This window comes from Dendrobates tinctorius, unplaced genomic scaffold (genome assembly GCF_039654945.1).
Source record: "Dendrobates tinctorius isolate UK_male_01 unplaced genomic scaffold, ASM3965494v1 ptg000120l, whole genome shotgun sequence".
Taxonomy (NCBI): Eukaryota; Metazoa; Chordata; class Amphibia; order Anura; family Dendrobatidae; genus Dendrobates; species Dendrobates tinctorius.
Window position 1 is genome coordinate 41,881,986 of NW_027361788.1, and position 245,637 is coordinate 42,127,622.

The following is a 245,637-nucleotide window of genomic DNA, read 5'->3' on the forward strand; positions in this document are numbered from 1 at the left end:
GGGCCTCACACAATCCAAAAGTGTCCAGTGTCCACTAGTGTGAGAAGAAATTCAAAATCTCACTTATCCTCTAGTCACTTTGCTCACAGCAGTGCCATCGAGCCTGTCACATAGCGCTCAGATATTCATTGGGCCTCACACAATCCAAAAGTGTCCAGTGTCCACTAGTGTGAGAAGAAATTCAAAATCTCACTTATCCTCTAGTCACTTTGGTCACAGCAGTGCCATCGAGCCTGTCGCATAGCGCTCAGATATTCATTGGGCCTCACTCAATCCAAAAGTGTCCAGTGTCCACTAGTGTTAGGAGAAATTCATAATCTCACTTATCCTCTAGTCACTTTGGTCACAGCAGTGCCATCGAGCCTGTCACATAGCGCTCAGATATTCATTGGGCCTCACACAATCCAAAAGTGTCCAGTGTCCACTAGTGTGAGAAGAAATTCAAAATCTCACTTATCCTCTAGTCACTTTGGTCACAGCAGTGCCATCGAGCCTGTCACATAGCGCTCAGATATTCATTGGGCCTCACACAATCCAAAAGTGTCCAGTGTCCACTAGTGTGAGAAGAAATTCAAAATCTCACTTATCCTCTAGTCACTTTGCTTACAGCAGTGCCATCGAGCCTGTCACATAGCGCTCAGATATTCCTTGGGCCTCACACAATCCAAAAGTGTCCAGTGTCCACAAGTGTGAGAAGAAATTCAAAATCTCACTTATCCTCTAGTCACTTTGGTCACAGCAGTGCCATCGAGCCTGTCACATAGCACTCAGATATTCATTGGGCCTCACACAATCCAAAAGTGTCCAGTGTCCACTAGTGTGAGAAGAAATTCAAAATCTCACTTATCCTCTAGTCACTTTGGTCACAGCAGTGCCATCGAGCCTGTCACATAGCGCTCAGATATTCATTGGGCCTCACACAATCCAAAAGTGTCCAGTGTCCACAAGTGTCTGCTGAAATTCAAAATCTCACTTATCCTCTAGTCACTTTGGTCACAGCTGTGCCATCAAGCCTGTCACATAGCGCTCAGATATTCATTGGGCCTCACACAATCCAAAAGTGTCCAGTGTCCACTAGTGTGAGAAGAAATTCAAAATCTCACTTATCCTCTAGTCACTTTGCTCACAGAAGTGCCATCGAGCCTGTCACATAGCGCTCAGATATTCATTGGGCTCACACAATCCAAAAGTGTCCAGTGTCCACTAGTGTGAGAAGAAATTCAAAATCTCACTTATCCTCCAGTCACTTTGGTCACAGCAGTGCCATCGAGCCTGTCACATAGCGCTCAGATATTCATTGGGCCTCACACAATCCAAAAGTGTCCAGTGTCCACAAGTGTGAGAAGAAATTCAAAATCTCACTTATCCTCTAGTCACTTTGGTCACAGCAGTGCCATCGAGCCTGTCACATAGCGCTCAGATATTCATTGGGCCTCACACAATCCAAAAGTGTCCAGTGTCCACTAGTGTGAGAAGAAATTCAAAATCTCACTTATCCTCTAGTCACTTTGGTCACAGCAGTGTCATCGAGCCTGTCACATAGCGCTCAGATATTCATTGGGCCTCACACAATCCAAAAGTGTCCAGTGTCCACTAGTGTGAGAAGAAATTCAAAATCTCACTTATCCTCTAGTCACTTTGGTCACAGCAGTGCCATCGAGCCTGTCACATAGCGCTCAGATATTCATTGGGCCTCACACAATCCAAAAGTGTCCAGTGTCCACTAGTGTGAGAAGAAATTCAAAATCTCACTTATCCTCTAGTCACTTTGCTCACAGCAGTGCCATCGAGCCTGTCACATAGCGCTCAGATATTCCTTGGGCCTCACACAATCCAAAAGTGTCCAGTGTCCACAAGTGTGAGACGAAATTCAAAATCTCACTTATCCTCTAGTCACTTTGGTCACAGCAGTGCCATCGAGCCTGTCACATAGCACTCAGATATTCATTGGGCCTCACACAATCCAAAAGTGTCCAGTGTCCACTAGTGTGAGAAGAAATTCAAAATCTCACTTATCCTCTAGTCACTTTGGTCACAGCAGTGCCATCGAGCCTGTCACATAGCGCTCAGATATTCATTGGGCCTCACACAATCCAAAAGTGTCCAGTGTCCACAAGTGTCTGCTGAAATTCAAAATCTCACTTATCCTCTAGTCACTTTGTTCACAGCTGTGCCATCAAGCCTGTCACATAGCGCTCAGATATTCATTGGGACTCACACAATCCAAAAGTGTCCAGTGTCCACTAGTGTGAGAAGAAATTCAAAATCTCACTTATCCTCTAGTCACTTTGGTCACAGCAGTGCCATCGAGCCTGTCACATAGCGCTCAGATATTCATTGGGCCTCACACAATCCAAAAGTGTCCAGTGTCCACTAGTGTGAGAAGAAATTCAAAATCTCACTTATCCTCTAGTCACTTTGCTCACAGCAGTGCCATCGAGCCTGTCACATAGCGCTCAGATATTCATTGGGCCTCACACAATCCAAAAGTGTTCAGTGTCCACTAGTGTGAGAAGAAATTCAAAATCTCACTTATCCTCTAGTTACTTTGCTCACAGCAGTGCCATCGAGCCTGTCACATAGCGCTCAGATATTCATTGGGACTCACACAATCCAAAAGTGTCCAGTGTCCACTAGTGTGAGAAGAAATTCAAAATCTCACTTATCCTCTAGTCACTTTGGTCACAGCAGTGCCATCGAGCCTGTCACATAGCGCTCAGATATTCATTGGGCCTCACACAATCCAAAAGTGTCCAGTGTCCACTAGTGTGAGAAGAAATTCAAAATCTCACTTATCCTCTAGTCACTTTGCTCACAGCAGTGCCATCGAGCCTGTCACATAGCGCTCAGATATTCATTGGGCCTCACACAATCCAAAAGTGTCCAGTGTCCACTAGTGTGAGAAGAAATTCAAAATCTCACTTATCCTCTAGTCACTTTGCTCACAGCAGTGCCATCGAGCCTGTCACATAGCGCTCAGATATTCATTGGGCCTCACACAATCCAAAAGTGTCCAGTGTCCACTAGTGTGAGAAGAAATTCAAAATCTCACTTATCCTCTAGTCACTTTGGTCACAGCAGTGCCATCGAGCCTGTCACATAGCGCTCAGATATTCATTGGGCCTCACTCAATCCAAAAGTGTCCAGTGTCCACTAGTGTTAGAAGAAATTCATAATCTCACTTATCCTCTAGTCACTTTGGTCACAGCAGTGCCATCGAGCCTGTCACATAGCGCTCAGATATTCATTGGGCCTCACACAATCCAAAAGTGTTCAGTGTCCACTAGTGTGAGAAGAAATTCAAAATCTCACTTATCCTCTAGTCACTTTGCTCACAGCAGTGCCATCGAGCCTGTCACATAGCGCTCAGATATTCATTGGGCCTCACACAATCCAAAAGTGTCCAGTGTCCACGAGTGTGAGAAGAAATTCAAAATCTCACTTATTCTCTAGTCACTTTGGTCACAGCAGTGCCATCGAGCCTGTCACATAGCGCTGAGATATTCATTGGGCCTCACACAATCCAAAAGTGTCCAGTGTCCACTAGTGAGAGAAGAAATTCAAAATCTCACTTATCCTCTAGTCACTTTGGTCACAGCAGTGCCATCGAGCCTGTCACATAGCGCTCAGATATTCATTGGGCCTCACACAATCCAAAAGTGTCCAGTGTCCACAAGTGTCTGCTGAAATTCAAAATCTCACTAATCCTCTAGTCACTTTGGTCACAGCTGTGCCATCGAGCCTGTCACATAGCGCTCAGATATTCATTGGGCCTCACACAATCCAAAAGTGTCCAGTGTCCACTAGTGTGAGAAGAAATTCAAAATCTCACTTATCCTCTAGTCACTTTGCTCACAGCAGTGCCATCGAGCCTGTCACATAGCGCTCAGATATTCATTGGGCCTCACACAATCCAAAAGTGTCCAGTGTCCACTAGTGTGAGAAGAAATTCAAAATCTCACTTATCCTCTAGTCACTTTGGTCACAGCAGTGCCATCGAGCCTGTCACATAGCGCTCAGATATTCATTGGGCCTCACACAATCCAAAAGTGTCCAGTGTCCACAAGTGTGAGAAGAAATTCAAAATCTCACTTATCCTCTAGTCACTTTGGTCACAGCAGTGCCATCGAGCCTGTCACATAGCGCTCAGATATTCATTGGGCCTCACACAATCCAAAAGTGTCCAGTGTCCACTAGTGTGAGAAGAAATTCAAAATCTCACTTATCATCTAGTCACTTTGCAGTGTGCATCGAGCCTGTCACATAGCGCTCAGATATTCATTGGGCCTCACACAATCCAAAAGTGTCCAGTGTCCACTAGTGTGAGAAGAAATTCAAAATCTCACTTATCCTCTAGTCACTTTGCTCACAGCAGTGCCATCGAGCCTGTCACATAGCGCTCAGATATTCATTGGGCCTCACACAATCCAAAAGTGTCCAGTGTCCACAAGTGTGAGAAGAAATTTAAAATCTCACTTATCCTCTAGTCACTTTGGTCACAGCAGTGCCATCGAGCCTGTCACATAGCGCTCAGATATTCATTGGGCCTCACACAATCCAAAAGTGTCCAGTGTCCACTAGTGTGAGAAGAAATTCAAAATCTCACTTATCCTCTAGTCACTTTGGTCACAGCAGTGCCATCGAGCCTGTCACATAGCGCTCAGATATTCATTGGGCCTCACACAATCCAAAAGTGTCCAGTGTCCACAAGTGTCTGCTGAAATTCAAAATCACACTTATCCTCTAGTCACTTTGATCACAGCTGTGCCATCGAGCCTGTCACATAGCGCTCAGATATTCATTGGGCCTCACACAATCCAAAAGTGTCCAGTGTCCACTAGTGTGAGAAGAAATTCAAAATCTCACTTATCCTCTAGTCACTTTGCTCATAGCAGTGCCATCGAGCCTGTCACATAGCGCTCAGATATTCATTGGGCCTCACACAATCCAAAAGTGTCCAGTGTCCACTAGTGTGAGAAGAAATTCAAAATCTCACTTATCCTCTAGTCACTTTGGTCACAGCAGTGCCATCGAGCCTGTCACATAGCGCTCAGATATTCATTGGGCCTCACACAATCCAAAAGTGTCCAGTGTCCACTAGTGTGAGAAGAAATTCAAAATCTCACTTATCCTCTAGTCACTTTGGTCACAGCAGTGCCATCGAGCCTGTCACATAGCGCTCAGATATTCATTGGGCCTCACACAATCCAAAAGTGTCCAGTGTCCACTAGTGTGAGAAGAAATTCAAAATCTCACTTTTCCTCTAGTCACTTTGCTCACAGCAGTGCCATCGAGCCTGTCACATAGCGCTCAGATATTCCTTGGGCCTCACACAATCCAAAAGTGTCCAGTGTCCACAAGTGTGAGAAGAAATTCAAAATCTCACTTATCCTCTAGTCACTTTGGTCACAGCAGTGCCATCGAGCCTGTCACATAGCGCTCAGATATTCATTGGGCCTCACACAATCCAAAAGTGTCCAGTGTCCACAAGTGTCTGCTGAAATTCAAAATCTCACTTATCCTCTAGTCACTTTGGTCACAGCTGTGCCATCAAGCCTGTCACATAGCGCTCAGATATTCATTGGGCCTCACACAATCCAAAAGTGTCCAGTGTCCACTAGTGTGAGAAGAAATTCAAAATCTCACTTATCCTCTAGTCACTTTGCTCACAGAAGTGCCATTGAGCCTGTCACATAGCGCTCAGATATTCATTGGGCTCACACAATCCAAAAGTGTCCAGTGTCCACTAGTGTGAGAAGAAATTCAAAATCTCACTTATCCTCTAGTCACTTTGCTCACAGCAGTGCCATCGAGCCTGTCACATAGCGCTCAGATATTCATTGGGCCTCACACAATCCAAAAGTGTCCAGTGTCCACTAGTGTGAGAAGAAATTCAAAATCTCACTTATCCTCTAGTCACTTTGGTCACAGCAGTGCCATCGAGCCTGTCACATAGCGCTCAGATATTCATTGGGCTTCACACAATCCAAAAGTGTCCAGTGTCCACTAGTGTGAGAAGAAATTCAAAATCTCACTTATCCTCTAGTCTCTTTGGTCACAGCAGTGTCATCGAGCCTGTCACATAGCGCTCAGATATTCATTGGGCCTCACACAATCCAAAAGTGTCCAGTGTCCACTAGTGTGAGAAGAAATTCAAAATCTCACTTATCCTCTAGTCACTTTGGTCACAGCAGTGCCATCGAGCCTGTCACATAGCGCTCAGATATTCATTGGGCCTCACACAATCCAAAAGTGTCCAGTGTCCACAAGTGTCTGCTGAAATTCAAAATCTCACTTATCCTCTAGTCACTTTGTTCACAGCTGTGCCATCAAGCCTGTCACATAGCGCTCAGATATTCATTGGGCCTCACACAATCCAAAAGTGTCCAGTGTCCACTAGTGTGAGAAGAAATTCAAAATCTCACTTATCCTCTAGTCACTTTGGTCACAGCAGTGCCATCGAGCCTGTCACATAGCGCTCAGATATTCATTGGGCCTCACACAATCCAAAAGTGTCCAGTGTCCACTAGTGTGAGAAGAAATTCAAAATCTCACTTATCCTCTAGTCACTTTGCTCACAGCAGTGCCATCGAGCCTGTCACATAGCGCTCAGATATTCATTGGGCCTCACACAATCCAAAAGTGTTCAGTGTCCACTAGTGTGAGAAGAAATTCAATATCTCACTTATCCTCTAGTTACTTTGCTCACAGCAGTGCCATCGAGCCTGTCACATAGCGCTCAGATATTCATTGGGCCTCACACAATCAAAAAGTGTCCAGTGTCCACTAGTGTGAGAAGAAATTCAAAATCTCACTTATCCTCTAGTCACTTTGGTCACAGCAGTGCCATCGAGCCTGTCACATAGCGCTCAGATATTCATTGGGCCTCACACAATCCAAAAGTGTCCAGTGTCCACTAGTGTGAGAAGAAATTCAAAATCTCACTTATCCTCTAGTCACTTTGCTCACAGCAGTGCCATCGAGCCTGTCACATAGCGCTCAGATATTCATTGGGCCTCACACAATCCAAAAGTGTCCAGTGTCCACTAGTGTGAGAAGAAATTCAAAATCTCACTTATCCTCTAGTCACTTTGCTCACAGCAGTGCCATCGAGCCTGTCACATAGCGCTCAGATATTCATTGGGCCTCACACAATCCAAAAGTGTCCAGTGTCCACTAGTGTGAGAAGAAATTCAAAATCTCACTTATCCTCTAGTCACTTTGGTCACAGCAGTGCCATCGAGCCTGTCGCATAGCGCTCAGATATTCATTGGGCCTCACTCAATCCAAAAGTGTCCAGTGTCCACTAGTGTTAGAAGAAATTCATAATCTCACTTATCCTCTAGTCACTTTGGTCACAGCAGTGCCATCGAGCCTGTCACATAGCGCTCAGATATTCATTGGGCCTCACACAATCCAAAAGTGTCCAGTGTCCACTAGTGTGAGAAGAAATTCAAAATCTCACTTATCCTCTAGTCACTTTGGTCACAGCAGTGCCATCGAGCCTGTCACATAGCGCTCAGATATTCATTGGGCCTCACACAATCCAAAAGTGTCCAGTGTCCACTAGTGTGAGAAGAAATTCAAAATCTCACTTATCCTCTAGTCACTTTGCTCACAGCAGTGCCATCGAGCCTGTCACATAGCGCTCAGATATTCCTTGGGCCTCACACAATCCAAAAGTGTCCAGTGTCCACAAGTGTGAGAAGAAATTCAAAATCTCACTTATCCTCTAGTCACTTTGGTCACAGCAGTGCCATCGAGCCTGTCACATAGCACTCAGATATTCATTGGGCCTCACACAATCCAAAAGTGTCCAGTGTCCACTAGTGTGAGAAGAAATTCAAAATCTCATTTATCCTCTAGTCACTTTGGTCACAGCAGTGCCATCGAGCCTGTCACATAGCGCTCAGATATTCATTGGGCCTCACACAATCCAAAAGTGTCCAGTGTCCACAAGTGTCTGCTGAAATTCAAAATCTCACTTATCCTCTAGTCACTTTGGTCACAGCTGTGCCATCAAGCCTGTCACATAGCGCTCAGATAATCATTGGGCCTCACACAATCCAAAAGTGTCCAGTGTCCACTAGTGTGAGAAGAAATTCAAAATCTCACTTATCCTCTAGTCACTTTGCTCACAGAAGTGCCATCGAGCCTGTCACATAGCGCTCAGATATTCATTGGGCTCACACAATCCAAAAGTGTCCAGTGTCCACTAGTGTGAGAAGAAATTCAAAATCTCACTTATCCTCTAGTCACTTTGGTCACAGCAGTGCCATCGAGCCTGTCACATAGCGCTCAGATATTCATTGGGCCTCACACAATCCAAAAGTGTCCAGTGTCCACAAGTGTGAGAAGAAATTCAAAATCTCACTTATCCTCTAGTCACTTTGGTCACAGCAGTGCCATCGAGCCTGTCACATAGCGCTCAGATATTCATTGGGCCTCACACAATCCAAAAGTGTCCAGTGTCCACTAGTGTGAGAAGAAATTCAAAATCTCACTTATCCTCTAGTCACTTTGGTCACAGCAGTGTCATCGAGCCTGTCACATAGCACTCAGATATTCATTGGGCCTCACACAATCCAAAAGTGTCCAGTGTCCACTAGTGTGAGAAGAAATTCAAAATCTCACTTATCCTCTAGTCACTTTGGTCACAGCAGTGCCATCGAGCCTGTCACATAGCGCTCAGATATTCATTGGGCCTCACACAATCCAAAAGTGTCCAGTGTCCACAAGTGTGAGAAGAAATTCAAAATCTCACTTATCCTCTAGTCACTTTGCTCACAGCAGTGCCATCGAGCCTGTCACATAGCGCTCAGATATTCCTTGGGCCTCACACAATCCAAAAGTGTCCAGTGTCCACAAGTGTGAGACGAAATTCAAAATCTCACTTATCCTCTAGTCACTTTGGTCACAGCAGTGCCATCGAGCCTGTCACATAGCACTCAGATATTCATTGGGCCTCACACAATCCAAAAGTGTCCAGTGTCCACTAGTGTGAGAAGAAATTCAAAATCTCACTTATCCTCTAGTCACTTTGGTCACAGCAGTGCCATCGAGCCTGTCACATAGCGCTCAGATATTCATTGGGCCTCACACAATCCAAAAGTGTCCAGTGTCCACAAGTGTCTGCTGAAATTCAAAATCTCACTTATCCTCTAGTCACTTTGTTCACAGCTGTGCCATCAAGCCTGTCACATAGCGCTCAGATATTCATTGGGCCTCACACAATCCAAAAGTGTCCAGTGTCCACTAGTGTGAGAAGAAATTCAAAATCTCACTTATCCTCTAGTCACTTTGGTCACAGCAGTGCCATCGAGCCTGTCACATAGCGCTCAGATATTCATTGGGCCTCACACAATCCAAAAGTGTCCAGTGTCCACTAGTGTGAGAAGAAATTCAAAATCTCACTTATCCTCTAGTCACTTTGCTCACAGCAGTGCCATCGAGCCTGTCACATAGCGCTCAGATATTCATTGGGCCTCACACAATCCAAAAGTGTTCAGTGTCCACTAGTGTGAGAAGAAATTCAAAATCTCACTTATCCTCTAGTTACTTTGCTCACAGCAGTGCCATCGAGCCTGTCACATAGCGCTCAGATATTCATTGGGCCTCACACAATCCAAAAGTGTCCAGTGTCCACTAGTGTGAGAAGAAATTCAAAATCTCACTTATCCTCTAGTCACTTTGGTCACAGCAGTGCCATCGAGCCTGTCACATAGCGCTCAGATATTCATTGGGCCTCACACAATCCAAAAGTGTCCAGTGTCCACTAGTGTGAGAAGAAATTCAAAATCTCACTTATCCTCTAGTCACTTTGCTCACAGCAGTGCCATCGAGCCTGTCACATAGCGCTCAGATATTCATTGGGCCTCACACAATCCAAAAGTGTCCAGTGTCCACTAGTGTGAGAAGAAATTCAAAATCTCACTTATCCTCTAGTCACTTTGCTCACAGCAGTGCCATCGAGCCTGTCACATAGCGCTCAGATATTCATTGGGCCTCACACAATCCAAAAGTGTCCAGTGTCCACTAGTGTGAGAAGAAATTCAAAATCTCACTTATCCTCTAGTCACTTTGGTCACAGCAGTGCCATCGAGCCTGTCACATAGCGCTCAGATATTCATTGGGCCTCACTCAATCCAAAAGTGTCCAGTGTCCACTAGTGTTAGAAGAAATTCATAATCTCACTTATCCTCTAGTCACTTTGGTCACAGCAGTGCCATCGAGCCTGTCACATAGCGCTCAGATATTCATTGGGCCTCACACAATCCAAAAGTGTTCAGTGTCCACTAGTGTAGGAAGAAATTCAAAATCTCACTTATCCTCTAGTCACTTTGCTCACAGCAGTGCCATCGAGCCTGTCACATAGCGCTCAGATATTCATTGGGCCTCACACAATCCAAAAGTGTCCAGTGTCCACGAGTGTGAGAAGAAATTCAAAATCTCACTTATCCTCTAGTCACTTTGGTCACAGCAGTGCCATCGAGCCTGTCACATAGCGCTGAGATATTCATTGGGCCTCACACAATCCAAAAGTGTCCAGTGTCCACTAGTGAGAGAAGAAATTCAAAATCTCACTTATCCTCTAGTCACTTTGGTCACAGCAGTGCCATCGAGCCTGTCACATAGCGCTCAGATATTCATTGGGCCTCACACAATCCAAAAGTGTCCAGTGTCCACAAGTGTCTGCTGAAATTCAAAATCTCACTTATCCTCTAGTCACTTTGGTCACAGCTGTGCCATCGAGCCTGTCACATAGCGCTCAGATATTCATTGGGCCTCACACAATCCAAAAGTGTCCAGTGTCCACTAGTGTGAGAAGAAATTCAAAATCTCACTTATCCTCTAGTCACTTTGCTCACAGCAGTGCCATCGAGCCTGTCACATAGCGCTCAGATATTCATTGGGCCTCACACAATCCAAAAGTGTCCAGTGTCCACTAGTGTGAGAAGAAATTCAAAATCTCACTTATCCTCTAGTCACTTTGGTCACAGCAGTGCCATCGAGCCTGTCACATAGCGCTCAGATATTCATTGGGCCTCACACAATCCAAAAGTGTCCAGTGTCCACAAGTGTGAGAAGAAATTCAAAATCTCACTTATCCTCTAGTCACTTTGGTCACAGCAGTGCCATCGAGCCTGTCACATAGCGCTCAGATATTCATTGGGCCTCACACAATACAAAAGTGTCCAGTGTCCACTAGTGTGAGAAGAAATTCAAAATCTCACTTATCATCTAGTCACTTTGCAGTGTGCATCGAGCCTGTCACATAGCGCTCAGATATTCATTGGGCCTCACACAATCCAAAAGTGTCCAGTGTCCACTAGTGTGAGAAGAAATTCAAAATCTCACTTATCCTCTAGTCACTTTGCTCACAGCAGTGCCATCGAGCCTGTCACATGGCGCTCAGATATTCATTGGGCCTCACACAATCCAAAAGTGTCCAGTGTCCACAAGTGTGAGAAGAAATTTAAAATCTCACTTATCCTCTAGTCACTTTGGTCACAGCAGTGCCATCGAGCCTGTCACATAGCGCTCAGATATTCATTGGGCCTCACACAATCAAAAAGTGTCCAGTGTCCACTAGTGTGAGAAGAAATTCAAAATCTCACTTATCCTCTAGTCACTTTGGTCACAGCAGTGCCATCGAGCCTGTCACATAGCGCTCAGATATTCATTGGGCCTCACACAATCCAAAAGTGTCCAGTGTCCACAAGTGTCTGCTGAAATTCAAAATCTCACTTATCCTCTAGTCACTTTGATCACAGCTGTGCCATCGAGCCTGTCACATAGCGCTCAGATATTCATTGGGCCTCACACAATCCAAAAGTGTCCAGTGTCCACTAGTGTGAGAAGAAATTCAAAATCTCACTTATCCTCTAGTCACTTTGCTCATAGCAGTGCCATCGAGCCTGTCACATAGCGCTCAGATATTCATTGGGCCTCACACAATCCAAAAGTGTCCAGTGTCCACTAGTGTGAGAAGAAATTCAAAATCTCACTTATCCTCTAGTCACTTTGGTCACAGCAGTGCCATCGAGCCTGTCACATAGCGCTCAGATATTCATTGGGCCTCACACAATCCAAAAGTTTCCAGTGTCCACTAGTGTGAGAAGAAATTCAAAATCTCACTTATCCTCTAGTCACTTTGGTCACAGCAGTGCCATCGAGCCTGTCACATAGCGCTCAGATATTCATTGGGCCTCACACAATCCAAAAGTGTCCAGTGTCCACTAGTGTGAGAAGAAATTCAAAATCTCACTTTTCCTCTAGTCACTTTGCTCACAGCAGTGCCATCGAGCCTGTCACATAGCGCTCAGATATTCATTGGGCCTCACACAATCCAAAAGTGTCCAGTGTCCACAAGTGTGAGAAGAAATTCAAAATCTCACTTATCCTCTAGTCACTTTGGTCACAGCAGTGCCATCGAGCCTGTCACATAGCGCTCAGATATTCATTGGGCCTCACACAATCCAAAAGTGTCCAGTGTCCACTAGTGTATAAAAAAAAATTCAAAATCTCACTTATCCTCTAGTCACTTTGGTCACAGCAGTGCCATCGAGCCTGTCACATACCGCTCAGATATTCATTGGGCCTCACACAATCCAAAAGTGTCCAGTGTCCACAAGTGTCTGCTGAAATTCAAAATCTCACTTATCCTCTAGTCACTTTGGTCACAGCTGTGCCATCAAGCCTGTCACATAGCGCTCAGATATTCATTGGGCCTCACACAATCCAAAAGTGTCCAGTGTCCACTAGTGTGAGAAGAAATTCAAAATCTCACTTATCCTCTAGTCACTTTGCTCACAGAAGTGCCATCGAGCCTGTCACATAGCGCTCAGATATTCATTGGGCTCACACAATCCAAAAGTGTCCAGTGTCCACTAGTGTGAGAAGAAATTCAAAATCTCACTTATCCTCTAGTCACTTTGGTCACAGCAGTGCCATCGAGCCTGTCACATAGCGCTCAGATATTCATTGGGCCTCACACAATCCAAAAGTGTCCAGTGTCCACAAGTGTGAGAAGAAATTCAAAATCTCACTTATCCTCTAGTCACTTTGGTCACAGCAGTGCCATCAAGCCTGTCACATAGCGCTCAGATATTCATTGGGCCTCACAAAATCCAAAAGTGTCCAGTGTCCACTAGTGTGAGAAGAAATTCAAAATCTCACTTATCCTCTAGTCACTTTGGTCACAGCAGTGCCATCGAGCCTGTCACATAGCGCTCAGATATTCATTGGGCCTCACACAATCCAAAAGTGTCCAGTGTCCACTAGTGTGAGAAGAAATTCAAAATCTCACTTATCCTCTAGTCACTTTGGTCACAGCAGTGCCATCGAGCCTGTCACATAGCGCTCAGATATTCATTGGGCCTCACACAATCCAAAAGTGTCCAGTGTCCACTAGTGTGAGAAGAAATTCAAAATCTCACTTATCCTCTAGTCACTTTGCTCACAGCAGTGCCATCGAGCCTGTCACATAGCGCTCAGATATTCCTTGGGCCTCACACAATCCAAAAGTGTCCAGTGTCCACAAGTGTGAGAAGAAATTCAAAATCTCACTTATCCTCTAGTCACTTTGGTCACAGCAGTGCCATCGAGCCTGTCACATAGCGCTCAGATATTCATTGGGCCTCACACAATCCAAAAGTGTCCAGTGTCCACTAGTGTGAGAAGAAATTCAAAATCTCACTTATCCTCTAGTCACTTTGCTCATAGCAGTGCCATCGAGCCTGTCACATAGCGCTCAGATATTCATTGGGCTCACACAATCCAAAAGTGTCCAGTGTCCACTAGTGTGAGAAGAAATTCAAAATCTCACTTATCCTCTAGTCACTTTGGTCACAGCAGTGCCATCGAGCCTGTCACATAGCGCTCAGATATTCATTGGGCCTCACACAATCCAAAAGTGTCCAGTGTCCACTAGTGTGAGAAGAAATTCAAAATCTCACTTATCCTCTAGTCACTTTGGTCACAGCAGTGCCATCGAGCCTGTCACATAGAGCTCAGATATTCATTGGGCCTCACACAATCCAAAAGTGTCCAGTGTCCACTAGTGTGAGAAGAAATTCAAAATCTCACTTTTCCTCTAGTCACTTTGCTCACAGCAGTGCCATCGAGCCTGTCACATAGCGCTCAGATATTCATTGGGCCTCACACAATCCAAAAGTGTCCAGTGTCCACAAGTGTGAGAAGAAATTCAAAATCTCACTTATCCTCTAGTCACTTTGGTCACAGCAGTGCCATCGAGCCTGTCACATAGCACTCAGATATTCATTGGGCCTCACACAATCCAAAAGTGTCCAGTGTCCACTAGTGTATAAAAAAAAATTCAAAATCTCACTTATCCTCTAGTCACTTTGGTCACAGCAGTGCCATCGAGCCTGTCACATACCGCTCAGATATTCATTGGGCCTCACACAATCCAAAAGTGTCCAGTGTCCACAAGTGTCTGCTGAAATTCAAAATCTCACTTATCCTCTAGTCACTTTGGTCACAGCTGTGCCATCAAGCCTGTCACATAGCGCTCAGATATTCATTGGGCCTCACACAATCCAAAAGTGTCCAGTGTCCACTAGTGTGAGAAGAAATTCAAAATCTCACTTATCCTCTAGTCACTTTGCTCACAGAAGTGCCATCGAGCCTGTCACATAGCGCTCAGATATTCATTGGGCTCACACAATCCAAAAGTGTCCAGTGTCCACTAGTGTGAGAAGAAATTCAAAATCTCACTTATCCTCTAGTCACTTTGGTCACAGCAGTGCCATCGAGCCTGTCACATAGCGCTCAGATATTCATTGGGCCTCACACAATCCAAAAGTGTCCAGTGTCCACAAGTGTGAGAAGAAATTCAAAATCTCACTTATCCTCTAGTCACTTTGGTCACAGCAGTGCCATCAAGCCTGTCACATAGCGCTCAGATATTCATTGGGCCTCACACAATCCAAAAGTGTCCAGTGTCCACTAGTGTGAGAAGAAATTCAAAATCTCACTTATCCTCTAGTCACTTTGGTCACAGCAGTGCCATCGAGCCTGTCACATAGCGCTCAGATATTCATTGGGCCTCACACAATCCAAAAGTGTCCAGTGTCCACTAGTGTGAGAAGAAATTCAAAATCTCACTTATCCTCTAGTCACTTTGGTCACAGCAGTGCCATCGAGCCTGTCACATAGCGCTCAGATATTCATTGGGCCTCACACAATCCAAAAGTGTCCAGTGTCCACTAGTGTGAGAAGAAATTCAAAATCTCACTTATCCTCTAGTCACTTTGCTCACAGCAGTGCCATCGAGCCTGTCACATAGCGCTCAGATATTCCTTGGGCCTCACACAATCCAAAAGTGTCCAGTGTCCACAAGTGTGAGAAGAAATTCAAAATCTCACTTATCCCCTAGTCACTTTGGTCACAGCAGTGCCATCGAGCCTGTCACATAGCACTCAGATATTCATTGGGCCTCACACAATCCAAAAGTGTCCAGTGTCCACTAGTGTGAGAAGAAATTCAAAATCTCACTTATCCTCTAGTCACTTTGGTCACAGCAGTGCCATCGAGCCTGTCACATAGCGCTCAGATATTCATTGGGCCTCACACAATCCAAAAGTGTCCAGTGTCCACAAGTGTCTGCTGAAATTCAAAATCTCACTTATCCTCTAGTCACTTTGGTCACAGCTGTGCCATCAAGCCTGTCACATAGCGCTCAGATATTCATTGGGCCTCACACAATCCAAAAGTGTCCAGTGTCCACTAGTGTGAGAAGAAATTCAAAATCTCACTTATCCTCTAGTCACTTTGCTCACAGAAGTGCCATCGAGCCTGTCACATAGCGCTCAGATATTCATTGGGCTCACACAATCCAAAAGTGTCCAGTGTCCACTAGTGTGAGAAGAAATTCAAAATCTCACTTATCCTCTAGTCACTTTGGTCACAGCAGTGCCATCGAGCCTGTCACATAGCGCTCAGATATTCATTGGGCCTCACACAATCCAAAAGTGTCCAGTGTCCACAAGTGTGAGAAGAAATTCAAAATCTCACTTATCCTCTAGTCACTTTGGTCACAGCAGTGCCATCGAGCCTGTCACATAGCGCTCAGATATTCATTGGGCCTCACACAATCCAAAAGTGTCCAGTGTCCACTAGTGTGAGAAGAAATTCAAAATCTCACTTATCCTCTAGTCACTTTGGTCACAGCAGTGTCATCGAGCCTGTCACATAGCGCTCAGATATTCATTGGGCCTCACACAATCCAAAAGTGTCCAGTGTCCACTAGTGTGAGAAGAAATTCAAAATCTCACTTATTCTCTAGTCACTTTGGTCACAGCAGTGCCATCGAGCCTGTCACATAGCGCTCAGATATTCATTGGGCCTCACACAATCCAAAAGTGTCCAGTGTCCACTAGTGTGAGAAGAAATTCAAAATCTCACTTATCCTCTAGTCACTTTGCTCACAGCAGTGCCATCGAGCCTGTCACATAGCGCTCAGATATTCCTTGGGCCTCACACAATCCAAAAGTGTCCAGTGTCCACAAGTGTGAGACGAAATTCAAAATCTCACTTATCCTCTAGTCACTTTGGTCACAGCAGTGCCATCGAGCCTATCACATAGCACTCACATATTCATTGGGCCTCACACAATCCAAAAGTGTCCAGTGTCCACTAGTGTGAGAAGAAATTCAAAATCTCACTTATCCTCTAGTCACTTTGGTCACAGCAGTGCCATCGAGCCTGTCACATAGCGCTCAGATATTCATTGGGCCTCACACAATCCAAAAGTGTCCAGTGTCCACAAGTGTCTGCTGAAATTCAAAATCTCACTTATCCTCTAGTCACTTTGTTCACAGCTGTGCCATCAAGCCTGTCACATAGCGCTCAGATATTCATTGGGCCTCACACAATCCAAAAGTGTCCAGTGTCCACTAGTGTGAGAAGAAATTCAAAATCTCACTTATCCTCTAGTCACTTTGCTCACAGAAGTGCCATCGAGCCTGTCACATAGCGCTCAGATATTCATTGGGCTCACACAATCCAAAAGTGTCCAGTGTCCACTAGTGTGAGAAGAAATTCAAAATCTCACTTATCCTCTAGTCACTTTGGTCACAGCAGTGCCATCGAGCCTGTCACATAGCGCTCAGATATTCATTGGGCCTCACACAATCCAAAAGTGTCCAGTGTCCACAAGTGTGAGAAGAAATTCAAAATCTCACTTATCCTCTAGTCACTTTGGTCACAGCAGTGCCATCGAGCCTGTCACATAGCGCTCAGATATTCATTGGGCCTCACACAATCCAAAAGTGTCCAGTGTCCACTAGTGTGAGAAGAAATTCAAAATCTCACTTATCCTCTAGTCACTTTGGTCACAGCAGTGCCATCGAGCCTGTCACATAGCGCTCAGATATTCATTGGGCCTCACACAATCCAAAAGTGTCCAGTGTCCACTAGTGTGAGAAGAAATTCAAAATCTCACTTATCCTCTAGTCACTTTGGTCACAGCAGTGCCATCGAGCCTGTCACATAGCGCTCAGATATTCATTGGGCCTCACACAATCCAAAAGTGTCCAGTGTCCACTAGTGTGAGAAGAAATTCAAAATCTCACTTATCCTCTAGTCACTTTGGTCACAGCAGTGCCATCGAGCCTGTCACATAGCGCTCAGATATTCATTGGGCCTCACACAATCCAAAAGTGTCCAGTGTCCACTAGTGTGAGAAGAAATTCAAAATCTCCCCTGTCCTATAGACAACTTGTACCTTGTTTTACATTACTATATAGTTTGTTGGATTTTGTCTACATTTTTACCAAAAATGAGGAAGGCTGGTGGAAGAGGCCGTGGAATTGGGCGGGGGTTGCCAGCTGGTAATGATGGTGTTGGTGGTGGATCTGATGGTAGTGGCAAGAGCAAAATAGGACCGAATGCAGGAGGTGTTGAGCCTGCGTCATCGTCTGGCTCCATAAGGCTTCGAAGGCTTAGTTTTCTAGGAGTTGGCAAACTGCTTTTAAAGCCAGAGCATCAGGAAAAAGTTTTGTCTTACATTGCTGACTCAGCCTCCAGCTCTATCGCCTCCTCTTCTGAAGTTGTAAAAAGTAAAAGCACTGAGTCGTCATTGGAGGCTCATGTTCATGAACCACACCTTTCCTTGTGTCCTTCACCCCAACCAAGATTGAAGGATGACGCAGGCCATACTACTGATTACTCCATGGAGCTGTTTTCACATACCATGCCTGGATTATCAAGTGAAATCTTGAATTACCCAGGCCAAGATGAATCTGACATGGAGTGCACTGATGCACAGCCGCTGATGGATGATTCTGCTGGTACATTCACTCAGAGCACTACATTGTCCTCGCAGTGTACAGAGCCAGATTCTGACCCTGATGAGACACAGGTGCCCCTTCCCGCACACTATACCACCATACACGTTTACACAGAGGAAGGTGCACATGACATTGAAGAGGAGGTGATGGATGACCCAGTTGTTGACCCAGATTGGCATCCATTGGGGGAAGAGGGTGCTGCTTCCAATAGCTCAGATGAGGAGCATCCACAGCAGACATCGACATCGCAACAGCTGTTATCCGGCAGGCCCGGAGCACTCCAAAGACAGGTTCCAAAAATCAAAAGAGTTGCTGGACAGCTTGTCCAGAGGGTCAAAACATCACAGCGTGCTAGGCCGCAAAATGTCTGCCAAAGTAGGAAGAGTGCAGTGTGGCACTTTTTTGAACAAAATCCTCATGATCAGGCCAAGGTTATCTGTAAGAAGTGCGCAAAGACCTTTAGCCGAGGGAAAAATCTGAAAAATTTGAATACCAGTTGCATGCTTAGACATTTAAACACCATGCACTTGCAAGCGTGGACACAACACCAAACCTCAAGTGCCACATGTGCAACTGATCACAATGAAGGTAGTCAGCAACGCTACATTGTTTCCCCCACTGTAAGCCCACTGGTTAGCACAGCAGCAAATGTTGAGGTGTCGTTGCAAGGCCACAGCAGTCAGGGAATCCCACTGTTATATCAACGAAATACTGAATCTAGGCCATCAGAAAGAACACCAACTCCATCACCATCATCAACCCTCTCTCAGTCCGCCCTGTCCACCGCTACTTCCACCATATGCAGCTCTCAAGTCCAGCTCACCCTCCCAGACACTATGAGTAGGTCAAGAAAGTACTCAGTCTCTCATCCGCGTACACTGGGTTTGAACGCCCACATTGCCAAACTAATCTCGTTTGAGATGATGCCCTTTCGGTTGGTGGAAAGCGCAGCTTTCCGCGAACTCATGGCCTATGCAGTACCACGCTATGACCTACCTAGTCGCCACTTCTTCTCTCGCAAAGCCATCCCAGCCCTCCACCATCATGTGAAAGACCGCATTGTCCATGCACTCAAGCAGTCAGTGAGCGGAAAGGTGCACCTCACAACTGATGCATGGTCCAGTCGCCATGGCCAGGGCCGTTACGTGTCCATCACTGCGCACTGGGTTAATGTGGTGGATGCAGGGTCCACAGGGGACAGCGGTGGTGGGACAGTGCTGCCTAGCCCACGGTATAGTAAACAGTTGGCTGTAGGCGTTCGACCCTCCTCCTCCTCCTCCTCCTCCAGAAGCGAAAGCTCGTCCACAGAGCGCAGTCGTACGAGCACTCCATCTGCAGCTGCCACTGTTGCACACGAGGTGTCCCCCTATCGAGCAGCTAGTGGAAAGCGTCAGCAGGCTGTGTTGCAGATGATGTGTTTGGGCGACAGACACACCGCCGAGGTGCTGGCCGAGTACTTTCAGCGACAAACTGAGTCATGGCTGTGCAGTGTACATCTTGAGGCAGGCAAGGTAGTTAGTGATAACGGCCGTAATTTTGTGGCAGCCATAGCCCTTTCAAAACTCAGACACATACCTTGCTTGGCTCACACCTTGAACCTGGTGGTGCAGTGCTTCCTCAAAAATTATCCGGAGTTAACAGCCCTGCTCCAGAAGGTGCGAAGACTGTGCGCGCACATCCGCCGGTTGCCTGTACACTCCGTTCGTATGCAGAAGCTGCAGCGATTGCTCCACCTTCCCAACCACCGCCTCATTATCGACATTGCAACAAGGTGGAACTCCACCCTGCACATGGTGGAGCGGCTGTGCGAGCAGAGGCAGGCCATAATGCATTTGTGGGAGGATACACGGCCAGGCACTTTGAGAGCAGATATGGAGTTGACCGGTGTGCAGTGGTCGAAGCTGAAAGACCTCTGTAAAGTCCTTCAGTGTTTTGAGGAATGCACACGGCTGGTAAGTGCAGACGACGCCATCCTAAGCATGAGCATCCCACTTATGCGTCTGCTCATGCAAACTTTGACGCACCTTAAGAGCAGGCTTCTGCAGTCAATGTTGATGAGGAGGAAGAGGAGGAGGGAATCCTTGATGACATTCAGCCATTGTCTGCTCAGGGACCTCTCCTGGACGAGGTGGAGGAAGAAGAGGAGGAGGAGGAGGATGATGGGGATGATTACTTAGGGGAGGAGGATGCATCTCGTGGGGCAAGTGAAAATGTTGGCGTGGCAAGGTCTGGTACAGGGTTTGTGCGTGACTGGAGGGATGTGGATTTGCCAGAAAGTGCTCCTCCAACCAGCACTCGCAGTGCATCATTGACACCGGGAACATTGGCCCACATGTCAGATTATGCCTTACAGATCCTAAAAAGGGACCCCCGCATTGCCAAAATGATGAACGATGACGACTACTGGTTGGCCAGCATCCTGGATCCACGCTATAAAGGCAAATTACAAAACATCATGCCACAGGAGAACCTTGACCTAATATTGGCTAATAAACAAGCAACTCTGGTAAATCGGTTGCTTGAGGCATTCCCAGCACACAGCAGCGGTGATGGTTCTCACACGAGCCGTATGGGCCGGGGGCAGCTTGGCAGAGGTGTTCGTTGTGCACACAGCAGAATTGGCGTTGGAGACAGGGGTTTCATGACAATGATGTGGACTGATTTTTCAAGTACCGCTCACACAACTGGTAATACTGCATCGATGGAAAGTGACAGGAGACAGCAGTTGTCAACTATGGTTACAAACTACTTTTCCTCCCATATCGATGTTCTCCCACACAAGTCATTCCCCTTTGACTATTGGGCCGCTAAACTGGACACCTGGCCTGAATTGGCACAATATGCCTTACAGGAGCTCGCTTGCCCAGCTGTAAGTGTGCTATCGGAAAGAGTCTTCAGTGCAGCTGGATCAATCATGACAGAAAAAAGGACCCGTCTGTCAACCCAAAATGTGGATGATCTAACCTTCATTAAAATGAACCACGCATGGGTTTCCAAGGATTTTGTCCCACCTTCCCCTGATGACACATAGGGTGACAGAAAAATGGCTTGCTTTGGTCCACCTCTTCCTGGGACTTGACCTATTTCACCTTTTGCATCAGCTGAATGTCCAACATCAACATATGCCACTTTCTAAAACTCCCTAACTGTGCTGCCTCCCCCCCCCATGGCCGGGGTCACCACCTAGCGCACGACACCGTGCGAGTGCCGTTGCCCTGGACAGGTGGGTAGGTCGACTCTTGGGCGCGGGCACTGGCACAGGGTCCCTCATAGTGCAATCAAGTGTCTCTGACGGTGGTGGTGCACACCCGCCGTCAGACACACCGCCGTACTATGAGGGGCCCAGTGCCAGTACCGACGCCCACGAGTGGGCCCCCCTTGCTTGGGCAGGGCCCCAGCATTTGCAATCTTTACCTCTCCCTGCTCCTCCGCTGTGTAGTCTGGGCCGTCAAATCCATACTGGGCCTGACACCGTTTGAACCTGCCTCCTGATGTATAGACATATATTTTGAATGTGTACGCTATCCATACTTGTTATCTGGGGATACGGAACCCTTTCTCACCTTTGTGCAATCACGTGCAATCCATACTGGGCCTGACACCGTCTGAGCCTGCCTCCTGATGTATAGACATATATTTTGAATGTGTACGCTATCCATACATGTTATCTGGGGATACGGAACCCTTTCTCACCTTTGTGCAATCACGTGCAATCCATACTGGGCCTGACACCGTCTGAGCCTGCCTCCTGATGTATAGACATATATTTTGAATGTGTACGCTATCCATACATGTTATCTGGGGATACGGAACCCTTTCTCACCTTTGTGCAATCACGTGCAATCCATACTGGGCCTGACACCGTCTGAGCCTGCCTCCTGATGTATAGACATATATTTTGAATGTGTACGCTATCCATACATGTTATCTGGGGATACGGAACCCTTTCTCACCTTTGTGCAATCACGTGCAATCCATACTGGGCCTGACACCGTCTGAGCCTGCCTCCTGATGTATAGACATATATTTTGAATGTGTACGCTATCCATACATGTTATCTGGGGATACGGAACCCTTTCTCACCTTTGAGCAATCACGTGCAATCCATACTGGGCCTGACACCGTCTGAGCCTGCCTCCTGATGTATAGACATATATTTTGAATGTGTACGCTATCCATACATGTTATCTGGGGATACGGAACCCTTTCTCACCTTTGTGCAATCACGTGCAATCCATACTGGGCCTGACACCGTCTGAGCCTGCCTCCTGATGTATAGACATATATTTTGAATGTGTACGCTATCCATACATGTTATCTGGGGATACGGAACCCTTTCTCACCTTTGTGCAATCACGTGCAATCCATACTGGGCCTAACACCGTCTGAGCCTGCCTCCTGATGTATAGACATATATTTTGAATGTGTACGCTATCCATACATGTTATCTGGGGATACGGAACCCTTTCTCACCTTTGAGCAATCACGTGCAATCCATACTGGGCCTGACACCGTCTGAGCCTGCCTCCTGATGTATAGACATATATTTTGAATGTGTACGCTATCCATACATGTTATCTGGGGATACGGAACCCTTTCTCACCTTTGTGCAATCACGTGCAATCCATACTGGGCCTGACACCGTCTGAGCCTGCCTCCTGATGTATAGACATATATTTTGAATGTGTACGCTATCCATACATGTTATCTGGGGATACAGAACCCTTTCTCACCTTTGTGCAATCACGTGCAATCCATACTAGGCCTGACACCGTCTGAGCCTGCCTCCTTATGTATAGACATATATTTTGAATGTGTACGCTATCCATACATGTTATCTGGGGATACGGAACCCTTTCTCACCTTTGTGCAATCACGTGCAATCCATACTGGGCCTGACACCGTCTGAGCCTGCCTCCTGATGTATAGACATATATTTTGAATGTGTACGCTATCCATACATGTTGTCTGGGGATACGGAACCCTTTCTCACCTTTGTGCAATCACGTGCAATCCATACTGGGCCTGACACCATCTGAGCCTGCCTCCTGTTGTATAGACATATATTTTGAATGTGTACGCTATCCATACATGTTATCTGGGGATACGGAACCCTTTCTCACCTTTGTGCAATCACGTGCAATCCATACTGGGCCTGACACCATCTGAGCCTGCCTCCTGATGTAAAGACATATATTTTGAATGTGTACGCTATCCATACATGTTATCTGGGGATACGGAACCCTTTCTCACCTTTGTCCAATCACGTGCAATCCATACTGGGCCTGACACCGTCTGAGCCTGCCTCCTGATGTATAGACATATATTTTGAATGTGTACACTTTGCTATCCATACATGTTATCTGGGGATACGGTACCCTTTCTCACCTTTGTGCAATCACGTGTAATCCATACTGGGCCTGAGAACAGATGGCGAGCTGTTAAGCAAGCTACAGCACCTGTGGTTTGCACACGTAAGTTTTTCATTTTTTCAGGAATGACGGTTAGGCCTAATTCCGGAACTGCGGTTGACCTGCACTTACTGGGAAATCATCGTTCGCGGGTAATAATTGTAATCACAGATCCCCATCACTAACGTTGTTCAGCGGGTTATCTGCACCTGTAAGCGACAAACGCTGGCCTTTTCAGTGTAGCGCACATGCAGCCACGGATATGTAAGGGCATGACACACCAGTTATTGGCCAATCTCATGTGCCAGAGCCTCACGTGTCCCTCTAGTAAGCCAGACTCGGACCGCGGGGCATGACGGAGTCTCGTTCGTTAACGGAATTAAGCTTGCAATGTGTGCATCTGTTCTGTAGCAAGCATGGTTGAGGTTTCCCAGGTGGAGTCGAATTAAACCGTAGGCTCCACTCCTGGTGGTGCCCTTCTGGACATTCCTTTAAGGTTCAGCTTTGCAACCATACTGCCCACGTAAAACAAACACTTTGCCTTCATGAACGCTGTTTGGAGGGTCATGACTCATGGGAATAACGCCGCCCAATCAGTTAACCTGCTAGAGAGATCCTTCGTTGCTCCCAAGCATGACATCACACTCCCTAGGAGGAAGGTAATGCCACTGTGGCGACCGTACTCCTGGGGGCGACACAAGTGCACTGATGCCCAGCCACTGCTCGATGAATCTGCTGGTACATTGACCCAGACCACTACATTCCCCTTGCACGCTACACGGCCTGAATCTGACCCTGATGAAACTCAGGTTACCCTTCCCATATACAGTTCCATCTTACACGGTGACAAAGAGGAAGCTGCAGATGAAAGTGCAGGTTCGGCCCACCCGCCATCAGACACACCACCGTACTATCAGGGGCCCTGTGCCAGTGCCGTCGCCAACGAGTGGGCCCCCCCCTGCTTGCTCAGGATCACAGCACTTGCAAAGTTGAAATACTTGTGCAGTGAGATGGAAGATGGGGACGACGAGGAGTCCAGACAAGTACAGTGATTCCCTAGCGAGGAGACTTATTTGATTGTTTTCAATGTTGGGACAGCAATTTTTGGGGAGCACTATACTCTGGAGAATGATAGATGGGGCCCACCATACACTGGAACATTCCAAAGGTGGACATCAGACACTGGAGCAGCATTTACAGGGCCCATTATACACTAGAGCATTAGAAATGGGGCCCATTATGTTTGGAGCATTATTTGGGCGCATAAGACAGTGGAGCTTCATCCATGGGGACCAACATATACTGTAGCATTATGTGGAGCTCATCATATACTGTTTCAAACATTATATGGGACCAATGATTCTGTATGGAGAAATAGATGGGCCTTGTCATGAGATGTAAAAAGTGAAGTATTTTTCATTGTACTATACCGCTATTTCTCTGCCGTATCGGAGCATGATGAGTTGTGGAATGTGTTAAAGGGGCGCTCTTTCGCCCAGGGCACATGAAAACCTGGAGCCAGCCCTCCCCCCCCACAACTTTAGCCAAATAACCCCCATTTTTCAGTGCGTAACTTGTATTATGAAGTTAATTAAGGTTGACAAGCTTAAGTAAGAAGAATTGATGCTTTTGGCATTCAAATGGGCACTGTTGGTGTGTTTCCTGTCCTCCTCTCACTGCCAACTTTTATTCCCCATTGACTTACATTGGGTTTCGTGTTTCGGGACGACTCCGACTTTTCCCTATAATCGGACGATCTTGCTCGACCCGACTTTTGGAAAAGTCGGGTTTCACGAAACGAAACGCGACCCTAAAAAACCAAAAGTCGCTCAACTCTAGTGACAATATCTTCATTCGTGTCATTCATCAGTAAGGGCTCATTCAGATGTCAGTGATTTTTCATCGAAGTTTGTATGCGAAAACCAGGAAAGGAACACAAAGAGGAAGACTATAATTGAAAGATTCACACCTGTTCTGTGTTTTGGAGACACATGTGGTTTTGGTATACAAACACTGATGAAAAATCTCTGACGTCTGAATGAGCCCTAATAGCCACAGTGCCCCCATATGTGCCAGTCATCAGTAATAGCCACAATTTGCCGGTTACACTGCCCTCATTAGTGAAAGAACTTATCCCAATTTTTCTGAACTTTACTAGATGTATATTTGCCCTCACTTCTGGCTTCCTTCCCTTCACTTTGTCCGGGGTTAGTCTCATGATTCCTGTAGACTACATGATTCCTCTCATACAAGTTATACCCGTGTGAGCAAAATTCTCTCTCTTCTTTGCCTTTTGAAGTCCAAATAATAAAGTATGTTTTGAGATCTTAGGAAATCAATACCTCCTTGTATGGTGTACTAAATAGAATTTAGGCTTTATTAGTGTATATGCAAGCAATTAAGTAGAGTCACATATAAGGGAAAGTTCCCTCTGAAATATGTAGCCAATAGTAACTTTGCTAGCGAGAATAGAAATGTGAAACTTCTCCTCCCAGCAGTGTTTTTTGATTACCATAATAAAGGACTTATAAGTCAACATGGATACCACAGACACAAAATGGAATATGTTCTCTCACAGATACAGGCAAACTGGTTATAGTTGGGATTAGACATTTTTGTAGACATTTCTCATATTAGGAGTTAATAGTCACGGACACACAAGAGCAGGGATATAGTTATAGGGTGGGCACAGGTAGTGGCCTCATCCAGGCCTTGTGACTAAGGAAGACCCTGAGGCTTCACTGCCTTATAGGAAGAAAGAGAGAGTAATAAATAAGAGAATGGCACTTCCGCCACAATGGAATGAATAAAATTATTAATCTACAACATGCAGAGCTGACTGTTCAAGCAACAAAATTGTTTTATTAAAACTGACAGATAAAAACACAACGCGTTTCGACTACAGATAACCTTCCTCAGGTGTCATACACAGCCCTCTTATACTTGTTCAAGTACAAAAGTATGTGGAGTTTATAAATTAATAAATTTGTACATTCATTTTCCATTTCGTATGATGGTAATCAACAAATAAATGACCAGGTAGTTACTTATTTTAATGATGTGATGTATTCTCCAACCCTGGAATATACTTGCAGGTCGCTCCTTTGTGCAGGAACGTGAACAACGCTTTCCATACCTTTTTTAATCCCATGGGCTTCCATAGCCCATTCTGTAACATGGCTATACTGGCATACACTTGAGAGTTGCTCGTTGCACAAGAACAGTTAATTAAATAACGCTCATTACCTGGAGTCGTTCAGACCTCCATTGTTCATCCATTGATAGGAATCCTTCAGCGTGCCTATGCATTTACATATATTTATTGACCAAAGATACATTGTTTATCATATAAAGGAAATGTTACTGAGAATACACGTATAGAAGAAATAGAGAACCATTCTCGTCTGACCATTTGATCATTTATAAACTCCACGGACTTTTGTACCTGAACAAGTATGAGAAGGCTGTATATGGCCCCTGAGGAAGGCTATCTGTAGGCGAAACACGATGTGTTTTTATCTGTCAGTTTTAATAAAAACTGTATATTTTAGATGATCAATTTTATTAATTTCATCGTGGTGGAAGCGCCATTCTGTTTTTTATTTTCATTTCCTTGACCCTGGAATCCCCCCGGAGGAAATGTCCACTCTTACTCGGTTGGCTGCAATCCACAACGATGAGCACATACCCTATTCCTCACCCAATTCATTTACAGATCACTCTGACTGCTTCGCTTAGATAGCGCTTTGACTTTCCCCTGTTTTTTGCAAAATCCTCCATTTACATAAGGAGACAGCAGTATTATAAACAACACATGGTAGGTGGGGCACCATTCCAGGTTGTGCATGGGGGATAAAAGTGCTTCAGGTTACACCTCTGCCCAAAAACTCCATGGAGAACTTTCTACTTGGATTGGCTGTGCCCTTCCTATAGGTCCTTGTTACCCATACAATGGTGCTCATCTTATTCCATATCAGACTTCTTTAGTAAATTGAACCTCTCGCCTGTACTTTAAAAATTTGAGCAAAATAAAGAGCAAAATCCTGAATAACAGCAAAATCCTAAACTATTGCTTTGTTTGCAGACATAATTATGCTTTTTATGGCCAATGTCATAAAACATCTTAATGCAATGTAGATGATATGAGTCCAGTACTGGGGTGAGATAAACACTTACCGGAAATCTGAGCACAGTGCTATGTGTCTGCACTTTTCTCTGCTCCTCCCTCTCCCTCCTCCATAGACGTGAATACACTGCTGTTATCCCTTAATTAAATGGTGGTTCATCTTGCATTTACCAAAATTAATTTCAGCAATCTTTCAGACTGAAGGATGTGTTCAGGAGGCAGAGCAGAAGGAAAAGAAGAAATAGCTCATAAGTAAAGAATTTAGACAAGCCATCTATGGCTTTTAAACTGTAGTCTATTATATACAGTGGGGAAAATAAGTGTTTGACACACTGTTGATTTTTCACACTCCAACCTCTCCACCATGGCCAAGACCAAAGAGCTGTGTAAGGACACCAGGGACAAAATTGTAGATCTGCACAAGGCTGGGAGGGACTGCAGGACAATAGGCAAGCCGCTTTGTGAGAAGGCAACAACTGTTGGCATAATTATTAGAAAATGTGAGAAACACGAGATGACTGTCAATCTTCCTCAGTCTGGGGCTCCATGCAAGATCTCACCTTGTGGGGTTAGGATGATTCTGAGAAAGGTCAAGAATCAGCCCAGAACAACATGGGATGACCTGGTCAATGACCTGAAGAGAGCAGGGACCACAGAGTTTTGGAACCTTGAGATAATAAAGCCCCTACCCCGATCTCTGAAGCATCCCCCTCCACAATGAAGTGATTCTGGAGGTCCGGTTGGATTAACACTGGAGCAGACATGAAACACTCTTTCAATTTATTAAAGGCCCCAATAGCATCTGGTGACTAAACCTTAAGATCTACCCCCTTACGTGAGAGTGTTTTACTTCAGTCGATATAATTGATGTTCGAGAGAGCTAACGAAAGCTCAGTCCTGATTTTTGGTTTGTCTACATGAGCCTTTACTTACTTCCATTCCCCTCCATATTGCAGAAGAGAATTACCAGACGTTGCTCCTAGTGTTATTTAGGAATTTTTAATACTACAAAAGTACATTAAAAGCTTATATATACAGCAGCAGTTTATTACCCAAAGTGTAAAAACCCTAATACAGATCTTCTCATTGTGTTCAGATCTGCTGCAAAGAAATTCTTTGCTGCGTAGACCAAATGCAGAAGAAGCCACTTCATATAGCTCCATTACCTCTTACCTTTCCCTCTATTGCTCCTTGAGGCCATACAGAGGAGACTGGGGCAAGGTTTCCTTCATTAAAAGGTCTGTGCCAAGTTTTAAGGTTCCTAATCTCTGGATAGCGGATAACTTATTAATCACTGGTAGTCCAACTACTGAGACCCCCGGTGATTCCAAGAACAGACTCTGCAAAGCCCTTCGAAAAGGAAGCAGCGGTTGAGCATGTGCAGCTTCTTTTCATTTATTGTCTATGGTACTGCCAGATAATGCCCAATACAGTTATTAGCTTTCCTGGCAGAGCCATAGACAATTGATGGCATGAAGCTGAATAGCCTTGTTTCCCGAATCGCAGGGATCTCAACAGTTGGACACCAAATGATCAAGACAATAACTTGTCTCCTATGATATAGAAAAAGGATCATTTTTAAATTTCCCACAACGCCATTAAAGCAGATCTGTCACTAGATTTCACAATATAACTGTATACATTATTTATAATATCTCTTTGTCCTTATGAAGCTGGTGGACTTACATTACAATCAATTACAGAATGGCTGGATTATCCTCATTGAATGTTTTCTTATCATATAATAAAATTTTTGGCTATTTTACTGATGTCTCTAGACAGAACAGAAATAAAAAGACACAAGGAAACTAAAAGGCTGCATTTCTTCAAAAGAATCAAAGAAATTTACTATGACATTATATGAAAACATGACAGAAGTCATGTTACGACTACATCACAATGCCTGATACCATACAGGAATACTGAGACAAAGAACATTATTAGTTGCTAGTGAGCATGGTGTACTCACATATCTATCAGTCTGGATAATTGTGTCCACAGATCGTTGTTCTTTCAAGATCTTCATTTATTCTGTTGCGCTTGTATAATACGAGAGTGCTAACTCACAGAGTATAGGTAAGGATCGGTATATCAAATAAAGAAACATTCACAGAAAAACTAGACCATTAAAAAATAATTCCTTATTAGATATGCATGAAAAGGATTAATGTTATAACTGTAATCAAACAACAAGTAAAAACACTGGAGGCTGGACAGCCAGCCCCAAATGGCACTACTTAACACCCCAAAGACATCAAAAAATCTAGGGCACATAAGTATGTCCCTTTTACACACCCCGATCTGTGAAAATTGGCATCCTAGAATACGCAATGTTGTCCCCGATCACTGTGGACTGTCCCTGACAGTCCTTAATAGGTCAATTCTATAATCAAAAGAGCAGGTGACCAAGATTGATATAACAACCATTTAGGAACAATAACTATATGTAGGACAACAACCATATGCAGCCTTGTAAAGTCTTACCTTCTTAAGTACTAGGATTTGCATCCAATACTCTACCTCTGTATGACTGCATCACAACTTTACGAGGCTGCATATGGTTGTCGTCCTAATACAGCTACATGTAGTTATTATCTGAACAATCTTGGTCACCTGCTCCTTTCATTACACCAGTATACAGTAATTTTTGTGCCAACGATGTTTGAACGGTTTTATATTAAAGGGATTGTCCACTACTAGGACAACCCTTTCTTGACCTAAATGCTTGGTCCTGATAAAATAATAAAGCCTATACTCACCTCCTGTGCAAGTGCCGTTTCAGATGGGTCGGCGGTCATGTTCCTGCGGCTCTCGTGTGGTTATGACACATGAGCCTGGCGACCAATCAGCGCTGGCGTTACTGTCCCCGACTTTAGACGGTTAAGTAGTTACCAGGAAGTTACCCGTAGCTGCAGACCTCACTTCTTCTTAACTACTTAACCTTATGAAGGTGGAGAGTGACGCTAGCGCTGATTGGCTGCCAGGCTCATGTGTCACAACAACCACAGGACCATGAGTGCCGACACCGCTGAAACGGCACTAGCACAGGAGGTGAGTATAGGCTTTATTATTTTATCAGGGCCAAGCATTTTGGTCAAGAAAGGGTTGTCCTAGTAGTGGACAACCCATTTAAGTTTATGGTGCTGATGTAATATATAAAGCTGAGTGTATATGTAACGCCGCTATGTTTGTACTATGTTTCCCCGGCATTACTCTGCATATCTCTCCTTTAACCCTTCGCTCCTTTCCCTCTAATGAGCCAGAATGCTGTTGTCAGTTACCTGTATGGATGCTGCTTAGTTCCCGGCTCCGCTGCGTAGCCGTACATGCGTGAGAGTGTGTCCGCTGCACTGCATGACCATCCGCATGTGCGGTCCCTGGCTGCCGCTGTGGATGCTACCCGCGGGTTGCATGGTCCTCTGCAGTTGTGCGTGACTTACCATGTGTGTTCAGGCTTGTAGCCGCTGCCAGGTGTCCTTTGCTATGCTGATTTGTTTCTGGATGTGCTTAGGGTGCGCGTGGCCACATCTCCCCTGCTTTTATGAGGAATGGATGTGTGCTTGAATTGCTGCTCCAAGCCTATCGCTGTAAGGCTGCTCCTCTATAAAGTTCTCTGCCCTGTGGGGCGTTGCCAGAGCTTCGCATCAAGTTTCTGAGTCTTGCTATGTCTGTTTGGTGTTCAGCACCTGTTCTAGGTGAGCTGATGCCTGTCTTCCGCCTGCTCTGGGGGCAGAGTACCCAAATCCGTTTCTGTTCAGTTTGTTATCAGCTTTGGGATAGCTGATGTCTGAGTTCCTGGACTTATCCTGTTTATGTGTTGGCACCAAAGTCCTTGTCCTGACTCCTGCTGTGTTATGAAGTCCTAGTCCTGATTCCTGCTGTGTTATGTTCCTGAAGTCCTTCTGTGTCTTGAACCTGTGCCCAGTGTCTGTGACTCTTTGCTAACTGACTTTCTGTGATCTAACCTGGGTTCATCTTGGAAGTAGGAGTCCAGTGTGTCTGCTGAGTTTCTGCTACTCTGTGCTCAGCTTGTTATTCAGTGCAATCCCCAGCCGGTTCCAGTCCAATCCAGCGGGGAGACCGCTTGAGTTCCTTTTTAGGTCGCTGCCAGATGTCAGGAGTCCGATGACCATGGCCTCTTGTCCGGAGCCTGAAGACCGCGGCCTGATGTCCGATGTCTGATGATCGCTTCCAGATGTCTGGATCCTATCCTTCCCTGCCCGATGCCCGGATTCTGCAGATCACTGCCAGATGTCCGGAGCCTGATGACTGCGGCCTCATGTCCGCAGCCTGAGGTCTGAAGCTTGTTGATTGCTGCCAGATGTCTGGAGTCCGATGCCAGTGTTCTGATGTTCTATCTGAGATCCGAGTCCTGATGTCCTGCCTGAGACCTGATGTCCGCTTGGTGTCCTGATGTCCTGTCTGAGACCTGATGTCCGCCTGTTGCCTTGATGGCCTGATGTCTAGATGACCTTCCTGATGACCTGATGTCCGGCTTGTGCCCTGATGTCCAGTCCGTGTTCCAATGTCCAGTTCATGTTCCAATGTCCAGTCTGTGTTCCGATGTCCCGCCTGTGTCCAGATGTCCTGCCTGAGTCCAGATGTCCTGCCTGAGTCCAGATGTCTGTCTGTGTTCCGATGTCCAGTCCGTGGTTCTGGTGGTCCAAGTTTTGCTCTTGAGCCGGTCCCGCTTCTGTTCCTGGATGGATTCCTCCTCCGTGGTTTCCGGGAGTCTCCAGCTCTGTTTCCCAGGTGACGGTCCCGCCAGCGAGTCCTGGACCTAATCAGCCAATGCCCGTTGCTGTAGTGCCAACGTTCCTGGACCTCTGCTATCAGTGTCTTGCTTATCTTCTGGTGTCCTGCTGGTTCCCTGGGGTCTTACCCGTGATGGCTCCTGTCGTCGTCTGAAGGCTGCCTGATTCTCTCCTGCTGTGCCTGTGCTACGCCTGAGGCCTGAGAGGCCATCCTAGTATGCCCGAGCCAGATAACTCTGGACTGCATCAACATGTGAAGACCCTAGCCATCATTTGAAGTCTGCCTGAGGTCCGTGTCTGATGTTCTTCTGCTGAGCCTGTGCTATGCCCGAGGCCTGAGAGAGAGGCCATCCTAGTATGCCCGTGCCAGACAACCCTGGACTGCGTCAACCCATGATGACCTCCTGCCATCATCAGAAGCTAGTCCGAGGTCGGTGTCTGATGTTCTCCTGCTGTGCCTGTGCTACGCCTGAGGCCTGAGAGAGAGGCCATCCTAGTATGCCCGTGCCAGATGACCCTGGACTGCGTCAACCCGTGAAGACCTCTTGCTTTGCCTGTCAACCAGAGATGTGTTTCCTTCATGACGTGTATATTCCAGAACCTGGTGTTTACATGTCTTTTGCTTTATTTCAGTAAACTTTATATTTTTTCATACCTGAAGTTGTGTGGTGTCTTTTAGTCCTGCATATGGCCATCTTGTACACAAGCTCAGCTGCCACTGACCCCGGTCGCTACCCTTACCTCGTCAGGGTAGCCCCTGGTCCCCCCGTGGTCCAGTGGATCCACATTCCACGATCACCTGGAACGCATACTCCGTCGTCGTTCTAGTTCGATGACATGGGAGCGTTGGCTGGGTAAGCCACACTGCGTCTGCGATCGTAACAGTATGTATGTATGTGTGTGTGTGTATCAGCTACGCCCACTCCACATAGCCCCGCCCACTCCACAACCAATCACTGAGCATCTTTCATTTCACTAGAGCTTTTTAAAAGATGAAAGCTGAGCTGTGATTGGTTGCTATGAGCAATAGTTTTCCTTGTAGACAGTTGTGGTTACTGAGGCCTATTATTCTTATCATTTCTATGGTGTTATTGTCCTTCTGTAAAGCTGGAAATAACACAATTTATTATCGTGCCGACACAGACCACCCTCTGACACAGACTGCAGTGGGAGCCCAGAATCAGGAACTTCTCTTTGTCTGGCATGAAGCATCTCATTAACTTAAAACTTCAAACACATTAAAAAAGGAAACGCAACCAAGGTATCATTTTAATCGGTGTAACAGCGCAAACCTGACAACGTTTGCTCTCACGGAATGATGTGGGATATTAGGGGTAGTAATCCAGTGGCTCTGGCTGAAGGGATGATGGGGGATATTAGGGGTAGTAGTCCGGTGGCTCTGGCTGATGGGATGATGTGGGATATTAGGGGTAATAGTCTGGTGGCTCTGGCTGACGGGATGATGTGGGATTTTAGAGGTAGTAGTCCGGTGGCTCTGGCTGATGGGATGATGTGGGATATTAGAGGTAGTAGTCAGGAGGCTCTGGCTGACGGAATGATGTGGGATATTAGGGGTAATAGTCCGGTGGATCTGAATGACGGGATGATATGGGATATTAGGGGTAGTAGTCCAGTGGCTCTGGCTGACGGGATGATGTGGGATATTAGGGGGTAGTAGTCTGGTGGCTCTGGCTGACAGGATGATGTGGGATATTAGAGGTAGTAGTCCGGAGGCTCTGGCTGACGGGATGATATGGAATATTAGGGGTAATAGTCCGGTGGATCTGAATAACGGGATGATGTGGGATATTAGGGGTAGTACTCCCGTGGCTCTGGCTGACGGAATGATGTGGGATATTAGGGGTAATAGTCCGGTGGCTCTGAATGACGGGATGATGTGGGATATTAGGGGTAGTAGTCCAGTGGCTCTGGCTGACGGGATGATGTGGGATATTAGGGGTAGTAGTCTGGCGGCTCTGACTGACGGGATGATGTGGGATATTAGGGGTAGTAGTCCGGTGGCTCTGGCTGACGGGATGATGTGGGATATTAACGTGAGTGTGGCTACTCAGCTTTATATATATATATATAATCATTATAATTTGTTATAACTAACCACAGTTAGTTGCTATGCCCGGGCAACGCCGGGCTCTTCAGCTAGTTAAGCATATTACTTTGATTTTGCCAGATTGGCTCTAGTTTCTGAGATATTTAATAGTTAATTACTAGTGTTGAGCATTCCGATACTGCAAATATCGGGTATCGGCCGATATTCGTTGCATCAGAGTTCAGATACCGAGTTCCGATATTTTTACAATATCGAATACCGGAATCGGAAGTTCCCATAATGCAATGAGCCAGTTGTGTTAGCCATGTTAACTAATGGCATGACTGTGATTGGCTGCTGAAATGATGTCATCATGATGCGCGGTCTGTGCGGGCCTGCCGGGGGTCTGTGCGGGCCTGCCGGGGGTCTGTACGTGTGTGCAGGCATCGTCCGATGGGACTACAAGTCCCATCGGGCTATGCCTGCTTCAATGACAGTGATTGACACATTAGCCAATGATGGGACAGTAGTAGTCCCATCATCCGGCTAATGTGTTGAATGTAAAAAAACAAACAAAAAAAACAAACAAACATACTACATACTTACTACATACATACAATACATTCATACAATACATACATATAGACATACAGTACATATAACAGAGTACATATTCACCATCACTTGTCACTTTGATCCCCAAAGCCAGTGTCATCTCACTGTAAAAAAATATTAAAATAACAAACAAACAATACACTCCCTGATCCGCAGAAATCCATGAGTGACCCACGACGATCTCCTGCAGTGCATCACTGAGAGGTTACTATAGTTCACTGATCTCACTTTATGGCAAAAGCTGTGTGGGAATTTTCTCACACAGCAATGCCAAAAGTGAGACTAGGGACTATTTTTTTTTACAGTGGCGGAGGAATACAGTGCTGAAGGATACCTACCTCCCGTCATTGTATTCCTGGTGCCCCTAGAGAGCGGTCGCATCAGCTGATGCTGCTGTTCTCCACGGGAGATCGTCGTGGGACACTCGTGGATTTTTGCGGATCAGGGAGTATATTGGTTGTTTGTTATTTTAATACTTTTTACAGATGACACTGGCTTCGGGGATCAAAGTGACAAGTGATGATGAGTATGTACTCTATGTTATATGTACTGTATGTCTATATGTATGTATTGTAGTATGTATGCTGTATGTCTGTAGCATGTTTTATGTATGTTGTATGTACTATGTATGTACTATGTATGTTGTATGAATGTAGTATATATGTAGTATGTATTTATGTTGTATGAATGTAGTATATGTATTATGTATGTATGTTGTATGAATGTAGTATATATGTATGTATGTATGTTGTATGAATGTAGTATATATGAAGTATGTATGTAGTATAACACAAAATACCCCACAATTCAATTAAGAAGAGGAGATCAGAGAGTTTTTAAAGCTAAAATCACATATTTTATTTATTCAAGAATAAAATGCAAAGTATATACACCTAAACGGCCAGGGGTATGCAAAGACAACATAGTCAGACTATCTATGTAAATTAATCCTCATTGGTCAGCAGTCTTATTAAGAAGCTGACATAAAGAGCCAATGCTTCCTGCTGCCATAGACTTGTTAAAACATGCATATAGATAGGAGCTCTAATTGAAAACGCCCTTCTGACTGAACAAAGTGCTTCACACTAATGCTCTAGTAAAGGAGGCATAAATGAGTATGACATCGTAATTAAATTGCCTCCTGAGGAAGCCACGGCGTAACGCGCGTAGGGGCGGCAGACCTGGGCAGCGGTCTTATTTTCAACATGTAAGTGCAATTTAATTACGATTTGGAGCAGTGATTATGTGGATGTTTGGTCGCTGATTGCGGTGGATCAACACACCGTGGACAGGGAAAGGAAACCGGTGAGAGGTTTTCGGAGAGAGTGCGCCAGAAGGTCTCAGAGTGTTCATCTATCAGGTTATGATTTACAACTCATATAAGGCTCACGGTGGTTCGGCATGGTGGCGGTATGATGAGGAATTTAGGAGGTTCCCACCCGGCGTCTAGGTGTTCCCGCCCCGCGGGAAGCTGCCAGCCAAGCCGCCGCAAAATGAGAGGAAGGACACCGGTGAACGTAGTCGTGATGGAGCCGTGGTTAGACCAGGATACAAGGAGGCGGAAGGTCAGCTGCGCTTTGGTTTCTCGGAAGGTTTTTCATTCCGTTTCAATTGCACAGGTCCCCCGGTTTTTCGTCAAATTTGAAGTTTGCTCGCGAACATCCGGATGTTGTGTTGGCAAAAGTGCAGAAGGCGGGAGCACTGGGTAGGATGGCTGATCCGTTTTTGTCTCCGCCTTTTCAGGATTTTTAGAGTATCACCTTTGGGAGTGGTTCCAAAGAAAGATCCGGGTTCTTTTCCTTTAATCCACCATCTCTCGCACCCAAAGGGTGTTTCGGTGAATGATGGGATTTCTCCAGATGATGTGTCAGTATCATACGTGTCTTTTGACAGGGCTGTGCCTTTGATTAGGCGCGCGGGCGAAGGAGTGTGGTTAGCAAAGTCGGATATCGATTCTGCTTTTCGTCTGTTGCCTGTGCATCTGGATTGTTTTCATTTGTTGTGCTGTCAAGTCGAAGGAGCGTTTTATTTTGACATGTGTCTTCCATTTCGTGCTATTATTTTGAACTTTTTAGTTCCTTTTTGGAGTGGCTGGTGAGATGGGAATCAGGAGATAGGTCAGTTACTCACTACCTGGATGACTTCCTTTTTGTAGGCCCAAACGATTCGGATGTGTGTAACAGGTTGCTTTCCACGTTTACGTCAATCATGCAGAAATTTGGTGTTCCTTTGTCCCCGGAGAAGACTATTGGTTCGGTAAAAATTTTGTCCTTTCTTGGCATCGAAATTGACACGGTAGCTATGGTTTTTCGGTTACCCATCGAAAAGATTCAAAAACTGGTTGATTTGATCGAAGGTTTCAAGGCAGTTAGGACGGTTTCCCTGTTGCAAATACAAGCATTGCTTGGTTTGTTGGTTTTCGCGAGCAGAGTCATGCCGGTAGGCAGGGTGTTCTCGCGACGGCTGCCGCTGGCTATGAAAGGAGCCCTCAGCCCCCACCACAGGGTGCGGGTTACACGGGCTATGAAGGCGGATTTGGAGGTGTGGCTTTCCTTTTTGCATACATTTAACGGTCACACTTGTTTCATTCTACCATGCCGGACGGCGTGGGATTAGAATTTGTTTGCAGCAGGGGATGGAGTTGGGGGTTTCGTGGCAGGTTTTGGGAATCGGCGGTGCAGGGGGGAATGGCCGGAGTTTTGGTTTCGGTTGGGTTTTTGCCATGACAGGACCCTATGCGAGATTTTTCCAATCGTGGTCTTGATTGAGTTGTAGGGTGAGTTGCTGTGCAATCAGGAAATTCAGTTGGGGACTGTTAATCCAGGGGTGTCACGCTGTAGCAATCACATGTCGTCCTGGTCCTTGCCGGCTTTGGGCCTTCTGCGTAGGTAGGCTCTGCTATGTTTGAGGTTCAACATTTGACTTCGGGTTCATCTTGTCCAGGACCATGATGTTTTTTTCTTTTAACTTCTCTGATTTTTCTGCCTTTCAGGTTTCCACGGCTCATGGTCACAATCCATTTCCGGTGATTTCAGTTGCCCGTCGGTCCTATGGGATGTGGCTGGGAGCAGTTTATGTCCCTTGTTCGCTCCTCTGTGTCCCAATCGACATGGCGAGTGTCTGGTAAGGCATGGAGGGAATGGTGTCAGTTGGTGGGCAGGAGGCCGGTTCAGGCGTGCGAGAATTCCAGATTGCAGGTTACGATTGAATACTTGTGTCAGCTAACTAAGATGGATCTATCGGGCACGGCAGCGCAGCAGCGTTTGTCGGGGGTTGCTTTTCATCTTCAGCTATTAGGATGGTCTGACGTTACGAAATGTTTCATTGTTAGGCAGGCTATGAAGGGTTGGAGGAGGGTTCAACCTAGTGGTGAGTGTCGGCGCCCTGTGTCGTTAGCCCTTCTTAGTCAACTCATAGCTATGACGGATGAGGTGTGCAGTTCTTTTTTGAAGCAGCTCTTTTGGCAGCTGCTTTTGGTTTAGCATTTTTGGGGCCCTAAGGGTTGGGGAATTGGTTCCTTGTTCGAAGCTCGATTTGGGGTGCGGTTTGCGGTTCGAGGACGTGGTTTTACCGGAAGGGTCGGTTCGCGTGAGAATTCGTAAGTCAAAGTCTGATCCATTGGGTTGGGGTTCTTGGGTTTTTGCTACATGCTGCCACATCCGCGAGGTGTTCGGTCGCTTTACTTAAGGCATATGTGGCTATGAGAAAAGGGGGTAGTTTCTTCTTTACGCATTTGGATTTGTCACCTTTAACCAGGTATCAATTTCAGTTTGTGTTTAATAAATGTTTGAAGGGGTTAGGGGTTCCAGCTGGTGAGTATAGGACTCATTTTTTCAGGGTTGGAGCTGCTACGGAAGCGGCCAGGGAAGGTCTTCCTGATATGGAAGTCCAAAGGATTGGGAGGTGGTGTTCAGCATGCTTTGCCCATTATATTTGTACGGATTTGTTATACTAACGTTTTTTCTTTTCTGCAGGTTCCGTCAGACCGACTGTCTGCTTATTGGGACATTCTTATATTTTCTGGGCTGCGCAACGGGCCGAGTGTCGCCCAGGTGGACATCACCTTGGATTTCGCGACGTGGAATTCATGTGGAGAGGCATCAGGGGCTTGCAATGGCCGCAAGTTCTGCCAGAGGTTGTTTCGGTTGCAAGGGGAGCGCGTGGGCTGGTCAATTTGGTCCTGCACGCAGGGGGAACGATTTGTGCTCGTACAAGGTGGCTGAGCTGTTAACCATGATGCGGGCTGATATGGAACGCTTCCATGGGTTTTTCCAGGAACTCGTTTTGGTGTGGTCTGAGATTGCCCCGAGGGCGGTGTGGCAAGAGGTGCGAGATGGTATGGCAGTTGAACGCACAAGGAGGTCAATTAATGCCCGCATCTTTAAGTTTGTGCGCGACAGGTTCGGCGTGGTCGTTCGGCACAGGCCACTAGAAGGGGATAATAGTGCCCTGTTAAGGCCTGATGTGGTGCATTTGAACGATATCGGGCTTGATATCTTCCTATCCGGTTTGCAAGATGGTATAGAGCAAGATCTGTTATTGATGGGTGGGGGTCAGAGTCCTGTTTAAAAACAGGATCCTCCGTGGCGGTGAAAGAAGGAATGGCACGAAGTTACGGCTTGCCGGCTGACTTGCCTGCGAATACAGAGCGGGGCATTTGGCGGCGAGCGCGTTTTAAGAATAGTTATGTGCCTTCAAAATGGTTGTGTTACAAAACGTTCAATAAAGCTGTGACCGACCTTCACCCATCATTTGGTTTGCCGATTTTGATTTATTATGGTTACGGGGGGGGGGGCAGTGGAAACGGTGTGTGGGGTTAACCCTGGGTCACAACAGTCTGGCAGGCACTGTACTGTCTAAGGAAAGGTGCCACTGACTGTTGAGCCTCTCTCCCCCTCCCCTTCCCTCATAAAGGATGGTTTTGCCCACCCTGTGCCTTGGTGGAGCGGGGGTTAATTCTAGGGGTCCAATGGGATCAGGAAGGGGTTAGCACAGCCCCTTCCTGTGGGTATATATCAGTGGGGTCCGAGGCTGCCCTCCCTCTTTCCTCCTGGGTTCACATCCTGGAAGTGCTTGTCCCACCTTCCCTCCCTTTTGTTATGTGTGTTACTAATGTTCATTTTGTTCTGTTTATTGTAGTTTGCAAGTCACAGCGGTGAAAGAAGGAATGGCACGAAGTTACGGCTTGCCGGCTGACTTGCCTGCGAATACAGAGCGGAGCATTTGGCGGCGAGCACGTTTTAAGAGAAGTTCTGTGCCTTCAAAATGGTTGTGTTACAAAACGTTCAAAAAAGCTGTGACCGACCTTCACCCATCATTTGGTTTGCCGAGTTTGATTTATCATGGTTACGGGGGGGGGGGCAGTGGAAACGGTGTGTGGGGTTAACCCTGGGTTACAACAGTCTTAAGAAGTTTACAAATGTTGTTCCCATTTTTTCATCATTTGCTGTTACAATTTCATTGTTGAGGAGTATATATATAAATGTAATCTCAATATTTTTTTTCCAATTAAAATAATTGCAAAAGAATTGTAGCATGTACTGTAAGATGTAAAGTGATATTATTATAGTTGAACGGAAAGGTGTGTGACATAATATGTGACAATGCACCACAAAATTTTGGCTCACATTGGAAGTGCAAAAAACAAATGGTGGTATAAAGTTAGACAAAAATATGCAGAAATGCTTCATCTTCCAGCATTAACCTCACTGAGTAAACCATAGAGAAGGACACATAGCACCCTCCAAGCTGGGGGTTTAGGACTATGTTCACACGACGTACAAGCAGTGGACTTTCCAGACAAAGCTTATTTTCGCCTATTTTTGAACATAAGACCAATATGAGAAGTTCACACTGACTATGATGGATGGGAATGAGGACAACTCAAGCAGCCCCCAAACATTAAGCCTATGGGAATTTCAGGGGCCCTGATACTGGTATGTCTTTGCATAGATTAACATCATCTATAATACATACACATTCACTGCTTTGTCTCTAGGCATTTGTTAGTACTTTTGTTGTTGCACTACAATCCCACACATGATATTTAGTGTATTATATGGAAGGACAGCTTTGTTGATTTACAAGCAAGAATAAGGTCAAACTTCACATACTATGGACCATCTACTTTTGAACAGAGCGAAACTTCATTTCCGTAAACTTTAGGGAGTATGTGATGCCTCGGAAAGCAACCCATTCGACTCCTCCTTTTTTTGTGTGTTCACCCCTCAAATATTGCCCATTCAGGTGGCTGTCATAGCAGGCTTTAAACCACCAGGCTCCACTGTAGTATTCAGCACAGGGTGTAAATCCTTCCTTAGACTTGTCATTGTTCTTGTCTTTGGTGGAGAAGGCGGAATCCTTGTGGATTCCTAGTGAATCACCTAGAAGAAAATCAAGGAAGACAACGACACAAATAAATGACTACTCAACAATATCAAATGGTCCTACTTCCATTAAATATATATGTGTTATTTGCGCCAGGGCCAGGTTGGATATCACTATAAGTGACAGTCATGTTTCTCCAGTGTTGGGTGCAGTTCCCCTATAAGTGACAGTCACGTATCTCCAGTGTGGGGTTCAGTGTCCCTATGAGTGACAGTCACATATCTCCAGTGTGGAGTTCAGTGTCCCTATGAGTGACAGTCACGTATCTCCAGTGTTGGGTGTAGTGTCCCTATAAGTCACAGTCACGTTTCTCCTGTGTTGAGTGCAGTGTCCCTATAAGTGACAGTCACGTATCTCCAGTGTGGGGTTCAGTGTCCCTATAAGTGACAGTCGTATCTCCAGTTTGGGGTTCAGTGTCCCTATAAGTGACAGTCACGTTTTTCCAGTATGGGGTTCATTGTCGCTATAAGTGACAGTCACTTATCTCCAGTGATGGGCTCTGTGTCCCTGTAAGTGGTAGTCTGGTAGTCACATATCTCCAGTGTGGGTTTCAGTGTCCCTATAAGTGACAGTCACGTTTCTCCAGTATGGGGTTCAGTGTCACTACAAGTGAGAGTCACGTATCTCCAGTGATGGGTTCAGTGTCCCTATAAGTGACAGTCACATATCTCCAGTGATGGGTTCAGTGTCCCTATAAGTGACAGTCACATATCTCCAGTGATAGCCTCTGTGTCTCTATAAGTGACAGTCACGTATCTCCAGTGTTGGGTTCAGTGTCCCTATAAGTGACAGTCACGTATCTCCAGTGTGGGGTTCAGTGTCCCTATAAGTGACAGTCGTATCTCCAGTGTGGGGTTCAGTGTCCCTATAAGTGACAGTCACTTATCTCCAGTTATGGGGCTCTGTGTCCCTGTAAGTGGTAGTCTGGTAGTCACATATCTCCAGTGATGGGCACTGTGTCCCTATAAATGACAGTCATGTATCTCCAGTGATGACCTCTGTGTCTCTATAAGTGGCAGTCATGTATATCCAGTGTTGGGTCCAGTGTCCCTATATGTGACAGTCACTTATCTCCAGTGATGGGTTCAGTTTCCCTATAAGTGAGAGTCATGTATCTCCAGTGATGGGTTCGGTGTTCCTATAAGTGAGAGTCACGTATATCCAGTGATGGGTTCAGTGTCCCTATAAGTGACAGTCTCATATCTCCAGTGATGGGTTCAGTGTCCCTATAAGTGACAGTCACTTATCTCCAGTGTGGGGTTCAGTGTCCCTATAAGTGACAGTCACTTATCTCCAGTATGGGGTTCAGTGTCACTACAAGTGAGAGTCATGTATCTCCAGTGATGAGCTCTGTGTCTCTATAAGTGACAGTCACATATCTCCAGTGATGGGTTCAGTGTCCCTATAAGTGACAGTCACGTATCTCCAGTGTTGGGCTCAGTGTCCCTTTAAGTGACAGTCACGTATCTCCAGTGATGAGCTCTGTGTCTCTATAAGTGACAGTCAAGTATCTCCAGCGATGAGTTCTGTGTCTCTATAAGTGACAGTCACGTATCTCCAGTGATAGCCTTTGTGTCCCTATAAGTGACAGTCACGTATCTCCAGTGATGAGCTCTGTGTCTCTATAAGTGACAGTCACGTATCTCCAGTGATGAGTTCTGTGTCTCTATAAGTGACAGTCACATATCTCCAGTGATAGCCTCTGTGTCTCTATAAGTGACAGTCGCGTATCTCCAGTGTTGGGCTCAGTGTCCCTATACGTGATAGTCACGTATCTCCAGTGTTGGGCTCAGTGTCCCTATAAGTGAGAAGTCACGTATCTCCAGTGATGAGCTATGTGTCGGCACCGCTATTGGAAGTAAAATGGCACCCCAGTACGCTAACCTCTTCATGGCTAATCTGGAAAATTACTTTTTAACATCCTGCTCCATTAAACCCTTTGCCTATTTCCGTTACATCGATGACATCTTAATAATCTGGACTGAGTCTGAACAAGAGCTTCTAAATTTCCATGACAAATTCAACATATTTCATCCAACCATAAACTTGACATTGGACCAATCAAAAACAAAAATCAACTTCCTAGACACCACCATAAAAATCCAAAATGGATCATTCCAAACATCAGTGTATCGGAAACCAATTGACCGTCCCACATACCTCAAAAGGGACAGCTTCCATCCTAAACACATTAAAAAGTCCATTGTCTACAGTCAGGCCCTCAGATATAACTGTATCTGTTCAAGTCCTAAGGACAAGGATGAACACCTAACCCAGCTTAAAATGTCATTTTTAAATCAAGGTTACCATCCCACCTTCATTGATGATCACAAATCGTTAGGGCCACAAGGATCCCTAGAAGTAAAGTACTTCATTACAGAAAAAAAGAGGAAAATCATCGTGTACCTCTGGTAGTGACCTACAACCCACAGCTTGAAATACTGAGAAAAATGGCTAAGAAAGACACTTCATCATATCCTACACAAGGATGACTGGTTAAAAATACTATTTAAAGACCCCCCTTGCCATGTTACAGGCAACCTCCCAATCTAAGAAACATCATTACCCGAAGCTCAATGCCCTCAGATTCACCAAGAGGAACATATCCTTTCAATAGAAGAAGATGCAAAACCTGCATTCATATAGAGACCAAAGACAAAATCCAAATCCCCAACACACAGCAGGACTATAAGATCACATGTTCCTCTTCCAATGTTGTGTATTTAATTCTATGCAATATATGCCCTGTGGGTGGCCTCTATGTTGGAGAAACAGGACGGAGACTGAGAGCAAGGATGAGGTCTCATCGTCATACAATTACAGACAAAAAAAAACATTTACCTGTGGCCAAACATTTCTGTGGTCCAGGACACAACATAGACAATATGTTGTCAAGTTGTCATTTTAAAAGGCAATTTTAAATCACAGAAACATCGCAGGGTGTGGGAACACAAATTCATTACAATCTTTGATTCTATTCACACAGGACTCAAATTGTCAGGAGGATTTATGGTCCATTACCATATGTGAGCTATTTCCTCCAAATGGCCCTTTGATCTCACAGAACTTTCACACCACTTATCTAATCTAACATAATTAAGGATTCTCTCTTCAAGCTCAGTGTTTGTTTATTGAAATGTCCATGTATCACACCAAAACTGTGCTCTCCACTGTATATAAATAAGGTTTCTTCAAATATTTTGTTATATCAGCCAGATGAAGAGACGTAAGTTGTCTCGAAAGCTTGCTATGTAACATCATTCACTATAATTTGTTAGCCATTAAAAGGTATCACACCCACAAGATTCCTATTTTGTTTCTCTCACTGAGAGCACTTTATATAAATGGCAGTCACGTATCTCCAGTGATGGGCTCTGTGTCCCTATAAGTGGTAGTTACATATCTCCAGTAATGGCCTCTTTGTCTCTATAAGTGGCAGTCATGTATATCCAGTGTTGTGTCCAGTGTCCGTACATGTGACAGTCACGTATCTCCAGTGATGGGTTCAGTGTCCCTATAAGTGACTGTCACGTATCTCCCTGATGGGTTCAGTGTCACTATAAGTGACAGTCACGTATCTGCAGTGATGAGTTCAGTGTCTCTATAAGTGGCAGTCATGTATCTCCAGTGATGGCCTCTTTGTCTCTATAAGTGGCAGTCATGTATATCCAGTGTTGGGTCCAGTGTCCCTGTATGTGACAGTCACGTATCTCCAGTGATGGGCTCTGTGTCTCTATAAGTGACAGTCACATATCTCCAGTGATGGGTTCAGTGTTCCTTTAAGTGACTGTCACGTATCTCCAGTGATGGGCTCAGTGTCCCTATAAGTGACAGTCACATATCTCCAGTGATGGGCTCTGTTTCCCTATAAATGACAGTTACGCATCTCCAGTGATGGCCTCTGTGTCTCTAAGTGGCAGTCACATTATATCCAGTGTTGGGTCCAGTGTCCCTATAAGTGACAGTCACGTATCTCCAATGATGGGTTCAGTGTCCCTATAAGTGACAGTTACGTATCTCCAGTGATGGGCTCTGTGTCCCTATAGGTGAGAGTCACGTATATCCAGTGTTGGGTCCAGTGTCCCTATAAGTGACAGTCACGCATCTCGAGTGTTGGGCTCAGTGTCTCTATAAGTGACAGTCACATATCTCAAGTGTTTGGTTCAGTGTCCCTATAAGTGACAGTCACGTATCTCCAGTGTTGGGCTCTCTGTCCCTATAAGTGACAGTCACGCATCTCCAGTGTTGGGTTCAGTGTACTGATGAACCTTCCTGAAATGTTGGGGAATTGATACCATGTAAAATCATGTTACGGCTTACCATCCTTAACATCTAGCTCTATTTTGCACACAACAGACACACAAGGAGTCATTTTTCATAATTTTCCAGAACTTTTTTGCATTGTGGCCTACAGTAGAGGACACAAAATATGCAAAATTCCAGAGCATCTGCTTCTCTTACCTGCGGTACCTTCAATGAGTTTACCAAGTTTCAACCTGTAGTTATCTCCTTCTCCATTAATACTGAAATCTGAGTATGTGGCGTAGGTTCGATTATTGTCAAAATCCTCTAAATCCACCCGGAGCTGAAAGCTACCTATAGGAGGAAATATCAGACAGTGATGTGGGTACTCCATGGACAACATTTCCAGAGATTTCAAAAATGTAATTATTATGGCCAGAACCGCTCAGCTCTGTGCCCACACTTTCGCCGGTCAGTAGGGTTGTGCTGACGGACAATTTCTCTGAAATGCCGCAGTCATCAGCCATTGTTTCTGCAGTATTCAGATGGTCAGACACCTCTGGTGCTCGAATTCAATCTGGACTGGCCTCAGAGAATGGGAAATCCGGAATTACAGCAATATACCCTTACTATTCCCTATGTCAGGGGGAATTAGAGACCACTATGGTCACCACTGGCGACATTCACTAACACTACGACTGCTGTAATCCCTTAACTCTACAATGATGGCAGCATTGATACCATCACCAAGACTTGATCTATTCTTTACCTGTGGATGTAAGACGGTGAATATTTTCATTGCCCAACCAGAACTCAGTGAGTTGACTACCAAATCCTTTTTTGTAGGTTTCCCAATCCTGGTAGAAATCTATCGAACCGTCAACTCGTCTCTGAAACACCTGGAAGGAAACAAGGACTTACTCATCTACTCATCATTAAAATGTGATTTCCTCATATTCTCTCACTTCTCAAAGTAGAACTGAAAGAGCAGAACAGTCACAGGAAAACCAAACCGTAGAGCGTCATTTATGACTGTCATTAGTATATGTACGAATTGAAAATGTCTATGGGGCATCACTAAAGAAATTACATAAAATGGCAAAAGGAAAAGATTCAAGATGGTAAACTTGGAATATCCCATTTTACCATGTTTGTCTACTGAATAAAAGCCTTTTGTGGGATTTAAAGGGAATCTGTTTTATGCGATTTTATCCGAGAGCAGCATGACGTAAGGGCAGAGACCCCGATTCCAGCGATGTGTTACTTACTGGGCTGCTTGCTGATGTTGGAATAAAAATCAATGTTTTATCAGCAGGATATTATTACAAGAGGGCTAATTGTCTTGTGCCATGTAGTCCTCCTTCTCTGTGTATCTCCCCCTTCACCAATGATTATTATGTTTCAGTCAATGTACAGTGTACACAAAAGATGCGGGGTTATACAGGGCTGAGCATTCAGAGCACTGTTAGATCTGCTGCAGAGAAAACAGTAATTTTATCAAAACTACCCCAAGCAGCCCAGTAAGTGGCACATCACTGGAATCAGGGTCTTTTCCCCTTCATCATACTGCTCTCAGATAACATAGCAAGAACCTAGTGATAGATTCCCTTTAATCTAGCAAGATAAAACATTGGGACTTCCATGGCCCATTTACCTCCTCACGTGCCCATGTTATAAAAGAAAACAGAAAAGGATTTGTACTCAAAAAGTATGACCACAAAACAGATTTTATGTAGCTAACATGACAGAATTAAACATATCTCATACCAGACTCCTAAATCAAGTCAGTTCGGACCCCGAACCAAACTTTAGAACCCTAAATCAAACAATTGATACCCCAGACCCATCTACTAACCACTCTTACAGTGACACTACATAAACTACACACAAATACTACACAACACACACACACTACATACATAGTACACACACACTACCTCCAACACACCCCTACCAGACATCCTACAATTCCCTCGTGCTCTTCTTCCTACATCTGCACAGATGCTCCCAGGGCTGGACTGGGACAAAAAAACAGCCCTGCTACATCGACCCGAACAGCTCATATACAATATAGCCTTTCCCTGGTCCCCAAATTAAAGTACATTTCCATGGCACCATTTTCTTTATCACACTGCCCACCGCTCTGCTAAAGGGGTTGTCTGGCAATTAGGAATTGGGAAGTAAGCGGCACTAATGACATCATATCTACATATATCTACACATTTGGCAGGTATAGTTTACCTGTCCTTTTCCTCAGAATAGGACATACCTATTGTTCACGTGTCCTTGTAGATATGTGCAAATATGATATTACCTGCATTACTCACCACTCAATGCAGAAGTGAGCAACCTTCAAAGGCTGTGTTCACACATTCCAGTGTTCTTTTGTTGCAATTTTTTAAAACAACTGGAGCAAAAAACAGATGTCATAATGTCAAGATTCTAAGTTTTTGTAGATTTTTAAGTTTTAATATACTGTAGACATGAAGCACAATTTCGATTGCTGTATGTGTACAATATCAGTACCACTGTCAGCACATGAATTCAGCGCCAGAACCACCTTCAGTACATGAATGCAGTGACAGACCCACCGACAGCACATGAAAGAAGCACCAGAACCACTTTCAATACATGAATGCAGCGCCAGCACCAACGTCAATACATGCCTACAGTGCCAGAACTACCATCAGTACAGGAAGGCAGCGCCAGACCTACTGTCAGTACAGTCAGTATATGAATAAATCAGCAAGCTTAGTGAAGCTATCAATTGCAAAATCAGGTCAGCTCCATATACAATTATATGACCTACAACTCCAGGTATAACTTTCATAATGATGGGTGCAAATTGCCTCTTCAGAGAAAAAGAGGACATGAACTCTATAACGCCACCTGTTGGTAGTAGCGATCCTACAAGTCACAATCAACGATTTAATGAGTCTTGTAATATGACAGGATAAAAGCCAAATCAGAATCTCAATTTGCAGACACGGTGTTTCGAGTTATTGACTCTCGTCAGTGCAAAGTATGAGAACTGATTTGGCTAGGTGAGAGGCTCTGGACTGAGGTCTAAGGGGTAAGGTTTCTCCTTGTGGAGAGTGACATACCAGCTCTGGCTTGTCAAGGTAAGGAGGATTATTCGCCGTGCAATGCTCCTCTGGGAAAATAATATGCAAACTGCCTCTTCAGAGAAAAAGAGGACTTGAACTCTATAGCGACACCTGTTGGTAGTAGCGATCCTACAAGTCACAGTCAACCCTTTAACGAGTCTTGTAATATGACTTAGGATAAAAGCCAAATCAGAATCTCAATTTGCAGACACGGTGTTTCGAGCTATTGGCTCTCGTCAGTGCAAAATATGTGAACTGAAGGCCGGGGGACCACCACAAGGCAGGGAGACTACGGTACACAAGATGAGGTGCAAACAACAAAGGGTTAATGGGTGACACCTAAAATGCTCGGGTACTCGTTGCTCAGGTCAAGTAAATTGCAATGCTCGGGTGCTCGACCCAAGCAACGAGCCCAGAGTAAGTCTATGGGAAACCCGAGCATTTTTGCCGCGACCCCCCAGGAGGTCCTTTTAGGGTCTAAAAACGTCTGAAATTGATGGAAACAGTGCTCAAATGATATGGAAACATCATGGGGAAGACCCCTGGAAGCATTTCAGACTCCCAGGTCACAGCTGTGAACAATGTTGTCAGAGTCTTATGTGATACCCCAGAGTCCGGTTGTCACAGTGACATTGCCTCCCTCTAAGGCTAAGTGCACACGTACCGGAACTCTCGCGGAAATTACCGCGAGAGTTCCGGAATTCCAGTCCGCGGGAAAATCGCATTTTAAATTCCCGCGATTTTCCCGCGGAAAAACTAGCATTTTGCAAGCGTATTTAGCTTGCAGAATGTTAGCGTTTTCCAAGCGATCTGTAGCATCGCTTGGAGAACTGATTGACAGGTTGGTCACACTCGTCAAACACAGTGTTTGACGAGTGTGACCAAATTTTTACTACTGAGGCCGCCTATGCAGCATCAGTAGTAAAAGATAGAATGTAAAAAAAAATAAAAAACGGTGTTATTCTTACCTTCCGACGTCCCGCGCATCCGTTCCCAGTAATCCTTTGCGAAAATGCCCGTGATGATGTCAGTTCTCACGGGATCGCGACGTCTCGCGGTAATTCGCGATGACGTCGCGCGAATGACCGCGAGACTTCGCGATCCCGCGAGAAGGGACGTCATCGCGAGCATTTTCGCAAAGGACTACTGGGAATGGGAGCGTGAAGAGAAGCGGAAAGACTGCGCGGGACGTCGGAGGGTAAGAATAACAATATTTTTTATTTTAAATTCTATTTTTTACAGGGATATGGTACCCAAAGCCTGGAGGAGTCTCCTCTCCTCCGGACCGTGGGTACCATCCGCAATTGTTCTGCTTACTTTCCGCATGGTGTGCACAGCCACATGCGGGAAGTAAGCGGAACAATGCATTCCTATGGGTGCGGGATCGCCGCGATTCTGCAAATTAATGAGCATGCTGCGGTTTTTACCGCGAAGCGATTCCGCCGCGGTAAAAACTGCAGCATTAGCACAGCATTGCGGAATCCCATAGGAATGCATGGGATGCTTATTTTTCGCGTTTTCGCGGCAAAATCGCGCGGTTAAAACCGCCGCGGAAACGCGAAAAAAACGCCACGTGTGAACTCAGCCTAAGAGGTGAAGTCATGCTTGGAGGCAGAAGGGGGGCCCCATGCCAGGTAACATAGATTAAATCACAATTCATGCTGCAGGTCAGAAAAGGGAGTTGCCTTATAAATTCTGGCCAGCAGATGGGGTTGGTAAGTCAGCTGAGGGAGTTTTCATGGAAACGAGAGCAGCTGTGAGCTGAGAGGAAATGACAAGACAGTTAAACGAGGTAAAAAGATCTTTCTGGAAGATCCTGTCAGTTGAAGACGGGGAAGCTGATCTGGGAGGAGGGAAAGGACACGAGCTGAGAGACAAGGGGCTCTGGGGGTACTAAAATGGCATATAGCTGACCCCAGAGCGAAGTGCTAATATAGAAAGGGACGCCAGAGTCCGTGGCTGGGCAGGAGCTGTATGTCCTGACCGCCAAATCTGGAAGTACAGGGGACTGTAAGTTCCTGTGCGACATTGAACACCTGAGGGCACGGCAGCAAAAAAAGGAGCCCGGGGCTGACGGTGAAAAGGACGGTACCCGTGGAAAAGACTCATGCTGACAGCCGTACAGGTTAGTGAAATCATCACGCAATTGAGGGTCTCAGCTTAGTTACATATAGCAGAGACCCACACTCAAAGCGCAGAAGGAAGGTCGTAAAACCCACCTGGCAGGGTAGATCCCCTGAATGCCTCCAGGCGAGCCGGACTCATCCCATCACCTGTATGTCGTACTCCGGATTGCAAGCAATTGCCAGTAAAAGGTAAAGAAACTGCACCTCTCTGTGTCCTTCTCTCATTTCTCTGCACCCCAATGTTTACAGCCATCTTTACTAGAGTTGAGCAAAACGGGTCGAAAAATTTCAAAAGTCGCCAACTTTTGGCAAAGTCGAGTTTCATGAAACGAAACCCGACCCTAGGATGAGGTCGGCCACGAGGTCGGCGACTTACGCGCCAAAGTCGCGTTTCAAAAGTTTGTTTTGCGCTCTTTTTCAGCCAATCAGGATCCACGGACACTGTGGGCAACGTGATGACATAGGCACAGGTCACCACCATCTTTCAGAAGGGCATGCAAGTGATTGGCTTGCTTTGGTGGGCGTCACAGGGGGTATAAAAGGGCGTGCACGCCGACCGCCATCTTACTTCTGCCGATCTTAGCATAGGGAGAGGTTGCTGCTGATTCTGTAGGGAGAGCGTTAGGCAGGGAAGAAGAAAAAAAAACTGCTTCTGCTGCTAGCGATTGTGCCTGTACAACACACCAGTCACTGTGTTTGCAGTGCAAGGGGAGGCTATATTGTGGTGTATCAGTGGTGTTGGTTGTTGGGCTGCCTTCTAAGGCTTCCTGACAGCTGCATTGCTGTTTACCCACTGCTCTGCAAACTGCTTTTTTAAAAGCAATCCCAATTTTTTTTTTTTGTCCTGCTGAGGTACTGAGCGTGCATTTTTTCACACCATACAGCGGTGTACGCTCCTCACACAGTACCGTGTAATGGCTGTTATCACAGCCACAGTGAAGCTATCTGTGTCACTCTGTGAGAATAAGTCGAGGACATGTTCCGTTCTTACAGACCTGCACTCTAGGGAGATTCCTACTCTGCCCAATTCTACATACACCTTGTAATTTGTGATACACTAGCCAATTTCTGCCTGTGACATAGCGCTGTGATATTCAGTGGGCCTCACACAATCCAAAAGTGTCCAGTGTCCACAAGTGTCTGCAGAAATTCAAAATGTCACTTATCCTCTAGTCACTTTGGTCACAGCTGTGCCATCGAGCCTGTGACATAGCGCTCAGATATTCAGTGGGCCTCACACAATCCAAAGTGTCCAGTGTCTGCAGAAATTCAAAATCTCACTTATCCTCTAGTCACTTTGGTCACAGCTGTGCCATCGAGCCTGTGACATAGCGCTTAGATATTCAGTGGGCCTCACACAATCCAAAAGTGTCCAGTGTCTGCAGAAATTCAAAATCTCACTTATCCTCTAGTCACTTTGGTCACAGCTGTGCCATCGAGCCTGTGACATAGCGCTCAGATATTCAGTGGACCTCACACAATCCAAAAGTATCCAGTGTCCACAAGTGTCTGCAGAAATTCAAAATCTCCCTTATCCTCTAGTCACTTTGGTCACAGCTGTGCCATCGAGCCTGTGACATAGCGCTCAGATATTCAGTGGGCCTCACACAATCCAAACGTGTCCAGTGTCTGCAGAAATTCAAAATCTCACTTATCCTCTAGTCATTTTGGTCACAGCTGTGCCATCGAGCCTGTGACATAGCGCTCAGATATTCATTGGGCCTCACACAATCCAAAAGTGTCCAGTGTCTGCAGAAATTCAAAATCTCACTTATCCACTAGTCACTTTGGTCACAGCTGTGCCATCGATCCTGTGACATAGCGCTCAGATATTCAGTGGGCCTCACACAATCCAAAAGTGTCCAGTGTCCACAAGTGTCTGCAGAAATTCAAAATCTCCCTTATCCTCTAGTCACTTTGGTCACAGCTGTGCCATCGAGCCTGTGACATAGCGCTCAGATATTCAGTGGGCCTCACACAATCCAAAAGGGTCCAGTGTCTGCAGAAATTCAAAATCTCATTTATCCTCTAGTCACTTTGGTCACAGCTGTGCCATCGAGCCTGTGACATAGCGCTCAGATATTCAGTGGGCCTCACAAAATCCAAAAGTGTCCAGTGTCTGCAGAAATTCAAAATCTCACTTATCCTCTAGTCACTTTGGTCACAGCTGTGCCATCGAGCCTGTGACATAGCGCTCAGATATTCAGTGGGCCTCACACAATCCAAAAGTGTCCAGTGTCCACAAGTCTCTGCAGAAATTCAAAATCTCCCTTATCCTCTAGACACTTTGGTCACAGCTGTGCCATCGAGCCTGTGACATAGCGCTCAGATATTCAGTGGGCCTCACACAATCCAAAAGTGTTCAGTGTCTGCAGAAATTCAAAATCTCACTTATCCTCTAGTCACTTTGGTCACAGCTGTGCCATCGAGCCTGTGACATAGCGCTCAGATATTCAGTGGGCCTCACACAATCCAAAAGTGTCCAGTGTCTGCAGAAATTCAAAATCTCACTTATCCTCTAGTCACTTTGGTCACAGCTGTGCCATCGAGCCTGTGACATAGCGCTCAGATAGTCAGTGGGCCTCACACAATCCAAAAGTGTCCAGTGTCCACAAGTCTCTGCAGAAATTCAAAATCTCCCTTATCCTCTAGTCACTTTGGTCACAGCTGTGCCATAAAGCCTGTGACATAGCGCTCAGATATTCAGTGGGCCTCACACAATCCAAAAGTGTCCAGTGTCTGCAGAAATTCAAAATCTCACTTATCCTCTAGTCACTTTGGTCACAGCTGTGCCATCGAGCCTGTGACATAGCGCTCAGATATTCAGTGGGCCTCACACAATCCAAAAGTGTCCAGTGTCTGCAGAAATTCAAAATCTCACTTATCCTCTAGTCACTTTGGTCACAGCTGTGCCATCGAGCCTGTGACATAGCGCTCAGATATTCAGTGGGCCTCACACAATCCAAAAGTGTCCAGTGTCCACAAGTCTCTGCAGAAATTCAAAATCTCCCTTATCCTCTAGTCACTTTGGTCACAGCTGTGCCATCGAGCCTGTGACATAGCGCTCAGATATTCAGTGGGCCTCACACAATCCAAAAGTGTCCAGTGTCTGCAGAAATTCAAAATCTCCCTTATCCTCTAGTCACTTTGGTCACAGCTGTGCCATCGAGCCTGTGACATAGCGCTCAGATATTCAGTGGGCCTCACACAATCCAAAAGTGTCCAGTGTCTGCAGAAATTCAAAATCTCCCTTATCCTCTAGTCACTTTGGTCACAGCTGTGCCATCGAGCCTGTGACATAGCGCTCAGATATTCAGTGGGCCTCACACAATCCAAAAGTGTCCAGTGTCCACAAGTGTCTGCAGAAATTCAAAATCTCCCTTATCCTCTAGTCACTTTGGTCACAGCTGTGCCATCGAGCCTGTGACATAGCGCTCAGATATTCAGTGGGCCTCACACAATCCAAAAGTGTCCAGTGTCTGCAGAAATTCAAAATCTCCCTTATCCTCTAGTCACTTTGGTCACAGCTGTGCCATCGAGCCTGTGACATAGCGCTCAGATATTCAGTGGGCCTCACACAATCCATAAGTGTCCAGTGTCTGCAGAAATTCAAAATCTCACTTATCCTCTAGTCACTTTGGTCACAGCTGTGCCATCGAGCTTGTGACATAGCGCTCAGATATTCAGTGGGCCTCACACAATCCAAAAATGTCCAGTGTCCACAAGTGTCTGCAGAAATTCAAAATCTCCCTTATCCTCTAGTCACTTTGGTCACAGCTGTGCCATCGAGCCTGTGACATAGCGCTCAGATATTCAGTGGGCCTCACACAATCCAAAAGTGTCCAGTGTCTGCAGAAATTCAAAATCTCACTTATCCTCTAGTCACTTTGGTCACAGCTGTGCCATCGAGCCTGTGACATAGCGCTCAGATATTCAGTGGGCCTCAAACAATCCAAAAGTGTCCAGTGTCCACAAGTGTCTGCAGAAATTCAAAATCTGCCTTATCCTCTAGTCACTTTGTTCACAGCTGTGCCATCGAACCTGTGACATAGCGCTCAGATATTCAGTGGGCCTCACACAATCCAAAAGTGTCCAGTGTCTGCAGAAATTCAAAATCTCACTTATCCTCTAGTCACTTTGGTCACAGCTGTGCCATCGAGCCTGTGACATAGCGCTCAGATATTCAGTGGGCCTCACACAATCCAAAAGTGTCCAGTGTCCACTAGTGTGAGCAGAAATTCAAAATCTCCCCTGTCCTATAGACACCTTGTACCTTGTTTTACATTACTATATAGTTTGTTGGATTTTGTCTACATTTCTACCAAAAATGAGGAAGGCTGGTGGAAGAGGCCGTGGAATTGGGCGGGGGTTGGCAGCTGGTAATGATGGTGTTGGTGGTGGATCTGATGGTAGTGGCAAGAGCAAAATAGGACCGAATGCAGGAGGTGTTGAGCCTGCGTCATCGTCTGGCTCCATAAGGCTTCGAAGGCTTAGTTTTCTAGGAGTTGGCAAACCGCTTTTAAAGGCAGAGCATCAGGAAAAAGTTTTGTCTTACATTGCTGACTCAGCCTCCAGCTCTATCGCCTCCTCTTCTTCAGTTGTAAAAAGTAAAAGCACTGAGTCGTCATTGGAGGCTCATGTTCATGAACCACACCTTTCCTTGTGTCCTTCACCCCAACCAAGATTGAAGGATGACGCAGGCCATACTACTGATTACTCCATGGAGCTGTTTTCACATACCATGCCTGGATTATCAAGTCAAATGGTGAATTACCCAGGACAAGATGAATCTGACATGGAGTGCACTGATGCACAGCCGCTGATGGATGATTCTGCTGGTACATTCACTCAGAGCACTACATTGTCCTCTCAGTGTACAGAGCCAGATTCTGACCCTGATGAGACTCAGGTGCCCCTTCCCGCACACTATACCACCATACACGGTTACACAGAGGAAGGTGCACATGACATTGAAGAGGAGGTGATGGATGACCCAGTTGTTGACCCAGATTGGCATCCATTGGGGGAAGAGGGTGCTGCTTACAATAACTCAGATGAGGAGCATCCACAGCAGACATCGACATCGCAACAGCTGTTATCTGGCAGGCCCGGAGCACTCCAAAGACAGGTTCCAAAAATCAAAAGAGTTGCTGGACAGCTTGTCCAGAGGGTCAAAAGATCACAGCGTGCTAGGCCGCAAAATGTCTGCCAAAGTAGGAAGAGTGCAGTGTGGCACTTTTTTGAACAAAATCCTCATGATCAGGCCAAGGTTATCTGTAAGAAGTGCGCAAAGGCCTTTAGCCGAGGGAAAAATCTGAAAAATTTGAATACCAGTTGCATGCTTAGACATTTAAACACCATGCACTTGCAAGCGTGGACACAACACCAAACCTCAAGTGCCACATGTGCAACTGATCACAACGAAGGTAGTCAGCAACGCTACATTGTTTCCCCCACTGTAAGCCCATCGGTTAGCACAGCAGCAAATGTTGAGGTGTCGTTGCAAGGCCACAGCAGTCAGGGAATCCCACTGTTATATCAACGAAAGACTGATTCTAGGCCATCAGAAAGAACACCAACTCCATCACCATCATCAACCCTCTCTCAGTCCGCCCTGTCCACCGCTACTTCCACCATATGCAGCTCTCAAGTCCAGCTCACCCTCCCAGACACTATGAGTAGGTCAATAAAGTACTCAGTCTCTCATCCGCGTACACTGGGTTTGAACGCCCACATTGCCAAACTAATCTCGTTTGAGATGATGCCCTTTCGGTTGGTGGAAAGCGCAGCTTTCCGCGAACTCATGGCCTATGCAGTACCACGCTATGACCTACCCAGTCGCCACTTCTTCTCTCGCAAAGCCATCCCAGCCCTCCACCATCATGTGAAAGACCGCATTGTCCATGCACTCAAGCAGTCAGTGAGCGGAAAGGTGCACCTCACAACTGATGCATGGTCCAGTCGGCATGGCCAGGGCCGTTACATGTCCATCACTGCGCACTGGGTTAATGTGGTGGATGCAGGGTCCTCAGGGGACAGCGGTGGTGGGACAGTGCTGCCTAGCCCACGGTATAGGAAGCAGTTGGCTGTACGCGTTCCACCCTCCTCCTCCTCCTCCTCCTCCTCCTCCAGAAGCGAAAGCTCATCCACAGAGGGCAGTCGTACGAGCACTCCATCTGCAGCTGCCACTGTTGCACACGAGGTGTCCCCCTATCGAGCAGCTAGTGGAAAGCGTCAGCAGGCTGTGTTGCAGATGATGTGTTTGGGCGACAGACACACCGCCGAGGTTCTGGCCGAGTACTTGAAGCGACAAACTGAGTCATGGCTGGGCAGTGTACATCTTGAGGCAGGCAAGGTAGTTAGTGATAATGGCCGTAATTTTGTGGCAGCCATAGCCCTTTCAAAACTCAGCCACATATCTTGCTTGGCTCACACCTTGAACCTGGTGGTGCAGTGCTTCCTCAAAAATTATCCGGAGTTAACAGCCCTGCTCCAGAAGGTGCGAAGACTGTGCGCGCACATCCACCGGTCGCCTGTACACTCCGTTCGTATGCAGAAGCTGCAGCGATTGCTCCACCTTCCCAACCACCGCCTCATTATCGACATTGCAACAAGGTGGAACTCCACCCTGCACATGGTGGAGCGGCTGTGCGAGCAGAGGCAGGCCATAATGCATTTGTGGGAGGATACACGGCCAGGCACTTTGAGAGCAGACATGGAGTTGACAGGCGTGCAGTGGTCGAAGCTGAAAGACCTCTGTAAAGTCCTTCAGTGTTTTGAGGAATGCACACGGCTGGTAAGCGCAGACGACGCCATTCTAAGCATGAGCATCCCACTTATGCGTCTGCTCATGCAAACTTTGACGCACCTTAAGGAGCAGGCGTCTGCAGCCAATGTTGATGAGGAGGAAGAGGAGGAGGGTATCCTTGATGACATTCAGCCATTGTCTGCTCAGGGACCTCTCCTGGACGAAGTGGAGGAAGAAGAGGAGGAGGAGGAGGAGGATGATGGGGATGATTACTTAGGGGAGGAGGATGCATCTCGTGGGGCAAGTGAAAATGTTGGCGTGGCAAGGTCTGGTACAGGGTTTGTGCGTGACTGGAGGGATGTGGATTTGCCAGAAAGTGCTCCTCCACCCAGCACTCGCAGTGCATCATTGACACCGGGAACATTGGCCCACATGTCAGATTATGCCTTGCGGATCCTAAAAAGGGACCCCCGCATTGCCAAAATGATGAACGATGACGACTACTGGTTGGCCAGCATCCTGGATCCACGCTATAAAGGCAAATTACAAAACATCATGCCACAGGAGAACCTTGACCTAATATTGGCTAATAAACAAGCAACTCTGGTAAATCGGTTGCTTGAGGCATTCCCAGCACACAGCAGCGGTGATGGTTCTCACACGAGCCGTACGGGCCGGGGGCAGCTTGGCAGAGGTGTTCGTGGTGCACACAGCAGAAGTGGCGTTGGAGACAGGGGTTTCATGACAATGTTGTGGACTGATTTTTCAAATACCGCTCACACAACTGGTAATACTGCATCAATGGAAAGTGACAGGAGACAGCAGTTGTCAACTATGGTTACAAACTACTTTTCCTCCCATATCGATGTTCTCCCACACAGGTCATTCCCCTTTGACTATTGGGCCGCTAAACTGGACACCTGGCCTGAATTGGCCCAATATGCCTTACAGGAGCTCGCTTGCCCAGCTGCAAGTGTGCAATCGGAAAGAGTCTTCAGTGCAGCTGGATCAATCCTTACAGAAAAAAGGACCCGTCTGTCAACCCAAAATGTGGATGATCTAACCTTCATTAAAATGAACCACGCATGGGTTTCCAAGGATTTTGTCCCACCTTCCCCTGATGACACATAGGGTGACAGAAAAATGGCTTGCTTTGGTCCACCTCTTCCTGGTACTTCACCTATTTCGCCTTTTGCATCAGCTGAATGTCCAACATCAACATATGCCACTTTCTAAAACTCCCTAACTGTGCTGCCTCCCCCCCATGGCCGGGGTCACCACCTACCGCACGACACCGTGCGAGTGCCGTTGCCCTGGACAGGTGGGTAGGCCGACTCTTGGGCGCGGGCACTGGCACAGGGTCCCTCATAGTGCAATCAAGTGTCTCTGATGGCGGTGGTGCACACCCGCCGTCAGACACACCGCTGTACTATGAGGGGCCCAGTGCCAGTACCGACGCCCACGAGTGGGCCCCCCTTGCTTGGGCAGGGCCCCAGCATTTGCAATCTTTACCTCTCCCTGCTCCTCCGCTGTGTAATCTGGGCCGTCAAATCCATACTGTGCCTGACACCGTCTGAGCCTGCCTCCTGAGACATATATTTTGAATGTGTACGCTATCCATACATGTTATCCGGGGATACGGTACCCTTTCTAACCTTTGTGCAATCACGTGCAATCCATACTGGGCCTAACACCGTCTGAGCCTGCCTCCTGAGACATATATTTTGAATGTGTACGCTATCCATACATGTTATCCAGGGATACGGTACCCTTTCTAACCTTTGTGCAATCACGTGCAATCCATACTGGGCCTAACACCATCTGAGCCTGCCTCATGCTGTATAGACATATATTTTGAATGTGTACGCTATCCATACATGTTATCCGGGGATACGGTACCCTTTCTAACCTTTGTGCAATGACATGCAATCCATACTGGGCCTAACACCGTCTGAGCCTGCCTCATGCTGTATAGACATATATTTTGAATGTGTACGCTATCCATACATGTTATCCGGGGATACGGTACCCTTTCTAACCTTTGTGCAATGACGTGCAATCCATACTGGGCCTAACACCGTCTGAGCCTGCCTCATGCTGTATAGACATATATTTTGAATGTGTACGCTATCCATACATGTTATCCGGGGATACGGTACCCTTTCTCACCTTTGTGCAATGACGTGCAATCCATACTGGGCCTAACACCGTCTGAGCCTGCCTCATGCTGTATAGACATATATTTTGAATGTGTACGCTATCCATACATGTTATCCGGGGATACGGTACCCTTTCTAACCTTTGTGCAATGACGTGCAATCCATACTGGGCCTAACACCGTCTGAGCCTGCCTCATGCTGTATAGACATATATTTTGAATGTGTACGCTATCCATACATGTTATCCGGGGATACGGTACCCTTTCTAACCTTTGTGCAATGACGTGCAATCCATACTGGGCCTAACACCGTCTGAGCCTGCCTCATGCTGTATAGACATATATTTTGAATGTGTACGCTATCCATACATGTTATCCAGGGATACGGTACCCTTTCTAACCTTTGTGCAATCACGTGCAATCCATACTGGGCCTAACACCGTCTGAGCCTGCCTCATGCTGTATAGACATATATTTTGAATGTGTACGCTATCCATACATGTTATCCAGGGATACGGTACCCTTTCTAACCTTTGTGCAATCACATGAAATCCATACTGGGCCTAACACTGTCTGAGCCTGCCTCATGCTGTATAGACATATATTTTGAATGTGTACGCTATCCATACATGTTATCCAGGGATACGGTACCCTTTCTAACCTTTGTGCAATGACGTGCAATCCATACTGGGCCTAACACCGTCTGAGCCTGCCTCATGCTGTATAGACATATATTTTGAATGTGTACGCTATCCATACATGTTATCCGGGGATACGGTACCCTTTCTAACCTTTGTGCAATGACGTGCAACCCATACTGGGCCTAACACCGTCTGAGCCTGCCTCATGCTGTATAGACATATATTTTGAATGTGTACGCTATCCATACATGTTATCCGGGGATACGGTACCCTTTCTAACCTTTGTGCAATGACGTGCAATCCATACTGGGCCTAACACCGTCTGAGCCTGCCTCATGCTGTATAGACATATATTTTGAATGTGTACGCTATCCATACATGTTATCCAGGGATACGGTACCCTTTCTAACCTTTGTGCAATGACGTGCAATCCATACTGGGCCTAACACCGTCTGAGCCTGCCTCATGCTGTATAGACATATATTTTGAATGTGTACGCTATCCATACATGTTATCCAGGGATACGGTACCCTTTCTAACCTTTGTGCAATCACGTGCAATCCATACTGGGTCTAACACCGTCTGAGCCTGCCTCATGCTGTATAGACATATATTTTGAATGTGTACGCTATCCATACATGTTATCCAGGGATACGGTACCCTTTCTAACCTTTGTGCAATCACGTGCAATCCATACTGGGCGTGAGAACGGCTGGCGAGCTGTTAAGCAAGCTACAGCACCTGTCCAGACAAGTACAGGGATTCCCTAGCGAGGAGACTTATTTGATTGTTTTCAATGTTGGGACAGCAATTTTTGGGGAGCACTATACTCTGGAGAATGATAGATGGGGCCCACCATACACTGGAACATTCCAAAGGTGGACATCAGACACTGGAGCAGCATTTACAGGGCCCATTATACACTAGAGCATTAGAAATGGGGCCCATTATGTTTGGAGCATTATTTGGGCCCATAAGACAGTGGAGCTTCATCCATGGGGACCAACATATACTGTAGCATTATGTGGAGCTCATCATATACTGTTTCAAACATTATATGGGACCAATGATTCTGTATGGAGAAATAGATGGGCCTCGTCATGAGATGTAAAAAGTGAGGTATTTTTCATTGTACTATACCGCTATTTATCTGCCGTATCGGAGCATGATGAGTTGTGGTATGTGTTAAAGGGGCGCTCTTTCGCCCAGGGCACATGAAAACCTGCAGCCAGCCCTCCCCCCCACAACTTTAGCCAAATAACACCCATTTTTCAGTGCGTAACTTATATTATGAAGTTAATTAAGGTTGACAAGCTTAAGTAAGAAGAATTGATGCTTTTGGCATTCAAATGGGCACTGTTGGTGTGTTTCCTGTCCTCCTCTCACTGCCGACTTTTATTCCCCATTGACTTACATTGGGTTTCGTGTTTCGGGACGACCCCGACTTTTCCCTATAATCGGACGATCTTGCTCGACCCGACTTTTGGAAAAGTCGGGTTTCACGAAACGAAACGCGACCCTAAAAAACCAAAAGTCGCTCAACTCTACCAGGTATATAACTGTGGGTAAATTTTAGCTTTTTGCCACAGTTGTGTTCCTGGTTGTGTTTGAAGCAAAGTATTTCACCTAAAAAGTTGTGTTTATTGTTGGTGATTTCCTAACAATGTACACAACTTTTGTTAAAAGGTGAAATACTTTGCATAAAACACAACCAGGTACACACCTGTGGCCTAAAGGTAAAATTATTAAGACCATGACAAGATAGCCAACTTTGGTTGGCAAAGGTATATACTGTTGGTACAGAAAGTACACAAGTTTGGTTAAGGGCACAAATCTTTCACACTCTGTCATCCTGCCAGTGTACTCTGCCTTGAGGTGACATAAAGTATAGTGCAAAATTGTCCCTCATTACTGAAACCATCACAGAACTTCTAGTGGTAATGTCATGGTAATCTTGCAAGGTGGTTTCTTCAGAGGTGTCCTCAATGGAAATGGGTTCCTTGCAGATAACAAAATTGTGGAGTACCACGCAAGCTTTGATCACCTCGTCCACAGTTTCTGTCTTGAGGTTGATCGCAGTCAATAGGACCCGCCATTTGGCTGTCAGAATACCAAAGGTACATTCAACCATTCTTCTTGCTCTTGTGAGGCGGTAATTAAAAATGCGTTTTGTTCTTGACAATCCTCTGCTACCGTACGGTTTCAAAAGGTGTTCTGACAGCTGGAAGGCTTCATCCCCTACACAGACAAATGGCCTAGGTGGGCCAGATGTTTTCTTTTATGTGTGATGTTCTCTGCATATATGGGGTATCAGCGTATTCAGGACAAATTGTACAACAACTTTTGGGTTCAAATTTCTCCTGTTACCCTTGGTAAAATAAAACAAATTGGATCTGAAGTACATTTTTTGGGAAAAAAAAGTTAAATGTTCATTTTTTTTAAACATTCCAAAAATTTCTGTGAAGCACCTGAAGAGTTAATAAACTTCTTGAATGTGGTTTTGAGCACCTTGAGGGGTGCTCTTTTTAGAATGGTGTCACTTTTGGGTATTTTCTATCATATAGACCTCTCAAAGTGACTTCAAATGTGATGTGGTCACTAAAAATAAATGGTGTTGTAAAAATGAGAAGTCGCTGGTCAACTTTTAACCCTTATAACTAGAGTTGAGCGACTTTTGGTTTTTTAGGGTCGAGTTTCGTTTCGTGAAACCCGACTTTTCCAAAAGTTGGGTCGAGCAAGATCGGCCGATTATAGGGAAAAGTCGGGGTCGTCACGAAACACGAAACCCAATGTAAGTCAATGGGGAATAAAAGTCGGCAGTGAGAGGAGGACAGGAAACACACCTACAGTGCCCATTTGAATGCCAAAAGCATCAATTCTTCTTACTTAAGCTTGTCAACCTTAATTAACTTCATAATACAAGTTACGCACTGAAAAATGGGGGTTATTTGGCTAAAGTTGTGGGGGGGTAGGGCTGGCTCCAGGTTTTCATGTGCCCTGGGCGAAAGAGCGACCCTTTAACACATACCACAACTCATCATGCTCCGATACGGCAGAGAAATAGCGGTATAGTACAATGAAAAATACTTCACTTTTTACATCTCATGACGAGGCCCATCTATTTCTCCATACAGAATCATTGGTCCCATATAATGTTTTAAACAGTATATGATGAGCTCCACATAATGCTACAGTATATGTTGGTCCCCATGGATGAAGCTCCACTGTCTTATGGGCCCAAATAATGCTCCAAACATAATAGGCCCCATTTCTAATGCTCTAGTGTATAATGGGCCCTGTAAATGCTGCTCCAGTGTCTGATGTCCACCTTTGGAATGTTCCAGTGTATGGTGGGCCCCATCTATCATTCTCCAGAGTATAGTGCTCCCCAAAAATTGCTGTCCCAACATTGAAAACAATCAAATAAGTCTCCTCGCTAGGGAATCCCTGTACTAGTCTGGACTCCTCGTCGTCCACATCTTCCATCTCACTGCACAGTATTTCAACCTTGCAAGTGCTGTGATCCTGAGCAAGCAGGGGGGGCCCACTTGTTGGCGACGGCACTGGCACAGGGCCCCTGATAGTACGGTGGTGTGTCTGATGGCGGGTGGGCCGAACCTGCACTTTCATCTGCAGCTTCCTCTTTGTCACCGTGTAAGATGGAACTGTATATGGGAAGGGTAACCTGAGTTTCATCAGGGTCAGATTCAGGCCGTGTAGCGTGCAAGGGGAATGTAGTGGTCTGGGTCAATGTACCAGCAGCTTCATCGAGCAGTGGCTGGGCATCAGTGCACTTGTGTCGCCCCCAGGAGTACGGTCGCCACAGTGGCATTACCTTCCTCCTAGGGAGTGTGATGTCATGCTTGGGAGGAACGAAGGATCTCTCTAGCAGGTTAACTGATTGGGCGGCGTTATTCCCACGAGCCATGACCCTCCAAACAGCGTTCATGAAGGCAAAGTGTTTGTTTTACGTGGGCAGTATGGTTGCAAAGCTGAACCTTAAAGGAATGTCCAGAAGGGCACCACCAGGAGTGGAGCCTACGGTTAAATTCGACTCCACCTGGGAAACCTCAACCATGCCAGCTACAGAAAAGATGCACACATTGCAAGCTTAATTCCGTTAACGAACGAGACTCCGTCATGCCCCGCGGTCCGAGTCCGGCTTACTAGAGGGACACGTGAGGCTCAGGCACATGAGATTGGCCAATAACTGGTGTGTCATGCCCTTACATGTCCGTGGCTGCATGTGCGCTACACTGAAAAGGCCAGCGTTTGTCGCTTACAGGTGCAGATAACCCGCTGAACAATGTTAGTGATGGGGATCACTGATTACAATTATTACCCGCGAACGATGATTTCCCAGTAAGTGCAGGTCAACCGCAGTTCCGGAATTAGGCCTAACCGTCATTCCTGAAAAAATGAAAAACTTACGTGTGCAAACCACAGGTGCTGTAGCTTGCTTAACAGCTCGCCAGCCGTTCTTACGCCCAGTATGGATTACACGTGATTGCACAAAGGTGAGAAAGGGTACCGTATCCCCGGATAACATGTATGGATAGCGTACACATTCAAAATATATGTCTATATATCAGGAGGCAGGCTCAGACGGTGATAGGCCCAGTATGGATTGCACGTGATTGCACAAAGGTGAGAAAGGTGGGTGGCGGCGCTGCTTGTGGTCCTTGGCTAAGTTTAGTATGGGTAAGCACTATGGCTTGGGATAGTGATTTTTTCAGGATGCGCACCTGTTAGGATCTCTTTTACCTTTATATCCCTCAAATATGGCCCATATTTGTTACAGGCACTAAGCACTTTATTTTGTTAATTTCTTAGGACTAACAAGCAGCAGATACGTATCTGATCCTTTATTATATTCTGTCATTTATGTAATTGTCAAGATTATATGTTTAATAAACTTTGCTCATTATTTTTATGTGATTGGACTTGTACTCCCTGTTTTTTCCTGTTTAAAGGTGAGAAAGGGTAGCGTATCCCCGGATAACATGTATGGATAGCGTACACATTCAAAATATATGTCTATACATCAGGAGGCAGGCTCAGACGGTGTCAGGCACAGTATGGATTTGACGGCCCAGACTACACAGCGGAGGAGCAGGGAGAGGTAAAGATTGCAAATGCTGGGGCCCTGCCCAAGCAAGGGGGGCCCACTCGTGGGCGTCGGTACTGGCACCGGGCCCCTCATAGTACGGCGGTGTGTCTGACGGCGGGTGTGCACCACCACCGTCAGAGACACTTGATTGCACTATGAGGGACCCTGTGCCAGTGCCCGCGCCCAAGAGTCGGCCTACCCACCTGTCCAGGGCAACGGCACTCGCATGGTGTCATGCGCTAGGTGGTGACCCCGGCCATGGGGGGGGAGGCAGCACAGTTAGGGAGTTTTAGAAAGTGGCATATGTTGATGTTGGACATTCAGCTGATGCAAAAGGCGAAATAGGTCAAGTCCCAGGAAGAGGTGGACCAAAGCAAGCCATTTTTCTGTCACCCTATGTGTCATCAGGGGAAGGTGGGACAAAATCCTTGGAAACCCATGCATGGTTCATTTTAATGAAGGTTAGATCATCCACATTTTGGGTTGACAGACGGATCCTTTTTTCTGTCAGGATTGATCCAGCTGCACTGAAGACTCTTTCCGATAGCACACTTGCAGCTGGGCAAGCGAGCTCCTGTAAGGCATGTTGTGCCAATTCAGGCCAGGTGTCCAGTTTAGCGGCCCAATAGTCAAAGGGGAATGACCTGTGTGGGAGAACATCGATATGGGAGGAAAAGTAGTTTGTAACCATAGTTGACAACTGCTGTCTCCTGTCACTTTCCATCGATGCAGTATTACCAGTTGTGTGAGCGATACTTGAAAAATCAGTCCACAACATTGCCACTTCTGCTGTATGCACCATGAACACCTCTGGCAAGCTGCCCCCGGCCCGTACGGCTCGTGTGAGAACCATCACCGCTACTGTGTACTGGGAATGCCTCAAGCAACCGATTTACCAGAGTTGCTTGTTTATTAGCCAATATTAGGTCAAGGTTCTCCTGTGGCATGATGTTTTGTAATTTGCCTTTATAGCGTGGATCCAGGATGCTGGCCAACCAGTAGTCGTCATCGTTCATCATTTTGGCAATGCGGGGGTCCCTTTTTAGGATCTGCAAGGCATAATCTGACATGTGGGCCAATGTTCCCGGTGTCAATGATGCACTGCGAGTGCTGGTTGGAGGAGCACTTTCTGGCAAATCCACATCCCTCCAGTCACGCACAAACCCTGTACCAGACCTTGCCACGCCAACATTTTCACTTGCCCCACGAGATGCATCCTCCTCCCCTAAGTAATCATCCCCATCATCATCCTCCTCCTCCTCTTCTTCCTCCACCTCGTCCAGGAGAGGTCCCTGAGCAGACAATGGCTGAATATCATCAAGGATTCCCTCCTCGTCAACATTGGCTGCAGACGCCTGCTCCTTAAGGTGCGTCAAAGTTTGCATGAGCAGACGCATAAGTGGGATGCTCATGCTTAGGATGGCGTTGTCTGCGCTTACCAGCCGTGTGCATTCCTCAAAACACAGAAGGACTTTACAGAGGTCTTTCAGCTTCAACCACTGCACACCTGTCAACTCCATGTCTGCTCTCAAAGTGCCTGGCCGTGTATCCTCCCACAAATGCATTATGGCCTGCCTCTGCTCGCACAGCTGCTCCACCATGTGCAGGGTGGAGTTCCACCTTGTTGCAATGTCGATAATGAGGCGGTGGTTGGGAAGGTGGAGCAATCGCTGCAGCTTCTGCATACGAACGGAGTGTACAGGCGACTGGCGGATGTGCGCGCACAGTCTTCGCACCTTCTGGAGCAGGGCTGTTAACTCCGGATAATTTTTGAGGAAGCACTGCACCACCAGGTTCAAGGTGTGAGCCAAGCAAGGTATGTGGCTGAGTTTTGAAAGGGCTATGGCTGCCACAAAATTATGGCCGTTATCACTAACTACCTTGCCTGCCTCAAGATGTACACTGCCCAGCCATGACTCAGTTTGTCGCTTCAAGTACTCGGCCAGCACCTCGGCGGTGTGTCTGTCGCCCAAACACATCATCTGCAACACAGCCTGCTGACGCTTTCCACTAGCTGCTCGATAGGGGGACACCTTGTGTGCAACAGTGGCAGCTGCAGATGGAGTGCTCGTACGACTGCGCTCTGTGGACGAGCTTTCGCTTCTGGAGGAGGAGGAGGAGGGTCGAACGCCTACAGCCAACTGTTTCCTATACCGTGGGCTAGGCAGCACTGTCCCACCACCACTGTCCCCTGTGGACCCTGCATCCACCACATTAACCCAGTGTGCAGTGATGGACACGTAACGGCCCTGGCCATGCCGACTGGACCATGCATCAGTTGTGAGGTGCACCTTTCCACTCACTGACTGCTTGAGTGCATGGACAATGCGGTCTTTTACATGATGGTGGATGGCTGGGATGGCTTTGCGAGAAAAGAAGTGGCGACTGGGTAGGTCATAGCGTGGTACTGCATAGGCCATGAGTTCGCGGAAAGCTGCGCTTTCCACCAACCGATAGGGCATCATCTCAAAAGAGATTAGTTTGGCAATGTGGGCGTTCAAACCCAGTGTACGCGGATGAGAGACTGAGTACTTTCTTGACCTACTCATAGTGTCTGGGAGGGTGAGCTGGACTTGAGAGCTGCATATGGTGGAAGTAGCGGTGGACAGGGCGGACTGAGAGAGGGTTGATGATGGTGATGGAGTTGGTGTTCTTTCTGATGGCCTAGATTCAGTATTTCGTTGATATAACAGTGGGATTCCCTGACTGCTGTGGCCTTGCAACGACACCTCAACATTTGCTGCTGTGCTAACCGGTGGGCTTACAGTGGGGGAAACAATGTAGCATTGCTGACTACCTTCTTTGTGATCAGTTGCACATGTGGCTCTTGAGGTTTGGTGTTGTGTCCACGCTTGCAAGTGCATGGTGGTTAAATGTCTAAGCATGCAACTGGTATTCAAATTTTTCAGATTTTTCCCTCAGCTAAAGGTCTTTGCGCACTTCTTACAGATAACCTTGGCCTGATCATGAGGATTTTGTTCAAAAAAGTGCCACACTGCACTCTTCCTACTTTGGCAGACATTTTGCGGCCTAGCACGCTGTGATCTTTTGACCCTCTGGACAAGCTGTCCAGCAACTCTTTTGATTTTTGGAACCTGTCTTTGGAGTGCTCCGGGCCTGCCAGATAACAGCTGTTGCGATGTCGATGTCTGCTGTGGATGCTCCTCATCTGAGCTATTGGAAGGAGCACCCTCTTCCCCCAATGGATGCCAATCTGGGTCAACAACTGGGTCATCCATCACCTCCTCTTCAATGTCATGTGCACCTTCCTCTGTGTCACCGTGTATGGTGGTATAGTGTGCGGGAAGGGGCACCTGAGTCTCATCAGGGTCAGAATCTGGCTCTGTATACTGCGAGGACAATGTAGTGCTCTGAGTGAGTGTACCAGCAGAATCATCTATCAGCGGCTGTGCATCAGTGCACTCCATGTCAGATTCATCTTGGCCTGGGTAATTCACCATTTCACTTGATAATCCAGGCATGGTATGTGAAAACAGCTCCATGGAGTAATCAGTAGTATGGCCTGCGTCATCCTTCAATCTTGGTTGGGGTGAAGGACACAAGGAAAGGTGTGGTTCATGAACATGAGCCTCCAATGACGACTCAGTGCTTTTACTTTTTACAACTTCAGAAGAGGAGGCGATAGAGCTGGAGGCTGAGTCAGCAATGTAAGACAAAACTTTTTCCTGATGCTCTGGCTTTAAAAGCTGTTTGCCAACTCCTAGAAAACTAAGCCTTCGAAGCCTTATGGAGACAGACGATGACGCAGGCTCAACACCTCCTGCATTCAGTCCTATTTTGCTCTTGCCACTACCATCAGATCCACCACCAACACCATCATTACCAGCTGCCAACCCCCGCCCAATTCCACGGCCTCTTCCACCAGCCTTCCTCATTTTTTGTAGAAATGTAGACAAAATCCAGCAAACTATATAGTAATGTAAAACAAGGTACAAGGTGTCTATAGGACAGGGGAGATTTTGAATTTCTGCACACACTTGTGGACACTGGACACTTACGGATTGTGTGAGGCCCACTGAATATCACAGCGCTATGTCATAGGCTCGATGGCACAGGTGTGAAAAAAGTGACTACAGGATAAGGGAGATTTTGAATTTCTGCACACACTAGTGGACACTGGACACTTTTGGATTGTGTGAGGCCCACTGCATATCAGAGCGCTATGTCACAGGCAGAAATTGGCTAGTGTATCACAAACTACAAGGTGTATGTAGAATTGGGCAGAATAGGAATCTCCCTAGAGTGTAGGTCTGTAAGAACGGAACAAGTCCTCCACTTATCCTTCCACAGTGACACACAGATAGCTTCACTGTGGCCGTGATAACAGCCGTTACACGGTACTGAGAGGAGCGTGCACGTACACGGCTGTCCAATGTACGTAAAATTGTCAAGCTCCGTGTTTTTTAAGTATACGGACTGACACACGCTGTCTCTCTATAGTTTTGAATGTGATCAAACAGCAAATATATTTAACTGTTTGAAAGCTAGACAAAACTAGTAGGTGCAGGTCTGTAAGAACGGAACATGTCCTCGACTTATTCTCACAGAGTGACACACAGATAGCTTCACTGTGGCTGTGATAACAGCTGTTACACGGTACTGTGTGAGGAGCGTACACCGCTGTATGGTGTGAAAAAATGCACGCTCAGTACCTCAGCAGGACAAAAAAAAAATTGGGATTGCTTTTAAAAAAGCAGTTTGCAGAGCAGTGGGAACACAGCAATGCAGCTGTCAGGAAGCCTTAGGCCTCTTTCACACATCAGGTTTTCGCCGTCAGGCGCGATCCGGCGCTTTTGACAGAAACCGGATCCGGCGAAATGCAATGCCGGATCCGGTTTCCCCCCCATTGACTTGCATTTGCGCCGGATCGCGCCGGATGGCCATGCGTTTCATCCGGTTTTCGCCGGATCCGGCAATGTGTCGCGATCCGGCGTCTGGAAAAAACGGCTACTGTAACGTTTTTTGTCTCCGGCGAAAAAGCCGGACACGCTGGATCCGGCGCGTCCGGCTTTTTCACACAATGAAAGCCTATGAGCGCCGCAATGCGCCGGATCCGGTTTTTTGGTCTGAGCATGCTCAGTAGCTCTGCCCACAAGACATATATAAAAGCAAGACAGTGGGACCCACAGCCACACCCAACATGCCACCCAAGAAAGCAACCAAGCGAAGCAGGAGAAGGCAGGAGACCACTGCAGCACCATCAGCACCACCACCACCCCAAATGGAGCAGCAAATGGAACATGCTGAGGAGGGGAGGCCAGCAGCAGATGAGAGACGGTAATTATCAAATCCCCCATTCCTCCAAACTAGGGCTATTGAATATCAAGATATTAATTGGCCCTTTGTTTCTCTTTATTCAACAGCCGCCCAATAGATGCAGCAGCAGCAGCAATGGCAGCAGCTGGGACACCACCCACAGGCATGGAGTGTGGCCACCAGGAAGACAGCACATCATCTTCTGGGAGCCCTCCCTCGCATCGTCAGCGTTTGACGGTAAGTTTTTATTTCCAAAATCCATCTTCTCTGTATTATATGTCTATTCATTGCCTTTTATTTCAAAACAGGATTCACAAGATGAAGAGGAGCTCCCAGAAGAAGAAGGAAGGGGTGGACAGACACCTGGAGTGGGCTCACAATTGGTAAGTTTTTTGCATCAAACGCAGAAACACAACATCACACTACACACAACACATAGAAAACAATGTTCTGCAGACCACACACAGCAAACAAATGCCTACATCCAAAGACATAACATTTTTTGTTTTCTTCTCTAGTCTTCCCAATCTGGTGCTCGGCCAAGAGGTCCTCGCAGTGCCTCCCAGGGTCGTCGGCGACAGCAACGCGGCGGTCACCAGCGTGTAAGTATAAATATTTTTGCTTTGTTTTTTTGCACTTTTTATTTCATTTCTTATGTGGAGGCTAATTATGTTATTTTTGTCTTTTTCTTTAACAGCCTTCACAGCGTGCTCCCGACTCTGACGGTGAGGATGGAGGACTCGATGTGGACCACCTCATCGATCTCGTCCGAGAAAGGGAGCCGCTCTGGAATATGGCTGACCGCCGCCACGCTGACCTTATCGTTACCCGACGACTCTGGGAGGAAATCTGTTCGCTCCTTGTGGGCCGCTGGGAGGACCTCGATGTTCGGGCCCAGATTACAGAGCGTAAGTATATACAGTACCGGTTGCTTGATGTAAAACAGTGTTTCCCGAACTCCAGTCCTCGTGGTCCCCACGGATCATGTGTTCAGGATTTCTATTTACTATGGAAATCCTGAAAACATGACCCCTGGGGACCATGAGGACTGGAGTTTGGGAAACACTGATGTTGTATACTAACCACTCCTTTCTCGTTTCAGGGAACAGAATTGTGAATCGGTGGCGGTCTGTGAGGGATCGTTTCAAGAAGGAGTTCAATAAAGAGATGCGGGCCCCGAGTGGATCTGGAGGACGCAGGAGCAAGTACAAGTACGCAGAAGCCCTGTCGTTCCTCCGGGAAACAATGGTCACCAGAAGGTAAATATTACACACCACATGTGAAAAAAAATGTTAGATGTAAATTTTTTTTTCAGCCAGGGCCATACCATGTCAGTATTTTAATTGTTTTTTTTTCTCTTTATTCCACAGCACGGTGAGCAGCACTCGGGAGCCTGCACGATTGGACCCTTCTGAGGCGATCCATGAGGAGACCGGCACCGAGGGACACTTCGACCGCCCCGGTACATCTGCACCTTCCCAGCCTTACCACACATTCGACCCATCTGTCCCATCCACCAGCACAGGAGCATCGTGGCCGCCTACATTACATGAAGCTGCTGGTGAGGAGATCGCTTTCCCTTTACCCCACCCTTCTGCCCCTGCCACCTCTAGTACACCTGCGGGTACTGGGCGGCAGCGGCAGAGGGGTCAGGAAAAGACTTATGCGCCAGAGTTCTTGCATCTGAATGCATCTTTCCAGAACTGTCTAAAAGTCTTGTCAGAGCAAATCTCCGCAGGCTATCAGCAGATCAACTCCAGCATTCTGGAGGTGAAGACACTTCTGCAAACCATGCATTCAGAAGCAAGATCTTCGCCAAACCACACCTTTTTCAGGTCTGTTGTGGAGCGCATGGAAACGCTCTCTCCTGCCCAGCAGATGCATGTAATGCATTCATGCCACGCTGCTCTCCAGCAAGTTACCTCCCAACCTCCTCCTCCCACCACAGTAGTTCCTCCACCTGCACCCCCTCCAGCCACTTTCCATCCTCCCCCTCCTATTACATCTACACCCCCTCCAGCCACTTTCCATCCTCCCCCTCCTATTACATCTACACCCCCTCCAGCCACTTTCCATCCTCCCCCTCCTATTACATACCATCCACCTCCCCAGCACCATCCACCTCCCCAGCACCATCCACCTCCCCAGCACCAGCAACCTCCCCAGCACCAGCAACCTCCCCAGTACCAGCAACCTTCCCAGTACCAGCAACCTCCCCAGTACCAGCAACCTCCCCAGTACCTGCAAACTCCACAGTACCAGCAACCTCCCCAGTACCAGACATCTCCCCACTTCCAGCAACCTGCCCCGTACCAGACATCTCCCCACTTCCAGCAACCTGCCCCGTACCAGACATCTCCCCACTTCCAGCAACCTGCCCCGTACCAGACATCTCCCCACTTCCAGCAACCTGCCCCGTACCAAACTCCTTCCCCATACAACTTGCCATCAACATCATCTGCTCCTACAGTCCCTGCCCAACCCTCCACTCCACCACCCACCACCTCTTCTGCGTCCCACATGTCCACCCATTCTGTAGTTTTTTCCACACCTTCACCTCTAACTGTTCCTTCCCCACCACGATCCCAGTCCTCTCTCCACACTCCCAGTGTCGAAGTGTCCCGCAGCCCCTACAGCAGTATTTCCACCACACACTACACAGATTTATAATGTGTGTATTTAAATAAAAATGACCAGTTTTATGGTTTCAGTTTTATAGTTTCAAAGCTTTATTAAACAAGTTTATTAAAATTTTAAAAAAGTTTACTAAAAAAAACATTTTTCAATAAAAGTTAAATTATTTTACACTGGTTGTCTGTCATTTCTTTCTGCGGCGAAAAAGGTTAAATACAGGGTATTTAAAAGGTGAAATGGTATTCAAAACTAGGTATATAACTGTGGGTAAATTTTAGCTTTTTGCCACAGTTGTGTTCCTGGTTGTGTTTGAAGCAAAGTATTTCACCTAAAAAGTTGTGTTTATTGTTGGTGATTTCCTAACAATGTACACAACTTTTGTTAAAAGGTGAAATACTTTGCATAAAACACAACCAGGTACACACCTGTGGCCTAAAGCTAAAAATAGAGACCATGACAAGATAGCCAACTTTGGTTGGCAAAGGTATATACTGTTGGTACAGAAGGTACACAAGTTTGGTTAGGGCACAAATCTTTCACACTCTGTCATCCTGCCAGTGTACTCTGCCTTGAGGTGACATAAAGTATAGTGCAAAATTGTCCCTCATTACTGAAACCGTCACAGAACTTCTAGTGGTAATGTCATGGTAATCTTGCAAGGTGGTTTCTTCAGAGGTGTCCTCAATGGAAATGGGTTCCTTGCAGATAACAAAATTGTGGAGTACCACGCACGCTTTGATCACCTCGTCCACAGTTTCTGTCTTGAGGTTGATCGCAGTCAATAGGACCCGCCATTTGGCTGTCAGAATACCAAAGGTACATTCAACCATTCTTCTTGCTCTTGTGAGGCGGTAATTAAAAATGCGTTTTGGTCTTGTCAATCCTCTGCTAGAGTACGGTTTCAAAAGGTGTTCTGACAGCTGGAAGGCTTCATCCCCTACACAGACAAATGGCATAGGTGGACCAGATGTTTGCGGCAGCGGTCTAGGTGGTGGGAACTGGAAGGTGTTTCCATACAGTTTACGCCCCATGGCAGACAGTTTGAAAACTTGAGAGTCATTGGAGCGGCCATAGGCCCCAATATCAACCGCAATAAATTTGTATTCCGCGTCAGCGATGGCCATGAGGACAATTGAAAAATATTTCTTGTAATTGAAATATTCCGATCCCGATCCAGCTGGCTTTACAATGCGGATATGTTTCCCGTCCACAGCGCCCAAGCAGTTTGGAAACTGACATATCTGTTGAAACTTGTCAGCAATTTCAATCCACCTCTCTGTTGTGGGCTCTGGTAAAAACTCTTCAGCTAAGGAGTCCCACAGTGCACGGCATGTGTACTTCACAATTCCAGATATGGTGGAAATCCCGAGTCTGTACTGGAAATGCAGTGACGAAAGGGATTCTCCAGTTGCAAGAAATCTGTGGGGAATTAAAAAACAATAAATTAGTTTTAAATCACAGCATTACATAATAAAAAACTGACCTATAACACTTGGAGATACAAACTACCACCAACAAGATTGCAGTGAAAGTGTGCTCTGATGCGAGCATATCCAATAAATGTGGCTTACCTTAAAGTCACCATCAGACGCTCTGCGGGTGAAACAGAGAAGCGGCAATAGGTGTCCGCTTTTCTTATGAGGTGTGCAATGCGCTCCACCAAGTAATCAAAATTCTCCATTTTCATCCTAACATATCCAAAAAATTTATCCGGGTTTCGTCGAAGGTCCATGCATAGTGTAGAATAGACCCCACGCGTCATTCTCTTGACTGTGATGGGGTGGATCCACAAACGTCGTCTACGATGCCTGATGCGCTGCTGTCTCGCTCTCTCCTTCTCCAGAACAATCACCCTCAAACGATTCGCCTCCGCTGTAAAATCCGCCAAATTCTTCAAAATATTTCCAATGACAACATCCATCTTCGCAGTAACTTGCTCTTCTCTCCAACCTGCACTTTCTCCTCTACAACCTGTCAAAGAAGGGCTGTAGGAACATGCTATATATAGTTTTCCAGTAGCCAATCCCGTTCGGAAGGCCACAAGGGTCAATTTTAAAAACCGGATCCGGCGTAATCCATCGAAAAACGGATAGAAAAACGGATGAACCGGATGAGACGGATCTGGTTTTGTCTGTCAAGAAAAAGACGGATCCGGCAGAAAACCGGATCCGTCACATCCGGTTTTACGAAACATTTGCCGGATCCGGCGTTCCGGAACGACGCCGGATCGCGCCTGACGCCGAAAACCTGATGTATGAAAGTAGCCTTAGAAGGCAGCCTAACAACCAACACCGCTGATCCACCACAATATAGCCTCCCCTTGCACTGCACACACAGTGACTGGTGTGTTGTACAGGCAAGATCGTTAGCAGCAGAAGCAGTTTTTTTTTCTTCTTCCCTGCCTAACGCTCTCCCTACAGAATCAGCAGCAGCAACCTCTCCCTATGCTAAGATCGGCAGAAGTAAAATGGCGGTCGGCGTGCACGCCCTTTTATAACCCCTGTGACGCCCACTAAAGCAAGCCAATCACTTGCATGCCCTTCTGAAAGATGGTGGTGACCCCTGCCTATGTCATCACGTTGCCCACAGTGTCCGTGGATCCTGATTGGCTGAAAAAGAGCGCAAAACAAACTTTTGAAACGCGACTTTGGCGCGTAAGTCGCCGACCTCGTGGCCGACCTCATCCTAGGGTCGGGTTTCGTTTCATGAAACCCGACTTTGCCAAAAGTCGGCGACTTTTGAAATTTTTCGACCCGTTTCGCTCAACTCTACTTATAACTTCCTAACAAAAAAATTTTGGTTCCAAAATTGTGTTGATGTAAAGTAAACATGTGGTAAATGTTATTTTTAACTATTTTGTGTGACATATCTCTGTGATTTAAGAGCATTAAAATTCAAAGTTGGAAAATTGCGAAATTTTCAAAATTTTCGCCAAATTTCCGCTTTTTTCACAAATAAACACAAGTCATATCAAAGAAATTTTACCACTATCATGAAGTACAATATGTCACGAGAAAACAATGTCAGAATCACTGGGATCCATGTAAGCATTCCAGAGTTATTACCTCATAAAGGGACAGTGGTCAGAATTGTAAAAATTGGCCTGGTCATTAACATGCAAACCACCCTTGGGGGTAAAGGGGTTAACATTCTTAAAGGGCCATCAGCCAGCTATGCTTTGTTGTTCCCATTATTAAACATTGGGTCTCGTATAATGCTATTGCCTATGCAGTAACTGACTGGGCTGCCAAAAATTAGGACGTACCCCAATACCCCTTTGATGAGACGTACAGGAGGGCCTCATGAAAAAATGTTCCCATTATAAGAAAGTGGGTCTCCCATAATGTTTGCCTATGCATTGAATGCAAGGCCTGCCATGCCCCAAAGTTACACGCACCCTATTATCCCTTTGAACCGACATACTAGATGGCCACATGAAACCAAAGTTCCCATTATTATTTATTTTGTACTGTCACACTGTTTGCCTATGCATTGAGTGCAAGGCCCGCCTTACCACAAAGCTACATGTACCCCAATAACCCTTTGAACTGACGTAGTGGATGGCCATATGAAAGCAAAGTTCCCATTATGCTTATTTTTTACTCCAATACAGTTTGCCCATGAAGTGAATGCAAGGCCTGCCCTGCCACAAATTTACACGCACCCCAATAACACTTGGAACAGAAGTCCTGGATGGCCAAATGAAACCAAAGTTCCCATTATTAGAAATTTGGTGCTCCCATACTGTTTACCTATGCATTAAACCATAAAATCCTCATGGAAACCACACTAAAGCACATCTATTACTAAGAAATGTAAATACTTATTCATGTGGTGTGTGGCAAACAAGTATGTCAAGGACAATGAAGGGCTAAAACGCTACTTAGACCATAGCACTAAAGAAAAATACGATCAAACAATCCCAGAAAAGTTTTTCAAAATATAGAAAAAAGCATGCCTGTTTGCTGTTAGGCCATCTGGGAATGTGCAATATAATAGGGTAATATCATGGCTTTTTTTTCAGAGCTATTGATGGTAATACTATCTACCATTCTAGCATGTGCGCCTCTTTTTCTCAAATGTGCATGTGTTTTTGTCCTTCCCTCTCCGTCTCCTTGTGTAGGAGGAAGAGTCCCCAATGTGTAACCGGGCTGGAACCAAGGGGACTGTCACCAAGGTTCCTAGGGAGACTGTTTCCAGGGGACATAATTGGAGGACGGACCACAGACAGTTCTAGAAGGACTGGGGGCAGAACAGGTATAAAAGGAGCTGAGAACGCCAGCAGGGGGCACTCAACAGCGTGGGAGAGAAGGAGCAGGAAACCTAGGTGGCACCAGAGAGCCACAGCCAGAAGAAGTGATCAACGACCAGAGGGACTGAGGAGAGACTCACCTGTTATGAATGGGTCACCAAGGAGGAGAGCAGGCTCAGGCTAAGCCACAGAAAACCAGAGAGGTTGGTAACTAAGCGGATTGCAGACCCCTGATCCTATCCACACAACTAGCAGTAGTCGTGGTGCATACCTACGATGATCCTAGATGCCTCGGCACAGCCGGAGAGCTAACTAAGCCTAAAGCAAGAAAGGGGAAATCTAAACTGCCCCAGAGCAGACCCCAAAGGAATAGATAGCCCCCAAACATATATTGTCAGTGAGACAAGATGAAAACACAAACGCAGGCAGGAAAATAGACTGAGCAATTGATGGGGCCCACACTGACTAGACAGGACAGGAAAGGAAAGACACTGTCTGCAATCACGCAAAAAACCCTGCAAAAAGTCCAAAACGACTGATGCACAAAAACACTGAAGTCACACGACTACGCCCCCAACTATATCAGCACTCTGGTATATTCTGAAAGCAGAGCAAAAACAGACCAATCTAACAGGGGACAAAACAAACTGGCACAAGCAGCAACATATGGGCGGTGATTCAGCACAGCCCCAGCCAGAGCTGGCTGACCCGCACCAAGCAGAGATAGACAAAACCAGATCAACTGCAAACAGAATAGCAAATGAACCACTTAGCTGAACATGCAGGGACAGAGTTGGAGACATCATACCTCAGGAGGACCAGGAAGAAAATCACCAGCAGGGATAGATGGAGACAGCTGTTGTAAATCCCAATCTGAAACCCCAGATCTGCAATCGTCATCCTCATTATCAGGTGGCAAGCCTCTGTCAATTAGATCAGTTCCATTACCTCCAGTAACCACCAGAGGGAGCCCAGAAAGAGAACTCGCAACCCCTCTGTCAATCTGACCAGCTCCACTACTTTCAGTAATAACCAGAGGGAGGCCAGAAAGCGAATTCACAACACTCACCACGGACAAGGAGGAGACAGCCCTGAGCAGCTCAGCAGCGGGGCACCGACCGAACGACCACGCTCCCATCACTCCAGCCCGCGGTTGAGGCCTGTCCGCTACCTCCTGCGGCCGCTGCTGCCCAACTCCAGCTTGTGGCTGCGGCCTGTCCGCTGCCACCCGCAGCCCCGCTGCCCGACTCCAGCCCGCGGCTGCGGGCTGCTCGACTCTAGCACGCGGCCGTGGCCTGTCTGCCGCCTCCCACGGCTTCCACTGCTCAACTCCAGCCCACGTTCATGGCCTGTCTGCCGCCTCCCGCAGCCGCCACTGCTCGACTTCAGCATGCCGGTGCGGCCTGCCTGCCACCCCCCACGGCCGCCACTGCGCAACTCCAGCCCGCGGCTGCGACCTGCCCGCTGCCACCTGCGGCCACCGCCTACACTCCTTGGGCCCCGGCTGTCCCCATTCCGCCTCCGCCGGGAGGCTCAACGCAGAGGAACTCTTCAAGGGCCTGTTGTGCTCACACTCCGCCTGGGCATTGGAATGCCGGAAGCTTGCGCCAACTCCTCGTCGGCTGGGCCCAGCGGCTAACACGCCGAAGAAACACCCACCACCACTCTGCCAGACGTGAGAGGAGGATAAGTGACACATTGTAGTTAATCAAACGTAGTTTCTGGACCCGTAGTCGGCCATACCGTGTCCTCTTAGTTACCGGTTCCGACCGGGTAGTTATTATCGTATTTCCTGTGTATTATTGTTCTGATCCCTGCAAGGATAACTGTTGTTAGCTTGTTGGCTACTTGAGATAGCCCCTATAGTTACATATATATATACATATATATAAAGTTATGTTCTAAGCTCACTCTGGCCCCCGTCTCGTCACAATGTAGGTTATAGCAGGTACGCAGGATGCAGTGACGAGACGTGAGACTGAGTTGTACTTTGGGAAGTAACTTTTAGAAATTGAAGCCGCTAGGGCTATCCTAAGCAACCAAAACAAATTAACAGCAATTGTCCTCGCAGGGACTCAGTACAACCAAACACTATTTAAAGAGAACACGACTAACCCGGCAAAGGCCAGTTATTATAGGGCCGTGATATGGCCGACTACGGGTCCTTGTTTCCTATAATGTCACTTATCCGTCCTGACGTCCCTCGTAACTCGGAGCGTCTAAGTTCAACTAGAATGGAGTCTTCTGGGGTGGTGGACAGTGATGGGCTAGCTGATTCGGGCAGGCTAATCGGGTCAGTTGAGTTGTCATTGAGTGGAGAACCCATGGATATCGTGGGGAAGTCTTCTTCATCGTCCGGGTCCCAGACCACTGTCAATGGTTCAGAGACCTGAGGACTAGGTTCAGGTTGTACCGAGTCAGTGGAAGTACATGGGCGTAACATATTACGGTGCACAATGCGAGTGGGCAGTGTACTTTCTCATGTCGTATTTCGTATACAGGTACTTCAGGGTTTATACGGCATAGGACTCGGTAGGGACTCTCTTCCCAGCATAGCTCTAATTTGTTCTGGGGGTGTTGGTCTAGTACAAGTACTCAATCTCCGATTTGGAGGTTGGGAGGTGGAGGTAGATTCCTTCCTGGGTGTTCTAAGTATTGGAGTTTGGTATGAACAATTCAAGGAGAGTTTGCAACCGGTGTCGGTGATTTCATACCCATGATGATACCCTGGGTCCAGGGCTGGGGCTCCTCTGGGTCCAACTCTTCCTCCATGATCCCTTTGCCTTCTCGTCCAAATAGCAGGGAGTAGGGGGTATAGCTAGTAACTCGGTGCACCCGGTTGTTAAAAACCCATACTAGTTCAGGGACATATTCGGGCCAACGGGCCTTCTTGTCACTCTCCAGAGTAAGCAACATTTGGATTTGTCAATACCGTAAAGACGGTGTAGCTCCTCCATAATTTTTCCCAAAAATATGCTCCTTGGTCGGAATGTATACGTTGAGGACAGCCGTACACTTGTATGAAGTTTCTAGAAATTGCGGAGGCGGTCGACTCTGCGGTTTGGTCTCTAGTGGGAGTGTCCACAGCGAACTTGGTGAAATGGTCTACCATTAAGAGGCAGTGTTCATACCCCTGGAATGTGAGACCGATGGTCAGGTAATCCACCGTCAGAAGCTCGAGGGGCGCTGAGGTCACTATTGTTTGTACTGGGGCTCGCTGTGCGGGCGGTTTGGCTAATTCGCATAGGCGGCAGGCCTGGCAAGTCTCGTCCACAACAGCATGCAAGCGTGGATGGTAAATTATCTGCTGCAACCATTGCAAGGTCTTTTGAGCTCTGAAATGAGACCCTTTTTCGTGGGCTTCTCGAGCCAGTTCGTTGAGTTGGGCCCCGAGCGCAACTGCCTGCCAAATCATCATAGATGTTGTCCGTGATGTCATTTTACGATACAATAGTCCCTTTCTGATAACCAGCCTCTCCCATTGTCGTAACATCAGCAACATGTCCTGTCTTTGGGAGTCAGTGGGCAGTTTGCCAGCAGCTACCCATTGCCGGAGGAGTCCAATTTCTTCGTCTTCTGGCTGCTGTTGGATCCATTTATCACAGGATTGCTCCAGCATGCCTCTTAGGGTCTCTGAGGGTGGTACTTTCTGGGTGGCAGCCATGAGTACAAAGGCGGTAAGGGCGAACAGTATCTCTTCCCCTCCCAGTTCGTCGTCTCGACTCTTCCCTGGACTTGTGTGTCAGATCCTGGAGAGGGCGTCAGCGTGTACATTTTCAGCCCCTCTTTTATAGATGATCTTTTAGTTGAATTTAGCCATCTGGGCCACCCACCTTTGTTCCAGAGCCCCCAGTTTGGCATTCTCCAAATGGGCCAGCGGGTTATTGTCAGTCCGCACCACCACTTCGGAGCCCGCCAGGTACTCTGCGAACCGCTCCGTCATGGCCCACACTTCTGCGAGGAGCTCGAGCTTAAAGGAGCTGTAATTGTCAAGGTTGCGCTTGGAATCATGAAGTGAGCGGCTTCCATACGCGATCACTCTCTCCCGGCCGTCTTGAATTTGTGACAACACAGCCCCTAGCCCGTAGAGACTCCCGTTAGTGTGCAGGACGAATGGTTGCGAGAAATCCACATAAGCTACACCGGGGCACCCGAGAGTGCAGCCTTAAGGTCTTGGAAGGCCTCTTCTTGGGGTTGTTGCCATTGGATTTTCCATCCATTTGCCCCAGCGGTAGCCCCCTTCAGCAGGTCATGCAGGGCTCGGGCTCGACATGCAAAATGCTTTACGAAACGACGGTAGTATCCGGCCAACCCCAGGAAGGCCCGCACATCTTTTATCGTCTCGGGGGTAGGCCATCCCTGGATGGCAGCAACCTTTTCCTGGGACAGTCTTATGCCTTCCGCCGAGATTGTATGCCCCAAATATTCGATCTGGGTGTGAAATAGGTGGCATTTCTGGGGTTTTACCATCAACCCGTACTTTTGCAGCCGGCCGAGTACCTGCCCCAACCACCTCAGGTGGTCTTCAAACTTGGCAGCATAGAAGATGATATCGTCTAGGTATATTAAGGCGGCCTCGAAATTAAGATCCCCTAGACACCACTCCATCAACCGCTGAAAGGTTCCCGGGGCGTTGGCCAGTCTGAACGGCATCCGATTGAACTCAAATAGTCCCATGGGAAGTATAAACGCCGTCTTAGCCCTGTCTTCTTCTGACATGGGCACCTGCCAGTACCCACTGGCCAGGTCCCAAGTCAAAAAGTACGTCGCCTTCCCCAAGGCGGACAAGGATTCTTCTATACGGGGTAGTGAGTACGAGTCTTTGATGGTACAGGCGTTCAGCTTTCGATAGTCCACGCAGAACCGTAGGGTGCCATCCTTTTTGCGGACCAACACGATGGGAGCCGCCCAGGGGCTTTGGCTTTCTCGGATAACTCCCTTTTGTAGCATTTGAGCCAGTAAAGTTTTCACCTCTTGGTAGAGCTGTGGAGGAATCTGCCGATATCGTTCGCGGATGGGGGCCGCTCCTGCAGTGGGAATTCCATGGGTGATGGCGGTGGTGCATCCAAAATCATCCTCATGACTAGCAAATACCCCATGATACTGTCCGAGCAGTGTTTTTACCTGGGAGAGTTGAGCTGAAGTCAGGCTGGAGAGTTCGGCCCGCATTTGTTCCAGGATGTCTAGACCCTTCTCCTGAGTTGAGGTCTCGGTAGCCTGTAGAGTTCGGATATTCACTGCCCAAGGGTCTTCGAGTTGCACTCTCAATTGGACCGCAGGGGCCGGCAGCACTTCTTCCAAAGTCTTTACTAGCTTCGCCATTTCGGTCCGGGACTTCAGGTCGATGTCTTGGTCTTCAAGGTTGACGCAGCGCACCAGGACGGTCCCCTTTTGCACTGTGGTAAGGGAGCAAGTCACCAGTATGCCAGGAGGCAAGCGCTCCGAGTAGCATGGCTCCACCTGCATCTCTACGCCCTCCAAGGGTATCGAGGCTCGAATTGGCAGGGCCATCACCATCTGCCCAGGGGGCAGTACAAGCAGGGGAGCCGCTGGTGCGATGACTTTACCCAGAGCCTTGCCCTTCCGGCAATCCTAATGTACTCGCGCTTCCTGCACCAACTGCTGGAATACCTGTCCTTGGGCCATGCGGGAACCCCACTGCTTCAGGATCTCGTGCGTGGGATCATTGAGGAGCAGATTGCCGAACTCCCGCTGTATGTTCATGCCCAGAATGACTGGATGCTGCTTATCGGTTTCCCCTTGGGTCAGAACCACTCCTCTGCGGCCGAGGGATTTACCGCACAGCGTCACCTGTACCCACACCACTCCGGCAACAGGGACCGGTAGTTGATTGGCGGCTACCAGTCTGATCATGGGCCCCCACTGGGGTCTCGCTACCTCTGGGAAATTCTGCTGGAAATAAGTTGCAGGCATAGTTGTTACTTGTGACCCCGTGTCCACTTGGCACCGGACGGCACGGCCTTCGACTTCTGCCCATACCACTGGACACTTTGCGACCAAATCTTCGGGACTTCCACTACCCCTAATCGTGGTTTCTGGCTCCAAGCGGCATCCCGCCAGCCCGGAGTCCTCTAGTTTAATGGCCGCCGGGGTGGGTATCTCCCATGCCGCGGACACTCTCGGGCGAAGTGGCCTGGTTCCCCGCACTGATAACACAGGGTCTGCGAAGACCGACTCCCCCAGGTGGAGCTGGGCCCCCAGGGACCGAGATTGAAACTAGGCCGTCCAGTCCCGGACTCAGTCCTTCTTTTCACTTCGGCCAACTCGCCCTTGATGTTCTTCAACTCTTGTTTCATCTCCTCTATGAATTGAGGCTCCTCAACTGCATTCACGGAAGCCTCCACACTCCGGAGCTTCCCCACGGGGAACGCCATTCCCTGCTCCTGCTCTCGAGCGCGTGCTTGACTTCCCACCTCTGAAAAGTCCATAGGTGGGTTCATTCTGACCTGCTCCCGTAATTTCTGCTTTATTAACGGGTCCCGCAGTCCAGTCACCAACAGGTCGCGTAGTGTAATGTCAATAGGTCCTACCCCTACGCCATACTTCCTTTCGATGGCCGTGTGTAACTCTTGGAGGACATTCATACACTGGGTGATGGTCTCCCCCTCCCCCTGCATCCGACTGAACAACCGGGTCCTTAACTCTCCCACGTTGGTTGGGTCCCCATGGGTCTGTTCTAAAATCTGTAAAACTCTATCAAAGGTGTTGCGGTGTCCCGGGGGCCTCAACATTACTGAATTCTGAGCCTCCCCGTCTAATGCCATGAGAGCTACTTCGGCTTCCAGGTCAGGAGTCATCAGGTGCATCTGAAAGAGCCCCCGCATGCGCTCTGTCCAGCTCCATAGCATGGTATTGGAGCCGGAAAACCTAGGCAGGTTGCTCAGCATAGCCCCCAACGAAATGCTGGACCGGAGGCCCTCGTTATCTGTTGAGTTCATGGCCCTGCCCTGATCTGCGGTGCCGTTGTCCGTGCTCGGAGACTGCATCCTGCCGACTACGCCAAATGTAGGTTATAGCAGGTACGCAGGATGCAGTGACGAGATGCGAGACTGAGTTGTACTTTGGGAAGTAACTTTTATAAATTGAAGCTGCTAGGGCTATCCTAAGCAACCAAAACAAAGTAACAGCAATTGTCCTCGCAGGGACTCAGTACAACCAAACACTATTTAAAGAGAACACGACTAACCCGGCAAAGGCCGGTTATTATAGGGCCGTGATATGGCCGACTACGGGTCCTTATTTCCTATAGTGTCACTTATCCGTCCTGACGTCCCTCGGCGTCTCTGTTGGAGCTGCATTGGCATTGCAGCCACTGGGCCCAGTTGCTGAAGATCTGGTGTAGTCTTCGGGCGATCCAACGCCCAGGAGGAGTAGGGGCACAACAGGCCCTGGGTGAGTCCTTTGACGAGGTAACCCCCTGGGAAGGCAGCGGGGCTTCGCTCGTTAGCGGGTTAAGGGAGACTCCAGTCCCCAAGCAGGGGTGTGTCGCAGTTACCAGGAGTGGCGGTTGGTCGGCCACAAGCACGGCCTGGGGCTGTGCAAAGAGTCTCTCTGTTAGCGAGAAGCAGACCCCAAATGCCGGCTGCAGTGGGGTGATGGCAGCTGCGGGCGAGGATGGACAGGCCGCAGCCAAAGGCTGAAGCGGAGCGGCAGCGTCCATGGATGGCAGCGGGCAGGCCGCAACCGCGGGCTTGAGTGGGGCGGCAGCAGCTGCGAGAGGCAGCTGACTGGCCGTAACGGGCTGGAGCACAGCGTCAACGGCCGCGGACGACCGTGGGCAGGTAGTGACTCTGGTGACAGTCTCTTGTCGGTAAGCTCAGCGTCTCCTACTCGAAGGCCGCTGTAAGTCTCCCCCTCTGCTGCTGGCCTCCTTTCTGGTCACTGTTTGTCGCTCTGGCTCTCTCACGCCCCCACAGTCTCTTGCTCCGTGTCTGCCGTTCTGCCAACTGACTCACTTGCGCGTTCCCTGCCCCTTTTATACTCGCCCCTCCCCTTGTTGTCCTGTCACTCTCAGCCGTCCACCTTCCTCCTCCGTTCCCCGGGTACAGCTCCCTTAGGAACCTAGATGGCGATCCCCTTGGTTCCGGCCCGGACACTCTGCGGGGGCCCTCCCCCCTACAACTGCATCCCGCGTGCCTGCGATTACTACACATGTCTCCTTGTTATATTTAATAAAGCTTTTTTCTATTTTTTGAAAATCTTTTCTGGAATTGTTTGATCATATTTTTCTTTAGTGCTATGCATTGAATGCAAGGCCTGCCTTGCCACAAAGTTACTAGTACCCCCAATAACCATGTTTACCCGGCTTAGTGGATGGCCACATGAAAGCAAAGTTCCGATTATACTTATTTTTTTTTACTCCCATACAGTTTGCCCATGGAGTGAATGCAAGGCCTGCCCTGCCACAAACTTACATGCACCCCAATAACACTTGGAACAGATGTCCTGGATGGCCACATGAAACCAAAGTTCCCATTATTAGAAATGTTGTACTGCCATACTGTTTGCTCATGAAGTGAATGCAAGGCCTGCCCTGCCCCAAAGTTACACGCATGCCAATAACCCTTTGAACCAACGTACTGGATAGCCACATGAAACCAACATTCCCATTTTTATCAATTTGCTACTCTCATAATATTTGCCTATGAAGTGAATGCAAGGCCTGCTCCAAATTTGAATGCACCCCAATGCCCCTTGGAAGAGATGTGGAGAATCATAGAATCATAGATTCGTAGAGTTGGAAGGGACCTCCTGGGCTATCTGGTCCAACCCCCTGCTCAAAGCAGGATTCGCTAAATCATCCCAGTCAGATGTCTGTCCAGCCTCTGTTTGAAGAATTCCATTGAAGGAGAACTCACCATTTCTCGTGGCAGCCTGTTCCACTCATTGATCACTCTAACTGTCAAAAAGTTTTTCTAATATCTAATCTGTGTCTCCTCCCATTCAGTTTCATTCCATTGCTTCTAGTCTTTCCTTGTGCAAATGAGAATAAAGATGATCCTTCTACAATGTGACAGCCGTTCACAGGGCTGCCACTAGGAATTTCGGGGCCCCATACAGGCAAAATTTTCGGGGCCCCCTTGAGACTCCACCCAGGCTCCACCCCAGCCCTGCCCTCCACCCCTCGAACTGTCCACAGTCCCACTGCTCTCTCTTGGAAAAACTCCACTTCTCACCTATCACACATTAACAGTTCCCATCACCAGATCACACATATAGCTGGCAGCTTTTGTTTTGGCCAAAAGATTTTTTAAGCCACCACCATAACAGGGTAGACACTTTTGGCCGAGCTCTACTCTACTGTATTAAATATTTGTTAAAATATGCAATACAATTTAGATATATTTTTATTTATTTTTCAATATTTAAAATGACCAATAATATCACATACAAGGAACAAATACCGCTACACCATGTCCAGACACCATATTACCACCACAAAGTGATCAAATAATAGCACATACAAGGGACAAATACCACCGCACCATGTCCAGACCACATATTACCACCACAGTGACAAAATAATATCACATACAAGGAAAAAATACCGCCACACCATGACCAGACCACATTTTACCACCACAGTGGCCGAATAATACCACATACAAGGAACAAATACCGCTACACCATGTCCAGACCACATATTACCACCACATAGTGACTGAATACTACAATACTGATCAGTAATAAAATAACACAATACTTTCACCATAAGTGCCATTATACTGTACACAGGAGACCTGTACTTAGTATGCAGTGTCTGTGTACAGGTAATACAGGTATAAGGGGTAAGGTTTCTTCTTGTGGAGAGTGACATGCCAGCTCTGGCTTGTCAAGGTAAGGAGGCTTATTCGCCATGCAGTGCTCCTGTGGGAAAATAATATGCAAATTGCCTCTTCAGCAAAAAAGAAGACTTGAACTCTATAGCGCCACCTGTTAGTAGTAGCGATTCTACAAGTCACAAACAACCCTTTAACGAGTCTTGTAATATGTCCTGTCCTTTCCTATCTAGGTACTTTTGGGCCCCGTCTTTGCTCAGTCTGTCTTTCTGTCTGTGTTAGTGTTTTCATCTTGGTTCACCGTCATTATATGTTGGGGGCTGCCTATTGCTTTGGGGTCTGCTCTGGGGCAGTTTAGATTTCCCCTTTCTTTCTTTAGGCCTATTTAATTCTCCGGCTGTGATCGAGGGGTCTAGGGCATCGTAGGAACCCCCCACGGCTACTGTTAGTTGTTGTGATAGGATCAGGGGTCTGCAATCCGATAGCTGCCAACCTCTCTGGTTTTCTGGACTTAGCTAGCATTTTTGTTTTTGCCTCCTACGGTGACTCAATCATAACAGAATCACCCGCCATACCGCAGATCCTAGGGTACTCAATAGCAGGAAAGAATTGTGTTTATAAAAAAAAAAAAAAAAAAAGGGTGTATATTCTTTCCTCTATATCTCTGAGGCCGTAGGGGGAATTTTTTTTCTCTCAATGGAGATAAAGCAATTGTCTGATCGTGTGGAGCAGCTCGCTGCGGAAGTGCTGGGAATTTCCGCCTACCTTGCTCGTTCGCATGCTGTTGAACCAAAGATCCCTACACCTGATGTATTTTTTGGGGATCGATCTAAATTTTTGAGTTTCAAAAATAATTGTAAATTATTTTTTGCCTTGAAGCCTAACTCGTCAGAGAGCTCCGCGAAGCAGGTTAAAATTGTCATCTCTTTGCTGCGTGGCGATCCCCAGGATTGGGCGTTTTCTTTGAAACCAGATGATCCTATTTTGACTAATGTGAACGCATTCTTTCAAGCTTTGGGGTTGTTGTATGACGAACCTAATGCTATTGATCAGGCTGAAAAGACCCTGTTGGCATTAAACCAGGGTCGAGATTCTGCAGAGTTGTACTGTCAAAAGTTCAGAAAGTGGGTGGTCCTTACTTCCTGGAATGATAATGCCTTGGCTGCGCTCTTTCGGAAGGGTTTGTCAGAAGCCGTAAAAGATACTATGGTGGGATTTCCTGTTCCCTCTGGTCTGGACGATTCTATGTCATTAGCCATTCAGGTTGATCGGCATTTACGTGAACGCAGGATTGCACAAGAGGTGTTGCCACCGGTTGAACTGATGTCTGAACCTATGCAATGTGATAGAGTTTTGTCTAAGGCGCAACGTCAGGAGTTCAGAAGGCGTAATAAGCTGTGTTTTTTCTGTGGAGATGCCTCGCATATTATTTCTGTTTGTCCTAAACGAAAGAAACGCTTTGCACACACGTTTTCTGTTGGTGGTGTTCAACCTAAGTTTCTTCTGGCAATTACTCTGATCTGCTCCCTGTCCACATTTTCCGCCAAGGCTTTTGTGGATTCGGGAGCAGCGCTAAACCTAATGGACTTGGATTTTGCTAAACGTTGTGGATTTCCGATGACACCTCTGCAGACGCCTATCCCTTTGAGGGGGATTGATGCTACTCCTTTGGCTAAAAATAAACCTCAGCTTTGGACCCAGGTGGTCATGCGGGTCGCCCCAGACCATCAAGAAAATTGCAGATTTTTGGTGTTGCATGGTCTGCATGATGCCGTTGTTCTGGGGTTTCCCTGGTTGCAAATTCATAATCCAGGTTTGGATTGGAAGTCTGTGTCTGTGGTGAGTTGGAGTTGTCGGTGTGCCTTTAGTGAGGCTCCGGTTTTTTCCACCTCTCCTCAGTCGCATGATGTTCCTGACTATTTGGCGGACTTTTATGATGTATTTAGTGAGAATGAGTCTGCGTCCTTGCCTCCTCATAGGAGTTATGACTGTGCAATTGAACTAAGCCCGGGGTGTAAATTTCCCAAGGGTCGGCTCTTCAATTTATCTGTACCCGAGCACGAGGCTATGCGGTCCTATATTAAGGAGGCGTTGGAGAAGGGTGATTTTAGACCATCCTCTTCACCCTTAGGTGCCGGGTTTTTTTTTGTGGCCAAAAAGGATGGTTCTTTAAGGCCTTGTATTGATTATCGTGCCCTCAATAAAATTACTATTAAATATCAGTATCCGTTACCCCTGATTTCGGATCTATTCTCTAGAGTTAGAGGTGCTTGCTGGTTTACCAAGCTTGACCTCAGGGGGGCGTATAATCTTATCCGCATTAAGCAGGGGGATGAATGGAAGACGGCGTTTAATACTCCGGAGGGACATTTTGAGTACCTGGTGATGCCTTTTGGGCTCACTAATGCCCCTTCTGTCTTCCAGTGCTTCATGAACGATATTTTCCGAGACTTTGTCGATAAATTTTTGATTATCTATCTGGATGATATTTTGATCTTCACCAAGGATTGGGATTCTCATGTGGAACATATTCGGACTGTGTTCCGGATCTTGAGGGAGAATTCCCTGTATGTCAAAGGATCGAAATGCCTTTTTGGAGTACAGAGGATTTCATTTTTGGGATTTATTTTGTCTCCGTCAACTATTGAAATGGACCCGGCCAAAGTACAGGCCATTTATGATTGGGTTCAGCCCACTTCTTTGAAGGCCCTCCAGAAGTTTTTGGGGTTTGCTAATTTTTATCGGAAATTTATAGCAAAATTTTCTAGTATTGCCAAGCCATTGACTGATCTGACTAAGAAGGGTGCTGATGTGTTGAATTGGTCTCCGGAGGCTGTTGCTTCCTTTCAGGAGCTGAAGCGAAGATTTACCTCCGCCCCGGTTTTGCGGCAATCGGATGTCTCACTCCCGTTCCAGGTTGAGGTGGATGCTTCTGAGATTGGTGCAGGAGCTGTTTTGTCCCAAAAGGATCCTGTAACATCTAAAATGAATCCCTGTGCTTTCTTTTCCCGAAAGTTCTCTCCATCTGAACGTAACTATGATGTGGGGAATCGGGAACTGTTTGCCATGAAATGGGCATTTGAGGAGTGGAGACATTGGTTGGAGGGAGCTAAACATCAAGTTGTGGTCCTCACTGACCACAAGAATTTGATTTACCTAGAGTCGGCTAAACGCTTGAACCCTAGACAGGCTAGGTGGGCCTTGTTTTTTACATGTTTTGATTTTGTGGTTTCTTTTCTTCCTGGAACTAAGAATGTCAAGGCAGACGCCCTCTCTACGTGTTTCTTTGCTGATTCTCCTGTGGTGACCAAGCCTGCTACCATCTTAGGCGAAGGGGTAGTTCTTTCTGCCATCTCGCCCGATTTGAGACTTGCTCTGCAAGAGTTACAGGAGGACAAACCTGAGCGTTGTCCCAGTGGAAAGTTGTATGTTCCTGACCAGTGGAAGAAGAGAGTGATGTCTGAAGTTCATTGCTCTGCATTGGCTGGTCATCCAGGTATTTTTGGTACTAGAGATCTGGTGAGTCGCTCTTTTTGGTGGCCCACCTTGTCTCACGATGTCAGGAATTTTGTGCAGTCCTGTGGGACTTGCTCCCGGTCTAAATCTTGTTCTCGCTCTAGTGGGTTGTTGATGCCTTTGCCGGTCCCCAGGAGGCCATGGACCCATATTTCAATGGATTTCATCTCTGATATGCCGGTCTCTCAAAGAATGACTGTTATTTGGGTGATTTGTGATAGGTTCTCTAAGATGGTTCATCTTGTACCACTCCCTAAGTTGCCATCTTCCTCTGAGTTGGTGCCCCTGTTTTTGCAACAGGTGGTTCGCTTGCACGGGATTCCTGAGAACATTGCATCTGACAGAGTTCAGTTTGTGTCTAGATTTTGGAGGACTTTCTGTTCCAAGCTGGGAATTCAGTTGTCCTTCTCCTCTGCTTTTCACCCTCAGACCAATGGGCTGACTGAGAGAACAAACCAGACCTTGGAGTCGTATTTGAGATGTTTTATTTCTGCTGATCAGGATGATTGGGTTTCATTTTTGCCCTTGGCCGAATTTGCTTTAAATAATAGAGCTAGTTCTGCCACTTTGATGTCACCTTTTTTTTGTAACTTTGGGTTTCATCCTCGATTTTCTTCAGGGCAGGTGGAGCCTTCTGCCTGCCCAGGTGTTGACACTGTGGTGGAGAGAATGCACCAGATCTGGGACCAAGTGGTGGATAAGTTATCTCTCTCCCAGGAAAAGGCCCAGCGGTTTTCCAATCGACATAGGACCATTGGTCCCCAGTTTAAGATTGGTGATATGGTGTGGTTATCTTCAAAAAATATTGCTATGAAGGTGGCTTCTCCTAAGTTTAAGCCTAAATTTATTGGACCTTACAAGATTTTGGAGATTATTAATCCGGTCTCTTTTCGTTTGGCTCTTCCTGTCACATTTAAAATCCATAATGTGTTCCACAAGTCCTTGTTGAAGAGGTTTGTTGAACCAGTTGTTCCTGGGGTGGCACCTCCAGACCCTGTATTGGTTGAAGGTAACATGGAATATGAGGTAGAGAAAATACTGGATTCCCGTCTGGCTAGACGGAGACTCCAGTATTTGGTTAAGTGGAAGGGTTATGGTCAGGAGGATAATTCCTGGGTCTCTGCCTCTAATATTCATGCCAAAAGATTGGTGCGTGCCTTTCATCAGGCTCACCCTGATCGCCCTGGTGGCGTGGTTGAGGGTTCGGTGACCCCTCCTCAAGGGGGAGGTACTGTTGTGAGTTCATTTTCCCCTTCGTCACTGAGGTCTGGGGAACTCCCTATTCTGGTAAAGGAAGGTAATGAGCCTGATTATCAGGCACCTGAGTCTAATGAGGATGACTGGATGAGTGGAGTCACTGACTGGATATAAGGCTGCCGACGCCCTTCTGCCCTGCGGGTGATTTCTCTGTGGACTTCTAGGACACCTGTCTGATTCCTGCTTCTCTAAAGCTAAGTTTCTGCTTTGCCTGTTTGCATTTATGTTTTGTGTTTGTTTTCCTTGCTTTTCTGGATTCTGCCATTCCCTGCTGGGATGAGCTGAATCTCCTTTTGCCGGTTACTCTGTCTTCAGAATATTCCTGAGTGCTGACATAGCTTTTTTGAAGCCTAGCGTCTTCAGGGCCTTTTTCACTGCCAGTCTGTTGGCTCTTATTTTCATAGGGTTTTTCACGGATTGCAGACAGCAGCCTTCCTGTCCTTTCCTATCTAGGTAGTTTTGGGCCCCGTCTTTGCTCAGTCTGTCTTTCTGTCTGTGTTAGTGTTTTCATCTTGCTTCACCGTCATTATATGTTGGGGGCTGCCTATTGCTTTGGGGTCTGCTCTGGGGCAGTTTAGATTTCCCCTTTCTTTCTTTAGGCCTATTTAATTCTCCGGCTGTGATCGAGGGGTTTAGGGCATCGTAGGAACCCCCCATGGCTACTGTTAGTTGTTGTGATAGGATCAGGGGTCTGCAATCCGATAGCTGCCAACCTCTCTGGTTTTCTGGACTTAGCTAGCATTTTTGTTTTTGCCTCCTACGGTGACTCAATCATAACAATCCCCTATCCTGACCCCCATGTGTCTCATTCCTGGCTTCAGCCATATGTTCTCTCATCCTGCCCTCATGAGTATCCATTCTGCCCCATATGATCTCCCCATCTTGCCCCATCTATCTCCATTGTATCCATCCTGCCCCATGATCCTGCCCCATCTGTCTCCAACCCTGCCCCATCTGTCTCCAGTCCTGCCCCATCTGTCTCCAATCCTGCCCCCAGTGTATTCAATCCTGCCCCGTATCTCCATTCTTCTGCCCCGTGTCTCTAATCATGCCCCGTGTCTCCAATCATGCCCCGTATCTCCATTCTTCTGCCCCGTATCTCCAGTCATGCTCCGTATCTCCAATCTCCATTCTGCCCCGTATCTCCAATCATGCCCCATATCTCCATTCTGCCCCATGTCTCCAATCAAGCCCCGTATCTCCATTCTGCCCCGTGTGTCCAATCATGCCCCGTATTTCCATTCTGCCCTGCATCTCCATTTTGCCCCGTGTCTCCAATCATGCCCCGTGTCTCCGTCTTGCCCCGTATCTCCATTCTTCCCTATGTCTCCATTTTGCCCCGTGTCTCCAATCATGCCCCGTATCTCCATTTTGCCCCATGTCTCCAATCATGCCCCGCATCTCCATTCTGCCCCATGTCTCTAATCATGCCCCGCATCTCCATTCTGCCCCGTGTCTCCATTCTGCCCCGTGTCTCCAATCATGCCCCGCATCTCCATTCTGCCCCGCATTTCCATTCTGCCCCGTGTCTCCAATCTGCCCCATGTCTCCAATCTGCCCCGTGTCTCCAATCATGCCCCTCATCTCCATTCTGCCCCGTGTCTCCATTTATGCCCCGCATCTCCATTCTGCCCCATGTCTCTAATCATGCCCCGTATCTCCATTCTGCCCTGCATCTCCATTTTGCCCCGTGTCTCCAATCATGCCCCGTGTCTCCAAACATGCCCTGCATCTCCATTCTGCCCTGTGTCTCCATTTTGCCCCGTGTCTCCAATCATGCCCCGTGTCTCCATTTTGCCCCGTGGCTCCAATCATGCCCTGTATCTCCATTCTGCCCTGTGTCTCCATTTTGCCCCATGTCTCCAATCATGCCCTGTATCTCCATTCTGCCCCGTGTGTCCAATCATGCCCCGTATCGCCATTCTGCCCTGCATCTCCATTTTTCCCCGTGTCTCCAATCATGCCCCGTGTCTCCATTTTGCCCCGTGTCTCCAATCATGCCCCGTATCTCCATTCTGCCCCGTGTGTCCAATCATGCCCCGTATCTCCATTCTGCCCTGCATTTCCATTTTGCCCCATGTCTCCAATCATGCCCCGTGTCTCCATTTTGCCCCGTGTCTCCAATCATGCCCCGTATCTCCATTCTGCCCCATGTGTCCAATCATGCCCCGTATCTCCATTCTGCCCTGCATCTCCATTTAGCCCCATGTCTCCAATCATGCCCCGTGTCTCCAATCATGCCCTGTATCTCCATTCTGCCCTGTGTCTCCATTTTTCCCCGTGTCTCCAATCATGCCCCGTATCTCCATTCTGCCCTGTATCTCCATTTTGCCCCGTGTCTCCAATCATGCCCCGTGTCTCCGTTTTGCCCCGTATCTCCATTCTTCCCTATGTCTCCATTTTGCCCCGTGTCTCCAATCATGCCCCGTATCTCCATTTTGCCCCATGTCTCCAATCATGCCCCGCATCTCCATTCTGCTCCATGTCTCTAATCATGCCCCGCATCTCCATTCTGCCCCGTGTCTCCAATCATGCCCCGCATCTCCATTCTGCCCCGCGTTTCCATTCTGCCCCGTGTCTCCAATCTGCTCCATGTCTCAAATCTGGCCCGTGTCTCCAATCATGCCCCTCATCTCCATTCTGCCCCGTGTCTCCATTCATGCCCCGCATCTCCATTCTGCCCCATGTCTCTAATCATGCCCCGTATCTCCATTCTGCCCTGCATCTCCATTTTGCCCCGTGTCTCCAATCATGCCCGGTGTCTCCAAACATGCCCTGCATCTCCATTCTGCCCTGTGTCTCCATTTTGCCCCGTGTCTCCAATCATGCCCCGTGTCTCCATTTTGCCCCGTGGCTCCAATCATGCCCTGTATCTCCATTCTGCCCTGTGTCTCCATTTTGCCCCATGTCTCCAATCATGCCCTGTATCTCCATTCTGCCCCGTGTGTCCAATCATGCCCCGTATCGCCATTCTGCCCTGCATCTCCATTTTGCCCCGTGTCTCCAATCATGCCCCGTGTCTCCATTTTGCCCCGTGTCTCCAATCATGCCCCGTATCTCCATTTTGCCCCGTGTGTCCAATCATGCCCCGTCTCTCCATTCTGCCCTGCATCTCCATTTTGCCCCATGTCTCCAGTCATGCCCTGTGTCTCCATTTTGCCCCGTGTCTCCAATCATGCCCCGTATCTCCATTCTGCCCCGTGTGTCCAATCATGCCCCGTATCTCCATTCTGCCCTGCATCTCCATTTTGCCCCGTGTCTCCAATCATGCCCCGTGTCTCCAATCATGCCCTGTATCTCCATTCTGCCCTGTGTCTCCATTTTGCCCCGTGTCTCCAATCATGCCCCGTATCTCCATTCTGCCCCGTGTGTCCAATCATGCCCCGTATCTCCATTCTGCCCTGCATCTCCATTTTGCCCCGTGTCTCCAGTCATGCCCCGTGTCCCAATTTTGCCCCGTGTGTCCAATCATGCCCCGTATCTCCATTCTGCCCTCCATCTCCATTTTGCCCCATGTCTCCAATCATGCCCCGTGTCTCCATTTTGCCCCGTGTCTCCAATCATGCCCCATATCTCCATTCTGCCCCATGTGTCCAATCATGCCCCGTATCTCCATTCTGCCCTGCATCTCCATTTTGCCCCGTGTCTCCAATCATGCCCCGTGTCTCCAATCATGCCCTGAATCTCCATTCTGCCCTGTGTCTCCATTTTGCCCCGTGTCTCCAATCATGCCCTGTGTCTCCAATCATGCCCCGTGTCTCCAATCATGCCCTGTATCTCCATTCTGCCCTGTGTCTCCATTTTGCCCCGTGTCTCCAATCATGCCCCGTATCTCCATTCTGCCCCGTGTGTCCAATCATGCCCCGTATCTCCATTCTGCCCCATGTCTCTAATCATGCCCCGCATCTCCATTCTGCCCCGTGTCTCCAATTATGCCCCATGTTTCCATTCTGCCTCGTGTCTCCAATCATGCCCCGCATCTCCATTCTGCCCCATGTCTCCAATTATGCCCCGCATCTCCATTCTGCCCCGTGTCTCCAATCATGCCCCGTGTCTCCATTTTGCCCCGTGTCTCCAATCATGCCCTGTATCTCCATTCTGCCCTGTGTCTCCATTTTGCCCCGTGTCTCCAATCATGCCCTGTATCTCCATTCTGCCCTGTGTCTCCATTTTGCCCTGTGTCTCCAATCATGCCCCATATCTCCATTCTGCCCCATGTGTCCAATCATGCCCCGTATCTCCATTCTGCCCCATGTCTCTAATCATGCCCCGCATCTCCATTCTGCCCCGTGTCTCCAATTATGCCCCATGTTTCCATTCTGCCTCGTGTCTCCAATCATGCCCCGCATCTCCATTCTGCCCCATGTCTCCAATTATGCCCCGCATCTCCATTCTGCCCCCGTGTCTCCAATCATGCCCCGTGTCTCCATTTTGCCCCGTGTCTCCAATCATGCCCTGTATCTCCATTCTGCCCTGTGTCTCCATTTTGCCCCGTGTCTCCAATCATGCCCTGTATCTCCATTCTGCCCCGTGTGTCCAATCATGCCCCGTATCGCCATTCTGCCCTGCATCTCCATTTTGCCCCGTGTCTCCAATCATGCCCCGTATCTCCATTCTGCCCTGCATCTCCATTCTGCCCCGCATCTCCATTTTGCCCCGTGTCTCCAATCATGCCCCGTGTTTGCCCCGTGTCTCCAATCATGCCCCGTGTCTTCAATCATGCCCTGTATCTCCATTCTGTCCTGTGTCTCCATTTTGCCCCGTGTCTCCAATCATGCCCCGTGTCTTCAATCATGCCCTGCATCTCCATTTTGCCCCGTGTCTCCAATCATGCCCCGTGTCTCCATTTTGCCCCGTGTCTCCAATCATGCCCTGTATCTCCATTCTGCCCTGTGTCTCCATTTTTCCCCGTGTATCCAATCATGCCCTGTATCTCCATTCTGCCCCGTGTGTCCAATCATGCCCCGTATCGCCATTCTGCCCTGCATCTCCATTTTGCCCCGTGTCTCCAATCATGCCCCGTATCTCCATTCTGCCCTGCATCTCCATTTTGCCCCGTGTCTCCAATCATGCCCCGTATCTCCATTCTGCCCTGCATCTCCATTTTGCCCCGTGTCTCCAATCATGCCCCGTATCTCCATTCTGCCCCGTGTGTCCAATCATGCCCCGTATCTCCATTCTGCCCTGCATCTCCATTTTGCCCCGTGTCTCCAATCATGCCCCGTGTCTTCAATCATGCCTTGTATCTCCATTCTGCCCTGTGTCTCCATTTTGACCCGTGTCTCCAATCATGCCCCGTGTCTCCAATCATGCCCTGTATCTCCATTCTTCCCTGTGTCTCCATTTTGCCCCGTGTCTCCAATCATGCCCCATATCTCCATTCTGCCCCGTGTGTCCAATCATGCCCCGTATCTCCATTCTGCCCTGCATCTCCATTTTGCCCCGTGTCTCCAATCATGACCCGTGTCTCCATTTTGCCCCGTGTCTCCAATCATGCCCTGTATCTCCATTCTGCCCTGTGTCTCCATTTTGCCCCCGTGTCTCCAATCATGCCCTGTATCTCCATTCTGCCCCGTGTGTCCAATCATGCCCTGTATCGCCATTCTGCCCTGCATCTCCATTTTGCCCCGTGTCTCCAATCATGCCCCGTGTCTCCAATCATGCCCCATATCTCCATTCTGCCCTGCATCTCCATTTTGCCCCGTGTTTCCAATCATGCCCCGTGTCTCCATTTTGCCCCGTGTCTCCAATCATGCCCCATATCTCCATTTTGCCCTGTGTCTCCAATCATGCCCCGCATCTCCATTCTGCCCCGTGTCTCCAATTATGCCCCATGTTTCCATTCTGCCTCGTGTCTCCAATCATGCCCCGCATCTCCATTCTGCCCCATGTCTCCAATTATGCCCCGCATCTCCATTCTGCCCCCGTGTCTCCATTCTGCCCCTGTGTCGCCAATCATGCCCTGCATCTCCATTCTGCCCCGCGTCTCCAATCATGCCCCGTATCTCCATTCTGCCCTGCATCTCCATTTTGCCCCGTGTCTCCAATCATGCCCCGTGTCTTCAATCATGCCTTGTATCTCCATTCTGCCCTGTGTCTCCATTTTGCCCCGTGTCTCCAATCATGCCCCGTGTCTCCAATCATGCCCTGTATCTCCATTCTGCCCTGTGTCTCCATTTTGCCCCGTGTCTCCAATCATGCCCCGTGTCTCCATTTTGCCCCGTGTCTCCAATCATGCCCCATATCTCCATTTTGCCCTGTGTCTCCAATCATGCCCCGCATCTTCCTTCTGCCCCATGTCTCTAATCATGCCCCGCATCTCCATTCTGCCCCGTGTCTCCAATTATGCCCCATGTTTCCATTCTGCCTCGTGTCTCCAATCATGCCCCGCATCTCCATTCTGCCCCATGTCTCCAATTATGCCCCGCATCTCCATTCTGCCCCCGTGTCTCCATTTTGCCCCTGTGTCGCCAATCATGCCCTGCATCTCCATTCTGCCCCGCGTCTCCAATCATGCCCCGTATCTCCATTCTGCCCTGCATCTCCATTTTGCCCCGTGTCTCCAATCATGCCCCGTGTCTTCAATCATGCCTTGTATCTCCATTCTGCCCTGTGTCTCCATTTTGCCCCGTGTCTCCAATCATGCCCCGTGTCTCCAATCATGCCCTGTATCTCCATTCTGCCCTGTGTCTCCATTTTGCCCCGTGTCTCCAATCATGCCCCATATCTCCATTCTGCTCCGTGTGTCCAATCATGCCCCGTATCTCCATTCTGCCCTGCATCTCCATTTTGCCCCCGTGTCTCCAATCATGCCCTGTATCTCCATTCTGCCCCGTGTCTCCAATCATGCCCTGTATCTCCATTCTGCCCTGTGTCTCCATTTTGCCCCCGTGTCTCCAATCATGCCCTGTATCTCCATTCTGCCCCGTGTGTCCAATCATGCCCTGTATCGCCATTCTGCCCTGCATCTCCATTTTGCCCCGTGTCTCCAATCATGCCCCGTGTCTCCATTTTGCCCCGTGTCTCCAATCATGCCCCATATCTCCATTTTGCCCTGTGTCTCCAATCATGCCCCGCATCTTCCTTCTGCCCCATGTCTCTAATCATGCCCCGCATCTCCATTCTGCCCCGTGTCTCCAATTATGCCCCATGTTTCCATTCTGCCTCGTGTCTCCAATCATGCCCCGCATCTCCATTCTGCCCCATGTCTCCAATTATGCCCCGCATCTCCATTCTGCCCCCGTGTCTCCATTCTGCCCCTGTGTCGCCAATCATGCCCTGCATCTCCATTCTGCCCCGCGTCTCCAATCATGCCCCGTATCTCCATTCTGCCCTGCATCTCCATTTTGCCCCGTGTCTCCAATCATGCCCCGTGTCTTCAATCATGCCTTGTATCTCCATTCTGCCCTGTGTCTCCATTTTGCCCCGTGTCTCCAATCATGCCCCGTGTCTCCAATCATGCCCTGTATCTCCATTCTGCCCTGTGTCTCCATTTTGCCCCGTGTCTCCAATCATGCCCCATATCTCCATTCTGCCCCGTGTGTCCAATCATGCCCCGTATCTCCATTCTGCCCTGCATCTCCATTTTGCCCCCGTGTCTCCAATCATGCCCTGTATCTCCATTCTGCCCCGTGTCTCCAATCATGCCCTGTATCTCCATTCTGCCCTGTGTCTCCATTTTGCCCCCGTGTCTCCAATCATGCCCTGTATCTCCATTCTGCCCCGTGTGTCCAATCATGCCCCTTATCGCCATTCTGCCCTGCATCTCCATTTTGCCCCGTGTCTCCAATCATGCCCCGTGTCTCCAATCATGCCCCGTATCTCCATTCTGCCCTGCATCTCCATTTTGCCCCGTGTCTCCAATCATGCCCCGTGTCTCCATTTTGCCCCGTGTCTCCAATCATGCCCCGTGTCTCCATTTTGCCCCGTGTCTCCAATCATGCCCCATATCTCCATTTTGCCCCGTGTCTCCAATCATGCCCCGCATCTCCATTCTGCCCCATGTCTCTAATCATGCCCCACATCTCCATTCTGCCCCGTGTCTCCAATTATGCCCCATGTTTCCATTCTGCCTCGTGTCTCCAATCATGCCCCGCATCTCCATTCTGCCCCATGTCTCCAATTATGCCCCGCATCTCCATTCTGCCCCCGTGTCTCCATTCTGCCCCTGTGTCGCCAATCATGCCCTGTATCTCCATTCTGCCCTGTGTCTCCATTTTGCCCCGTGTCTCCAATCATGCCCTGTATCTCCATTCTGCCCCGTGTGTCAACTCATGCCCCGTATCGCCATTCTGCCCTGCATCTCCATTTTGCCCCGTGTCTCCAATCATGCCCCGTGTCTCCAATCATGCCCCGTATCTCCATTCTGCCCTGCATCTCCATTTTGCCCCGTGTCTCCAATCATGCCCCGTGTCTCCATTTTGCCCCGTGTCTCCAATCATGCCCCATATCTCCATTTTGCCCCGTGTCTCCAATCATGCCCCGCATCTCCATTCTGCCCCATGTCTCTAATCATGCCCCGCATCTCCATTCTGCCCCGTGTCTCCAATTATGCCCCATGTTTCCATTCTGCCTCGTGTCTCCAATCATGCCCCGCATCTCCATTCTGCCCCATGTCTCCAATTATGCCCCGCATCTCCATTCTGCCCCCGTGTCTCCATTCTGCCCCTGTGTCGCCAATCATGCCCTGTATCTCCATTCTGCCCTGTGTCTCCATTTTGCCCCGTGTCTCCAATCATGCCCTGTATCTCCATTTTGCCCCGTGTCTCCAATCATGCCCCGTGTCTCCATTTTGCCCCGTGTCTCCAATCATGCCCCATATCTCCATTTTGCCCCGTGTCTCCAATCATGCCCCGCATCTCCATTATGCCCCATGTCTCTAATCATGCCCCGCATCTCCATTCTGCCCCGTGTCTCCATTTATGCCCAATGTTTCCATTCTGCCTCGTGTCTCCAATCATGCCCCGCATCTCCATTCTGCCCCATGTCTCCAATTATGCCCCGCATCTCCATTCTGCCCCCGTGTCTCCATTCTGCCCCTGTGTCGCCAATCATGCCCTGCATCTCCATTCTGCACCGCGTCTCCAATCATGCCTCGCGTCTCCATTCTGCCCCGTGTCTCCAATCATGCCTCGCGTCTCCATTCTGCCCCCTGTATCTCCAATCCTGCCCCGTCTCCATCCTGCCCCCAGTGTCACACTCCAATCTGCCCGTGTGCCTTCAATCTGCCCTGGCAGGATGGAGACACATGGTCCATGTGTCTCCATCCTGCCAGGGAAACATATTGGACGTTTTCAGTATTTAAATTAAAAAAAAAAACTTTCTACTTACCTGACCACGCTCCTGCAGTGAAGATGCAGCTGCTGCTGTGAGCTGAAGGACCTGTGGTGACGTCATCATCATGTGATCAGGGGGCGGAGCTGAAGACGTCACCACACGTCCTTCACCTCTTTCATTTCTGCACAGCTCTCATCTGACGTCGGCCGCTGTTGCTGCTCTTCTGATGTGTGCTCGCCGCACCCCAGGCGCGGCCACAGCGCACAGCACTTAGGGCCCGGCCGCAGCATACATTACTTGGGGCCCAATGACTAGAAGCACAGGAGTGGGGCCCCTGACATGTGGGCCCCCCTTCTGTACTGCTGTTCACCGGGCCCCATACAGCAGTAAGGGATGTCATGCCCTGATGGCGGTCCTGGCCCTTCAGATATTTGTAGACAGCTATTAAGTCTCCTCTCAGTCTTCTCTTTTGCAAACTAAACATTCCCAAATTCTGCAACCTTTCTTCATAAGACAGGGTTTGCAGACCTGTCACCATTCTGGTCGCTCTTTTCTGAACTTGCTCCAGTTTGTTGATGTCTTTTTTAAAATGTGGTGCCCAAAACTGGACACAATATTCCAGATGAGGTCTGACCAAAGAGGAGTAGAGGGAAATAATGACTTCACGTGATCTAGACTGTATGCTTCTGCTAATACATCCTAGAATTGCATTTGCCTTTTTTGCTGCTGCATCACACTGTTGACTCATATTCAGTCTGTGATCTATTAGTATACCCAAGTCTACCTCCTAAAATTCTTTTCCAAATTTAAAGGAGTGAGTCTCCTATACTTGTACATGCAGTAAGTGTATGGGCTGGCAAACATTTCCCCTAGGTCTGAGGATGAAATGCAGAGGAGAAAGATAACTGAATTCCCAGTTTGGAACAAAAAGCTCTCCAAAATCTGGAAACAAACTGAACTCCTCTGTCCGACACAATGTTTTCAGGAATCCCAATCACTGGAAAAGATCAAAATATCATCCAGATAAATGATCAAAAACTTATCCACAAAGTCCTGGAAAATATCGTTCATAAAAGATTGGCATTAGTGAGCCCAAAAGGCATCACGAGGTAGTCAAAATGTCCCTCCGGGGTATTAAACGCCATCTTCCATTCAACCTCATGCTTGATGCGAATAAGATTATACACCCCCCTGAGGGCAAGTTTGGTAAACCAACAAGCACTTTTAACTCTGGAAAATAAATCAGAAATCAGGGGTAACGGGTACTGATATTTAACAGTGATTTTGTTAAGGGAACGATAGTCAATACATGGCCTTAATGAGCCATCTGTCTTGGCCACAAAAAAACCCAGTACCTAAAGGTGAGGAGGATGGTCTGATATGACCCTTCTCCAATGACTCCTTGATATAAGATCGCATAGCATCATGTTCAGGTACCAATAAATTGAAAAGCCGACCCTAGTGAAATTTACAACCAGGCATTAACTCAATTGCACAATCATAACTCCTATGAGGCGGCAAAGACGTGGACCTACTCTCACTAAAAATACATCAGAAAAATCAGCCAAATAGTCAGGAATATCAGGAGACTGGGGAGAGGTGGAGAAAACAGGAGTGTCACTAGGAACACATTGACAACCCCAACTCACCACAGACACAGATTTCCAATCCAAAACAGGATTATGGGTTTGCAACCAAAGAAAACCCAGAACAATAATATCATGCAAATTGTGCAGCACCAAAAATTTACAACTCTCTTGGGGTTTATTCACTGCCAAAGGAGTAGCATCAATATCCCTCAAAGGGATAGGAAAGGAAAGACACTGTCTGCAATCACGCAAAAACCCTAAAAAATCCAACACGTCTGATGTACCAAAAAACACTGAGGTCTCACGACCTCGCCCCCACTATATCAGCATTCTGGTATGAACTGGCAGCAAAGCAAAAGAGACTAATATAACAGGGGACTGAACAAACTGACACAAGCTGTAACATGTGGAGCGGGGTCCAGCACAGCCTCCAGCGGGGAGCATGCTGAACCCTCACAACAAGCAGAAAGAGGCAAAACCAGATCAGATGCAAAGGATTAGAAAATGAACAACTTAGCTGTAAAATGCAGGATCAGGGCAGGAGACATCAGACCTCACAATGCACAGGAAAACTAATCACCAGCAGGGATTGAAGGAAGCCTGCTGACTTAAATACTCCAATCAGTAACCCAGATCTCCAATCATCATCAGGTGGCAAACCTCTGTCCATCTGGCCAGCTCCACTACCCACAGTAACCACCAGAGGGAGCCCTGACTCAGAAGTAAGAGAATTCACAACAGTGGTGCGTGCTATCTCGCTGCAAGTGGCAGGGTATCAGCTACTAGAGCACAGAGACTTCTAGGGTCCGTGGTAAACTGAAAAACAGCTCAGTTTTCATATAACAAGCAGTAGTGTGCTTTTTCCCAGGAGTTCAGCAGCGCATAGAATCAGGGACACTGCTGCAAGGGAGTGTTTAAACACAAGGGTCGAGCTGCCTACTCCCTGGAAGGGATCACAAATCCAGTAATTGTTTATCTTGGACCCCTGGTGGTCCAAGGAATCGTTTACCAAAGGTATAATTAGCAGCAGGAAGGCTACACAACATCACAGCAGAGAAACTGAACCCTCACCATGCAGGCCTCACCAAAACTCTGTATCTGAATTGTATGGAAGCTTCTGAAACTGTTTGCAGTATCGGCAGAGTCTTTAGAAAACAACCATACTCGGGAAGACCTAACAGTTCTACTGTCAACTTCTGTCGTGTTGGTGTTACGAGGAACGGTTGCCCACCTTCTGTCTGCGGCCATCACACTGCTTTTTCCTGCCTGCTGGGTTGCTACGCCTCCCTCCCCCTGTGTGCTGCTGTCCTCGCTCAGCATGTCCTTCTGCCAGGTTGGGTCAGTTACTATATCATCCACTTCTGCATCATCGTCCACCTCTTGTGACATGTTCCCACCATCGCCTTCGTGTGACCGTGGCTGCTCAAATATTTGGGCATCGCTACATGCTATTGAGTCGCCCTCCCAGGGCTGTGGGGTACTCGGTACTGGGCTGGTGTCGGCGGGATGTGTCACAGCAGCGGTGACCCGGTCCGTGGCCCTGGGCGCCCATTTAACAGGGGAAGATAGAATGGTGGAATGTAGTTAATGAAATAGTTCGTGACGCCACCTGTGGTGTTCGGCAAGCGAGATGTTAAGCCGACGCTGCATGCAGATCCTCTGGGGCTGGTGGTGTGTTGCAGCCAAGATGGTGAAGCTCCCCACAGGTGAAGCTGTAGCCCCAGGGCAGTGTAGATGTAGGGTAGAGGAGAGGCACAGGTGGTGTAGTATCTGGTACCCAGGTGTAGCAGTGCTGGGTGTGTTGGCGCAAGAATCAATGGAGGACACCAGGGCTTGTAGTTCCAAAGCTTTACTCACAGTCTGGAGTACACACAGGTGCCTGCCTCCGTACTGTGTCCCCCGGGTCAGAGACTCAATCAACCTCCAGGCCAGATGGAATGCTCCCTTCCAACACTCCGCCAACATGTACCTTTCTGAACGTCTCCTCTTATAGCACCTTTATGTGTGAAGTACTCCCAGTACTGAGTCACACTGGAGTGCCTCCTGACAGATGTTCCCAAGAACTCTACTTGTACGGCAGACAGCTGTAGCCTGCTTCGGGGACTCCTTACTCGTGAGTCCCAGCTCACTATCCAAGTAGCTGTTGTGCCCCCAAGTCTTAGATGGGAGTAGTGCATTTAAAGCCCACTACTTCACCGGTGTCTGCTGCAGGACCATTAGCATCCATACAACCTCGGGGACCGGGCCCCGGCCTCTAGGCAGGGTTCTCCTCTAACCCACGTCCTCTGTTCCCTTTTACTCCTTCATTGAGTAATAATCTCTCCTTCTCATGGAAGATCAGGTTTCAGTTCAATGTCTTTCTCCTTCTTTCCTTTCCCGTGCCAGCAGACCCAGGTCACTGAGGTCTGCTGCAGCACCTCCTTCCTCCATCCCTCTCCCAGGGATCTTCTTTCCTCACTCCTCTCTGAGTGACTCTCCGACTCACACTGACTTCTAATCCTAACCCTTCCCGCTCTTTTATGTATTCTAACTCCACCCACCTCCCAGCACGTTTCGTGTTCCAAGCAGGGAGCCACCAAAGGTGCTCTGCTACACTCCAAGCAGGGAGCCGCAATGTGGCTTTGCTGAACTACTGTGTTGTGTGGGATGCAGATGTTGGCGCATGGTCAGGAGCCTCCAACTTACCTGGATGATGAGGCACCACATCTTAGGAGGAGGTGCAGTACTGAGCCTCAGGGGCGCCACACTATCTCATCTTGCCCCATTTCAAGTGGACCGGGCAAGAGGCCCGAATCTATAAATGGGAAAGTGAACAGCTCTTCAGAGTGTCCAAGTGTACTATCAGTTGTATCCAGGCACTCAGCATGGTGGGAGGAAGGAGGATCATAGTGAGGAATATGTGGTCCAGACTCATGGCTACTCAGACTTGACTGTGTGGAAAACAGGGTGGTTGTGGTGGTGGAAAAGTGACTGGAAGCATTATCCGCAATTCAACCAACAACTGTCATGTCGCCGTCAGACACAGGGACTGCTGTTCCTGGTTCGGCCACTGGGAGGCACCAGACTATAACGTCTGAACTTAGCCTGGATATTGACTCTGCTACTGCCAGCCGATTTTGCACCTCTGTTGCCCTCCTGGTTTAATACTCTGACCTTGGCCTGGATTTTGACTCTGCTACTGTCTGCAAATTTTGTACCTCTGCTACCCTCCCGGTTAATGACTCTGACCTTGGCCTGGATTCCAACTCTGCTACTGCCTGCCAATTTTGTACCTCTGCTGCCCGCCTGGTTTAGACTACGCTTTCGGTCCCGTTAATTTATCCCTTTCTGGCGACCGTCCTGCTCTGGCCCGCTGCTCTTATACAGACAGCTACCTCCTGGGCTCTGCTGTAATTCCAGATCCCTGTATAGGGGTAAAGGGTCTCGGGGTTGCTCGGGGTGCTGTCTCAATTGCAGTCCAGACTCGCACCAGACAGACGTCACAACATCCTTTTGACACTGCTCTGGGTTCAATAGTGGTGATCTGGGTCCCTTAGTAATTCGGACAGGAAGGTGAGGCGTGAAGATGTGGGTGTTTGTTGTGGCACAATTTCAGCTTGCCCATGGCCTCAAATGCCACAATTTGTAGTCCACAGATAGATGAGGCATGTGACGGAGATACCAGAATGCAAAATATGCGGCCTGTATTTTTTTTTACTGTAAAATAGTGTCACTAACTAGGGTAGCACACAGCAAAATCATTGCAATGTAGGCCTGAAATGCCACAATTTGTAGCCCACAGATAGATGAGGCGTGTGACGGAGATACCACACTGTAAAATATGTGGACTGTATTTTAATTTTTTTACAGGAAAATAGAGTCAAGAACTAGGGTAACACACAGCAAAAAACAGTTGAATGGAGGCCTCAAATGCCACAATTTGTAGCCCACAGATAAATGAGGCGTGTGACGGAGATACCAGACTGTAAAATATGTGGCCTGTGTTTTTATTTTTTTACAGGAAAATAGTGTCAAGAACTAGGGTAACACACAGCAAAAACAGTTGAATGGAGGCCTCAAATGCCACAATTTGTAGCCCATAGATAGCTGAGGTGTGTGACGGAGATACCACACTGTAAAATATGGGGCCTGTATTTTGTTTTTACAGCAAAATAGTGTCACTAACTAGGGTAACACACAGCAAAATCAGTTCAATGTAGGCCTGAAATGCCACAATTTGTAGCCCACAGATAGATGAGGCATGTGACAAAGATACAACATTGTAAAATATGTGGGCTGTATTTGTGGCGCCCCTGAGGCTTAATCGCCTCCACATGTTGGCGGAGTGTTGGAGGGGAGCATTCCATCTCGCCTGGAGGTTGACTGAGTCTCTGACCCGGAGGACACGGCCTGGAGGCAGGCACCCTTGTGTACCGCAGACTGTGAGAAAAGCTTTGGAACTACAAGCCCTGGTGTCCTTCATTCAATTCTTGCATCAACCCGCTCAGCACCGCTACATCTGGGTACCATCCTTTACACTGCCTGCGCCTCTCCTCATCCATTGCAACTACACGGCCCTGGGGCTACACCATCTATGCTGCAACACACCACCAGCCCCAGAGGATCCGCATGCAGCGTCGGCCTAACATCTCACTTGCCGAACACCACAGTTGGCGTCACAAACCATTCCATTCCACTTAAACTACATTCCCCCATTACTTGGGCGCCCAGGGCCACGGACCAGGTCACCGCTGCTGTGACACATTTCCCTGACACCGGCCCGGTACCAAGTACCCCACAGCCCTGGGAGGGCGCCCCAACTTGGCGTCACAAACAGGATGACGAGACTCGATGCCATCTGGTTCTGTGTGCCTGAGATTTGTTGGACTTTGAACTTTTGAAAATGTGCAGAAGACCCAATTTAATAGACTGTGACATGAATATTAAAAATGGCCGCTGGCGCGGAGAAGAAGGGCGTGAAGAGATAGGAGGTCCTAGGAAAAGACCGCGAAGAGTCTTGGGCCTTCCCTGCCTGAATTACTATGTGACAGAAACATGGCCCACCCCCCAAGGGGTTCGTATACTGGCTTGGTATGGAGGCGCTGGAAGAAGACGCCGCCCCCGGAAGGAGGGGCAGAAGAAGCCAGTGACGGGAAAGGGGCCGAGGTGGGGAGAAGGACGCCAGAACACCATGATGAAGAGAGAGGAGAAGTCAGAAGAACAGGGGGAGGAGAGGCCACTCGCTACCAGGCCGCCCCTGCGGAGGCTGCGACCACTGATACACCCTCAGCAGCGGCTGCCACCACCTCACACCCGATACTGTCATTGGGTGAGCCCCGTTCGGAGAAGATATATGAGGATGCTAGAGCAGAATGGAGGCCCAGGACAGCGTCACCGCCTGGACCGGGCGCGGCTGTACCGACCTCCCCCCGACGACCCCGGCCGAGACCGGCCTGGCCCCGGCACGGATCCAACTGCGGTCCATCCCATCAGTCACACCGGGAGTTGCGGCTGCTGCCATCTACCACCAGGTACCGGAGCCGGAACCGCGGCTAGAAACGCCAGGTACGATTACTGCCCCGGCGTTGACCCTAGCTTTGGGAGCGGAACCCATGGATAGGAATGGCCCAGTTGACCTCCGCCGACGATCCCCAACTGCGGTACCACTGACTGAAGTCCCAATGGACACTGAGGAATCAGATCCCGAGGAATTAGTGACGGCGCCGGCTGAATCGCCAACAGCAGCAGCGGTGTTGTCAGCGGATGCGCCATCCCCGCAAGCAGTTGATGTTTCAATGGCCCTTTCCATTACCCCGACCAGCCCCTATCTCACCCTGTGGGAGGCAGAATACATGCGTTTAGCCAGAAACCAGCAACAGAATCAAGATGAAGATACCACATCTGGTAGCAGTTCCCAATCGGCTTCCAGAATCCCAGGAGGGGACCAACACTTACAGTAACTCTCATGGCCGAGGAGGATATTTAGCACCGTTGTGCCTTTTTGTTTGCATATCATGGTTTAGTTTTTGGTTTTCAAGAGTTACCCTGTTTTGATTGGCAGCGTTTCTACATATTGGAACTGAGGAGATCATGAACGCTGTATGATCCAAAACTGTTATTGTAAATAGCTGCACCTCTTTAGGAGCCCTCTATTGGTTTTACATAAGGACACTTTGCGAAGATGATGTCTACCTCAAAGGACACTGGAAGAGATCCCGGCTGGGAGCGGTGTCTAGCACTTACAAGAATGATTGTTGAAAGTTTTAATGCAAAGTATTTTGATAATGATGTATCTTATGAGAGTATTAGTAACTAGTGTTGAGCTTTCCGATACCGCAAGTATCGGTTATCGGCCGATATTAGCTGTATCGGAATTCCGATACTGACTTCCGATACTTTTTTCATATCGGATACCGGAATCGGAATTTCCCATAATGCAATCAGCCCGCTCGCTTTGATTCAGCCAATGGGAATTCTCAGAAGTGTGGGCACATCCTGTTAGGCATGTAGGCATGTTAACTATTGGCATGGCTGTGATTGGCTGCTGAAATGATGTCATGATGCACTATAAAAGCCACTGCCGCCGCCATTTCTGGTCACTCTGCTGTGAATTCAGTTAGGGACAGGCTGCTGTTGAACACTGTGAGGGACAGTTAGAAATAGCGATTCTCAAAACAATATTGTGCTTTACCCAGGCTACATAAACCACCACTGTAGCTTGCTTTTCCCTAGCAGCAGTGTTCACAGCTGTCTGCAAGGGCTGTGTGAGTGCAGCTCACGCTGTGGAGTGGGTCCTGCAGCCACGTCTGGTTGTAGGCCGCCCAGCATGCCTCACTGCTGCCTCATACATATTTTTCTTTTTGAGCTGCTTACTTTTAAAAAATTCTTTCTAGTGTGCTTCCATCTGTATCCCTATGCGTTGGTTGCAAACACTAGTAGTAGACAGCGGAGCCTTTCTGCAGCCTTTCAGTGCTAGTGCCCACTTAGCTGCACTGTTCACGGCTGTCTGAGAGGTCTCTAACTGTGTGTGAGTGCAGCTCACGCTGAGTAGTGTGTCCTGCAGCTTTGTCTGGTTGTAGGCCACTCAGTGTGTCACTGCCTCACACATTTTTCTTTTATTGCAGCTCATTTTTTCTCCTATTAGTGTGCATCCATCCGTATCCATATACGGTGGTTGCAAACACTCTAGGAGTACACAGCGGAGCCTTTCTGCAGCCTGTCAGTGCTAGTGTCCACTTAGCTGCACTGTTCACGGCTGTCTGAGAGGTCTCTGACTGTGTGAGTGCAGCTCACGCTGAGTAGTGTGTCCTGCAGCTACGTCTGGTTGTAGGCCACTCAGCGTGCGTCACTGCCTCACACATATTTTTCTTTAATTGCAGCTCATTTTTTCTCCTATTAGTGTGCATCCATCCATATCCATCTACATTGGTTGGTTGCAAACACTATATAGGAGTAGATAGAGGAGCCTTTTTTCTGGCTTGTGCCCTTCAGCTGCAGCCAGATTAGTATTACCCAATTTTTTTGGAGCCTCATCTTTTGCATTGTAGGTTACCTGCCTGCACTGTAATAGCTCAAGAAAGTTGGTGATACTCTGACTTTCAAATCTTTGGTCACATCCTTTTATTTTTTTTCCCCCAAAAAAAACAACAAAGTTCACCAAACACTACATTTGAAAGTTGTGTAGGCCACATTAGCTCCCATTAAAGTGTAGTCGACACACACACTTCATAAAATTAGTGTTTCTTATACCTGTAACCAGCTGTTCAGGAAAAAGCACACTAAGGCCCCCCTTTGTACTTTTCTGCCTATCTTTCTCAGTCTAGCAAGATGAAGAAGGCAGGGAGTAAGGCACGTGGCCGTGGGCGTGGAGTTTCAGCAGGGAGAGGACTTGGGGATTCTGTGCCTGCTGTTGGCACCAGTGAGTCAGCATCCTCCAGTTTTAGCAGGCAACAGTCCTTTATGCGCTGCTTTGTAGGACCTCACCGTACCCCACTGCTGCGGGAGGAACAAATTGAAGCCGTTGTCGGATGGATGGCAGCTAACGCATCGACTTCAATTACTTCCACATCCTCTCAGGGCCAGAGCACCGAAGAGCAACCATCTGTCTCTTCACCACCTGCCAAAGTGCCCAGGCAGTCAGAGAGCCCTGGACAGGAGCCATCACAGTCTCTACTTCTGTTCTCGGAATCTGTTGGTTTGGAAAGAGGGGGCCAGCCAAGCAGCATTCCAGAATGTGAAGAAGAGGGAGTATGCAGTGATGCGCAACTTCTTTGTCCCTCTGAATCTGAAGAGGTGGGTGGGCCAGTGCCTATGGTCAGCACACCTCAGTACGCATCAGATGATGACGAGACTCAGTTACCACTTTCTGGTGCGTACGGTGCTGGCGAGACAACCCAGGAGAAGCAGGTGTTTGAAGAGGGGAGTGTAGATGATGAGGTCCTTGACCCATCATGGCGTGAGGAACAGGAAGGTGGTAGGAGCAGCTCTGAGGAAGAGATTCCCCGAACGGCCAAAACAGGAGGGAGAGGGAGGGGGCAGACTTGGTTGCCTGTAGCCTCCACTTCGGCACCCGTTAGGAGCATTCCACTTTCAAAAGGCAAAACGGGCGCTCCCAAGACTTGCAGTGCGTGGTCCTTTTTTGACACAGTTGCAGATGACATTTGCTTTGTCAAATGCAAGCTGTGTCATCAGAGAGTCAAAAGAGGGAAAAATGTCAGCAACCTCAATACCACTAATATGTGGAAACATGTGCGGACCAAGTACGAGCTGGAGTTACACAGACACACTGAAGACGTAGGCCAACGTACAGCACCACCTACCACCTTTTCAGCTCGTGTTGGGGCCTCTTCCTCCAGCTCACACACAGCTGGTTCGGCTTCCTCACAGGATCGCCAAGGAAGAACCTCTGGCACTGTTGTCCGGAGACCCTGTGACATTCCACCCGCAGCACCACGTTCAAAGTCATCCTCACACTCCCAGGCCACTCGGCAGCCATCGGTAGCACAGGCATGGGAGAAAAGGCGGCCACACTCGGCAAACCAACCCCGAGCACAGGCTCTGAATGCTGGCATTGCCAAACTACTGGCCCTTGAAATGCTGTCATTCAGGCTGGTGAGGACTGACACCTTCCAGGACTTCATGGCATTGGCAGGCCCACAATACACCGTGCCCAGCCGCTTTTATTTCTGCAGGCGAGCCGTCCCTGCCCTGCAGAAACATGTGGTGGCAAACATAAAACATGCGCTACTAAACGCCGTCAGTAGCAAGGTCCACCTGACCACTGATGCGTGGACCAGTAACCATGGACAGGGACGATACCTTTCCCTCACTGCCCATTGGGTCAATGTTGTGGAGCCGGGTACAGATCTTGAGAGTGGCGCTCTACGTGTTCTGCCAACTCCACGGATTGCAGGAATCCAGTCTGTACATATTGACTCCTCCTCCTACTCCAGTTCCTCTGAAACAGCACAGCAGGAGCCTGTTACGACCGATATGAGCACAGCCATGGCCAAACGTCAACAGGCCATACTGAAATTAATTTAATTGGGGAATCGAAGCCACACAGCGCAGGAGCTCTGGAATGTCATCAAGCAGGAGAGCGACGTGTGGTTTGTGCCAGCGAATCTCCAGCCAGGCTTGGTAGTGTGTGACAATGGCCGAAATCTGGTGGCAGCTCTTGGCCTAGGCAACCTCACTCACATCCCATGTCTGGCACATGTGCTCAACTTGGTCGTGCAGAGCTTTCTGAGGGACTATCTGGATCTTGATGCACTGCTGCACAAGGTCCGCATAGAGTGCGCTCACTTGTGTTGTTCCAGCACGGCAAGATTGCGCCTTGCTGCTCTGCAGCGCCGATTACGCCTTCCGGAACATCGCATCATATGTGACCTACCCACCAGGTGGAATTCAACGTTACATATGTTGGAGCGGTTGTGTGAGCAGCAGGCAGCAGTCATGGAGTACCAGCTGTATCAGGCGCAAACAAGTCGCAATGTGTGCCGGTCACACTTCAGCACCACTGAGTGGGCCTCTATGAAGGACATCTGCTTCGTTTTGCGTGCCTTCGATGATTCCACGCGGATGGCGAGTGCAGATGTTGCACTAGTCAGCATGACTGTCCCCCTTATCTGCATGCTTCAAAAAACACTGCAAGCACTAAGGGATGAGTTTTTGGAAGAGGTGGAGGATGAGGAGTCCCAAATTCCATCTGCTTCTGGACAGTCTGCGCTACGTGCTTCCTCACAAAGGCCTAGGCAGGGGACACTTTGTGAGGAGGATGAGGAGGAGTCGATGGAGGAGGAAGACATCTCTCCACAGGAGGGAGGTACACAAAGCTCTAGTCAGTATGTACAGCGAGGTTGGGGTGATGCAGAGCAGGCAGAGATCACGCCTCAAGCAGGGGACAGCGGTTCTTTGGCAGTTGGGAGTCTGCAGCACATGGTTGACTTCATGCTGCAGTGCCTGAGAAACGACAGCCGCATCGCCCACATTCTCTACACGGTTGATTATTGGGTGTACACCCTCCTAGATCCTCGCTACCGGGACAACTTGCAAACCCTCATACCAACGTTGAACCGGGAGCGTAAACTGCGGGAGTACCAAGACACACTGGTGCAGTCCATCATGTTTTCCATTCCACCCGACAGCAGTGGTGCTAGTGCTTTACAAAGCAGCTCTGTGCGTCGAGGCAGTGGAGGAAACTCGGCACAAAGAGGGAGCAGAGGCAGCGCCTCAGCAGAAGGCAAGACCACTATGGCCCAAATGTGGCAAAGTTTTGTGTGTCCGCCACAATTGTCTACACCATCACTGACGGCTCCAGTCAGCAGGAGGCAACGTTTCCGTCAGATGGTGACAGACTACATGTCTTGCCCTGTGAGTGTACTCCCAGATGGCTCTTCCCCCTTCAAGTTTTGGGTCTCTAAGCTGGATACATGGCCAGAGCTTAGCCAGTATGCATTGGAGGTGCTGGCTTGCCCTGCTGCCAGTGTATTATCGGAACGCGTCTTTAGTGCTGCAGGTGGTGTACTAACAGACCGTCGCACGCGACTTTCTTTCGATAACGTCGACCGGCTTACTTTTCTGAAAATGAACAAGGCCTGGATCTCCACAGAATTTGCCAGTCCTATTCCCGACTAAATAATTGGTTGGCAACTGTATCCAGGTCTCCTGTTCTGTTCATGTTTCTACCACCTGAACTATAATCCCTGGGTTCAACACTAGAGTTGAGCGAAACGGGTCGAAAAATTTCAAAAGTCGCCGACTTTTGGCAAAGTCGGGTTTCATGAAACGAAACCCGACCCTAGGATGAGGTCGGCCACGAGGTCGGCGACTTACGCGCCAAAGTCGCGTTTCAAAAGTTTGTTTTGCGCTCTTTTTCAGCCAATCAGGATCCACGGACACTGTGGGCAATGTGATGACATAGGCAGGGGTCACCACAATCTTTCAGAAGGGCATGCAAGTGATTGGCTTGCTTTGGTGGGCGTCACAGGGGTTATAAAAGGGCGTGCACGCCGACCGTCATCTTACTTCTGCCGATCTTAGCATAGGGAGAGGTTGCTGCTTCTGTAGGGAGAGCGTTAGGCAGGGAAGAAGAAAAAAAAACTGCTTCTGCTGCTAGCGATTTTGCCTGTGCAACACACCAGTCACTGTGTGTGCAGTGCAAGGGGAGGCTATATTGTGGTAGATCAGCGGTGTTGGTTGTTAGGCTGCCTTCTAAGGCTTCCTGACAGCCGCATTGCTGTTTCCCCACTGCTCTGCAAACTGCTTTTTTAAAAGCAATCCCAATTTTTTTTTTCTCCTGCTGAGGTACTGAGCGTGCATTTATTCACACCATACAGCGGTGTACGCTCCTCACACAGTACCGTGTAACGGCTGTTATCACAGCCACAGTGAAGCTATCTGTGTGTCACTGTGGAAGGATAAGTGGAGGACTTGTTCCGTTCTTACAGACCTACACTCTAGGGAGATTCCTACTCTGCCCAATTCTACATACATCTTGTAGTTTGTGATACACTAGCCAATTTCTGCCTGTGACATAGCGCTCTGATATTCAGTGGGCCTCACACAATCCAAAAGTGTCCAGTGTCCACAAGTGTCTGCAGAAATTCAAAATCTCCCTTATCCTGTAGTCACTTTTTTCACACCTGTGCCATCGAGCCTGTGACATAGCGCTCTGATATTCAGTGGGCCTCACACAATCCAAAAGTGTCCAGTGTCCACAAGTGTCTGCAGAAATTCAAAATCTCCCTTATCCTGTAGTCACTTTTTTCACACCTGTGCCATCGAGCCTGTGACATAGCGCTCTGATATTCAGTGGGCCTCACACAATCCAAAAGTGTCCAGTGTCCACAAGTGTCTGCAGAAATTCAAAATCTCCCTTATCCTGTAGTCACTTTTTTCACACCTGTGCCATCGAGCCTGTGACATAGCGCTCTGATATTCAGTGGGCCTCACACAATCCAAAAGTGTCCAGTGTCCACAAGTGTCTGCAGAAATTCAAAATCTCCCTTATCCTGTAGTCACTTTTTTCACACCTGTGCCATCGAGCCTGTGACATAGCGCTCTGATATTCAGTGGGCCTCACACAATCCAAGTGTCCAGTGTCCACAAGTGTCTGCAGAAATTCAAAATCTCCCTTATCCTGTAGTCACTTTTTTCACACCTGTGCCATCGAGCCTGTGACATAGCGCTCTGATATTCAGTGGGCCTCACACAATCCAAGTGTCCAGTGTCCACAAGTGTCTGCAGAAATTCAAAATCTCCCTTATCCTGTAGTCACTTTTTTCACACCTGCTGCATCGAGCCTGTGACATAGCGCTCTGATATTCAGTGGGCCTCACACAATCCAAGTGTCCAGTGTCCACAAGTGTCTGCAGAAATTCAAAATCTCCCTTATCCTGTAGTCACTTTTTTCACACCTGTGCCATCGAGCCTGTGACATAGCGCTCTGATATTCAGTGGGCCTCACACAATCCAAGTGTCCAGTGTCCACAAGTGTCTGCAGAAATTCAAAATCTCCCTTATCCTGTAGTCACTTTTTTCACACCTGTGCCATCGAGCCTGTGACATAGCGCTCTGATATTCAGTGGGCCTCACACAATCCAAGTGTCCAGTGTCCACAAGTGTCTGCAGAAATTCAAAATCTCCCTTATCCTGTAGTCACTTTTTTCACACCTGTGCCATCGAGCCTGTGACATAGCGCTCTGATATTCAGTGGGCCTCACACAATCCAAAAGTGTCCAGTGTCCACTAGTGTGTGCAGAAAATCTAAATCTCCCCTGTCCTATAGACACCTTGTACCTTGTTTTACATTACTATATAGTTTGTTGGATTTTGTCTACATTTCTACCAAAAATGAGGAAGGCTGGTGGAAGAGGCCGTGGAATTGGGCGGGTGTTGGCAGCTGGTAATGATGGTGTTGGTGGTGGATCTGATGGTAGTGGCAAAAGCAAAATAGGACCGAATGCAGGAAGTGTTGAGCCTGCGTCATCGTCTGGCTCCATAAGGCTTCGAAGGCTTAGTTTTCTAGGAGTTGGCAAACCGCTTTTAACGCCAGAGCATCAGGAAAAAGTTTTCTCTTACATTGCTGACTCAGCCTCCAGCTCTATCGCCTCCTCTTCTGAAGTTGTAAAAAGTAAAAGCACTGAGTCGTCATTGGAGGCTCATGTTCATGAACCACACCTTTCCTTGTGTCCTTCACCCCAACCAAGATTGAAGGATGACGCAGGCCATACTACTGATTACTCCATGGAGCTGTTTTCACATACCATGCCTGGATTATCAAGTGAAATGGTGAATTACCCAGGCCAAGATGAATCTGACATGGAGTGCACTGATGCACAGCCGCTGATAGATGATTCTGCTGGTACATTCACTCAGAGCACTACATTGTCCTCGCAGTGTACAGAGCCAGATTCTGACCCTGATGAGACACAGGTGCCCCTTCCCGCACACTATACCACCATACACGGTGACACAGAGGAAGGTGCACATGACATTGAAGAGGAGGTGATGGATGACCCAGTTGTTGACCCAGATTGGCATCCATTGGGGGAAGAGGGTGCTGCTTCCAATAGCTTAGATGAGGAGCATCCACAGCAGACATCGACATCGCAACAGCTGTTATCTGGCAGGCCCGGAGCACTCCAAAGACAGGTTCCAAAAATCAAGAGTTGCTGGACAGCTTGTCCAGAGGGTCAAAACATCACAGCGTGCTAGGCCGCAAAATGTCTGCCAAAGTAGGAAGAGTGCAGTGTGGCACTTTTTTGAACAAAATCCTCATGATCAGGCCAAGGTTATCTGTAAGAAGTGCGCAAAGACCTTTAGCCGAGGGAAAAATCTGAAAAATTTGAATACCAGTTGCATGCTTAGACATTTAACCAGCATGCACTTGCAAGCGTGGACACAACACCAAACCTCAAGTGCCATATGTGCAACTGATCACAAAGAAGGTAGTCAGCAACGCTACATTGTTTCCCCCACTGTAAGCTCACCGGTTAGCACAGCAGCAAATGTTGAGGTGTCGTTGCAAGGCCACAGCAGTCAGGGAATCCCACTGTTATATCAACGAAATACTGAATCTAGGCCATCAGAAAGAACACCAACTCCATCACCATCATCAACCCTCTCTCAGTCCGCCCTGTCCACCGCTACTTCCACCATATGCAGCTCTCAAGTCCAGCTCACCCTCCCAGACACTATGAGTAGGTCAAGAAAGTACTCAGTCTCTCATCCGCGTACACTGGGTTTGAACGCCCACATTGCCAAACTAATCTCGTTTTAGATGATGCCCTATCGGTTGGTGGAAAGCGCAGCTTTCCGCGAACTCATGGCCTATGCAGTACCACGCTATGACATACCCAGTCGCCACTTCTTCTTTCGCAAAGCCATCCCAGCCCTCCACCATCATGTGAAAGACCGCATTGTCCATGCACTCAAGCAGTCAGTGAGTGGAAAGATACACCTCACAACTGATGCATGGTCCAGTCGGCATGGCCAGGGCCGTTACGTGTCCATCACTGCGCACTGGGTTAATGTGGTGGATGCAGGGTCCACAGGGGACAGCGGTGGTGGGACAGTGCTGCCTAGCCCACGGTATAGGAAACAGTTGGCTGTAGGCGTTCCACCCTCCTCCTCCTCCTCCTCCAGAAGCGAAAGCTCGTCCACAGAGCGCAGTTGTACGAGCACTCCATCTGCAGCTGCCACTGTTGCACACGAGGTGTCCCCCTATCGAGCAGCTAGTGGAAAGCATCAGCAGGCTGTGTTGCAGATGATGTGTTTGGGCGACAGACACACTGCTGAGGTGCTGGCCGAGTACTTGAAGCGACAAACTGAGTCATGGCTGGGCAGTGTACATCTTGAGGCAGGCAAGGTAGTTAGTGATAACGGCCGTAATTTTGTGGCAGCCATAGCCCTTTCAAAACTCAGCCACATACCTTGCTTGGCTCACACCTTGAACCTGGTGGTGCAGTGCTTCCTCAAAAATTATCCGGAGTTAACAGCCCTGCTCCAGAAGGTGCGAAGACTGTGCGCCCACATCCGCCGGTCGCCTGTACACTCCGTTCGTATGCAGAAGCTGCAGCGATTGCTCCACCTTCCCAAACACCGCCTCATTATCGACGTTGCAACAAGGTGGAACTCCACCCTGCACATGGTGGAGCAGCTGTGCGAGCAGAGGCAGGCCATAATGCATTTGTGGGAGGATACACGGCCAGGCACTTTGAGAGCAGACATGGAGTTGACAGGTGTGCAGTGGTCGAAGCTGAAAGACCTTTGTAAAGTCCTTCAGTGTTTTGAGGAATGCACACGGCTGGTAAGCGCAGACGATGCCATCCTAAGCATGAGCATCCCACTTATGCGTCTGCTCATGCAAACTTTGACGCACCTTAAGGAGCAGGCGTCTGCAGCCAATGTTGACTAGGAGGAAGAGGTGGAGGGAATCCTTGATGACATTCAGCCATTGTCTGCTCAGGGACCTCTCCTGGACGAGTTGGAGGAAGAAGAGGAGGAGGAGGATGATGATGGGGATGATTACTTAGGGGAGGAGGATGCATCTCGTGGGGCAAGTGAAAATGTTGGCGTGGCAAGGTCTGGTACAGGGTTTGTGCATGACTGGAGGGAAGTGGATTTGCCGGAAAGTGCTCCTCCAACCAGCACTCGCAGTGCATCATTGACACCGGGAACATTGGCCCACATGTCAGATTATGCCTTGCGAATCCTAAAAAGGGACCCCCGCATTGCCAAAATGATGAACGATGACGACTACTGGTTGGCCAGCATCCTGGATCCACGCTATAAAGGCAAATTACAAAACATCATGCCACAGGAGAACCTTGACCTAATATTGGCTAATAAACAAGCAACTCTGGTAAATCGGTTGCTTGAGGCATTCCCAGCACACAGCAGCGGTGATGGTTCTCACACGAGCCGTACGGGCCGGGGGCAGCTTGGCAGAGGTGTTCATGGTGCACACAGCAGAAGTGGCGTTGGATACAGGGGTTTCATGACAATGTTGTGGACTGATTTTTCAAGTACCGCTCACACAACTGGTAATACTGCATCGATGGAAAGTGACAGGAGACAGCAGTTGTCAACTATGGTTACAAACTACTTTTCCTCCCATATCGATGTTCTCCCACACAGGTCATTCCCCTTTGACTATTGGGCCGCTAAACTGGACACCTGGCCTGAATTGACACAATATGCCTTACAGGAGCTCGCTTGCCCAGCTGCAAGTGTGCTATCGGAAAGAGTCTTCAGTGCAGCTGGATCAATCCTGACAGAAAAAAGGACCCGTCTGTCAACCCAAAATGTGGATGATCTAACCTTCATTAAAATGAACCATGCATGGGTTTCCAAGGATTTTGTCCCACCTTCCCCTGATGACACATAGGGTGACAGAAAAATGGCTTGCTTTGGTCCACCTCTTCCTGGGACTTGACCTATTTCGCCTTTTGCATCAGCTGAATGTCCAACATCAACATATGCCACTTTCTAAAACTCCCTAACTGTGCTGCCTCCCCCCCCATGGCCGGGGTCACCACCTAGCGCACGACACCGTGCGAGTGCCGTTGCCCTGGACAGGTGGGTAGGCCGACTCTTGGGCGCGGGCACTGGCACTGGGTCCCACATAGTGCAATCAAGTGTCTCTGACGGTGGTGGCGCACACCCGCCGTCAGACACACCGCCGTACTATGAGGGGCCTAGTGCCAGTACCGACGCCCACGAGTGGGCCCCCCTTGCTTGGGCAGAGCTCCAGCATTTGCAATCTTTACCTCTCCCTGCTCCTCCGCTGTGTAGTCTGGGCCGTCAAATCCATACTGTGCCTGACACCGTCTGAGCCTGCCTCCTGATGTATAGACATATATTTTGAATGTGTACGCTATCCATACATGTTATCCGGGGATACGGTACCCTTTCTCACCTTTGTGCAATCACGTGCAATCCATACTGGGCCTAACACCGTCTGAGCCTGCCTCCTGATGTATAGACATATATTTTGAATGTGTACGCTATCCATACATGTTATCCGGGGAAACGGTACCCTTTCTCACCTTTGTGCAATCACGTGCAAGCCATACTGGGCCTAACACCGTCTGAGCCTGCCTCCTGATGTATAGACATATCTTTTGAATGTGTACGCTATCCATACATGTTATCCGGGGATACGGTACCCTTTCTCACCTTTGTGCAATCACGTGCAAGCCATACTGGGCCTAACACCGTCTGAGCCTGCCTCCTGATGTATAGACATATCTTTTGAATGTGTACGCTATCCATACATGTTATCCGGGGATACGGTACCCTTTCTCACCTTTGTGCAATCACGTGCAAGCCATACTGGGCCTAACACCGTCTGAGCCTGCCTCCTGATGTATAGACATATCTTTTGAATGTGTACGCTATCCATACATGTTATCCTGGGATACGGTACCCTTTCTCACCTTTGTGCAATCACGTGCAAGCCATACTGGGCCTAACACCGTCTGAGCCTGCCTCCTGATGTATAGACATATCTTTTGAATGTGTACGCTATCCATACATGTTATCCGGGGATACGGTACCCTTTCTCACCTTTGTGCAATCACGTGTAATCCATACTGGGCGTGAGAACGGCTGGCGAGCTGTTAAGCAAGCTACAGCACCTGTGGTTTGCACACGTAAGTTTTTCAATTTTCAGGAATGACGGTTCGGCCTAATTCCGGAACTGCGGTTGACCTGCACTTACTGGGAAATCATCGTTCGCGAGTAATAATTGTAATCAGTGATCCCCATCACTAACGTTGTTCAGCGGGTTATCTGCACCTGTAAGCGACAAACGCTGGCCTTTTCAGTGTAGCGCACATGCAGCCACGGACATGTAAGGGCATGACACACCAGTTATTGGCCAATCTCATGTGCCAGAGCCTCACGTGTCCCTCTAGTAAGCCGGACTCGGACCGCGGGGCATGACGGAGTCTCGTTCGTTAACGGAATTAAGCTTGCAATGTGTGCATCTGTTCTGTAGCTGGCATGGTTGAGGTTGCCCGTGTTGAGTCAAATTACGCCGTAGGCTCCACTCCTGGTGGTGCCCTTCTGGACATTCCTTTAAAGTTCAGCTTTGCAACCATACTGCCCACGTAAAACAAACACTTTGCCTTCATGAACGCTGTTTGGAGGGTCATGACTCGTGGGAATAATGCCGCCCAATCAGTTAACCTGCTAGAGAGATCCTTCGTTGCTCCCAAGCATGACATCACACTCCCTAGGAGGAAGGTAATGCCACTGTGGCGACCGTACTCCTGGGGGCGACACAAGTGCACTGATGCCCAGCCACTGCTCGATGAATCTGCTGGTACATTGACCCAGACCACTACATTCCCCTCGCACGCTACACGGCCTGAATCTGACCCTGATGAAACTCAGGTTACCCTTCCCATATACAGTTCCATCTAAAATGTGTGCAAACTGTAAAGCGCTGCGGAATATGTTAGCGCTATATAAAAATAAAGATTATTATTATTATTATTATTATTATCTTACACGGTGACAAAGAGGAAGCTGCAGATGAAAGTGCAGGTTCGGCCCTCCCGCCATCAGACACACCACCGTACTATCAGGGGCCCTGTGCCAGTGCCGTCGCCAACAAGTGGGCCCCCCCTGCTTTCTCAGGATCACAGCACTTGCAAGGTTGAAATACTGTGCAGTGAGATGGAAGATGGGGACGACGAGGAGTCCAGACTAGTACAGGGATTCCCTAGCGAGGAGACTTATTTGATTGTTTTCAATGTTGGGACAGCAATTTTTGGGGAGCACTATACTCTGGAGAATGATAGATGGGGCCCACCATACACTGGAACATTCCAAAGGTGGACATCAGACACTGGAGCAGCATTTACAGGGCCCATTATACACTAGAGCATTAGAAATGGGGCCCATTATGTTTGGAGCATTATTTGGGCCCATAAGACAGTGGAGCTTCATCCATGGGGACCAACATATACTGTAGCATTATGTGGAGCTCATCATATACTGTTTCAAACATTATATGGGACCAATGATTCTGTATGGAGAAATAGATGGGCCTAGTCATGAGATGTAAAAAGTGAAGTATTTTTCATTGTACTATACCGCTATTTCTCTGCCGTATCGGAGCATGATGAGTTGTGGTATGTGTTAAAGGGGCGCTCTTTCGCCCAGGGCACATGAAAACCTGGAGCCAGCCCTCCCCCCCACAACTTTAGCCAAATAACCCCCATTTTTCAGTGCGTAACTTGTATTATGAAGTTAATTAAGGTTGACCAGCTTAAGTAAGAAGAATTGATGCTTTTGGCATTCAAATGAGCACTGTAGGTGTGTTTCCTGTCCTCCTCTCACTGCCGACTTTTATTCCCCATTGACTTACATTGGGTTTCGTGTTTCGGGACGACCCCGACTTTTCCCTATAATCGGCCGATCTTGCTCGACCCGACTTTTGGAAAAGTCGGGTTTCACGAAACAAAACTCGACCCTAAAAAACCAAAAGTCGCTCAACTCTATTCAACACAACCAGTTGTCGCTCAGATGTGTCGTCTGCACAGAGAAAAACACTAGCTCCTGTGTTAGTGGGGTTCAGTAACGCCAGCTGCTCCCCTGCTGTGTGGACGGCAAAGTCTCCTGCTCCATCCACATTCAAACTACTAATGATTTTTAACCCTGCTCCACTTAGGCCTCTGTCTCCACTGTCTCTAGTATTTCCCCTGGCCTCCAACCCTGCCAGCGACAGCTCTTAAGTGGCGTCTGCATAATCCACACTTGTTCCAGTGTTACTTGGCCTCAGTCACGTCAGTTGATCCCTTGATGTGTGTCCGGCAAGGTCTCCTGCTCTGTCCACATTCCCATTACTAGTAGTGTGAATGAGGACAGAGCAGGAGACCTTGCCGGACACACATCAGGGGATCAACAGACGGGACTGAGCCACAGTTACACAGGAACAAGTGTGGATTGTGCTGACGCCACTTCAGAGCTGTCACTGGCGGGGTTGGAGGTCAGGGGAAATACTAGAGACAGTGGAGTCGGAGGCCATAGTGGAGCACGGTTAAAATCAGTTGTAGTCTACTACCTCTATAAAACGTGCTGCAAGTTGGCCTCAGCCAGCTCCATGCCTCATCCTGGGCTCCAACAACGTCAGTTGGTGTTCAGAAGTGCCATCTTCACAGAGAAAAACACACTCGCTCCTGTGTCTGTGGGGTTCAGTAATGCCAGCTGTTCCCCTGCTGTGTAGACGGCAAAGTCTCCTGCTGCCTCCACATGCCAACACCATCAGGCCTCAGCCTGCTCCATGCCTCATCCTGGGCTCCAACAACGCCAGTTGGTGTTCAGAAGTGCCGTCTTCACAGAGAAAAACACACTCGCTACTGTGTCAGTGGGGTTCAGTAACGCCAGCTGTTCCCCTGCTGTGTGGACGGCAAAGTCTCCAGATGCCTCCAAACTCACACTACAATGCTTTTTCTCCTCACTCCAAGTAGGCCTCAGTCTGCTCGGAGCATTGATCCTGGGCTACAACACAGCCAGTTGAAGCCTGGAAGTGCCGTCCGCACAGATATAAACACTCGCTCCTGTGTTAGTGGGGTTCAGTAATGCCAGCTGCTCCCCTGCTGTGTGGACGGCAAAGTCTCCTGCTCCATCCACATTCAAACTACTACTGATTTTTAACCCTGCTCCACTTAGGCCTCTGGCTCCACTGTCTCTAGTATTTCCCCTGGCCTCCAACCCCGCCAGTGACAGCTCTGAAGTGGCGTCTGCACAATCCACACTTGTGTTACTTGGCCTCAGTCACGTCAGTTGATCCCCTGATGTGTGTCCGTAAAAGGTCTCCTGCTCTGTCTACATTCCCATTACTAGTAGTGTGAATGAAGACAGAGCAGGAGACCTTGCCGGACACACATCGGGGGATCAACTGACGGGACTGAGGCCAAGTAACACAGGAACAAGTGTGGATAGTGCTGCCGCCACTTCAGAGCTGTCACTGGTGGGGTTGGAGGCCAGGGGAAATACTAGAGACAGTGGAGCCAGAGGCCTAAGTAGAGCACGGTTACTATCAGTAGTAGTCTACAACCTCTATAAAATGTGCTGCAAGTTGGCCTCAGCCAACTTCATGCCTCATCCTGGGCTCCAACAATGCCAGTTGTTGTTCAGAAGTGACGTCTTAACAGAGAAACACACATTAGCTCCTGTGTTAGTGGGGTTCAGTAATGCCAGCTGTTCCCCTGCTGTGCGGATGGCAAAGTCTCCTCATTAATAGTTGTGGGAATGTGGACAGAGCAGGACACCTTGTCGGACACACATCAGGGGATCAACTGACGTGACTGAGCCCCCGTAACTCAGGAACAAGTGTGGATTGTGCAGACAACTCTGCAGAGCAGCAACTGCCGTGGTTGGAGGCCAGGGGAAATACTAGAGACAGTAGAGCCAGAGGCCAAAGTGGAGCACGGTTACAATCAGTAGTTGTGTAGAACCAATATAAAACTCGCTCCAAGTTGGCCTCAGCCTGCTGCATGATTGACCCCTGGGCTTCAACATCGCATGTTGCTGCTCAGAAGTGTGTTTGCCATGGGTACTCCCTCCTGCCCAGCCGGGTTCCAGCACCGTCAGCTGTTTCTTGGCAGAGCCTTTGGCCTAGGTGCCTCCTTCTTGGTATCCGAGTTCCAGCAACATCTGCTGGTCCTTGGTAGTGCTTTTTAGTACCTCCTGCTTAGAAACCGTGTTCCAGCACCGTCAGCTGGTCCACGGTTGTGCCATTGGCACGGGCACTCCCTCCTGCCTGGTTCCAGCACGCCTGCTGTTTCCGGGTAGTGTCAACGTCACTTTGCCACCAATACGTTGTCCTGTCGTGTTGCGGTCGGGTTAGCCGAGTCTATGGTGCCTGCAGTTTCGGTGCTTCCTATGTGGGCTGCGGGTTCTGGTAATAAAGGCTGGTTCCGTAGTGCCAATAGGACAAGCAACAATCACCCCCTGTAGGACTGTGGGTTTCGGTAACTGCGGCCGGCTCACGGCCTTGCAACTTTGTTTTTTTCCTGGGTACCTTCTGCTACCCATCCGGGTTCCAGCACCGTCAGCTGTTTCTCGGCTGAGCCTTTGGCCTAGGTGCCTCCTTCTTGGTATCCGAGTTCCAGCAATGTCTCCTGGTCTTTAGTAGTGCTTTGTAGCACAGGTACCTCCTGCTTAGAAACTGTGTTACAGCACCATCAGCTGGTCCACGGTTCTCCCATTGGCTCTTGTTCCTTCTGCTGCCCCACCAGGTTCCAGCACCGTCAGCTGGTCCTTGCTAGTGTCATTTTCTCTTGCAGATTCTGCTACCTATCCGGGTTCCAGCACTGTCAGCTGGTTCTCGGCAGTGCCTTTGGCCTAGGTGCCTCCTTCTTGGTATCCGAGTTCCAGCAACGTCTGCTGGTCCTTGGTAGTGCTTTGGAGCACAGGTACCTCCTGCTTAGTAACCGTGTTCCAGCAACGTCAGCTGGTCCACGGTTGTGCCATTGGCTCTTGTTCATTCTGCTGCCCCTCCAGGTTCCAGTACCGTCAGCTGGTTCTCGACAGTTCCTCAGCCTTCTTGTACCTTCTGCTACTTTTCCAAGTTCAAGCTTGTGGAAATGGTTTTTGATTCTCACTTTGGATCTCCCTGACAATGACCCTGAAAACGACGACCCTGGAGACCACACAGAAGAATAACTAAAAGATGACCCTGAATAAGATGACCAAGAGGACAAAGAACAGGAAGACAACCACCAAGATGCAGAACAACAAGAGACAGACGACCAAGAAGCATAAAAACCAAAAGCTGAAGAACATGAAGCATAAGACTAAAAATCAGAGCAAATGATATTATCTAATTTATAAGCAGAAGAAGACTAAGCAGTGTATGGGGGTGAGTCCGTTCCTCCTCGTGGTGCCCCTGGAAAAGGCCTGCTGCTCCAGGCCAAACTGAACACGGACCATTCCTGTTGTAAATCTTTTGTGACAAGCTGAACGGAAGGTGTAATCTTCAAACTTTTATAGATAACAACTACAGGAATGCCTGACACAAATAAGAATATGATGAAGAAGAATAGGAAGAAGATGAAGAAGTAGAATATGAAGAAGAATAAAAGAAGAAGAACAAAAGAAGAAAAGAAGCAGAATAAAAGAAGATGAAGAAGATACTGCTGCTGCTGAAGATGATGAAGGAGAAAGTGTGGGAGAAGTAAAAACGAAGGTGAAGAGCATGGAAGTAGTGAAACATACATATCTGACAAAAAATTAAAGACTTTAACATAGTCAATATCTTTGTAACTATGAACGTCTTTAAAAAAAAAAAATCCTGCTATTCCATTTGATTGGGCTAAAGCTCTATGGCTTTAATGTCTCCTACACCTACCACAATACATTCTACATTATTATTAGTTGTTTTTCTCCATGTAGAATTAACCAACAGGGAAAGAAAGGGTTTTTTTTAATTCCGATATTTCTGTTCCATTGACTTGAATGGGACTTCCGGGATCGGAATCGGCGATACCCGATACTTTTTTTAGATCGGCCGATCCATTCCGATACGATATTTTTCAGTACCGGGTGGTATCGCTCAACACTATTAGTAACTAGGAAATGGCTTTTATATAGAATTAGGAATGTTTTTGAGATGAGCGATTTGAATAAAGAGTTGAAAATGTAAATGGTGAACCAGATTACGGGTGTCACTTGAAAGAAAGTAGAAAATGTGCACTAGAAAGAGAAGAAGAAATGTGTACTAGAGAAGGAAAGATGAAGAATACTGAAGTGATAGAGTCACAGATAATAGCATTTAGAATTACGTAAAGTAAGAAAAATTGCACTTTTGACTTGAAATGTAGATAGTTAATTAAGAATTGTTTGCAAAGTTCAAGAAACAATGCCTCCTATATTAGGAAGTTTAGTATAAGAAATGTTTATGCAGCATTGTAAAATTTTGTATGTTCCTGTACTGTCAACTGTGTTTACCTTGCAGCCTGCGGACGTGCTGTGTTTATCGGGGGGTATGTGGCGCCCCTGAGGCTCAGTCACCACAGAGGTACTGCACCTTCTCCTAAAGTGTAGTGCCCCACCATCCAGGTTAGGTGGGAACTCCTTTCCACGCTCCAACACTCGCACCCCACACAACAGGGTAGTTCTGCACAACCACATTGCGACTCAGTGCTTAGAGAGTAGCAGAGCACCTTTGGTGGTTCCCTGCTTGGAACACTGGATGTGCTGGGAGGTGGGTGGAGTTGAGATACATAAAAGAGTGGGAAAGTGTAGGATGACTGGTCAGTCTGACAGAAGGTCAGTGAGGAAGGAAGCCACTCGGGAGGAGTGGGGATCCCTGGAAGAAGGGATGGAGGAAGGAGTGCTGCAGCTGCCTCAGTGATCTGAGCCAGTTGGCACGGGAAAGGAAAAGAAGGAGAAAGACGTAGAACTGAAACCTAAGCTTCCATAAGAGAGAGATAAAGACAAGTACGGAATGAAGGAGTAAGGAGAACAGAGAGGACGTGGGTTAGAAGAGGAACCCTGCCTATAGGTTCTCAGTGCAAGGCCGGGGCCCGGTCCCCGAGGTTGTATGGACACTTATGGTTCTGCAGCAGACACCGGTGGAGTAGTTGGCTGTAAATGCACTACTCCCAGTTAAGACTTGGGGCACAACAGCAACTGAGTAGAGAGACGGGACTCAGGAGAAGGGAGTCTCCGAAGCTGGCTACAGCTGTCTGCCGTACAAGTAAAGTTCTTGGGAACATCAGTCAGGAGGAACTCCAGTGTAACTCAGTGCTAGGAGATCTTCACACTTTAAGGCGCTATAGAGAAGTTGTTCAGAAAAGGTACATGTTGGCGGAGTGTTGGAGGGGAGCATTCCATCTCGCCTGGAGGTTGACTGAGTCTCTGACCCGGAGGACACGGCCCGGAGGCAGGCACCCTTGTGTACCGCAGACTGTGAGTAAAGCTTTGGAACTACAAGCCCTGGTGTTCTCCATTCATTCTTCCGTCAACCCGCTCAGCACCGTTACATCTGGGTACCATCCTTTACACTGCCTACGCCTCTCCTCATCCATTGCAACTACACAGCCCTGGGGCTACAGCTTCACCTGTGGGGAGCTACACCATCTATGCTGCAACACACCACCAGCCCCAGAGGATCCGCATGCAGCGTCGGCCTAACATCTCACTTGCCGAACACCACAGGTGGCGTCACGAACCATTCCATTCCACTTAAACTACATTCCCCCATTACTTGGGCGCCCAGGGCCACGGACCGGGTCACCGCTGCTGTGACACATTTCCCTGACACCGGCCCGGTACCGAGTACCCCACAGCCCTGGGAGGGCGACCCATATTTTTATTTTTTTTTACAGGAAAATAGCATCAAGAACTAGGGTAACACACAGCAAAAACAGTTCAATGTAGGCCTGAAATGCCAAAATTTGTAGCCCACAGATAGATGAGGCGTGTGACGGAGATATGGAGCGCCCTCACACTCCAGGGCTGTGGGGTACTCGGTACCAGGCCGGTTGATCTTCTCAACGGGAGTTGTCATGGCAGCAGTGACCCGGTCCGTGGCCCTGGGGCTCCATTGCAAAAGGGGTTGTTTCAGTGTGCTTATGGTGGTGAAAGTTTATAAGTGATTCATGAGGCCACCAGTGGTGTTCGGCAAGGAAGATGTTAAGCTGACGCTGCAAACAGCTCCTCTGGGACAGATGGTGTGGTGTAGCAATGATGTTATAGCCCTCCACAGGCAGGGCTGTAGTCCCAGGGCAGTGTAGATGAAGTGACACTTAGATGGTGTAGTGTCGGGCGCAGGAGGGATGTAGCAGTGCCGGGCAGGTTGACGCAAGAATAAGTGGAGGACACCAGGGCATGTATTTCTAAAGCTTTACTCACAGTCCGTTGTGGTACAGGTGCCCGCATCCATGCCGTGTCCTCCGGGTCAGGAGCTCAGCCAACTTCCAGGCAAGATGAAGCACTCCTTTCCAACACTCCGCCAACATATGTGCCTTTTCTGAACGTCTCCCTCTTAGCGCATTTTAGTGAAGTACTCACAGTACTGAGTTACACTGGAGTTACTCCTGTTAGATGTTCCTAAGAATTCTACTTGCACGGCAGACAGCTGTAGCCTGCTTCGGGGACTCCTTCTACCTAGTCCCGGCTCACACACGTTGCTATTGTGCCCCCAAGTCTGGTGTGGGAATAAAGTGTTCACTACTTCTACTCCTCCCGTGTCTGCTGCAGGACCATTAGTATCCAAACAACCTCGGGGACCGGACCCCAGCCTTGCGCTTAGAACTTGGGAAGGGTTCTCCTCTAACCCTGATCCTTGGTTCTCTTCTTCTCCTCACGTTCCGTACTAATTCTTCCCTTCTTATGGAGAGTCAGGCTTTCTATCAATGTTCCTTTCTTGTGCCAGCGGACCCAGATCACTGAGGTCGGCTGCAGCACTTCCTTCATCCATCCCACTCAGGGGATCTCCTTTCACAGACTGACCTCGTCAGACTACTGTGACCAACTGCCTAAATCCTATCCTCTTCCCGCTCTTTTAGTGCAAACTAAACTCCACCCACCTCCCAGCATGCTTCGTGTTCCAAGCAGGGAGCCACCAAAGGGTGCTTTGCTACACTACTATGTTGTGTGGGATGCCGGTGTTGGAGTGTGGTCAGGTGTCTTCTCCTTAACTGGATAGTGGGGCACCACACCTCAGGAGGAGGTGCAGTACCTCTGGTGCAACTGAACCCTCAGGGGAGCCACAGACACCACACATTCAAATATCTGGCCTGTATTTTTTTTTTTTTGGCCAGTAAAATTGTGTCAATATGTAGGCTAAGACACAACAAAAAAAATTCTATGGAGGCCTGAAATGGCACAATTTTAACCGCAACGATATGCTATCCATGTGGCGGACAAAACCCTGTGGAAAATAGCTGCCCTGTAGCTAAATATGTTTTGTCAGCTAAATATTTTTTGGGCAGCAAAATGGTGTCAAGAAATCGTATAAGACACTCCAAAAAATTTTTACACTACCACTAGTGATGGGCGAGTCCTAAATTACTCGGAATCGCTTGACTCTATCGAGTCCGAGCCCGGGACTCGCTACTCGTTGCGAGTCTAGCGAGTCCAATGTTAATGAATGGGGAAGCGAGTCTTAGCGAGTAATGTGCGATTTACAAATTACAAAGGAACATAACAGATTCTATATTTGCGAGTCCCGAATCCAGTATACAGGACTCGGGATTCGTAGACTCGCTCAGACTCGCTCACAATCGCTGTGTGTTGACATAGGCTGTCTTGGAAACTTGTAGGAACATAACAGATTCTGTATAAGCGAGTCCCGAATCCAGTATACAGGACTCGGAATCGTAGACTCGCTCAGACTCGCTGTTGACAGCGATGTGATATAGCGAGTCTAGCGAGTGAGAAAAAAAAACTCTGACAAAACTAGGATTGCCATTGACTTGCATTGGACTCGTTACTGTGCGAGTAATCACTGGGAGACTCGCCGAGTAACGAGTCCAGCGAGTCCCTTACTATTCGCCGAGTAACGAGTCCTAGCGAGTAGACTCGCCCATCCCTAACTACCACAAAAATGGCAGAATTTTCTGCGCACTCAGATGTGATCGCTGGGACAGGTAAACCCGTTTAAAATAGCTGGATTTTCACGCTGTACTATGAAAAGGATCTGGCTGTATTCTGCAGAGTCAACAACCAAATGCAGTAAAAAAAAAAACATTTGCTCTGGATTGCTTTTGAATAAAATAATCAGGATTAAGATGCAAAAAAAAATTATTCCTGGCCACTGATCCCTGGGGCTTTATATATACGATCAATATCTGTAATAGGCCTAAAAGAAGGAGAAAGAAGCGCAACAGTGATGCACACACAGCCCAATGTTGAATGAAGAAGAGGCTTTATTAATACAATGCCAGACAGACAAAAAATATTAAAAAAACGCTTAATTAAAAACATGCAGTCAATAACATGTGAAAACAGTGCATAGCAGGGATATATGACAATAGAATACTAAGCGTATAATACCCAAATAGAACCACCACCCCTAAGGAAGCTGTCTGTGTAGACAGCGATACGCGCGTGGACTGGTGCAGGCAGGGTGTCTGATGTTCCCTATCTGGTAATTATGATTTACTACTGATTGTTTAACATGTTGTGGACACTCTTGGATAAGGTCTAGGGCAGATTAAGCTTATAGAGACCTATATAAGTGCTGAAAGTTTGATATGTGGCTCAGCGTTGGACTGGCCCACCGGAGAACCGGTGGATTCTCCGGTGGGCCCTGGCACCTGCAGGCATACAGGGCCAGCAGTTGCCTAGGGCCCCGCTGCTCCAGGGGCCCCCAGCCAGTGGTGTGTCGCACACCATGCAGCTGCTATGGGGGCCCCTGCCAGCGGAGTAGCAGCAGGTGTCAGGAGGCAGGATCCCCTGTCCCCGCTGCTAAAGAGAAATGAATATTCACTGCGAAGCAGTGAATATCATTTCAGGTCGCCACACCCCCAGAGGCCCCGCCCCCAGCCCAGTAAGCCGCTCTGCATCAGGGCCGGCGCCGCCCTCAGTCCTCTCTGCTCCTGGCTCACAGCCAGTGCGCGATGACGTCACTACATCGCGCATCCGCTGTGTGTCTGGCAGAGGGGGCAGCTCCTGACACTGAAGCCGGCTGCCGGAATCAGCGTGGGAGCGAGGAGGAGAGGTGAGTATTGTGTTTTGTTTTTTTTTTATATCTCTCTCGCTCTCTCTATCTATCTATCTATCTATCTATCTATCTCTATATATCTCTCTCTTATATCTATCTATCTTTCTATCTCTATCTATTATCTATATCTATCTATTTCTATATCTATCTCTATCTATCGCTCTATCTTTATATCTATCTTTCTATCTCTACATCTATCTCTATATCTTTCTATATATATCTCTATATCTATCTATTATGTCTATCTATCTATCTCTATATCTATCTATCTTACTCTATCTATCTCTATATCTATATCTATTATCTCTATATTTATTATCTATCTAGCTACCATCTATATCTATCTATCTTTATCTATATATATATCTCTATCTAATATCTATATCTATCTATCTCTATACCTATCTATCTATTTATCTATCCGTTATCTATCTCTACATCTTTTCTCTGTATCTATCTATCTCTATATCTATATCTCTCGCTATCTATCGCTCTATCTCTATATCTATCTCTATATCTATCTTTATATCTATATCTATCTCTATCTATCTCTATATCTATCTCTATATCTATATCTATTTCTCTCTATATCTATCTCTATATCTCTCTCTATAGCTATCTATCTATATATCTCTATCTATCTCTATATCTATCTCTCTGTATATCTATCGCTCTATCTCTATATCTATCTTTCTATCTCGATATCTATATATCTATCTTTCTCTATCTATTTATCTCTATCTTTTCTCTGTATCTATCTCTCTCTATATCTATATCTATCTATCTCTATATATATCTATTATCTCTATATCTATATCTATTTCTCTCTATATCTCTCTATATCTATCTATCTATTTATCTCTATCTCTATATCTATCTCTCTGTATATCTATCTATCTTTCTATCTCTATATCTATCTCTATATCTATCTATCTTTCTCTATCTATCTATCTATTTATCTCTATCTATTATCTATATCTATCTCTATCTATCTATCTATCGCTCTATCTCTATATCTATCTTTCTATCTCTACATCTTTCTCTATGTCTATCTTTCTATCTATCTCTATATCTATCTATATCTATATCTATCTATTATGTCTATCTAGCTATCTCTATTATCTATATCTACCTATCTCTATATCTTTCTATCTTACTCTATCTCTATATCTATCTGTTATCTCTATATTTATTATTATTATTATTTATTGTTATAGCGCCATTTATTCCATGGCGCTTTACATGTGAGGGGGGTATACATAAAAACAAGTACAATAATCTTAAACAATACAAGTCATAACTGGTACAGGAGGAGAGAGGACCCTGCCCGCGAGGGCTCACAATCTTCAAGGGATGGGTGATAATACAGTAGGCGAGGGTAGAGCTGGTCGTGCAGCGGTTTGGTCGATCGGTGGTTACTGCAGGTTATAGGCTTGTCGGAAGAGGTGGGTCTTCAGGCTCTTTTTGAAGGTTTCGATGGTAGGTGAGAGTCTGATATGTTGTGGTAGAGAGTTCCAGAGTAGGGGTGATGCGCGAGAGAAATCTTGTATGCGATTGTGGGAAGAGGAGATAAGAGGGGAGTAGAGAAGGAGATCTTGTGAGGATCGGAGGTTGCGTGCAGGAAAGTACCGGGAGACGAGGTCACAGATGTATGGAGGAGACAGGTTGTGGATGGCTTTGTATGTCATGGTTAGGGTTTTGTACTGGAGTCTCTGGGCAATGGGGAGCCAGTGAAGGGATTGACAGAGGGGAGAAGCTGGGGAATAGCGGGGGGACAGGTGGATTAGTCGGGCAGCAGAGTTTAGAATAGATTGGAGGGGTGCGAGAGTGTTTGAGGGGAGGCCGCAGAGCATGAGGTTGCAGTAGTCAAGGCGAGAGATGATGAGGGCATGGACTAGGGTTTTTGCAGATTCTTGGGTGAGGAATGAACGGATGCGTGAAATATTTTTGAGTTGAAGTCGGCAGGAAGTGGAAAGGGTTTGGATATGTGGTTTGAAGGAGAGATCAGCATCAAGGATTACTCCGAGGCAGCGAGCTTGTGGGACTGGGGAGAGTGGGCAGTCATTTACTGTAATTGATAGGTTCGTAGGGGGGGTCACGTGAGATGGGGGAAAGATGATGAATTCTGTTTTGTCCATGTTGAGTTTCAGATATCTAGTGGAGAAGAAGGATGAAATAGTGGACAGACATTGAGGGATTCTGGTTAGTAGGGAGGTGATATCTGGTCCAGAGATGTAGATCTGTGTGTCATCAGCATAAAGATGATACTGAAAGCCATGAGATTCTATGAGCTGTCCCAGGCCAAAGGTGTAAATAGAGAACAGCAGGGGCCCTAGGACTGAACCTTGTGGGACTCCGACAGATAGGGGGCGAGGTGAGGAGGTGGTGTGTGAGTGGGAGACACTGAATGTCCGGTCTGTTAGGTATGATGAGATCCAGGAGAGGGCCAAGTCTGTGATGCCGAGGGATGAGAGGGTCTGTAATAATAGGGAATGGTCCACTGTGTCAAAGGCAGCCGACAGGTCCAGGAGGAGGAGGACAGAGTAGTGTCGCTTGCTCTTGGCAGTTAAGAGGTCATTGGTGACCTTAGTAAGGGCAGTTTCAGTGGAGTGGTGTGACCGGAAGCCAGATTGTAAGCGGTCGAAGAGGGAGCAAGAAGAGAGATGGGAGGACAGTTCAAGGTAGACGTGTTGTTCCAGTAGCTTGGAGGCGTATGGGAGAAGTGATATAGGGCGATAGCTAGATACAGAGGATGGGTCAAGAGAGGGCTTTTTGAGGATAGGTGTGATGGAGGCATGTTTAAAGCTTGAGGGGAAAACACCAGTTGTTAGTGATAGGTTGAAGAGATGGGTTAGGGTTGGGATGAAGACTGTGGTGAGGTTTGGGATGAAGTGGGATGGGATCGGGTCGAGTGCACAGGTGGTGAGATGTGATCTTGAGAGTAGAGTGGAGAGTCGATCTTCTGTAATGGTGGAGAAGTTGGTTTTGAAGGTGGAGGGCTGGGAAGTCGGGAGGAAGGGCTCTGGGGGTTGTTGACCAAAACTGTCCCTGATGTTATCAATTTTCTGCTTGAAAAATGAGGCAAAGTCTTCAGCTGAGATGAGTGGGGAGGGAGGAGGTGCTGGGGGGCGGAGGAGAGAATTGAAGGTGTTGAATAACTGTTTAGGGTTGTGAGACAGGGAGGATATGAGAGATGAGAAGTAGGTTTGTTTAGCTGTGGCGAGTGTGGTCTTGAAAGTAGTGAGGGACTGTTTGAATGCGATGAAATGCTCGTTGGAGTGGGATCTTTTCCATCTGCGCTCAGCAGCCCTGGAAGCTCGCCTCAGCTCTTTGGTCAGGCTGGTGTGCCAGGGCTGTCTGTTGATTTTGCGAGTTTTGGTATGTGTAAGTGGGGCAGCGGATTCCAAAGCTACAGCTATTGTGGTGTTATATAGAGCGGCAGCGTCATCCGCATTGTGTAAGGAACTTATATCTGTAAGAGGGAGGAGGGATTCGGAGAATGAGTGTAGGTCAAGGTGTTTAAGATTCCTGCGAGGGTGTGAAAGTTTGTGGGGTGGGGATTGTAGACATGGAGTGAAGAGGGAGGAGAATGTGAGCAGGTTGTGGTCAGAGAGAGGAAGAGGTGAGTTAGAGAGGTTAGATAGGGAGCAGAGGCGGGTGAAGATGAGGTCCAGTGTGTGGCCATCTTTGTGGGTGGCTGTAGAAGACCATTGAGTGAGGCCGAAGGAGGAAGTGAGAGATAGAAGTTTAGTGGCAGCTGAGAGGGAAGTGTCAATGGGGATGTTGAAGTCGCCCATGATGATAGTAGGGATGTCCGCGGAAAGGAAATGAAGTAACCAGGTGGTGAAGTGGTCAAAGAAGGTGGTGGCTGGCCCTGGGGGGCGGTAGATGACAGCCAGTTGGAGGTTGGAGGGGGAGTAGATGCGCACAGAGTGCACCTCAAAGGAAGGGAGGGTAACAGAGGGTGGCAGTGGGATTGGGGTGAAGGAGCAGGTATCTGACAGGAGAAAACCAACTCCTCCACCATGTTTGCTGCTGGGGCGGGGGGTGTGAGAAAGGTGGAAGCCGCCATACGAAAGTGCAGCAGGAGAGGCTGTGTCAGAAGGGGTGAGCCAGGTTTCGGTGATGGCGAGGAAGGAGAGTTTGGTAGTAACAAAAAGATCATGGATGTAGGAAAGCTTGTTGCAGACAGAGCGAGCGTTCCACAGAGCTCCTGTTAGTGGGACTGGGGAAGCGGGGGCTGGGTGAATGGGTATAAGGTTGGAGAGGTTACGGAAGGTTGTGATAGAGCGTGGATGGGAGGTAGAAATGACTGTGGGAATGTGGTGAGGAGGACCAGGATTTGGAGAGATATCACCAGCAGTGAGAAGGAGCAGAGAAAGTGTTACCAGGTGGGAGCAGGAGAGGGCATGAGGGGGCTGTCTGTGTATGTTAAGGAACAGTTTTGAGGCGGAGGTGAGGTGGATGGGGAGGATTGAAGAAGAGATGAACAGTTCCTTACTAGGAGTAGGGATTAGGGGAATTAGCAGAAAGTGAAGGATTATTGGGGTGAAAGTGAAAACAAACAGAAACATTGTTTACAGTGACTGTGTCCAGTTACCTTCAGTTCCCTTCTGGTTCAATTCTGGTTTTAATTCTTAAATTAATCTTCACACTTCTAGCACACACTTATAGCAATCACAATGCAGACTGAAGTCTATGCAGACTTGTACTCTGCAATACATGTACAACTAAGTGCAGTCAGGTGTGAAGCAGAGAGGAGTGGTCTCTGCTCATCTTGGCCAGACAATTAAGAGTGGACCAGATGTATATGATCAAGCCAGAGTAAACAAGGTCATAAATAACACTGGGGTAAGCTGGGGTTAGCTGAAAGGCATACCATGTGAATGCTAGGTGCAGAGGCAAGTCTATGTGCAAAGCTGGGTGACGCACTGTGTGTCCTTCATAGACAGACAGCAGGAGAGCAGGAGAGCTGGGTGGATGGACATACCATGTGAATGCTAGGTGCAGAGGCAAGTCTATGTGCAAAGCTGGGTGACGCACTGTGTGTCCTTCATAGACAGACAGACAGACAGACATTATCTATCTTTATCTATCTATCTCTATATATTATCTATATCTATCTCTCTATCTATTTATCGATCTCTGTATCTATCTCTCTCTATATCTATCTCTATCTCTATCTACCGCTCTCTCTATATCTATCTATCTTTATATCTATCTCTATATCTATCTATTATCTCTATATCTATCTACCTATCTATCTCTATATCTATCTCTATATCTGTTTCTCTCTATATCTATCTCTATATCTCTCTCTATAGCTATCTATATATTATCTCTATATCCATCTATCTATCTCTATATCTATCTATCTATCTCTATATCTATCTGTTATCTCTATATCCATATCTATCTCTATATCTATCTATCTCTATATCTATCTATCTCTATATCTATCTTTCTATCTAACACTATATCTCTATATCTATCTCTATATCTCATTATCTATCTCTATCTCTATCTCGCTCTTTATCTATCTATCTATCTATCTATTCATCTATCTCTATATCTATCTCTATATCTATCTATTATATCTATCTATTATCTCTATTATCTATATCTATCTATCCATCTATCTATCTAGCTATCTCTATCTATCTCTATATCTCTCTCTATATCTATCTATCTTTCTAACTCTATATCTATCTATCTCTATACATATCTCTATATCTAGCTATTATCTCTATATCTATCTCTATATCTATCTTTCTATATCTATCTGTCTCTATATCTATCTCTATATCTATCTATCTATCTATTTATCTATCTATCTATCTCTATATCTATTATCTCTATATCTATCTATCTCTATATATATCTCTATATCTATTTTTATTTATAGCCATCTATCTATATATATTTATCTCTATATCTATCTATATATGTCTATATTATTATTATTATTATTATTATTATTATATCTGTATATCTCTATCTATTATCTATCTCTATCTATATATCTATCTCTCTATATCTTTCTATCTATAGCTATCTATCTCTATATCTATCTATTTATCTATCCATTATCTATTTTCTATCTATCTCTATATCTAGCTACCTATCGATCTATCTATATTTCTTTCTATATCTATCTTTATATCTATCTTTATCTATCTCTATGAATCTTTCTATCTATATCTATCCATTATCTACTTTCTATCCATTATCTACTATCTATCTCTATATCTATTTCTACATCTATCTTTCTATCTATATCTATCTAACTCTATATCTATATATCTATATAGCATTATACCCTATGAGGGGGTGCATTATTCCCTATGAGGAGGGCAGCATTATTCCCTATGAGGGGGGCAGTATTATACCCTATGAGGGGGCAGCATTATACCCTATGAGGAGGCAGCATTATACCCTATGAGGAGGCAGCATTATACCCTATGAGGGGGTGCATTATTCACTATGAGGGGGGCAGTATTATACCCTATGAGGGGGCAGCATTATACCCTATGAGGAGGCAGCATTATACCCTATGAGGAGGGCAGCATTATTCCCTATGACGGGGTGCATTATTCCCTATGAGGGGGGCAGTATTATACCCTATGAGGGGGGCAGTATTATACCCTATGAGGGGGCAGCATTATACCCTATGAGGGGGTGCATTATTCCCTATGAGGGGGTGCATTATTCCCTATGAGGGGGGCAGTATTATACCCTATGAGGGGGTGCATTATTCCCTATGAGGGGGGCAGTATTATACCCTATGAGGGGGCAGTATTATACCCTATGAGGGGGTGCATTATACACGATGAGGGGGTGCATTATACCCTATGAGGGGGTGCATTATACCCTATGAGGGGGGCAGTATTATACCCTATGAGGGGGCAGTATTATACCCTATGAGGGGGTGCATTATACCCTATGAGGGGGTGCATTATACCCTATGAGGGGGGCAGTATTATATTCTATGAGATGGCTGCATTATATTCTATGAGGGGTCTACATTATATTCTATGAGGGGGCTGCTTTATATTCTATGAGGGGGCTACCACAACTCCTGCTACATAATTAAGACATGTACAACCTTATATTATACCCGGATATTAGCGTGTTTTACCGCACAATTGGTGGTCTGGTATTTAACTCTATGCAGCTACATAGTGGGCCCCAAGAATGATTTTCTCTGGTGGGCCCAAGGTGTTCCAGTCCGACGCTGATGTGGCTATTTATTTGGGTCTAAAATTTATATATTATTCTATTAGCACTTCAATGTGTTTGAAGTTGGCACACTACATATATGCTTATATATTCCTGTGCTATAGGATTTATTTATTATCCATATGCATGTATGTCAGCTGCTGTCCCTTATGAGATAGGATTCATGCGTGTCCCTAGCAGTATACCATTTATTTAATTACTGACTGGGTGGTGGTTCTATTTGGGTATTATACGCTTAGTATTCTATTGTCATATATCCCTGCTATGCACTGTCTTTACATGTTATTGACTGCATGTTTTTAATGAAGTGTTTTTTAATATTTTTTGTCAGTCTGGCATTGTATTAATAAAGCCTCTTTTTCATTCATCATTGGGCTGTGTGTGCATCACTGTTGCGCTTCTTTCGCCTTCTTTTTGATATAGTACATTTTGGCGCAAGATTGCACCAAGCTATAATATCTTCTGTGGTGCCCGCCTTTCTATTCATACACTATCTGTAATAGGCAGCAGCAGACAGTAATAGAATGGACTCTCTTGCTGTATGCAATAAAGTATGCCACATACAATGCCTGCCTGCCCAGCACTGATATCTGTAGACCCACATACACTGCTGCCTAGCACTGATATACACTCACTGGCCACTTTATTAGGTACACCATGCTAGTAAGGGGTTGGACCCCCTTTTGCCTTCAGAACTGCCTCAATTCTTCGTGGCAGAGATTCAACAAGGTGCTGGAAGCATTCCTCAGAGATTTTGGACCATATTGACATGATGGCATCACACAGTTGGCGCAGATTTGTCGGCTGCACATCCCTGATGCGAATCTCCCGTTCCACCACATCCCAAAGATGCTCTATTGGATTGAGATCTGGTGACTGAGGAGGCCATTTGAGTACAGTAAACTCATTGTCATGTTCAAGAAACCAATCTGAGATGATTCGAGCTTTATGACATGGCGCATTATCCTGCTGAAAGTAGCCATCAGATGTTGGGTACATTGTGGTCATAAAGGGATGGACATGGTCAGCAACAATACTCAGGTAGGCTGTGGCGTTGCAACGATGCTCAATTGGTACCAAGGGGCCCAAAGAGTGCCCAGAAAAAATTCCCCACACCATGACACCACCACCACCAGCCTGAACCGTTGATACAAGGCAGGATGGATCCATGCTTTCATGTTGTTTACGCCAAATTCTGACCCTACCATCCGAATGTCGCAGCAGAAATCGAGACTCATCAGACCAGGCAACGTTTTTCCAATCTTCTACTGTCCAATTTCGATGAGCTTGTGCAAATTGTAGCCTCAGTTTCCTGTTCTTAGCTGAGAGGAGTGGTACCCAGTGTGGTCTTCTGCTGCTGTAGCCCATCTGCCTCAAAGTTCGACGCACTGTGCATTCAGAGATGCTCTTCTGCCTACCTTGGTTGTAACGGGTGGCAATTTGAGTCACTGTTGCCTTTCTATCAGCTCGAACCAGTCTGCCCATTCTCCTCTGACCTCTGGCATCAACATGGCATTTCCGGCCACAGAACTGCCGCTCACTGGATTTTTTTTCTTTTTCGGACCATTCTCTGTAAACCCTAGAGATGGTTGTGCGTGAAAATCCCAGTAGATCAGCAGTTTCTGAAATTCTCAGACCAGCCCTTCTGGCACCAACAATCATGCCACGTTCAAAGGCACTCAAATCACCTTTCTTCCCCATACTGATGCTCGGTTTGAACTGCAGGAGATTGTCTTGACCATGTCTACATGCCTAAATGCACTGAGTTGCCGCCATGTGATTGGCTGATTAGAAATTAAGTCTTAACACACAGTTGGACAGGTGTACCTAATAAAGTGGCCAGTGAGTGTATATAGCCACATACACTGCCTGCCTACCTATCACTGATATCTATATACCCCGTAATTAGTCTTTAGAAGGACTGCTGGTTTAGCTGGATTTGTGGATTCAACAATGGTATACCCACAGTGACTGATACCCCACCTATCCTGTCCCTATCACTGCAGCAACTCTCCCTACCCTGGTGATTCCGGAGCAGACTGATGAGCAGGGCGGCGCCAGGTCTGATATAGACCTGATGACACTGTGCGGCCAGCCAATCACTGTAATGCCACAACCAACATGGCTGCGGTATTACAGTGTGTGGCAAACAATCCCTGCATGTTGATTGGTGATTCTAAAAAGCACCAAACATGCAGGGCGGGGACCCGAGCTCCCGCTGAATAATCCCGGAAATGCTCTGCGCTTGCCGAGTACCGCGAGTACAGTGATGCTCAGGCGAGTACCGAGCATTACCGAGTATGCTCGCTCATCACTAATCTTTAAAAATAGTAATGAGATGCTGGGGGTTGCTAATGTGGTGCCCGTGTCTGTAGAGCCACAAAATGCCCGTCTGTGTGATATACATATTTATATGTATTGCCAGCTATGGTGGGGGCTGGTTTCTCTGCTGGGGAAAACTGCATCCACACATTTTACCCGATCCCTTACAGGAAGTGTGCACGATCCCTCAGGGTGGCGGAAGTGCTTGAAGAGGTTGCCATGTGCAGAGCAGGGAAGATGTAGGAAAAGATAGGAAGAAGGAGGTCTACAGGCAGAGGAGAGGTGCATGCTATCTCGTTGCAAGTGGCAGGGTATCAGCTACTAGAGCGCAGAGACTTCCTGGGTCCGTGGTAAACTGAAAAACAGCTCAGTTTTCATATAACAAGCAGTAGTGCGCATTTTCCCAGGAATTCAGCAGCGCATAAATCAGGGACACTGCTGCAAGGGAGTGTTTAACACAGGAGTCGAGCTGCCTGCTCCCTGGAAGGGATCACGAATCCAGTAATTGTTTATCTCGGACCCCTGGTGGTCCAAGGAATCGTTTACCAGAGGTATAATTAGCAGCAGGAAGGCTACACAACATCACAGCAGAGAAAATGAACCCTCACCATGCAGGCCTCACCAAAACTCTGTATGTGAATTGTATGGAAGCTTCTGAAACTGTTTGCAGAACTTCAGTAACAAATACTAACTGATCATTACCCTGTGCTGTGTAAGGGGGTGAAGAGGAAGAAGAGCTCAAAGGAGATTACCATCCCTGCTCCTTATCTGGAACCACTTAGCCAGACAGCAGGGTTGCTGGGGGGAAGACTTTCTGCCCTGGAGCGACTGGACCATGTAACTGCAAGGGGCACGGAGGAAAAGAAAGAGGTGGTGGACCGGAATGTGTGCAGGCAGAGCGCGCCAGTCACAGAGGAGAGCGCACCAGAGACTGGGGCAGCGTGCCAGAGAGAAAGCAGGCTGCAGCACAGCGCTCCCAGAGAGAGAGGACTCCCCATCAGAGCACTGATACTGAAATATGAGACATAGTGAAAGCTGTGAGTACGTGGACTCGGTAGCCTCCGTGACCAGAGGAGACTTCCCCCCTGACAGTGCAGAGATAGTGACCCATGAGCGCAATCCCGGTGACCGCTGTGGCAAGCTGAGACCCCTGAGTGTGTCAAAGAGACTTCTCAGTGAGCGCAGCATCATTCCTGCGGAGAGACTGTCAGTGTAACATACAGAGACTTAAAGCAGGGGAGACTCAGGTTTGCAGCATCTCCCTGCTTCCTGCTTTAACCACTGAGCTCCCAGCTTCATCCAGAGGAGAGACTGCAGAGACTGCAAGCACCGCTGTTGATGGTGCCAACGTGGGAGAAAGAGACCCTGCAATCAAGCTTTCCCCGGACTGATAAGTTGCAAGAATTCCAGTTTAACTGTTTCAACTCTGCATAACTGTTTAATACCTTTCCCTAGCCTTTTTACCGTTTACTCTTTCACTTTTAACCCCTACTGCTTCTCCCTGCGTGGAGAGTCTATTCCCTGTAAATAACCCATTTAACTCTTGGTCTGCCTCTGATCTCCGTGGTGACATCATCAGTACCAGCAGCATTTTTACAGCTGCACCATTCCCTCTCCGACTCCCCTGGGAGCCAGCCCTATTTGTGAAGGGGTTAATCATCTGGCACTGTCTATCACCATCTAACTCCAAGGGCCTTTCATCAGTGCCCGGCCATACCAGGCCGAACATCCTAACTGGCGTCGTAAACCTTTTTATTATTTTATTTTTAATCCCACAATTGACAAAGACTTTTGCGCCCCTGATCAGACTCGACCAGCACTCAGACCGCCGTGACCCAGTACCATAACCACAGCGGCCCGGCCTTATAGGCAACATCTTCTCTGAAGTCATTCCCATCCCTTTTGTCCCCATGTAGCACAGACACTATGATGAGATTTCATGCCCAGAGCTCATCTCTCAAGACTCCCCTGTTCTCCATCTTTAACAGCACTTCCTGACACAGTACCCTTATAAATAAAAGTATCATTATACTGCCTGATAAATAAAAAATATATCCCATGCTGCACCCCTGACTAAATAATTGCTGTGTCGGCATGAAATATCCCCCTTGCACTGCCATGCCCGATAACATACCCACCCACACTGCTCCTCTACAAAATATTCCTCCTACACTGCCCTTCTGCAAAATATCCCCCCCGCACACACATACACTGCCCCTCTACAAAATCCCACACACACACACACATGTACTGCCCCTCTGCAAAATATCCCCCTGCACACATATACACTGCCCCTGGGCAAAATATTCACCCACACACACACTGGCCTGTTATGAATAGGTCACCGAGGAGGATGGCAGAAATAGGTGAGGCCACCAGGAAACCAGAAAGTTTGGTCACTGAGTGGATTGCAGACCCCTAGTCCTAACAACACAAATAACAGTAGCCGTGGAGCGTACCTACGATGCCCTAGACGCCTCGGCACAGCCAGAGAACTAATTAAGCCTAAAGCAAGAAAGGTGAAATCTAACTGCCCCGGAGCAGAACCCCAAAGAAATAGATAGCCCCCAAACATATATTGTCGGTGAGACAAGATGAAGTACAAACACAGGCAGAAGATAGACTGAGCAAATGATGGGGCCCAAACTGTCTGAATAGGACAGGAAAGGAAAGACACTGTCTGCAATCATGCAAAAACCCTAAAAAATCCAACACGTCTGATGTACAAAAAACACTGAGGTCACACGACCTCTCCCTCACTATATCAGCATTCTGGTGTGAACTGGCAGCAAAGCAAAAGAGACTAATATAACAGGGGACTGAACAAACTGACACAAGCTGTAACATATGGAGCGGGGTCCAGCATAGCCCCAGCAGGGAGCAAGCTGAACCGTCACAGCAAAGCAGAAAGAGGCAAAAACAGATCAGATGCAAAGGATTAGCAAATAAACAACTTAGCTGTAAAATGCAGGATCAGGCAGGAGACAGCAGACCTCAAGATGCACAAGAAGAACTTATCACCAGCAACCACTAAGAGAAGCTTGCTCACTTATATCCTGCCAATCAGTGACCCCTGATTTCCAATCATCCTCTTTAGGTGGCAGACTTTCAACCCAGCCAGCTCCACTACCCACAGTGACCACCAGAGGGAGCCCCGACTCAGAAGATCCAGAGAGTTCACAACACTAGCCCTCTGAATAAAGCAGCCCCCACCCCCCCACAATTGTCCCCCTGTCCACAATGATAAATGTAAAATCTCTGTATCTTCCCGAAGTGCTTACCACTTCCTGTGCAGTCTCTGCTCATCTGCGCCTCCAGCAGCGTGCCGACATCATCACACTGCTACACGTCGGGGCTAGGGCTGATCAGCGCTGCTCTGCTCTTCCCCAGTCCCGGCACCACAGTGTTCAAATGTCTTTACGACTGAAAGACTAAAATACATTTGAATATAGGAAGAAGAAGCAAGCACATCCCCGACAGCTCTGCAAACCCCTCGGCAGGCTGCCTCTGGCCAGTGGGACCGCACTTGGTCAGTCTACACATAATCAGCCCAAGCAGCACAGTGTACAGGCAGCCCAGCGGCCATCTTGTGGTAGGGTAGATTGCTAGGCTGGGCCGGGATGCACCCCATGTTCCCATCTTTCTTTGACAACAAATCTTTGACGATAATTTGACAATTTCAATCATACAATTTCTATCCTCTGTGACAAAGTCACTGGTAATGTAATAGAGGGGAAATTTGTGTCACTGCGCTCAATGGCATCAGTGATATGAAACCAGAGTATTTTCTTCCAGCATGCTATTTGTTGGGAGGGTTAAGTTAGGCTATGTGCGCACGTGTCGAATTGCCACAGAAATTTCCGTGGCAATTCCGCAACTCCCTATCACGGGAAATCTGCATGCGGAACTCCCATGAAAAAATAGCGTTTTGCAAGCGTAATTAGCTTGCAGAATGCTAGCATTTTCCAAGCGATCTGTAGCTTTGCAGTCAATAGCTAGTAACTGTATCGGGTGACCACACCGAGGGGAGGGGAGATAGTGGAGCAGCGTTTGGTTCCAGATCCCTACTGGTGGAAGATTTTAGACATGACCCATTCACATATTTTGGGGGGACATCTGGGGGTAGAGGAAACACAGGAGAGAATAATACGGAGGCTCTACTGGCCGAGGTGTTACCAGGAGATCCTAAATTATTGTAGGTCCTGCCCCAGCTGCCAGATAACTGCTCCCTCTACTCACTTCCGAAGGCCCCTAGTTCCGTTACCCATGATAGAGGTCCCATTTGAGAGGATTGCCGTGGACCTAGTGGGTCCTCTAGTTAAGTCTGCATGAGGACACCAATACATCTTAGTGGTCATGGACTATGCAACCCCGTACCCTGAAGTAGTACCACTAAAAAACTGCTTGACCAAGAGTATCACCCATGAACTTGTTCATATTTTTGCACGGACTTGTCTGCCGAAGGAGATTTTGACAGAGCAGGGAACCTCTTTCATGAGCAAGGTAATGAGAGAGTTGTTTAAGGTCCTTCAGTTTGCCCAGCTGTGCATCTCAGTCTACTATCCGCAGACAAATAGACTAGTACAGCGCTTCAATAAGACCTTGAAGGCGATGCTCAGGAAGGTCATTGAGAAGGATGGTTGAGACTGGGACTATCTGCTTACATTTCTGCTTTTCTCAGTCAGAGAAGTTCCACAAGCCTCTACTGGCTTCTTGCCGTTTGAGCTCTTGTATGGTCGACATGGAGGACTCCTGGAAATCGCCAAGGAAACCTGGGAAGCTGACCTCATGCCACACCAGAGCGTCATAGAGCATGTCGCCCAGTTGCAGGAGTGGATGGCGAAAGTAATGCCCATCGTGAAGGTGCATCTTCTCCAGGCACAGGAGGCACAGGTAAGGGTGTATTACCGTTCAGCGAGAGTGAGGCAGTTCCAGCCCGGGGACTGCATGCTAGTGCTTATCTCCACAGTGGAGAGCAAGTTCTTAGCCAAGTGGCAAGGCCCATATGAGATGGTGGAAAAACTGAGGTGAGGTTAATTACAAGTTACACCAGCCAGGCCGAAGGAAGCCGCACCAAATATACCATGTGAACTTGCTCAAGCCATGGCGAGATCGGCAGTCACTGGAAGCCCCTTGCCTGGGAGCCAATCGAAATGTCACAGTGGACAATGTCAACATTGCAGAGACTCTAACGCCGGCCCAGAGACAACAGTGTCGGAAACTGTTGCAGCAGAACCGTGATCTATTTTCGGAGTTGCTAGGGCATACGCAGGTGGTCGAGCATGATGTGTTGACAGAGCCACATGTAAGAGTGAACCTCAGGCCCTATAGAATTCCCGAAGCACATTGGGAGGTAATAGCCAATGAGGTGAAGAGGATGTTAGACCTTGGGGTGATTGAGGAATTGAAAAGTGGATGGTCGAGTGCAATCGTCCTCGTGCCAAGGTCCGCCGGTGAGTGGTGATTTTGCAGTGATTACTGCAAGCTGAATCAGGTCTCCAAATGTGATGCGCATCCGATGCTCCGGGTGCAGGAATTCATTGAGAGACTGGGAACCGCGAGGTACATCACCTTCCTCCACCTGACGAAGGGCTATTGACAGATCCTCATGTCCCAGAGTGCCAAGGAAAAGACGGCCTTCTTGACACCTGATGGGTGTTTCCAATAAACCAGGATGCCCTTCAGACTGCGGTGCTGGCTCCCCATAAGTATAACGCAGCTTATCTAGATGACATTGTAGTCTTCAGCCCTGACTGGGGTAGTCATCTACCAAAGTTATAGGCAGTCCTGGATGCGTTCAGGAATGTGGGGTTCACCATAAACCCCAAAAAATGTGTCATAGGGAAGGAGGAGGCCAAATCATAGAATCATAGAATCGTATACCTCGGCTATGTCGTCGGGAGGGGCGAAATTAAGCTTGAGACATGATTGAGGTGATCCAGAAATGTCCACAACAGCTTTAAAAGAAGTAAGTGAGAGCGTTTCTTGGAATTGTGGGTTACTACAGGAGGTTTATCCCAAGGTTCGCCAAGATTGCCGCACCGTTGACGAACCTCCTTCAAGGCACAAGATCATTGTTGATAAAATGGTCTACAGAGACTGAGATGGCTTTTTTGGAGCTGAAGCAGGCTCTGTGTAAACATTCGATTCTGGTCACATCAGACTTCGGCAAGGAGTTCATTGTTCAGACAGATGCGTCAGAAGTCATCTTGGGAGCCGTGCTGTCTCAGGAATTGAATGGGGAGGAGCATCCCATCCTGTATCTGAGCCAGAAGCTCTCTTCATGTGAGAGAAACTATGCCATGGTCATGAAGGAGTGCTTAGCCATAAAATTGGCCATACATACCCTGAGGCACTACCTGCTAGGCTGTAGGTTTAACCCCTTCACCCCCAAGGATGGTTTGCATGTTCATGACCGGGCCAATTTTTACAATTCTGACCACTGTCCCTTTATGAGGTAATGACTCTGAAACGCTTCCATGGATCCCGGTGATTCTGACAATGTTTTCTCGTGACATATTGTACTTCATGCTAGTGGTAAAATTTCAATCAAATAACTTGCATTTATTTGTGAAAAAAACGTAAATTTGGCGAAAATTTTGAAAATTTTGCAATTTTCCAACTTTGAATTTTTATGCCCTTAAATCACAGAGATACGGCACACAAAAAACTTGATAAGTAACATTTCCCACATGTTTACTTTACATCAGCACAATTTTGGAACCAAAATTTTTTTTGTTAGGAAGTTATAAGGGTTAAAAATTGACCAGTGATTTCTCATTTTTGCAACACCATTTTATTTTTACGGACCACATCACATTTGAAGCCACTTTGAGGGGTCTATATGATAGAAAATACCAAAAAGTGACACCATTCTAAAAACTGCACCCCTTAAGGTGCTCAAAACCACATTCAAGAAGTTTATTAACCCTTTAAGTGCGTCACAGGAATTTTTTGAATATTTAAAAATAAAAAATGGCAGAGCTCGGAAGGGAAGCAGCGCCATTTGACGTTTTTGGCTGGAATTGAGATCAGACACCATGTCGCGATTGGAAAACCCCTGATGTACCAAAACAGTGGAAACCCCCCACAAATGACACCATTTTGGAAACTAGACCCCCCAAGGAACTTATCTAGATGTGTGGTGAGAACTTTGAACCCCCAAGGGCTTCACAGAAGTTTATAACATACAGCCGTACAAATTAAAAAATCATTTTTTTTCCACAAAAATGATCTTTTCACCCTCAATTCTTATTTTTCCAAGGGTAACAGGACCCTAAAAGTTATTGTGCAATTTGTCCTGAGTACGCTGATACCCCACAAGTGGGGGTAAACCACTATTTGGGCGCATGGCAGAGCTCGGAAGGGAAGCAGTGCCATTTGACGTTTTTGGCTGGAATTGAGATCTGACACCATGTCGCGTTTGGAAAGCCCCTAATGTACCAAAACAGTGGAAACCCCCCACAAATGACACCATTTTGGAAACTAGACCCCCCAAGGAACTTAGCTAGATGTGTGGTGAGCACTTTGACCCCTCCAGTGCTTCACAGAAGTTTATAACGCCCGGGCGTGAAAATAAAAAATTCGTATTTTTTTCACAAACATAATCTTTTAGTCACCAAATTTTTTTATTTTCCCAAGGGTACCAGGAGAAATTGGACCCCAAAAGTTGTTGTCCAATTTGTCCTGAGTACGCTGATACCCCACATGTGGGAGAAAACTACTGTATGGGCACATGTCGGGGCTCAGAAGGGAAGTAGTGACGTTTTGGAATGCAGACTTTGATGGAATGGTCTGCGGGTGTCATGTTGCCTTTGGAGAGCCCCTAATGTACCTAAACAGTGGAAACCCCCCACACATGACCCCATTTTGGAAACTAGACCCCCTAAGGAACTTATGTAGATGGGTGGTGAGCACTTTGAACCCCCATGGGTTTCACAGGAGTTTATAATGCCCGGGCATGAAAATAAAAAAATTGTATTTTTTCCACAAACATGATCAATTAGTCCCCAATTTTTTTATTTTCCCAAGGGTAACAGGAGAAATTGGACCCCAAAAGTTGTTGTCCAATTTGTCCTGAGTACACTGATACCCCATATGTGGGAGAAAACTATTGTATGTGCACACGTCGGGGCTCAGAAGGGAAGTAGTGACGTTTTGGAATGCAGACTTTGATGGAATAGTCTGCGGGTGTCATGTGCGTTTGGAGAGCCCCTGATGTACCTAAACTATTGAAACTCCCCACAAGTGACCACATTTTGGACACTAGACCCCCCACGGAACTTATCTAGATGTGTGGTGAGCACTTTGTACCCCCAAGTGCTTCACAGAAGTTTATAACGCCCGGGCGTGAAAATAAAAAAATCATTTTTTTCCACAAAAATGATATTTTTGCCCCCAATTTTTAATTTTCCTAAGGTTAACAGGAGAAATTGGACACCAAAAGTTGTTTTGCAGTTTGTCCTGAGTAGGCTGATACCCTACATGTGGGGGTAAAACACTGTTTGGGCGCATGGCAGAGCTTGGAAGGGAAGGAGTGACGTTTTGGAATGCAGACTTTGATGGAATAGTCTGCGGGTGTCATGTGCGTTTGGAGAGCCCCTGATGTACCTAAACTATTGAAACTCCCCACAAGTGACCACATTTTGGACACTAGACCCCCCACGGAACTTATCTAGATGTGTGGTGAGCACTTTGTACCCCCAAGTGCTTCACAGAAGTTTATAACGCCCGGGCGTGAAAATAAAAAAATCATTTTTTTCCACAAAAATGATATTTTTGCCCCCAATTTTTAATTTTCCTAAGGTTAACAGGAGAAATTGGACCCCAAAAGTTGTTTTGCAGTTTGTCCTGAGTAGGCTGATACCCTACATGTGTGGGTAAAACACTGTTTGGGCGCATGGCAGAGCTTGGAAGGGAAGGAGCACCATTTGACTTTTCCAACTCAGAATTGGCTGGAATTGAGATCAGACGCCATGTTGCATTTGGAGAGCACCTGATGTGCCCAAACAGTGGAAACCCCCAATTCTAACTCCAACCCTAACCCCAACACACCCCTAACCCTAATCTCAGCCCTAACCCTAGCCCTAGCCCTAACCCTAACCCTAGCCCTAGCTCTAGCCCTAACCCTAATTGGAAAATGGAAATAAATACATTTTCTTTTAATTTTATTATTTTTCCCTAACTAAGGGGGTGATAATGGGGGGTTTGATTTATTATTTATGGCTGGTTTTTATGTTTGGCAGCTGTCATACGCTAAAAGACGCTTTTTATTGTAAAAATAGTTTTTGCATCACCACATATTGAGAGCTTTAATTTTTCCGTATTTTGACCCACTGAGTCATGTGAGATCTTATTTTTTGCGGGACGAGATGACATTTTTATTGGTACCATTTTCAGGCACGTGACATTTTTTGATCGCTTTTTATTCTGATTTTTGGGACGCAGAATGAACAAAAACCAGCATTTCTTGAATTTCTTTTGGGGGGGTGCATTTACACCGTTCCGTGTGCGGTAAAATTGATAAAGCGGTTTTATTCTTCGGGTCAGTATGGTTGCAGCAATACATCATTTAGGTCGTTTTTTTAGGTTTTGTCGGTTTTATGCAATGAAAACTATTTTTTATAAAAAATAATTATTTTTGCATCGCTTTATTCTGTGAGCTATAACTTTTTTATTTTTTCACTGATGATGCTGTATGATGGCTCGTTTTTTGCGGGACAAGATGATGTTTTCAGCGGTACCATGGATATTTATATGCGTCTTTTTGATTGCGCGTTATTGCACTTTTTGTTTGGCGGTATGATAATAAATTATTATTTTTTGCTTCGTTTTTTATTTTTTAAGCGGTTCGCTAAAGGGGTTAACTAATAGGACAGTTTTATAGGGCAGGTCGTTACGGATGCGGCGATACCAAATATGTGTACTTTTATTGTTTTTTTTTTTATTTCCAAAAAATAGATTTATTGGGGGAATATTTTTTTTTTCTAATTTATTTGGCGATTTTTTTTTTTTTTTAAATTATTTTAACACTTTTTTTTTAACTTTATTACATAGTCCCAGGTGGGACATCACTGTCCTGTGACAGATCGCTGATCTGTCACATCACAGATCACTGTGACAGATCAGCGATTTGTCACAGGCACTGCTGCAGACTTCCTCATGCCTGCGCTTTGCAGGCACTGAGGAAGCCAGCTCCCTGCAGGCCCCCGAAGGCCCCCGTCGCCATCTTGGATTCGGGGGCCTGCAGGGAAGGGGCCCTCCGCAGCAGCGCTGCACATTGCGCTGCCGTGGGGGGCTCAGGGAAGCACGGAGGGAGCCCCCTCCCTGCAGATGCTTCCCTTTAACCCCCGGTACACCGCGATCATGTTTGATTGTGGTGTGCAAGGGGTTAACGTGTCGGGGGCTGTCCGTGACCGCCCTTGACACATTGTGCCGGGTGTCAGCTGTGATAATTAGCTGACACCCGGCCGCGATCAGCGGCGCTCACCACGTGGGCATCGCTGAGACGCACTATCCCGTCCATGGGCATAGGGGCCCGGGTCCCATGGACGAGATAGTACGTCTGATGTCAGGAAGGGGTTAAGCTGGTATCAGACCATGCCCCTCTGAGGTTGTAGAGGGAAAAGAATGGTAAAAATGCTTCAGTAACTATGGTAGATCGTTCTTAGGCCTCCAAGATTTCACTCTTCATGTCGGGCAAAGGAAAATTGCATGGGAACGCAGATGCGCTGTCCAGACTCCCCTGCTTAGCGAGTGAATCCTTGGCTTTGGGTAGAGGGGGGATTATGTGGCAAAGTCACTGGTAATGTAACAGAGGGTAGATATGTGTCACTGCGCTTAATGGCATCAGTGATATGAAACCAGAGTATTTTCTTCCAGCACGCTATGTGTTTGGAGGGTTAAGTTAAAATTGTATAATGGGCAGGTTTCATGTGGACCTTCATAGAGCGGGATGGAGGAGGTCCACTTTATCTCCACCTACAGAGCTGTCAGGACTAGAGTTGAGTGACTTTTGGTTTTTTAGGGTCGCGTTTCGTTTCGTGAAACCCGACTTTTCCAAAAGTCGGGTCGAGCAAGATCGTCCGATTATAAGGAAAAGTCGGGGTCGTCCCGAAACACGAAACCCAATGTAAGTCAATGGGGAATAAAAGTCGGCAGTGAGAGGAGGACAGGAAACACACCTACAGTGCCCATTTGAATGCCAAAAGCATCAATTCTTCTTACTTAAGCTTGTCAACCTTAATTAACTTCATAACACAAGTTACGCACTGAAAAATGGGGGTTATTTGGCTAAAGTTGTGGGGGGGAGGGCTGGCTGCAGGTTTTCATGTGCCCTGGGCGAAAGAGCGCCCCTTTAACACATACCACAACTCATCATGCTCCGATACGGCAGAGAAATAGCGGTATAGTACAATGAAAAATACCTCACGTTTTACATCTCATGACGAGGCCCATCTATTTCTCCATACAGAATCATTGGTCCCATATAATGTTTGAAACAGTATATGATGAGCTCCACATAATGCTACAGTATATGTTGGTCCCCATGGATGAAGCTCCACTGTCTTATGGGCCCAAATAATGCTCCAAACATAATGGGCCCCATTTCTAATGCTCTAGTGTATAATGGGCCCTGTAAATGCTGCTCCAGTGTCTGATGTCCACCTTTGGAATGTTCCAGTGTATGGTGGGCCCCATCTATCATTCTCCAGAGTATAGTGCTCCCCAAAAATTGCTGTCCCAACATTGAAAACAATCAAATAAGTCTCCTCGCTAGGGAATCCCTGTACTTGTCTGGACAGGTGCTGTAGCTTGCTTAACAGCTCGCCAGCCGTTCTCACGCCCAGTATGGATTGCACGTGATTGCACAAAGGTTAGAAAGGGTACCGTATCCCTGGATAACATGTATGGATAGCATACACATTCAAAATATATGTCTCAGGAGGCAGGCTCAGACGGTGTCAGGCCCAGTATGGATTGCACGTGATTGCACAAAGGTTAGAAAGGGTACCGTATACCTGGATAACATGTATGGATAGCGTACACATTCAAAATATATGTCTCAGGAGGCAGGCTCAGACGGTGTCAGGCCCAGTATGGATTGCACGTGATTGCACAAAGGTTAGAAAGGGTACCGTATCCCTGGATAACATGTATGGATAGCGTACGCATTCAAAATATATGTCTCAGGAGGCAGGCTCAGACGGTGTCAGGCCCAGTATGGATTGCACGTGATTGCACAAAGGTTAGAAAGGGTACCGTATCCCCGGATAACATGTATGGATAGCGTACACATTCAAAATATATGTCTCAGGAGGCAGGCTCAGACGGTGTCAGGCCCAGTATGGATTGCACGTGATTGCACAAAGGTTAGAAAGGGTACCGTATCCCTGGATAACATGTATGGATAGCGTACACATTCAAAATATATGTCTCAGGAGGCAGGCTCAGACGGTGTCAGGCACAGTATGGATTGCACGTGATTGCACAAAGGTTAGAAAGGGTACCGTATCCCTGGATAACATGTATGGATAGCGTACACATTCAAAATATATGTCTCAGGAGGCAGGCTCAGACGGTGTTAGGCCCAGTATGGATTGCACGTGATTGCACAAAGGTTAGAAAGGGTACCGTATCCCCGGATAACATGTATGGATAGCATACACATTCAAAATATATGTCTCAGGAGGCAGGCTCAGACGGTGTCAGGCCCAGTATGGATTGCACGTGATTGCACAAAGGTTAGAAAGGGTACCGTATCCCTGGATAACATGTATGGATAGCGTACACATTCAAAATATATGTCTCAGGAGGCAGGCTCAGACGGTGTTAGGCCCAGTATGGATTGCACGTGATTGCACAAAGGTTAGAAAGGGTACCGTATCCCCGGATAACATGTATGGATAGCGTACACATTCAAAATATATGTCTCAGGAGGCAGGCTCAGACGGTGTCAGGCCCGGTATGGATTGCACGTGATTGCACAAAGGTTAGAAAGGGTACCGTATCCCTGGATAACATGTATGGATAGCGTACACATTCAAAATATATGTCTCAGGAGGCAGGCTCAGACGGTGTTAGGCCCAGTATGGATTGCACGTGATTGCACAAAGGTTAGAAAGGGTACCGTATCCCCGGATAACATGTATGGATAGCGTACACATTCAAAATATATGTCTCAGGAGGCAGGCTCAGACGGTGTCAGGCCCAGTATGGATTGCACGTGATTACACAAAGGTTAGAAAGGGTACCGTATCCCTGGATAACATGTATGGATAGCGTACACATTCAAAATATATGTCTCAGGAGGCAGGCTCAGACGGTGTCAGGCACAGTATGGATTGCACGTGATTGCACAAAGGTTAGAAAGGGTACCGTATCCCTGGATAACATGTATGGATAGCGTACACATTCAAAATATATGTCTCAGGAGGCAGGCTCAGACGGTGTCAGGCACAGTATGGATTTGACGGCCCAGATTACACAGCGGAGGAGCAGGGAGAGGTAAAGATTTCAAATGCTGGGGCCCTGCCCAAGCAAGGGGGGCCCACTCGTGGGCGTCGGTACTGGCACTGGGCCCCTCATAGTACAGCGGGTGTGCACCACCACCGTCAGAGACACTTGATTGCACTATGAGGGACCCTGTGCCAGTGCCCGCGCCCAAGAGTCGGCCTACCCACCTGTCCAGGGCAACGGCACTCGCACGGTGTCGTGCGGTAGGTGGTGACCCCGGCCATGGGGGGGGAGGCAGCACAGTTAGGGAGTTTTAGAAAGTGGCATATGTTGATGTTGGACATTCAGCTGATGCAAAAGGCGAAATAGGTGAAGTACCAGGAAGAGGTGGACCAAAGCAAGCCATTTTTCTGTCACCCTATGTGTCATCAGGGGAAGGTGGGACAAAATCCTTGGAAACCCATGCGTGGTTCATTTTAATGAAGGTTAGATCATCCACATTTTGGGTTGACAGACGGGTCCTTTTTTCTGTCAGGATTGATCCAGCAGCACTGAAGACTCTTTCCGATAGCACACTTGCAGCTGGGCAAGCAAGCTCCTGTAAGGCATATTGGGCCAATTCAGGCCAGGTGTCCAGTTTAGCGGCCCAATAGTCAAAGGGGAATGACCTGTGTGGGAGAACATCGATATGGGAGGAAAAGTAGTTTGTAACCATAGTTGACAACTGCTGTCTCCTGTCACTTTCCATCGATGCAGTATTACCAGTTGTGTGAGCGGTATTTGAAAAATCAGTCCACAACATTGTCATGAAACCACTGTCTCCAACGCCACTTCTGCTGTGTGCACCACGAACACCTCTGCCAAGCTGCCCCCGGCCCGTACGGCTCGTGTGAGAACCATCACCGCTGCTGTGTGCTGGGAATGCCTCAAGCAACCGATTTACCAGAGTTGCTTGTTTATTAGCCAATATTGGGTCAAGGTTCTCCTGTGGCATGATGTTTTGTAATTTGCCTTTATAGAGTGGATCCAGGATGCTGGCCAACCAGTAGTCGTCATCGTTCATCATTTTGGCAATGCGGGGGTCCCTTTTTAGGATCCGCAAGGCATAATCTGACATGTGGGCCAATGTTCCCGGTGTCAATGATGCACTGCGAGTGCTGGGTGGAGGAGCACTTTCTGGCAAATCCACATCCCTCCAGTCATGCACAAACCCTGTACCAGACCTTGCCACGCCAACATTTTCACTTGCCCCACGAGATGCATCCTCCTCCCCTAAGTAATCATCCCCATCATCCTCCTCCTCCTCCTCTTCTTCCTCCACCTCGTCCAGGAGAGGTCCCTGAGCAGACAATGGCTGAATGTCATCAAGGATTCCCTCCTCCTCTTCCTCCTCATCAACATTGGCTGCAGACGCCTGCTCCTTAAGGTGCGTCAAAGTTTGCATGAGCAGACGCATAAGTGGGATGCTCATGCTTAGGATGGCGTCGTCTGCGCTTACCAGCAGTGTGCATTCCTCAAAACACTGAAGTACTTTACAAAGGTCTTTCAGCTTCGACCACTGCACGTCTGTCAACTCCATGTCTGCTCTCAAAGTGCCTGGCCGTGTATCCTCCCACAAATGCATTATGGCCTGCCTCTGCTCGCACAGCCGCTCCACCATGTGCAGGGTGGAGTTCCACCTTGTTGCAATGTCGATAATGAGGCGGTGGTTGGGAAGGTGGAGCAATCGCTGCAGCTTCTGCATACGAACGGAGTGTACAGGCGACCGGCGGATGTGCGCGCACAGTCTTCGCACCTTCTGGAGCAGGGCTGTTAACTCCGGATAATTTTTGAGGAAGCACTGCACCACCAGGTTCAAGGTGTGAGCCAAGCAAGGTATGTGGCTGAGTTTTGAAAGGGCTATGGCTGCCACAAAATTACGGCCGTTATCACTAACTACCTTGCCTGCCTCAAGATGTACACTGCCCAGCCATGACTCAGTTTGTCGCTTCAAGTACTCGGCCAGCACCTCGGCGGTGTGTCTGTCGCCCAAACACATCATCTGCAACACAGCCTGCTGACGCTTTCCACTAGCTGCTCGATAGGGGGACACATCGTGTGCAACAGTGGCAGCTGCAGATGGAGTGCTCGTACGACTGCGCTCTGTGGACGAGCTTTCGCTTCTGGAGGAGGAGGAGGAGGAGGAGGGTCGAACGCCTACAGCCAACTGTTTCCTATACCGTGGGCTAGGCAGCACTGTCCCACCACCGCTGTCCCCTGTGGACCCTGCATCCACCACATTAACCCAGTGCGCAGTGATGGACACGTAACGGCCCTGGCCATGCCGACTGGACCATGCATCAGTTGTGAGGTGCACCTTTCCGCTCACTGACTGCTTGAGTGCATGGACAATGCGGTCTTTTACATGATGGTGGAGGGTTGGGATGGCTTTGCGAGAGAAGAAGTGGCGACTGGGTAGGTCATAGCATGGTACTGCATAGGCCATGAGTTCGCGGAAAGCTGTGCTTTCCACCAACCGAAAGGGCATCATCTCAAACGAGATTAGTTTGGCAATGTGGGCGTTCAAACCCAGTGTACGCGGATGAGAGACTGAGTACTTTCTTGACCTACTCATAGTGTCTGGGAGGGTGAGCTGGACTTGAGAGCTGCATATGGTGGAAGTAGCGGTGGACAGGGCGGACTGAGAGAGGGTTGATGATGGTGATGGAGTTGGTGTTCTTTCTGATGGCCTAGAATCAGTCTTTCGTTGATATAACAGTGGGATTCCCTGACTGCTGTGGTCTTGCAATGACACCTCAACATTTGCTGCTGTGCTAACCGGTGGGCTTACAGTGGGGGAAACAATGTAGCGTTGCTGACTACCTTCGTTGTAATCAGTTGCACATGTGGCACTTGAGGTTTGGTGTTGTGTCCACGCTTGCAAGTGCATGCTGGTTAAATGTCTAAGCATGCAACTGGTATTCAAATTTTTCAGATTTTTCCCTCGGCTAAAGGTCTTTGCGCACTTCTTACAGATAACCTTGGCCTGATCATGAGGATTTTGTTCAAAAAAGTGCCACACTGCACTCTTCCTACTTTGGCAGACATTTTGCGGCCTAGCACGCTGTGATCTTTTGACCCTCTGGACAAGCTGTCCAGCAACTCTTTTGATGTTTGGAACCTGTCTTTGGAGTGCTCCGGGCCTGCCAGATAACAGCTGTTGCGATGTCTATGTCTGCTGTGGATGCTCCTCATCTGAGCTATTGGAAGCAGCACCCTCTTCCCCCAATGGATGCCAATCTGGGTCAACAACTGGGTCATCCATCACCTCCTCTTCTATGTCATGTGCACCTTTCTCTGTGTCACCGTGTATGGTGGTATAGTGTGCGGGAAGGGGCACCTGAGTCTCATCAGGGTCAAAATCTGGCTCTGTACACTGCGAGGACAATGTAGTGCTCTGAGTGAATGTACCAGCAGAATCATCCATCAGCGGCTGTGCATCAGTGCACTCCATGTCAGATTCATCTTGGCCTGGGTAATTCACCATTTCACTTGATAATCCAGGCATGGTATGTGAAAACAGCTCCATGGAGTAATCAGTAGTATGGCCTGCGTCATCCTTCAATCTTGGTTGGGGTGAAGGACACAAGGAAAGGTGTGGTTCATGAACATGAGCCTCCAATGACGACTCAGTGCTTTTACTTTTTACAACTTCAGAAGAGGAGGCGATAGAGCTGGAGGCTGAGTCAGCAATGTAAGACAAAACTTTTTCCTGATGCTCTGCCTTTAAAAGCGGTTTGCCAACTCCTAGAAAACTAAGCGTTCGAGGCCTTATGTAGCCAGACGATGACGCAGGGTCAGCACCTCCTGCATTCGGTCCTATTTTGCTCTTGCCACTACCATCAGATCCACCACCAACACCATCATTACCAGCTGCCAACCCCCGCCCAATTCCACGGCCTCTTCCACCAGCCTTCCTCATTTTTGGTAGAAATGTAGACAAAATCCAACAAACTATATAGTAATGTAAAACAAGGTACAAGGTGTCTATAGGACAGGGGAGATTTAGAATTTCTGCACACACTTGTGGACAGTGGACACTTTTGGATTGTGTGAGGCCCACTGATATCTGAGCGCTATGTGACAGGCTCGATGGCACAGCTGCCTGTGACCAAAGTGACGAGAGGATAATGGAGATTTTGAATCTCTGCGCACACTTTTGGACACTGGACACTTGTGGATTGTGTGAGGCCCACTGATATCTGAGCGCTATGTGACACGCTCGATGGCACAGCTGCCTGTGACCAAAGTGACGAGAGGATAATGGAGATTTTGAATCTCTGCGCGCACTTTTGGACACTGGACACTTGTGGATTGTGTGAGGCCCACTGATATCTGAGCGCTATGTGACACGCTCGATGGCACAGCTGCCTGTGACCAAAGTGACGAGAGGATAATGGAGATTTTGAATCTCTGCGCACACTTTTGGACACTGGACACTTGTGGATTGTGTGAGGCCCACTGATATCTGAGCGCTATGTGACACGCTCGATGGCACAGCTGCCTGTGACCAAAGTGACGAGAGGATAATGGAGATTTTGAATCTCTGCGCACACTTTTGGACACTGGACACTTGTGGATTGTGTGAGGCCCACTGATATCTGAGCGCTATGTGACACGCTCGATGGCACAGCTGCCTGTGACCAAAGTGACGAGCGGATAATGGAGATTTTGAATCTCTGCGCACACTTTAGGACACTGGACACTTGTGGATTGTGTGAGGCCCACTGATATCTGAGCGCTATGTGACAGGCTCGATGGCACAGCTGCCTGTGACAAAAGTGACGAGAGGATAATGGAGATTTTGAATCTCTGCGCACACTTTTGGACACTGGACACTTGTGGATTGTGTGAGGCCCACTGATATCTGAGCGCTATGTGACAGGCTCGATGGCACAGCTGTGACCAAAGTGACGAGAGGATAATGGAGATTTTGAATCTCTGCGCACACTTTTGGACACTGGACACTTGTGGATTGTGTGAGGCCCACTGATATCTGAGCGCTATGTGACACGCTCGATGGCACAGCTGCCTGTGACCAAAGTGACGAGAGGATAATGGAGATTTTGAATCTCTGCGCACACTTTTGGACACTGGACACTTGTGGATTGTGTGAGGCCCACTGATATCTGAGCGCTATGTGACAGGCTCGATGGCACAGCTGCCTGTGACAAAAGTGACGAGAGGATAATGGAGATTTTGAATCTCTGCGCACACTTTTGGACACTGGACACTTGTGGATGGTGTGAGGCCCACTGATATCTGAGCGCTATGTGACATGCTCGATGGCACAGCTGCCTGTGACCAAAGTGACGAGAGGATAATGGAGATTTTGAATCTCTGCGCACACTTTTGGACACTGGACACTTGTGGATTGTGTGAGGCCCACTGATATCTGAGCGCTATGTGACAGGCTCGATGGCACAGCTGTGACAAAAGTGACTAGAGGATAAGGGAGATTGGATTGTTTTTAAAAAAGCAGTTTGCGGAGCAGTGGGTAAACAGCAATGCCAGCGTGTCAGGAAGCCTTAAAAGGCAGCCCAACAACCAACACCACTGATACACCACAATATAGCCTCCCCTTGCACTGCACACACAGTGACTTGTGTGTTGTGCAGGCCAAATCGCTAGCAGCAGAAGCAGTTTTTTTGTCTTCTTCCCTGCCTAACGCTCTCCCTACAGAATCAGCAGCAACCTCTCCCTATACTAAGATCGGCAGAAGTAAGATGGCGGTCGGCGTGCACGCCCTTTTATACCCCCTGTGACGCCCACCAAAGCAAGCCAATCACTTGCATGCCCTTCTGAAAGATGGTGGTGACCCGTGCCTAGGTCATCACGTTGCCCACAGTGTCCGTGGATCCTGATTGGCTGAAAAAGAGCGCAAAACAAACTTTTGAAACGCGACTTTGGCGCGTAAGTCGCCAACCTCGTGGCCGACCTCATCCTAGGGTCGGGTTTCGTTTCATGAAACCCGACTTTGCCAAAAGTCGGCGACTTTTGAATTTTTTCGACCCGTTTCGCTCAACTCTAGTCAGGACCTGTGTGATGTCATGATCATGTGGAAAGAGTCACATGGTCTGGGGTTTAAATAAATGTGCTCTACAGGCAGTTTGGGTTCAGCGAGGCTGGATAGAAGAGTCTCCAGTGGTTTTGTGTCCTTAAGAGAGTCTGAACTTGTATTGCTCCAGAGTGGGATGCCACCGGCATGAGTATGGACTGTTTTGCAGTATTTTGTTTTTTTGCTGTTTTCTGTCTTAGCCAGGAAGGCTGCATTTATTTTCCCTTCTTGTTGGTTTATGCTGCCATACAATAAACCAACTGAAGATTTAAAGTGACAGTGTTCCTATTTTTTACCTCTATACCGCCACGTGAGTTGGACTACCACACCTCCTTTGGATTATTTTCGGTACTATGCCTTCTTATAGCCTAACACCAAAACTTTATTCTCTATCCCATCCCATTCTTTCTGATCTCATCAATCTTTCAACGCTTTTTTATTAGATCTTACACCTTCTTCTCCATTAATCCTTTGTATCTCCCCTCTCCGTTTTGTTCCATTCAATAATCTGATTATTTTGCCATTTCTCCAGCTGATAATCTGAAAATAACCGCAGAGCTACAGTATTTGACAGATACAAATCTAGAAAGATGATTGACAGTGTAATACTCATCGAAATCTTACTATCCAACCTCCTCCATCCGTGACCATGTCACAGAGCACCATCAGGGGCTGCATGTCATCTGGGTATATTGTGTACCAACCGCTGAAAACAATGCCTCGCTCCATCAGCTCCTTACAGTTCTTTGCACCTACAAAATGAACACATTAACATTTTTTTAAACATTTTTGTTACACTCTTATGTTGTCTCAAAATTTTAAGGTGAATATCAAATGGACAATAAATCAATAAAAGAGCAGAATCCAGCAGAATAGTGAGTGCAGCTCTGGAGTATAATACAGGATGTAGCACAGGATCAGTACAGGATCAGTAATGTAATGTATGTACATAGTGACTGCACCAGCAGAATAGTGAGTGCAGCTCTGGAGTATAATACAGGATGTAACTCAGGATCAGTAATGTATGTACACAGTGACTGCACCAGCAGAATAGTGAGTGCAGCTCTGGAGTATAATACAGGATGTAGCACAGGATCAGTACAGGATCAGTAATGTATGTACACAGTGACTGCACCAGCAAAATAGTGAGTGCAGCTCTGGGGTATAATACAGGATGTAGCTCAGGATCAGTATAGGATAAGTAAGATAATGTATGTACACAGTGACTACACCAGCAGAATAGTGAGTGCAGCTCTACTCAGCTGCTCCTCATTGTGCTAATTGAGGGTGTGTACGCTGCTGATCCTGCTGTGTGCTCCTAAGCTCCTGAGAATCAGCACCTCTCCACTCAGGGACCTGCTCTCTCTCTCTTAATGTTATGTTTTTCATTTTTATAATAAAAGATCTACAGGATGTAACTCAAGATCCGTACAGGATCAGTAATGTAATGTATGTACACAGTGACTGCACCAGCAGAATAGTGACTGCAGCTCTGGGGTATAATACAGAATGTAACTCAGGATCAGTAATGTAATGTATGTACACAGTGACTGCACCAGCAGAATAGTGAGTGCAGTTCTGGAGTATAATACAGGATGTAACTCAGGATCAGTACAGGATCAGTAATGTAATGTACGTACACAGTGACTACACCTGCAGAATAGTGAGTGCAGCTCTGGAGTATAATACAGGATGTAACTCAGGATCAGTACAGGATCAGTAATGTAATGTATGTACACAGTGACTACACCTGCAGAATAGTGAGTGCAGCTCTGGAGTATAATACAGGATGTAACTCAGGAACAGTACAGGATCAGTAATGTAATGTATGTACACAGTGACTGCACCAGCAGAATAGTGAGTGCAGTTCTGGAGTATAATACAGGATGTAACTCAGGATCAGTACAGGATCAGTAATGTAATGTATGTACACAGTGACTGCACCAGCAGAATACAGACTGCAGCTCTGGGGTATAATACAGGATGTAACTCAGGATCAGTACAGGATCAGTAATGTAATGTATGTACACAGTGACGGCACCAGCAGAATAGTGACTGCAGCTCTGGGGTATAATACAGGATATAGCTCAGGATCAGTATAGGATAAGTAAGATCATAGAATCATAGAATTGTAGAGTTGGAAGGGACCTCCTGGGCCATCTGGTCCAACCCCCTGCTCAAAGCAGGTTTCGCTAAATCATCCCAGTCAGATGTCTGTCCAGCCTCTGTTTGAAGACTTCCATTGAAGGAGAACTCACCACTTCTCATGGCAGCCTGTTCCACTCATTGATCACTCTAACTGTCAAAAAGTTTTTTCTAATATCTAATCTGTGTCTCCTCCCATTCAGTTTCATCCCATTTCTTCTAGTCTTTCCTTGTGCAAATGAGAATAAAGTTGATCCTTCTACAATGTGACAGCCCTTTAGATATTTGTAGACAGCTATTAAGTCTCCTCTCAGTCTTCTCTTTTGCAAACTAAACATTCCCAAATCCTGCAACCTTTCCTCATAAGACAGGGTTTGCAGACCGGTCACCATTCTGGTCGCTCTTTTCTGAACTTGCTCCAGTTTGTTGATGTCTTTTTTAAAATGTGGTGCCCAAAACTGGACACAATATTCCAGATGAGGTCTGACCAAAGAGGAGTAGAGGGAAATAATGACTTCACGTGATCTAGACTGTATGCTTCTGTTAATACATCCTAGAATTGCATTTGCCTTTTTTGCTGCTGCATCACACTGTTGACTCATATTCAGTCTGTGATCTATTAGTATACCCAAGTCTTTTTCACATGTGCTATCACTTAGCCCTATTCCTCCCATTCTGTATATGCTTTTTTCATTTTTATTGCCCAGATGTAGTACTTTGCATTTCTCCCTGTTAAAAACCATTCTGTTAGTTGCTGCCCACTTCTCCAGTTTATTTATATCTTTTTGAATCCTCTCTCTCTCTTCTCTAGTATTAGCTATCCCTCCTAGCTTTGTGTCATCAGCAAATTTAATCAGTTTACCCTCAATTCCTTCATCTAAATCGTTGATAAAGATGTTGTACAATACAGGGCCCAGGACAGAGCCCTGTGGTACCCCACTTGAGACATTCTTCCAACTGGATGTGCAGCCATTTACGACCACTCTTTGGGTCCGATCACTAAGCCAGTTATGAATCCACCTAACAGTTGCCTTGTCCATTCCATACTTAGTCATTTTTTCAATAAGGATTGTATGAGAAACTTTGTCAAATGCTTTGCTGAAGTCAAGATATACTATATCTACAGCATTTCCTTGATCCACCAAATCAGTGATTCCGTCATAGAAGGAAATTAAGTTAGTCTGACATGACTTATTAGTTACAAACCCATGCTGACTCTGTTTAATCACTTCATTCTTATCCAGGTACTGACATACATGTTGTTTAATAATTTGTTCAAAGATCTTTCCTGGTATAGAAGTCAGACTCACCGGCCTATAGTTGCCTGGGTCCACCCTCTTCCCCTTTTTGAAGATAGGAACAACATTTGCTCTTCTCCAGTCTTCTGGCACTTCTCCTGTTCTCCAAGAATTTTCAAAGATTATGGACAGGGGTTCAAAAATTTCTTCTGCTATCTCCTTCAGTACTCTGGGGTGTAATTCATCTGGACCTGGAGACTTGAATTCATTTAGGCTAGCTAAGTGTTTCCTCACTATCTTTCTGTTTATAGATATCCTGGATTCTTCTATTCCCTTAATAGGACAGTGAAGAACAGTTGATGTTACATTTCCTTTCTGAGAGAAAACAGATGCAAAATAGGAATTTAAAAGTTCAGCCTTCTCAGCATCCTGTCTTACCATTTCATCATTTTCATCCTGTAAAAATCCTATAGCATCTTTGACTTTTCTTTTACTTTTGACATATCCCCAAAATCCTTTATTATTGCTTTTGACATCTCTTGCAAGCCTCAATTCATTTTCAGCTTTAGATAATCTGATTTGTTCCCTGCAGGTTCTGCAGACAGCATTATATTCTTCTTTAGATATGCCTCCCTCTTTCCATTTTATAAACATTTTTTTCTTCCTTTTTAGCATGTGCTTAAGTTCTGTGTTCATCCATCCTGGTTTCCTTAAATGCTTCCTATTCTTCCCTCTTTTCGGAATTGTTAACAACTGTGCTTTGAGAATTTCATTTTTCAAGATTTCCCATCCTTCCTGGACATTTTTGTCTTTAAGGATATCCAGCCATTGGATCCCTCCAATTCTCTTTCTGAATCCCTTAAAATCTGCCTTTCTGAAATCTAACCTTGACGTCTGAGTCTTCACAGGTCTTCCGCCTCTAGTTATCCAAAATTCTAAAATAGCATGGTCGCTACCTCCTAGGGTCCCAGCCACTTTTACCTCCTCAACCATTTCCTCCTTGTTTATAAGGATTAGATCCAAGGTAGCAGTTCCCCTTGTTTTCTCCCCTACCTTTTGGAAGATAAAGTTGTCAGCAAGAGAGGATAAGAATTTCCTTGACCTGTTAGTTTTGCCTGAGAGAGATTCCCAACAAATGTCTGGATAGTTGAAATCTCCCATGACAACTATGTCATATTTTTTGGAGAACTTGGCCATTTGATGCATAAAGAGTTCATCCATATCTTCAGCTTGCACAGGCGGCCTGTAGTAAATGCCTACAATGGTGTCCTTTCCATTGTTCTGTCCTTGTATTCTTACCCAAACAGTTTCCACAGAACTCCGTCTCTGAAGCTTCAATCTCTGTGCAGATATATGCGCTTCTAACATACAATGCGACACCTCCTCCTCGTTTCTCAAGTCTGTTTCTTGCAAATAAGTTGTATCCTTCTAGCCTTGTATTCCAATCATGTGTATTGTCCCACCAAGTTTCAGTGATTCCAATGACATCATATTTCTTTTCCTGTGTTAGTAGTTCAAATTCTCCTTGTTTGTTGCCCATGCTTTGTGCATTAGTATAGAAACATTTTAGTTTGTGATAGGTTTCTCTTTCTCCAATATTTTTATTAATTAGATTCTTTTGTCTTTGTTCTTCCTTTCCACTTCTAATAGCAGAGTTCTCAATAGCATTTGTCAGGTGTATGGCTTTTTCTGGTCTTTTGCTTCCCTTCCAATGTTGTTCTAGTTTAAAGCTCTCCTTACAAGTGTAGCAAGGCGACTTCCAAATACATGTTTTCCAGTCTTCGTAAGGTGCACCCCATCTCTAGCAAGTAGTCCATCGTATAGGTAATTCACTCCGTGATCCAGAAATCCAAATCGTTGCTGATGGCACCATCGACGTAGCCAGTTGTTCACCTGCAGAATCTTATTCCACCTCCTTGTTCCATGGCCATCCACTGGGAGGATGGAAGAGAAGACCACCTGCGCTCCCAGTTCTTTCACTTTCTTGCCTAAGTCTTCAAAGTCTCTGCAGATGGTTTCCAGGTCGTTTCTTGCAGTGTCATTTGTCCCCACATGTAGTAGCAGGAATGGGTAGTCATCTGTAGGTCTGAAGAGTCCTGATATCCTGTCAGACACATCTTTAATTCTTGCACCTGGAAGACAGCACATTTCTCTTGAAGTTATATCCGGTCTGCAGATAGCGGCCTCTGTTCCTCTCAACAGTGAATCCCCCATGACCACCACTCTCCGTTTCTTCTTCACAACATTTTTCTTTCTCCATCCAGGAGGACTCTGAAGGCGTACAAGGTTGCTGTTTGTTGGCAAAGTCTTATCCTGATGTATTTCTTCATCGTTTTCCTGCGTGAGAGCCTGGTACTGGTTCCTGAGCAGTATGGGTGCTGACAGCCTCCCGATCCACCTGCTTCTCTGGGTCACATGCTTCCATTCCTCTGTTTCTTCAGGTGCACTTCGAATTTCTTCTCTTTCTGTAACATGAAGAGATAATTCTGCTCTGTCCAAGAACTCTTCACCTTCCTTAATGATCTTCAACGTAGCTAACCTCTCTTCGAGATTTTGCAACTTTTCCTCCAACAGGGACACAAGCTTGCATTTGTGGCATGTGAAGTTTGGCTTTTCCACTGGTAAATCTGTGAACATGTAGCAAGAAATGCAGCTCACCAAATGGCTCCTGGCCTCTTCCATATTGAGATTTCTTAAAAACGATGAAAGATGAGCCAAAATTTTTCCGATTTCCTCTTTTCAGCTGCAACGGCCAAAACCCAGTGATCGTTGAGCTCGCAGAGACTCTTCACTTATCCCAGAAGGTACTGGGAATATGCAAATTATCTCCTCAAGACTCTTCCCCTGGTTTTCCGATTTCCTCTTTTCAGCTGCAACGGCCAAAACCCAGTGATCATTGAGCTCGCAGAGACTCTTCACTTATCCCAGAAGGCACTGGGAATATGCAAATGATCTCCTCAAGACTCTTCCCCTGGTTTTCCCATTTCCTCTTTTCAGCTGCAACGGCCAAAACCCAGTGATCGTTGAGCTCGCAGAGACTCTTCACTTATCCCAGAAGGTACTGGGAATATGCAAATGATCTCCTCAAGACTCTTCCCCTGGTTTGTACACAGTGACTACACCAGCAGAATAGTGAGTGCAGCTCTACTCAGCTGCTCCTCATTGTGCTAATTGAGGGTGTGTACGCTGCTGATCCTGCTGTGTGCTCCTAAGCTCCTGAGAATCAGCACCTCTCCACTCAGGGACCTGCTCTCTCTCTCTTAATGTTATGTTTTTCATTTTTATAATAAAAGATCTACAGGATGTAACTCAAGATCCGTACAGGATCAGTAATGTAATGTATGTACACAGTGACTGCACCAGCAGAATAGTGAGTGCAGCTCTGGAGTATAATACAGGATGTAACTCAGGATCAGTACAGGATCAGTAATGTAATGTATGTACACAGTGACTACACCTGCAGAATAGTGAGTGCAGCTCTGGAGTATAATACAGGATGTAACTCAGGATCAGTACAGGATCAGTAATGTAATGTATGTACACAGTGACTGCAGCAGCAGAATAGTGAGTGCAGTTCTGGAGTATAATACAGGATGTAACTCAGGATCAGTAATGTAATGTATGTACACAGTGACTGCACCAGCAGAATACAGACTGCAGCTCTGGGGTATAATACAGGATGTAACTCAGGATCAGTACAGGATCAGTAATGTAATGTATGTACACAGTGACTGCACCAGCAGAATAGTGAGTGCAGCTCTGGGGTATAATACAGGATGTAGCTCAGGATCAGTAATGTAATGTATGTACACAGTGACTGCACCAGCAGAATAGTGAGTGCAGTTCTGGAGTATAATACAGGATGTAACTCAGGATCAGTAATGTAATGTATGTACACAGTGACTGCACCAGCAGAATACAGACTGCAGCTCTGGGGTATAATACAGGATGTAACTCAGGATCAGTACAGGATCAGTAATGTAATGTATGTTCACAGTGACTGCACCAGCAGAATAGTGACTGCAGCTCTGGGGTATAATACAGGATGTAGCTCAGGATCAGTATAGGATAAGTAAGATAATGTATGTACACAGTGACTACACCAGCAGAATAGTGAGTGCAGCTCTACTCAGCTGCTCCTCATTGTGCTAATTGAGGGTGTGTACGCTGCTGATCCTGCTGTGTGCTCCTAAGCTCCTGAGAATCAGCACCTCTCCACTCAGGGACCTGCTCTCTCTCTCTCTTAATGTTATGTTTTTCATTTTTATAATAAAAGATCTACAGGATGTAACTCAAGATCCGTACAGGATCAGTAATGTAATGTATGTACACAGTGATTGCACCAGCAGAATAGTGAGTGCAGTTCTGGAGTATAATACAGGATGTAACTCAGGATCAGTACAGGATCAGTAATGTAATGTATGTACACAGTGACTGCACCAGCAGAATAGTGAGTGCAGCTCTGGAGTATAATACAGGATGTAACTCAGGATCAGTACAGGATCAGTAATGTAATGTATGTACACAGTGACTGCACCAGCAGAATAGTGAGTGCAGCTCTGGAGTATAATACAGGATGTAACTCAGGATCAGTAATGTAATGTATGTACACAGTGACTGCACCAGCAGAATAGGGAGTACAGCTCTGGAGTATAATACAGGATGTAACTCAGGATCAGTACAGGATCAGTAATGTAATGTATGTACACAGTGACTGCACCAGCAGAATAGTGAGTGCAGTTCTGGAGTATAATACAGGATGGAACTCAGGATCAGTACAGGATCAGTAATGTAATGTATGTACACAGTGACTGCACCAGCAGAATAGTGAGTGCAGCTCTGGGGTATAATACAGGATGTAGCTCAGGATCAGTATAGGATAAGTAAGATAATGTATGTACACAGTGACTACACCAGCAGAATAGTGAGTGCAGCTCTACTCAGCTGCTCCTCATTGTGCTAATTGAGGGTGTGTACGCTGCTGATCTTGCTGTGTGCTCCTAAGCTCCTGAGAATCAGCACCTCTCCACTCAGGGACCTGCTCTCTCTCTTACCCAGGGAGGGAGTGGACTTCCTGGGATGAGTGAAGGAGCCAAGTCCCAGGCTTCTGTTTCCCGGTCCAGGCTGGCGGGGGGCAGAAGAAACCAGCAACCGGCCTGCACATCAGAGAACTTGGGGGTGAGGCGCTTCACCAGAAGTCGCAGCAATGTGGCGAGACCCAGAAAAGCCGCAAGGCTTCCAACATGGAGGAGAAGCCTGCTAGCAGGGTGCAAGATGGCGGTCCTTCCAGAGGAAAGCTGAGTTCTCACGTAGTAGAGTCCGACCTCACTGAAGAAGGTTGGGGGTTGCAGAAGTCCCAGGAGTCTGTGTCCACCTATGCCTCCAGGGTCATGAGCCATCTCCGTGAGTATGAAGAGGAGAGTAAGACCATCAGGAGGCTCTGGGAGGAGCTGCGCTGCACAAGCGCTAAAGCTGCAGGTGCCTCAAAGCCGTGGAGGAATCAGCTCCAAGCGGAGATAAAGAAACTAAAGCTTGAAATTAATGAGCTGGAGGTGAGGAAAGCCTTCCCTCATGGAAAAACTAATAAATGAAGACAGATTTAGAGAAATGGCTGATAACAGAGAGCAAAGGCAGATGGGACTGCAGCCTGAAAGCCAGGTGGATAATGATGAGTAAGAGGAGGATGATCAGCAGAATGCCCCACCTGGCAGCCTGCAAAGTCACCTACAGGCCACGTGCAGTGAGCTCCCTGCAGGACAGGCGACATTGACATCTGGTGCAAAATAAAGGATAGAATCTCCAGCGCTGGACTTCAGTTAAAAATTCATCATTTATTATAAATTCTTAAAATCGGACAAGAAAAAAGTATGAATAAGGACATACAGGCAGATGGGGTCTCTGGTGGTCTCCAACCAACGCGTTTCGACCTAGAAGGTCTTACTCATGGTTCACACTAGACCAATACTGACGACTACAAGTAATACAAAGACTGGTAAATCACAGGTGTTGGACAAAAGAATTAATGAAAATAGGGAGTATCCCTACCAGTTAACTCTTGCAAAACATTCAGCCTAATGTGGAGCTGAAATATACATTAACCCTTTTACCATTAGTAAATGAAATAATATACGATAATATATGTAATAATATATAAAATAATATGTACGATACATAGCCAGGAAAGCTCCTGCTTTGAGCGATATCTTATCCCCCAGTCTGTTTATCAGCAATAGGAGAACCAAAAATAATACTTGGTTGTCATATAAAGGCTTCTCCAAATGTGGACATCATCCCTGTAAAGTCTGCAATTATGTGGTTAAAACCAGCAGATTTACTTCTAGTGTTACTGGCATATCATACCCTATTCAGTCTCACATAAATTGTAATTCAGAAGGAGTAATATATGTTATTGAATGCGTTTTTTGTAACCTACAATATGTAGGCTGTACAATAGGACCTCTTAAAAAGAGAATTAGGAAACATTTGTCAGAAGCTACCAGCAACAATTATAATATCTCAGCAGTTTCTTATCATTGTAAAACTGTTCATGGAGGTAAAACTGATAGTCTCAAAATTATAGCAATAGAGAAAGTCTATAGATCTACTAGAGGAGGTGATTTCAGGAGAAAATTATTAAATCGTGAATCCTTCTGGATTTTTAAATTAAATACAAGAGTACCATTAGGTCTGAACAAACGACTTGATTTAATATTGCAATTAGATTGATATTTTCTTCTGTATATTTACATTTATTTAGTCCTATTTAATTCTGGTTATTCTGATAATTTTAGTGATTGTTACTTTGTTTATTAATATTATACTACTTAATGAAGGTTGTTTTTTGTTTTTTTTTTGCCATTCATTATATTCTTATGATATTTTTTCATTAGCTTTTATTTATTTTTTTCTGTTTTTCCGACAAGTCTTTGTTTATATTATTTCATTTACTAATGGTAAAAGGGTTAATGTATATTTCAGCTCCACATTAGGCTGAATGTTTTGCAAGAGTTAACTGGTAGGGATACTCCCTATTTTCATTAATTCTTTTGTCCAACACCTGTGATTTACCAGTCTTTGTATTACTTGTAGTCGTCAGTATTGGTCTAGTGTGAACCATGAGTAAGACCTTCTAGGTCGAAACGCGTTGGTTGGAGACCACCAGAGACCCCATCTGCCTGTATGTCCTTATTCATACTTTTTTCTTGTCCGATTTTAAGAATTTATAATAAATGATGAATTTTTAACTGAAGTCCAGTGCTGGAGATTCTATCCTTTATTTTGCTTCAGTCAACGCCCCTGATCAAGGTGACTCCGTGCGCAGGAGGATTATGGATCACAACTGAGACTGGTGAGCTGACCTCCCCTTATTTTCCCTATCCTTCTACAACTATTGACATCTGGTGGCAGTTCTGCTTGCTCTGGGGAGGACAGTGACAACAGTGGCCGGGGAGTGGCTCTAATGGCGGAGATCAAGCTCCTGGAGTCCCCGGTGTGCCTTCAAAACTTCCATCTCGGTGATGATTTACTGGTGGAGGCACCTGGGGGCCAGAAGAAAAAGACAAAAAACACACCAAGCCAAAGCTACAGGAATCGGTAAGCTACGTATATGCCCCCCTCTCTGTACCCCCTGAGTCAGCAGCAGGGTCAGCTTGCTGTATAAGACCCGTTGCCCAGCCCGGGTTCTGCTGTGGATCCGGTGCAAAGGTGCGGGGAGAGTACAGAGAAAGGTAGTGAGGCGCAGAGCTCTGTCTGTTTGTAGTAGCATGGACGTAGCAGGAGGTGCATCAGCCGAGAGGCTGGACAGTGAGGGCGGCCCGGCGGCGGGTAAACAGTCAGGCCACGATACTGTGGCGTGCTCCTCAGTGGGAGAGGGGAGCAGCCCAGTGTCGGGGGCAGCTACGGTAGCCTCGGCTCCCCTGAATACTGTTGCCGCTGATCACTTAGTTGAGAAGTGGAGGCAGTGTTAGGGGGTTGTCGGGGCTGGGCTTTCCGATCCTCCCAAAGTCCTATTCTGTGTTGGTGCCGCTGGTCAACAAGATACTGATATAAAGGATCAGCAGCGCCTCACAGCAGCAAAAGATCAGAGGCGTCTGATGTCAATTGTTAAACAGCGGAAATTACCAGCTGATGATGCGGAGGGCACACGTAAGACCAGGGGTGAGGTCACCTCCAGTTCTGTGGAGGAGACTGAACCCCTTGTGCCTGATGACGCGGAGGATAAAATATCACCCCCTGTTGTCACTGGTCCAGCAGGAGTGAAATGTGGTGGGGGGGTATGAATGAGGAAAATTCTTTATCTAGTGGATTTGTTGCTGGTTTGGTGGAGGGGGTTATGGAGGTGGTTAATAATGGTACTGTTGGTGTTGATGTGGTCACTGGTCCGGTTGCCCCCCGATGTTGGCAGCACCCATTAGTACTTATGCCGCTGTCACCTCCGGGGGAAATAGGGCATCCTCCTCAACTCTGGGCTCTTGGGACGGCATGTTGCAGCGGTGTCTCCTGGAGAATCTAAAGAAGGGGAGAGAACCCTAATGGTAGAGGGTTGAGAAGTTGATCTATCCTTCTGGATAGAGCGGCATGGCCTCGGGGCTTTCCGAGAGCAAAACGGTGGGGTCCCTACCAACAGCCGGGCCTGGTAGTGTGCGTAGGAATGTGGTCATCTTCGGTTGATGCACAGTGATGAGGTTGTGGAGTTCCTGCTGAGGATGGGCTTCAAGGCAATTGAAATCTACGCCTTGATACATCCCTATTCCACGCCTGAGTTTGATGTCAGCTTTGTTCAGCCAGAGGGGCTTGAACTCTTCTGGTCGAATTATGACTTGGCAAAAAATGAGCCCAGCTGGCGAGACTTTGACATTCAGGCGGTGTCTCGCCAAAACCAAGTCAAGAAAGTGACTGTGATGACTTGTAACTAGTCGATTTCTTGTTATTACATCATGACGTGGCTTGGCTGATATAGAGACGTGGTGGAGATGCCTAAGAAGAACCGTGACAAGTTTGGTATCTGGTCAGGGGCCTGGACGTTTATGGTAAAACTTAAGTGTTCAGGTGGCACGGTTGCCCATATTCCATCATCTGCCTTCCTGGGTAGGGATCGTATCCAGATCTTCTACCAGGGGCAACCAAAGGTCTGTCACAGGTGCGGTGACCCCACACACTTTAGTGCAAACTGCACTGTGCAGAAATGTGCATTGTGTGGGGATGTCAGCCATCTTGCTGCATCTTGTGTGGAGATTAGGTGCCACCTGTGTGGTGACTTAGGTCACCCATTCAGCCGTTGTCCTCGCTCCTTCGCTAATGCAGTCGTGACCCTGGTGGGAGAAAGCCATGAGGCTAATTCTGATGGGGAAGGGACTAGCAGGGGTGAGGGAGCTGAGGGACCAAGGAGGAAAAGCAATAAAAAGATGCCTGCCCAGCTGAGGTGTCTAGTCAGGCACAGACAGGAGAGGGAGCTGGGCGAGCCCTGGGCTACTGAGGTGGCCCCTATACTGGACGCCAGTCTTGCTTCTAAGGCCCTGAGGGATGATGAGTTGGATGAGCAGGTCAGGAGGATTCACAGGGAGGAAAGTGCCACTGCCTCCGAATCCTCCCATTATGAAAGTATGGATGAGGATAATAGGCAGTGGTTAGAGGACAAGCGTAAGCTTGGTACCAAAAAGAAGAGAAAGGAGGGAGATAAAACATCTCCCGCTCTGACCAAGGTACCTAAGGAAGGAAAAATTGACTCCCCTCTGGTTGGTCTTTTTAACCGGTTCCAAGCCCTTGAGATCATCTCTTCCTCTGAGGAGGAAGCTGAAGGTGAGGTTCCGGCTTCGGCGGGGCTTACAGGGGATGCCGAGTCTCCTCCATCTCAGAATGTAAGGTCCTTGGAGGGAGGGACTGGCCCAGAGTCCAGAGAAGAGGACGATAAAAAGAAAAAGATTGTGGGAATGAACACTTATGTGTCATTAAAGAGGGGGAAGGGGAAGAAGAAAGCCATCTAATTCAATCACCAATGATGGCGGTACCCACTCCGTTGACACTGGCGTCCATTAATGTCGCCAGCATAAAGTCAAATACAGCTAGATTTGCGGCCTTTGATTTTCTCAGCCGTGTTGAAGCTGACATTTTCTTTTTGCAAGAGACCAGGCTGCCAAACATGGCAGACATGTTTAGAGCTAAGAGGGAGTGGAGACTCGGGCCCTCCTATTGGTCTCTTGGTGCCGAGCTGTATAGCGAAGTGGCGGTCCTTTTTACTGTCCCGGTGGAATGCCGATGAATTATTGAGTTACAAATGGGGAGGTGCCTGATCTTAGATGTCCTCATGAAAGGACAAAAGCTCAGGCTCATTAACATCTATGGTCCCCAATCTAAGTGGGACGGGAAGTGTCTCTTTATGAGGATCAAGCCCTACCTTTTTACAAGTCGGCAAGTTGTCTTTGGAGAGGACTTCAATACTGTCACGAGGCCCCAAGATAGAGGCGGTTCCAGAAACAAGCTGACTTATGATAGCGTCGCCCTTAATAGTATAGCTAGTGAGGCTCGCCTGGTGGATGCCCACTTTCGGCACACACCAGGCCACGAGGGGTTCACCTATCACAGAGGGAACTGTAGGTCCAGAATAGATAGGTTTTTGGAGGCTCAATTCGTCTCTCTTGGAAGAAGCTGATATAAGACAGTCCTTTGATTTTCTACAGAGCCAAGTACCCTTACTGGATCTTTGTAGTATTAAGTCAGAGTGGTGGGAGATGTTCAAGAAAAGGGTGGCGAGATTCTTCCGCCAGCTCTCGAGCCTAAGGAGTCTGAACAGGTACCACCTGTGTCAGGGTCTGAGGAGGAAACTCGAGCATCTTGTCTCAACTGGAGGTAGCCACGAGGAGATCTCCATAGTGAAATCTTTGCTCATGAGGTGTCAGTATGACTCGTAGACACGCATCTTTTTGAGAGGGATTACGGGAAGTACCGCTCACCCGACCCTTACAGAAACTGCAAGATGTCAGTGAATAGTAAAGTGGTTACAGGACTGGTCGACACTACGGGGTACCTGAGGCGATCCAGATCAGGGATCCTGGAGGTTGTCAGATCCTTCTACTCGCACCTCTTGGGGAAGAGGGATCTTGATTGGGATGAGATGTCAGCTTTCCTAGCTGAAGCCGTCCCTGAACCAGGGATAGACCCCTCTCTTGACATTTTGACAGAGATTATCAGGGAAGATGAAGTTAAGTTGGCGATTGAAGGGCTTGCCCCCCCCCCAAAAAAAAATCGCCCTATCCAGATGGCTTAACATCTGAGTTCTATAAGACCTTTAACCCCTTAAGCCCCAAGGGTGGTTTGCACGTTCATGACCGGACCAATTTTTACAATTCTGACCACTGTCCCTTTATGAGGTAATAACTCTGAAATGCTTCCATGGATCCTGGTGATTCTGACATTGTTTTCTCACGACATATTGTACTTCATGCTAGTGGTAAAATTTCATTCAAATAACTTGTGTTTATTTGTGAAAAAAGCAGAAATTTGGCGAAAATTTTGAAAATTTCGCAATTTTCCAACTTTGAATTTTTATGCCCTTAAATCACAAAGATACGGCACACAAAAAACTTGATAAGTAACATTTCCCACATGTTTACTTTGCATCAGCACAATTTTGGAGCCAAAATTTTTTTTTGTTAGGAAGTTATAAGGGTTAAAAATTAACCAGCGATTTCTCATTTTTGCAACACCATTTTATTTTTACAGACCACATCACATTTGAAGCCACTTTGAGGGGTCTATATGAGAGAAAATACCAAAAAGTGACACCATCCTAAAAACTGCACCCCTTAAGGTGCTCAAAACCACATTCAAGAAGTGTATTAACCCTTTAGGTGCGTCACAGGAATTTTTTCAATATTTAAAAAAAATGAACATTTAACTTTTTTTCACAAAAAAAATACTTCAGGTTGAATTTTTTTTTATTTTACCAAGGGTAACAGGAGAAATTGGACATCAAAAGTTATTGTGCAATTTGTCCTGAGTACTCTGATACCTGAAACGTGGGGGGGAACCACTGTTTCGGCACATGGCTGAGCTCAGAAGGGAAGGAGCGCCGTTTGACTTTTTCAATGCAAAATTGGCTGGAATTCAAATCGGACGCCATATCACGTTTGGAGAGCCCCTGATGTACCTAAATAGTGGAAACCCCCCACAATTGACCCTATTTTGGAAACTAGACCCCCCAAGGAACTTATCTAGATATGTGGTGAGAACTTTGAACCCACAAGGGCTTCACAGAAGTTTATAACGTACAGCGGTACAATTAAAAAAATCATTTTTTCCACAAAAATGATCTTTTCACCCCCAATTTTTATTTTCCCAAGGGTAACAGGACCCTAAAAGTTATTGTGCAATTTGTCCTGAGTACGCTTATACCCCATATGTGGGGGTAGACCACTATTTGGGCGCATGGCAGAGCTTGGAAGGGAAGCAGCGCCATTTGACATTTTTGGCTGGAATTGAGATCGGACACCATGTCGCGTTTGAAAAGCGCCTGATGTACCAAAACAGTGGAAACCCCCCACAAATGACACCACTTTGGAAACTAGACCCCCCAAGGAACTTATCTAAAAGTGTGGTGAGCACTTTGACCCCTCCAGTGCTTCACAGAAGTTTATAACGCCCGGGCGTGAAAATAAAAAAATCGTATTTTTTCCACAAACATGATCTTTTAGTCACCAATTTTTTTATTTTCCCAAGGGCACCAGGAGAAATTGGACCCCAAAAGTTGTTGTCCAATTTGTCCTGAGTATGCTGATACCCCATATGTGGGAGAAAACTACTGTATGGGCACACGTCGGGGCTCGGAAGGGAAGTAGTGACGTTTTGGAATGCAGACTTTGATGGAATGGTCTGCGGGTGTCATGTTGTTTTTGGAGAGCCCCTGATGTACCTAAACAGTGGAAACCCCCCACAAGTGACCCCATTTTGGAAACTAGACCCCCTAAGGAACTTATCTAGTTGTGTTGTGAGCGCTTTGAACCCTCCAGTGCTTTACAGAAGTTTATAACGACCGGGCGTGGAAATAAAAAAATCGTATTTTTTCAATAAACATGATCTTTTAGTCCCCATTTTTTTATTTTCCCAAGGGTAACAGAAGAAATTGGACCCCAAAAGTTGTTCTGCAATTTGTCCTGAGTACGCTTATACCTCATATGTGGGAGAAAACTACTGTATGGGCACACGTCGGGGCTCGGAAGGGAAGTAGTGACGTTTTGGAATGCAGACTTTGATGGATTGGTCTGCGGGTGTCATGTGCGTTTGGAGAGCCCCTGATCTACCTAAACTATTGAAACTCCCCACAAGTGACCCCATTTTGGAAACTAGACCCCCCCACGGAACTTATCTAGATGTGTGGTGAGCACTTTGAACCCCCAAGTGCTTCACAGAAGTTTATAACGCCCGGGCGTGAAAATAAAAAAATCATTTTTTTCCACAAAAATGATATTTTTCCCCCAATTTTTTATTTTCCTAAGGGTAACAGGAGAAATTGGACCCCAAAAGCTGTTTTGCAATTTGTCATGAGTAGGCTGATACCCAATATGTGGGGGTAAAACACTGTTTGGGCGCAAGGCAGAGCTTGGAAGGGAAATCGCACCATTTGACTTTTTCAGCGCAGAATTGGCTGGAATTGAGATCAGACGCCATGTTGCATTTGGAGAGCACCTGATGTACCCAAACAGTGGAAACCCCCCAATTCTAACTCCAACCCTAACCCCAACACACCCCTAACCCTAATCTCAGCCCTAACCCTAGCCCTAACCCTAACCCTAATGGGAAAATGGAAATAAATACATTTTCTTTTATTTTTATTAATTTCCCTAACTAAGGGGGTGATAACGGGGGGGTTTGATTTACTATTTATGGTGGTTTTTATGTTTGGCAGCTGTCACACGCTAAAAGACGCTTTTTATTGTAAAAATAGTTTTTGCATCACCACATATTGAGAGCTATAATTTTTCCGTATTTTGACCCACCAAGTCATGTGAGGTCTTATTTTTTGCGGGACGAGTTGACGTTTTTATTTGTACCATTTTCGGGCAGGTGACATTTTTTGATCGCTTTTTATTCCGATTTTTGGGACACAGAATGAACAAAAACCAGCGTTTCATGAATTTTTTTTTGGGGGGGTGCGTTTACACCATTCCACGTGCGGTAAAATTGATAAAGCGGTTTTATTCTTTGGGTCAGTACGGTTACAGCGATACCTCATTTAGGTCTTTTTTTAGGTTTTGTCGGTTTTATGCAATGAAAACTATTTTATATAAAAAATAATTATTTTTGCATTGCTTTATTCTGTGAGCTATAACTTTTTTATTTTTTCACTGATGATGCTGTATGATGGCTCGTTTTTTGCGGGACAAGATGTTGTTTTCAGCAGTACCAAGGATATTTATATGCGTCTTTTTGATTGCGCGTTATTGCACTTTTTGTTCGGTGGTATGATAATAAATCATTATTTTTTGCTTCGTTTTTTATTTTTATTTTTTAAGAGGTTTGCTAAAGGGGTTCACTAATGGGACAGTTTTATAGTGCAGGTCGTTACGGACGCAGTGATACCAAATATGTGTACTTTTATTGCTGTTTTGTTTTTTTATTTCCAAAAAATGAATTTACTGGGGGAATATTTTTTTTTTTTATTCTAATTTATTTGGCGATTTTTTTAAAAATTATTTTAATACTTTTTTGTTTTTTAACTTTATTACCTTGTCCCAGGTGGGACATCACTGTCCTGTGACAGATCGCTGATCTGTCACATAATAGATCACTGACAGATCAGCCATCTGTCACAGGCATTGAAGCAGACTTCCTCATGCCTGCGCTTTGCAGGCACTGAGGAAGCCAGCTCCCTGCAGGCCCCCGAAGGCCCCCGTCACCATCTTGGATTCGGGGGCCTGCAGGGAAGGAGTGCACCGCAGCAGCGTTGCACATTGCGCTGCCGTGGGGGGCTCAGGGAAGCACGGAGGGAGCCCCCTCCCTGCCGATGCTTCCCTTTAACCCCCGGTACACCGCGATCGTGTTTGATCGCAGTGTGCAAGGGGTTAACGTGTCGGGGCGGTCCGTGACCGCCCCTGACACATTGTGCTGGGTGTCAGCTGTGATAATCAGCTGACACCCGGCCGCGATCAGTGGCGCTCACCACGTGGGCGCCGCTGATCACTATGACGTACTATCCCGTCCCTGGGAATTAAGTCCCAGGGCACATGGACGGGATAGTACGTCATTTGGGATTAAGGGGTTAAGGACGCTTTGGTTCCCCTCTTGACTGAGGTATTCAATGAGTGTCTTTCCTCACGCACTCTGCCAAAGTCAATGAGGAGGTCTGCCCTGATCATCTTGTCAAAGGGTAAGGACCCATTGTGCATTGAGAATTGGTGTCATATAGCGTTCTCAATGCAGACAGGAAGGTTCTGGCAAAGGTGCTGTTTAATCAGCTGGTGAAATTTGCAACCCAACTCCTTTTGGAGGCCCAGCTTTGCTCTGTTCCAGGTCAGAGCACATTTAGTGCTGTGCTTGGTGTCCGGGAGGAGGAGAAGCAGGGTAGGGCTGGTCACTGTAAGGGGTACATGCTGTCACTGGACCAGGCAAAAGCATTTGATTGGGTTTATCACGAGTACCTCTGGTCTGTCTTTCTGAGATATGGACTGCCGGGGGGGGTTGCTGATTGGCTTAAAACCTTGTACGGTGGGGCAGAGTTTCACGCTTGTGAACGGTTGGATTGGCAGCTCTTTTGAGGTTGGATCTGGTGTTCTCCAGGGTTGTCCCTTGGGCCCACTGATGTACGTGTTTGCGATTTGCCCACTTCTTAGAAGGGTGGATCCTGGACCATTGGCCAGGATCGGGATGAACCGGGCAGCACCAGAATCCACTCTGAAGGTGGTGGCGTATGCCGATGATGTTACTGTTTTTGTTTCCTCTCATGAGAAGGTAGGGTGGCTGATGTCAGAGGTAGATCGCTACTCGGAGGCATCCGGATGCAAGATCAACCGGGATAAGTGTGAGTCTCTGGCTGGGAGGAGGAGATCCTGGTTTTGATCTCCCGGACACCCTTCCAGGACCCAAAGTCTCTGCAAAAGTCCTTGGCATCGAATTTGGCCAGGGGGATTTGTTATGAATTCTCTTTCTGGGCTCCCTCTGGTGGTTACTGAAGGTAGTGGAGCTGGTCAGAGTGATAGAGGTGTTGCGAGTTCTCTTTCTGTGCTCCCTCTGGTGGTTACTGGAGGTAGTGGAGCTGGTCAGATTGACAGAGGCTTGCGACCTGATAATGATGATGACGATTGGAGATCTGGGGTTTGTGACTGGTGTATTTAAGACAGCTGACTTCCTTCAGTCCCTGCTGGTGATTTTCTTCCTGTGCCTTCTGAGGTGTGATGTCTGATGTCTCCTGCTCTGTTCTTGCATGGTTCAGCTAAGTGGCTCATTTGCTAATCTTTTTGCATTTGATCTGATTTTGTCTATCTCTGCTTTGTGCGGGTCAGCTTGCTCCTGCTGGGGCTGTGCTGGATCACCACCCATATGTTACGGCTTGTGTCAGTTTGTTTTGTCCCCTGTTATATTGGTCTCTGTTTGCTTTGCTTTCAGTATATACCAGAGTGCTGATTTATTGGGGGCGAAGTCGTGTGACTTCAGTGTTTTTTGTGCATCAGACGTGTTGGATTTTTCAGGGTTTTTTGCATGATTGCAGACAGTGTCTTTCCTTTCCTGTCCTGTCTAGTCAGTTTGGGCCCCATCATTTGCTCAGTCTATTTTTCTGCCTGTGTATGTGTTTTCATCTTGTCTCACCGACAGTATATGTTTGGGGGCTGTCTATTCCTTTGGGGTCTGCTCTGGGGCAGTTTAGATTTCACCTTTCTTGCTTTAGGCTGAGTTAGTTCTCCGGCTGTGCCGAGGCGTCTAGGGCATCGTAGGTACGCTTCATGGCTACTACTAGTTGTGTGGATAGGAACAGGGGTCTGAAATCCACTTAGTTCCCAACCTCTCTGGTTTTCTGTGACTTAGCCTGGTCCTGTTATCCTCCTCGGTGACCCATTCAAAACAGGGATTACCCCAAACAAAATTGGGACAGCAGGCTAGAGATCACCACTCAGAAGGTGTACCAATGGAAGGGTTGGTCTTTGACTCTAAGGGTAAGGGTAAACCTGATCAAAACTTACCTGCTCCCTTTATTTATTTATCTAGACATTGTGTGCATCTTGCCGGTGTCTCTCTGGACTCGGGTCTACAGTTTGTTCTTCCAACTGTTATGGGGAAATAGACTGAACTTGATCAAGAGGGAGGTTACTTACTCTATGAGGAGACTAGGAAGGTTGGGTATAGTCAACCCTGTGTTATTCCTTGTGGATACCTTCATTAAGATCAATATTGAAAACCTCTGGAAAGAGAGGGCTTCTCCGTGGGTATTCTCCTGTTAGGGATGGTTTCAGCCTTTCTTCCAGGAATGGGAGACAGGAGGGCAAGTGAAGGATCTTCGCACACCACATGAACATCTTCCGGCTTGCGCTACGTTGGTTCCGAAGGTAATTCGCCGGTGGGGTCTGGGAATGTGCGAGATCATGACTCGGCCAAACGAAACTCCTTGACAATAGGATTCTGTTCACCCATTTTCAGAGGCCTCTGGTGCTCAGAGATTGCCCAAGTCGGGATCTTGGGGTGGGTTTGTATCTTCTGAATTCTATCAGGATCCCCTCAAAGTTTTGGGACTTGGCTTGGTGCTGCTTCCATGGGAAACTGTGTGTGAGGGACAATCTGAAGTGTAGGAGCTCTGAGGACAGGAACTGTCCTCGGGAGCTGTGGTACCGTGCTGGAAAGCATGGACCACTTCCTGCTTCGTTGTCCCTTCAACGCAGAGATGTACAACATGGTGGGCGCCTCCATTGGCTGGTCTGGGCTGGCCGGTTTCTCCTATGCGGAATGGGCCTATGGAGCATTCGGAGACCTTGGTGGTCGGGACCGCTGCACCTTATTTCTAATTAGCGCAGTGGTTAGGTATCACACGTGGAACGCATGGTGCTTAGTATCGATGCAACAGAAAATCCTCCCAGTGGACGATGTGTTTAGGACTATACTCGATGACCTGGTGAAGGTGCGCTCTCTGGAGTGTGAGAGACTTGGCACACGTAGGGCCGCTCACTTCTGGAGGGGCTTTTCTTTTAGTGTGCCCTAGTCTGGTCTTCTCCTTTCCTGGTGGTGGGCTGCTGCTGACACTGTAGAATTTTGTTTTGTTTGATCATTATACAGTGATGTAGGGCTGCAGGCGCCGAACTTGGGCTTTGTGATTTGTGGATATTGTAGTGTTCATTTCTGTATATATTGTACAGTATATAGGGATAGAGATTTGGGTGTAGGTGTTAGATTGGGCGGTGGTAAAAGGGGGGAGGTGGGTATATCTTGTGGGACTATAGGACACTAGGGTGTTTGGGAGAAAAACTGGCACTGCCTGATCTGGCTTATGAACGTTGGACATGGACTGAGGCATGAGATGTGGGAACAGCTCTCTGGTCAGTGTGAGGGTTGGGAATGGGGGCATTTATGCACACTTTATCGAAGTACAGTTTATCAAAGTACTGGCAGTTATAACATGGATGAAATGTGACACGCATCTCTATTCTCTTCATACAGGTAACCACCTCTTTCAATCTCTGCTCTGAATCAACTCCTCCATTCAATGTCAGCAAGCAGTTAATCCTGAATGCTCTATATGTCTTTTGAACTCTGCAAGCTTATATCTGGTAACCACCTCTTTCCATCTCTGCTCTGAGTCAACTCCTCCATTCAATGTCAGCAAGCAGTTAATCCTGAATGCTCTATGTCTTTTCAACTCTGCAAGCTTATATCTGGTAACCACCTCTTTCAATCCCTGCTCTGAATCAACTCCTCCATTCAATGTCAGCAAGCAGTTAATCCTGAATGCTCTATATGTCTTTTCAACTCTGCAAGCTTATATCTGTTAACCACCTCTTTCAATCTCTGCTCTGAATCAACTCCTCCATTCAATGTCAGCAAGCAGTTAATCCTGAATGCTCTATATGGCTTTTCAACTCTGCAAGCTTATATCTGGTATATATTTATTTCAACTAACTCTGCTTGTCCCCTTTTGCTCTGAGGTCAAGAAACTTTTCAAAGTTGTTTATGATGCATGTAGGCCTGGATATTGGTTTGTCTGATAATTACCTTTATTGTGCCCTGCTGTGTTAGGTTAGTTTGATTGATTAAGGAGACGAGAGAGAGAAAAAAAAATCTAAGCCTTAGATTCCTATATATTCAGACCTAGCTAAGGGGAGCATTTATGCACACTTTATCGAAGTACAGTTTATCAAAGTACTGGTAGTTATAACGTGGCAGTTAGACAGGGCAGGAGACAGGTAAGAAATTTATATAAATCTACTCCCTGTACATTTGGAGTACAACAAATATATACCATATGCATTTGTGTAATTTATATCCTGGCCGCTGCATTCACACACATTCACCGCCCTGGCATTAACTCTCTACACTCCATCCATATCGGCCCCTCACTCCTCTCCTCTCCTATGTATAGCACTCACACTCTTTTCACATTGCTAAATTGCACATATCCATTCAGTCCCACCATTCAACATAAGAGACGCTCCAACAAATCACTCAACCATCTGCTCACTCTTTCTATCCTCCTTCTCCTAGTCGCAGGAGACATTGCTCCCAACCCTGGTCCCCCATGTTATAGAAAGTCAAACCCCCCCAACTGCTACACTCAGAAACCCCTCTAATCTTATTAATATTCCCTGCATGCCTTCTGTCTCTCTTAATTGTGCCCTTTGGAATTCTCGCTCAGTGTGTAATAAACTCTCCTTCTTCCATGACTTCTTCCTTTCTAATTCTCTTAACCTCCTGGCTCTTACTGAAACCTGGATCCAGCAGTCAGACACTACCGCTGCTGCTGCTCTTTCATATGGGGGATTACACTTCTCTCATACCCCAAGATCAGACAAAAGAGCAGGTGGAGGCGTTGGTCTGCTTCTATCACCAAAATGTACCTTTCAGGTTATCCCTCAAGTATCCTCACTAGTCTTCCCTTCTTTTGAGGTCCATGCTGTCAGACTCTACACCCCCTTCTCCATGCGAGTGGCAGTAGTGTATCGTCCTCCCGGCCCCTCCCATCAGTTCCTGGATCATTTTGCCACTTGGCTTCCACATTTTCTCTCCTGTGACATCCCTACCCTCTTCATGGGCGATTTCAACATCCCCATTGCTCTTCCCCTCTCCCCATCTGCTACTCACCTTTTATCTCTAACCTCCTCGTTTGGCCTTTCACAGCTTACTAATTCTCTAACGCATGAAGATGGAAACTCCCTCGACTTGGTCTTCTCTCAGCTTTGTGCAGTGGATGATTTCACAAACTCTCCTCTCCCGCTCTCTGATCACAACCTTCTTTCATTCTCTATCAAGAACTGCCAGGCCGCTCAGGTCACCCCCACTATCCATACTTATAGAAACATACAGGTCATTAACACCCAGAAACTTACGATGAACTTGCGGTCTTCATTGGCCCCTATCTCCTCCCTCTCATGTCCTGATTCTGCACTGAAGCATTACAATGAAACACTTCAAACTGCCCTGGATGATTTTGCACCTCCTATACATAGAACAACACGACAAAGACAGCGACAACCCTGGCACACCCTGCAAACACGTTTCCTGCAGCGGTGCTCCAGGTGTGCTGAACGTCTATGGAGAAAATCCAATCTATACGAAGATTTCATCCATTATAAGTTCATGCTTAGAACATACAACACTGCCCTTCACCTCTCCAAACAAACCTATTTCAACACCCTCATCACCTCACTGTCCAATAACCCGAAACGTCTCTTTGACACTTTTCATTCTCTGCTCAACCCAAGAGTGCAGGCCCCAAACAAGTAGCTTCGAGCTCCTGATCTGGCCAATTACTTCAAAGAAAAAATTGATCATATCCGGCAGGAAATTATCTCCCAATCATCTCATACCATGCACTGTCTTCCCTCCCCCACTGCACCTAGCTCACTCTCTGAGTTTGAACCAGTCACAGAAGAAGAAGTAAGCAGGCTCCTTGCATCTTCTCGACCAACCACTTGCACCAGTGACCCATTTCCGCCCATCTGCTCCAGTCCCTTTCCCCTGCTGTCACCCATCACCTAACTAAAATATTTAACCTCTCTCTTCTGGTATCTTTCCCTCCTTATTTAAGCATGCCATCATACATCCACTACTTAAAAAACCATCCCTTGACCAAAACTGTGCCGCTAACTATCGACCTGTCTCTAATCTTCCCTTCATCTCTAAACTCCTGGAACCCCTGGTCCACTCCCGTCTGATCCGCTAGCTCTCTGATAACTCTCTTCTCGACCCTCTCCAATCCGGTTTCCGCTCTCTACATTCTACTGAAACTGCCCCCACTAAAGTCTCTAATGATCTACTAACAGCTAAATCTAACGGTCACTACTCCATGCTAATTCTCTTGGATCTCTCTGCAGCATTCGAATCGGTGGATCATCAGCTCCTCCTCACTACGCTCCGCTCCATCGGCATCAAGGACACCGTTCTCTCCTGGTTTTCCTCCTATCTCTCTGACCGCTCCTTTACTCTATCTTTTGCGGCTCCTCCTCCTCTCATCTTCCCCTTATTGTTGGGGTTCCTCAAGGATCGGTTCTAGGCCCCCTCCTCTTCTCCTTGTACACTGCCCCCATTTGGTAAAACAATCAGTAGATTTGGTTTCCAGTACCATCTCTATGCTGATGACACCCAATTATACGCTTCTTCTCCTGACATCACGCCAGCCTTTCTAGAAAACACCGGCGATTGTCTAAACGCTGTGTCTAACATCATGTCCTCACTATATCTGAAACTGAACCTGTCAAAAACTGAACTCCTTGTATTTCCTCCCTCTACTAATGCACCTATAACCGACACTGCCATTTCCATGTGTGGTTCCACTATTACTCCCCAGCAACATGCCCTCTGTCTTGAGGTCATACTTGACTCCGAGCTTTCATTCACCCCCCACATCCAATCACTGGCTCGCTCTTGTTATCTGCACCTCAAAAACGTTTCTAGAATTCGACCTTTTCTTACCTTTGACTCTGCAAAAACTCTTACTGTTTCTCTTATTCATTCTCGTCTGGACTATTGTAACTCTCTTCTAATCGGTCTCCCTCTTACCAAACTTTCCCCCCTCCAATCTGTCTTGAATGCTGCAGCCAGGATCATATTCCCCGCCAATTGTTACACCGATGTCTCTACCTTGTGCCAGTCCTTACACTGGCTACCCATCCACTCCAGAATCCAGTACAAACTTAATGCCCTCACCCACTAAGCACTCCATGGCTCAGCACCACCCTACATCTCCTCCCTTGTTTCAGTCTACCACCCTACCCGTGCCCTCCGTTCTGCTGATGACCTGAGGTTAGCATCCTCGATAATCAGAACCTCCCACTCCCGTCTCCAAGACTATACACGTGCTGCGCCAATTCTTTGGAATGCACTTCCCAGGTCAATATGGGTAGTCCCCAATCCCTACAACTTTAAGCGTGCCCTGAAAACTCATTTATTCAGACTGCCTACCGCCTCAACACATTAACCTAACTATCCCTGTGTGGCACAGTCATAAGTTTTACCATAACCAGGTTCCCCGTATCATGTTCCCACATGCTTTATGCATCTATTAGCCCTCTGTGTCCGTACTGTTACACACTTAACATTATGGCTGGTCCAAACAATCAGGGCAATTGTTACCACCCACCTTTCGTGTCTCCCCTTTTTCCCTCATAGATTGTAAGCTTGCGAGCAGGGCCCTCATTCCTCTTGGTATCTGTTATGATCTATGTGATTATTGTTATGTTGTAATGTTTATCGTCTGTACAAGTCCCTTCTGAAATGTAAAGTGCTGCGGAATATGTCGGAGCTATAGAAATAAAATTTATTATTATTATTATTATAATGGTGGGCTTGAGTGTAGGGTGTTTAGTCTTGTATATATTTGTATAGCTTGTGGTTATTTTATATATATATATTTAAAAAAAAAATGTTTATGCATATATTTATGTAGGCCTTTGTTTATTGTATTGTTTGTTATTATTTTGTTTGTTGACCGCAGCAGAAGGTGTAAGTTATTATTAGTTATTATTCTGTATATATGTATAGTATGTGTGTGAGGAGATAATGAGCGGCAGGACCAGTGTTCAGTATACAGATTATTTTCTGGCTGATATTTTGTTATGTTTCTGTTATTATTAATGTTATGTTTTTCATTTTTATAATAAAAGATCTACAGGATGTAACTCAAGATCCGTACAGGATCAGTAATGTAATGTACAGTATGTACACAGTGACTGCACCAGCAGAATAGTGACTGCAGCTCTGGGGTATAATACAGGATGTAACTCAGGATCAGTAACGTAATGTATGTACACAGTGACTGCACCAGCAGAATAGTGACTGCAGCTCTGGGGTATAATACAGGATGTAACTCAGGATCAGTACAGGATCAGTAATGTAATGTATGTACACAGTGACTGCACCAGCAGAATAGTGAGTGCAGCTCTGGGGAATAATACAGGATGTAACTCAGGATCAGTAATGTAATGTATGTACACAGTGACTGTACCAGCAGAATAGTGAGTGCAGCTCTGGAGTATAATACAGGATGTAACTCAGGATCAGTAATGTATGTCCACAGTGACTGCACCAGCAGAATAGTGAGTGCAGCTCTGAAGTATAATACAGGATGTAACTCAGGATCAGTATAGGACAAGTAATGTAATGTATGTACACAGTGACTGCACCAGCAGAATAGTGAGTGCAGCTCTGAAGTATAATACAGGATGTAACTCAGGATCAGTATAGGACAAGTAATGTAATGTATGTACACAGTGACTGCACCAGCAGAATAGTGAGTGCAGCTCTGAAGTCTAATACAGGATATAAATCAAGATCAGTACAGAATAAGTAATGTGGAACTTTTCTTATGACCTGCAATGGAGGGTTATTTCCAAAAAATAAAGAATAAGTCGCATCCAGATAAAGTCTTCAACCCAACCAGACCAGAAGTTGGAAACTGATAGTAACATCTATATGTCCATTCTCCTGGTAAATTAGTTTATGTAATAACCGTCTATTACCTTGATATTCTGCAGCTTTTTCTCCTTTGGTTCCTAAAGAAGGATGATAAAGGTGACAATTTATCTATAAATGGTTTATAGGTATCTGTGGTCAATGAACAAGAGATATATGATACCTCATGTATTCACCCAATAGGAGCAGAAAACAAGTAGGTGATACCCAGATTCATCTACATGCCAATCATCCACAGTGAGTCTTAACTGGTTGATAAATGTTATTAATATATTGAATTTGAACATTGTATTTAAGACCAGCATCATTGCATCTGAGTGATGGGGCTGAGCTACTTAGCATGTGTGACCCCCTGAACTGGATATACAACGTGGACATTCTCAAAACGAACTAAACAAACACCAGGTGGCGCCATAACAAGCATGTAACACTACAGACTGTCTGGTTCTGCAGCTCAGTCCTATCATATGAATGCCAGATGCGGCCCCTGGACAAGTTAATGTGGTCCTGTATTAGATGTCTACATGGCAAAATCTTACCTTTCTCTCCGCTTAGTCCTGTGTCACCTTTTCCACCTGGCGCTCCTTGTTCACCTTAATAAAGAAAAATGCATGAATATCTGTAGAGATGTGGTATCCCCCATCCACCTGATCGGAGCCATATACAAATACATATAGCCCAGATAATCTACTAGCCAATCAGCCACCATGCATATTAATAGCCCAATGGTGTCACCAGTCACTCGCATTGGGCTGTGCATGTAAGGCTGATTTCTCAGACTACATTCAGAATTAAAAAAGCAAACCAGAGAGCACAAAGAAAAATAACCCCTAAAATACCTTTTAATTCAATGATTAAAACATCATAATAGAAACATCCTAAATACCAGAGGGTCTAAGGCCAATAACACAGTACAAAACAAATGTCAGAGTGGATATATTTGGGGGAGCAAAAAGGCTACTCTCACCCAATGGGCCCTAATAAAGTCCCTTCCTGACTGCGGAGGTTGGCATCCTAGTTGTTGACGATGTGGTGCCCCCGCTCAATGTCGTTGTCCCTAAAAAGCCGTAGACCACCCTAAGTACACAAAACAGGATACACAGGAAAGACACATACATATATAAATATCTGAAAAAAAACCTTAGTGGGGAGAAACTAAATGTCTCATTAAGAAAAGTACTAAATACATCTCAAAGTATAGGTACACTAAATCAGGGCTTATCTCGGAGTCAAAAAGTGTTGAGAGTGCAGCTTAATAAGACTTTTCTCGTAATCAAAAAAAGCTCATATGCTGCAAAAGACAGACCACCGGGTAAATACCCATTTACTATCAAAAAAACGTCTACAGAGGGATCGAATATATCTAATAAAATCCACTAGTATATTTCTGATTTATACTCCTTGTGTATAAATCAGAAATAGCACAAAATGACAGATTCAAAATGCCTCTAGATATAATAATCCATATACTGAAAAAATTTATTGCAACAATTCAGGAATATTAAATGGACCCTGATTACAGGAGGTTAGTATCGTTCACCTCATACATAGATTCAGAAAAATTGAACATGTTGCAAACAACCAAAAGTTCTGTCAATCATAAAATGTGAAAAAAAGGCAATGCTTATCAGCCAAAGATGAGAAGGGAACCCAGCGCGTTTCATCCCTCTAAGTTGTTGAGGGTTCATCAGGGATCAAAAAGTGGGGTCTCATTACCCCTTGGCCGAGAGATCAATGCAATTTAGAATTACTCCTAACCCAAACTTAGGTCACCGTCTGGTAGAGGAGCAGTCACATGGCCTAGGTATACAGTATGTGGAAGTGAAACCAAAAAAACTGGAGTAGACTTGAATGACATGCATGATGTAAAATGTAAAAGCATGTTCACACTGGCCATAAAAGCAAGCAAAACCAAAGGAAAAAGCAATGTGTGTATATACCCTAATGAAAATAAATAAGTAAAAAAGCAAGTGCATTAAATAATATAGGGTACTTGGTAAACACTATTTTGATCAAAAAAGTATAAAGCTGTCCCACCACGGCAAGGTGTACCCATTTGAGACAGTAACTCAACGGACACCCAGCTTCAGAGGGACTATAAGTGAACTACACAGCTACACAGCTCAATACCCTATATTATTTAATGCACTTGCTTTTTTACTTATTTAATTTCATTAGGATATATACACACATTGCTTTTTCCTTTGGTTTTGCTTGCTTTTATGGCCAGTGTGAACATGCTTTTACATCATGCATGTCATTCAAGTCTACTCCAGTTCAGTTTTTTTGTTTTTTCTTCAGCATTTTTGTATTCAGTACAAATAGGTTGTGGCCTCCTTTCTACTGAGCTGTGTAGCTCACTTATAGTCCCTCTGAAGCCGGGTGTCCGTTTGGGACCCAGAGACTCTGCCACTATTCACACTAGGTAGGTTTTAACCATTAGTGTAGTTACTGTCTCAAATGGGTACACCTTGCCGTGGTGGGATAGCTTTATACTTTTTTGATCAAAATAGTGTTTACCAAGTACCCTATATTATTTAATGCACTTGCTTTTTTACTTATTTATTTTCATTAGGGTATATACACACATTGTTTTTTCCTTTTGGTTTTTCTTGCTTTTATGGCCAGTGTGAACATGCTTTTACATTATGCATGTCATTCAAGTTTACTCCAGTTCAACTTTTTTGTTTTTTCTTCAGCATTTTTATATTCAGTACGAATAGGGTGTGGCCTCCTTTCTACTGAGCTGTGTAGCTCACTTATAGTCCCTCTGAAGCCGGGTGTCCGTTTGGGACCCAGAGACTCTGCCACTGTTCACACTAGGTAAGTTTTAACCGTTAGTGTAGTTACTGTCTCAAATGGGTACGCCTTGCCGTGGTGGGACAGCTTTATACTTTTTTGATCAAAATAGTGTTTACCAAGTACCCTATATTATTTAATGCACTTGCTTTTTTACTTACTTATTTTCATTAGGGTATATACACACATTGTTTTTTCCTTTGGTTTAGTGTGTGGAAGTGGCAGTTACATACTGGCGCCCACTGCTGTTCTTTGTACTACACTTCAGAACAACGTCCACCTTAGATGGTCAGTGCTGTTCAGAAGAAACCATTTCCAGTGCACATGTTCTTATTGGGAGGTCTCAGTGGCTTTACTAGCCCTGGTCATCCAGGCCACATGCCACAAGTTAGGAGCCAAACATTTCTGAACAATATTTTTACTGAAATAAGTTGTGGCTGAAAGAAGTCGAGCAACATTTTACCCCCACCACCACCTCGCATACCATACTACCCTATGGGCACTTGTCTCTCCTTTTATTAGTATTCATATCTAGCACTATACAAACAAGAAGTATTCAGCTCACCCCTCTTCACTCCTGATCACACCTCCAACGCACGGAAACACCCTGACCCGGGTGTATAGTGCATGCACAACATAAAGAAGGATTTTTCCAGCGTCTCCAGGAGATAAAATAATAATTGCTTTATTGGGAATATAAAATCTTCATACCATCAGGTAAAAACGACATAAAGAGGCGTATGGAGGGGAGCAATTTCCTACGTGTTTCACCCTGAAAGGGCTTAATCATGGAATGCTTAATGCACTATACGGCCACTGAATGGCAGAGCTTTTCATAACCATGTATGTGTTTAGCATCTGGCAGTATTATTTCTTTTTCATATATATATATATTTCATATTAGTCATTTTGGTCTTAGGACACTGGTCTTTGTGAAGTAGTTAAAGTAGTGATAATATTTGCTAGGAGTTACCAAAGAAAGGTGTAGCCGATACACATAATCAAAAGGAGGACAAAAAAGTACCATCTAAAAGATATCCTTTATTAAATATATTGAAATTCAATAATAATATGACAGTAAATTTACTACCAACATAGAGTAGGCCGCCTAGAGGATTCCAACACAATAAAGACAAAATCACCATCATCTGGTGTCTCCTACAGAAAAGGTAGGTGTTTTTAGTGTGGTTGTGACACCTCAGCATTCACGCTCTGTGACTAAAGGCGCAGTAGGCATCAGACCGGAACCTGCACATCATCCTTGTATGGATTTTTAGAGGTATGTGTTTGGAATAAAGCTTGAAGACTTTTTATTTTCGGATGTGCCTGCCCATCTCTTCTTTGCATTGGATATTTCTGGCAGTCAGCAGCATTGGAATGGCACTCCGGGAAAATAAAGACAAATGTGAGTACGATGGAAGTGTTCTCTTCTGGTTTTATGGAGTAAATTCCCTATCAGTATGTCTTTGGAGTCTTTTGGCACACACCTGCATACTGATAACCTTCTCCATGTGTGCGAATCTAATGAAACACATTGTTGTAACCAAGCGGCCTTAAGACATCCTGCGCATGCGTGAACCAGATGGAGCTCATTCTTGGAACACCCCGCACATTTCCTGGAGTTCTTCACTAAGTGTTATACTGTAGTCTGTCAAGGTTCCCCAACTCCAGTCCTCAAGGCCCACCAACAGATCATGTTTTCAGGATTTCCTTAGTATTGCTCAGGTGATAATTGCATCACCTGTGCAATACAACGGAAATCCTGAAAACATGATCTGTTGGTGGGCCTTGAGGACTGGAGTTGGGGAACCCTGGTCTATATGGTATTATTCCCAGATGTTCTGTTTTCACCCAATGGAGATACCGTTTTCATTATGTCTGTGTGGGTTACCTTATATTCCCTATATTGTGGTACATCAGGTACATCAGGTGGCAGTTAATTGTCTTGTATGGCTTATTATGGTACATAAGGGCCAGTCTTCATTGAGCGGGGGTGCCAGTTGCATTATCAGAGTGCCAACCTCCCCGATAAGGCAGAGTCCTATTAGGGATATGATAGGGGAATTAGTTTTGTCATTATTTCCTACCCTATAAATTGTCCACTTATAACTATTTATTAAGAGGAATTTTTTTCATTGTTTTGGAAGCCTCTGGGTGGCCTACTCAGGTTGGTGGTAATTTTATTGTCATAATATTATTGAATTTTAATATATTTAATAAAGGTCATCTTTTACATAGTACAATTTTTTGATAATTTTTGCTCCTCGTTTAGAGCTACTGAGCATGTGCAACCACCAGCACTAGACACATGAGGTGGATGTTCTCAGAAGGAATCAAACCAACACCAGGTGGCGCTATAAAAAGTATGTAACGTATTGCAGCTCAGTCAGGCATGGACAAGAGTGACGCTGTGTCTAGGAGAAAGTAGCCATGCTTTCCTAAACTTACACAACCCCTGTATTAGAAGTCTACATGATGTGATCTTACCTTTCTGGCCGGTTAGTCCTCTGTCTCCTGTTTCTCCTTGAGATCCCGGGTTGCCTTAGTTAATTAAAAATATATATTGTACTACCGCTATATATTTTATTTAGTAGTTATAAATTAAAAACCAACAGATGACAGAGACATTATACCAGAGAAGTAAAAAATATAATACAACATAAAAACCAAACGTACATACCATGTAGATAAAATAGGATGAGATACTAGGGTGTAGAGGTGAACAAATTACCCGAAAATTTATTTCAGACAGATTTGCTCAGTTTGGCAAAAAGATTAGATTTGGTCTGACTAAAATTGGTCCGAATAAAAAAAGTGATAGAAAATTCTCTCCAGACCCCAAAGCTTAATAAACAGAGGAAAGGGGTTAAAAAGAAATAATAAACATTATACACTTACATACAAGCTCTGGAAAATGTTAAGAGACCACCACATCAAAACCCTGTCATGGGCAGCCCATTTTCCAGACCTGAACCCCATTGAAAACCTCTGGAATGTAATCAAGAGGATGATGGATAGTCACAAGCCATCAAACAAAGAACTGCTTACATTTTTTGTGCCAGGAGCAGTGTGAAAGACTGGTGGAAAGCATGCCAAGACGCATGAAAGCTGTGATTAAAAATCACGGTTATTCCACAAAACATTGATTTCAGAACCCTTACTGAGTTAAAACATTACTACAGTATTGTTGTTTCTAAATGATTATGAACATGTTTTCTTTGCATTATTTGAGGTCTGAATGCACTGGGTTTTTTTTTTAATTTTGACCATTTTTCTTTGTCAGAAAAAAAATACAAAATTTTTTCCTTGGAAAATCGGAGCCATGTTCTCAGAAGTTTATAAACTAAAAGAACAATTTACATTTTACTCAAAAATATGGTCTCTTAATTTTTGCCAGAGCTCTATCTGTGCTGTCGCAGCTCCCCAGTCCTCCCATTTTGGTCTTTGAATCTTCCTGTTCTCACTTTCTATGCCTCCTTCCAGTGCTTCCTTCCTGCTCTACTCCCTGTGCTCCCTTCCTATCTTCCATTCTTGTTCTCCCGTCCTGTTCTGCTTTCCTGTGCTCCCTTACTGTTCTGATTTCCTGTGCTCCCTTCTTGTGTTCCATTCCTTTTTATGTGGTCTGTTTCTGTGCTGTTTTCCTATTCTCATTTCCTTTGGTCTCTTCACGTACTCCCTTCTTGCTTTCTTTTCTTGTGCTCCCTTCCTATGCTCCTTTTCCTGCATTCACTTCATTTGGATCCTTGTAGGTCTCCTTTCTTGTGTTCCCTTTCTGTGCTCCATTCCTGGTTACTTTTTTATGTTCATTTGATGGGCTCCCTTCCTGTCTCCTTTCTTGTGCTCCCTTCATGGTCTCCTTTTGTGTTCACTTCCTGTCCTTTCTTCCTGGTTTCCTGTCCTGTACTCTTTTCCTGTTATCAGTTCCTGTTCTCCTTTCACATTCTCATTTCCTGGTCTACTGTCCTATGCTCTTTTCCTGTTCTACCTTCCTGTTCTCCTTTTGTATGCTCTCTTCCTGTTCTCCTTTCCTGTGTCCATTTCCTGTGCACCCTTCCTGGTCTCCTTTCCTGTGTCCATTTCCTTTGCTTCTTTTCTGGTCTCCTTTCCTGTGTCCATTTCCTTTGCCCCGTTCCTGGTCTCCTTTCCTGTGTCCATTTCCTGTGCTCCTTCCCTGGTCTCCTTCCCTGTATCCATTTCCTGTGCTCCCTTCCTGGTCTCCTTTCCTGTGTTCACTTCCTGTGCGCCTTTCCTATTTTCTGTTCCTGTCATTATGTGTGGGATGACATACATCATTGATCTAATTGTTGAAAGGATCATGGAAAAATGCAGAGACAAGCGGCAGAGGTCAGATGAGGAGCTGGCCTTTGTACAGGTGAGTATATACTGCTTATCATTCTTTATCCTCTTCTTGGCCCTCAAAATTATGAAGCAAAATGATGGCTGGCTGTCATTTTGCTGATTTCATGTGAGTGGAATCTCAAAAATTTTAGATTTCCCAGAAGCTGACATTTTTGGATAATTCATAATGAATTTGATTTGTTACAAACAGATTCACTCATCTTTAGTAGGATGTTCTTTGAAAAACTCAAGATGCTTTACTGACGATGTCCACCAACCCATGAAAAGCTGCTCATTTTTGGGGGCAGGGTATAAATGGCAAAATGCTAATGAAGAAGGGATTGCAAGGCAACACTGAGACAGAGTCTAGAACAAGGTAGCCATGTTTTCCTACATTCATACATCACCCATATTTGAAATCTACATGACCTGTTCTTACCTTTCTCTCCTTGTAGTCCTTTGTTTCCCACATTTCCTTGAGATCCCTTGTCACCTTAATTAACAAAAAATACATAATACAATAAGCGTTTATAAAGAAATGTGATATCATCCATAGAAGCTGAATGTAAGTAGGTGCTACTGAGATCCATCTACAGGCCAATCATCCACATGGGTTTTAATTGGCCAATAAAGGTCACCAATGAATTGAATTAGACAGAGCATCTAAAAATTGTCTTCACTGGGCGCTTTGTAGAATTTATACATTCTGACAAGAAGAAATTAACTCTAGTGTAATGATTTTAGTGGCAGTCCTGTAGAATAGCAGGAATCCTTCCTGTGCACACGTACACAAAAATGTGAGCGGTGGGACTGAGCTACTGAGCATGTGTGACCACCAGTAGCAGACACATAGGGTGAATGATCTCAGAAGAAATCAAACACCAGGTGGCACCATAACAAGCATATAATAGTATGGGCTGTGCCTGCTATTACAGCTCAACCCCATCGTACGATTACCAGACACAGACGATGGAGAACAGTGACGGTGTGAATAGAAGACAGTAGCTATATTTTCCTAACCTCATACACTCCCTGTATTAGATGTCTATATGACCTGATCCTACCTTTCTCTCCAGTTAGTCCTGTGTCTCCTGTTTTTCCTGAAATTCCCAGGTCACCTTTATTAATAAAAAAATACATAATGTAATACATAAATGTCTGTAGAGATGTGACGCCTTAACCCTCCACAAGACAGGGGCAGAGCACAGATCCATCTAACTGTCAGTCATCCACATTGGGTATGTACACAGGATCTGAGTGGTGGTACTGAGCTACTGAGCATATGTGACCATGAGCACTGGATACATAACTGTGGGTGGACATTCTCAGAAGGAATCAGATGGAAAGGGCCAGTGGGGTACAGTATAGCGCCAGATCAGCCACGATGGGTGGAGGAAAACAGTAAAAGGTGAGTGGGGCAGCAGTAGCTAAGCGTGAGGTAGTAATAGGAAAGCAGTTTGGAGAGATATTTTGGAGGAGGTCGAGGGAGTCCCACCATATGAATACCAGACATGTCCATAAACAAAAGTAAGATTGGGGCATATTTATCAGACTAAATTTGCCAAAATCCTAGTAAAATTTTTGCCAAAAAACTGTCTTTTCTGACTTGCACCTTATTTATTATGTATTTTAAGGGGTAAGGTTTCTCCTTGTGGAGAGTGACATACCAGCTCTGGCTTGTCAAGGTAAGGAGAATTATTCGCCATGCAGTGCTCCTCTGAGAAATGTAGTATCCAAATTGCCTCTTCAGAGAGAGAAAGAGGACTTGACTCTATAGCGCCACCTGTTGGAAGTAGCGATCCTACAAGTCACAAATAGAGTTGAGCGAATTTGTTCGTATTTGGTCGCCGAATCTGAATTTGCCATATTGGTGCCATATTCGTGCCGAATGTATGTTTGATGATCCGTTCCAAACATGTTCGGTAATTTCTACTCCCATTGACTCTAATGACGTTCGGCTGTGTTCGAAAAATATTGCAAAAGCAATATTCTATGCTGATCATATTTGCAACCGAATCCGAACAAATTCGCTCAACTCTAGTCACAATCAACCCTTTAACAAGTCTTGTAATATGACTTAGGATTTTAAACACTTTTTACAACTTGTCCAACTAAGAGGTGGGACCTGCAGAAATGTTGGGAAAGGAGCTGTATAATGTGTCAAAATTGTGGCACACATTAAAGGCATGAAGTAAACCAACTAATAGGGTATGCAAACTTAGAGTAGGCAGTCTTAAAATCAGATATATCAAACAGCATGAACCACTGGGATGAATCCAGTGCATTTTAAGACCACCTACTACTAGTCTAATTTTACATGATTTAAGAATTATAAATATTTGATAGATAAGCCCCAGTGTGCCCAGAAGGAAAGCATGTTTGTTCTAATCTCTCACCTCCCTTTGCCAATGCATATAATGAAGGGTGCTGCAAATTTTCTCCACACCCGAAATTACCTTTTTGTCCAGTGGGACCCTGTTTTCCCCTTTCCCCAGAAGCTCCGTTATCACCTAGATTCAAAGAAACAGTGAAAATAGTTAACAGAAACAACATGATTACATATATCATTTTGTGGTCTCTAAATGGATAAAGGAAGCCCCCATCAGCAATATGTGAGCTAGGAGACCTCAATACTCTTGGTCTGAACAAATATAAGTAGTGGATATAAGTCACCTATCACAAGTATATCTTGACTTGTAACTGTCATGCTGCAGTACTGCAGGTAGATGCAGAGTAACGCAAACTCCACTAGATGGCAGCATAGCTGACCAGCAGCACTGCAGCGAGGCTGCCACCAGGTGGCATCAGAATAGTCAGAAAGCCAGGTTGATACCAGAGAGTTGCGTAGTAGAAAGGGGAATTCCAAACACAGAGTCAGAGGAGCGCCAAAAGGTCAGTGCAGGTCAGTAGCAGAGGTATCAGAAGGAAGAGACAGAATCAGGTCAGAGCCAAAGCCGAGTCGAGTACCGGGGAATCAAAACACACAGGGACACACAGAGTCAGGATGGGAAGGAGCATAGAGATATAGCAGACCCTGACACACGAACAAGGCAGAGAAAGTTAACCCCTGACATGACCAGACCGGAAAAGGAGAGACAATAATAATAATCTTTATTTATATAGCGCCAACATATTCCGCAGTGCTTTACAGTTTAACAGTTTCAAAACAAGTCATAAGTAACAACGTTAACAATACAATAATTAAAGCAAAATAAGACGACCCTGCTCGTGAGAGCTTACAAACTACAATGAGGTGAGGGAGATACAAAGTACAGGTGTGTATTTACAATGGTGTATTTACAATGAAGGTCCAGCCATCTTCAGGGGGTGGGGGTTAGATGGAGATAGTGAATGGGCTACACACGCACACTTACACATAGAATGACTTTGATTAGTGAACGTGATAGGCCGCTCTGAACAAATGTGTTTTGAGGGAGCGCCTGAAACTAAGCAAATTGTGGATAGTCCTGATTTCTTGGGGTAGAGCATTCCAGAGGATAGGAGCAGCATGGGAGAAGTCTTGGAGTCGGGAGTGGGAGGTACGGATTAGTGCAGAGGTTAGTTGAAAGTCGTTTGCAGAGCGCAGCGGCCGATGGACAGAAATGAGGGAAGAGCTGTAGGGGGTTGCTGCTATGTGGAGAGCTTTGTGGATGAGAACAAGTACTTTGAATTGGATCCTATAATGAATCGGCAGCCAATGTAAGGACTGGCGAAGAGCGGACGCATCCGAGTACCGATTAGTCAGACAGAGGACCCTGGCTGCTGCATTAAGTATGGACTGGAGATGGGATAGTCAAGTGACGGGGAGACCAATTAATAGAGCGTTGCAGTAATCCAGGTGGGAGTGGATCAATGCTACAGTGAGGGTTTTTGTTGTTTCCATGGTGAGAAAAGGGCAGATTCTAGAGATGTTCTATAAGTGTAAGCGGCAAGAGCGGGCAAGAGATTGTATATGGGATGTGAAGGAGAGATTGGTGTCAAACATAATACCCAGACAGCGCGCCTGCTGCCGGGGTGTTATTGTGGTACCACCCACGGAGAGGGAAATGTCAGATTTAGGTAGGTTAGTAGACAGCGGGTGCAGAAGAAGTTCAGTTTTTGAGAGGTTGAGTTTCAGATAGAGAGCGGACATGATGTTGGAGACTGCAGACAGACAGTCACTGGCGTTCTGTAGTACAGCAGGGGTAAGGTCGGGGGAAGACGTATATAGTTGTGTGTCATCAGCATAAAGATGGTACTGAAAGCCTAATCTGCTGATGGTCTGTCCAATTGGGGCCGTCTAGAGAACGAAAAGAAGGGGGCCAAGGACTGAGCCCTGAGGTACCCTGACTGCAAGAGGAAGAGGAGATGATGTGGAGCCAGAGAACAAAACACTAAAGGAGCAGTCAGAGAGATAGGAAGAGAACCAGGAGCGAGCAGTGTCCTTAATGCCTAGTGACTAGAGCCTAGAGAGTAGGAGATGGTGGTCAATAGTATCGAAAGCTGCAGATAGGTCAAGAAGAATGAGCAGAGAGTGGTCACCGTTACGTTTTGCTGTCAGAAGGTCATTGGTCATTTTGATGAGTGCAGTTTGTCGAATGTAGGGGGTGGAAGCCGGACTGTGAAGGGTCTAGAAGGGAGTGAGTGGAGAGGTAACGGGTAAGGCGGGAGTATACTAGGCGCTCCAAAAGTTTAGAGATGAAGGGGAGATTGGAGACTGGTCTGTAGTTGTTTGTGAAAGATGGGTCGAGAGCGAGTTTCTTTAATAATGGAGTAGCGATGACGTGTTTGAAGGAGGATGGGAAAATGCCCGAGGAGAGGGAGAGATTAAAGATTGTAGTTAGGTGGGTTGTGACGACTGGAGAGAGAGACTGGAGGAGATGTGAGGGAATGGGGTCGTAGTGCATGTAGTCGGACGAGGAGAAGAGAGGAGTCTGGAGACTTCTTCTTCGGTGATGGGATGAAATGTGGAAAGTGAGCCAGGGGAGATGCAGGAAGGGATGGGAGTCACAGCACTTGGTGGTTGGGAGCAGATTTCCTGACGGATATTATCTATTTCTTCTTTAAAGTGGGAGGCCAGGTCATCAGCACAAATGTCTGTGATAGGGGCTTGTGCTTTTGGCCTGAGGAGGGAGTGAAAAGTGTCAAAAAGTTTCTTGGGGTTGTTAGCTAGTGAGGAGATCAGGGTGGTGAAGTAGGTCTGTTTGGCGAGGTGATCGTTATAGGTTCTTAACATAAGTTTGAAGTGGATGAAATCTTCTGGTGTGTGGGTTTTTCTCCATAGGCGTTCAGCACTCCTAGAGCATCGCTGGAGAAGTTGAGTTTGCGATGTGAGCCAGGGCTGTTTTACTCTGTGCTTGGAGGTTCTGAGGGTGAGGGGAGCTACTTGGTTAAGGGTGCTTCTAAGAGTGTCGTTGTAGTGATGAACAGCCAGATTAGGACAGGAAAAAGAGGAGATTGGGGACAATGATGAGTGTAGAGAATCTGAAAGTGTCTGAGGGTTAATGGCTTGTAGATTTCTGAATGTGTAGTAGGTAGGAGATAGCTGGGGTGGGCGAGGATTTGTGAGCGTGAAGGAGAGAATGTTGTGGTCAGAGAGTGGAAGCGGTGAGTTATTTAGGTGGGAGATTGAACAGAACCAGACAAAGACCAGATCAAGGGTGCTACCGTCCTTGTGTGTCTCAGAGGTTAAAAGCTGCGAGAGGCCTAGAGAGGTGGTTAGTGATAGAAGCTGGGATGCAGATGTGGAAGTAGGGCTGTTAATGGGGATGTTGAAGTCTCCCAGGATATGGGTTGAAAGTTCTGAGGACATGAAGTGTGGCAGCCAGGCTGAAAAGTGGTCAAGGAAGTGGGTGAGCCTGGGGGCCGGTATATGACCGCTACTCTGAGGGAGAGGGGACGGAAAAGCCTGATGCTGTGGACCTCAAAAGAAGGGAATATGAGTGAAGGAACTGGGGAGATGACCTGAAAAATGCATTGTGGGGACAGGAGTATGCCGACTCCACCACCATCTCTGTTTGTGGGTCTTGGGGAATGAGAGAATTGTAAGCCACCATAGGAAATGGCAGCAGGAGAGACAGTGTCAGAATCCTGAATCCAGGTTTCAGTGATGGCCAACAGATTAAGAAAGTTGTTCAGAAAGTAGCTGTGTAGGAAAGGAAGCTTGTTACAAACAGACCGTGGATTCCAGAGGGCACAATTAAAAGATGGAGATGAGGGAGTGCAAGTAATATTAATTAGATTATTAAGGTTTCGATATGAGGTAGGGGTTGAGGTTGGGGGATGGTGGACCAGGGTTGGAGGAGATGTCCCGTGAAATCAGAAGGAGTAGGAAGATAAAGAGCAAATAGTTGTTGGAATTGTAAGTAGTTTTTCTCTGCGATGTGTTTGGGCAAGATGGGCTGAGGTTTCTCAGGAAGGTGAGGAGTGCATGGGAGCTGTACATGGGAGAGGGAAGTATAGAGGGGCTAATGTGTATGAGTCATGATGGAGGGGGGATGGGGTGGTGAATGTGGATGGCAAGGGAGCAAAGGAGGATTGAAATGAAGCACATGGATAAAAGAGAGAGCAAAGTGTGGGTTACCTGACTCCTGCCCTGACTAACTGCCATGTATAACTGCCTTTTTCTTGATGCTTAGCTTCTCTGCCTTTTTTTGATGCTTAGCTTCTGTGATGCTTTGCTTATGGGATGCTTGCGTGCTGCACCCCACACTGCGTGATTCCCCTTAGGAACTACTACATATATAGGCCACACTACAGGGTCAGGAGAGAGGGATTGTGGGAGCTGGTTGCGTATAATTTGGCAGCTGGGGCCAGCACACCAGGAGTTGGTTAGATGATCTAAGGCACTAGACCAGGCTGTGTCGATATGCTATAGCACCTTCACCTGATAAGATCTAGAGAGGCCCCAGTCACGGGTCTAAAGCATTAAGTAAAAGTATTAAGGGCCTGTCACACTAAGCGATATCGCTAGCAATATCGCTATAACTTGTGACGTTATAGCGATATTGCTAGCGATATCGCTGTGTCTGATACCTCCGACCCGCTCCCCTGCTGGTTATCGCTGATTGCGCGACAACGTCCTGGACCGTTTTTCGTCGTCAGCTTCCTGCGGCACTTCCTGTGGAGAGACGAGCGTGGAGCAGGGCGGGAGGGCGTCAGAATCGCCTAGTGTGACAGGTAAGTAGCGACCCCCGACCCCTGCGATGTCGCTGGTGAGATCTGCCTGTGTGGCAGCTCACTAGTGACCACTTAGCGATGTACCAGCGATCCTGACCGCGTCATATCGCTGGTCGGGATCGCTGGTGCATCGCTAAGTGTGACAGTACCTTTACATACAGTGCAACAAATGAATTATACCAAAGCTTTAGCAAGCACATTAAAATATGCAGCAAAATGGTAAAGCAGCAGAAGACAGACACCAAGCAGAAGTATGGAGTTGTACCATTTGGATATATTGTAGCAGAAAATAGGGGCAGCAGAGGTGGGAAGTTGTACCATTCAGGCTGCTTGCTAGCAGTGAATGGAGTAAATACATGCAGGGTGGATCAGTTGATTACCATTTGGATATATTTCAGCAGAAAATAGAGGCAGCAGAGGTGGGAAGTTGAACCAAGACAAAGACAAGACAAGACAAAAACCCGGTCTGGATCATGACAGTAACATTTTTACATTTGTAGATTTTATTTAAATTATTTTCGTCCACTCATAGTCTCATCTTTCAAAATGATTCTGATTGCCATTGAAAACAGACAACAATGTGGACACAGACATGTGACCTAGCATCTGAGTGGAAAGTGGAATGTACACATAAGATAAAAGTTGTCTGATCCTGTCGATATTGACAGGATCATCTGGTTATGTTGTGCATTGGGGTCTGCAGAGTTCACCAAACCCAAACCTTTGCTCCATCTTCCCAATGGGAAATAAGCATGAATGCTTGACAAAAGGAAAATAAAAGGTCGGTGTAACCAGTAGCAGGCTCTGAACGATCCCAGCTCTCTGTATTGGAATATTCTCAGAACTGTAAATACATATATTTCAGAAAACTCAAAATAAAAATCTGAATTAGATGTTTCCATGTGTAGTGCGAATATAAAAATGGCTATTTTTGAGTCCATATTGAAATATATAGAATGAATTCTATATATTACATAGCTGCATTTCTGATCAAACAGTAACAGTTACAGACAGACAATGATGTAACCTCTGTCTGTGGTGGGTTTATCAGACCATTAGATAGCTGCATTTCTGATGTGACAGACAATGCTCCCAAGTGACACAATCTTGAGAACGGTTGTTTCACAAATAATTCTAAGTTTCTATATTTGTCATTGTAAAACATTAAAGTTTATTTAACCTCTGGCTGTGGTGGTTTTATCTAAAACCATGGGGCTTTTATATTGTTAGGGTTTACGACCCATTGTCTGATGATTCCATGATATCTCAGTTTCATCCAATCTTGAAAGCCGGCCTGTTGTGAGTTCATTTTCCCCTTCACTACTGAGGCCCGAGGAACTCCCTCTTCTGGTGAAGAAAGGTAGTGAGCCTGATTATCAAACACCTGAGCCTAATGATGATGACTGGCTGAGTGGAGTTACGGACTGGATATAAGGCTGCCAACGCCCTTCTGCCCTGCGGGTGATTTCTCTGTGGGATCCTTGGAGACCAGTCCGAATTCCTGCTCTTCTAAAGCTAAGTTTTCTGCTCGGCTTTTTGCATTTGTGCTTTGACTTTGTTTTGCTTTGTTTTTCTGGATTTCTGCCATTCCCTGCTGGGGTGAGCTGAATTCCTTTAGCTCTGTCTTCTGAAAATACCTGAATGCTGATTTAGTTTTTGAAGCCTAGCTGCTTCAGGGTCTTTTTCCATATCAGCTTGTTGGCTTATGTCTTTGATAGGGTTTTGGCAGATTGCAGACAGCAACCTTCCTTTCCTGTTCTGTTTAGTTAGCTTGGGCCCCATCGTTTGCTCAGCCTATCTTTCTATCTGTGTGAGTGTTTTTTCATCTTGCTTCACCGTCATTATATGTTGGGAGCTGCCTTTTACTTTGGGGTCTGCTCTGGGGCAGTTTAGTTTTCCTTTTCTGTCTTTAGGCTATTTAGCTCTCCGGCTGTGATCGAGGGGTCTAGGGCACCGTAGGAACCCCCCACGGCTACTGCTAGTTGTGTTGATAGGTTCAGTGGTCTGCAATCTGATAGTTGCCAACTTCTCTGGTTTTCTGGACGTAGCTTCTATTTTTGTGTCTGCCTCCTACGGTGACTCAATCATAACACCGGCCACTGGAAGGGTGAGATGAAACTATTAGTTACACATAAGTGTAATTTAGTATATAAGGCCAGAGAAACATGACTTAAGGGGGCTTTACACATAGCGATATCGCTAGCAATATCGCTAAAGCGTCACCGATTTTGTGACGCAGCAGCGATATCGCTCGCGATATCGCTACATGTGATACTTACCTCCGACCATCTCCCCCGCTGGATATCGCTGATCGCGCGAGAACGTCCTGGGCCATTTCTCGGCGGCGGCTTCCTGCTGGCGCCGACGAGCAACGCGTGGCCGCGGGCGGAGGACGTCATCATCTCTGCGTCTGACAGGTAAGTAACGACCGCTGCTGCGTCGCTGCTGAGATCTGCCTGTTTGGCAGCTCACTAGTGACCATTTAGCGATGTACCAGCGATCCTGACCGGGTCGTATTGTCGGGATCGCTGGTGCATCGCTAAATGTAAGGTGCTTTAAGACAGAAGCAAAACTGGATACCTGTATGTGTACAATGTCGATACCTGCATAATTGGGGACGCCCATGCAGTGTTGTGAATCTTCCAGGGGATCTCTGTCTGGGTGTTGCTTCTCTGATATTCCAGACGGATGATGTTTAAAAGCCTCTTGATGATTGATGATGTGAGTATACTGTATATAGCTAATCTTTATATATCCTTAATCATTATATGTATTCAATCTTTATATGTACTTAACCTTTGTATGTTAAAATATACAAAAGTGTACGCAATCATACTATCCAATCATACTATTCCTTTAATTTTGTACCTTGAAATAAAATTGCGTTATATCGCAAGCAGTAGCCTTCTTTAAAGTCGTATCCGAACCTTAGTGTTAAAAACTTGGCAATACACCATGACGTGATCTTACCCTTTGCTCCGGTTAGTCCCGTGTCTCCTGTTTCTCCCGGAGGTCCTTGGTCACCTTAAGTACAAAGAAATACTGTACATAATCCAATATCTACCGTAAATGTCTGTAGTGTCTAAGTCTATTATCACAGAGATAAAGCGGCATTTATCTAGTGATATCTGCTAGATAAGAGGGGGGTCCAACTACTGAGCCCCCCTCCAGATCACTGAGACAGGTGACACGTCTCCTTGTTTGGAACGACACCACTACTAAATCTCCATGGGAATGCTCCAGAGAGAACGCAAATTACTTGTCCTGGAAATCTCTGGTTGTCTTACTGTAGGACCCCATGATCTAGTAGTTGTCACCTATCCTGTGGCTATATAGATGAAGTATACATAAAAACATTACAGAATAGGCTGCTTGTATTTTTATTTGACTGCTTTAATCATTTACATGATTTACCTTTAAGTCCCTGGGGTCCCGGAGGTCCCTGCAGTCCTGGAGGTCCAGGGATCCCTGGGTATCCTCCTAAAACAGCCATCTTGTCAGATTGCCCAACACCCATTAATTTTATACCTGTGAGGAGATATACAGGAGGACTTGTCATATTTTCTGTTATTATGATTTATTAAAAACCACATACAAATACACAAGAAAGGACATTAAACCATAAAATAAATCTTTTGTGTACTGTCTATACCAGGGCTGTGACTTGGTTATGTTTTGTTCTAACTGGAGACAGGGAAGTAGGGGAGAGGATTCTGCTGCAGTCAGTTACAGCCACACGCAGCACAGTGAGGAAAAGTGAGGGGGAACATGAACTCACGAGACACAGAGAGGTTTTCTTTTTGTATCACTTTTAATTGTAATAGGGACAACCTTTTGGAGATTTCACAAAATGTATTTTTTTTTAATCTGTACTTGGTGTTCTTTTAAGAATTTTTTTGCCCAATGTACCCTAAAGATTACACAGGATGGCAGTTGTCCTGCTGCAATCATGTACCAGAAAAGTGGATTCTCTAGACCACAACCTATTTGACACTGGCTAAGCAGAGATGCATAGATGCTTTACGCTCAATCTCAAAAAGACAGTATGGATTTTGCTGAAGGAATGTCTTCAGGCCACTGTCCTCAGAATAGTTACGGATTGGTGGTTGGAGCACTCATCTGGTAGTGGCATGGTCAGGGGTAAGGCCAGGAGCCATTACCAGCATAGCCAGCATGTGACAAGCCAGAGTGCAAGATGGAAGTATGTTCAGGAACAGAGTAAGGTAACTGGTACCAGATGAAGAACCCAAAGCTTGAGGTAGGGGAAATATCCAGGAACAAAGCAGAGGTCAAGATCAGGGTTGATCAAACATCAGCATCAGGATAAAAGCACAAGGAAGGAGAGCTGTGGCGCCCCCAGGAGTATGGTCACTGCAATGGCATTACCTTCCTCGTAGGGAGTGTGATGTCATGCTTGGAAGCAATAAACGATCTCTCTGGCAGTTAAATACAACACACAACACAGCTCCCACTCCAGGCCAGCAGAGGGAGCTCTGAACCCAAAACTGGGGGAAGAGCAGCTCTCTGGGGGCCAGGAAGGGGAAATTAGGAGTTCGTTTGATGAGGGCAACGTGTGTGGACGTGAGGAGAAGAGCTGGGGGATTGAGCAGAGAGTTCATGCTCATTCCCAGCTATAGCGCATGATCTGGAGTCTGGTATCCAAGGCTATATGGACAATGATAGTCCTGCAACAGAAACCGGAGGAATAGGAAGCTGTGAATGCTCTGTTCCCACCTAATACTCGGAGGCACAACAGCAACGTGTGAGCCAGAAGAGAAAGGCTACAGCAGTCTGCCAGACGAGGGAGTTCTAAAGAGCAGTGGTCCCCAACCTTTTTTGCACCAGGGACCGGTTTCAAGCAAGACCATTCTTCCATGGCCCGGCAGGGCGGGGATGGAGGTGTTGCAGGGACGGGGCTTTGGTCATAAGGGGGCGGGGCTATGGACGTGGTTGTAGTGTAGCAGTGCATACTTATAATTAAATAACATTTATAATGTGACTCAACTCACCATAGGTTTTGAATAAGTGCTCCATCACCCCCTTCTCCCCATCACTGCCTTCACCCCATCACTGCCATCTCTCCATCATTGCCTTCACCCCATCACTGCTGTCTCCCCATCATTGCCTTCACCCCATCACTCCCCTCTCCCCATCATTGCCTTCACCCCATCACTCCCCTCTCCCCATCATTGCCTTCACCCCATCACTCCCCTGTCTCCCCATCATTACCTTCACCCCATCACTCCCCTCTCCCCATCATTGCCTTCACCCCATCACCCCCTTCTCCCCATCATTGCCTTCACCCCATTACTCCCTTCTCCCCATCTTTGCCTTCACCCCATCACTCCCCTCTCCCCATCATTGCCTTCACCCCATCACCCCCTTCTCCCCATCATTGCCTTCACCCCATTACTCCCTTCTCCCCATCATTGCCTTCACCCCATCACTCCCCTCTCCCCATCATTGCCTTCACCCCATCACTGCCGTGCCGTCTCTCCATCACTCCCCTCATGGCCTTCTCCTCATGTCCCCATCTCCTCCAGGGCCAGGCTACACAAACACAGACCAACACACATACACACACACACACACACACAGACATACATGTACACACACATTATACATACACACAGACACCACCTCTCTCCTCTCACCTGCCCGCCGCCCGCGCTTCCTCGCTCTGACACAGCAGCAGCGCGCTCTCCTCTCTGTGTCAGTCAGAGACAGGAAGCGCGGGCGGCGGGCAGGAAGCTGGACGGGTCCTTGCAGCTCCGCTCCTGCTATTCCCTCTTGCAGGCAGCGGAGCTGCTTGGATCGCTCCCTGGCCGCCGCTAAGAACTGCTGCGCGCCGCCCCAGCCCCCGCTACGCCACTGACCGCCCCTGGCTCCCCTTGTGTCCGCGGACCGGCAAGGGCACTGCAGCGGCCCGGTGCTGGGCCGCAGACCGGCGGTTGGGGACCCCTGCTAAAGAAGATAAGCAAGTGGAACTTCTGTGTAACACAGTACTGCAAGTACCTAAAACTAAGCGCTAGGAAGGAGACTACACAACCCATCTGCCTAGAGAGATTCCTAAGTTGCTTCCAGGCTAGCCTGCTCCTGTGCCATCTGTAATCTGGACCCTGAACTGCATTTGCCAAGCAAAGTAAAGGTAAAGAAACTGCACCCTGTTGTGTCCTTGCCTTCTTCCTGCAAACTCTCCAGCACTGCTACATCTCTGTGCCAAACACTACACCCTCTTCCTCAACACCTACCCTCTTCATCTACTCTGCCCTGGGACTACAGCCCTGCCTGTGGAGGGCTACACCATCATTGCTGCACCCCACCATCTGTCCCAGAGGATCTGTCTGCAGCGTCGGCTTAACATCTTCATTGCCGAACACCACAGGTGGTGTCACGAATCATTCACTCATAAACTTTATTCCATCACTTAATCCCTTTTACATGGGCGCCCAGGGCCACGGACCGGGTCACCGCTGCTGTGACATTCCCCTCTGAAAGACCGGCCTGGTACCGAGTACCCCACAGCCCTGGGAGGGCGATCCAGAGCCTGGAAAGAACCCAAAGCGTGCAACCAAGGCATGAGATCCACTCCTAATCCAGCACCACTGGTGAAATGGACAGAAGATAATGCTGGAGCAGCAGTAGAGGAGTTGCTTAAAAAACGCAAATGGCTGTTGGCTAGAACTGTGATGCCCAACACGCCCTAAAAATGGAACCTGGTGAGTAACAGGTTCAAGAAGATCCCAGCCGGGCACCTGGGGCACCTTGAAACATAAAAATGGATTGTCCAAATAAGACTACCCCACTAAAAGAATTGTATAGATAAAATTAGAGTTGCATTGTGGTATGTATTATGAATCCGTGTGCCCCTTCCTATCAGCTATAACCCTCGTCCTAAATGTTGTTATGATTATATAGTGAATAGGTGGAGGGCACAGAAATTAATAGTATGTGAGAGGAGTTCAACTTCACACAGATTTATAATGTATAGTAGGGGCCATATGGTGGTCCTAGTACATGGCAGTTTGATACAAGAGGGTTATACTTTACAGTAGAGTCACAGCTTGGATAATAGAAAAAATTGGAGTCAGGCTCAACATGACTGGATTTTCCTTTTCTTTTTATTTTTCAAAAGAAATTATAGTGCGTACAAAAGAAAAAATTACATGGTCGACATGATCCAGTCGACGTGTTTTTCGACTGCACTAAGCAGTCTTACTCATGACTGCAGTCGAAACGTGTCATCTGGGTCATGTCGACCATGTAATTTTTTCTTTTGTATGCACTATATTATCTTTTGAAAAAGAAAAAGAAAAGGAAAATACAGTCCTGTTGAGCTAGACTCCAATTTTTTCTATTATCCTTGATGGTAGGCCAGGGCGAGACCGGTGTCTGAGCCCCAAGTGGATGAGCATAGAGCAACTGGTTGAGCCGGAATCAAATTTTTATGAGCCACAGCTTGATCATATTTTGTATATTAAGCCCAGGCTTTTAGTATACAGTGTGAGGCAAGGGGAATGCCATTATACATAGTGAGGGAGTTAGAATCTCAGTATATGGGTATAATAAGGAAGACATGAGACGTCTTGTATCTGCCTCACATGGGTCACGTGATATTGAATCCATCAGATATAGCATTGCTTCTTCGTATCATCTGACACCGAATTATAAGAATGTGAATGTCACGTACCTGGACAGATGTCATCTGCCCAGCTGCAGATAAAGGTTGTACCGAGCAGGAGAACAAGTACGTTCTGCGGTGAGAGGATCATGGCTCCTTCTCTTATTGCTGCTTTAATCTTCTGCCACAATCGATTTTGTTAACTAAATCCAGTGCGTGCAATCTTTGACCCCTTGTACTGAAAAACAGAAAAATGGACGTTCAGTTAAAGGTAAACTGCGTTAATTAGGCCAATGATTCTTATTGATCTGTAGGGAGATAATAATGAAATAGATAATAGAGGAACCCGGTCTCCTGTTTCTGTCACATAATAGGGGGTGATACCTCAACAATACCCAATGTTACACCCCAGTCTTAGAAGATGACCTAGGAGTATTACACACCATATGGACAAACATATGTCCACATTACCCTTATAGCTTTTCTGACTTCCCATCCTACATCCATAGACATCAATATGCAGTCTTCTGGGAAGAATTTCAACAAGATTTTGGAGGAGTCTGTGGGAATTTTTACTTCTTTATCCAGAATAGCATTTGTGAGGTCAGACCATCATGTTGGGAGGAGGCCAGGGGCACAGTCTCCAGTCTAGTTCACCCAAAAGATGTTGTATAGAGTAGAGGTCTGGGATATTCATGGCTGCTCATGTTCTTCCCACTAAATTCCCCCAACCAGTGGTGTACCACCAATGGCAACCGATCACACGGCCACTTGGGGCCCAGGAGTCAGGGGGGACCTGCACTAGCATTGGCACCAGTGCACTCCATGCCTGGCAAGAATCTGCATAAAGCTGCATAACTAATCATATGCTAAATAGTTGCAAGTCAAATTTATATATGAGATAGCCAAGATGATTGTCTATAAAATAATGGTAGTCTCTCCCTTGAAGCAGTAGTAGATGATGAGATATGTAGCCTGAAAGTCAAATGTCCAAAACATTGTTACCCTTTTGCTCATCAGTGTACAGTGGGGCAAAAAAGTATTTAGCCAAAAACATCACTGCTCTAGAGGAGATCTGCATGGAGGAATGGGCCAACATACCAACAACAGTGTGTGGGAACCTTGTGAAGACTTACAGAAAACGTTTGACCTCTGTCATTGCCAACAAAGGATATATCACAAAGTATTGAGATGAAATTTTGTTTCTGACCAAATACTTATTTTCCACCATAATATGCAAATAAAATGAAAAAAAAACAGACAATGTGATTTTCTGGATTTTTTTTTCTCAGTTTGTCTCCCATAGTTGAGGTCTACCTATGATGTAAATTACAGACGCCTCTCATCTTTTTAAGTGGTGGAACTTGCACTATTGCTGACTGACTAAATACTTTTTTGCCCCACTGTATATGGAGGGCTATGTGGGGGTCATTATAATATTTGGAGGGCTAAGAGGGGTCCTTTATACATTATGGATCGCTATGTGGGAGGCATTATCAGGCTCGGACTGGCCCACTGGGGAACCGGAGGATTCTCCGGTGGGCCCAGGCACTGACACCTGCTGGCATACTGGCCAGCAGCTGCCTAGGGCCCCCACTGCTCCAAGGGCCCCCACTGCTCCAGGGGCCCCCAGCCAGTGGCTATGAGGCCCCTGAGTAAAGGGGGCTCGCCCTGTGCCAGCGTAGCAGCAGCTGGAGACAGGATCCTGTCCCCGCTGCTAAAGCTAAATGAATATTCACTCTTCCTCACGCCCCTATGGGCGTGGAGAGGCGTAAATACCATTTCTCTTTAATAGCAGGCAGCGTTAGCCGCAGGCTGCAGCTAACACTGCCCACATGCAAATCCCCACCACCGCACTACACACACACACAAAGCACCGCACCACATACACGCAGGCACACAGACACACAGCACAGTACATCAAGGCTTCCTGCCCGGAGCTTCCTGTTTGAGACAGACAGAAAGCTGCCGGGGAGGAAGAGACTGCCGGGATGTGCTGCAGGGAGGTGAGCTGCGCTGTGTGTCTGTGTGCCTGCGTGTGTGTATGTGGTGTGGTGCTTTGTGTGTGAGTGTGAGAGAGTTATGTGGTGCTTTGTTTGTGTGTGTGTGTGTGTGTGAGAGAGAGAGAGAGAGAGGTGGTGGGAAGGACAATGATATTGGTGGGGGAGGCAATGATGGAGGTGATTGATTGGCAATGATGGTGGTGGGGGAGGCAATGATGGAGGTGATGGGCAATGATGGTGGGGGAGGCAATGATGGAGGTGATGGGCAATGATGGTGGGGGAGGCAATGATGGAGCTGATAGGCAATGATGGTGGGAGGGAGGCAATAATGGAGGTGATGGCAATGATGGCAGTGGGGGGGCAATGATGGAGGTGATGGGCATTGATAGTGGTGGGGGAGGCAATGATGGAGGTGATGAAATGGACAATGATGGGGTGGGGGAGGAGGAAATGATTAAGGTGGTGGAATGGGCAGTGATGGTGTGGTGGGGAGAAGGCAATGATGGAGGTGGTGATGAGGACAATGATGGGGGTGGAGAGGGGCTGCATTATATTCTGTTGGGGACTGCATTATTCTCAGGGGACTACATTATATTCTGGGGGGCTACATCATAGTATATGAGGGGGCTACAGTATACTCTATGGGGCTGCATTATTCTTTCAGGGGGCTACATATTACTATATGAGGGAGCTACAGTACAGTATACTCTATGGGGGGCTGCATTATATTCTGTGGGGGGACTGCATTATTCTCTCAGGGGACTACATTATATTCTGGGGGGCTACATCATACTATGAGAGGGGCAGCATTATGCCCTATGAGGGGGCTACAGTATACTCTATGGGGGGGCTGCATTATATTCTGTGGTGGGGCTGTATCATACTATATGAGGGGGGCTGCATTATACCCTATGAGGGTGCTACATTATATTCTATGGTGGGGACTACATTATACCTTATGAAGGGGTGCTGCATTATGTTCTATGAGAGGGGGCTGCAATATATTTTATGAGGGGGGCTACACTGTAAAGTTACCGGTAGGGATGAGCAGTCCCATGGATGTTTAGGTTGATCAGGTTCAGGTAACAGAACTTGATTTCAAACATCATAGAAGCCAATGGGGACCCCATCTTCTGTACTGTAAAATGGTTATAGTGATGGCTAGGGGGCTGAAAAAGGATGCAAAATGTTGGTAAGAGCAGGACAATTGTCCTACAAACAAATGTGAATAGGAAAATTACTTAAAATAGCATAGAATAAAAATAAAATAATAAAAAAAAAAATCTTGAACCAACAAGCGGAGGTCCAAGAGGATGATGAGGTGGACATGGCACTGTATATGGAAGAGGAGATAGCCAACACTGTTTTTGTGGGTTTTTTTTTTTTAGTGAAATTAATTAAAATAACATAGAATAAAAAAAATAACAATCTTGAACCAGGAGGCGGAGGTCAAACTGGAGGAGAAGGTTGAGGAGGTGGACATGGCTGTGTAGATGAAAGAAGCGGAGGAGAAGGTAGCCAACACCGATTTTTGGTTTTCATTTTATTTACTTATTTTAAATTGGGAAGGCCCCAAAACAATAAGAATGGCAAATAGAACAATCAAACTGCAGTGGAGTTTAACAATAGCTGGGTGCAGCTGGCATACTTCTCTCCCTAGTAAACCAATACTACGGACATGGTTCCATGGGATCCATGCCTGGTTCATTTTAATGAATGTCAGCTTGCCACATTGGCTGTAGACAGGTGGATACACTTGTATGTGGTGGGGCGTGGCTAGGGGTTGTATAGTCGATGGGAGGTATGTGTCTCAGTGATGGCTTGTCTCTGTGATGTAAGCCCAGAGTGTTTTCTTTAGTGCCCATAAGCACTAAAGAATGTTACTATACTTATATATGTGTTCAAGGCCCTGTGGTGATGTCAGTCATGTGACTAGTCAGCTGGTGGGTTCGTGGGTGTGGCTATACCTTTGTAATGTAGACTACTACTGAAACACAGGGCTGTATGTGGGGAGGGGAAGCCTCCTGTGTGTGTTCTGGCTCCAGGACTAAGCCTAAAGGACTGGACATTTGTGTTTTGCCTGAGCTAAAGGCTATTTCTTCTGTTCTCTTTTGTGGGTTTGTGATGCAATAAACCCAATGAACTTTAAAAAGAACGTGCCTCCTGATTGCCAGCCATTGCACCTAAGCGAGTACAATCCCTACAATTGGTGCTAGACGTGCGGGCAGCGTTCCCAGCAGAGACATGAGATTGTTACTGCGTGTCCTGGGTCAAGTTTGCAGCAAGCCAGCAAGCATTGCCTGGAAAAATGGAGGACCTGCTGAAACACCTGGTCCAGTCACAGTCACAGCAACAGGAGACCAACAGGCTGTTGTTGCAACAGATACAACAGAGCCAGCAGGAGCAACGACAGCAGATGCAACTTCTGGCAACCGCCATCCAGGGCAGGACGAGCACCCCAACCCCAGGTCTGGCTGATGACACCCACGTCAGGAAGGCGGTAAGACGTGCATTACAGAAAATGACCCCTGAGAATAATGTTGAGGCCTTCCTGATGGTATTTGAGAGGGTGGCTGAGAGGGAAAAACTTCAGCCAGAGCAGTGGGCAGAGGTACTGGCGCCATACCTGACGGGGGAGCCCCAGAAGGCTACTATGACTTGACTTTGCAAGACGCCAAGGAGTATCCCAAACTAAAAGCTGAGATTCTCGCACGTTTGGGGGTGACAATGACTGTCAGGGCACAGCGAGTTCACCGCTGGGCCTATCACCGGGACAAACCGCCTCGCTCCCAAATGTTCGACCTGTTGCACCTGGTCCAGAAATGGCTGCAGCCAGAATCTTCTACTCCTGCACAGATGGTAGAGCCAGTGGTGATGGATCGGTTTGTGCATTCCCTGCCGAGACCCCTACAGACTTGGGTTGCCCAGGGTGATCCCCAGAATGCCGATGAACTGGTCGGACTGGTTGAGAGATACCAGGGAATTGAAGGCTCCTTGGGGAAGCTGTTGTGAATTCTCTCTCTGGCTTCCCTCTGGTTACTACTGAAGGTAGTGGAGCTGGTCAAATTGACAGAGGGGTTGTGAGTTTTCTTTCTGGGCTCCCTCTGTTGGTTACTGGAGGTAATGGAGCTGATCTGATTAACAGAGGTTTGCCACCTGATAATGAGGACGGCGATTGGAGATCTGGGGTTTCAGACTGGGATTTAAGACAGCCGACTCTGTTGTGAGTTCGTTTTCCCCTTCACCATTGAGGTCTGATGAACTCCCTCTTCTGGTGAAGGAAGGTAGTGAGGCTGATTACAAAGTACCTGAGCAGAATGATGATGACTGGGTGACTGGAATTGCTGACAGGATATAAGGCAGCCGACGCCCTTCTGCCTTGCGGGTGATTTCTCTGAGGGATTCTTGGAGACCAGTCTGATTCCTGCTCCTCAAAAGCTAAGTTTTCTGCTCTGCTTTTTGCATTTGTGTTTTGGTTTTGTTTTGCCTTGTTTTTCTGGATTTCTGCCTTTCCCTGCTGGGTGAGCTGAATTCCTTTTTGCTCTGTCTTCAGAAAATACTTCAGAGTACTGATATGGTCTTTTTGAAGCCTAGCGTCTTCAGGGCTTTTTTCCCTATCAGTCTGTTGGCTCTTGTTTTGAGAGGGTTTTGGCGGATTGCAGACAGCAGCTTTTCTATCCTGTCCTATTTAGTTAGCTTGGGCCCCATCATTTGCTCAGCCTATCTTTCTATCTGTGTGAGTGTTTTTTCATCTTGCTTCACCGTCATTATATGTTGGGGGCTGCCTATTGCTTTGGGGTCTGCTCTGGGGCAGTTTAGATTTCCCTTTCTGTCTTTAGGCTATGTAGTTCTCCGGCTGTGATCGAGGGGTCTAGGGCACCGTAGGAACCCCCCCACGGCTACTTCTAGTTGTTGTTGTTAGGGTCAGGGGTCTGCAATCCGATAGCTGCCAACTTCTCTGGTTTTCTGGACTTAGCTAGTATTTCTGTTTTTGCCTCCTACGGTGACTTATTCATAACACGACTCCCTCTATCCCTGCTGGTGATTTTCTTCCTGCCTCCTGAGGTTTTAGTTTCCAGGTCAGTCCCTGCATGTTCAGCTAAGTGTTCATTTGCTATTCTGTTCACATTTGATCTGGTTTTGTCTATCTCAGTTTTGTGTGGGTAAGCCAGCTCCGGCTGGGGCTGTGCTGAATCACCATCCATATGTTACTGCTTGTGCCAGTTTGTTTTTGTCCCTTATTAGATTGGCCTCTTTTTGCTCTGCTTTCAGAATATACCAGAGTGCTGATATAGTGGGCGAAGTCGTGTGACTTCAGTATTTTTTGCATCAGACGTATTTGACTTTTTTGCAGGGTTTTTTGCGTGATTGCAGACAGTGTCTTTTCTTTCCTGTCCTGTCTAGTCAGTGTGGGCCCCATCATTTGCTCAGTCTATTTTCCTGCCTGCATTTGTGTTTTTATCTTGTCTCACCGACAATATATGTTTGGGGGCTATCTATTCCTTTGGGGTCTGCTCTGGGGCAGTTTAGATTTCCCCTTTCTTGCTTTAGGCTTAGTTAGCTCTCCGGCTGTGCCGAGGCGTCTAGGATCATCGTAGGTACGCTCCATGGCTACTGCTAGTTGTGTGGATAGGATCAGGGGTCTGCAATCTGCTTAGTTACCAACCTCTCTGGTTTTCTGTGGCTTAGCTTGGGCTTGCTCTCCTCCTCTGTGACCCAATCATAACAGGAAGCAGCTCATTCCGTATTGGGGGTTCCAGCAGGGGGCGGAATCCCAAAAAGGGGTGGGGCATCCAAGGTAAAAAAGGGCGGGGAGGCGGTGCCCAAGGTCCCCACCGGTGATATTATTTGTTGATAGTGCCACGGGCCAGGACATATAGCTGCCCGTTGTCCCCATACCACCGAGCAGATAGACTGCAGCATGGGACGCCGTAGTTCATACTATGCATATCCAGCCTGCAGTGTGAACTCTCCACCTAACAAGGGGCCTCAAGCGTGTCCTGTGAAGCTGAACAGTCGAGCAGTAATGGCGTTGCTAGACTCCGGGAGCTTGGTGACCCTTGTAAGGGACACTTTTCCTCTCAACCTACTCCTGGGTAAAAAGGTCAGCGGTCGGTGCATACATAGTGATGCAAAGGACTACCCTATGGCCAGAGTGAACATTGAAACGGCGCATGGCACCGAGTCCCATGAAGTTGCCGTCGTTCGGGACTTGTTGCATCCTATAATTATAGGCCAGGATTTCTGTCTGTTTTGGGATCTGTGGGGGTAAGGGTTTGAGGTCACTAGCAAGAGCCGGGAACCAATGAACCCTAATAAGGTATCGCCACCACCAGAGGCAGACGGGTTTCCTTTTTGTGTCCTTGTGGGGGATGAGGAGGAAGTGTCCCCTGTATCTGACATTCCGGAGTTAGGGGTGGCCGGTGAGAATTTTGGGACTGCCCAGCATAGGGACCCAACGCTGAGGGAAGCCTTCAACATTGTCACCATCATTAATGGGGTTGCACAGGAGCCGGGGGCAGACACAAGATTTCCCTATATTATAATGAGTGTAGAGTTGTTATACTGCGTCACGAAAATAAGGGAGGAGTTGGTAGAGCAGTTAATAGTACCAGGCCCCTATAGACGGAAAGTGTTGGACATGGCCCATTCACACATCTTGGAGGGACACCTGGGGTGGTAAAAACGCAGGAACGGGTCGTGCAGAGGTTCTATTGGCCTGGGTGTCACAGAGAAATAGTAAACTATTGCAGGTCCTGCCCTACATGTCAGTTAACTGCTCCCACCTCTCATTTCCGGAACCCCCTTGTGCCATTGCCCATTATTGAGGTGCCATTTGAGAGACTTGCCATGGACTTGGTCGGTCCCTTAGTTAAATCAGCTCGGGGCCATCAGTATATATTAGTCATCCTGGACTATGCCACACGCTATCCAGAGGCAATTCCCCTGATAAATTCCTCTGCGAAGAGTATAGCACCCGAGTTGGTCCATGTGTTTTCCCGGACGGGTTTGCCGAAGGAGATCCTGACCGACCAGGGGACACCTTTTATGAGCAAGGTGATCAGGGAGTTGTGGAAGGTTCTGCAAATCTCCCAGTTGAGGACTTCAGTGTGCCATCCTCAGTCAGATGGCCTTGTTGAGAGATTTAACAAGACACTGAAGAGCATGCTAAGAAAAGCCATGGAGGAAGACGATAGAGACTGGGATTGTCTCTTACCATGTCTGCTGTTTTCTATCCGTGAAGTTCCCCAGGCCTCCACGGGGTTCTCGCCCTTCGAGCTTCTGTATGGCCATGGCCGACATCCGCAAGGTCTCCTTGATATAGCCAAGGAAACCTGGGAAGCCGAAGTCCCACCCCACAGAAGCGTCATTGAGCATGTGGCACTGATGCAGCAGAGGAATGCGAAGGTGATGCCCATCGTGAAAGAACACCTCCGCCAGGCACAAGAAGCTCAGGCCAGGGTCTACAACCGGTCAGCAAGAGTGAGGCAGTTCAATCCGGGAGACCGAGTTCTCGTGCTAGTTCTGACGGTGGGGAGCAAGTTCTTGGCCAAATGGCAAGGGCCGTGTGAGGTCGTGGAGAAGCTTGGGGAGGTAAACTATAAGATTCACCAACCAGGAAGACGAATACCATACCAGGTTTACCATGTCAACCTCATCAAGCCATGGCAAGAGAGTGCCAGCGGTAACTCCGTGCTCGCTGGGCAACCCAGAAGGTGAGGTTGGAGGGGTTACTATAGCAGAGACGCCATCGAAGGCCCAGAAACAACAGTGCTGGGAGTTGCTCCAGAAAAACAGGGACCTGTTTTCAGAGATGCCGCGGTGCACGAAGGTTGATGAGCATGAAGTTCTGACAGAGCCACATGTGTGGGTGAAGGTGAAGCCTTATTGAATTCCTGAGGCCCGTCGAGAAGTAATCTCCAAGGAGGTGCAGTGTATGTTGAAGCTCGGGGTCATTGAGGAATCCAAGAGCGGTTGGTCGAGCCCGATTGTCCTGGTCCCAAAACCTGATGGTGAATAGAGGTTCTGCAATGACTACTGGAAGCTGAATGACGTCTCCAAGTTCGACGCATATTACATGCCACGCGCTGATGAGCTCATCGAGAGACTTGGACCGGCCAGGTACATAACCACCTTGGAATTGACAAAGGGATACTGGCAGATCTCCATGGCACAGGAAGCCAAGAAGAAGACTGCATTTTCTACACCAGACGGGTGCTTCCAGTATGTTCGGATGCCGTTTGGCCTGCAGGGAGCTCCGGCGACCTTCCAGAGGGCTATGGATAGAATCCTTGTGCCTCATAAGCTATACGCTGCTGCGTACCTAGATGATATTGTCATCTTTACCCCGGACAGGGAGAGTCACCTGGAAAAGGTCCAAGCATTGTTTGATGCTCTAAGGAAGGCAGGGTTTACAATAAACCCAAAGAAGTGCGCCTTGGGTAAAGAAGAAGCCAAGTACCTTGGATATGTAGTGAGGCGTGGCGAGATCAAACCCCAAATCAATAAAGTGGAGGCAATTCAAACATGGTCGAGACCTCTGTCCAAAAAGCAAGTTAGAGCCTTTCTGGGGATCGTGGGATATTACAGGAGGTTCATCCCAAACTTCGCCATGGTGGCTGCGCCTCTAACTGATCTTCTTAAGGGGACAAAATCAGTAATGGTCTGATGGTCCGACAAGTCCGGACTTTAAAAAAGAGTTTATCCTTCAGACAGATGCCTCAGATGTCGGAGTAGGAGCAGTCCTTTCCCAGGAGATACATGGAGAGGAGCATCCTGACCTCTACCTGAGTAGGAAGCTATCTTCATGCGAAAGGAATTACTCAGTCGTAGAGAAGGAGTGTTTGGCCATAAAGTGGGCAGTGGACACGTTACGGTACTGTCTGGTGGGATGCAAGTTTAGACTGATATCTGACCATGCCCCACTCATATGGATGAGGGAAACAAAGGGTAAGAATGCTAGGGTCACCCGCAGGTTCTTAGCCCTGCAAGACTTCAGCTTCCATGTAGAAAATAGGGCAGGGAAGCTACATGGTAATGCCGATGCCTTCTCAAGAATCCCTTGTCTAGTGGGGGAAAGTGCCAAGCCCCACGGCTTTAGGCAGAGGGGGGAGGTATGTGGTGTGGCTAAGGGTTGTATAGTCGATGAGAGGTATGTGTGGTGCCCCTGAGGCTTCAGTCGTCAAAGAGGTACTGCACCTTCTCCTAAGGTGTAGTGCCCCACCATCCAGGTAAGGTGGGAACTCCTGACCACGCTCCACACCTGCATTCCACACACAGGATAGTTCAGTTGGGCCACCTAACAGCTTCAGGCTGGGGGTTAGCAGAGCACCCCTCGTGGAACCCTGCTTCGTAACACGAGATGTGCTGGGAGGTGGGTGGAGTGAGATGATACAAAAGAGTGGGAAGAGTGAGTTAGTTGGTGAGAGGAGAGAGAAGAGAGAAGATGGGTGTCTGAGGGACGTGCTGCAGCAGGTCCCAATGATCTGGGCTGCTGGCACGAGAAAGACCAGAGAAATAGACTGATAAGATTGCTAACCTAACCTTCCATAAGAGAGAGAGAACAGATCGGAACGAAGGAGAATAGAAGGACGGTGGGAAGCTGGTTGAAGAAAGATAGAGAACCCTTCCAGTCCAGAGAGCGCAAAGGCCGGGGCCCGGGCCCGGAGGTTGATTGGATCTTTATGTCCGACAACAGACACCGGAGGAGTAGTGAGCCGCTAACGCCTTGCTCCCATCATAGACTTGGGACACAACAGCAACTGAATAGAGCGCCGGGACACAGAGTGGAGTCCCCGAAGCAGGCTACAGCTGTCTGTCATACAAGTAAAGACTAGGAACACCTAGAGAGAGGCATTCCACGGTAACTAAGTACTGGAGTGCTTCGCACCTAAAGGCGCATTGGAGGAGTCGTTCAGTGAAGGTACATATTGGCGGAGTGTGGAAGGGAGAATCCTATCCTGCCTGGAGGTTGGCTGGAGCCCTGACATGGAGAACACAGTACGGAGGCAGGCAGTTGTGTGAACTGCAAACAGTGAGTAAAGCTTTGGAACTGCATACTCTGGTGTCCTCCAGTTATTCCCGCACCACTACACCTGGGTACCAGCATCCATACCAGCCTGCGCCTCTCCTCATCAATTGCACCTACACTGCCCTGGGACTACAGCTCCACCTGTGGGGAGCTATACCATCTCTGCTGCATCACACCATCAGTTCCAGTGGATCTGTATGCAGCGTTGGCTTACCATCTCCCTTGCCAAACACCACGGGTGGCGTCACGAACTATTCTAATAAACTTTAACACCATTAACATCACCGCCATTGATATTGGGCGCCCAGGGCCACGGACCAGGTCCCCGCTGCTGTGACACATTCCCGCCTTGACACGGGCCCGGTACCGAGTACCCTGCTGCCCTGGGTGTGCGAGGGCGACCCAATTTTGACGTCGCGAACAGGATGACGAGACCCGATGCCATCGGGTTCTGTGTGCCTTGGATTTACAACTTTTGAAAATGTGCAGAAGACCAAATTTAATAGACTGTAAAATGGACATTAGAAATGGCCACTGGCACGGAGAAGAAGGGCGTGAAGAGAAGGGAGGTCCTAAGAAAAGACCGCGAAGAGTCTTGGGCCGTCCCTGCCTGAATTACTATGTGACAGATGCATGGCCCACCCCCCCGAGGGGTTCGTATACTGGCTTGGTATGGAGGCGCGGGAAGAAGACGCCGCCCCCGGAAGGAGGGGCAGAGAAAGCCAGTGGCGAGCAGAAGGGCTTAGCAAGAGAGACAACACCAGAACGCCATTTTGGAGAGTGAGGGAAGGAGGCCTGCGCAGCGCGGGGAAACGGATCTCCCTGGCGCCATGGCTGACGGCTCCCACCCGAACTCCGGAATGAACCGCCAGCAACTAGAAGCTGAAATAGCTGAATTGACAGCCAGTCTGCAGCAGAGGAAGGAAGCCTTGGAGAGGCTGAAACGGCAGCGCGCCGCGGTGGGGCATACACTAGCGGTACCCCCTCCATCGGTACCTGCCGCTACCACACTGGACTGTCCCTGGGCAGCGCTGATCTACACTTCTACCCTGACCATACGGCTGAGTGCCGCTTGCCCGAAGGAGTTACCGGAGGACCCGGGAGTGGAAGCGGAGCTCCTGCCCGGACCTGACGCGGCTGTGCAGGTCCCCACAGAGACCCCTGCGGATCCGGAGCCACCATCCGCTCCATCACCACCTGCACCGGAGCAGAGGCCGCACCGCCAGGAGACCCCAGGTATGTCGGATGTCCCTCCACCTGGGGAGGCCCCGGGGTGTACCGCAGTTGCAGCGGCTGGCCAGGTCATCCTGGACCTGGTCTGGGACCGGGATGCTGGTGCTGTGGGTGAGAGCAGGTCCCAGGAAGAGCGGGAGAAAGAGGAGAACTGGGCAGGGTGCCGAGACACCATTCGAAAGTTAGCAGCAGAGTATCGGGAAAGGGAGCAGAGGAAGAAGACTGTGTTGGGCCCGGATCTGGCCCGGAAGGAGAGGGCCCGTGCAGGTCATCATGGCCCCCGGGATGCGGCTGGTTGGGGGCAGGTGCTGAATGTGAACAAGGAGAAGGGTTTTGGATTCATCGCGGACCCTAAGCGCACTGGTGACCTGTTCTTCAACCGGCGGGATGTGGAGTCCCATCTGAGGAGAGGACATCCAGATAGAGATCTGCCGCCTGGGGAATATGTGACCTTTACCCGGCATGAGGGACTCAGGGGATGGTACGCCCTGAATGTATGACGTATCCCTGCAGAGTTCATCGAGAGGTACCTGCCATCAAGACCAGTCAATGCTCCATCCACCGGTACCCCACAGACTGCTCTGGTACCTGTTTCCAAGAACCAGGCTGCTAATGCATCACCTCCAGTTCGGCGGCCCAAACCAAAGATCTCTGGCTTGACACCATGGGAAGAGGAGTACCTGCGGATTGCTAATGACTACTTGGAGTCTGGTAGCCGTTAAAATAAGTTACTAAATCTCGTTACCCAGGAGGGTTTTGTTTGCACCAGTTTGCCTTGTTTTGCTATCATGTTTTTACGGTAGCACTTTTGTTGCCTGCTTTTGATTGGCAGTGTTTTTCTACAAATGGAACTGTGGAGATCATGAACGCTGTATGATCCAAAACTTTCTTGTAAATAGTTTGCACCTCTTTAGGTGCCCTTTCTTGATTTTACATATAAAGACACTTTGCGAAGATAATGTTTTTTTTGCATGGACACTTTTCGAAGAATGATGTCTACCTCAAGGGACACTGCAAGAAATCCCGACTGGGAGCAGTGTTCAGCACCTTACAAGAATTTTGAATGTTTTATGATAACGTATTTGATAATTTTGTGTCTTGTGAAAAGTAAATATCTTTTATAGAATATTTGATACAGAGAATTAGAAAAGTTTTGAGATAGAATGTGAGAATTAAATAAAGACTGAAGAATTGAAAGTGACAGGTGACAGGCCAAGGGCAGATGTTCAGTGTCTTGCGTCCAGTAGAGAGAGAAAAAGGAAAAGAGAATAATTGATAGAAAATGTAATAAAGAAAATGTGTTGAATATAGCACTTTGAATTGAGAATTGCACTTAAGTAAATTTTTGATACTAAGATAGGAAGTTAGCCTGTTTGTAACGTTTAAGAAATGTGCCTCCTACACTAGGAAGATTAGATAAGTATTGATAAACAGCATGTAAAATTTTTGTGTGTTCCTGTATTGTACCTTTTGTTGTCTTACAGCCCGCGGACGTGCTGTGTTTAACGGGGGGGTATGTGGCGCCCCTGAGGCTTCAGTCGCCACAGAGGTACTGCACCTTCTCCTAAGGTGTAGTGCCCCACCATCCAGGTAAGGTGGGAACTCCTGACCACGCTCCACACCTGCATTCCACACACAGGATAGTTCAGTGGGGCCACCTAACAGCTTCAGGCTGGGGATTAGCAGAGCACCACTCGTGGAACCCTGCTTCGTAACACGAGATGTGCTGGGAGGCGGGTGGAGTGAGATGATGCAAAAGAGTGGGAAGAGTGAGTTAGTTGGTGACAGAAGAGAGAAGATGGGTGTCTGAGGGACGTGCTGCAGCAGGTCCCAGTGATCTGGGCTGCTGGCACGAGAAAGACCAGAGAAAGAGACTGATAAGATTGCTAACCTAACCTTCCATAAGAGAGAGAGAACAGATCGGAACGAAGGAGAATAGAAGGATGGTGGGAAGCTGGTTGAAGAAAGATAGAGAACCCTTCCAGTCCAGAGAGCGCAATGGCCGGGGCCCGGTCCCGGAGGTTGATTGGATCTTTATGTCCGACAACAGACACCGGAGGAGTAGTGAGCCGCTAACGCCTTGCTCCCATCATAGACTTGGGACACAACAGCAACTGAATAGAGAGCCGGGACACAGAGTGGAGTCCCCGAAGCAGGCTACAGCTGTCTGTCATACAAGTAAAGACTAGGAACACCTAGAGAGAGGCATTCCAGGGTAACTAAGGTGCATTGGAGGAGTCGTTCAGTGAAGGTACATATTGGCGGAGTGTGGAAGGGAGAATCCTATCCTGCCTGGAGGTTGGCTGGAGCCCTGACCTGGAGAACACAGTACGGAGGCAGGCAGTTGTGTGAACTGCAAGCAGTGAGTAAAGCTTTGGAACTGCATACTCTGGTGTCCTCCAGTTATTCCCGCACCCCTACACCTGGGTACCAGCATCCATACCAGCCTGTGCCTCTCCTCATCCATTGCACCTACACTACCCTGGGACTACAGCTCCACCTGTGGGGAGCTATACCATCTCTGCTGCATCACACCATCAGTCCCAGCGGATCTGTATGCAGCGTTCGCTTACCATCTCCCTTGCCAAACACCACGGGTGGCGTCACGAACTATTCTAATAAACTTTAACACCATTAACATCACCACCATTGATATTGGGCGCCCAGGACCACGGACCAGGTCCCCGCTGCTGTGACACATTCCCGCCTTGACACCGGCCCGGTACCCAGTACCCTGCTGCCCTGGGTGTGCGAGGGCAACCCATATGTGTCTCAGAGATGGCTTGTCTCTGTGATTTAAGCCCAGGGTGTTTTCTTTAGTGCACATAAGCACTAAAGGATGCTACTATACTTATATATGTGTTCAAGGACCTGTGGTGATGTCACAGTCACGTGTCTAGTCATCTGGTGGGTTCGTGGGTGTGGCTATACCTTTAAAATGTAGACTAATACTGAAACACAAGGCTGTATGTGGGGAGGGATAAGCCTCCTGTGTGTGGTGAGGCTCTGGGAACTGAGCCTAAAGGACTGGACATTTGGACTGTGTTTTGCCTGAGCTAAATGCTATTTCTTTTGTTCTCTTTTGTTTTGTGGGTTTGTGATGCAATAAATCCCATGAACTTTAAAAGGAACGTGCCTCCCGATTGCCAGCCGTTGCACCTAAGCGAGTACAATCCCTATAGTGGTCACACCCCATGCCGTGGTAAACACACATTTCGACAGTACACTTGCCACAAGTTCTCTCGTTTGATGCTATAAAATGTAAATTTGTTATAACTAATAGAGAGTAGGGATGAGCTTTCCAATATTGAAATATTGGAAATCGGCCCGATATTTGTGATATCGGAATTCCGATTCCGATATTTTTTTCACATCGGAAATCAGAAAGCAGAAGAAGACTAAGCATGGTTTAAAGGGAGTGTATCCGTTCCTCCACGTGGTGCTCCTGGAAACTCCCTGCAAAGCAAGGTGAGCTGAATGCAGACACATGTCAGTCAAAGGGCATATTGACACAACCACTGGCAGTTTTAATTTAATAATGTAAAATCACTAACCCTAACCCTAACTATCCCTAACCCTTAACCCTTATCACTAACCCTAATCCTAACTAACCCTAACCACTAGCCATAACCCCTAACCCTTACCCTACTAACCCTTAACCCTAGCCCCTAACCCTGCTAACCGTAACCCTAACCCTACTAACCCTAACCCCTAACCCTACTAATCATAAGCATAACCCTAAACCCTAACCCTACTAACCCTAACCCTACTAACTATAAGCATAACCCTAACGTAAACCCTGACTCTACTAACCCTAACTAACCCTAACCCCTTACCCTAACCCTACTAACCCTAACCCCTAACCATAACCCTACTAATCCTAACCCCTAACCCTACTAACCCTAACCCCTAACCTTACTTACTAACCATAACCATAACCCCTAACCCTACTAACCTTAACCCCTAACCCTAACCCTACTAACCATTAGCATAACCCTAAACCCTAACCCTACTAATCCTAACCCCTAACCCTACTAACTAGAGTTGAGCGAAACGGGTCGAAAAAATTCAAAAGTCGCCGACTTTTGGCAAAGTCGGGTTTCATGAAACGAAACCCGACCCTAGGATGAGGTCGGCCACGAGGTCGGCGACTTACGCGCCAAAGTCGCGTTTCAAAAGTTTGTTTTGCGCTCTTTTTCAGCCAATCAGGATCCACGGACACTGTGGGCAACGTGATGACATAGGCACGGGTCACCACCATCTTTCAGAAGGGCATGCAAGTGATTGGCTTGCTATGGTGGGCGTCACAGGGGGTATAAAAGGGCGTGCACGCCGACCGCCATCTTACTTCTGCCGATCTTAGTATAGGGAGAGGTTGCTGCTGATTCTGTAGCGAGAGCGTTAGGCAGGGAAGAAGACAAAAAAACTGCTTCTGCTGCTAGCGATTTGGCCTGCACAACACACAAGTCACTGTGTGTGCAGTGCAAGGGGAGGCTATATTGTGGTGTATCAGTGGTGTTGGTTGTTGGGCTGCCTTTTAAGGCTTCCTGACATGCTGGCATTGCTGTTTACCCACTGCTCTGCAAACTGCTTTTTTAAAAGCAATCCAATCTCCCTTATCCTCTCGTCACTTTGGTCACAGGCAGCTGTGCCATCGAGCGTGTCACATAGCGCTCAGATATCAGTGGGCCTCACACCATCCACAAGTGTCCAGTGTCCAAAAGTGTACGCAGAGATTCAAAATCTCCATTATCCTCTCGTCACTTTGGTCACAGGCAGCTGTGCCATCGAGCGTGTCACATAGCGCTCAGATATCAGTGGGCCTCACACCATCCACAAGTGTCCAGTGTCCAAAAGTGTACGCAGAGATTCAAAATCTCCATTATCCTCTCGTCACTTTGGTCACTGGCAGCTGTGCCATCGAGCGTGTCACATAGCGCTCAGATATCAGTGGGCCTCACACCATCCACAAGTGTCCAGTGTCCAAAAGTGTACGCAGAGATTCAAAATCTCCATTATCCTCTCGTCACTTTGGTCACAGGCAGCTGTGCCATCGAGCGTGTCACATAGCGCTCAGATATCAGTGGGCCTCACACAATCCACAAGTGTCCAGTGTCCAAAAGTGTACGCAGAGATTCAAAATCTCCATTATCCTCTCGTCACTTTGGTCACAGGCAGCTGTGCCATCGAGCGTGTCACATAGCGCTCAGATATCAGTGGGCCTCACACAATCCACAAGTGTCCAGTGTCCAAAAGTTTACGCAGAGATTCAAAATCTCCATTATCCTCTCGTCACTTTGGTCACAGGCAGCTGTGCCATCGAGCGTGTCACATAGCGCTCAGATATCAGTGGGCCTCACACAATCCACAAGTGTCCAGTGTCCAAAAGTTTACGCAGAGATTCAAAATCTCCATTATCCTCTCGTCACTTTGGTCACAGGCAGCTGTGCCATCGAGCGTGTCACATAGCGCTCAGATATCAGTGGGCCTCACACCATCCACAAGTGTCCAGTGTCCAAAAGTGTACGCAGAGATTCAAAATCTCCATTATCCTCTCGTCACTTTTGTCACAGGCAGCTGTGCCATCGAGCGTGTCACATAGCGCTCAGATATCAGTGGGCCTCACACAATCCACAAGTGTCCAGTGTCCAAAAGTGTACGCAGAGATTCAAAATCTCCATTATCCTCTCGTCACTTTGGTCACAGGCAGCTGTGCCATCGAGCGTGTCACATAGCGCTCAGATATCAGTGGGCCTCACACAATCCACAAGTGTCCAGTGTCCAAAAGTGTACGCAGAGATTCAAAATCTCCATTATCCTCTCGTCACTTTGGTCACAGGCAGCTGTGCCATCGAGCGTGTCACATAGCGCTCAGATATCAGTGGGCCTCACACAATCCACAAGTGTCCAGTGTCCAAAAGTGTACGCAGAGATTCAAAATCTCCATTATCCTCTCGTCACTTTGGTCACAGGCAGCTGTGCCATCGAGCGTGTCACATAGCGCTCAGATATCAGTGGGCCTCACACAATCCACAAGTGTCCACTGTCCACAAGTGTGTGCAGAAATTCTAAAACTCCCCTGTCCCTGACCTTGTACCTTGTTTTACATTCCTATATAGTTTGTTGGATTTTGTCTACATTTCTACCAAAAATGAGGAAGGCTGGTGGAAGAGGCCGTGGAATTGGGCGGGGGTTGGCAGCTGGTAATGATGGTGTTGGTGGTGGATCTGATGGTAGTGGCAAGAGCAAAATAGGACCGAATGCAGGAGGTGCTGACCCTGCGTCATCGTCTGGCTACATAAGGCCTCGAACGCTTAGTTTTCTAGGAGTTGGCAAACCGCTTTTAAAGGCAGAGCATCAGGAAAAAGTTTTGTCTTACATTGCTGACTCAGCCTCCAGCTCTATCGCCTCCTCTTCTTCAGTTGTAAAAAGTAAAAGCACTGAGTCGTCATTGGAGGCTCATGTTCATGAACCACACCTTTCCTTGTGTCCTTCACCCCAACCAAGATTGAAGGATGACGCAGGCCATACTACTGATTACTCCATGGAGCTGTTTTCACATACCATGCCTGGATTATCAAGTGAAATGGTGAATTACCCAGGCCAAGATGAATCTGACATGGAGTGCACTGATGCACAGCCGCTGATGGATGATTCTGCTGGTACATTCACTCAGAGCACTACATTGTCCTCGCAGTGTACAGAGCCAGATTCTGACCCTGATGAGACTCAGGTGCCCTTTCCCGCACACTATACCACCATACACGGTGGCACAGAGGAAGGTGCACATGACATAGAAGAGGAGGTGATGGATGACCCAGTTGTTGACCCAGATTGGCATCCATTGGGGGAAGAGGGTGCTGCTTCCAATAGCTCAGATGAGGAGCATCCACAGCAGACATCGACATCGCAACAGCTGTTATCTGGCAGGCCCGGAGCACTCCAAAGACAGGTTCCAAACATCAAAAGAGTTTGCTGGACAGCTTGTCCAGAGGGTCAAAAGATCACAGCGTGCTAGGCCGCAAAATGTCTGCCAAAGTAGGAAGAGTGCAGTGTGGCACTTTTTTGAACAAAATCCTCATGATCAGGCCAAGGTTATCTGTAAGAAGTGCGCAAAGACCTTTAGCCGAGGGAAAAATCTGAAAAATTTGAATACCAGTTGCATGCTTAGACATTTAACCAGCATGCACTTGCAAGCGTGGACACAACACCAAACCTCAAGTGCCACATGTGCAACTGATCACAACGAAGGTAGTCAGCAACGCTACATTGTTTCCCCCACTGTAAGCCCACCGGTTAGCACAGCAGCAAATGTTGAGGTGTCGTTGCAAGGCCACAGCAGTCAGGGAATCCCACTGTTATATCAACGAAAGACTGATTCTAGGCCATCAGAAAGAACACCAACTCCATCACCATCATCAACCCTCTCTCAGTCCGCCCTGTCCACCGCTACTTCCACCATATGCAGCTCTCAAGTCCAGCTCACCCTCCCAGACACTATGAGTAGGTCAAGAAAGTACTCAGTCTCTCACCCGCGTACACTGGGTTTGAACGCCCACATTGCCAAACTAATCTCGTTTGAGATGATGCCCTTTCGGTTGGTGGAAAGCACAGCTTTCCGCGAACTCATGGCCTATGCAGTACCACGCTATGACCTACCCAGTCGCCACTTCTTCTCTCGCAAAGCCATCCCAGCCCTCCACCATCATGTGAAAGACCGCATTGTCCATGCACTCAAGCAGTCAGTGAGCGGAAAGGTGCACCTCACAACTGATGCATGGTCCAGTCGGCATGGCCAGGGCCGTTACGTGTCCATCACTGCGCACTGGGTTAATGTGGTGGATGCAGGGTCCACAGGGGACATCGGTGGTGGGACAGTGCTGCCTAGCCCACGGTATAGGAAACAGTTGGCTGTAGGCGTTCGACCCTCCTCCTCCTCCTCCAGAAGCGAAAGCTCGTCCACAGAGCGCAGTCGTACGAGCACTCCATCTGCAGCTGCCACTGTTGCACACGATGTGTCCCCCTATTGAGCAGCTAGTGGAAAGCGTCAGCAGGCTGTGTTGCAGATGATGTGTTTGGGCGACAGACACACCGCCGAGGTGCTGGCCGAGTACTTGAAGCGACAAACTGAGTCATGGCTGGGCAGTGTACATCTTGAGGCAGGCAAGGTAGTTAGTGATAACGGCCGTAATTTTGTGGCAGCCATAGCCCTTTCAAAACTCAGCCACATACCTTGCTTGGCTCACACCTTGAACCTGGTGGTGCAGTGCTTCCTCAAAAATTATCCGGAGTTAACAGCCCTGCTCCAGAAGGTGCGAAGACTGTGCGCGCACATCCGCCGGTCGCCTGTACACTCCGTTCGTATGCAGAAGCTGCAGCGATTGCTCCACCTTCCCAACCACCGCCTCATTATCGACATTGCAACAAGGTGGAACTCCACCCTGCACATGGTGGAGCGGCTGTGCGAGCAGAGGCAGGCCATAATGCATTTGTGGGAGGATACACGGCCAGGCACTTTGAGAGCAGACATGGAGTTGACAGGCGTGCAGTGGTTGAAGCTGAAAGACCTTTGTAAAGTCCTTCAGTGTTTTGAGGAATGCACACGGCTGGTAAGCGCAGACGACGCCATCCTAAGCATGAGCATCCCACTTATGCGTCTGCTCATGCAAACTTTGACGCACCTTAAGGAGCAGGCGTCTGCAGCCAATGTTGATGAGGAGGAAGAGGAGGAGGGAATCCTTGATGACATTCAGCCATTGTCTGCTCAGGGACCTCTCCTGGACGAGGTGGAGGAAGAAGAGGAGGAGGAGGAGGAGGATGATGGGGATGATTACTTAGGGGAGGAGGATGCATCTCGTGGGGCAAGTGAAAATGTTGGCGTGGCAAGGTCTGGTACAGGGTTTGTGCGTGACTGGAGGGATGTGGATTTGCCAGAAAGTGCTCCTCCACCCAGCACTCGCAGTGCATCATTGACACCGGGAACATTGGCCCACATGTCAGATTATGCCTTGCGGATCCTAAAAAGGGACCCCCGCATTGCCAAAATGATGAACGATGACGACTACTGGTTGGCCAGCATCCTGGATCCACGCTATAAAGGCAAATTACAAAACATCATGCCACAGGAGAACCTTGACCTAATATTGGCTAATAAACAAGCAACTCTGGTAAATCGGTTGCTTGAGGCATTCCCAGCACACAGCAGCGGTGATGGTTCTCACAAGAGCCGTACGGGCCCGGGGCAGCTTGGCAGAGGTGTTCGTGGTGCACACAGCAGAAGTGGCGTTGGAGACGGGTTTCATGACAATGTTGTGGACTGATTTTTCAAATACCGCTCACACAACTGGTAATACTGCATCGATGGAAAGTGACAGGAGACAGCAGTTGTCAACTATGGTTACAAACTACTTTTCCTCCCATATCGATGTTCTCCCACACAGGTCATTCCCCTTTGACTATTGGGCCGCTAAACTGGACACCTGGCCTGAATTGGCCCAATATGCCTTACAGGAGCTCGATTGCCCAGCTGCAAGTGTGCTATCGGAAAGAGTCTTCAGTGCAGCTGGATCAATCCTGACAGAAAAAAGGACCCGTCTGTCAACCCAAAATGTGGATGATCTAACCTTCATTAAAATGAACCACGCATGGGTTTCCAAGGATTTTGTCCCACCTTCCCCTGATGACACATAGGGTGACAGAAAAATGGCTTGCTTTGGTCCACCTCTTCCTGGTACTTCACCTATTTCGCCTTTTGCATCAGCTGAATGTCCAACATCAACATATGCCACTTTCTAAAACTCCATAACTGTGCTGCCTCCCCCCCCATGGCCGGGGTCACCACCTACCGCACGACACCGTGCGAGTGCCGTTGCCCTGGACAGGTGGGTAGGCCGACTCTTGGGCGCGGGCACTGGCACAGGGTCCCTCATAGTGCAATCAAGTGTCTCTGACGGTGGTGGTGCACACCCGCCGTCAGACACACCGCTGTACTATGAGGGGCCCAGTGCCAGTACCGACGCCCACGAGTGGGCCCCCCTTGCTTGGCCAGGGCCCCAGCATTTGCAATCTTTACCTCTCCCTGCTCCTCCGCTGTGTAATCTGGGCCGTCAAATCCATACTGTGCCTGACACCGTCTGAGCCTGCCTCCTGAGACATATATTTTGAATGTGTACGCTATCCATACATGTTATCCAGGGATACGGTACCCTTTCTAACCTTTGTGCAATGACGTGCAATCCATACTGGGCCTAACACCGTCTGAGCCTGCCTCATGCTGTATAGACATATATTTTGAATGTGTACGCTATCCATACATGTTATCCGGGGATACGGTACCCCTTCTAACCTTTGTGCAATGACGTGCAATCCATACTGGGCCTAACACCGTCTGAGCCTGCCTCATGCTGTATAGACATATATTTTGAATGTGTACGCTATCCATACATGTTATCCAGGGATACGGTACCCTTTCTAACCTTTGTGCAATGACGTGCAATCCATACTGGGCCTAACACCGTCTGAGCCTGCCTCATGCTGTATAGACATATATTTTGAATGTGTACGCTATCCATACATGTTATCCGGGGATACGGTACCCCTTCTAACCTTTGTGCAATGACTTGCAATCCATACTGGGCCTAACACCGTCTGAGCCTGCCTCATGCTGTATAGACATATATTTTGAATGTGTACGCTATCCATACATGTTATCCGGGGATACGGTACCCTTTCTAACCTTTGTGCAATGACGAGCAATCCATACTGGGCCTAACACCGTCTGAGCCTGCCTCATGCTGTATAGACATATATTTTGAATGTGTACGCTATCCATACATGTTATCCGGGGATACGGTACCCCTTCTAACCTTTGTGCAATGACGTGCAATCCATACTGGGCCTAACACCGTCTGAGCCTGCCTCATGCTGTATAGACATATATTTTGAATGTGTACGCTATCCATACATGTTATCCGGGGATACGGTACCCCTTCTAACCTTTGTGCAATGACGTGCAATCCATACTGGGCCTAACACCGTCTGAGCCTGCCTCATGCTGTATAGACATATATTTTGAATGTGTACGCTATCCATACATGTTATCCGGGGATACGGTACCCTTTCTAACCTTTGTGCAATGACGTGCAATCCATACTGGGCCTAACACCGTCTGAGCCTGCCTCATGCTGTATAGACATATATTTTGAATGTGTACGCTATCCATACATGTTATCCCGGGATACGGTACCCTTTCTAACCTTTGTGCAATGACGTGCAATCCATACTGGGCCTAACACCGTCTGAGCCTGCCTCATGCTGTATAGACATATATTTTGAATGTGTACGCTATCCATACATGTTATCCGGGGATACGGTACCCCTTCTAACCTTTGTGCAATGACGTGCAATCCATACTGGGCCTAACACCGTCTGAGCCTGCCTCATGCTGTATAGACATATATTTTGAATGTGTACGCTATCCATACATGTTATCCGGGGATACGGTACCCTTTCTAACCTTTGTGCAATGACGTGCAATCCATACTGGGCCTAACACCGTCTGAGCCTGCCTCATGCTGTATAGACATATATTTTGAATGTGTATGCTATCCATACATGTTATCCGGGGATACGGTACCCTTTCTAACCTTTGTGCAATGACGTGCAATCCATACTGGGCCTAACACCGTCTGAGCCTGCCTCATGCTGTATAGACATATATTTTGAATGTGTACGCTATCCATACATGTTATCCAGGGATACGGTACCCTTTCTAACCTTTGTGCAATCACGTGCAATCCATACTGGGCGTGAGAACGGCTGGCGAGCTGTTAAGCAAGCTACAGCACCTGTCCAGACAAGTACAGGGATTCCCTAGCGAGGAGACTTATTTGATTGTTTTCAATGTTGGGACAGCAATTTTTGGGGAGCACTATACTCTGGAGAATGATAGATGGGGCCCACCATACACTGGAACATTCCAAAGGTGGACATCAGACACTGGAGCAGCATTTACAGGGCCCATTATACACTAGAGCATTAGAAATGGGGCCCATTATGTTTGGAGCATTATTTGGGCCCATAAGACAGTGGAGCTTCATCCATGGGGACCAACATATACTGTAGCATTATGTGGAGCTCATCATATACTGTTTCAAACATTATATGGGACCAATGATTTTGTATGGAGAAATAGATGGGCCTCGTCATGAGATGTAAAAAGTGAGGTATTTTTCATTGTACTATACCGCTATTTCTCTGCCGTATCGGAGCATGATGAGTTGTGGTATGTGTTAAAGGGGCGCTCTTTCGCCCAGGGCACATGAAAACCTGCAGCCAGCCCTCCCCCCCCACAAATTTAGCCAAATAACCCCCATTTTTCAGTGCGTAACTTGTATTATGAAGTTAATTAAGGTTGACAAGCTTAAGTAAGAAGAATTGATGCTTTTGGCATTCAAATGGGCACTGTAGGTGTGTTTCCTGTCCTCCTCTCACTGCCGACTTTTATTCCCCATTGACTTACATTGGGTTTCGTGTTTCGGGACGACCCCGACTTTTCCCTATAATCGGACGATCTTGCTCGACCCGACTTTTGGAAAAGTCGGGTTTCACGAAACGAAACGCGACCCTAAAAAACCAAAAGTCGCTCAACTCTACTACTAACTATAAGCATAACCCTAACCGTAAACCCTGACTCTACTAACCCTAACCCCTAATCCTTACCCTAACCCTTCTAACCCTAATAGTCCAGTCAAAATACGAAAAAAAAATCCTTTACCCTGAACAAATTCCAAGAAAGCGTTTTATTGTTTTTTTTGGTAGTATTACATGTAGGGAAAAACATACTAAAAGTTTACCAAGATAGGGTTACCACAAAGGGTCCAAATGTGACATCAAAGAATATGGCCGCCAAAGCAGTAAAATGTTAAATGCGACTCGCCTTTCAGTGTCTATCATATTTTTAACAAAGCTAGATGGGAAGGGGACTTTCCACGGCATGGGGATGGTAGCTACTGTGACTCCAGGAAGGAAGGTCAGTCGCACTGTTCTCAGATGGAAGACTGCGGACTTGGAGATAGTTGAACAAAGCAGAGTTGATGTAAGGGAATACCGTTTCGCAAAACACACTCGCCGAAACATAAAATTCAAGCCCTTGCCATTTCTCGATGCCATTGACCATCATGTTGATGTATTGTGGGAGATGTCTTTATGCTTCAAACAGCCTGCATCGAGCTGGAATGGAATGATGCACATGCTACATAAAGACTGTGATCATCCGGGGTCGTCTTCGGTAATCTTCCTGCCCATCATTGACATGTATTCCGGAGACAAGTCATGCATCTTCTTTACCCTTGAGTATCTGTGCAATCTTGCTGATAAACACCGATCTGCTGCAGTTGTTACATTCGATCAGCCACTCTACTGGAATGCGTCAGAAATCAAACACGAGGTGCCTGAAGACAGCCCGGTTCAAGATGTTGTCCTGATGCTCGGGAGCTTCCACACATTGATGAATCTTATGGGTGCCATAGGAACGATGATGGATGGGAGTGGAATCAAAGAGATCTTGGGAACAATTTACGGTGACAATGCTGTGCAACACATTATTACTGGAAAGGCAGTTCAGCGTGCAGTTCGTGGCCATCTCCCCCTTAATCAGTGTCTTACTCAGCAAGTTGCAGACAAAGTACTTTGCGACCATCCCAGTTTTGCAGACCTGTTGCAAGAACTTGAGCAGTTGTATGCTCGGACACTGACTGGGGAGAGTGACTTGAATTCGGTCATCACTTCTACCTGCCTTAGTGAAATTGTCCACCTCTTGTCCACCAAAAGAAACGGATTATCTGCTCACTCTCGCACCAGTAAACTATTGCTGAATTACCAACAGATGGTTGGAATTGCAAGGGAGCTTATCGAGGCCGATCGTACAGGATCCTGGCTGATGCACCTTCATGCTGTAGCCAAATGTTTGCCCATTCTTGCAGCTGCTGGGCATGGGAACTATGTAAAGGCCGCCTACCTTTACCTCCAGTCTATGACCACTCTGGAATATGATATGCCATCAGTCTTCCATAGATTTATGAATGGCTTGCATGTTGTAAGGCGGACTGATCAGTACTGGGCAGGCCTGGGTTGCGACCTAGTCATCGAGCAAGCTCTGATGCGCTCCCTAAAAACTACAGGCGGACTCGCCAGAGGAAGTGGAATGTCCGAACATCAGAGGGCCTTGTGGACTCTGTGTGTGCCAGTGTCCTCTTCCTACAGTGATGTAATGCAGGGTTTCACTCGCCAGAGCTTTGTCACCAGTGAACAACACAAGGAGGCAAGAACGTCAAGGACGAGAAGAGATCGTGAAGACCTGGAGAAAGTTGCAGATAAACTCGAGATCTTTTCACCTTTCTCTGATGAAGTGTCTCTTTGCAACATTATCACCGGTGTCAATGCAAATAAGGATGTGAATGTCCATAACCTGTTCACCATTGGCAGAGAAATAGTGGCAACAATGGAGGGTCAATCACTGTTTTCAGTTAAGTACAAGCGGTCAATGAAAGCCAAGACCCTGGCATCCAGTGAGGCTATTGACGTTGCTAAGGACAAAACAATAGACACCGCTCTTTTGTTCCAAAGGTTTCTTGTGGTGTCTCAAACTGCTGATCTTTCCCTTGATGAGGTGATGGCCTATGAACTTTCACCATACCCACCATCCCTCTTTGAGGCAAAACATCTCTTACGCAAACCAAACAAAGCACAACTGATGGCTGCTATAAAAGAACAGAGTTCAGATGACGCAGTACTCAAGGATGTACCAGAAGTGGAACATTATGTTCTTGACGGAGGTTCTCTTCTCCATCGACTGAAGTGGTCAGAAGGAAAGACATATTGTTCAATCGCTGAAGACAATGCATCTTTCACACTAAAGCACTATGGTAAGGCAACGATAGTATTTGATGGTTACATTGGAGGACCAAACACTAAGGACATGACCCATCAGCGACGGCGCAAAAAATGAACAAGTAACAAAGTGAACATTGCTGAAGGAATGAAATTTGTCGGGAAAAAGGAGGACTTCCTTTCGAATGTGGAGAACAAACAGTCTCTTATCAATCTCGTTTCACAGCGCATGAATGACAGAGGTTGCCGCGTAATACAATCAGAAGGGGATGCAGATGTGGAGATTGTTAAGGCAGCAGTGTCAATGTCATCCAACAAAAGTACTTGTCTCATTGGCGAAGATACAGATCTTTTGGTGTTGTTACTTCATCACGCGTCAACCAGCGATGGCAACAAGCTTTATTTCTACTCCGATAAAGGGAGTCCTGCAACAGTATACGACATTAAGGTTATGAAGAAGTTCCTGGGAAACCATGTCTGCAGCAGTCTTCTGTTCCTTCATGCATTCACGGGTTGTGATACCACTTTCGCGGTTTTTGGAATCGGAAAAAACTCTGTCTTCCCAAGGTTTTGAAGGGAGACTCGGTCTTAAATAGCTGTGCTAAAATTTTTCCACACCTAACAAAAACAGAGCTGAGATTGAAGACGCTGGGTGTAAGGCAATGGTGGCATTGTTCAGGGGCAAACCTGGAGACAATCTGTCTGCAATGAGGTATTCTACTCTCTGCAAAAAAGTTGGTTGAGCCAAAATCTTTGTTACACCTGAACGACTGCCACCGACCTCCTCTGCAACGAAGTATCATGCCCTTCGGAGTTACCTCTAAGTGATGCTTTGGATGGACAATGGTGAGGCCATGGACACTACTAAATGGGGATGGGAATTGCAGAACAACAGTCTAGTTCCAGTGATGATGGATACTTCACCCGCGCCAGAAACACTTCTGAAAATAATTCACTGCAATTGTTCTCGTGGTTGTAGTACACTTCGGTGCACTTGCAAAAGACACGGACTTACCTGTTCACGGGTATGCGGACCATGTCAAGAAGGGCATTGTGACAATATGAGTGAGGAAGCAGTGTCTGATGATGAAAATAGTGACTATTGACCTGACACACTTATTCAGTGATGAAGTAGGTCTTAAAATGCACTGTGTATTAATTCTATAATTTCTAGAAATGTACATATGTCATGACGTCATTGATGACATCATGACCTCACCTGTCCATGTAGTTAGTATAAAACTTTGTATAAAAATTGTTATATGAAAATATATAATATGCAAAATGCAAACTCTTCTGTAACCTAAAGCTACAGCTTTGAAACAGGGAAATATTCATTTATTTTTAGTGCGATGGCTGTCATCCTCTTATGACGTCATAGTTAGGACCTTTTGTGGTGATCAATTTTTGGAAAACTTTAATATGTTGTTCCCCACATATAATAGTAATAAAAAATATCATAAAACGCTTTCTTGGAATTTGTTCCGGGTCAAACCGTATTTTGACTGGACTATAACCCTAAACCCTAACCCCAAACCATAACCCTACTAACCCTAACCCCTAACCCTACTAACCATAAGCATAACCCTAACCCTAGCTAACACTAACCCCTAACCCTTACCCTAACCCTACTAACCCTAACCATAACCCTATCTCTAACCCTAACCCTAAACCCTAACCCCTAACCCTACTAACCCTAACCCTACTAACCATAAGCATAACCCTAACCCTAACTAACCCTAACCCTAAACCCTAATCCTACTAACCCTAAACCTTACCCTACTAACCATAAACCCTAACCCTACCCCAACTAATCCTAACCCAAAGAAAAAACACCGCTGTTAAGAAGATGGTGACCAGTTTTCCTGCCACAGCTTTCGCTCTGTGCATTTTTCTAGTGATTTTTTTTTGCTCCTCTGCCTCTGCAAACTCCTTCCCCATTATCGTGAGGTGTTTCCCCTCCATTTTATCCATTATATAGCACTGTAGTGGTCATTTTGTAATTCCGATTTTTTTCTCCCATTGACTTGCATTGATATCGGAAATCGGAAATTCCGATATCCAATATTTTTTCAATATCGGTGTTCGGAATTCCGATACGATATCGGGCAATATCGCTCATCCCTAATAGAGAGTTCTTCCAGTTCATGCAGATTAAGCACCTTATGTCTTTATTATATGGCTCGTTGATGGTTTCTCAACATCGAAATTTGAGAGGCTCTGTCAGAAAGGCTAAAGGATTAATATCAGATATTTACAGGATCTTGGGTTCTCCTCGGTCGAATCCCCTCTTGAAACATCCTTATATGATTAGTAGGGAGTCTCTTGGGAGGACGCTGTTTCCTCAATGCTGTCAGAATATATGGGAAAAGCAGTCACAAACCTCTATCTGCATCATTTCTAAGGAAAACAAATATAAAATTTTGATATTTTGGCATCAAACTCCAGAGCTCCTTCACAGACTGAACCTTCAGCTCACAAATATTTGCTGGTGTTGTTGCCCAGCACTGTGCTCTCAGTTCCTCATTTTCTAGTCTTGCCCTGGACTGGCTGGATTCTTGGAAAAGGTGAAAACCCTATTACAAAAGGTTCTTTATGTGGAGGTTGAGCTGGATCCTGCTATATAGCTACTAAAGGGATGGGGAAGAGTTTGGTCAGATTGCTGCTACATGTGTTGACAGCAGCTAGGTGTTTGATTGCACTTCATTGAAGTCAGACAACTCCCCCCTCTTATCAGAAGTTATTAGATAAAATAGGCAACATTCACAGGATGGAACACATGACAGCCTTATTAAATGCAAAATTGGACAGATTTGAGGCTGTCTGGGCTCCCTGGGACTATTGTAGAGCCCAAAGCAACAGTTAGGATCATGTTGGTTTTTTAACAGATTTCTTCTTCTCTTCCACTTCCTATATGGGTGTCTTGTCTTATTTAGTGTTGTGGTTTTATAAGAATTGTAATATGAGTATGGGGATGGAGTCACCTTAACTTGTAATAAATTATAACTTATGTTGGATTTTGTCTTTTGCTGTTCTATTACACAATATGTTTAGATGCCACTAGGGGGAAGCGTCTTCTTCACTCTCATTGTACACCATTCTTTCTGATTTTCTAATTTGTAATCCAAACTGTGATTGTTTTTTCTTATTTCTGATTGTTAAATCTTATAAAATGTAATAAAAATTACAGTTATTAAAAAAAAAATGTTTAGGCACACTATGGGTCTCAGAAGGGAGAAGGTACATTTGGATTTGGGAGTGATGAATTTGATGAATTTCTTTTTGGGGATGAGGAGTCATTTAGCTTTTCTAGAGTCTTTGTACTACCAGTAACATGGAAGCTCTCTATATTTCCTTTAACAGAAGACAGACCTAAGTGGGGACTTTTTTGTGTATTGACTTGAAGCTTTCGTTGGGAACATTTTACATAACATTTTGGATCACATTTATCCTGCACTCTACACTGAGCAATTATTTTGGGGTTTCCATCTAAATCTCTGAGTGATATGATTCAGATAAACTCACAAGGGATCGATTCACTGTAATGAGGCAGCAGGGTTACTCTAGACTCTGTCTGGCCTCTGTTCAGCGATGTCCTTTTCAGAGGTGCACAAAACTGTGGTCATCCACGTTTTTATGCATGAATAAAAAGATGGACACTGCCAGATAATAGGTCATACAGCGTCCACAGTGCCTTCATCTGCCTCATTATAGGGGGTTCCGTCTGAATCGCTTATTTCAGAGATTTACACAGAAACCCCGATGTAAGCGCTCAGGGCAGAGCGTAGGATAACTGTGCGCCAAACATCACTGTGATCTTTGGGAGGCAGAAAGATAAAATCAACTTAACGTTTTTTGATTGCTTTCTATTCCGATTTTTGGGAGGCAGAATGAATAAAAACCAGCAATTTAGTCTTTTTTTCTGTGGTTCCACGTGTGGTAAAATTGATAAGGCAGCATATTCTTCAGGTCAGTACGATTACAGCGATAACACATTTATATAATTGCTTTATGTTTTGCCTCTTTTTCAAAAAAAACTATTTTATAGAGAAAAAGAATTGTTTGTGCATCGCTGTATTCTAAGAGCTATTACTTTTTTATTTTTCCATGGATGGAGCTGTATTGTGCTTGTATTTTTGTGGGACATTTTCAAAGATACAATTTTAATTTACATTCGTCTTATTGATTGCGTTTTATTCCACCTTTAGTTTGGTTGTATGATGAAAAAGCATAGTTTTATGCCTTGTTTTTTCTTTATTTTTCTAATGGTGTTAACTGAAGGGGTTAACTAGTGTGACAGTTTGATTGGTTGGGTCTTTCCGGACGCGGTAATACCAAAAATGTGTACTTTTTTTTAACATAAAAATACGTATTTATAGGTGTAATATTATTATTATTATTATTATTTTGTGGGGGAGTTAAAATATTTTTACAATTTTTGTTTACTTTTTTACTTAGTCTCTTTATAGGATTTTAGCTTTCAGCTCTCTGAACTCTGATATAAAGCATTACAATGTTTTATACTTGTCAGTGCTGCACTCATTAGACCATGCTCTGAACATGAGCTAAGGGGCTTGTCGAAGCCTAGCGACCCGGATGTCGTCATGACGATCTCAGGTCAGCATGGCAATAATCGGGCCCTCGCGATGACATCACGGGGTGATGATTGGAGGGGAGAGGGAGCCCACTCGGTGAAAGCGCAGTATTTGTGCTTGTCAGGATTCTAATCCAGCAGATCTTGTGCACCAGGCGGCAGCTCTTCCATCTGAGCTATTCAACTCTCTGAACAGTTCTTTGTTAAATCAGATACTAGTACCTGTGTTGTTCCTGATGGTCTCCACCCTGCATTCTTGATTGTCTCCACCCTGAGTTCCTGATTGTCTCAACCCTGTGATCCCCTGATTGAACATCCTACTTAAATCTGGCACTGCACTTCCTTCCTTGCAAGATTATTGAGCTGCTTATCCTCAAGATTCTACTGCTGCTACCATGTACCGAAATCTGGCTATCCCTGACTACGATTCCTGCTTATCCTCCCAACTACACTGCTGCTCCGTTACGGACCTCTGGCGATTCCCTGCCTATGCTACCTGCTGAGGCTGCCCCTAGTGGTTGCAATATCACTACTCCAACTCAGGTCAGTCCATAACAGTGCTGATGTTAATACCAGAGGAGGTCTGGACTGTTAGGCGTCGGATTCCTGGCACTGCACAGCGGGAATCCAGAGCCAGACATCCTGCGGTCTGCCATTCTTCCTCGACCACTCCGGGTGTTGCTCAGCAAACACGGCGAGCCAGGCTTGCTGCTCAGACTCGCTCTGGCAGCCTGGATGTTGCTGCCACCTCTGGTGCAGCAATGGCAGCGCAACCTGTTTTGCAGGGAACCGCTCCTGAGGCTAAGTCCTCATGCCGTGCTACTAGGCATGCCCGCAACTTGACCTCTCACTGGAGAGCAGGGGTCACATGCTCAGGTCCTGCGTCGGATCTGATTGGTCCTTCCCAAGCTAATGGAAGGTTCCGGAAGCGCATCGCTATAAAAAGCCCACAGGGCGGCTCGGCGATGCGCTAGTGTAGACTTATCTTGCTATGTGTGTGAATGGTGACGGATACATGGACTGGTGGCTGACTCATTATGAAACCCCTTCCCTCGGATAATACGATTGGTGACAGAGTGTGTTCTTAGGTCAGCACCAGGTAGAGGCAAGCTACGCCACAGTGCTCCTTCGCCTACACTAGCGTCCGTCGGTGCCCGGTCCTCGGCGCCGACGCTTGCGGCTATAGTTGCCGCTGCGCTGCATTAACAGCAGCTATTGGTGTTCGCGGCTGCGACGCCACACGCTGACTCCTGTGACGATAACAGGGCCAGCACCTTTGTATATATTTCTGGCAAGCGACTCTGTGTCTGAACAGAGCCGCTCCTAGCGTTCGGGTGACGTTAACCCGTGCGCACTACTTCACCTTCTGGTGCATCTGCCATTGCCCAGCAGCGGTCTTACCAACTACCGCACGGTGGACCCCGGGCGGCGAACGCACCTCTTATTATTTTATATCTGGTGCGTTCTGCCGGCCATAACATTACACTAGCGCCAGGGTCTGGCTGGCAATGGCAGACGTGCAGCAGCTGCAGCGCTACATTCGGCAGCTGGAGAGCAGGTTGGCGGCTATCGAGAGCACCAACTCAGCTGCGAATGCTGCGCTAGCTGCCGCCCAGACAGTCGCTGAGGCCGTCTCACGTGTACCCACACTCTTGCCCTCGCCGACAATCTCTTCCCTCCCGCTCCCCGATAAGTTTTCGGGTGAAAGCGCCACCTGTAGGGGATTCGTCAGTCAGTGCTCCATTCACCTGGAGTTGCTGGCTGCACGGTTTCCTACAGAGCGGGCTAAGGTGGGCTTCATTGTCTCCTTATTGTCTGGCCGGGCATTGCAGTGGGCCACGCCATTGTGGGAACGTGATGATCCTGTGGTTCAGGGGCCTGCTCAGTTCCTCGCGGCTCTGAAGCAGGTCTTCTTAGGACCACGGGTCACGCACGATACGGCTCTCCAACTGTTGTCGTTAACACAAGGGTCACTCTCGGTTAGCCATTATGCTGTCCGGTTTCGGACATTGGCTTCCGAATTGGAGTGGCCGGACAAAGTATTAGTCCCAGTGTTCGGGAGAAGCCTAGCTGAGCACGTCAAGGATGCTCTAGCTACCCGAGATATTCCCACAACTCTGGAGGAATTGATCGCCGTCTCCACCCGTATTGATCTCCGGTTCACGGAGCGCGGGTTGGAGAGGACTCTATCCAGGCGTAAAATTAACCTGGCTCCCACCTTTACCGAACCGCTGAGCCATTCCGCACAGGAGTCTCCCTCCACCGAGCCCATGGAGGTATCTCGCACTGGCACTAAGCCACGTCAGGTGCGGGGCTCCGTGCGCTGTTATCACTGCCAACACTTTGGCCACACGGCTGGCACATGTCCTCAGCGGCCGAAGGGACGACCCCGTTCCATGGTTGTAGGTGGTGGCCAGTCCCAGATGGAGTCCTTTTCGCCTAAGCCGGTATTCCGGGGTACCCTAGATAACGGTTCCTCCACCTGGGAGGCAGAGGTCACTCTGGATTCCGGGGCCGAGGGGAACTTTATGTCCTCGAGTTTTGCCCAGAGTCACACTATCCCTCTGGTATTACTCCCACAACCTCTGACCATCAGGGTGGTGGATGGGGCACCATTGCCGTCTCAAGTGACCCATCAGACGGTCCCACTCGGTCTCGCCATGTCCCCCTCACATCGGGAGACCCTGTCCTTGCTTATTATGCCTCATGGCATCGATCAGGTACTCCTTGGGGTTCCCTGGCTTCGTTGTCACTCCCCTCACATTGATTGGGCATCGGGGAGAATATTGGGCTGGAGCAAGGACTGCGAGGGTAGGTGT

The 245,637-nt window shown here is 47.0% G+C and overlaps 1 protein-coding gene across 1 annotated transcript; it reads right to left on the bottom strand.

Annotated features, from left to right (window-relative positions):
- Positions 1 to 40,810: 40,810 nt before the first annotated feature.
- Positions 40,811 to 211,257, bottom strand: LOC141046673 (ficolin-1-B-like). The gene is made up of 13 exons (XM_073541249.1): positions 211,138 to 211,257; positions 206,862 to 206,975; positions 206,418 to 206,471; positions 198,746 to 198,799; positions 197,354 to 197,407; positions 196,729 to 196,782; positions 194,439 to 194,492; positions 189,692 to 189,745; positions 189,200 to 189,232; positions 162,295 to 162,422; positions 46,666 to 46,795; positions 46,116 to 46,250; positions 40,811 to 41,650 (listed from the first exon to the last, which is right to left on the bottom strand). Exons 1-13 carry the CDS (start codon positions 211,217 to 211,219, stop codon positions 41,391 to 41,393), a joined length of 1,206 nt encoding a protein of 401 aa, XP_073397350.1. The 5' UTR covers positions 211,220 to 211,257; the 3' UTR covers positions 40,811 to 41,390.
- Between the last annotated feature and the right edge of the window lie 34,380 nt (positions 211,258 to 245,637).

Excerpts from the sequence above, each read along its gene's own strand:
- LOC141046673 (XM_073541249.1), bottom strand. The coding sequence starts at position 211,219 with ATGATCCTCTCACCGCAGAACGTACTTGTTCTCCTGCTCGGTACAACC. Across the intron at positions 206,472-206,861 it reads GGGACCCCAGGGACTTAAAG|GTGACCAAGGACCTCCGGGA; the intron begins GTAAATCATGTA and ends TTTGTACTTAAG. Across the intron at positions 194,493-196,728 it reads AGGACTACAAGGAGAGAAAG|GCAACCCGGGATCTCAAGGA; the intron begins GTAAGAACAGGT and ends TAATTAACTAAG.